General features: G+C 45.5%; 11 protein-coding genes across 15 annotated transcripts in view; all 11 read left to right on the top strand.

The window, feature by feature from the left end:
* Positions 1-1,323: 1,323 nt before the first annotated feature.
* Positions 1,324-9,038, top strand: LOC143956337 (uncharacterized). Its single transcript, XM_077466552.1, has 5 exons — positions 1,324-1,758; positions 2,228-2,541; positions 2,669-3,227; positions 4,098-4,239; positions 5,874-9,038. The coding sequence occupies exons 4-5, from the start codon at positions 4,191-4,193 to the stop codon at positions 7,022-7,024; spliced, it is 1,200 nt and encodes a 399-aa protein (XP_077322678.1). The 5' UTR covers positions 1,324-1,758; positions 2,228-2,541; positions 2,669-3,227; positions 4,098-4,190; the 3' UTR covers positions 7,025-9,038.
* A 5,069-nt stretch (positions 9,039-14,107) lies between these two features.
* Positions 14,108-21,284, top strand: LOC143956322 (uncharacterized). Its single transcript, XM_077466536.1, has 7 exons — positions 14,108-14,250; positions 15,399-15,518; positions 15,643-15,777; positions 15,864-15,975; positions 16,092-16,312; positions 16,453-16,594; positions 18,844-21,284. Exons 2-7 carry the CDS (start codon positions 15,414-15,416, stop codon positions 19,461-19,463), a joined length of 1,335 nt encoding a protein of 444 aa, XP_077322662.1. The 5' UTR covers positions 14,108-14,250; positions 15,399-15,413; the 3' UTR covers positions 19,464-21,284.
* Positions 21,285-25,396: 4,112 nt separating this feature from the next.
* LOC143956335 (uncharacterized) lies at positions 25,397-35,620 on the top strand. The gene is made up of 4 exons (XM_077466550.1): positions 25,397-25,471; positions 26,927-27,145; positions 27,881-28,016; positions 29,880-35,620. The coding sequence occupies exons 2-4, from the start codon at positions 26,939-26,941 to the stop codon at positions 30,737-30,739; spliced, it is 1,203 nt and encodes a 400-aa protein (XP_077322676.1). The 5' UTR covers positions 25,397-25,471; positions 26,927-26,938; the 3' UTR covers positions 30,740-35,620.
* Positions 35,621-37,983: 2,363 nt separating this feature from the next.
* Positions 37,984-48,118, top strand: LOC143956304 (uncharacterized). Its single transcript, XM_077466521.1, has 7 exons — positions 37,984-38,049; positions 38,400-38,572; positions 38,699-38,830; positions 38,917-39,040; positions 39,157-39,254; positions 39,362-39,503; positions 42,326-48,118. Exons 2-7 carry the CDS (start codon positions 38,489-38,491, stop codon positions 43,201-43,203), a joined length of 1,458 nt encoding a protein of 485 aa, XP_077322647.1. The 5' UTR covers positions 37,984-38,049; positions 38,400-38,488; the 3' UTR covers positions 43,204-48,118.
* Positions 48,119-53,811: 5,693 nt separating this feature from the next.
* Positions 53,812-115,968, top strand: LOC143955208 (uncharacterized). Its single transcript, XM_077465294.1, is given in 28 exon segments — positions 53,812-53,901; positions 55,123-55,294; positions 55,499-55,669; positions 55,758-55,881; positions 55,998-56,095; positions 56,208-56,349; positions 56,887-57,922; positions 58,904-59,036; positions 64,562-64,603; positions 71,275-71,394; positions 71,488-71,658; positions 71,745-71,868; positions 71,985-72,058; positions 72,152-72,290; positions 73,674-74,575; positions 81,344-81,384; positions 85,358-85,472; positions 85,568-85,690; positions 85,775-85,898; positions 86,015-86,112; positions 86,228-86,369; positions 86,724-86,821; positions 86,935-87,079; positions 87,559-88,636; positions 105,021-105,734; positions 111,084-111,225; positions 111,318-111,405; positions 113,114-115,968. Coding segments are annotated over 27 exon segments (8,976 nt in total). The 5' UTR covers positions 53,812-53,901; positions 55,123-55,198; the 3' UTR covers positions 115,810-115,968.
* Positions 108,378-111,029, top strand: LOC143956372 (oocyte zinc finger protein XlCOF8.4-like). 2 transcript variants are annotated; one of them, XM_077466592.1, is made up of 4 exons: positions 108,564-108,621; positions 110,112-110,223; positions 110,418-110,752; positions 110,869-111,029. In XM_077466592.1, the coding sequence occupies exons 3-4, from the start codon at positions 110,668-110,670 to the stop codon at positions 111,012-111,014; spliced, it is 231 nt and encodes a 76-aa protein (XP_077322718.1). In that variant the 5' UTR covers positions 108,564-108,621; positions 110,112-110,223; positions 110,418-110,667; the 3' UTR covers positions 111,015-111,029. The 2 variants fall into 2 exon arrangements, with proteins under 2 accessions (XP_077322717.1, XP_077322718.1); XM_077466591.1 differs by lacking the exon at positions 110,869-111,029 and having other exon boundaries at positions 108,378-108,621; positions 110,418-110,862.
* A 12,565-nt stretch (positions 115,969-128,533) lies between the features above and the next one.
* LOC143955207 (uncharacterized) lies at positions 128,534-154,211 on the top strand (the record flags this gene model as incomplete). Its single annotated transcript, XM_077465293.1, is given in 13 exon segments — positions 128,534-128,761; positions 128,848-128,971; positions 129,088-129,179; positions 129,291-129,407; positions 129,516-129,657; positions 132,049-133,663; positions 143,972-144,053; positions 144,192-144,362; positions 144,449-144,572; positions 144,689-144,786; positions 144,903-145,044; positions 145,749-146,851; positions 151,145-154,211. Coding segments are annotated over 13 exon segments (4,554 nt in total), but the record flags the coding sequence as incomplete, so codon positions are not given.
* Positions 154,212-159,066: 4,855 nt separating this feature from the next.
* LOC143956400 (uncharacterized) lies at positions 159,067-192,310 on the top strand. The gene is made up of 8 exons (XM_077466614.1): positions 159,067-159,117; positions 162,061-162,180; positions 162,319-162,489; positions 162,576-162,699; positions 162,816-162,913; positions 163,030-163,171; positions 164,674-165,535; positions 189,825-192,310. Exons 2-8 carry the CDS (start codon positions 162,103-162,105, stop codon positions 190,435-190,437), a joined length of 2,088 nt encoding a protein of 695 aa, XP_077322740.1. The 5' UTR covers positions 159,067-159,117; positions 162,061-162,102; the 3' UTR covers positions 190,438-192,310.
* On the top strand, positions 184,185-187,828 carry LOC143956378 (oocyte zinc finger protein XlCOF29-like). Its single transcript, XM_077466598.1, has 3 exons — positions 184,185-184,243; positions 187,026-187,145; positions 187,354-187,828. Exons 2-3 carry the CDS (start codon positions 187,068-187,070, stop codon positions 187,618-187,620), a joined length of 345 nt encoding a protein of 114 aa, XP_077322724.1. The 5' UTR covers positions 184,185-184,243; positions 187,026-187,067; the 3' UTR covers positions 187,621-187,828.
* A 16,825-nt stretch (positions 192,311-209,135) lies between the features above and the next one.
* Positions 209,136-238,375, top strand: LOC143956390 (uncharacterized). Its single transcript, XM_077466607.1, has 7 exons — positions 209,136-209,267; positions 212,159-212,533; positions 212,650-212,747; positions 212,853-212,993; positions 213,115-213,229; positions 215,278-217,067; positions 236,807-238,375. Exons 2-7 carry the CDS (start codon positions 212,455-212,457, stop codon positions 238,250-238,252), a joined length of 3,669 nt encoding a protein of 1,222 aa, XP_077322733.1. The 5' UTR covers positions 209,136-209,267; positions 212,159-212,454; the 3' UTR covers positions 238,253-238,375.
* Positions 225,365-256,382, top strand: part of LOC143956230 (uncharacterized) — a 33,870-nt gene continuing 2,852 nt past the window's right edge. The window contains exons 1-8 of one of the 4 annotated variants that reach the window (XM_077466407.1): positions 249,570-249,643; positions 249,726-249,848; positions 250,909-251,028; positions 251,160-251,542; positions 251,659-251,756; positions 251,867-252,049; positions 252,134-252,275; positions 253,408-256,382. The exon at positions 253,408-256,382 is cut by the window's right edge and continues 2,852 nt beyond it. In XM_077466407.1, the coding sequence (XP_077322533.1) occupies positions 251,458-251,542; positions 251,659-251,756; positions 251,867-252,049; positions 252,134-252,275; positions 253,408-254,894 (1,995 nt within the window). In that variant the 5' untranslated portion in view covers positions 249,570-249,643; positions 249,726-249,848; positions 250,909-251,028; positions 251,160-251,457 and the 3' untranslated portion in view covers positions 254,895-256,382. Of the gene's footprint in view, positions 228,794-249,547; positions 249,644-249,725; positions 249,849-250,908; positions 251,029-251,159; positions 251,543-251,658; positions 251,757-251,866; positions 252,050-252,133; positions 252,276-253,407 lie in introns of those variants that run through there. The other 3 variants (XM_077466406.1, XM_077466409.1, XM_077466408.1) reach the window with 3 other exon arrangements.

The raw sequence follows: 256,382 nt of genomic DNA, 5'->3' as shown, positions 1-256,382 counted from the left end.
AAAGGGGGCTTCCAGATTCTGATAAGCCCCCCGCCCGCAGACCCTCACAACCACCGGCCAGGGTTGTGAGGATGAGGCCCTTGTCCTCATCAACATGGGGACAAGGTGCTTTGAGGGGTCACAGACCCCCAAAGCATCCTCCCAATGTTGAGGGTATGTGGCCTGGTACGGTTCAGGAGGGAGGGGGGCCGCTCTCTCGTCCCCCCCTCTTTTCCTGCGGCCTGCTAGGTTGCATGCTCGGATAAAGGGTCTGATATGGATTTTTAGGGGGACCCCCAGGTCAATTTTTTTTTTTAATTTGATGCGGGGTTCCCCTTAATATCCATATCAGACCTGAAGGGTCTGCTATGGATATTTAGGGGGACCCCCACGTCAATTTTTTTTTAAATTTGACACGGGGTTCCCCTTAATATCCATGTCAGACCTGAAGGGCCTGGCAATTGAATTTAGGGGAACCCCCACGCTTTTTTTTTTTTTTTATCAATGAATGAATGAATTGTCGGCTAATACAGAGAACACTCATTGAGTGTTCTCTGTATTACGGGACCCGACAATATAGCCGCAAGTGATTTTAAAAGACTTTTTTTCCTGCACAAATGACACTTTGTGCAGGGACAGTTCTATGCATCAGAAACATGCGCCCCTTCACAGGCATACTATAGATACCCCCCAGCTACGAAATTTAAAGGAATATTACACTTTTATTGTTTCACTTTAATCATTATTAAAATCACTGCTCCTGAAAAAACGGCCGTTTTTAAAACTTTTTTTTGCATTGATCCATGTTCCCTGGGGCAGGACCCGGGTCCCCAAACACTTTTTAGGACAGTAACCTGCATATTACCCTTTAAAATTAGCACTTTAGATTTCTCCCATAGACTTGTATAGGGTGTTCCGGCTTTTCGAATTTGCTGCGAACAGCCCAAATTGTTCGCTGTTCGCTGAACAGGCGAACAGGCAATGTTCGAGTTGAACATGAGTTCGACTCGAACTCGAAGCTCATCCCTATTCCTTATACAGAAACTTTCGTATGACTTTCTTATCGTGCATACGGGCATTTAAAATAGCTATTCCTGGAATTGTTCTTTTACATATTTGGGCTTTCTGTGCACATTCTTGTGGTTATTTTCGGACACTGCAGTTATATCTTGGAGCAGTTACATACTGAAAACAGATGGTACCCTCCTCCCTTTAACGTCCTAACTGTAATGAGGGGGGGGGTGTTTGTCTTATTTTGTGGAACAAAAAAGACAGTAATGCCATGTACACACGGCCGGACTTTTCGACAGCAAAGGTCCGATGGAGCGAATCCGTCTGACAATTTGATTGTGTTTGGGCTTCCTCGGACCTTTGCTGTCGAAAAATCAGACGGACTTTAGATTTAGAACATGTTTCATATCTTCCCGACAGACTCGAGTCCGGTCGAAAAATCAGTTCGTCTGTATGCTAGTCCGACGGACGAAAACCGACGCTAGGGCAGCTATTGGCTACTGGCTATGAACTTCCTTATTCTAGTCCGGTCGTACGTCATCACGGTCGGACTTTGGTGTGATTGTGTGTGGCCAAGTCAGTTCGTTCGGAAAGTTCGTCGGGTGTACACGGCATAGGATTGCGAGCAAGCAGACGCAGTACATACAAACAGGAAGTGATGTAAGCTGCAGACAGGAAGTGATGTCAGGTACAGACAGGAATTTGCGGGTGAGAGGTGAGTTGGGAGGAAGTAGAGAGGAGACATTGCTGGAACTGGCAGCAGAGGAGGTAATAAGATATAATTTTATATTTACGGTCAGTAAACCCCCCCCCCCCCCCCCCCGTCATGTCCGTCCTCTTCCTCCATATCCTTTTATCTCCGGCATTTTGGTGCACACAGATATACTTAGAAGAAAGGATCAGATAGTTGCAGCTCTTTTTGTTCAATGGAAACGTTACACACAAGATAATAAGTAAAGCCTAGCGCACGCTATTCGGAAGTGGAAGAACGATCCTATGATTTTGTCCTTGTTTCCTCTTCCCATGTTTGAAAATGGAGAATGCCATTAATGGTATGAAAATTCTTGAATGACAGAGGACAACCTTCCACGTAGGTAGCCCCGGTCTATTTCCAGTCTGCGGTCGCGCACTTTGTTTTTCGATCATGCCCCAGGCTTACTCGTTCGATTCGTAAGCCCCCCTGTCATGTCCGTCCTCTTCCTCCATAGTCACTGTGATGTCTTTTATCTCCCAACAGATGCCACTAAACACACACAGATAAATAAACCTATTGAAAGACACCACCCCTCCTCCATGTATAAACTAATTTACCGGTGGTGAATTAATCACTGTCATTTAAAACACATCGACCGGGAAGATTTGTCTACAGAGAATGTGAATGAGTTATCATATGATCATCATCAGCGAGGACGCTATATTATCTGTCTACAGCGATCAGAGTCTTGTATGGATCACATGATGTCATCAATGAGGATGGAGGAGGACCCGAGTCACATGACTGAGAGGATTTTGAACCTCACCCTGGAGATCATCTACCTGCTGACCGGAGAGGTGAGGAGGATTCTGGAAGGTCACATGACATCACTCTTATCTCTATTAATAAAACAAGGACCTGACCGGAGAGGTGAGGAGGATTCTGGGAGTGTGACATGACATTATTGTTGTTCGTTCAATGCAGAATCTTCCTCCATTGAAGTCTGGTAACCATCTAACCATCATAGTGCCTTCACTTCATTCCCTGAAACCCAATAGAAACAATGAGAAGAAGATTCTAGAAGTCACCATGAAGATCATTGATCTGCTGACAGGAGAGGTGAGCGGTGCCGGGAATTTTGGGACATTATCCAGTAACAGACAAGGGATGTGTCTGGATGGTGACTGTATCATTGTGTGTGTCAGGTTCCTATAAGGTGTCAGGATGTCACTGTCTATTTCTCCATGGAGGAGTGGGAGTATTTAGAAGGACACAAGGATCTCTACAAGGACGTCATGATGGAGAATCAGCCGCCCCTCACATCACCGGGTAAGAGGAGACTTTATTGTAAAGGAGAGAGCAGTACGGAGGCTCCACCTAGATCCCCCATCATCTGATAAACACATAGAAACAATGTATTCAGTCAGTGTGTGTGTTTCCTACAGATGGATCCAGTAATGGGAACCCACCAGAGAGATGTCCCCGTCCTCTGTATTCCTGGGATTCCACACAGGAAGATCACACCATCCCCCACCATCATCAGGTAGGTGGGAATCAGCATGTAGATATAATAATGTATACTAAGCTATGGGAGGACATTCTTCTATGTATTTTATTGTTTTTTTGGGGGGATATTTGCAGTCTGAATTAATGTCTTTAGTCCACTTCTTTGTTTTCAGCCCCTTTTCGAGATCCTCCAACTTTTGATGTATTTTAAATATCCATATACAACTGTGCCTACCCTTCTTCTGTGGATCTTGGCTATAGTCACTTGATATCATGGGTATTCTTCAAGCTTATATTGCTCCAACCAGGGGCGGACTGACCATTGGGCTACTCGGGCACTGCCCGAGGGCCCCATGCCACTAGGGGGCCCCATCAGGGTTGCCAGCCTCAGTAAAACCAGGGACAGCATGTAAATCCCGAGATTATAGCTGCCCCACCTCTCCAGTACCTTCACAGCCAATAGAAACATGTCTGTGTTTACTGTGTGTGTGATTGTATACTGTGTGTGTGTTTGTGTATACTATGTGGCCCCATAATCTCTGATTGCCTGGGGGCCCCATAATCTCCTATTGCCCAGGGGCCCCCTGAGTTGTCAGTCCGCCCCTGGCTCCAACATTTTTCTGAATGACATGGTGCTGTTCTTTTCTCCCGTGGGTCCGGGTTGGTGTAATGTCATGCCCCCAGGGTATCAGTACCTGGCTACCTGGACTTAGAGGAAATGGCTGGGAGATCTGATTTTGCTCTGCTGCAGGCCTCCTCAGATGTGTATTTGTCTCATATCATATTCCGGTACATACGTACAAAAAAAAACACACGCACACAATTAATATTGTATTAATAATTACAGAGTTGAATTGATGTGTGTCTTTTACATCTGCCTGGAGTTCACTCCATATTTTGGGTTTAGGGTGAAAAGTTGATCAATAAAGATGCTGAGGTTAAGGAGCAAGAAGTGCGGACGGATGTGGGGGGTGATCAGCCGTCCACGGAGGAGGTTGGGATGATTACGAAAAGTGGACAGAAGGACATTTCTCCACTTATCAACACAGGTAAGTGACAGACACTGTGGAAGACCCAGGTCACAGTCCCATTTTACTTCTGAGTATAAGGATTGTAGTTTAGGCAAAAATGTTAGATACTTATCAGATCTTCACAACATCAGATGAGTCTGAATGAATTATATGAATTATAAATGGCAGACCATCTAGAAGAGCAAGCAGAAAAAAAAAGTCAGTAGACCCCAAAGGAGAAAACAAGAATATGTCCATTATATGTTATTCACAAGTATTACAAGGTCATTTTACAGCCTAGAGCTTCCTTCCTTCCATCTTTTCGCCACCCTAAATAGATTTGTATTTTATGAAAGGTCCATCTGCATCCCTCAATATAACGTCATGTTCCCAACAAATGAGGAGGAGATACTGTACACCATATGAAAGGTCCATCTCCATTCCTCAATATAACGTCATGTTCCCAACAAATGAGGAGGAGATACTGTATACCATATGAAAGGTCCATCTCCATTCCTCACTATAACGTCATGTTCCCAACAAATGAGGAGGAGATACTGTACACCATATGAAAGGTCCATCTCCATTCCTCAATATAACGTCATGTTCCCAACAAATGAGGAGGAGATACTGTACACCATATGAAAGGTCCATCTCCATTCCTCAATATAACGTCATGTTCCCAACAAATGAGGAGGAGATACTGTACACCATATGAAAGGTCCATCTCCATTCCTTAATATAACGTCATGTCCCCAACAAATGAGGTGGAGATACTGGACACCATATGAAAGGTCCATCTCCATTCCTCAATATAACGTCATGTTCCCAACAAATGAGGAGGAGATACTGTACACCATATGAAAGGTCCATCTCCATTCCCCAATATAATGTCATGTTCCCAACAAATGAGGAGGAGATACTGTACACCATATGAAAGGTCCATCTCCATTCCTCAATATAACGTCATGTTCCCAACAAATGAGGAGGAGATACTGTACACCATATGAAAGGTCCATCTCCATTCCCCAATATAACGTCATGTTCCCAACAAATGAGGAGGAGATACTGTACACCATATGAAAGGTCCATCTCCATTCCCCAATATAATGTCATGTTCCCAACAAATGAGGAGGAGATACTGTACACCATATGAAAGGTCCATCTCCATTCCCCAATATAATGTCATGTTCCCAACAAATGAGGTGGAGATACTGTACACCATATGAAAGGTCCATCTCCATTCCCCAATATAATGTCATGTTCCCAACAAATGAGGAGGAGATACTGTACACCATATGAAAGGTCCATCTCCATTCCGCAATATAACGTCATGTTCCCAACAAATGAGGAGGAGATACTGTACACCATATGAAAGGTCCATCTCCATTCCGCAATATAACGTCATGTTCCCAACAAATGAGGAGATACTGTACACCACATGAAAGGTCCATCTCCATTCCTGAAAATATAACGTCATGTTCCCACATAGCTGTCATCAATGTTATGTCCTTGCTTCATAGTTTTGGGTGATTTGTATCTTTTATCAGGTTTATTTTCATATTTTGGTGTTAGTTGTATCCAATCTCATGCCAGAGCTCTGTGAAACTGTTGACTGCTAGACCAACCTGTAATAATTATTTTATTACTGACTTGTTTTTATTGATTTCCAGCAGATGGATTTGATGTCAGGAATACTTTGGATAAACATCTTACATTACCTGATCATAACTCAGAAGATAATGTCATCACACAGGATCCTCCAGGAGGAAATCCAAATACACAAAATATACATCACAGACCTTCCTGTCCGGAGACATCAATGGATCCCTCTGATCAGGGGGAATCTTCTCATCAATCACATACTATGATTGGAAATATCCATGTAAGATCTCACACTGCAGATCCATCAACAGATCCTTCTAATCCCGAGGAAACTTCCTCACCCCATGAAGGAGATCACCGAAGTAAGAATCGATTCTCATGTTCAGAGTGCGGGAAATGTTTCACTGAAAAAAAAAACTTTTTTAAACACCAGAGAATTCACAAGGGTGAGCGTCTTTATTCATGTTCAGAGTGTGAGAAATGTTTCACTCGAAAAGCTGCACTTACAGAACACCAGAGGTTTCACACAGGTGAGCGTATTTTCCATTGTTCAGAGTGTGGGAAATGTTTCACTAAGAAAAGGGATTTTAATGAACACCAGAGAATGCACACGGGGGAACGCCCCTTTCTCTGTTCAGATTGTGGAAAATGTTTTAATTCCAAAGGATACCTTCAAAAACACCAGAAAACTCACACTGGTGAGCGTCCCCATTCCTGTATGAAGTGTGGAAAACGTTTCACTCGGAAAGGAGCGCTTGTTAAACACCAGAGTGTTCACACGGGTGTGCGTCCTTTCTCTTGTTCGGAGTGCGAGAAAAGTTTTATTCATAAAGGAAAACTTATTTTACACCAGAGAATTCACACCGGTGAGCAGTTTTTCTCTTGTTCAGAGTGCGGGAAGTCTTTCATCGAAAAAGAGAAACTTATTCTGCATCAGAGAACGCACACGGGTGAGCGCCCTTTTTCCTGTTTAGAGTGTGGGAAATGTTTTGCTCAGAAAACCCCTCTTGTTGTACACCAGAGAATTCACACAGGAGAGCGTCCCTATTCATGCACAGAGTGCGGGAAACGTTTCACTGAGAAAGGAAAACTTATTGAACACCATAGAAGTCACACGGGTGAGCGTCCCTATTTATGTACAGAGTGCGGGAAATCTTTCACTCGGAAAGGAAACCTTGCTGCACACCAGAGAAGACACACAGAGGAGCACCCACGCTGAGCTCAGAGTGCAGGAAACATTCTACAGAAGAAAGACGCACAATTGCACATTAGAGAGAACGAACCTGCTGATTTTTTTGACAAATGTACGATGGCTTTTACTAGTCCATAGAACAACTGTAGGATAAAAACATTTATAAAGGAGTACATGCTGGAAAAAGTGATCTTTTACTTAAAAGTTGAGTTTGATGGTCCAAGTCTTCTCTTGGCTTCAATTTTTTGGAGACCTCGGTGATGGAACGTGGCTGCTACAGGGCCACCCATTTTATGGAATGCCCATTCATCATACTATGAAAATATAAAACAGCATGGAGTGGTAGCCCCTCATAATAGGTATGCAGACTTGGGAACCTAAAGATATAAGCATATCCAATAAAAACTGTAACTCAGAAGCCACAGATTCGCCAAGGTAGGGAGTAGATAAGCCCGAGCTGTGTACCTCACCCCAGTACAAGGTCAAGCACTCAAGCCTGTTCTGACATTGTCACGAGGCCCACGTACCTGATGTGAGACCGAAGTAGTGGGGAGGCCTCCCTTGCACCCTGGGTCCTTAAAGAGGGATTCCACCAAAAAAAAATATTAAAAGCCAGCAGCTATAAATACTACAGCTGCTGACTTTTAATAAATGGACACTCACCTGTCCCGGGTTCCAGCGATGCCGGCAGCCGAGGCCGATCGATCGCTCGGCTCTCGGCTGCTGCCGCCACCATTTTAGGAGAGGGAATCAGGAAGTGAAGCGAATTGGCTTCACTTCCCGGTTCCCTACTGCGCATGCGCGAGTCGTGCAGCGCAATAGGAATTGTCCGCGCTGTCTCTGAGACCCGTGTGTGTCCCAGCAGACAGCGCGGCAGGACAGGAAATGGCGTAGACTCCCACGGGAGTCTATGCCCGGAAGTGGGTGTAAATACCTGTCTTTGACAGGTATCTCCACCCCCCTCCCCCCTGAAAGGTGCCAATTGTGACACCAGAGGGGGGGAGGGTTCCAATCAGCGGAGGTTCCACTTTAGGGTGGAACCCCGCTTTAAAGTCTCTGGAGATGGAGACAGAGACTTGGTGGGGACACCGAGTGGCAGGGGTGCCAAGGCTGTGGAGCACTGTGCAAGCCTTAGTCCGGGATCCGAGCCGAGGTCAAGTACAGTTGCGCAACGAAGCATAAAAGGGTTAATCAGAAGAAGAATGGTTGAGATCCAAGCCGGGGCGGTTCCAATCTGGCAGCTGAGTACAAAAGAGGCAAAGAAGTTGAATGGTTAAGGTACAAATCTGAGGTCAAAGGCAAGCAAGAGTAGTCAAACAGGTTTCCAGGTCACAACAGGTTCAGACAGATCACACACTATCACAGGAACAAGGGGGACTGAAAATAATCCAGCAATTTGGCAGTGTCTGGGCTAGGCTTATATAGGGAAGTTTGAGGTCACTTCCTTTACGCCTCCTAGGGATTTTCCCGCCTTTTTTTATCAGGTTGATGTCACGTCCTGGCCATTTTCCTGCCCTTTCTGCGCAGGTGCGGGTTGGCGCCCTGGGGCGTCTTTGGCGCATGCTAAGTTGGCACGGATTTCCTCTTGCGGCAACATGCCATTGGTGCATGCATAGTAAGCCCTGAACTAACGTTCTAACTTGCACTCTCCTGGGTCGCAGTCTTCAATAGTAAGTAGTAGGAGTAAGTAGTAGTACTACGGAGTAGTAAAAGAAATAACGTGTGTGTGTGTCATGCTGTTGGTGGTAAATGAGTGATCGGAATCTGGAGCAGCCGAATAACATTCAATTGTGCAAGAAAATTTGCCAAACTGCGAGTGAAACTTTAATTCTGCTACAGAAGGCTTATGGCGAACATTCCATGAATAAATGAAGTGTTTTTGAATGGCATAGGCAGTTTGAGTGTGGTGCGGTAGCCTTTAACTCTTGGATAATCAGCAATTTTGTTTTTGCATTAAACTTTTTTATCATTATAAAAAAAATGCACTACATAGGAAATGGAAACATAATAATAAATAAAGTAAGGTATACAAGTGAAATAAGATGATGATTCCTACTTATTGTGTTTGGGTTGGAATAAAACACTGGTACAAGAGGACCTAAATACCCTCCCAGCAGCCAGCATTAGATGGAAACTGATTAATGGGGTCTGCTGAGTGGAAAGAAGAGGGTGGAAGTCGTGTGATCTTACACATGAATGAAAAAGAATTCATAGCGATTTCTTTATACTCATCTACTTTGTTTATGAATAAACTATATAATTTTGATTCATGTGTAAGCTCACGCGCTTTCCACCCTCTTCTTTCCACTCAGCTCTCTTTGGACCACCCCTGGTTAGTCTAGGCAGCATATTATTGTTCTATACCACTTACCATTCGGAATTACTACTACTTTAAACTAATGCCACGTACACGCGATCAGAATTCTCGTCGGAAAAAGCTCTGATGGTTTTCCCGTCGGAATTCCGACGGAATTCCGCTCAAACTGTCTTGCCTACACATGGTCACACCAAATTCCGACCGCCAAGAACGTGGTGACGTACAACGAGTACGACGGGACTAGAAAAAGGACGTTTAATAGCCAGTGGCCAATAGCTTCCATCTTGTAGTTGAATCTGAGCATGCATGAGTTTTTGCGTGTCGGAATTGCATACACACGATCGGAATTTCTGATAGAAAGTTTTTCCATCAGGAAAATTGAGAACATGCTATCAACTTTTTGCTGGCGGGAATTCGGACAGCTAAATTCCGATGGAGCATACACACGGTCGCATTTTCCAATGAAAAGCTCTCATCGGTCTTTTGCTAAGCGGGTCTGCTGGCTGCTTGATAACACCCGTTGGTGGACACCAGAACTGCAACCTTCTGCTCTGGGAGGCACAGTGCCTCCAGCATGTGATCCAGGTGCTGACAAAAGAATAACAATGAAATTATACATGGGTAAGGCAGGTACCGTACTGAAAGTTTTATATAAAAGGGCCTTTCCAGTGCACAGTCAAGATACAACGGACATCAGTGGGCGTCTCTTCAAAAAAAATCAAAGGTGATCGCTTAATGAGGAGTGGTGGAAACACTAATCCCACATAGGTGTAGCCCTGCCCCCATCGGAGCTGCATGTAATAGCTGTCTCTCCCCAGATAGTACACAGGCTGCTCATCCCCACAAGCACCAGTCCATCCACACCAGCTCCAATAACAGTCTAGGGGATGTCTTTTTGATAATTATTGCTTGAAGAACTTTTATATAGGAGAGAGATTAGGGCATGTAATGCTCGAAAATGCTGCACAGTAACAAGAGGACACGCTTCTCTAGGCACATATTTCAGGACTCTACTGAGGACAGGGCCCACGGCCAGTACTCCCAGATCCTGTGAGAGCCATCTAAGTCCATGGCTACCTTTGGCACTTACACTATATTGCCAAAAGTATTGGGACACCCCTCCAATTCATTGGATTTAGGTGTATAAAAATCAAGCACCTAGGCATGCAGACTGCCTCTACAAACAGTTGTGAAAGAATGGGTTGCTCTCAGAAGCTCAGTGAATTCAAGAATGGTACTGTGACAGGTCATATCCATCTAAAAAATTTCCTTGCTTTTAAATATTCCACGGTCAACTGTTAGTGGTATTATAAAAAAGTGGAAGCAACTGGGAACAACAGCAACTCAGCCACAAAGTAGTAGGGCATGTAAAATGACAGAGCGGGGTCAGCGCATACTGAAGCTCACAGTGTGCAGAAGTCACCAACTGTCTGCACAGTCAATAGCTACAGACCTCCAAACTTCATGTTGCCTTCAGATTAGCACAACAACAGTGCATAGAAAGCTTCATGGAATGGGTTTCAATGGCCGAGCATCTACATCCAAGCCTGACATCACCAAGTGCAATGTAACGTGTCGGATACAGTGGTGTAAAGCACGCCACCACTGGACTCTAGAGCAGTGGAAACGTGTTCTCTGGATTGATGAATCACGCTTCTCTGTCTGGCAGTCTGATGGATGTGTCTGGGTTTGGCAGTTGCCAGGAGAATGGTACTTGCCTTACTGCATTGTGCCAAGTGGAAAATTGGTGGAGGGGGGATTATGGTGTGGGGTTGTTTTTCAGGGGTTGGGCTTGGCCCCTTAGTTCCAGTGAAGGAAACTCTTAAAGCATCAGCATACCAAGAGATTTTGGACAATTTCATGATCTCAACTTTGTGGGAAAAGTTTGGGGATGGCCCCTTCTTGTTCCAACATGACTGCGCACCAGTGCACAAAGCAGGTGTCACAATAGTTTTGACAATAAAGTGTATATCCCAAAAGCACACAGTCACCAGAAATCACAACTCAGGGTCAGTATGCAAAAGTCCAGGACAGTTGCACACCTTCCAGCTTCCTCTGGACATTAACCAGTGAGTGAGGCAATTCTTCTACAGCCCTTATGGCAAAGTCTTACAGCCGGCTCCTCAGAAGATCACTTCAGGTCCCCAGCTCTGCCACAGCTGAGACCTCAAATAACAGCAGATTAGCCCACAGGCTGTCTAAGGGGTGGCAACCTCAGAGGCTTTGGAACCCTCCATGCCAAGGAAAGAATCTCCCCAGGGCTTCGGACTATTTATCACCTTTCCAGGCCCCTCTGGACACCCTTCTCCAGGGATTGGTTAGAGCATGATAAATATTCAGACTGGTTATTTGAATCTCCCTCCCTATGTTCTAGAAGCTTCTTCCAGCAGCAGAGGAAAGCAATCAAACCCCGGGCCCTGTGAAACCCTGAACAGACCAAAGCAAACAAATGCTGCTCTCTTGACTATAGAAGGAGCCAAAAACTAAATTTGCACTAGGAGGGTGCTGCTTCGGAAACCCAAACACATTTCCAAAGTGCAGTGGCTAGGATATAAGAGACTGGAAGGAAAAGGGGAAGGGGAAGGAGTGAAAGGCAGAGGAAGAGAGAAAAAAAAATCCAAATAAATAAATATTAAAAGGGGGAGGAGTTTAAGGCTAGGCAGATGCAGTGCTGGAAGAAGCTCATTTAGTGCCCAGGATCCTCCGGGACTGTGACATCATAAGGGGTGGGGTCACCATGTGACATCATCCGGTGACCTCGCTACTTGTCCCTATATAAGTCGCCGCACAACGCGTCCCTGCCATTGCGGCCAGAGAGAGCATCGTGTCAACATCGCAAGGAAGAAGAGAAGAAGGTGGTGGCGGCGACAGCGACAGAAGACCGGGTCACCGCTAGTAAAAGAGCTATAAGCAGATAGCGGAGGCCCGGCAAGAAGAACCGAAGAGCGGGACAAGACCCCCGAAGAGTGGGACAAGACCCCGAAGTTGGAAGAAGACCCCCAGACGGCAGCAGAGACGACGAAGAAGAAAGCCGGGCTCCTCTGCTAGTAAAAGAGCTAGCAAAAGAGCAGAAGATAGCAGAGGAGTCCGGCGAGAAGACCCCCAAGACGAAAGAAGAGAAGACCACTGGAGCTGTCTAATAAATTATTTTAAAAACTTGTGTTGTGTTTTTTTATTTACACTTTTTTCACCAGGTGAATGGGTAGGGGTACATCATACCCCATAGGGTGGGGGGGCGGTACCCGGGGGCCCCCTTATTAAAGGGGGCTCCCGGATTCTGATAAGCCCCCCGCCCGCAGACCCCGACAACCAATGGCCAGGGTTATCGGAAAGAGGCCCTTGTCCTCATCAACATGGGGACAAGGTGCTTTGGGGTGGGGGGCCGCTGGGCCCCCCTTCCCCAAACCCCACATGTTGAGGGCACGCAGCTTGGTACAGCTCAGAAGGGGGGGGGGGGCGCTCGCTCGTCCCCACCCCCTTTCCTGACTGGCCGGGCTGCGTGCTCGGATAACGCCATTTTTTCAGCATAGGGCTTCCCCTTTAAATCCATACTACATGATGGGGCCAGTGAGGTGTCAATCTTGCCGATGGAGGCGGCGACATTGACTTCCTTCGCTAGTCCCGTTTACCTGGAGCCACATTCAAAATGAATGGACTTTTCTCCATGTGGGCAAGTGCGTTCATTCCAAAAATCCGGAGGACTAGCACAAAGACGGGCAGTCCAACGGACAATTTTGAGTCAAAACTTCTTTCTAAGTCCGCCTGACTTTTGGAAAGAAAAAGTCCGCCGGAGCCCACACACGGGCGAATTGTCCGGCAGACCAAGTCCGCCGTATATTATGATCGTGTGTACGCGGCATTAGTCTCCTTTCACACTTGTGCGACTTAGGATCTGACCTGTGAGACCCAAAGTTGCAGGCCATGTACAGTATGTGTATGATAGTGGCAGCTGGTACTCCATTTTTGGGGTGGGGGGGTGGTGGAAAACAAACCCCTGCCTGCCCGCCACACGCTCGCAATCCTGCCAGCCCTGCACTTACCCCATCCAGGTCGCGGGGTGGCTTCCCCGGCCTCTCCTCCGAGCCACTCTGGTTGCTTCTCCTTCTCCTCCCGGGTCAGTCCGGTCTCAGGACACGCTTCCTGTCCTGATTGTCCAGGAGGAGAAGCAGGAAGACATTAGCGAATTGTCACAAGTGGGTGGGCTCAGAGCGCTATAAAACAAGTAAAAGGATTGAGCCGGAAACTCTGTAGTCTATATAGTGATTTTAATGGTTGATTACATGAAGTGACAAGCAACAGCCTTAGTCCCAGCTCCCCGAGCCCAGCCTTTTTGAAGCGAATTAGAGCCTCAGGCTTTAATCATGTGCTTCACAAAAAATAAAAACATACATGTCAGTGGTCATAATGTTCATCATGGTCATAGAGTGTCATATTTGTTTTTAAGTTTGTTTTCCATTGTTCAGTTTCATTTATAACTATTAAAACACAATTGTATGATCTTCATATTCATTTTTTTTCAAAAAAATTTTTATTGTCTGGATTTTATCTGAGGTATAATCTGCGTATATACCCAAGGATGTAACGTAAGGAATGACAAATTAAATAAACACAATTAGACTTGGAGATTTGTTACCCAGTTTTGCTTACACTGTTTTTTGCACAGTAATATTTTGTGATGAGTTGACTTTATTTTTATTTTACTTGTATACACTTTTAGTGGATTCACTATTTTTACGTTGTTATATAACAGTCGAATGGACCATAAAGTCGCCGACAAAACAAAGAGACTGCAGGATTTATATCCAACACACTGTGGTGATCTCACTTGGACCGCAAAGACAGGAAGTGATGTAAGAGTAGAAACAGGAAGTTCCAGGTGAGAGGTCAGTTGGGAGGTAGTCCAGAGGAGACATTGCTGGAACTGGCAGCAGAGGAGGTAATAAGATATTATTTTATATTTACACCCAGTAATCCCCCCGTCATGTCCGTCCTCTTCCTCCATAGTCACTGTGATGTATTTTATATCAATAGATACATCCTAAATATACAGTAGAACCGTTTACACAACTGTCCATCCAGAGCCTCTGGTTTATAGACCAGATACATCCTAAATATAGAACCATTTATCCAACTGTCCATCCAGAGTCACTGGGTTTTAGTCCAGAACATACATATGCATGAATGTTTGTTGCACACTCCTGACCCCTGCACTTTGTGCAGTAAGCATTCCAGAACTTTGCACACTGTGCATTACCCATTCCTGACCACTGCACTATATGCACTCCTTACCTCTACACTCTGTGCATTATGTATTCTGGACCTATGAAGTCTGTGTGTTATGTTCTCCATTACCCTGCATCCTATACATTATATACTCCTGACCCCCTCTATATGCTCTATTTTACTCACTTTTCACAAAAGTGTGACCCCTGCACTCTGTGCCATTTACACCCCTTAGCTCTGCGCCCATTCCTTATTCCTGCACAATATGCATTACACCCCCCGATACTTTCGCTTTGAGCAATATGCATTCCTGAGCCCTGCACTGTGTATTATTTACTCCTGACTAGGGTTGCCACCTGTCCAGGATTCCTCCGGATAGTCCAGGTTTTGAATCGTGTGTCTGGGTTTCAGGCAGACTGAAACTCTGACACATTTTGTCAGACAGCACTGTGGCTCCCCAAGTAACTGAGATAGTCACACATAAATCTGTTGCCATCTGGGAGTTATGGGTGGCTGTCTGGGGACAGATTCGGCATTACTGGTGGGGGGGGCAGGGCGATGATGTCAGCAAGAGTAATTTGGACACACCCACCATTCCCAGCAACTTGCCCCATTGCTACTCTGCTTGGGGCACCCAAAGATGTCCCAGGTCTTTTATAATCCTATAGCGTATACTACGGAAAGAAATGTGCCTTGTGCCACTAAAGTGTTCGGTTTGGCTTGAAGATAGGGTGACAACCCTACTCCTGACCCCCTGGTACTCTGTATGTTATTCGCTCCTGAACCCAAAAGCATATGCATTATATACTTTTGACCCCTGCTCATTTTAGGGCCATTGTTGAGTATATTATCTTTCTACAGAGATCAGAGTCTTGTATGGATCACATGATCTCATCAACGAGGATGGAGGAGGACTCGAGTCACATGACTGAGAGGATATTAGACCTCACCCTGGAGATAATCTACCTGCTGACCGGAGAGGTGAGGAGGATTCTGGGAGGTCACATGACATCACTCTTATCTCTATCAATAAAACACAGACCTGACCGGGGAGGTGAGGAGGATTCTGGGAGGTCACATGACATTATTGTTTTTTTGAAAACAGAGCTTTCCTCCGGTGAAGTTTGGTGACCGTGTAACCATCACGGTGCCTTCACCTCATTCCCTGAAACCCAAGAGGAACAATGACAAGAAGATTGTAGAACTCGCCAACAAGCTCATCGATCTGCTGACAGGAGAGGTGAGCGGTGGCGGGAATTCTGGGACATTATCCAGTAACAGACAAGGGATGTGTCGGGATGGTGACTGTATCATTGTGTGTGTCAGGTTCCTATAAGGTGTCAGGATGTCACGGCCTCTGTGGAGGAGTGTTTAGAAGGACACAAGGATCTCTACAAGGACGTCATGATGGACAATCAGCCGCCCCTCACATCACCGGGTAAGAGGAGACTTTATTGTAAAGGAGAGAGCAGTACGGAGGGTCCACCTAGATCCCCCATCATCTGATAAACACATAGAAACAATGTATTCAGTCAGTGTGTGTGTTTCCTACAGATGGATCCAGTAATGGGAACCCACCAGAGAGATGTCCCTGTCCATTGGATTCCACCCAGGAAAGCCACATCATCTCACACAAGGTTAAAGAAGAGATAAAAGAAGAGGATGAGGTTGGTGTGATGGAGGACTCTTCAGGACACAAAGATCCCTTCAAGCACATCATGATGGAGCGATTTAGTGACACAAACTGCAGGATCCTGACACCAGGTCACATTCAGGTACCCACACTGCTTGTATTAAAAAACAACAAGAAAAGCACAATAATGTATTAATAAATGCAGAGCTGCTGTCATTTGGGTCTTTTATATCTGTCTGGAGTTCAACTTTAATAAATGTTTTCTATAATTTCGGGGTTTAGGGTGAAGAACAGATTAATATAAAAGCGGAGGTTAAAGAGGAAGAAGAAGAGACGTATGTGGGGGGTGATCAGCTGACCACGGAGGAGGTTGGGATGATTATGAAGAGTGAACAGGAAGAAATGACTCTACTTATTGACACCAGTAAGTATAGGCACTATGGAAGAATCAGGTCACAGTCTAATTTTACTGCTGCGTATAAGGATTGTAGTTTAAGGAAAATTGTTAGATACTTCTCAGATCATCTCATCAGATAAGACTGAATTTTTATGGTTGACCATCAAAGTTTAGAAGACAGATGCAACTGAAAAGGTTGATGAAGATTATCATTGAAGGTGATGAAGGGGTCAACATATCCTGAATAGTGTCGGGATGGTTGGAGTCATTTACAGCAAATATTATCTAATCTAATGATCTAAACCTAAATATTTCGTCCATTGCTATGCATAAATTATGATTTTGAGGTCTTGTCAATCATGTTTCCCCTCATGCACAAGACAAAAATAAACTCTCTGCTGTGCTCAAGTATGGTGCTCATAGTCAGTGGACGTCCTTTGTTTCTATAGCACTTCAAATTCTTGAGAGGCCACTAATCTTTACTGCCCCTTTAGGACTGGGGTGGTCCCAATAGATTCCTCACTGTAGAAGGAAAGAATTGGGCTCCCCAACCTAGAGCATTACCTTCATACATTATTTATTAATTTAATAAAACAAGTATTATACTCACAAACTAATATGTGTACACGCTTATCAGCATAAACCAGAAACAAGTTCATCAGGAACGCTGCTTTGACAACCTCATATGGGAAGAAGCCACGCAGGTCTGCTAGGGCTGATGAGTTTTGAGGAGGGTCACCTCTTCCTCAGAGCTTCATTTAATTCCAGTAATGTCATGTCCTCAACAAATGAGGAGGAGATACTGTACACCATATGAAAGGTCCATCTCCATTCCTCAATATAACGTCATGTTCCCAACAAATGAGGAGATACTGTACACCATATGAAAGGTCCATCTCCATTCCTCAATATAACGTCATGTTCCCAACAAATGAGGAGGAGATACTGTACACCATATGAAAGGTCCATCTCCATTCCTCAATATAACGTCATGTTCCCAACAAATGAGGAGGATATACTGTACACCATATGAAAGGTCCATCTCCATTCCTCAATATAACGTCATGTTCCCAACAAATGCGGAGGAGATACTGTACACCATATGAAAGGTCCATCTCCATTCCTCAATATAACGTCATGTTCCCAACAAATGAGGAGGAGATACTGTACACCATATGAAAGGTCCATCTCCATTCCTCAATATAACGTCATGTTCCCAACAAATGAGGAGGAGATACTGTACACCATATGAAAGGTCCATCTCCATTCCTCAATATAACGTCATGTTCCCAACAAATGAGGAGATACTGTACACCATATGAAAGGTCCATCTCCATTCCTCAATATAACGTCATGTTCCCAACAAATGAGGAGGAGATACTGTACACCATATGAAAGGTCCATCTCCATTCTTCACTATGATGTCATGTTCCCACCAAATGAGGAGGAGATACTGTACACCATATGAAAGGTCCATCTCCATTCCTCAATATAACGTCATGTTCCCAACAAATGAGGAGGATATACTGTACACCATATGAAAGGTCCATCTCCATTCCTCAATATAACGTCATGTTCCCAACAAATGAGGAGGATATACTGTACACCATATGAAAGGTCCATCTCCATTCCTCAATATAACGTCATGTTCCCAACAAATGAGGAGGAGATACTGTACACCATATGAAAGGTCCATCTCCATTCCTCAATATAACGTCATGTTCCCAACAAATGAGGAGGAGATACTGTACACCATATGAAAGGTCCATCTCCGTTCCTCAATATAACGTCATGTTCCCAACAAATGCGGAGGAGATACTGTACACCATATGAAAGGTCCATCTCCATTCCTCAATATAACGTTATGTACCCAATAAATGAGGAGGTGATAATGTACACATAAAAGAAAATGTTGGGCCTCACCCAAGAATTGTAAATGAAGGTGAATACTGGGCTACAAACGCCCTAAACCCTACAAATGTGGACTATAGTGGCCATAGAGTGGGAACATGTTTAAAAAATATAACGTTTATTGTACAATGATAAAATTACCAAAAAGACCGTTGTCCTCTCCCCACACACATGGGGGTCTATAACATACTTAATAAAAACAATGTTTGGTAAGTATACTGTACAAGGCTTGAACCAATTAATTTGGTGTTGTCTGTACGGTCAACGTTTTGCCAAAAGAAAATGGCTTCCTCAGAACCCAGACAATTTACATGACTCTTATTACTGACCTTTTTATATATATATTTTTTTTTTTTGCCCAACAGATGGATGTGATGTCAGGAATTCCTCGGAGAGACGTCTTCTATTATCTGCTGATTGTAAGTCAGAAGATAATGTCATCACACAGGATCCTCCAGGAGGAAATCCAAATACACAAAATATACATCACAGACCTTCCTGTCCGGAGACATCAATGGATCCCTCTGATCAGGGGGAATCTTCTCATCAATCACATACTATGATTGGAAATATCCATATAAGATCTCACACTGCAGATCCATCAACAGATCCTTCTAATCCCGAGGAACCCCATGAAGGAGATCACAGGGGTGGGGGTCTATACTCATGTTTAGGATGTGGGAAATCCTTCAGGACAAAATCTGAACTTCAAATACATCTCAGATCTCACACCAGTGTAACTTTTATTTGTTCGGAATGCGGGAAATCTTTTAAAAAGGAAAGCGAACTACTTACTCATCAGAGGATTCACACATATTCATGTTCAGAGTGCGGGAAACCTTTTTCTAAGAAAAGAAACCTTATTAGACATATGAAAAGTCACTCAAGCCAGCGTCTTTTTCCGTGTCCAGAATGCGAGAAATGTTTTACACGTAAAGATAATCTGCTTAGACATGAGACTACACATACTGGCCAATTCTGCTGATAACTGTACAGATCCATAGCTCTGCTCAGTACTGGCCTCTCGTATACATGGACAATCTGGGTGATGGCAACTATAGCCCGTCTTCACTCTCCTTTGAAAATATGAAAGAATATCATCCGCACTCTGCTTAGCTCCTCCTACCTTAATATTTAATAGTCAATAAGGTGACTGTATTCAGCAATGTCTCTACTCAAGAAGCAACCTTCCATGACGCGTTTCACCTGGATTGTCCCCAGCACCCAGTTATATCGTTGTTGAAGCAAAACAACATCAGCCACACTCTGCTTAGCTCCTCTTGCCATATTATTGAATAATCGATAAGTTGACTGCCTACAGTAATGTCTCCACCCAAGAACCAACATTCCTTGATGCGTTTCTAATGAAACACGTCAAGGAAGGATGGTTTCTTTGAGGACATCGCTGTAGGCAGTCAACTTATTGACTATTCAATAATACGGCAAGAAGAGCTAAGCAGAGTGTGGCTGATGTTGCTTCAACAACGCTATATCTACCCTGTTTCCCTGAAAATAAGACAGTGTCTTATAATAATTTTTGCTCCTAAAGATGTGCTAGGTCTTATTTTCAGGGGATGTCTAATCCACCTGTGCCATCTTGATCCCCCCTTCTAATCCACCTGTGCCATTTTGATTCCCCCCTTCTGATCCTCCTGTGCCATTTTGATTCCCCCCTTCTGATCCTCTTGTGCCATTTTGATCCCCCCCTTCTAATCCACCTGTGCCATCTTGATCCCCCCTTCTAACCCACCTGTGCCATCTTTAACTTCCCCCCTCTAATCCACCTATGCCATTTGACCCCCTCAAATCCACTGTGAGCCCCCCAACCCCTGTGTGGATTATTTACCCTCTCTCCTTCAATGTGCCCGAGTCCTGCCCCGCACGACTCACTGTCTTGTGAAGCAGACTCCGTCAGGTGGCAGAAGGCATCAGCATGTCATGGCTGCGGCACGTGCTCTCTGATGATGGTGACGTCACTCGCCACCGCTACGGTCCAGAGGAGTCAGACTCCTCAGGGTACAGTAGCTTCAGGTGGCTTTATTATCGGGGAGGCCTTATGTTTGGTGGAGGACTTATTAATGGGGGGGGGCTTATTATCGGGGGATGCCTTATATTTCTGCGAGATGGAAACCTGGTGGGAGGTCTTACTTTCGGAGGATGTCTTACTTTCGGGGAAACACGGTAGGTGCTGGGGACAATCTGGGTGAAACGCGTCACGAAAGTTTGAGACCCTGCTGAATTCAGTCACCTCATTGACTATTAAATATTAAGGTAGGAGGAGCTAAGCGGAGTGTGGCTGTTATTCTTCCATACTTTCAATGGAGAGTGGAGACGGGCCATTATGTGCTGCACGTGAAACGCAACACGGAAGGTTGGTACTTGGGTGCAAACATTGTTGTATACAGTCAACTTATTAAATAATACGCTAAGAGGAGTTAGGCGACTCATGTCGGTTTGCTTTAACTACTCTTAACTACTCTATAACAAATTCATCAGTTTGATATTGTACCCGAGGACTTCAATAGACATACTAGAGTCACGAAGTGGAAATAACAGTGGTCAATGATGACGCATTGGGACAACTAGAGAAGATGATGACACATTGTTCCTTTCAAGATGGAGACAAGCATTTCTAATATCTCATACAAGGAACACCTTTTGGTTGATTGCTACTTATCATCGCTCTTTGTTCTTTTTTTTTACTAAAGAAGATGGCCTGTCATTGGTCAGCACAATCAAAGATTATTAATAGATTTGAAATATTTTCATGTATTTGATTAAATGTATAAAACATGTTTTCGAATAACGCTTGGTTATATTGTGTTACTTATTCTACTCGTTATAATATTCTGTTCTGATGAGAATGAGGGTGCCCTCGTTATCTAGACCAGCCTTCCTCAACTAGGGTTTTGTGGAATCCTAAGGTTCCTCCAGAGATTTCTTGATCAATGAGTAACTTCTGCATTTTCAGTTAAGTAACTACTGATGCCAATGGTCTCCTTAGCTATCTAGGGGGATTCTTCCTACTGACCCAAAATCTAACGAGAATTCTTCCTCTTGACCATCAAACTATTGGTACCGTAAGCTGTAGATATAGTAATTATCATAGAGGTTCCCTGAGACCAGAAAGGTATTTCAAGGGTTCCTCCCAGGGCCGTCTTTAAGGCGAGGCAAAAGGGGCAGCTGCCCTGGGCCCTGTTATTGTTGTGGGGCCCAAAACAGCGGCCTCATACTTGCCAACTATCCAGGTTTAAATTCCCTCGTCCCTTGAAGTTTTAGTCCCTTGCTGTGTCCCAATAGCTCAGTGTGAAGTGCTGGTCCTAATGCTGCCCAGCTCTGCCCTGTTGATGTGTACAGGTGACTCACCTGCAGACCCTGTGTTTACATGTAAATAACTGGAATTCATGTGTAAATAGCAGCTGCAATACTAAGTAAATAGCTGCGGCCGATGGCATTGATATGTAAACAAAGGCGACATTCATATGTATATCATGCTCCCCTGCAGTGAGGAGATGATGTGCTGTAACCTCTAGCATGTGCTGTAATCAGTGAGCCATAACATGTGCTGTAACCTCTAGTAACCTCTAGCAACCAGTCAGTAAACAGTAATGATATGCTGTAACTGCTGGCAACCAATCACAATTGCTGCCTGATCTGATACAGTAAACTGATTTTAAGTCCAGCTGCTATTTATTGTATGTCTCAGTGCAGGTGGAGAGTGAAATTGCCTGGGGGGGGGGGCAAGAAAATGTTTGCCCAGGGCCCAATCAATATTAAAGACGGCCCTGGTTCCTCAATATTAAAAAGGTTGAGAAAGGCAGATCTAGACCTACTCTGGAGTGTGTGGCAGTCACTAACCACCTGCAATTATCGATAAGTATCTATAGATTGCCATTACTGAATATTTGTGTAGGTGCCTTTGTTATTTTTATAATAAAGGTGAGGTTTTACTTAAAGTTCCATTTGGAGTGGTAGTTTTTCCTGTTACGATTCCAAGGGCTGCGGACTGCAGACATCCAGCAGCAGAGATGGCCAGATCTGCGTAGCTGCACTCTGGAAATGGAAACCAGACTATATATAATTTAAGCAAGTTTATTAACAGTGAAACAAAACACATCCAAGCACCAGCGATACACAGCAAATGTGAAGATACAAGTGAACCATAAACAAATGACAAAATACCTAACAAGCAACCTAAGTAACATAAAGTCCAACTAGAAAATTACCTACCGTATATACAATATATACAACATGGGGAACACAGAAAAATAGGGTAATACCAGGGATGCAGGGAAGGAGGAAACCAGGACTAAGATAGGGAACAAGGGGGGCAGATACAAGGCAGCAGGGTACAGGATGCAGGGCAAGATCATGAGCAGGAGCCGGGTCAGAATAAATTAGCAAGCAGGAACTGGCTAGCAGGGCAAAACACTGAAGCACAAGGGAAATGTAGAGGAGGAACTAAATACCCTCCCAGCAGCCAACATCAGGTGGAGACCGATTACTGCTATCTGCTGGGAGACACCCATTCATGGACACCAGAACTACAACCTTCTGCTCCAGGAACCACAGTGCCACAAGCAGGTGATCCAGGTCCTGACACCATCACCATCTTTGTTAGCCTCATCATGGGCACAGGTGGAAACTGATTACTGAGATCTGCTGGATGCTGGCAGACACCCACTGGTGGACACCAGAACTAGAAACTTCTTCTCTGGGAACCACAGGGCCTCCAGGAGGTGATCCATGTCCTGGCAGCTGGTATCCTCTAGAGTGGATGTGACTAGATGCGTGGAACGGCACAAAGAACACAAACCCAAACTTAAGTATTAATAAATGTGATTTATTAGGGAAATGGAACAGAAGACAAGTAATATAAACACATCAATCAATACGAACATCTAAACACACCAATACAGAAACCCCAGTGTGCTTCTATAAAAGGGAACCTAACCAGTGGAAGTAAAACCAACTGAGCAAACCTACTTACATAGTTACATAGTAAGGTTGAATAAAGACACCAGTCCATCCAGTTCAACCTGAGTGAGTGTCTACAACTAACTCATTAAGATGCTCATCTATTATTATTTGTTTAAGGTACCCATATAGCGCTGTAAATTTTTAAGCAGCGCTCCCCACATACATCGCACACACTGCCATCAGTCGCTACCCTCATAGAGCCCACAATCCAATCCCCAACTCAACATTCATATACTAGGGCCAATTTTGGACAGAAGCCAATTAACCTACCAGCATGTCTTTGGAGGTGGGAGGAAACCGGAGTACCCAGAGGAAACCCACGCAGGCACAGGAAGGACATGTAAACTCCAGGCTGGTAGTGTCATGGTTTGGATTTGAACCAGCGACCCTTTTTACTGCTAGGCAAGAGTGCTACCCACTACACCACTGTGCACCCAAACTAATTTCAACTACTTCAACTAACTAAGCTGAGGAGCAAGGAATAGCAAGTAAAGTCAAGTCCAGCAGAATAGAGAGAAGGAACACGGGAGCAGGTACAATCAGGATCAAGGTTACAGGACCAGAGCAAATATGCTTACAGGCAAAACACAGAGGCACTGTGGAATGCTAGAGGAGGAGCTAAATACCCTCCCAGTAGTCAGCATCAGGTGGAGACTAATTGCTGAGTTCTTCTGGCTACAGGGGGGCACCTGCAGGTGGACTTTCTGACAGCACCCTTTAGATCTGGGAACCACAGTGCCAACAGCTGGTGATCCAGTTCCTGGCACATCTATTCGGGGGGCATGGTATCCTTGCCCCTACTCTAAAGCAGGCCATTGAAGATGAGGCTCAGTGACACGATCGCGGGACACCGGCAGACATCGAGTCTGCAGGTCCTGCTGGCATGGTCACGGAGCATGCAGCGGGCGCGTGCGCGCCCACAATGCCGCTTCTTACAGGGGACGTACCTGTACACCCATTTGCGCAGCCGTGCCATTGTGCCAACGTATATTGTCGTGCACTGGTCAGCAAGCGGTTAAGGAAAGAGAATATGGCTGATGTCTTAATTTTATTGTTCATGCCTCAAACATTCCAGGTGAGAAAAATTGTGAGGCTCCAGGGTTCTCGGCGTCAATACCATAGCTATTATCTATGCTTAAAAAGTGTAGCGGAAGAACACTCAGTAATATCCTATTTCATTTACTGTACCATTTGTCTCCGAAATCTGGAGGGTGGGGAGGGGATCCTCTACAGTGCTCAGCCGAGTTTCTGTGTCCTTAACTCTGTCCCTTAGCTTCTGGAAGTCCTGCCTCACCAAGGAAATGTCCACCTTCACTTCCTCAATCCTGGTCGGTCAAAGTGGTTTGGCAGGACGTTATGGCTTCTTGGCAGGCAGTAATAGCGTTGAGCACTCTCACTGTGTCAGCTTCTACAGCAGTCCCCTCTCCCAGTGTGGTGCCGCCATCTTGCTCCGGGGGGTCCTGGTCTGTCTGGCAATATTTGTCCCGCTTGGCTGCTGCTTCAGCATTTTTTTTTGGGGGGGCATGCTCTCTGGAAGCACTGGGTGTTCAGGTGGCCAAAAATAGGTGGGTTGTGGGTGATGGGGTACCTGGATTTGTCGGTAAGGATATCGGATACCAGTGTCCTACTGCATGCCGCTCCAGGTCATATCCCCCTGTATTTTAATATTTCGTTTTTTTTAAATGTATAAATACTAAAACTCTATCATATTGTTGTTTATTTTTTTTATTTTTTTTACTGTCTGAATTTTATCTGAAGTATAATCCATGGGTGAAACCATGGATGGAACATAATCGAGGAATGGAACGCGGGGCAGCAAGTAAAATTTTTCAAACATAACGTAGAATGCAGTATTTATATTCAACACAAGATGGTGATCTCACTTGGAAAGTACATACAGGAAGTGATGTTTGTACGAACAGGAAGTGATGTCGTTTAAACAGGAAATTCCGGGTGAAAAGTGAGGTGGACGGAAGTAGAGAGGAGACATTGCTGGAACTAGCAGTAGAGGAGGTAATAAGATATTATTTTTTACTTACACCCAGTAATCCCCCCGTCATGTCCGTCCTCTTCCTCCATAGTCACTGTGATGTCTGCTATGGTTTATAGACCGGATACATCCTAAATATAGAACCATTTATCCAACTGTCCATCCAGAGCCTCTGGTTTATAGACCAGATACATCCTAAATATAGAACCATTTATCCAACTGTCCATCCAGAGCCTCTGGTTTATAGACCGGATACATCCTAAATAGAGATGGGCTCAGGTGTGTACGAAATCCCACGTGCCCGTTTCCACCAGGAAGCCGACACTGCACACGGCTACTTGCAGGAAGTGAGTCATTTCTGATCTGTGCTGCTGCGGCCTGAGAAATTTCTCACTGCCTGTGATTATCTGTGTGCAGTGTCGGCTTCCTGGCAGGATGGGGCACATGGGATTTCGAACAAGCCCATGCTTTTAACAGAGATTTAAGCCTGAGCCCATCCTTAATCCTAAATATAGAACCATTTATCCAACTGTCCATTAGGCATGAGCTCAGGCATGTTCGCATGGAACACGTGCAGAGCCCACCAGGAAGTCGGCGCAGCGCTGTGCTAATCACAGGCAGTGAGACATTTCCCCGATGTGCGGCTGCAGAGATCGGGGCAATGTCTCACTGCCTGTGATTAGAGCAGTGCTGCGCCGACTTCCTAGCAGGCTCGGCATGTGTTCCATGCGAACATGCCTGAGCTCATCCCTACTGTCCACCCAGAGCCTCTGGTTTATAGACCAGATACATCCTAAATATAGAACCATTTATCCAACTGTCCACCCAGAGCCTCTGGTTTATAGACCAGATACATCCTAAATATAGAACCATTTATCCAACTGTCCATCCAGAGCCTCTGGTTTATAGACCAGATACATCCTAAATATAGAACCATTTATCCAACTGTCCATCCAGAGCCTCTGGTTTATAGACCGGATACATCCTAAATATAGAACCATTTATCCAACTGTACATCCAGAACCTCTGGTTTATAGACCAGATACATCCTAAATATAGAACGATTTATCCAACTGTCCATCCAGCGCCTTTGGTTTATAGACCAGATACATCCTAAATATAGAGCCATTTATCCAACTGTCCATCCAGAGCCTCTGGTTTATAGATCGGATACATCCTAAATATAGAACCATTTATCCAACTGTCCATCCAGAGCCTCTGGTTTATAGACCGGATGCATCCTCAATATAGAGCCATTTATCCAACTGTCCATCCAGAGCCTCTGGTTTATAATAGAGATACAGCCTAAACGTTTGGATGGTGACTGTATCATTGTGTATGTCTGGTTCCTACAAGGATGATCACACCATCTCATATAAGGTTAAGTGGAAAAATAATAAATAATAGCTGATACATTCATTTAGACTTGCTCGTTGCCTATATTGTTAGATCTAATCCCGTTTTTATTAAATATTCAGGGTATAAATCCCATGATTGTTAATGGGTTTTTAAAGACGAGAAAAAAAGAGGAGAATGGTGAGGTTGGCGTAATGGAGACGTTTTCAGGAAACAAAGACCCCTTGAAGGACATCGTGATGGAACCATTCAGTGACACAATCCCACCAGAGAGATGTCCCCGTCCTCTGTATTCCCGGGATTCCACACAGGAGGATCACACCATCCCCCACCATCATCAGGTAGGTGGACTCGGTGTACAGAACACAGAAGTGATTCTGAACTTTGTGAGATGACATTCTTCTATGTAATCTCTTGTTCTACTGTTGACTTCTACATGCAGTCTTAGCTGCCCTCGTTGTTTCTAGCTACCCATTAGGACACTTCCCATTTTTATTTTTATTTTTTTAAATCAATATAAGTAACCTTTTTTCTGTTGATCATGTGTCCTCTTCTTTCTTGTGTTTCTCGAACGTGCTGAATGACATGGTGCTATTTGTTCCTGTGAGTCCAGGCCAGTGTGCTGCAGCACACCAAGACTGTGGCTTCCTGGGCCCACCAAAAATGGGAAGAAGACTTGATCAGAAATGGGCAGCAGATCTGATCTTTCTCTGCTGCAGGTCAATAATACGTACCAGTCTTGTCCCTCCTCCAGGCTGAGACTGGACGGTGAATGGAGAGCAAGCAGATTGATGAGCCCACCTCTCTTTCACTCTGCTATTTCCTCCTATCAGCATGTCCCATGTTAGCACTGCAGTAGAGCTGATTGTGTCCTGGTTCTGGTTCTCCCTTTCCCAGTCTGAGCTGTGCTGTGCTGTGCAGGGACTACAAGAAACTGTTACCAGGTCACATTCAGGTACTTACTTATTGTATTAAAAACATTTAATGATGCATTATTGAATGGAGCTCTGCATCCATGTATTTCTTTTATATCTCCCTGGAGTTCAGCTTTAATATAAGGTTTCTATTATGTTTAGGGTGAAGAGCAAATTAATATAAAAACGGAGATAAAGCAGGAAGAAGTAGAGACGTATGTGGGGGGTGATCAGCCGTCCACAGCGGAGGTTGGGATGAAGAGTGAAAAAGATGGAAATTCTCTACATATTGACCCAAGTAAGTACACACACCATGGAAGAAATAGTTCACAACTTATTTTACTTCCAAGTCTAAGGATTGCATCAGCAAAACTGTTAGACAATTAGTAGATCTTCATATCATCAGAGACCGTCCATCTCCATTCCTCAATATAATGTCATGTTCCCAACAAATGAGGAGGAGATACTGTACATCATATGAAAGGTCCATCTCCATTCCTCAATATAACGTCATGTTCCCAACAAATGAGGAGGAGATACTGTACACCATATGAAAGGTCCATCTCCTTTCCTCAATATAATGTCATGTTCCCAACAAATGAGGAGGAGATACTGTACATCATATGAAAGGTCCATCTCCATTCCTCAATATAATGTCATGTTCCCAACAAATGAGGAGGAGATACTGTACACCATATGAAAGGTCCATCTCTATTCCTCAATATAACGTCATGTTCCCAACAAATGAGGAGGAGATACTGTACACCATATGAAAGGTCCATCTCCATTCCTCAATATAACGTCATGTTCCCAACAAATGAGGAGGAGATACTGTACACCATATGAAAGGTCCATCTCTATTCCTCAATATAACGTCATGTTCCCAACAAATGAGGAGGAGATACTGTACATCATATGAAAGGTCCATCTCCATTCCTCAATATAACGTCATGTTCCCAACAAATGAGGAGGAGATACTGTACACCATATGAAAGGTCCATCTCCATTCCTCAATATAACGTCATGTTCCCAACAAATGAGGAGGAGATACTGTACACCATATGAAAGGTCCATCTCCATTCCTCAATATAACGTCATGTTCCCAACAAATGAGGAGGAGATACTGTACACCATATGAAAGGTCCATCTACATTCCTCAATATAATGTCATGTTCCCAACAAATGAGGAGGAGATACTGTACACCATATGAAAGGTCCATCTCCATTCCTCAATAAAACTTCATGTTCCCAACAAATGAGGAGGAGATACTGTACACCATATGAAAGGTCCATCTCCATTCCTCAATATAATGTCATGTTCCCAACAAATGAGGAGGAGATACTGTACACCATAGGAAAGGTCCATCTCCATTCCTCAATATAACGTCATGTTCCCAACAAATGAGGAGGAGATACTGTACATCATATGAAAGGTCCATCTCCATTCCTCAATATAACGTCATGTTCCCAACAAATGAGGAGGAGATACTGTACACCATATGAAAGGTCCATCTCCATTCCTCAATATAACGTCATGTTCCCAACAAATGAGGAGGAGATACTGTACACCATATGAAAGGTCCATCTCCATTCCTCAATATAACGTCATGTTCCCAACAAATGAGGAGGAGATACTGTACACCATATGAAAGGTCCATCTCCATTCCTCAATATAACGTCATGTTCCCAACAAATGAGGAGGAGATACTGTACACCATATGAAAGGTCCATCTACATTCCTCAATATAATGTCATGTTCCCAACAAATGAGGAGGAGATACTGTACACCATATGAAAGGTCCATCTCCATTCCTCAATAAAACTTCATGTTCCCAACAAATGAGGAGGAGATACTGTACACCATATGAAAGGTCCATCTCCATTCCTCAATATAATGTCATGTTCCCAACAAATGAGGAGGAGATACTGTACACCATAGGAAAGGTCCATCTCCATTCCTCAATATTTCGTGTAACAAATGTTGCCTACTGTGGTTTTGGGTGTTTTGTATTATTGATCTGGTTTGTGTTTGTAATTTGCTGTTATTGTCGCACCCACAACGTCAGCTCTGAGAACGTTTTGAATTCTGTACCAATATATGATTTCTGAATGTAGGACATATACAAAAACATAACATATTTTTACAATTGTTTTCCAACAGGTGGGCAACATTTTTGGAGTGTAAATACATTGGAGGGACATCTTATTTTATCTCCACATTGTAACACGGAATACAATGACATTTCACGTTTCCCAAAAGTCAATTCTTTCTGGTTGGTAAGATCTGTGGTTCCTGCTAATCCTGAGGAATCTTCTGATAAATCTCATACTACGACCTCAGATGTCCATCTAAGTTCTCACAGCGCGGACACATCAACAGATCCATCTAATCCCCAGAAATCTTCTTTACCCCATAAGGGAATTAACAAAGGAGAGCGCTCGTTTTCCTGCTTGGCGTGTGGAAAATCTTTCACCGATAACAGAAACCTTCTTCAACACCTGAGAACTCACACGGGTGAGCGTCCGTTTTCCTGTTCAGAGTGCGGCAAATGTTTCACTCAGAAAGGAGCGCTTATGGTCCACCAGAGGATTCACACGGGTGAGCGTCCTTTTTCGTGTTCCGAGTGCGGAAAATGCTTCATTCGGAAAGGAGAGCTTGTTAAACACCAGAGGATCCACACGGGAGAGCGTCCTTATCCGTGTTCAGAGTGCGGGAAATGTTTCGCTCAGAAAGGAGCACTTATTGAACACAAGAGGATTCACACGGGCGAGCGTCCTTATACGTGTTCAGAGTGCGGAAAACGCTTCACTCAGAGAGGAGATCTTATTGTGCACCTAAGAATTCACACGGGCGAGCGTCCTTTTCCTTGTTTGGAGTGCGGCAAATGTTTCATCAAGAGGGAAAAACTGATTATACACCAGAGGAGTCACACGGGCGAGCAGCCTTTTTCCTGTTCGGAGTGCGGGAAATGTTTTACACAGAAGGTCACCCTTCTTACACACCAGAGAAGTCACATCTGAGCTTCCGTTTTATTATTTAGATTGTGAGGGATCTTTTCCCACCCAAAAAAAATTCTTGGACACAGGTGAATTCATACGGGTGAGTTTCTGGATTCGTGTCCAAACTGCGGGAAACCCTTTACTCAGAAGGTAAATCTTGTTAAACACATGATGGAACGTCCTTGTTGTGTTCAGATGACAGATAAAAGAATTCTGATTCAACATCGAAGAGAAAGCACCTGCTGATTCTTTTTGGATGGGTTTCAACATGTAGCTCTTTAGGGTTGGAGATCACGCTGGACTGACTGACTTGGTTGTAGGTCAATGGGTAGGTGATGGTGGGGGTGAGTTGGAAGAGATCTCCCCCCAATGATTCCTGCCCAACTTAATAGAGCTTGCATTTCCTTGGATATTGGGTGCTCCTTTTTTACCTACCTTTACAGGTTTCAACAGGTGCGAACTGTTTAGTCTATATAACAACTGGGGTGCACCCTGGCAAAATTGATATTTCTTTCCAAGGGGTGGTTATTGAGGAGCACCCAGTACAACGTTTCTTAATGTTGACTCGGTTGGTCTATTTGAAATGTTTCTTGGTTTAGAGCAGGGGTCTCCAAACTATGGCCCTCCAGTTGTTCAGGAACTACAGTTCCCATCATGCCTAGTCATGTCTGTGAATGTCAGAGTATTACAATCCCTCATGGGATGTGTAGTTCCGCAACAGCTGGAGGGCCAAATTTTAGAGATCCCTGGTTAAGAGCATCAATTAAAGACAACTCGTTTTGGGGCAAATGCCTCCCGCTTCCTCAGGGCCTTCAAATATGATCACATTACAAACTGCCTTTTTTTTTTTTTTTGCTAAAGATTGATGGGGCCAAGATTTCTCTTGGCTTCCTATATTTCTTGTAGACTCCCAATGGTGAGATGTGCCAGCTACAGTCTGCCCCCCACTATGTGGTATCCTCATTCCTTCCTATATCTGCATACGATAAAATAAAAATATGGCACGGATAGTAGAAGCCTTCTCATAATGGGCTATAAAGCCTTCTCATAATGGGCTATAAAGCTTTTTCATAATGGACCATGAAGCTTTCTCATAATGGGCCGTGGCGCTTTCTCATAATGGGCCGTGGCGCTTTCTCATAATGGGCCGTGGCGCTTTCTCATAATGGGCCGTGGCGCTTTCTCTTAATGGGCCGTGGCGCTTTCTCTTAATGGGCCATGACGCTTTCTCATAATGGGCCATGAAGCCTTCTCATAATGGGCCATGAAGCCTTCTCATAATGGGCCATGAAGCCTTCTCATATCGGGCTATGAAGTCTTCTCATATCGGGCTATGAAGCCTTCTCGTAATGGGCCATGAAGCCTTTTCGTAATGGGCCATGAAGCCTTTTCGTAATGGGCCATGAAGCCTTTTCGTAATGGGCCATGAAGCCTTTTCGTAATGGGCCATGAAGCCTTTTCGCAATGGGCCATGAAGCCTTTTCGTAATGGGCCATGAAGCCTTTTCGTAATGGGCCATGAAGCCTTTTCGCAATGGGCCATGAAGCCTTCTCGCAATGGGCCATGAAGTCTTCTCGTAATGGGCCATGAAGTCTTCTCGTAATGGGCCATGAAGTCTTCTCGTAATGGGCCATGAAGTCTTCTCGTAATGGGCCATGAAGTCTTCTCGTAATGGGCCATGAAGTCTTCTCGTAATGGGCCATGAAGTCTTCTCGTAATGGGCCATGAAGTCTTCTCGTAATGGGCCATGAAGCCTTTTCATAATGGGCCATGAAGCCTTTTCATAATGGGCCATGAAGCCTTTTCATAATGGGCCATGAAGCCTTTTCATAATGGGCCATGAAGCCTTCTCGTAATGGGCTATGTAGATATGTAGACCCGGGAACGCAAAGATATAGGCATGCCAAAAAACAATTTATAACCCCATAAGTCTAAGATTTTCAGAGGGTGCACAAAGCTCATTACAGTACATTGGGGACACAGTATAAACCCACTTAAAGACCGCAATACGTATATATATACATTGCAGCTTTGAAGTGGTTTATCGGAGTTATGGCTAAAGGTATCAGCCATAACTCTGTTTTTTTTTTTTTTTGGGGTTTTTTTTCAGTTGATGACTTTCTAATAAAACCAATCCAAGCAGCTGATTTGCTGCTAGATCGCTGAACTGTGTTTTTCTTGTACTTGGCAAGCCCGGGAAATGGGCTGGTCACAGAGGTGAGCTGAGACCAAATCGTATCTCCCCACCTTTATGATCTAGGAGGACCACCCCCTATGATCATGTCACTTCCCGTCTAAGGCGGAAGTGGACTTTTTTTTTCTTTAAAGCATATGATCAATGTTTTTGAGTTTTTGCTTTCAAAGGTAGAGAAGAAATTTGGGGTCTTATAAATCTCTCCATAAAGAGGACCTGTCATCCCTTATAGGGATGTTTACATTCCTTGTAATATATATAAAAATGGTAAAAGAAAAATTAAAGGGACTGTGTAAAAAAAAAAAAATTTAAAGCGCGCTGAAGCGAATGCATACGTAAGTCGCGCATGCATATGTAAACGGTGTTCGGACCACACATGTGAGGTAACACCATGAACGTTGGAGCGAGAGCAATAATTCTAGCACTAGACCTCCTCTGTAACTTTAAACAGGTAACCTGGAAAAAAAATGTTAAGTGTCGACTATGCAGATTATTTTTGTATCCTAGGTTGTTGCCATTCAGCAGGGACCGAATGGATCTTCTGATTCTCGGTGCTGGTGCTGACCAATTATAACCACTCTGATCCATCCCAGATTTTATTGTTTGGTGTGGCGCTCCTTCCTTTTCCTGACTAACAGGGTGTCCAACCTCAATGGGTTCCCAAAAACAAACCACCAGCTCTTGAATTTTTTATTTTTTGTGTTCTGTCAGCACTCAGCCTTTTCACCTAGCTCTCTAAGGAAAACCCTGAGCCACAGTCAGCTGTCAGTGCCCACCCAGCCAGTGTGGCATTCTGGAGATTTGAAATCCGCATTCTTTTTACTGCACAACTTCTGGGATGGATCAAAGTGATTCTGATTGGTCAGCACCGGCACAGAAAATGTCTGATCCATCCCAGATTTTATTATTTTGGTCTGGGGCTCCTTCCATTTCCCAACTAACAGGTTGCTCGCCCCCAATGGTTTCTCCGAAACAAATAGGCAGCTCTTATACCTTTTTAGTGTTATGAATGCTAGGTGAAAAGGCTGAGTGCTGACAGAACACTAAAAAAGCTATAAGAGCTGTCTGTTTGTTTCCGGGAAGCCATTGGGGGTGGGAAACCTGTTAGTCAGGAGATGGAAGGTGCACCAGACCAAAGAATAAAATCTGGGATGGATCAGAGCGGTTGTAATTGATCAGCACCAAGAATCAGAAGCTCCACTCGGTCCCTGGTGAATGACAACAAACTAGGATACAAAAAAAATCTGCAAGTCTACCATCACTCTGATCTATCCCAGGTTTCTTCTTCAGTCTGGTGCTCCTTCCATATCTAATGCCCCATACACACGGTCGGACTTTCCGACGGAAAATGTGCAATCTGATCATGTTGTCGGAAAATCCCTCCGTGTGTGGGCTCCATCTGACTTTTTCCATCGGATTTTCCGACGCACAAAGTTTGAGAGCAGGATCTAAGATTTCAAACAGAATTTACAACAAAATCCGATCGCATAAATTCCGATCGTGTGTAGACAATTCCGACGGACAAAGTGCCACGCATGCTCAGAATAAACTAAGACGAAAAGCTATTGGCTACCGGCCTGTTTATAGTCCCGACGTACGTGTTTGACGCCCCCCTCGTTCTGAACGATCGTAATTTCCGACGACTTTGTGCGACCGTGTGTATGCAACACAAGTTTCGGGCAAAATCTGACGGATTTTGTGGTGGGAATGTCCGACCGTGTGTATGGGGTATAACAGGATGCCCACCTCCAATGGGTTCCCCAAAGCAAACTGGCAGCTCCTGTACCTTTTTTTTTTTTGTGTTCTGTTCGCACTCAGCTTTTTCACCTAGTGCTCATAGGAAGGAGAAAGAAAGCCCTGAACCTCAGTCAGCTGTCAGTGCCCACTCAGCCAGTGTGCTGGTCCAGTGATTTGAAATCCCCTTTTCATCTCCCCTTCTTTCTGCAGAACATTTGGGCTAAATCAGGGCGATTCTGATTGGCCACCACGGGCACAGAGGATCACGCTGATCCATCCCAGATATTATTCTTTCGTCTGGTGCTCGTTCCATTTCCTAACAGGTTGCCTACACCCCCATGGGTTCCCCAAAACAGAGATGGATCTTATACCTTTTTTAGTGTTATGTCAGCACTCAGCCTTTTCACCTAAACCAGGGGTCTCAAACTAGCGGCCCTCCAGCTGTTGCAAAACTACAAGTCCCATCATGCCTCTGCCTGATGGAGTCATGCTTTTAACTGTCAGCCTTACAATGGCTCATGGGACTTGTAGTTTTGCAACAGCTGGAGGGCCACAAGTTTGAGACCCCTGACTAAACTCTCATAGGAAAGTGAGACTTGAGCCTCAGATAGCTCAAGTATATTAAGGCCTATGCACAGCTAATGCTGATGATAAGCACTGACTACTAGGTATGATGTGGACCTAGGAATGGAGTCCTATTCCTACTCAAAGCCCCTCAATGCACCCGGAGTACTCAGGACAGGAGTTACGTTTTTTTCCCCAGTTGGAAAACCCGGGAGCCCCTCACTATGTGTGAGAAACCGAGGTGATACCTACACACCGTCCACAATTAGAAGAATGCTCATGGCTAAGATAACGTTCCTTTGCCTGGTATTAAAGTTCTGTAAATTGAGCCTAACATCGTGTATTTCAATATTTTGTTTGATTTTCGTTTAGTTTCTCATTAATAAATATTAAAACCCTATAAAATGTTTGTTTTGTCGTTTCTTTTGTAATGTGGGGATTTTATCTGAGGCATAATCTTCATGTGTACTGCATGGATGTAATACAATAGAGGAAAGAGAAAGTGAAACTAATGTTGTTACCGGTGGAAAATCGCTACACAGTTGTGTTTATACTGAGTGATATTTCCTGATCAATTGATTCGTAAATTATTAGCGCACAGCTTCTCTGGGTTGTGCTCGATCGTTATTATATTCATTCGAGGGATGGACCACAAGCCAGCGAGCTGAATGTTGAATTATAAAAGAAAATATGGTGCTTGTTTTCCATACAAGGTGGTGACGTCAGTTGAAGCCCAAAAACTTCTAATGATGTAGAAGTAGAAACGGGAAGTCTGGGGTTAGAGGTGAGTTCGAAGGAAGTAGAGGAGAGATTTATTCAACTCCATCCAGAGCCTCTGGTTTATAGACCGAATCCATCCTAAATATAGAAACATTTATCCAACTGTCCATCCAGAGCCTCTGGTTTATAGACCGGATACATCCTAAATATAGAGCCATTTATCCAACTGTCCATCCAGAGCCTCTGGTTTATAGACCGGATACATCCTAAATATAGAACCATTTATCCAACTGTCCATCCAGAGCCTCTGGTTTATAGACCGGATACATCCTAAATATAGAACCATTTATCCAACTGTCCACCCAGAGCTTCTAGTTTATAGAGCAGATGCATCCTAAATATAGCACCATTTATCTAACTGTCCATCCAGAGCCTCTGGTTTATAGACCAGATACATCCTAAATATATTTATCTATTACAGGTACTTATATAGTGCTGTGAAATTACGCAGCACTTTTCTATGTATACTCATGGGCCACTTTACACCTTGTGCTAGTACCGGGTTGGACCCCCTTTTGCCTTAATTTTTCGTGGCATAGATACAAGGTGTTGAAAATGTTCCTCAGAGATTTTGGTCTATAGTGACATGATAGCATCACGCAGTTGCTGCAGATTTGTCGGCTGCACATCCGTGATGCCAATCATACCAAAGGTATTGGATGAGATTTGGTGAGTGTGGAGGCCATTGGAGGACAGGGACCTCATTGTCGAGTGGTGAGATGATCGGAGCTTTGTGACATGGTGCATTATCCTGCTGGAAGGAGCCATCAGAAGATGGGGACACTGTAGTCATAAAGGGATGGACATGGTCAGCAACAATACTCAGGTAGACCGTGGCATTTAAACAATGCTCAGTTGGTACTAAGGGGCCCAAAGTGTGCCAAGAAAATATCCCCCACACCATTACACCACCACCACCAGCCTGAACTGGTGATACAAGGCAGGATGGATCCATGCTTTCATGTTGTATACGACAAATTCTGACCCCCACCATCTGAATGTCGCAGCTGAAATCCAGACTCATCAGACCAGGCAACCTTTTTTCCAATTTTCTATTGTCCAATTTTTTTGAGCCTGTGTGAATTGTAGCCTCAGTTTCCTGTTCTTAGCTGACAGGAGTGGCACCCGGCGTGGTCTTCTGCTGCTGCAGCCCATCTGCTTCAAGGTTCGATGAGTTGTGGATTCAGAGATTGTATTCTGCATACCTTGGATGTAACGGGTTATTCGAGTTACTGTTGCCTTTCTCTCATCTGGAACCAGTCTGCCCATTCTCCTTTGACACTAACAAAACATTTTCCTCCACACAACTGCCGCTCACTGGATATTTTCTCTTTTTCAGACTTTTCTCTGTAAACTCCGAGAGATGGTTCTGTGTGAAAATCCCACTAGGGCAGCATTATTTGAAATTTTGAAATTCTCAGACCATCTGGTTTGGCCCCAACGACCATGCCACGTTCAAAGTCACCTAAATCCCCTTTCTTCCCCATTGTGAGGCTCGGTTTGAACTTCAGCAAGTTCATCTTCACCGCGTCTAGATGCCTACATGCATTGAGTTGATGCCACGTGATTGGCTGATTAACAATTTGTGATACCAAGCAATTGAACAGGTGTAACTAATAAAGTGGCCAAGTGTGTATGTAGATATACAGGTATATATATATATATATATATATATATATATCAATCATCATTTTTATTTAGTGTCCCCTTCATGAATATTTAAATACTATCAAATTGCTTTTACTCAATTTTTTTTTCCCTCCTTGAATTTTAATTGAGATATAGGAGATAGGATGGGAGTAGAGGTGATTCCATCTATAAGGATATATACGATACAAACACGCAGGCCAAGCACAAGGCCGTGTTCACACTACAAGACGTTTCTTGGGACTGCAGTTCCTCTGAGCTCCAAAAGGTGGTGATCTCACTTCTACCCAGACAGGAAGTCTCTATGGAAGACAGGAAGTGATGTTGGGTTATAAACAGGAAGTTCCGGGTCAGAGGTGAGTCGTGAGGAAGTAGAGAGGAGACATTGCTGAAACTGGCAGCAGAGGAGGTAATAAGATATTATTTTATATTTACACTCAGTAACCCCCCGTCATGTCCGTCCTCTTCCTCTGTAGTCACTGTGATGTCTTTTATCTCCAACAGAGGTCACATGCACTATATATACACCCCAATATCACTCCCCTAGTAGCCATTTTTAGTATAAAAACAAGTTAAAATATAGTCAAAAGTATAATAAATACATTGAAAATCCCCCCTCCCCAGAAACGTGTAGGGTGCATGAATATATGTAAATGACTTTAGTATGATACAGTATCTCACAAAAGTGAGTACACCCCTAAGTGTAAACGTCCAAATTGGGCCCAAAGTGTCAATATTTTGTGTGGCCACCATTACCAGGAATCTCCACTTGTCTATGAGTTATGATGACCAGCGAGGCCGCGATATGATCAGTCTATAGCGATCAGAGTCTTGTATGGATCACATCAATGAGGATGGATGAGGACTTGAGTCACATGACTGAGAGGATATTGAACCTCACCCTGGAGATCATCTACCTGCTGACCGGAGAGGTGAGGAGGATTCTGGGAGGTCACATGACATCACTCTTATCTCTATTAATAAAACACAGACCTGACCGGAGAGGTGAGGAGGATTCTGGGAGGTCACATGACATTATTGTTGCTCTTTCAAAACAGAGTTTTCCTCCTGTGAAGTCTGGTGACCATCTAACCATCACAGTGCCTCCACCTCATTCCCTAAAACCCAAGAGAAACGATGAGAAGATCCTAGAAGTCACCAACAAGATCATTGATCTGCTGACAGGAGAGGTGAGCGGTGTCGGGAATTCTGGGACATTATCCAGTAACAGACAAGGGATGTGTCTGGATGGTGACTGTATCATTGTGTGTGTCAGGTTCCTATAAGGTGTCAGGATGTCACTGTCTATTTCTCCATGGAGGAGTGGGAGTATTTAGAAGGCCACAAGGATCTCTACAAGGACGTCATGATGGACAATCAGCCGCCCCTCACATCACCGGGTAAGAGGAGACTTTATTGTAAAGAAGAGAGCAGTACGGAGGCTCCACCTAGATCCCCCATCATCTGATAAACACATAGAAACAATGTATTCAGTCAGTGTGTGTGTTTCCTACAGATGGATCCAGTAATGGGAACCCACCAGAGAGATGTCCCCGTCCTCTGTATTCCCGGGATTCCACACAGGAAGGTCACACCATCCCCCACCATCATCAGGTAGGTGGGACCAAATAGTCTAAAGTCTGTATAAGTTCTTCTACCGTGCCTCTTGTTTTAACGTTTACTTTTAAAAGATGTTATTTTCTTTCATTTTTGGGGTTTAGGGCGAAGACTTGATTAGTATGAAAGTTGAAGTTAAAGAGGAAGAACAGGAGATGTATGTGAGGGGAGCTGAGCAGTCTATGGAGGAGGTTGGGATGACAATGAAAAGTGAACAGGATGAACCTTCTCTAGGTATCAACACAGGTTAGTAACGGACACTATGAAACTATAAAAAAAACTGTTGCTCCGGGGTTCAACTTTATTTCTACTAGAATAAAGTATGGCGTTTAACCAAATGTTTTGGAGCATTAAAAGATTTTGATATTATCAGATATGATGAGACTGCGTTATACATGGTAGATCAGCAACATTGGGAAGTCATCTCCCCTGTCACGTACCTGATGGTTGAGCCCACGGATGCAGGGAGCGGCTTCTCGTGTTCCTCTGGATCAAGAACTCCTGGTAGAGCAGACAGATGTTCAGGAGCACAGAAGGGGCGCAAGTGCCTGGCAGGTCACAGATGCAGGGGCTGATCCAGATTCCGAGTAGCAGACGGAGAACCAGATGCAGGCTAGAACCAGGAACAGCGGAGAGCAGGAGCAGCAGGAACACCAGAACAGAGAGGAAGGTGTCTTGTAGATCAGGACACTAGCAGATCTTCAAACGGGTCAGGTTGAATGCTGGTAGGCAGGAACAGCGCCAATGTGGCAGGTAAGGCGTAGTCGGAGACAAGCCGGGTCATACACAGGCGGACTGGAAAGGTACCAAGGCAGCAGGCAGAAGAATCGTCAAGACAAGCCGGGGTCGGTGGCAGGCAGGAAAAAGAGGATAGTCAGAGGCAAGTCGGGTAACAGGTATCAGGTAACAAGTAAGGTATAGCAGAGGGGTCTCTCAGGAACGCTGTAGACCGGACAGCAGGGAGGCAAGGTGACAGGTCCCTTTAAAGTGGTTGTAAACCTTTACAAACCACTTTGACCTACATGTAAGCCTAGATTAAGGCTTACCTGTAGGTCCAAGCAATATCTCCTAAACCTACACGGTTTAGGAGATATTTACAAAAAGACAGGCACCGCTGTCTACGGTGCATGCGCCGTAGACAGCAGCACGGAGGCGCACTGGGCAGGCCGCAGATCGCGGCGATATGCCGCTCGTGTTGGCTCCCGTGCGCATGCGCGGGAGTGACGTCATCACGGCTCCGGCGAATCACAGCCCCGGAGCAGCGAGACACGGAAGTCACTCCGGGATACATGGCAGCGGCGAACATGAAGACGGAGGACCGCTTTGGGGGGCTTCGTTCTCAGGTAAGTTATTCATAATGAGCTAGTATGCTATGCATACTAGCTCACTATGCCTTTGCCTTGCAGGTTGCATTTTTTTTTTAAGTGCCTTTACTTCCTATTTAAATAGCCCCTTTGGCGCTAAGACCCGTCATACTGCGCGTCCGTGCTCGCGCGCATACCCGTGCGCGTTCGCAAGCTCACATCATTATCATTATTAGTGCCCTCGTGCACACGTGTGCGCCCATCAGCGTTAGCGCGCGTCCGAAAGTGCCAGCACGCACCCGCGTGCGTCCATATGCGCCCTCACGCACCCACCTGCGTTAACGTGCACTGATGTGCGCCAGTTGGCTCTTCTGCTGGGGATTCTGCAGGTAAGATTTCTGGGAACAGTCGGGTGATCAGAACGTCCTTCTTGACATCCCCTATTGTAAGATGAAGGGGTCTCCATTTCCCCAATTAGTGTTAGAATGGATGGAGCTCCCAACAAATGAAGTTGAGGTACTATACATACACCCTATTAAAGGTCCATCTTCACCTCTCAATATAATGTCATGTTCCCAACAAATGAGGAGGAGATACTGTACACCATATGAAAGGTCCATCTCCATTCCTCAATATAAAGTCATGTTCCCAACAAATGAGGAGGAGATACTGTACACCATATGAAAGGTCCATCTCCATTCCTCAATATAACGTCATGTTCCCAACAAATGAGGAGGAGATACTGTACACCATATGAAAGGTCCATCTTCATTCCTCAATATAACGTCATGTTCCCAACAAATGAGGAGGAGATACTGTACACCATATGAAAGGTCCTATCTCCGTTCCTCACTATGATGTCATATTCCCAACAAATGAGGAGGAGATACTGTACACCATATGAAAGGTCCATCTCCATTCCTCAATATAATGTCATGTTCCCAACAAATGAGGAGGAGATACTGTACACCATATGAAAGGTCCTATCTCCGTTCCTCACTATGATGTCATATTCCCAACAAATGAGGAGGAGATACTGTACACCATATGAAAGGTCCATCTCCATTCCTCAATATAACGTCATGTTCCCAACAAATGAAGAGGAGATACTGTACACCATATGAAAGGTCCATCTCCATTCCTCAATATAACGTCATGTTCCCAACAAATGAGGAGGAGATACTGTACATCATATGAAAGGTCCATCTCCATTCCTCAATATAACGTCATGTTCCCAACAAATGAGGAGGAGATACTGTACACCATATGAAAGGTCCATCTCCATTCCTCAATATACCGTCATGTTCCCAACAAATGAGGAGGAGATACTGTACACCATATGAAAGGTCCTATCTCCGTTCCTCACTATGATGTCATATTCCCAACAAATGAGGAGGAGATACTGTACATCATATGAAAGATCCATCTCCATTCCTCAATATAACGTCATGTTCCCAACAAATGAGGAGGAGATACTGTACATCATATGAAAGGTCCATCTCCATTCCTCTATATAACGTCATGTTCCCAACAAATGAGGAGGAGATACTGTACACCATATGAAAGGTCCTATCTCCGTTCCTCACTATGATGTCATATTCCCAACAAATGAGGAGGAGATACTGTACACCATATGGAAGGTCCATCTCCATGTTTTGCATCCTTTATCTGTTTTTTTTTTGTTATCTTTTGATGTCAGGACTCTCTGAATCTGTTGACTGCTTGACCAACTTACATGACACTTTTAACATTTATTTTAATCAGATTTTTTCGCAGATGGACTCCAAGTCAGGAAAACTCTGGAGAAACATCCAATATTCTCTGCTGGTTGTAAATCAGAAGATAATGGCTTAAGAAAGACTTCAATGTCTTTAAATTCAGTTACTCAAAATTTACACGGCAGACCTTATTATTTGGAGAAATCAATAGAGGCCTCTAATCCTGAAACATCTTCTGGTCAATCATCGAATATGACGTCAGATATCCATTGGGGATCTCGCAGTGCGGATACATCAACAGATCCTTCTAATCCCAAGGAATCAGCTTTGGCCCCCAAAGATGAGAGCTCGTTGTCTTGTTTGGGGTGCGGGAAATCTTTCACCAAGAGGTCTGAACTTTTCACCCATCTCAGATCTCACACCAGTGTGACCTTTACGTGTTCGGAGTGCGGGGAGACTTTCTCTAAAAAGTGCGAACTTGACGCGCACAGGAGAGCTCACAGGAAGGAGAATTCTTATCCATGTTCAGAGTGCGGGAAATGTTTCACTGAGAAGAGAGCCCTCGTTGCCCATCAGAGAAGTCACACGGGTGAACGTCCCTTTTCGTGCCCAGAGTGCGGGAAAGGTTTCACTCAGAAAGGAAGCCTTCTTACACACCAGAGAAGCCACACGGGCGAATGCCCTTATTCATGTTCGGACTGCGGGAAATCTTTCACCGTCAAGGGCAAACTACTTGCACACCGGAGAAGTCACACAGGCGAGCGCCCTTTTTCCTGTGTGGAGTGCGGGAAAAGTTTCACTCAGAAAGGAAGCCTTCTTTATCACCAGAGGATTCACATGGGCGAGCGTCCTTATTCGTGTTCAGAGTGTGGGAAATGTTTTACACATAAGGGAAATTTAATTAGACATCAGAGCACTCATTGATACTGTTCACTATTGTGTAGAAATGTGTAACGGGAGGTTTTGATCAGTCCAAAGAACTGTATGATAGAAATTTTTATTTAAAGGGGGTTATCCCTGGAAAAGTCCTTCCCTGGCAGCTTTTACCAGTCCTAAGATGTGACGGCTGCATTCGTTTTCTTTTTTCGTCTTTGTTTTCCTTTTATCATCCCCTGGTGATCCTGCCAGTAACATACCCTGTTTCCCCCAAAAAAAAGACCTAGCGTGATTGTCGGTGATGGCTGCAATATAAGCCCTACCCCCCAAATAAGCCCTATCCTGAAAATAAGACCTATAAGGACTTTAACTAGGGCTTAGTTGGGGGGTGGGGCTTATATTGTAGACCATATGAAAGGTCCATCTCCATTCCTCAATATAACGTCATGTTCCCAACAAATGAGGAGGAGATACTGTACACCATATGAAAGGTCCATCTCCATTCCTCAATATAATGTCATGTTCCCAACAAATGAGGAGGAGATACTGTACACCATATGAAAGGTCCATCTCCGTTCCTCAATATAACGTCATGTTCCCAACAAATGAGGAGGAGATACTGTACACCATATGAAAGGTCCATCTCCATTCCTCAATATAATGTCATGTTCCCAACAAATGAGGAGGAGATACTGTACACCATATGAAAGGTCCATCTCTGTTCCTCAATATAACGTCATGTTCCCAACAAATGAGGAGGAGATACTGTACACCATATGAAAGGTCCATCTCCATTCCTCAATATAATGTCATGTTCCCAACAAATGAGGAGGAGATACTGTACACCATATGAAAGGTCCATCTCCATTCCTCAATATAACGTCATGTTCCCAACAAATGAGGAGGAGATACTGTACACCATATGAAAGGTCCATCTCCATTCCTCAATATAACGTCATGTTCCCAACAAATGAGGAGGAGATACTGTACATCATATGAAAGGTCCATCTCCATTCCTCAATATAACGTCATGTTCCCAACAAATGAGGAGGAGATACTGTACACCATATGAAAGGTCCATCTCCATTCCTCAATATAACATCATGTTCCCAACAAATGAGGAGGAGATACTGTACACCATATGAAAGGTCCATCTTCATTCCTCAATATAACATCATGTTCCCAACATTATATTATATTAGCCATCACTGAAAATCACGCTAGGTCTTATTTTCGGGGAGAAACAGGGTAGTTCCTGCCTTAGGCTGAGAACGCTCACTTATAATATGTGAAAAAAGGGAAGAAAGCACTCACATTGCCACATCCGTAGTTTAGAGGAGTACACAGAAGGGGAAAGGATACTAAGACAGTAAACCTAGGTCGGACTTTAAAGGCATAGGGAACGACAACGAAGTATAGAAAAAATAGCAATGTGTATTGAAAAATACAGAGAATGAATAGAGCATTCAAAGAATTAAAAATAATGTATAATGATACATAATATATACAGTGAGCCCTTGTGCATCAACGCATTTCACCGTTTGGCTTCTTCAGGACACATTGAAGGTTTTACAGATAGCAATAGAGAAAACGGATCTCGCGGTCTTGCAGGGAAATAAATCTCAAATAGAGATATCCAGATGAACATCTTCAAAGACCGTCCCCACAAGGACTGGTCAAAAAGACCGTCCCCACAAGGACTGGTTCACCGTAGTCTGTACATGAGTAGGTAGAACCAGCCAGATTAGCAAAGTGGACAAATGGTTCCAAAAATGGGCACGATGATGGCATCAGTGGTAACCCAGTACCATAGACCACAGGTAGAGGGAGTTAAGGCATTAAAGCCCATCATCCATAGTAATAAGTGGACAAAGACTCATGTACCCTGTTTCCCTGAAAATAAGACCTAGCAGGATTGTCTGGGACAGCTGCAATATAAGCCCTACCCCCCAAATAAGCCCTACCCTGTTTCCCCAAAAATAAGCACTACCCTGAAAATAAGTCCTACAAGGACTTTAACTAGGGCTTATTTGGGGGGTAGGGCTTAAATTGCAGCCATCACCGACAATCACACTAGGTCTTATTTTCAGGGAAACGGGGGAACCTAGACCGAGTACTATAAAGTTGTCCAAAAATACATGGCAAGGTCTCCAAAAGGGAAAGATGAAGAATGGCCCCTGGGAGACAGCCTTCCGCTAGTCACTTATTGTACTGTATCTCTGGAGAGGCAACTTCATACCCTAGGTTTTGGTTTGGACTACAGAACCCCTCTAATCCTCTAGAGTGTGGGCAGAGGTTGCGTAGTTCACCAACATAGCTGGGCAGGGATGATAACACTGCTTGGGCTTTCATTGTTGGCAGTGGCAAAAAGCACAGGAAATTCTCTAGATCTCTGGCAGGATCGATCAATATTTCTTTGGCACTTATCAAAGAGATATAACAAAACCCTTTTAACCATTTGCAGACCGGAAGGATTTGCCCCCTTAAAGTGGTGTTGCCACCAAAAAATAAAAAATAGTTTAAAATTCTTAAAAAAAAAAAAACTCTCCTCTAAATGCCTGTTGCTAGGGGGTCCCTCCTAGTCTGCCTCCTTCATTACCCGGGCTGGTGACATCACTTCCCCTCGGCGCCGTCATCTGGGACCTGTCACGTGTCCCAGATGACTGTGCGGCGTATCACGGCACCCAGCGCCGTTCGCGCATGCGCACAGTGAGAATGACGGCGCCGCGGAGCGGGGAATGGGGGGGGGGCTTCATTCCCCCTGCATTGCTGGACCCTGGGGCATGTAAGTGCCTGATTATTAAAAGTCAGCAGCTGCAGTATTTGTAGCTGCTGACTTTTAATATTTTTTTTTTTTAGGGGCCCCCCACTTTAAGGCCATTTTTTGCTATACGGCACTGCGTCACTTTAACTGACAATTGCGTGGTCGTGCGACGCTGTACCCAAACAAAATTGACATCCTTTTTTTTTTTTTACCACAAATAGAGCTTTCTTTTGTTGGTATTTGATCACCTCTGCGGTTTTTATTTTTTGCACTATAAACAAAAAACTATTTTGAAAAAAAAATACATTTTTTTTTACTATAATTTAAAAAAAAAAAAAAAATACGTAAAGAAGCAAATTTCTTCATCGATTTTTTAGATATGTATTTTTCGACATATTTTTGGTAAAGAAAATCACACTAAGCGTATTGATTGGTTTGCACAAAAGTTATAGCGTCTACAAAACAGGGGACAGATTTGTGACATTTTTATTATTTTTTGTTTTTACTAGTAATGGCAGCGATCTGTGATTTAAAGCGAGACTGGGACATTGCGGTGGACAGATTGGAAACTTTTTTTTTTTTTGGGGACCGATGACATTTATACAGCGATCAGTGCTAAAATAATGCACGGATTACTGTATAAATGTCACTGTCAGGGAACACCCCCCAGTTAGAAACACCTCCCAGGGAATACATTTAGCCACTTGATCGCTACCTAGTGTTTACTGTAGAAATGTCACTGTCAGGGAAGGGGTTAACACTAGGTGGCGTTCAAGGAGCTAAATGTGTTCCCTGGGAGGTGTTTGTAACTGTGGGGGGGGGGTTTCTAACTGTGGAGGAGGAGAGAGGTTGTCTGTTTCTAGTGATTAGGAACAGCGATCTCTCTCTCCTCATCCAGTCCGTCCCATTCCCCCCAGTTAGAAACACCTCCCAGGGAACACATTTAGCCCATTGATCACCAACTAGTGTTAACCCCTTCCCTGACAGTGACATTTATACAGTAAACACTAGGGGGCGATCAAGGGGCTAAATGTGTTCTCTAGGGAGGTGTTTCTAACTTTGGGGGGAGGGGACAGACTGGAGGAGGAGAGAGATCGCTGTTTCTAATCACTAGGAACAGATGATCTCTCTCTATTCCCCCTGTCATAATGAGGATCTCTCTGTTTAACATTGACAGATCCCAGTTCCGGCTCTCGTTTCCGCTATTGCGGGTGGCCGGCAATACATCGTGGCCACCCGCCACGCGCATCGGGTCCCCCCGCAGTGCACCGGGCACACGTGCATCTGCTATGGGTTTTAAAGGGGCTGACGTACACCGACGGTGATTTGCAGGAACCAGCCAACCTGCCGCAGTATAATGATGGCGGCTGGTCGGCAAGTGGTTAATGGAATTTAACAGACCAGAAAGGTGCAAATAAGAGAATAAGAGAAGTTCATTGTTGGGGTTTATACCTGTAACTAGTCAATGGACATGCAGTTTGCTTTCCTACCACACGGTAAAAAAAAGACAAACCCTCAGTAACCTCTGTATCTGCATGTACTGTACACTAATCCATTCTCAAAAGTCACAACCTGCCATGTGTTTCAATGCCTACACAGAAAGATGGCTACATTTTGCTTCCCAGTATATAAAGGAAGCAGCAGAGGGTGCCAACTGAGTATTCTGCATTTAGTTGGCGCCCTCTGCTGTTTCCTTTTATATACTGGGAAGGAAAATGTAGCCATCTTTCACCACCGCCATTTTCATTTGGTGACTACAGCATGTTCACTTAGGTCCTTGGTTACAATGCCAACCAACAAATTAGTCATAAAGTTAAAAGGATATAGGAAAAAACGTTATTAAATTCCACGTGTCAACTTGCCAAGATGCCTAAAGATAAGAGCATGTCATCATCTGCCCAGTGCGTTTCATTGTTAAGCGTTACCAAGATGATGGCAAGCACATTGCTATTTGTTAGGAAAACCTATTGTTTGGCTGTTACTCAACAATGCTCTTTGTTTTGCTTTACCGAAGAAGATGGCTTGTCATTGGACCACCCAAGGGATTTCATAGATTTTATATAATTTTATATTTTAACTTGAACGTACAGCATTCGATTTAGATTAAAGCTTGGTTTTATTTTGTCTTAATTATTCTCTAAACAGAAAAACTCCACGCTTGACGGCATTCTGTCCCGAGTCCTTTATTTATTTCTTCTTCATAGTTCTCATACTATTTGTAATAATAAATAAATAAAATAATACATGAATTATTTTTAGTTTTTAGAGCGTTGGTGCTTTATTGGTGATAAAAAGAGTCCAGAAGGTCCAGTCGTGATGTTCTAGGGTGGCCATTCTCATCTTTTTTTACCAAGGAGGAACACATGAACTGTTTTTTAGGTCTTGGGGAACCCCTGCCCAAATTATAACTTCAACTCAGTACATGATCAATAATTTGTACATTGTTGGCCAACAAGGCAATGCCTCCTTAAGTTGGTGGTCAGTAAACAAACATCCCCTTATGTTGGTGGTCTATAAACAAACATCCCCTTATGTTGGTGGTCTATAAACAAACATCCCCTTACGTTGGTGTTCTATAAACAAACATCCCCTTACGTTGGTGTTCTATAAACAAACATCCCCTTACGTTGGTGTTCTATAAACAAACATCCCCTTACGTTGGTGTTCTATAAACAAACATCCCCTTACGTTGGTGTTCTATAAACAAACATCCCCTTACGTTGGTGGTCAGTAAACAAACATCCCCTTATGTTGGTGGTCTATAAACAAACATCCCCTTACGTTGGTGTTCTATAAACAAACATCCCCTTACGTTGGTGGTCAGTAAACAAACATCCCCTTACGTTGATGGCCAAAGAAGAAATGCCCAATTACTTTGGTGGTCACTGGGAGAATAGCACCTGCCTAAATTATATTTGACAACACCATTACTGCCCAATAAGTGTCTCCTTATATTGATAGTCAATAAGCAAATATCCTCTTACATTGGTGTTAACTAAAGAAAACATGCCTGTTTATTGGTGGTCAGTGAAGAAGTACCCAGTCACTTTGATGGTCACTGGGAGATGAACCCCTGCCTAAATTGTAACTGCAACCATTGTTGGTCAGGTCAATAAGGAGGTGTCTCCTTCTATTGGTGGTCAGTGAGGAATGTCCCCTTACATTGGGGGTGAGTAAAGAAAATGTCCCCTTCCATTGGTGGTCAATGAAGACGTGCCCAGTTAGTTTGTTGGTCACTGGGAGAACCCCTGCCTAAATTGTAACTGCAACCATTGTTGGTTAGGTCAATAAGGTCCACCAATAGAAGGTGTCCCCTTCTATTGGTGGTCAGTAAGGAAATGTCCCCTTACATTGGTGGTGAGTAAAGAAAATTTCCTCTTCCTTTGGTGGTCAATGAAGCAGTCCCCAGTTACTTTGTTGGTCACTGGGAGAAGAACCCCTGCTTTAATTATATCTACAACCATTGTTGGTCAATAAGGCAGTGTCCCTTTATATTGGTGATCAATAAAGAAATGTCCCCTAAGATTAGAGGTCAGTAAAGAAAATGTCCCCTTCAATTGGTGGCCAATAAAGAAGTGTCCAGTTACTTTGTTGGTCAATAAGGAAACATCACCTTACCTTTGCCTAACATCTGCATAAATTATACCTAAAACCATTGTTAGTCGGTAACGAAGTGTCCCCCTACATTTCTGGTCAATAAGGAAACATCACCTTACCTTTAGAGGTCAGTAAGGAAACGTCCCCTTACATTGGTGGTGAGTAAAGAAAATGTCCCGTTACATTGGTGGTGAGTAAAGAAGTGCTCAATTACTTTGGTGGTCATAAGTCAAAGAACACCTGCCTAAATGATATCTGCAACCATTGCTGGTCAATAAGGAAATGTCCCATTACATAAGTGGTCAGTAAGGAAATGTCCTTTTGCATGGGTGGTCAGTAAAGAAAACATCTTTGTTTATTAGTGGTCAATGAAGAAGTGCCCATATATTTTGGTTATCCCTTGGAGAAGAACGCCTGCCTAAATCATATCTGCAACCATTGCTGGTCAATAAGGAAGTGTCCTCTAATATTGACAGTCAATAAGAAAACATCCTCTTATATGGGAGGTCGGTAAAGAAGATTTCCCCTTTCATTGGTAGTCAATAAAGAAGTGCCCTACTATTTTGGTGGCCATTGGGAGAAGAAACTTTTTAGATTGGTGGTTATTAGTGGTACGTTGTAGAAAAGCCCCCTTACAGACAGCTAAACATATCAGTGGTACCAGCTACTTACCTAAAAGGATAAAAGGAAAATATCTACAGGTCCCACTACCAAGATGGAACCCTTAAAATAATAATAATTTAAGGTCTGAGGAACCTCTGCTTAAATTATATCTTCTACTCACGGAACATTAGTGTGATCTGCAATTTTTGTACATTAGTGGTTAGGAAGGAAAAGTCATCTTTTTATATTGGTGGTCAGTAAGGAAATGTCCCCTTACATCGATGGTCAATGAAGAAGTGACCTGTTACTTTGGTGGGGTCTTTGGGAGAAGAAACTAGTTGGAATCAGTTACTCACCTGAAAAGATGAGAGGAAAGGATCTACTGGTTCCACTGCCAAAAAGGAACCCTTAAAGGGGTTGTAAAGGTTCGTTTTTTATTTTCTACATAGGTTCCTTTAAGCTAGTGCATTGTTGGTTCACTTACCTTTTCCTTCGATTTCCCTTCTAAATGTTTTTTTTCTTTGTCTGAATCTCTCACTTCCTGTTTCTCCTCAGTAAACTTCACACCATCATCCAAGCGGTGGTTAGTCAGCCAGAACAGCTTACTGAACAGCTTACTGAGGAGGAACAGGAAGTGAGAAATTCAGACAAAGAAAAAAAACATTTAGAAGGGAAATCGAAGGAAAAGGTAAGTGAACCAACAATGCACTAGCTTAAAGGAACCTATTTAGAAAATAAAAAACAAACTTTTACAACCCCTTTAAAGTAATTTTCTGGTCTTAGGGAACACCTGTCTAAAGTATCTCTACAAGCAATGTTGGCCAGGAAGCAAGTGCCCCATTACCCCGGTGTTCGGTAAGAAGACATCTCTTTGCATTGGTGAAGGAAACATTCTCTTACATTGATGGTCAATGAAGAAGTGCCCTGTTACTTTGATAGTCATTGGGAGAAGAAACTCCTTATATTGGTGGTTAGTGGTAGAAGACCCCCCTTAGCCCTTGTACACACGGTCGGAGATTCCGACGGAATGTGTCCTATCGGACCGTTTTGTCGGATATGCCGACTGTGTGTGGTCTGCATCGGACTGTTTCCGTCTGAATATCCGACGGACCAAGTTTTCCAACTTGCCGGTAAAATTTTCCGAAAAAATGCTCCTATCGGACATACTTCGATCATGTGTAGCCTACTCCGACGGACAAAGTGCCACGCATGCTCAGATCAAATTCCTAGACCAAAGCTATTGGCTACTAGCCTGAACGTAGTCCCGTCTAATGAAATAACGTCGTCACGTTATGTACAATCGGATTTTCCGACAACTTAGTCCGACCGCGTGTATGCAACATCACTTCCGGACCTCTTCCGGAATTAATCAGTCGGAATTACTCCGACGGATTTGGTAGTCGGAATCTCCGACCATGTGTACAAGGGCTAAGAGGCAGCTAAAAACCTAATTGGTATCACTTACTCACCTGAAAGGATGAGAGGAAAGGATCTGCTGGCCCCACTCCCAAGAAGGAACCCTTAAAACAGTTTTCCGATCTCGGTCAACACCTGTATAAATTACTGTATATTTGCAACCATTGCTAGCCAGTAAGAAAATGACCCCTTCCCCTGGTGTTCGGTAAGGAAACATGTCCTTACATTGGTCAGTAAAGAAAATGTCCCCTTACATTGGTGGTCAGTAAAGAAAATGTCCCCTTACATTGGTGGTCAGTAAAGAAAATGTCCCCTTACACCAGTTGACAGTGAAGAAGTGACCTGTTATTTTGATGGTCATTGTGAGAAGAAACTACTTTGATTAGTGGTTATTGGTAGAAGGGTTCCCTTACAGACATCTATAAACATCATTTGTATATCTGAAAAGATAAGAAAAAAGGATCTACTGGTCCCGCTCCCAAGGAACCCTTGAAATAATTTTCATGAACTTCTGCCCAAATTATAGTATATCTGCAACCATTATTGGTCAGTAGGGAAATCCCTCCTTACGATGGTGGTCAGTAAAGAAATGTCCCTTTGCACTGGTGGTCAATGATGTAGTGTCCTGTTATTTTGGTAGTCATTGGTAGAAGAAACGCTTTAAATTGGTGGCTTCTAGTAGAAGGGCCTCCTTACAGACAGCTAAAAACATTATTATTATTGTGGTTAGTGGTAGAAGATCCTCCTTATAGACAGCTAAAAACATCAATGGTACCATTTACCTCATAACTCCCAACTGTCCCTGATTTCGAGGGATTGTCCCTCATTTGGAGCAATGTCCTTCTGTCCCTCATTCCTCCTCATTTGTCCCTCATTTTGGTCCCATCTATATATTTGTATATAAAATGCACTTTTTATCTATCAAAAAGTGTTTTCCAGTGCTAAACCTTTCGCCTGATTTCTAAATTACTGCTTTTGTAAATTCCAAAAGCCAATATAAAGGAATAGTAGTGGTAAAAAAAGGACTTGTAGGTTTAACCAATCTTGTTTTTTTTTCCTTTAAGGAGGCGTGGCAAGGGGTGTGTCTTATGCCTGCATACTTTTGCTGATAGGTGCCGCTCATTCCCATCTCAAAAAGTTAGGAGGTATGCTTACCTCAAAAGATGAGAGGAAAGGATCTACTGACCCCACTCCGGGAACGCTTAAAATAATTTTCTGGTCTTAGGGAACACCTGTCCAAATGATATCTGCAACCATTGCTGGTCAGTAAGAAAGTGCCCCCTTACTGGTCAGTATAGAAAACGTCCCCTTACAATGGCGGTCAGAAAAGAAAACATCCCTTTACTTTGGTGGTCAGTAAAGAAAATATCTTCTTACTTTGGTGGTCAGTAAAGAAAATGTCCTCTTACTTTGGTGGTCAGTAAAGAAAATATCCTCTTACTTTGGTGGTCAGTAAAGAAAATATCCTCTTACTTTGGTGATCAGTAAAGAAAATGTCCTCTTACTTTGGTGGTCAGTAAAGAAAATATCCTCTTACTTTGGTGATCAGTAAAGAAAATGTCCTCTTACTTTGGTGGTCAGTAAAGAAAATATCCTCTTACTTTGGTGGTCAGTAAAGAAAATGTCCTCTTACTTTGGTGGTCAGTAAAGAAAATATCCTCTTACTTTGGTGGTCAGTAAAGAAAATGTCCTCTTAAATTGGTGGTCAGTAAAGAAAACGTCTTCTTACAATACATTGGTGGTCAGTAAAGAAAACGTCTTCTTACATTGGTGGTTATTTTGGTGGTCACTGGGAGAAGAAACTGTTTAGATTGGTGGTTAGTGTTAGAAGGGTCTACTGGTCGATGGCTCAGCCAAGGGAATTCGGGGCTGTAACAGTGCAGGCACCATCAGGCAGGGGTCGGCCCACCACTGATCATTGCTTAAGGAACCCCTAGCCACCTCTGGAGAAACCCTGGCTGGGAAAATCTTTAAGTGTACATGGAGACACTACAATGTCCCAGTAAATAGTCCCGCCTTGACTGTTTCATTTTCACTTCCCATTCTCCATTTATGAGTTTTGCAAGTTTTTTTGAATTTTGATATCTAATCTAAGGTTTTTTTCCTGATATTTTTTTCTTTTTTGGCCTTCAATTCAGGCATGTACTGTATACAGCCAAACTGAAAAACAACACAGGCTGTAGTTTTTTATATTCTCCATCTCCACAAGGAGACGGTCAAAGGCATTGTTAGTGGAACACAAAGACACAGGAAGTGATATAAATCAGGAACAGGAAGTGGCGTAATAGTCAGACAGGAAGTTCCGGGTGAGAGGTGGGCCTGGAGGAAGTAGAGAGGAGACATTGCTGGAACTGGCAGCAGAGGAGGTAATGAGATATTATTTTAGATTTACACCCAGTAACTGCTACACATACAAATACATTTAGGAGAAATGATCGGGTGGTTGCAGAATTGGTAATCTATTGAAAACGTTTTATACGAGGAGTTTGGAAACGTTAGGAAACACATCTAGTTACAAAGTTACAAGGTAAGTCTCAAAAGGATCACAAATCACATTTTGTATTGATCATGTAAATGGTTAAAGTGGAGACACCCGTAATTTTTGGCCTCTGATATATACTTTGTTTCTTCGTAACTAGATGTGTCTGCCTCCTGAGGAAGCACTGATGTTAGCCGAAACTGTTGCTTTCCACGTTCGTAGAAATATTCTCACTAATCTAAGGATCCCTGGATAGGGATGAGCTCAGGCGTGTTCGTATGGAACACGTGCAGAGCCCACTAGGAAGTCGGCGCAGCGCTGCGCTAATCACAGGCAGTGAGACATTGTCCCGATGTGCGGCTGCTGAGATTGGACAATGTCTCACTGCCTGTGATTAGCGCAGTGCTGCGCCGACTTCCTGGCGGGCTCTGCACGTGTTCCATGCGAACACGCCTGAGCTCATCCCTAATCCCGGACAATTCCCCAATGTGATTCGATTAGTGAGAATATTTCTATAAACATGGAAAGCAACAGTTTCGGCTAACAGCAGTGCTTCCTCTGGTTAGAAGACACATCCCACAATGTCCGCACCCCACAGGATCCAGGAGACTTGACAGAGTGGCGGTGGGGTGCTGGGACTCTGCATTTCATCACCTGGCACCACAGTTGTAAATGTCAGGTGAAGCGGTCAGCAATCACCGTATAATCCTGACATTCGCAGAGCAGCAGTGCGGGAACGGGCGTCCATGTAGGTAGCCAGTCACAAAGTTGGGGCTTGTTTTATTCAACCACACCAATGATGGGGGTTTATTTTATCCAAGTGACACCAAAGATGGGGCGTATTTTATACCACTGACCAGTGGCAGCCCATCCATTGGGGCTGCTTTGGATGGACACAGTGGTTGCGTTTGATGAGCACAGTGGCTGCGTTTGATGGGCACAGTGGCTGCGTTTGATGGGCACATTGGCTACATTTGATGGGCACAGAGGCTGCGATTGATGTTTTTTTTTCTGAATTATTCAGTTTGCGCAATTATGCAATTGACACAAACGATGTGGCCTGTTTTATCCCACTGACACCAATCATGGGGCTTTTTTTTTTCTTCAGTGTGGCCCCAAAACCTATTTTTTTTAAATGATCTGAGAAGCAAAGTCTACAGAGAGGAGAGTCCTGTACAGATCGCATGACCACATCAATGAAGATGGAGGAGGACCAAAGTCACATGACGAGGAGGATATTGGACCTCACTCTTGAGATCATCTACCTGCTGACCGGAGAGGTGAGGAGGATTCTGGGAGGTCACATGACATCACTCTTATCTCTATTAATAAAACTCAGAACTGACCGGAGAGGTGAGGAGGATTCTGGGAGGTCACATGACATCACTCTTATCTCCTATTAATAAAACTCAGAACTGACCGGAGAGGTGAGGAGGATTCTGGGAGGTCTGTTGTGATAATTATTACTTTCTCTCTTTACACAGGATTATAAAGTAGTGAAGAAAATATCTGGTGATCCATTAACACCCAGCAGTCGTCTTCGGAGGACATCCCCCATCACAGTGCCTCCACCTCACTGCCTGACAACTGAGGTAACCAGTGCCAAGAAGATTCTAGAAGTCACCCAGAAGATGATGGAGCTGCTGACAGGAGAGGTGAGGAGGATTCTGGGAATTCTGGGACATTATCCGGTAACAGACAAGGGATATGTCTGGATGGTGACTGTATCATTGTGTGTGTCAGGTTCCTATAAGGTGTCAGGATGTCACTGTCTATTTCTCCATGGAGGAGTGGGAGTATTTAGAAGGACACAAGGATCTCTACAAGGACGTCATGATGGACGATCAGCCGCCCCTCACATCACCGGGTAAGAGGAGACTTTATTGTAAAGGAGAGAGCAGTACGGAGGCTCCACCTAGATCCCCCATCATCTGATAAACACATAGAAACAATGTATTCAGTCAGTGTGTGTGTTTCCTACAGATGGATCCAGTAATGGGAACCCACCAGAGAGATGTCCCCGTCCTCTGTATTCCCGGGATTCCACACAGGAAGGTCACATCATCCCCCACCATCATCAGGTAGGTGGGACTGAGCATGTAGACTTAAACAATTTAAGCTGTGAAATTAAATTTTTCCATGTAATCTCTTGTTCCTTTTTTAAAATGCATTGTATCAACTTTGGGGTTTCAGGGTGAAGAACTGAAATACATCAAAGTTGAGGTTAAAGAGGAAGAAGAAGAGATGTTGGTGAGTGGAGATCAGCAGTCTATGGAGGAGGGGAAGATGATTATGAAAAGTAGACAGGAGGAATCTTCTCTACATATAGACACAAGTAAGTAATCAACTTCTATGTATATAAAGTATACTGTACACCATATGAAAGGTCCATCTCCATTCCTCAATATAACGTCATGTTCCCAACAAATGAGGAGGAGATACTGTACACCATATGAAAGGTCCATCTCCATTCCTCAATATAACGTCATGTTCCCAACAAATGAGGAGGAGATACTGTACACCATATGAAAGGTCCATCTCCATTCCTCAATATAACGTCATGTTCCCAACAAATGAGGAGGAGATACTGTACACCATATGAAAGGTCCATCTCCATTCCTCAATATAACGTCATGTTCCCAACAAATGAGGAGGAGATACTGTACATCATATGAAAGGTCCATCTCCATTCCTCAATATAATGTCATGTTCCCACCAAATGAGGAGGAGATACTGTACATCATATGAAAGGTCCATCTCCATTCCTCAATATAACGTCATGTTCCCAACAAATGAGGTTTAGTGTGATTAATGTGATTCCTGAATGTAGGACTTGAATAATTCTTATTAATTTAGAATTTTTTCCCAACAGGTGGGCGCTATATCCGGAACACCCCAGAAGGACATCTCATGTTATCTCCAGGTTATAATGCAGAACATAATGGCATCACACAGGATTCTCCAGGAGTAAATCTGCTTACTCAAAATATTCGTCACAGACCTTATCATTTGGAGAGATCCATGGATCTATCAAACCCTGACAGGTCACATATTTTTACTTCAGATCTTCCCCTTGGACCTCATCGTCCGTATGAATCAACAAATCCATCTAATCCCACAGAATCTTCTTCAGATTTTGTAGGAGGTAACTCAGTGGAGAGAACATTGACATGTTCGCTGTGTTGGAAATCTCTCACTGAAAACGAAGCACTCTTCAAACAACAGAAAAATCACACGAGTGAGCGTCCTTTCTCATGCGCGGAGTGTGGGAAAAGTTTCGCTGTAAAAAGAAGCCTTCTTGTACACCAGAGAAGTCACACCGGTGAGCGTCCTTTCTCATGCCCAGAGTGCGGGAAATGCTTTGCTGAGAAAAGAACGCTTCTTACACACCAGAAAAGCCACACGTGCGAGGTTTCCTGTTTATGTTCCGAGTGCGGCAAATGTTTCATTCAGAAAGGAGACCTTCTTAAACACCAGAGGATTCACACCGGTGAGCGTCCTTTCGCCTGTTCAGAGTGCGGGAAAGGTTTCATTCAGAAATCGGATCTCCTTCGCCACAAGAGGACTCACACGGGCGAGCGCCCCTATTCGTGTTTGGAGTGCGGTAAATTTTTTGGTAACAAAGGAAACCTTCTTAAACATCAGAGAACTCACACGGGGGAGCGCCCGTTTTCTTGCTCGGAGTGCGGGAAATTGTTTACCGATAAGGGAAACCTCCTTAAACATAAGAGAATTCACACGGGGGAGCGTCCTTTCTCGTGCTCGGAGTGCGGGAAATGTTTTAACGACAAAGCGAAACTTATTAGACATCAGCGAAGTCACACAGGAGAGCGACCGTACTTGTGTTCGGACTGCGGGAAATCGTTCACGAAGAAAGAAAGCCTTCTCAAACATCAGAAAAGTCACATTTGAAAGTGCGGGAAATGTTTTACACCTGGAGGAGATCTAATTGGACATTGAATTACACATTGCTGATAATTATGTTAAGGGTCCTTTTAATAAGCTGAACTATCCAGTCCATAGAAGTGTATAATAAAACCAATTTGATTTTTTTTAAAGGGTACAACCTGGCAATAGTGTTATTGAGTTATAGGTTTAGTCCTGTCAATTTAAGAAGGGGCTCCTAGAAACAACTCGTTATGTGTATAAAAGACACCTGTCCACAGAATCTTTCTTCTATTCAAACCTCAGCTTAATGGGCAAGTCAAAGGACGTCATGGACAAGACCTGCACAAGGCTGGAATGGGCTACAAGTCCACCAGCAAGAAGCTTGGTGAAAAGGAGACAGCTGTTGGAGCTATTATTTGTGAATGGAAGAAATACAAAGTAACCATCCATCGTCTTCGGTCTGGAGCTCCATGCAAGATTTCACCTCACGGGGTAAGGATGATCCTGAGAAAAGTGAGGGAACAGCCCATAATTACATGGGAGGGGCTTGTGAATGATCTCAAGGCAGTTGGGGACTACACTCACCAGACAAACCATTGGCATACACAATGCTCCACCATGGATCGAAATCGGCAAGGTTCATGCACCGGCCCATCTGATTTTTGCCAATGAACGTCTAAATGATTCAGGGAAGGTTTGGGGAAAAGCGTTGTGGTCATACCAGACCAAAATTGAGCTTTTCGACTCGCCGTGTTTGGAGGAAGAAACAATGCTGACTACGACCCTAAGAACACCATCCCTACAGCCACGCACAAAGGTGGAAACATCATGCTTTGGGGCTGTTTCTTTCCTAAAGGTACAGACCAACTTGGCCGCATTGAGGGGCCAATGGAGACAGAACATCAACCAAAAATCCAGAAAAAACACGGATTAGTCCTGTCAATTTAAGAAGGAGCTCCTAGAGACAACTCGTTATGTGTATAAAAGACACCTGTCCACAGAATCTCTTTCTTCTATTCAAACCTCACCTTAACGGGCAAGTCAAAGGATGTCATGGACAAGACTTTAGACTTGCACAAGGCTGGAATGGGCTACAAGACCACCAGCAAGAAGCTTGGAGAAAAGGAGACAACCGTTTGAGAGATTATTCGCGAATGGAAGAAATACAAAATAACTATCCACCGGCCTCGGTCTGGAGCTCCATGCAAGATTTCACCTCATGGAGTAAGGATGATCCTGAGAAAAGTCTACAAGACCACCAGCAAGAAGCTTGGAGAAAAGGAGACAACCTTTGGAGCGACTATTCGCGAATGGAAGAAATACAAAATAACCATCCATCGGCCTCGGTCTGGAGCTCCAAGCAAAATTTCACCTCATGGGGTAAGGATGATCCTGAGAAAAGGCTACAAGACCACCAGCAAGAAGCTTGGTGAAAGGGAGACAACCGTTGGAGCGACTATTCGTGAATGGAAGAAATACAAAATAACCATCCATCGGCCTTGGTCTGGAGCTCCATGCAAGATTTCACCTCACGGGGTAAGGATGATCCTGAGAAAAGTGAGGGAACAGCCCAGAATTACACGGGAGGGGCTTGAGAATGATCTCAAGGCAGTTGGGGACTACAGTCACCAGACAAACCATTGGCATACACAATACTCCACCATGGATTGAAATCGGCAAGGTCCATGCACCGGCCCATCTGATTTTTGCTAATGAAGGTCTAAATGATTGAGGGAAGGTTTGAGGAAAAGTGCTGTGGTCATACGAGACCAAAATTGAGCTTTTCGACTCGCCGTGTTTGGAGGAAGAAAAATGCTGTCTACAACCCTAAGAACACCATCCCTACAGCCACACACAAAGGTGGAAACATGATGCTTTGGGGCTGTTTCTCTCCTAAAGGTACAGACCGACTTTGCCGCATTGAGGGGCCAATGGAGACAACATCAACCAAAAATCCAGAAAAAACACAGATTAGTCCTGTCAATTTAAGAAGGAGCTCCTAGAGACAACTCGTTATGTGTATAAAAGGCACCTGTCCACAGAATCTTTCTTCTATTCAAACCTCACCTTAATGGGCAAGTCAAAGGACGTCATGGACAAGACTGTAGACCTGCACAAGGCTGGAATGGGCTACAAGTCCACCAGCAAGAAGCTTGGTGAAAAGGAGACAACCGTTTGAGCTATTATTCGCGAATGGAAGAAATACAAAATAACCATCCATCGGCCTCGGTCTGGAGCTCCAAGCAAAATTTCACCTCATGGGGTAAGGATGATCCTGAGAAAAGGCTACAAGACCACCAGCAAGAAGCTTGGTGAAAAGGAGACAACCGTTGGAGCGACTATTCGTGAATGGAAGAAATACAAAATAACCATCCATCGGCCTCGGTCTGGAGCTCCAAGATTTCACCTCACGGGGTAAGGATGATCCTGAGAAAAGTGAGGGAACAGCCCAGAATTACACGGTAGGGGCTTGTGAATGATCTCAAGGAAGTTGGGGACTACAGTCACCAGACAAACCATTGGCATACAAAATATCCACCATGGATCGAAATCGGCAAGGTCCATGCACCGGCCCATCTGTTTTTTGCAGATGAACGTCTAAATGGTTCAGGGAAGGTTTGGGGAAAAGTGCTGTGGTCATACGAGACCAAAAGTGAGCTTTTCGACTCGCCGTGTTTGGAGGAAGAAAAATGCTGTCTACGACCCTAAGAACACCATCCCTACAGCCACGCACAAAGGTGGAAACATGATGCTTTGGGGCTGTTTCTCTCCTAAAGGTACAGACCGACTTTGCCGCATTGAGGGGCCAATGGACGTGGCCATGTGTTGTAAAATCTTGGATGAGAACCTTCTTCTCTCAGCCAGAACACGGAAGATGGGTCATGGGTGGGTCTTCCAACATGACAAAGGCCCAAAACAAGGCAAAAAAGGAGTGGCTCAAGAAGAAGAAGAAAATTAAGGTCATGGAATGGCTTAGGCAGTCTACAGACCTTAATCGTATAGAAAATGTATGGAGGGAGCTGAAACTTTGAGTTGCTAAGAAAGCTTAAGGATTTAGAGAAGATCTGTAAAGAAGAGTGGACCAAAATGCCTCCTGAGATGTGTGCAAACCTGGCCACCAACTACAAGAAACGTCTTACCTCTGTGCTTGCCAACAAGGGTTTCTCCACCAAGTACTAAGACATGTTTTGCTTGGGGATCAAATATTTATTTTACTCACTGAACTGCAACTCAATTGATAACATTTGTATAGCTGGGTTTCTAGATTTTTGGTTGATATTTTGTCTCTATCATTTTAATTACACCTTAAGGGGATTAAATACTTCTTTTCCCCACTGTACAGTAGAAACCCAACAAGGAAAGTGAGAGCCCCTCATATTGGGTATATCAGGAATTGAAGTATATCTGGGAAAAGGGTTTTTTTCTCACAGGAACTCCCCTCTTCTGAGTTCCCCCTTGTCTACATGCCATACGCTCCTCTAAGTACCGTCCCTTGGTTCCACCCCCTACCCACATCCCAGTACTGCCCCAAGTATCGTTTTGTGGTGCAACAATTGGCCACACCCCAGCAACAATAGGTATCCTCAGCAACAATAGATCTCACCCCAGCAACAATAGATCCTTCACACAACAATAGACCCCACCGAGCAAAAGTAGGTCCCCTCAGCAACAATAGATCCCTCACACAACAATAGTTCCCTCACACAACAATAGACTCTCCCCAGGAACAATAGACCCCACCCCAGCAACAATAATTCCCTGACACAAAAATATAGAGTCCCCCAGCAACAATGGACCCCACCCTAGCAAAAATAGCCCCCCAGCGAAAATAGACCTCACCTCAGCAACAATAGATCCCTCACACAACAATAGACTCCCCCCAGAAACAATAGACCCCACTCCAGCAATAATAGGTCCCCTCCCCAACAATAGACCCACCCTAGCAACAATAGATCCCTCACACAACAATAGACTCCCCCAGCAACAATGGACCATACCCAGGCAACAATAGGTCCCCCAACAACAGTAGCCCCCCCCCCACACAACAATAGACTCCCCCTAGCAACAATGGACCCCACTCCAACAATAGCTCCCCCCAGCAAAAATAAACCTCACCACAGCAACAATAGATCCCATACACAACAGTAGACTCCCCAGCAACAATAGACACCATTCCAGCAACAAAAGGTCCCCCCAACAACAATAGACACCCACCTCAGCAACAATAGCTCCCCCATACACAGCAACAATGGACCACCCGCAACAAAATACCACTCCCAGCAACAAAAGATCCACCCTAGCAACATTAGAACCCTTCTTCACCCCCCAGCAGAAACAACAGATCTCCCAGCAGCAGGCATCAATATACCCCCCAGTATACAGCAACAATCAACCTCTCCCTCAATAGTAGATTACTATCAGCAACCTAAGAGTCCCCAGCAACAATAGACCCCCCACCAGCAACAATAGACTTACACAAAAATATATCCTCACATGTGACAATAGATCCCCCAGCAGCCAGCATCAATTGATGAGTTGTGGATGAGGGTTGAAGACGTGAGGGGTGCAGAAGTGAGCTTTTGCTGCACTCCGTTTCCTTGGATGAATGTTACATTGGGGTCCCCAACTATGCTAGTTTTGTGCTACAGAGCTTGGAAAGAACATCTGGAAACCTGCTCAGCAGAGACCTGATGATGTAAAATGACCACCTTGTGTCTGGTGGCTAGAGGAAGGTTTTTTCCGATCTACTGAGACCTCATCTTCTTGGTATGGTGGATCCCATGCCAAGTTTTATCCACTCCACACAGCTGCTTCTGTTCCACGCAATCTACTATATCATTGGAACCTTTTCTTTATATTTGTTTAATAAAGGTTTGGGTGATATGCCAATAAAGAGCTCCCATCTTCTATTTGGAAAGTGGTTGATGTTAGGGGATGAGGGGGGATGTTGTTTTTATTTTTGGATAGGGTTAAGTGAAGTAAGTAGGATACTCCAAGACAAGAACCATGTGTGGCACTTGGTCCGATCAAAATTCTCTACACATGATCGGAGTATGTCCGATCGAACCAGTTGGTCAGGAAATATTTCCAACATGTTAGAAAATTGGGTCCGACAGAATCAGTCCGATGCATACCACACACAGTCGGATTATCCGACGACACGGTCCGATAGGACACATTCCGACGGATTCTCCGACCGTGTGTACAAGGGCTTAGAGCCACAAGAGCAGAGTTCCTTTAAGTAGAGATTAACTGGACAAAGCTCTTCAGGTCATCAGCCGGTATCCCCTTTAAGTAGACCCACAGCTGACTTTCTCAGGCAGCAGAGGGGTGGCAAAAGCACAAACCTCCCGAATATCTTTCATAATCTCAGTACTCAAACAAGGCCCAAGGAGGAGCTGGTTGGCTCCTTCCATCTTCCACATGGCACCTTACTCCGGTGATACCAGACTAGTTCTTCTGCGGACAGCCCCCCAAGTCAGCTCTCTTTAACGCAAGGGTCTCAGCATCCAGGCCCTCACTTCGTCCACCGGAGGCCTTATGACAGCAAGACATAGCAGCAGTTCCTGGTAGGAATTCTTTTCCTTATATGTTTCCATTTATATGTTTTGGTGTAATATATGCAAACTATTTTTCGAGAATACATCAAGAGTGGCATCAAGCAAGCAACTGTCAAAGCACTGAAGGAGAATGTAGATGTTGAGCAGCAGATTGTTGGCTTTTTCAGTTTTTATGGTTGAAAATGTTTTGAATGAGGACAGGACACTGTTAATGACGGATATTGAATTGTTTACTACACTCGGGAGCTATGTACTGAAACATCTGTCTAAGACAGTGGTCTCAAAACCAGGGGGCTGGGTGCGGCCCTTTGCTTGCTTTTAGGTGACCCTTAGGGGGTACCATTTTATTCACTAACAATGAAGGGAACACTTCCTACCAGTGACATCAACAATGGAGTACAGTTCCTCCCAAGGACACCAATAATGGGGCCCGATAACACCAATGATGGGGCACAATTCCTCCCAATGACACCAACAATGGGACCCAATGACACCAATGATGGGGCACAATTCCTCCCAATGACACCAACAATGGGACCCAAGGACACCAATGATGGGGCACAATTCCTCCCAATGACACCAACAATGGGACCCAATGACACCAATGATGGGGCACAATTCCTCCCAATGACACCAACAATGGGACCCAATGACACTAATGATGGGGCACAATTCCTCCCAATGACACCAATGATTAGGCACAATTCCTACCAATAACACCAACAATGGGGCATAATTCCTCCCACTGACACCAACGATGGGGGATTGTTTATTCCCACTGATGCTGGGACATTTTGTACTCCCAATGGCCACAGTCCGGCCCCCCTAAAGTCTGGAGGACAGTAAATTGGCCCTTTGTTTAGAAAGTTTGGAGACCCCTGATCTAAGGTACTGTCCTTAAACCTTGAAATATTCAATAAACACATTCAACTGAAGATCAATATAGGGTGCGGTTTTTATGTTCTCCACAAGGAGACAATCCTACATATTGTGAGTGGAACGCACAGACAGAGAATGATAGGAGGCGCAAACGGGAAGTAAGGCAGAAACAGGAAGTGATGTACTGTAGAGACAGGAAGTGACGTAGAGGTATAAACAGGAAGTCGAGAGGAGACATTGCTGGAACTGGCAGCAGAGGAGGTAATGAGATATTATTTTATAATTACATCCAATAACCCCCCCGTCATGTCCGTCCTCTTCCTCCATACTTTTTGTCATCTCCAGAAATTGGTGCACACATGAATACATTTAGGGTAAAGAATTGCGGGGTTTCAGTAGCTGTAATTTTTTTTAAGTTGCACGCAATGTAACGAGTTTGGAAACTTCAGAAAACACACTTGGGTACAAAAACAAGGTAAGTCGGAGAATGATTATGGATCACGTTGTTACACTCTGAACTCTTTTTTTGTTGTTACAATTAGAGTTGCCACCTCATCCCTTTAAACCCGAACACCTTTGAATTACACGGGTTCTGAGGATAATTAAATGCAGATAAGGCATCAATTGAATTTAATTACCACCTTAATCGGCCACAGAACCTGCATAATTCATATGTGTTTGGGTTTAAGGGGATGAGGTGGCAACCCTAGTTATAATATCAGAGTAGTTTGTAACTTTCTTACTTTTGTCTCATATTGGAGTGGATGGATACAGTATTGATTTTATAGCCAACACAAAGGGTTACTATAGAGGCATACATCATTTCCGATTTTCCTAATGGAAACTGGACATCTCCTGGTCGGAGAATTCTACTTCCTCCTCTCCTCTTGCTTTCTCCATCGGGGCCGCCCAAGGTTCTGTTCTTGGACCTCTCCTAGTCTCAATCTACACCTCCTCCCTGAGTCAGTTGATTGCCTCCCATCACATCCAATACCGTTTCTATGCTGATGACACCCAAATCTATCTATCTTTCTCTCTACTAGGGATGAGCTCAGGCGTGTTCGCATGGAACACGTGTAGAGCCCGCCAAGAAGTCGGTGCAGCGCTGCGCTAATTACAGGCAGTAAGACATTGCCCCGATGTGCGGCTGCAGAGATCGGGCAATGTCTCGCTGCCTGTGATTAGCGCAGCACTGTGCCCACTTCCTGGCGGGCTCTGCACGTGTTCCATGCGAACACACCTGAGCTCATCCCTACTCTCTACCCCTCAGCTCACTCCATCAGTCTCCTTACATATCACTAATTTACTAACAAACATATCAACCTGGATGTCACACCACTTCCTCAAACTCAGCCTATCCAAAACCGAACTCACATGCTATGTACCAGACCTCTCTGTCCCCTTCGCCTTTGGTTGCCCTGTTATCCATCATCCCAGGCTCAATTAAGTCGCACAAAAATTTTCTTCTTTAAATTCCTTCTTTCTGCTGCCCGTCACAATATTACTTTACTGGAAGAAGGACAGCACCCCTTCTGTATCAGGGTGGGTTGACATCCTTAATGATATGATGGTTATGGAGGAGCTACAGGCGAAGGTCGATGACAGATATGACAAATTTGTCGCATTGTGGTCCCTCTGGCGCCACCACTCCACCTCTGAACGTTTTCTGGGCGGTTTGCGGTCTTGAAGCAAGTGGCGGTGGTTTATATTATACAGTTCACGGTGTACAGCAGGCAGGATGGCTGGTTTTCTCTGCCTTCGCATGCTATAAACTCTTCCACATATTCCCCCCTACCCACCTGTTACCCCCCCACCCGAAGACAGAGCACTGTTGGGTGGTCGACATCTTGGGCAGAGTCCAAAAAGTGGTAGCGCGCCACAAGGCGTCTGATGCATGGCATGGTTGCTGATCAGGGATTAAGGGCCTAAGGGTTGTTGTTATTACCTGCGGATAAATTATGAAGTGGGGCGACTTCTATTAATCCCCCCCCCCCCGATCTCCCACTCAGTCTACCTCATCCCAATATATGGATATATTTTGTTATATGATGTTATGCATGTGGCTTAGACATACTTTTGTATTTTTGTATTTTATTTGTCTTTAAAAGAATAATATATATATTCAACCTTCAAAACCGAACTCACATTTCCTCCCCCCGCGTGCCTCTTCCCCTGACTTCTCTGTCAAAATCAATGGCTCAACTATCAACCCATCCTAGGGTTGCCACCTATCCTTTTAAACCCAAACACATATTGATTACACGGGTTTTGTGGCTAATTAACCAGTTGCCGACCGCCGCACGACGATGTACGTCGATAGCATGGCACGGGCAGGCATATTGGCGTACATGTACGTCCCTTGCCTCCCGCGGGTCGGGGGCCCGATCGGGCCCCCGCCCGGTGCCTGCGGCGGTCGGTATTCGTGCGGGAGCGATCCCGGACGAGGGGACGGCCATTCGTTCATGGCCACCCCCTCGCGATCGCTCCCGACGAATAGGAATCCCCCGTGACATCACTTCCTCTCCTGTAATGTAAACACAGGAGAGGAAGTGATGTATTCTCTCCTCCGTGTCGGTATTTTTCGTTCCGACACGGAGGAGAGCGGATCGGTGAGTTGCACCAACACTCTACACACACAGTAGAACATGCCAGGCACACTCACACCCCCCCTTTACCCCCCGATCACCCCCCCAATTACCCCTGCCCCCCAGTCACAGTGACACCAATGTCATTTTTTTTTTGCATTGGTGTCATTTGTGACTGTAATAACTGTTAGGGCAGTTAGAGTTAGCCCCCTTTAGTTCTAATGTACCCCCCTAACCCCCCCAATAAAGGTTTAACCCCGTGATCACCCCCGGTCGCCAGTGTCACTAAGGCTGGGTTCACATTTCAGCGGTTTATGAGAACGAATGTGATTCGCACCGCACTGCAGTGCAAATCACATCCGATCTCTGTGCGATTCGAGTTCAGCCATTCGCCGCACCCGCCACACCCGCCGCACCCGCCGCACCCACCGCAAATTCGCACGGGACCCTTTTTTTGGCCCGCAGCAGAATCGGATCGCATGGGTGTTCACACCATGCGATCCGAGTTTGCAGATCGCACTGCGATATGCGAACTGATCTGGGGGTGTCAGTAACATTTCACTGACACTCCCAGCAGTTCGCATAGGGCAGTGTGAACTGCCGCCGGGAGGCATGCGATGCGGGAACCCGCCGCGGATTTGCGGCGTTTCCGCATCGCTCCAGTGTGAACCCAGCCTAATAAGCGATCATTTTTCTGATCGCCGTATTAGTGTCACAGGTGACGCTAGTTAGGCAGGTAGGTATTTAGGTTCGCCGCAGCTTTTTATAGCGCCAGGGACCCCCATATACTACCGCATAAAGCCCCCTGATTGCCCCCTAGTTAACCCTTTCACCAGTGATCACCATATAACTGTTACAGGTGACGCTGGTTGGTTAGTTATTTTTTATAGTTTCAGGGCACCCGCCATTTATTACCTAATAAAGGTTTAACCCCCTGATCACCCGGCGGGTGTCATTTGTGACTAATAACTGTTAGGGCAGTTAGGGTTAGCCCCCTTTAGTTCTAAGGTACCCCCCTAACCCCCCCCAATAAAGGTTTAACCCCGTGATCACCCCCCGTCGCCAGTGTCACTAAGGCTGGGTTCACATTGCAGCGGTTTATGAGAACGGATGTGATTCGCACCGCACTGCAGTGCAAATCACATCCGATCTCTGTGCGATTCGAGTTCAGCCATTCGCCGCACCCGCCGCACCCGCCACACCCGCCGCACCCGCCGCAAATTCGCACGGGACCCTTTTTTTGGCCCGCAGCAGAATCGGATCGCATGGGTGTTCACACCATGCGATCCGAGTTTGCAGATCGCACTGCGATATGCGAACTGATCTGGGGGTGTCAGTAACATTTCACTGACACTCCCAGCAGTTCGCATAGGGCAGTGTGAACTGCCGCCGGGAGGCATGCGATGCGGGAACCCGCCGCGCATTCGTGGCGTTCCCGCATCGCTCCAGTGTGAACCCAGCCTAATAAGCGATCGTTTTTCTGATCGCTGTATTAGTGTCACAGGTGACGCTAGTTAGGCAGGTAGGTATTTAGGTTCACCGCAGCTTTTTATAGCGCCAGGGACCCCCATATACTACCGCATAAAGCCCCCTGATTGCCCCCTAGTTAACCCTTTCACCAGTGATCACCATATAACTGTTACAGGTGACGCTGGTTGGTTAGTTATTTTTTTATAGTTTCAGGGCACCCGCCATTTATTACCTAGTCTCACTAGTGTACCCCTAAATTTAGGGGTGTCTACTTTCCAAAATGGGGTCATTTGGGGGGGGTTTGTGCCATCTTGGCATTTTATGGCCTTCAAAACTGTAACGCCCTTAGAAAGCCTGAAGGCGGTGCTTGGTTTTCGGGGCCCCGTACGCGGCTAGGCTCCCAAAAAGTCCCACATATGTGGTATCCCCGTACTCAGGAGAAGCAGCAGAATTTATTTTGGGGTGTCATTTCACATATGCCCATGGCATGCGTGAGCAATATATCATTTAGTGACAACTTTGTGAAAAAAAAAAAAAGTTTGTAATTTTCCCGCAACTTGTGGCAAAATATAAAATATTCCATGGACTCAACATGCCTCTCAGCAAATAGCTTGGGGTGTCTACTTTCTAAAATGGGGTCATTTGTGGGGGTTTTGTGCCATCTTGGCATTTTATGGCCTTCAAAACTGTAATAGGTAGTGAGAAGTGAACTCAAAAATTTACGCCCTTAGAAAGCCTGAAGGCGGTGCTTGGTTTTCGGGGCCCCGTACGCGGCTAGGCTCCCAAAAAGTCCCACATATGTGGTATCCCCGTACTCAGGAGAAGCAGCAGAATTTATTTTGGGGTGTCATTTCACATATGCCCATGGCATGTGTGAGCAATATATCATTTAGTGACAACTTTGTGAAAAAAAAAAAAAAAAAAAAAAGTTTGTAATTTTCCCGCAACTTGTGGCAAAATATAAAATATTCCATGAACTCAACATGCCTCTCAGCAAATAGCTTGGGGTGTCTACTTTCTAAAATGGGGTCATTTGTGGGGGTTTTGTGCCATCTTGGCATTTTATGGCCTTCAAAACTGTAATAGGTAGTGAGAAGTGAACTCAAAAATGTACGCCCTTAGAAAGCCTGAAGGCGGTGCTTGGTTTTCGGGGCCCCGTACGCGGCTAGGCTCCCAAAAAGTCCCACATATGTGGTATCCCCGTACTCAGGAGAAGCAGCAGAATTTATTTTGGGGTGTTATTTCACATACGCCCATAGCATGTGTGAGCAATATATCATTTAGTGACAACTTTGTGTAAAAAAAAAAAAAATTTTTTTTTTTGTCATTATTCAATCGCTTGAGGCAAAAAAATAAAATATTCAATGGGCTCAACATGCCTCTTATCAATTTCCTTAGGGGGTCTACTTTCCAAAATGGGGTCATTTGGGGGGGTTTTGTACTGCCCTGCCATTTTAGCACCTCAAGAAATGAGATAGGCAGTCGTATACTAAAAGCTGCGTAAATTGCAGAAAACGTACCTTAGTTTGTAGATGTGACAACTTTTGCGCAAACCAATAAATATACAATTATTGACTTTTTTTTTACCAAAGACATGTGGCTGAATACATTTTGGCCTAAATGTATGACTAAAATTGAGTTTATTGGATTTTTCTAATAACAAAAAGTAGAAAATATCATTTTTTTTCAAAATTTGCGGTCTTTTTACGTTTATATCGCAAAAAATAAAAATCGCAGAGGCAATCAAATACCATCAAAAGAAAGCTCTATTTGTGGGAAGAAAAGGACGCAAATTTTGTTTGGGTACAACATTGCATGACCGCGCAATTACCAGTTAAAGCAGCGCAGTGCCAAAGTGTAAAAAGACCTCTGGTCATTTACCAGCAAAATGGTCCGGTCTGAAAGTGGTTAAGGTGGAAACTAAACTCACTTGGCGTCTTACCTGCAATCAGCCTCAGAACCTATGTAATTCATATGTGTTCGGCTTTAAAGGGATGAGGTGGCAACTCTAACCCATCCGCGCATGTCAGGGTGCTAGGTGTTATCCTAGACTCTGAACTATCCTTTCGGTCCCACGTCCAATCCCTGTTCAAACCTTGACACCTCATCCTCCACATCTCCAAAATGCATCCCTTTCTAACCAATGACACCACAAAGCTTTTAATTAACTCCCTGGTCATCTCTCACCTCGACAACTGCAACTCCTTCACCATTGGCTTACCTCTCCATAGGCTATCCCCTCTTCAATTCGTCATGAATGCTGCTGCCAGACTCATCTACCATACAAACTGCTCCATGTTTGCTACTCCTCTCTGACAATATCTTCACTGGCCTCCGTTCACTCAACAAATTAAATTCAAAATACTAACAATAACTTAGAAAGCCATCCACAACTCTGCCCCCCAGCTACATCACTGACCTAGTCTGACAATACCAACCACATCAATCTGTACGCTCCTCCCAAGACCTCCTGCTCTTGAGCTCCCTCCTCACCTCCTCTTACACCACCTCCAGGACTTCCCCGGAACCACTCCCATCCTCTGGAACTCTCTACCCCAATCTGTAAGACTATCTCCTACTCTGTCCATTTTCAGACGATCGCTGGAAACTCATCTCTTCAGAGAAGCCTATCCTGCCCCATCTAACAACTGTACATTTATTTTCTCCATCCAGTACACCCCTTTAATCAGATCGCAAGGGCGGTAAAAGAAACACAGACAGAATGCGGGTTTCCTGCACCATGTTCTGGTGTGAAAAGGCTTAGTGAGGTTAAATTTAAAGATCTGACATACAGTATAAGATACAGTCTGAGGTGTCAGAACTGTGCAGATATTATTAATCCCAGTACAATCCAGATAATTTATTATCCATCTACAGAGAGGAGAGTCCTGTATAGATCTGATGACCACATCAAAAGGAATGGATAAAGACCAAAGTCACATGGCCGAGAGGCTACTAAACCTCACCCTGGAGATCATCTACCTGCTGACCGGAGAGGTGAGGAGGATTCTGGGAGGTCTTTGTAATGACCTGACTAAAGAGGTGGTGGGAAGTCTGTAGTAAGAACTGCCACATGCTCTCTTTACACAGAATTATAAAGTAGTGAAGAAAACATCTGGAGATCCATTAACATCCAGCAGCCGTCTGCACAGGACATCACCCATCACAGTGCCTCCACCTCACTGCCTGACAGCAGAGGTAACCAGTGCCAAGAAGATTCTAGACGTCACCAAGAAGATGATGGAGCTGCTGACAGGAGAGGTGAGCGGTGCCGGGAATTCTGGGACATTATCCAGTAACAGACAAGGGATGTGTCTGGATGGTGACTGTATCATTGTGTGTGTCAGGTTCCTATAAGGTGTCAGGATGTCACTGTCTATTTCTCCATGGAGGAGTGGGAGTATTTAGAAGGACACAAGGATCTCTACAAGGACGTCATGATGGACAATCAGCCGCCCCTCACATCACCGGGTAAGAGGAGACTTTATTGTAAAGGAGAGAGCAGTACGGAGGGTCCACCTAGATCCCCCATCATCTGATAAACACATAGAAACAATGTATTCAGTCAGTGTGTGTGTTTCCTACAGATGGATCCAGTAATGGGAACCCACCAGAGAGATGTTCCTTTCCTGTATATTCCAGCTATGCACAACTTGATCAGGTAGACCTAAAATTCAAACATTATGAGATGACATTCTTCTATGTAATCTCCTGTTTCTTTTTACAAATGTATTCTATCATTGTTGGGGTTCAGGATGAAGAACTGGAAGAAATGAAAGTTGAGATTAAGGAGAAAAAACAAGAGATGTTGGCGAGTGGAGATCAGCATTCAATGGAGCAGGGGGAGATGATTATGGAAAGTAAACAGGCGAAATCTCTACTTATGGAAACAAGTAAGTAATGAACACTAAATACAGAAAAAAATCACATTTTACATACTGTACACCATATGAAAGGTCCATCTCCATTCCTCAATATAACGTCATGTTCCCAACAAATGAGGAGGAGATACTGTACACCATATGAAAGGTCCATCTCCATTCCTCAATATAACGTCATGTTCCCAACAAATGAGGAGGAGATACTGTACACCATATGAAAGGTCCATCTCCATTCCTCAATATAACGTCATGTTCCCAACAAATGAGGAGGAGATACTGTACACCATATGAAAGGTCCATCTCCATTCCTCAATATAGCATCATGTTCCCAACAAATGAGGAGGAGATACTGTACACCATATGAAAGGTCCATCTCCATTCCTCAATATAACGTCATGTTCCCAACAAATGAGGAGAAGATACTGTACACCATATGAAAGGTCCACCTCCATTCCTCAATATAACGTCATGTTCCCAACAAATGAAGAGGAGATACTGTACACCATATGAAAGGTCCATCTCCATTCCTCAATATAATGTCATGTTCCCAACAAATGAGGAGGAGATACTGTACACCATATGAAAGGTCCATCTTCATTCCTCAATATAACGTCATGTTCCCAACAAATGAGGAGAAGATACTGTACACCATATGAAAGGTCCATCTCCATTCCTCAATATAACGTCATGTTCCCAACAAATGAGGAGGAGATACTGTACACCATATGAAAGGTCCATCTCCATTCCTCAATATAACATCATGTTCCCAACAAATGAGGAGAAGATACTGTACACCATATGAAAGGTCCATCTCCATTCCTCAATATAACGTCATGTTCCCAACAAATGAGGAGGAGATACTGTACATCATATGAAAGGCTCCTCTGACTGTCTCCTGCAGCATGTCCTCACTCTTCAACTCCTCTTGCAACATGTTTTCACTTTCTGACCATCTCTTATAGAATATTCACAGTCTCTGAACTTCTACTGTAGTTTGTCCAAAGTGTTTTTATCCGAAGGTTTTTGTAAAATTGCAAACGCTCAATTTGAGGTCCATTTGTGATGTCAGGGATGGTTCTTGAGGCCACCATTATTGATAAATTGTCCACCGCTGCTTTACTTCTCCTCATTCTTCAATATGGCATCATGTTTCCAAGACATAAGAAGGATCCATCTCCATTCTTACAGTAATATAATTATTTCACGAAGACTGTTACCCAGTGTCGTTTGGGTGTACTGTATTCGATTTCAGGTTTGTATTCATAGTTTGGTGTCATAATTGCACCCAATTCCAAGCCAAATTTCTGGGGCATTGTTGATTTTTTTTACAATATGATAACTCAATGCAAAACACGAAGAATACTTATAACTTTTATTTAAAATTGCTTCCAACAGGTGAACACTATGTCTGGAATACCTCAGAGGGACATCTTATTTTATCTTCAGATTGTAATGCAGAAGATAATAATATTGCACAATATTCTTCCATAGTAAATCACATTAATCATAATGCTCATCATATAGCTTACTCCGTGGAGAGATCAGTGGATCCCTCTCCTATGAAATCATTGGGAACTACATTAGACATCCTGAGGAACACAGCAGAGAATTCATTGATGTGTTCGGTATGTAGGAAATTTCTCAATAAAAACGGAGCACTTTATAAAGAACAGATAAGTCACACGGGTGTGAGCTCTTTCTTATGTTTAGAGTGCGGGAAATGTTTCACAGAGAAAAAAACACTTCTCAAACATCAGAAAAGTCACACATGCAAGTATCTTTATTCATGTTCAGAGTGTGGAAAATATTTCAATGACAAAGGAAGTCTTCTTAAACATCAGAGAACTCACACGGGTGAGCGTCCATTTCCATGTTTAGAGTGTGGGAAATGTTTCATTCAGAAGATAGACCTTCTTAAACACCAGAGAATTCACACGGGTGAGCGTCCTTTCTTATGTTCAGAGTGCGGGAAATCTTTCATTCAAAAATCAGACCTTCAGAGACACAAGAGAACTCACACAGGTGAACGCCCCTATTCCTGTTCTGAATGCGGGAAACATTTCAATGACAAAGGAAACCTTGTTAAGCATAAGAGAATTCACACGGGTGAGCGTCCATTTTTATGTTCAGAGTGCGGGAAATCTTTTGCTGAGAAAGCAAAACTTCTGAGGCATCAGAGAATTCACACCGGTGAGCGTCCTTTTTCTTGTCCAGAGTGTGGGAGATGTTTCAGGAAGAAAGAAAGCCTGGTCAGACACCAGGAAAAACACACTTGAAATGCTTATTTTTATGATCAGGCTGCAGAAATGCTTTACACATAAAGGAAATCTAAATAGACATTGGAGAAAACTGCTGATAAATGTACAGTGGAAGTTACCAAATGGAACTGTTCAGTCCAGAGAACTGTATCATTAAAAAAAATTTTTTTTAGTACATCCTGGTGACATTTCTTGATAGGTGGAGTCTGTGGTAGTATGTGGAGAATGTAGTGTGGATGGTGGAGGAGAGCTGTCGGAGAATGTAGTGTGAATGGTAGGGGGGAGATCTGTCAGAAAATGTAGTGTGGATGGTGGGAAAAGAGCTGTCTGAGAATGTAGTGTGGATGGTGGAGGAGATCTGTTGGAGAATGTAGTGTGGATGGTGGAGGAGATCTGTCGGAGAATGTAGTGTGGATGGTGGAGGAGATCTGTTGGAGAATGTAGTGTGGATGGTGGAGGAGAGCTGTCGGAGAATGTAGTGTGGATGGTGGAGATCTGTTGGAGAATGTAGTGTGGATGGTGGAGGAGATCTGTTGGAGAATGTAGTGTGGATGGTGGAGGAGAGCTGTCGGAGAATGTAGTGTGGATGGTGGAGGAGAGCTGTCGGAGAATGTAGTGTGGATGGTGGAGGAGAGCTGTCGGAGAATGTAATGTGGATGGTGGGGGGAGATCTGTCGGAGAATGTAGTGTGGATGGTGGAGGAGAGCTGTCGGAGAATGTAGTGTGGATGGTGGAGGAGATCTGTCGGAGAATGTAGTGTGGATGGTGGAGGAGAGCTGTCGGAGAATGTAGTGTGGATGGTGGAGGAGAGCTGTCGGAGAATGTAGTGTGGACGGTGGAGGAGAGCTGTCGGAGAATGTAGTGTGGACGGTGGAGGAGAGCTGTCGGAGAATGTAGTGTGGATGTTGGAGTAGAAATGTCGGAGAATGTAGTGTGGATGGTGGGTGAGAGCTGTCGGAGAATGTAGTGTGGATGGTGGAGGAGAGCTGTCGGAGAATGTAGTGTGGATGGTGGGAGGAGAGCTGTCGGAGAATGTAGTGTGGATGGTGGGAGGAGAGCTGTCGGAGAATGTAGTGTGGATGGTGGAGGAGATCTGTCGGAGAATGTAGTGTGGATGGTGGAGGAGAGCTGTCGGAGAATGTAGTGTGGATGGTGGGAGGAGATCTGTCGGAGAATGTAATGTGGATGGTGGGGGGAGAGCTGTCGGAGAATGTAGTGTGGACGGTGGAGGAGAGCTGTCGGAGAATGTAGTGTGGATGTTGGAGTAGAAATGTCGGAGAATGTAGTGTGGATGGTGGAGGAGAGATGTCAGAGAATGTAGTGTGGATGGGGGAGGAGAGCTATCGGAGAATGCAGTGTGGATGGTGGAGGAGAGCTGTCGGAGAATGCAGTGTGGATGGTGGAGGAGAGCTGTCGGAGAATGTAGTGCGGAGGGTGGAGGAGAGCTGTCGGAGAATGTAGTGTGGATGGTGGGGGAGAGCTGTTGGAGAATGTAGTGTGGATGGTGGGGGAGAGCTGTCGGAGAATGTAGTGTGGATGGTGGAGGAGAGCTGTCGGAGAATGTAGTGTGGATGGTGGAGGAGAGCTGCCGGAGTATGTAGTGTGGATGGTGGAGGAGAGCTGTTAGAGAATGTAGTGTGGATGGTGGAGGAGAGCTGTCGGAGAATGTAGTGTGGATGGTGGAGGAGAGCTGTCGGAGAATGTAGTGTGGATGGTGGGAGGAGATCTGTCGGAGAATGTAGTGTGGATCGTGGGGGGAAAGCTGTCGGAGAATGTAGTGTGGTTGGTGGAGGAGAGCTGTCGGAGAATGTAGTGTGGATGGTGGAGGAGAGCTGTCGGAGAATGTAGTGTGGATGGTGGAGGAGAGCTGTCGGAGAATGTAGTGTGGATGGTGGGAGGAGATCTGTCGGAGAATGTAATGTCGATGGTGGGGGGAGAGCTGTCGGAGAATGTAGTGTGGATGGTGGAGGAGAGCTGTCGGAGAATGTAGTGTGGTTGGTGGAGGAGAGCTGTCGGAGAATGTAGTGTGGATGGTGGAGGAGAGCTGTCGGAGAATGTAGTGTGGATGGTGGAGGAGAGCGGTCGGAGAATGTAGTGTGGTTGGTGGAGGAGAGCTGTCGGAGAATGTAGTGCGGAGGGTGGAGGAGAGCTTTTGGAGAATGTAGTGCGGATGGTGGGGGAGAGCTGTTGGAGAATGTAGTGTGGATGGTGGAGGAGAGATGTCGGAGAATGTAGTGTGGATGGTGGAGGAGAGCTTTTGGAGAATGTAGTGCGGATGGTGGGGGAGAGCTGTCGGAGAATGTAGTGTGGATGGTGGAGGAGAGATGTCGGAGAATGTAGTGTGGATGGTGGAGGAGAGCTGTCGGAGAATGAAGTGTGGATGGTGGAGGAGAGCTGTCCGGGTATGTAGTGTGGATGGTGGAGGAGAGCTGTCGGAGAATGTAGTGTGGATGGTGGAGGAGAGCTGTCGGAGAATGTAGTGTGGATGGTGGAGGAGAGCTGTCGGAGAATGTAGTGTGGATGGTGGAGGAGAGCTGTCGGAGAATGTAGTGCGTAGGGTGGAGGAGAGCTGTCGGAGAATGTAGTGCGGAGGGTGGAGGAGAGCTTTTGGAGAATGTAGTGCGGATGGTGGGGGAGAGCTGTTGGAGAATGTAGTGTGGATGGTGGGGGAGAGCTGTCGGAGAATGTAGTGTGGATGGTGGAGGAGAGCTGTCGGAGAATGTAGTGTGGATGGTGGAGGAGAGCTGTCGGAGAATGTAGTGTGGATGGTGGAGGAGAGCTGTCCGGGTATGTAGTGTGAATGGTGGAGGAGAGCTGTCGGAGAATGTAGTGTGGATGGTGGAGGAGAGCTGTCGGAGAATGTAGTGTGGATGGTGGAGGAGAGCTGTCGGAGAATGTAGTGTGGATGGTGGGAGGAGATCTGTCGGAGAATGTAGTGTGGATCGTGGGGGGAAAGCTGTCGGAGAATGTAGTGTGGTTGGTGGAGGAGAGCTAACGGAGAATGTAGTGTGGATGGTGGAGGAGATCTGTCGGAGAATGTAGTGTGGATGGTGGGGGAGATCTGTCGGAGAATGTAGTGTGGATGGTGGGAGGAGAGCTGTCGGAGAATGTAGTGTGGATGGTGGAGGAGAGCTGTCGGAGAATGTAGTGTGGATGGTGGAGGAGAGCTGTCGGAGAATGTAGTGTGGATCGTGAGGGGAGAGCTGTCGGAGAATGTAGTGTGGATGGTGGAGGAGAGCTGTGGGAGAATGTAGTGTGGATGGTGGGAGGAGAGCTGTCGGAGAATGTAGTGTGATTGGTGGGAGGAGATCTGTCGGAGAATGTAGTGTGGATGGTGGGAGGAGATCTGTCAGAGAATGTAGTGTGGATGGTGGAGGAGAGCTGTCGGAGAATGTAGTGTGGATGGTGGAGGAGATCTGTCGGAGAATGTAGTGTGGATGGTGGAGGAGAGCTGTCGGAGAATGTAGTGTGGACGGTGGAGGAGAGCTGTCGGAGAATGTAGTGTGGATGTTGGAGTAGAAATGTCGGAGAATGTAGTGTGGATGGTGGAGGAGAGATGTCAGAGAATGTAGTGTGGATGGGGGAGGAGAGCTATCGGAGAATGCAGTGTGGATGGTGGAGGAGAGCTGTCGGAGAATGCAGTGTGGATGGTGGAGGAGAGCTGTCGGAGAATGTAGTGTGGATGGTGGAGGAGAGCTGTCGGCGAATGTAGTGCGGAGGGTGGAGGAGAGCTGTCGGAGAATGTAGTGTGGATGGTGGGGGAGAGCTGTTGGAGAATGTAGTGTGGATGGTGGGGGAGAGCTGTCGGAGAATGTAGTGTGGATGGTGGAGGAGAGCTGTCGGAGAATGTAGTGTGGATGGTGGAGGAGAGCTGCCGGAGTATGTAGTGTGGATGGTGGAGGAGAGCTGTTAGAGAATGTAGTGTGGATGGTGGAGGAGAGCTGTCGGAGAATGTAGTGTGGATGGTGGAGGAGAGCTGTCGGAGAATGTAGTGTGGATGGTGGGAGGAGATCTGTCGGAGAATGTAGTGTGGATCGTGGGGGGAAAGCTGTCGGAGAATGTAGTGTGGTTGGTGGAGGAGAGCTGTCGGAGAATGTAGTGTGGATGGTGGAGGAGAGCTGTCGGAGAATGTAGTGTGGATGGTGGAGGAGAGCTGTCGGAGAATGTAGTGTGGATGGTGGGAGGAGATCTGTCGGAGAATGTAATGTCGATGGTGGGGGGAGAGCTGTCGGAGAATGTAGTGTGGATGGTGGAGGAGAGCTGTCGGAGAATGTAGTGTGGTTGGTGGAGGAGAGCTGTCAGAGAATGTAGTGTGGATGGTGGAGGAGAGCGGTCGGAGAATGTAGTGTGGATGGTGGAGGAGAGCTTTTGGAGAATGTAGTGCGGAGGGTGGGGGAGAGCTGTTGGAGAATGTAGTGTGGATGGTGGGGGAGAGCTGTCGGAGAATGTAGTGTGGATGGTGGAGGAGAGATGTCGGAGAATGTAGTGTGGATGGTGGAGGAGAGCTGTCGGAGAATGTAGTGTGGATGGTGGAGGAGAGCTGTCGGAGAATGTAGTGTGGATGGTGGAGGAGAGCTGTCCGGGTATGTAGTGTGGATGGTGGAGGAGAGCTGTCGGAGAATGTAGTGTGGAAGGTGGAGGAGAGCTGTTGGAGAATGTAGTGCGTAGGGTGGAGGAGAGCTGTCGGAGAATGTAGTGCGGAGGGTGGAGGAGAGCTTTTGGAGAATGTAGTGCGGATGGTGGGGGAGAGCTGTTGGAGAATGTAGTGTGGATGGTGGGGGAGAGCTGTCGGAGAATGTAGTGTGGATGGTGGAGGAGAGCTGTCGGAGAATGTAGTGTGGATGGTGGAGGAGAGCTGTCGGAGAATGTAGTGTGGATGGTGGAGGAGAGCTGTCCGGGTATGTAGTGTGAATGGTGGAGGAGAGCTGTCGGAGAATGTAGTGTGGATGGTGGAGGAGAGCTGTCGGAGAATGTAGTGTGGATGGTGGAGGAGAGCTGTCGGAGAATGTAGTGTGGATGGTGGAGGAGAGCTGTCCGGGTATGTAGTGTGAATGGTGGAGGAGAGCTGTCGGAGAATGTAGTGTGGATGGTGGAGGAGAGCTGTCGGAGAATGTAGTGTGGATGGTGGAGGAGAGCTGTCGGAGAATGTAGTGTGGATGGTGGGAGGAGATCTGTCGGAGAATGTAGTGTGGATGGTGGAGGAGAGCTGTCGGAGAATGTAGTGTGGATGGTGGAGGAGAGCTGTCGGAGAATGTAGTGTGGATCGTGAGGGGAGAGCTGTCGGAGAATGTAGTGTGGATGGTGGAGGAGAGCTGTGGGAGAATGTAGTGTGGATGGTGGAGGAGAGCTGTGGGAGAATGTAGTGTGGATGGAGGAGGAGAGCTGTCGGAGAATGTAGTGTGATTGGTGGGAGGAGATCTGTCGGAGAATGTAGTGTGGATGGTGGGAGGAGATCTGTCAGAGAATGTAGTGTGGATGGTGGAGGAGAGCTGTCGGAGAATGTAGTGTGGATGGTGGAGGAGATCTGTCGGAGAATGTAGTGTGGATGGTGGAGGAGAGCTGTCGGAGAATGTAGTGTTCATGGTGGAGGAGATCTGTCGGAGAATGTAGTGTGGATGGTGGAGGAGATCTGTCGGAGAATGTAGTGTGGATGGTGGAGGATATCTGTCGGAGAATGTAGTGTGGATGGTGGAGGAGAGCTGTCGGAGAATGTAGTGTGGATCGTGGGGGGAGAGCTGTCGGAGAATGTAGTGTGGATGGTAAATGATATAATGTGAATGAAGGAGTTATTGGCCAGACAATGAGAACTTGACTTTTCCCTTTCTTTCTTCTTCAAATTTCTTCTAATCTCCTCAATTTGGAAAAAGTGTCTGTTAACGTACTACCATGCCAGACCTCTGCAGGTGCTTTTCTACCGTGAATCGTTTCCTCCATAGTTCACATAGAGTCTGTGTATGGCACCGGATGGGACTTTATTTTCTAGATTCCAAAGGAGAAGCCGGCCAAGTGAGCCCATAGTTGGCAGCTTTTCATACCGCTTTTTCGCACAATTGTCTCAGGTCCCGCATTTGTGTTATTTGTTATTCTTAATGTATTATTACTGTTTTCACTTACTGTAACATTGTCACTGCAGTACTATGCTAATTTTACATTTATTGTCTACATGCCACAATCTTCAATACAACTTTATTGTTTAATGAAGGATAAAAAACGTTCCGTGTGCATCCCCCTAATACTTACCCGACACACAGAACAGGGTTCTGGGGCAAGCATGACTGCCCGCGTAGGCAGCAGGAGACCTGAGAAGAGGAGGGTCAGAGCTGCTCTGTGCAAAACCATAACACAGAGCAGGTAAGTATAAAATGTTTGTCATTTTTCAAGAAAAAAAAATGTGAGCCTTTAGTAACCTTTTCATATACAATCAATCAAGTTTCCAGACATTGGCTTTTTTTGTTTTGTTTTTAACACTGATGTAATATATGCTAATAAAAATAAGAACACATCGGCCCGTCCCTTCTGTATTGTAATTGTACTGTCCCCTCTTTATATTGTAAAGCGCTACGCAAACTGTTGGCGCTATAGAAATCGTGTTGGTGCTTTAGAAATCCCTTATAATAATAAATAATATCAATAAATTGTCTGTCATAGAATTGAAAAATAACGTAGGCTGCAGTTTTTATAGTCTCCACAAGAAGGCGTTCCTACGACTTGTCAAATGGAACGCACACAGACAGGAAGTGATGCGTGGCACAGACAGGAAGCGATGTCAGGTATAAAAAGGAAGTTCCGGGTGAAAGGTGAGTTCAGGAGGAAATCGGGAGGACACATTGCTGGAACTGGCAGCAGAGGTAATGAGATATTATTATTTTAATTATTTTTCCCAACTTATCTCCACAGCAGCACACACATTAGTTAGTGTTAGGTTCCGTTCCTCGAACTCCCATAGGGACTCAATAATAAACTGAAGTTCCACCTGGGTGGCTCCATTCTCTTTTTGTCCTCGCTACTTAGGATCATAACCTTAGGTACCGTAGGTTAATCCATTGCAATTTCCACCAGGTTGCGTCGGTTGTGTGAAGTCCTTGGACCATCTAATGGACGCTGTGAGGATCGCTTTGTGCTCATCTGAGCCCTTCCACATCAGCTACGGCCATTTCTTTCTGGCAACCTACCCAGTTTTTCACAGAGTTCTTTTCCCCATGTATATACAGTCTTGGGATGGAAAACTGATATCAAATACTTACCGTAATTTTCCTTCTCTGACTTCCCTCTATGGTAGCAGGCTTCCCTCCCCAGAAAGTGTAATGACTTCTTACAAGAATAGGACCAGCGGGGTAGGACTTTCGTTTTTTAGTAGAGGGTCCTATGGGACATTGGAGACCAAGCCTAGCCCACATGTATGCTGCCATGAGATAGTCGGGAAAACGCAAAATTGGCATCAAATACTTACCTTAATTTCCTTTCATGAATTGCCTCCATGGCATCATTCTTCCCTCCCCAGAAAGTGTAACAACTTCTTATAGGAATGGGACCAGCTGGGTAGGACTTTCATTTTTCAGTAGGAGATCCTATTGGAGCTTGGAGGGCAAGCCTAGCCTACATGTATGCTTCCATGAGGTAGTCAGGAAAACCAGAAAAAAATGTATCAAATGCTTACCTTAATTTTTCTTTCATGAATTACCTCCATGGCATCATGCTTCTCTCCCCAGAAAGTGTAACGACTTCTTCCAAGAATGGGACCAGCTGGGTAGGACTTTCATTTTTCAGTAGGAGGACCTATTGGAGCTCGGAGAGCAAGCTTAGCCTACATGTATGCTTCCATGAGGCAGTCAGGAAAAGGGAAAATATCAAATACTTACCTTAACCACTTAAGCCCCAGACCATTTTGCAGGCCGAAGACCAAAGCACTTTTTGCGATTCGGTACTGCGTCACTTTAACTAACAATTGCACGGTCATGCGACGTGGCTCCCAAACAAAATTGACGTCCTTTTTTTATCCCCCACAAATAGAGCCTTCTCATGGTGGTATTTGATCACCCCTGTCGTTTTTATTTTTTGCGCTATAAACAAAAAAAGAGCGCCATTTTGCTATAATAAATATCCCCAAAAATATATAAAAAAACAATTTTTTTTTCCTCAGTTTAGTCCGATATGTATTCTTCTACATGTTTTTGGTAAAACAAATTGCAATAAGCGATTATTGATTGGTTTGCGCAAAAGTTATAGCGTTTACAAAATAGGGGAAAATTTTATGGCATTTTTATTCTTTTTTTTTTACTAGTAATGGCGGCGATCAGCGATTTTTCTATCGTGACTGCGACATTTTGACCCATTTTCGGGACCATTGCCATTTATTCAGCAATCAGTGCTATACAAAGGCGCTGATTCCTGTGTAAATGACACTGGCAGTGATGGGGTTAACCACTAGGTGGCAGTATAGGGGTTAAGTGAGCCCTGGGGAGTGTTTCTAACTGTGGGGGGGGGGGGGGCGTGGGTGTGTATGACACATCACTGATCTCTGCTCCGACTACAGGGAGCAGAGATCAGTGACACTGTCACTAGGCAGAACGGGGAGATGCTTGTTTACATTAGCATCTTCCGGCTCTTCCTCCAGGTGAGACGATCGCGGGTATCCCCACGACGATTGAGACCGTGGGACTCATGATTGGACTCACGGAGGTCCCGACCGGCGTGCGCACGCGATGGCGTGGCGGCAAATTTAAAGGGACGTACCTGTACGCCCATTTGCCTGTCCATGCCATTCTGCCGATGTATATCGGCGCGCAGGTGTTCAAGTGGATCTGTTGTCAGTCTCAGGTTACTGGGCCATCTACCACGGGACATCCCCTAGACGTGTCGCAAGGAGAACAGGTACACCCATTTGCGCAGCCTTGCCATTCTGCCGACGTACATCTGCGTGTGCTGGTCGGGGACCAGTTAAATCACACTTGTTTAATAATAAAATAACAAATGTAGTCAAAACGTAGCCAAGGTTCAGTCACTGAAACGGATCGCAGGAGAATTTCTGTGATGTTGACCAAGGCGAAGGAAGAGCTCCTCTGGACTGGACGGCTTAAGTAGGCAGGACTGACAAACAGGATCATCGACAACTGAGTAACTGTGGAGAGATAGGAGCTGGCAGTTAGATGACAGCTGAGCGGCCAGCTCTGAGAAGGAAGGGCTTGCGTATTTTATTTGTTACAGTCATTTCTTTATTTAGATATAGGAAGTTGAGCTGATCACTATTTATTTATACCCATCTTGAAAATATGTGTGGTTGTTCCAAGCCAGGTGGAAACATGGGGTTGTTCAAGAGAGGGAGTAGTGGAAGAAACGGAGAAATTAGCTTGCCGGAGTAACGTACAGTTCCAAATTTTCAGACTATGTGCCATTAGGGGGGCTAACAGAGGAGGGATGTAGTTTAGGAGGGAGTCACAGTAGGGCAGAGATGGGGACCGATGCGCAGTTAGGGACCTCTAAAAAGACCCAGAGAGGAATGTCGGGGACCCAGACAGGCAGGGTCTGGAAGAAATATAGAATCTTTGGGATAGTCACCTTGGCTGCGTGAATACGACCAATGCACGACAGTGAGAAATCCCCAAGATGCCATAAGAGCAGTGATGGTGCGTAGAAGAGGATAAAAGTTGGTGGAGAAGAGGGAAGAGTAAGAGGATGTCGGCTTAATTCCCAAATAGCCCAAAGAGGAGCTGGCCCAGGTAGAGTGATGTCCAGGGCAGTCGTTTTTGTGTTGATTCATTTGGAGTCCATAAATAGCAGCAAAGCCGGCCAAGAGAGCCTGACATTTGGGTAAGGTGACAGTTGGGTTGGTGAGGGTCAGAAGAGCAAGGATATTTAGTTTATAGCATTTGCCAGTAAGGGATGCCGTTGACAATGGGGTCTGCCCTAAGAGAAATGGTCAGAGGTTCAAGGGCAAGAATAAACAGGACGGGGACATGGGGCACCATTGCCTCGTTCCTCTGAAGATGGGAAATGAGGGTGAGAAGCATCCAGCAGGCGAACAGCAGCTGAAGGGGTCAAATAAAGGACTATCAACCATGACGGAATTGAGTCCCCAAAACCCAACACTGTAGCACGTATCGCAGATAGTCCCATAAGAAAGAATCAAAAAGCATTATACAGTTCTTAATTTCCTAAAACAGGGAAAACCATTAAAGGAAAAGTGTGACACTACAATGTCAGATGACATTTTTCTTCTTGAACCCTTTAAGATGTCCCCTTAAATTTTTTTCCAAATGCTAACAACCATGATCCAATATATACCAATCAACTCCTTTTTAAAAGCCCAACTCCATCTAAAATGTACTCGTCTTGAATCGTGAAAGGACGATTTAGGACCTCTGTAAGACTAGTTGTCTACATCCCAATTTAGCTGATTGTCACTCTCATCTTGTTCTGTTCGATCTCTATCACCTGGACAAGACATGAAGATAAATTTCCCCAACCAGGCCACAGACAGAAGAATAACTCCACAGAAGATCTAACATTTCTCCAGTCAATCTAAGCCTAGTTTCTGGTTAGAGTTATGCTTTAAAGGTCTGTGTATACCAGTGATGGCGAACCTTGGCACCCCAGATGTTTTGGAACTACATTTCCCATGATGGGCCTGCACTCTGCAGTGTAGTTGAGCATCATGGGAAATGTAGTTCCAAAACATCTGGGGTGCCAAGGTTCGCCACCACTGGTATATACTATAAAAAGCAGTCTGAATTGGTAGAACTATAGAGGAACTCTGTGCAGACATTATTCATCCTAATACAGTCCAGATAATTCTCAGTTTTTTTTTTTTTTATCCATCTACAGAGAGGACCCTCCTTGCATAGACATGACCATTGGAAAAATGGGTAAAGACCAAAGCCATGTGACTGAGACGATACTAAATCTCACCCTAAAGATCATCTACCTGCTGACCGGAGAGGTGAGGAGAATTCTGGGACGATCATATATCACTCTTATCTCTATAAAATCCTGAAGTGAAGTTCATAATTATTGTCACTTGATTTCTTCACACAGGATTATAAAGTAGTGAAGAAAAAATCTGGAGATCCTCCACCTCACTGCCTGACAACAGAGGTAACCAGTGCCAAGAAGATTCTAGAAGTCATCAAGAAGATCACTGAGCTGCTGACAGGAGAGGTGAGCGGTGCCGGGAATTCTGGGACATTATCCAGTAACAGACAAGGGATGTGTCTGGATGGTGACTGTATCATTGTGTGTCAGGTTCCTATAAGGTGTCAGGATATCACTGTCTATTTCTCCATGGAGGAGTGGGAGTATTTAGAAGGACACAAGGATCTCTACAAGGACGTCATGATGGACAATCAGCCACCCCTCACATCACCGGGTAAGAGGAGACTTTATTGTAAAGGAGAGAGCAGTACGGAGGCTCCACCTAGATCCCCCATCATCTGATAAACACATAGAAACAATGTATTCAGTCAGTGTGTGTGTTTCCTACAGATGGATCCAGTAATGGGAACCCACCAGAGAGATGTCCCCGTCCTCTGTATTCCTGGGATTCTACACAGGAAGATCACACCATCCCCCACCATCATCAGGTAGGTGGGACTGAGCAACTAGAACTCAATAATGGTTCCAAGCTATGGATTCATAGTCTTCTGTATAGTCTCTTGTTCCTTTTTAAGAATGTGTTCTGTCATCTTTGGGGTTTAGGGTGAAGAACTGAAAGAAATCAAAGTCACGGTTAAAGAGGAAGAAGAAGAGAGGTTGGTGAGTGGAGATCAGCAGTCTATGGAGGATGGGGAGATGATTATGGAAAGAAAACAGAAGAAATCTTCTCTACATATGGACACAAGTAAGTCATAAACACTAAATACAGAGACAGTTTTCAATTTACATACTATATACCATATGAATGGTCCATCTCCATTCCTCAATATAACGTCATGTTCCCAACAAATGAGGAGGAGATACTGTACACCATATGAAAGGTCCATCTCCATTCCTCAATATAACGCCATGTTCCCAACAAATGAGGAGGAGATACTGTACATCATATGAAAGGTCCATCTACATTCCTCAATATAACGTCATGTTCCCAACAAATGAAATGTGTTTACATTATTACATGAGTTAAAAGCAAATGTCAATCCAGTTCATTGAAAAAAATTGAAACAATGTATTCAGTCAGTGTGTGTGTTTCCTACAGATGGATCCAGTAATGGGAACCCACCAGAGAGAAGTCCCCGTCCTCTGTATTCCCGGGATTCCACACAGGAAGATCACACCATCCCCCACCATTATCAGGTAGATGGGACTGAGCATGTAGATCCAATAAACCTTATGAGAGGCTATTCTTAGATGTAATCTCTTGTTTCTTTAAACAAATGTATTCTGTTTATTCTGTCTTTGGGGTTCAGGGTGAAGAATTGAAAATCATAAAAGTTGAGTTTAAAGAGGAAGATGAAGAAATGTTGGTGAGTGGAGAGCAGCAGTCTATGGAGGAGGAGGAGGAGATGATTATGAAAAGTAAACCGGAGAAATCTGCTCTGCCTATAAACATTGGTAAGTAACATACACTAAATGCAGTAAGAGAAGTATCAAGATAACCACTGGTAGTAACCGATGTACCTACTACTCACAAAAATGATACAGCGGTATTGTACACCATATAATATACAAATTCCAGTCCTTGCCAGAAGAATATAATCTTTGTATTTACCTCACTACACAATGTTCCCAACAAATGAGGAGGAGATACTGTACACCATATGAAAGGTCCATCTCCATTCCTCAATATAACGTCATGTTCCCAACCAATGAGGAGGAGATACTGTACACCATATGAAAGGTCCATCTTCATTCCTCAATATAACGTCATGTTCCCAACAAATGAGGAGGAGATACTGTACACCATATGAAAGGTCCATATCTATTCCTCAATATAACGTCATGTTCCCAACCAATGAGGAGGAGATACTGTACACCATATGAAAGGTCCATCTCTGCTTCATAACATTTATATCAAAATTGTTTTCCAACAGATGGGCACTATGGCTGCAATACCCCTGAGAGACATCATATTTTATCTTCAGATTGTAATGCAGAAGATAATGACGTTGCACAATATTCCCCAGAAGAAAATCTCGTTAATCAAATTACTCATCACACGGCTTACTATGTGAAGAGATTAATGGATCCCTCTAATCCTGAGGACTCCTCTGATAAATCACATATATCATGTACTGAAGGTTCTGTAGGCCATGAAGTAGTTCGCACAATGGAGAGTTCATTGATAGGTTTTGTAGTTAAGAATACTCTAACTGAAAACGGAACACTTTTTGAACATCAGAGAAGTCGATCGAGTGGGCCTCCGTATTCATGTTCAGAGTGCGGAAAAAGCTTTACTGCAAAGAGAAACCTTCTTAGACACCAGAAAAATCACAAGGGTGAGCGTCCGTTCCCATGTTCAGAGTGTGGGAAATGTTTTACTGTAAAAAGCAATCTCCTTACACACCAGAGAAGTCACACAGGTGAGCGTCCTTTCCCATGTTCGGAGTGCGGAAAACGTTTCATTGAGAAAAAAACACTTCTTACGCACCTGAGAAGTCACAGGAGCGAGTATCCTTTTAAATGTTCAGAGTGTGAGAAATGTTTCCTTCAGAAAGAAGACCTATATAAACACCAGAAAATCCACACCGGCGAGCGTCCTTTTTTATGTGCGGAGTGCGGGAAATGTTTCTTTCACAGATCAGACCTTCATCGACACCAGAGAACCCACACTGGTGAATGTCCTTATTCCTGTTCAGAGTGTGGGAAAAATTTCAATGACAAAGGAAACCTTCATAAACATCAGAAAATTCATACTGGCGAGCGTCCATTTCCATGTTCAGAGTGTGGGAAGTGTTTCATAAGTAAAGGAAACCTTCTTAGACACCAGAGAAGTCACACGGGTGAACGTCCATTTCCATGCTTGCTGTGTGGGAAATCTTTCATTGAAAACAAGGACCTTCATAGACACCAGAGAATTCACACGGGTGAACGTCCTTATACATGTTCAGAGTGCGGGAAATGTTTTACTAAGAAAGAAAACCTTCTCAGCCACCAAAAAAGTCACACCTGAAAGGAACCAGAAAAGAGACCTATATATAAACCATAGATACCACACAATTCATATGAGAAAGTGGGACTATTCTTGTTCAGTGTTTTGGAAATGGTTCCTTCGGAAAAATGGACTTGTTAGACACCGGAGGATTTCTACAATTGAGCATTTCTATTCATATTCAGAATACAAGAAATGTTGTTGGAGTACACTCAGCTGATGATTTTGCTGAAAAAATATACAGTGGCATTTAACAACTGGAACTTTCATTCCAAAAAATAAAAAACAATATCATTAAAAAAAATTGATTGTGGTAAATCCTATCAATAGTAACATTTCATTTATAGGTGCAATCTGTAGTAGTTAGTGGAGAATGCCAAGTGGATGGTGGAGGAGAGCTGTCGGAGAATGTAGTGTGGATCGAGGGGGGGGGGGGGGGGGAGCTGTCGGAGAATGTAGTGTGGATGGTGGAGGAGAGCTGTCGGAGAATGTAGTGTGGATGGTGGAGGAGATCTGTCGGAGAATGTAGTGTGGATGGTGGGAGGAGAGCTGTCGGAGAATGTAGTGTGGATGGTGGGAAGAGAGCTGTGGGAGAATGTAGTGTGGATGGTGGAGGAGATCTGTCGGAGAATGTAGTGTGGATGGTGGAGGAGATCTGTCGGAGAATGTAGTGTGGATGGTGGAGGAGAGCTGTCGGAGAATGTAGTGTGGATGGTGGAGGAGATCTGTCGGAGAATGTAATGTGGATGGTGGAGGAGATCTGTCGGAGAATGTATTGTGAATGGTGGAGGAGATCTGTCGGAGAATGTAATGTGGATGGTGGAGGAGATCTGTCGGAGAATGTATTGTGAATGGTGGAGGAGATCTGTCGGAGAATGTAATGTGGATGGTGGAGGAGAGCTGTCGGAGAATGTAGTGTGGATGGTGGAGATCTGTTGGAGAATGGAGTGTGGATGGTGGGAGGAGATCTGTCGGAGAATGGAGCGTGGATGGTGGGGGGAGATCTGTCGGAGAATGTAGTGTGGATGGTGGAGGAGATCTGTCGGAGAATGTAGTGTGGATGGTGGAGGAGATCTGTCGGAGAATGTAATGTGGATGGTGGGAGGAGATCTGTCTGAGAATGTAGTGTGGATGGTGGAAGAGAGCTGTCTGAGAATGTAGTGTGGATGGTGGAGGAGAGCTGTCTGAGAATGTAGTGTGGATGGTGGAGGAGAGCTGTCTGAGAATGTAGTGTGGATGGTGGAGGAGAGCTGTCTGAGAATGTAGTGTGGATGGTGGAGGAGAGCTGTCGGAGAATGTAGTGTGGATGGTGGAGGAGAGCTGTCGGAGAATGTAGTGTGGATGGTGGAGGAGAGCTGTCGGAGAATGTAGTGTGGATGGTGGAGGAGAGCTGTCGGAGAATGTAGTGTGGATGGTGGAGGAGAGCTGTCGGAGAATGTAGTGTGGATGGTGGAGGAGAGCTGTCGGAGAATGTAGTGTGGATGGTGGAGGAGAGCTGTCGGAGAATGTAGTGTGGATGGTGGAGGAGAGCTGTCGGAGAATGTAGTGTGGATGGTGGAGGAGAGCTGTCGGAGAATGTAGTGTGGATGGTGGAGGAGATATGTCGGAGAATGTAGTGTGGATGGTGGAGGAGAGCTGTGGGAGAATGTAGTGTGGATGGTGGAGATCTGTTGGAGAATGTAATGTGGATGGTGGAGGAGAGCTGTCGGAGAATGGAGTGTGGATGGTGGGAGGAGATCTGTCGGAGAATGGAGTGTGGATGGTGGGAGGAGATCTGTCGGAGAATGGAGTGTGGATGGTGGGAGGAGATCTGTCGGAGAATGGAGTGTGGATGGTGGGAGGAGATCTGTCGGAGAATGGAGTGTGGATGGTGGGAGGAGATCTGTCGGAGAATGGAGTGTGGATGGTGGGAGGAGATCTGTCGGAGAATGGAGTGTGGATGGTGGGAGGAGATCTGTCGGAGAATGGAGTGTGGATGGTGGGAGGAGATCTGTCGGAGAATGGAGTGTGGATGGTGGGAGGAGATCTGTCGGAGAATGGAGTGTGGATGGTGGGAGGAGATCTGTCGGAGAATGGAGTGTGGATGGTGGGAGGAGATCTGTCAGAGAATGTAGTGTGGATGGTGGAGGAGAGCTGTCAGGGAATGTAGTGTGGATGGTGGGAGGAGATCTGTCGGAGAATGTAGTGTGGATGGTGGGAGGAGATCTGTCAGAGAATGTAGTGTGGATGGTGGAGATCTGTCGGAGAATGTAGTGTGGATGGTGGGAGGAGATCTGTCGGAGAATGTAGTGTGGATGGTGGAGGAGAGCTGTCGGAGAATGTAGTGTGGATGGTGGAGGAGATCTGTCGGAGAATGTAGTGTGGATGGTGGGAGGAGAGCTGTCGGAGAATGTAGTGTGGATGGTGGGAAGAGAGCTGAGGGAGAATGTAGTGTGGATGGTGGAGGAGATCTGTCGGAGAATGTAGTGTGGATGGTGGAGGAGATCTGTCGGAGAATGTAGTGTGGATGGTGGAGGAGAGCTGTCGGAGAATGTAGTGTGGATGGTGGAGGAGATCTGTCGGAGAATGTAATGTGGATGGTGGAGGAGATCTGTCGGAGAATGTAATGTGGATGGTGGAGGAGATCTGTCGGAGAATGTATTGTGAATGGTGGAGGAGATCTGTCGGAGAATGTAATGTGGATGGTGGAGGAGAGCTGTCGGAGAATGTAGTGTGGATGGTGGAGATCTGTTGGAGAATGGAGTGTGGATGGTGGGAGGAGATCTGTCGGAGAATGGAGCGTGGATGGTGGGGGGAGATCTGTCGGAGAATGTAGTGTGGATGGTGGAGGAGATCTGTCGGAGAATGTAGTGTGGATGGTGGAGGAGATCTGTCGGAGAATGTAATGTGGATGGTGGGAGGAGATCTGTCTGAGAATGTAGTGTGGATGGTGGAAGAGAGCTGTCTGAGAATGTAGTGTGGATGGTGGAGGAGAGCTGTCTGAGAATGTAGTGTGGATGGTGGAGGAGAGCTGTCTGAGAATGTAGTGTGGATGGTGGAGGAGAGCTGTCTGAGAATGTAGTGTGGATGGTGGAGGAGAGCTGTCGGAGAATGTAGTGTGGATGGTGGAGGAGAGCTGTCGGAGAATGTAGTGTGGATGGTGGAGGAGAGCTGTCGGAGAATGTAGTGTGGATGGTGGAGGAGAGCTGTCGGAGAATGTAGTGTGGATGGTGGAGGAGAGCTGTCGGAGAATGTAGTGTGGATGGTGGAGGAGAGCTGTCGGAGAATGTAGTGTGGATGGTGGAGGAGAGCTGTCGGAGAATGTAGTGTGGATGGTGGAGGAGAGCTGTCGGAGAATGTAGTGTGGATGGTGGAGGAGATATGTCGGAGAATGTAGTGTGGATGGTGGAGGAGAGCTGTGGGAGAATGTAGTGTGGATGGTGGAGATCTGTTGGAGAATGTAATGTGGATGGTGGAGGAGAGCTGTCGGAGAATGGAGTGTGGATGGTGGGAGGAGATCTGTCGGAGAATGGAGTGTGGATGGTGGGAGGAGATCTGTCGGAGAATGGAGTGTGGATGGTGGGAGGAGATCTGTCGGAGAATGGAGTGTGGATGGTGGGAGGAGATCTGTCGGAGAATGGAGTGTGGATGGTGGGAGGAGATCTGTCGGAGAATGGAGTGTGGATGGTGGGAGGAGATCTGTCGGAGAATGGAGTGTGGATGGTGGGAGGAGATCTGTCGGAGAATGGAGTGTGGATGGTGGGAGGAGATCTGTCGGAGAATGGAGTGTGGATGGTGGGAGGAGATCTGTCGGAGAATGGAGTGTGGATGGTGGGAGGAGATCTGTCAGAGAATGTAGTGTGGATGGTGGAGGAGAGCTGTCAGGGAATGTAGTGTGGATGGTGGGAGGAGATCTGTCGGAGAATGTAGTGTGGATGGTGGGAGGAGATCTGTCAGAGAATGTAGTGTGGATGGTGGAGATCTGTCGGAGAATGTAGTGTGGATGGTGGGAGGAGATCTGTCGGAGAATGTAGTGTGGATGGTGGGAGGAGATCTGTCAGAGAATGTAGTGTGGATGGTGGAGGAGAGCTGTCAGAGAATGTAGTGTTGATGGTGGAGGAGATCTGTCGGAGAATGTAGTGTGGATGGTGGGAGGAGATCTGTCGGAGAATGTAGTGTGGATGGTGGGAGGAGATCTGTCTGAGAATGTAGTGTTAGGTGTGACCTCAACAAGTCACCTATTTGTCAGGTTATGTTACCGTTTCCCAATTGTTAGTTAGAGTTCTTATCCAAGCAAAGAGACACGGAGATATTATTCAGTATTTCTGCTCAGAAGTCCGTCGTTAACTCTGACTGTCTCTGACTGACTGTGGCTCTGAGGCTTCTTTATTACATCTTTTATAGACAGAAAAGAGCAAACATCAGCAAATGTAAAAAAAAAAAAACATTTTCAAAGTAAAGACAATTCTCCGGGTGTTATCAGCTGATAAGACAATCTTCTGGGCGTAGACTGCTTTTTAGGGCTGATGCGGCCTCTTCTTGATGAGTACGTGACAATAGATGACGAATCCTTATTTTACAAAGAAGGATAGAAGAATACATGCATTTAGTAAGACATAAGGTCAACCATTTTGTTTAGACACCCCTTAATCCTTACATTTCCCCCTTTGACATCACCCCTCCCTCTTGCCCTGGGTCCACCTGAACAAGTTCTAGTCAGCCTATATCCAGAGTACTCTCCCTGACCGCGAGTTGTCAGAGGGGTATACACCCATCCCCCTGGACAGTACCAACATCTAAAATTCAGGAAGAGTGGCTTTTCTGACAGATGGGTGATGTCAAGGATCTAAATCTACCTATCTTCACAAAAGTTCCATCTTTTCCACATCATTTACCTTGGCTTTCTTGCAAAAGCACATAAACAGTTTAAAGCACGCATAAAAGAAAAATACGAATAAGAGCACCACTATAATCGTCATTGCTGCCTTCTTAACCCAAGAGAATAACCCTGAGAAACTAAAAGTTCCACCAAACGGATCCCAGTCGCGACCAATATTTCGGGCCTTCTCTTGTAAATTCTTTACTTCCGTACGGTGTTGTGCAATGATGTCATAATAATCAGGTACCTCAATGCTGGTGTTATGTATCCAAGTACAGCACTCATAGTCCTCAGTAGTTTCACAGAGTCCTGTCAATGCTGCACTCATACTTTCAATTGCTAATTCATGTAATTCTAATTGTTAATGCTACTGTTAGCAAGATCAGTATAGTTTATAGGAACTGCCATCAGTGGTATACTTGCTGTGCTGGGGTGTAATTTGCTACAAATCCAACATTTCTCATATCCTGACTTCTGGGCATAAGCATATTTAAACTTCAGTAATAACATTTTTTTAGAAAATCCTTCATCCTTGTGTATTTTATTCTGTGAGGTAACCAAACTATTAGCCAGAATTACTGAAACAATAAAAAGATACATGTTGTCATTTGCCAACTGGCTCCTTTTTACAATGAGAAGCGTGGATCCAGGTAGGTTTCCCTTCCAATTTCACTGAGGTTGCTGTAATCAATAGCACCTGGAAAGGACCTTCAAACCTTGGTTCCAGTGTCTTTCTGGTATGTTTCTTTACATACACATAGTCTCCTGGTTGTAGATCGTGTGTACCTGTGACAGAATTAGGGTCTGGAAGAGAAGAATACACACTCTTGTGGATTTTAGTCAGACGCTGTTGCAACTGTATTACATACGTAGTTAAACTATCACATTGTAATTGCATACTTTGAGGAAAATGTAAACCTAATCTAGGTGCACTTCCAAACAGTATTTTATATGGGGATAACCCTGTTTTTCCTGTTGGGGTGTACCTAATAGAGAACAAAGCTAAGGGTAGGCACTCAGGCCATGGTTTGTTCAACTCCTGCATAGCTTTTTGTATTTTCAGCTTGATTGTACCATTTACTCTTTCTACTGATCCTGAACTCTGTGGGTGGTAAGGAGTATGAAAACTTTGTTGAACCCCTAACATTGCCATCACATTTTGCATTATTTCTCCCGTGAAATGTGTCCCCCTATCTGATTCTATTGTTTCTGGGAGACCAAACCTAGGTATCAGCTCAGTAATCAGTTTCTTGGCGGTGGCTTTTGCCGTAGCTGATTTCACAAGATAACTTTCGGACCAGCCTGAAAATAGGCAGATGCACACGAGAACAAATTCAAAGGGGCCGCTCTTAGGCATTTGTATGTAGTCAATCTGCAGTCTCTGAAAGGGATATTGGGCCCGGACCTGATGTTTACGTGGGGTTTTCACTCTCTGTCCTGGGTTATTAATCAGACAGATTTGGCATGCAGCACAGTAGTTCCTTGCAGTACTACTGAATCCAGGGGCTAGCCATCCTTGGCTTACAATCCTATACATAGAATTGGAGCTGACATGAGTGGGTAAGTGAACAGCCGCTGCCATTGCTGGGTATAGAGAAGCGGGTAGACATATTTTGTCTCCTTCTCTCCATACATTGTCAAGGCCTGGTGCAGCTCCCTCCTTAACCCAACGGTCCTTCTCAATAGCCCCTGCTTGTTCCTGTAGTTCGATTAGCTGCTGCCATGTGGTTTCGGGCATACTCACCTGTACCGTGGCTAAGGTCTCAGGGCTTACTTCCCCTAGAGCTGCCTTCTTTGCAGTTAAATCTGCAAATGCGTTTCCTTTTGCCTCAGTTGTTTTTGCGCTCGTGTGTGCCGCTATCTTCATGATGGCTACTCTTATAACCTTTTGAAGATTGTTCAGGACTCTTTTGATTCCTTCACCATGTTTAACAGGTGTGCCTGCTGCTGTAAGGTAACCTCTAGCTTTCCATATGTGGCCATAATCATGTGCCACACCGTAGGCGTATGCGGAATCAGTGTAAATGTTCCCTTCTTGTCCCTCCAAGTGTTCTAGGGCTTTCTCTAGAGCGGTTAGTTCCGCTTCTTGTGCCGACATGTGTGCTGGTAGTGACTTTGCCTCAATTACCTGTGTGTCCGTTACCACAGCATAACCTGTGTGATATTTACCTTTGTCATCGGCAAATCTACTACCATCTATGTACAGTGTGTGTTCTGCATTTGCAATGGGTATGTCTGTGACATGTGGGAACCCCGTGGTTTCTTGTTCCATAAGTTGGAAACAATCGTGTTCATCAGATGTTATGTCATGAAATGAAAGTGTGTCAGAATCCTGAGTATCTTGTGCTGTATCTACACCATTATCATCATTACTCCCCCCTGTCAAATCTGTCTGTAATGGTAAAAGCTGTGCTAAGTTAAAAGAAGTGCATCGCTGAAAGGTAACATTGGGGGGTAGGAGCAAAGTGCATTGTAGACGCAGCTGCCTTGCCATTGATATGTGTTTTGGTTGGACCTGTGACAAGATGGCGTGTATGTCATGTGTGGTATGTACCACTACAGGATTGTCTAAGACAATTTCTGAGGATTTGTCAATGATAATTGACACTGCTGCAACTGCTCGTACACAGGACGGTGATCCTCTAGAGACAGGATCGAGAGCCGCCGAGAAGTATGCTACCGGCCTTTGTTTGATGTGTTGTTGTGTCAACACCCCTGTTGCGTGTCCCGTGATTTCAGCAATGTACAAATGAAATGTTTTGGTATAATCAGGGATCCCGATCGCAGGTGCCGAAATTAGTAACCTTTTTAAGGTGCTAAAAGATTCATGACCTGCTTCTGTGAGTACATAGGGTACTATTTTCAAGCAATCATATAATGGCTGCATCAGAGAACTGGCATGTGGTATCCATTGTCTACAATATGATACCATTCCCAGAAACATACGAAGTTGCTTAAAGTTGCGTGGGATATTCATTTGTCTTATGGCCTGGACTCGGTCTTCAGTGAGGTGTCGAGTACCCTGGGATATACAGTGGCCCAAAAAGACAACCTTTTTCTGACATACCTGTAACTTAGTTCTATTCACCTTGCACCCTTTTTCAGCCAGGAATTGTAACAATGATAGAGTGGCTTTTAAACAAGTATCGTTATCCGGACAACATAACAATAGGTCATCTACATATTGCAACAATACACAAGTGTCAGGCGGTTGCCATTCTCCCTATTTTTACCTTTTAAGGTTTAGTCAGTGGGGCATCAGTCAGGAGTCCGTCATAACCACTTATGGGTATGGTGTCACGGGATGTCATGTGTGGAGGGACTACTGAATCAGATAATAAGCTGCGTGATGCTCCTGTGTCAACCAAACAAGGAATATGTTTACCTTCCACCTTCATCAACATGTGGAGCATTTTGTTCTCTGATTCAGCTAGGACTGGGGCAAGTCATGCGGTCGGATCGTCCCTATCATTGGTACGCCTCTGTCTGTAGTCCCTCGTGTCTCTGTCCGTGTTTCCTTCCTGTTCGTCTTTTATCCTTTTCCTACAGTCTCTTTTTATATGTCCCACCTTGTTGCAGTAATAACAGGTAAGAGGTTTACGGGAGGAATTCCCTCCTTCATTGACCCGGGCAACAGTGTTAACTCCCGGTGTCCTTCTGGGTTTAGTTTCTGCTAAATCAGCCTCTATGCCTTGTGCTTTCTGCAACAATGTTCCTCTGTCCCGTATGGCTCTCCATTCGGGAGTACATGCTTTCAGTTTGTCACCTATTTGGGGTACTAGTCCTTCCATAAACTGTCGATTGAAAGCCCTAATGGTGACGGGTAAGGCTAAATCTAGACCTTCGTCAGCCATCATGCTTTCCATGTTGAGGTAAAATTCTGTAACAGTCTGACCTGGGGCCTGTTTTATGGGCGCTGTCGAACCCCTTTCCTGCTGTTTCCCTTGGCAAAATTCTCGTAACTGAGCAATAAACAGGGGTCTAGAGTCTATATGACGAGGGTGTACTCCTGGTGGATCTGTGGTAGGATCCCCATTCGGTCTAAGTGGGGTAAGTTTAGTCATGAATTGATTAAACATCGTTAGTGTCATTTTATGTCTACACAAATCTTCCCCATCTTGCCAAGTTGCTTCATGTGTGTCTAGTAATTGTGTCACGAATCTACAGAATGCGGCAGGTTTTGCTACGGGATCAGGAGCATTCTGTATTAATGCCATAAGAGTGTCAGCCGACCAAGGTGTCCATGTCCTCAGAACGACTTGTCGGGTCACTGTAGGTGGCTGTCCTGCTTGACCCGCATTTTGATTATTTACTTGTATTACCCTAGTCCGACTATGGACTGGAGCTACGGGCTCTGGTCTTTGAGCGCCGCAATGCACACATTCCTGTGCCCAGTCTGGGTTCTGGATACCGCATACTCGGCATACCCATCCTCTTCCTCTTAAGGAAGGATAAAGTTTTGGTCTTTCATTACCTGGTGTGGTGATGTTATAAGGAGGTGGAGTATCTCCCGTATTTACCCTATCGCCGGGAGCAGAAGGAAGACTTTTGTGTCGGACCTTCATATCCCATCCACCCTTTTCCTGACAATACTCCCATCCCTCCTCTTTAGCCCTGTTGGAAACCTTAATTAAACATTGTATTTGTGATACCCATCTGTTCTGCAATATCTCTCCCTGTCTGTCTTTCTTTATTTCTTCCCAACCTTCTACACTTAATCCATTTTCTCCATCCATCCCCAATTTCTTGAGAATCCTATTCGTGCCCTGTGCCTTATCCTTCCCATACAACATTGTAATTATGTCTTTAACAGCATAACATTTCTGAGATTCCTCCTGGGGTTTACCATGTGTCTGGCCCATTTTGACAGTCCTGCCTAGGTGGCGTTTGGATCACTTACTAAGTGTCTCGTTGCCTTCTCCTCCTAGGGTGCCAAAATACTAAAAACCTCTCCTAGATGAGATTTCTGAAATCGAATTACCTTATATGCTAGCCAACTGACAAATATTATGACCAGACTGACAGCTACAACATATACAAGCATTCCCTTTTGGTGGCCAAACACATATGACTAGGTCTCCGGGACTTTGTGGAGACCTTATTCCCTTCCCATTACCATGGAATCTCTCAGCATTCGTTTCTTATTCCTGCTTTATTGAGGCAGTCAGGACTTATACTTTCAACCCGTTTTTAGGCTCATGAATCAAAAAGCGTATATCAAACTTAAGTGTCGGACCCCCAAAGTACTCTTACGAGTTAAGGGCGCATTCCGTTACCCATTGGGATGATATATGTTTCAATTCACACCATACAAACAGGGCTTATCTCATTCACAACAGACAGATGACAAGTAGACAGACAAGAAACAACGGTAACATAAGCCAAAATATTAAGTTCAAGACCCACTTACTACAGAGGTTGGTTTTTACCTGAAGAACAATTCAGACAGATCAGGTGGGCACAAATCTAAGAAGCACAGAGTTTATAAGAAAATAAAGCTTTTCTTACCTGCGCAGGATTTGTCTGTGGTTCTTGATGTGCCCGACCATTTCGTTCCGTCCTTATGTTCGTTCGCCTCTTGTAGTTTCTTCAGCGAGTCCGTGTTCGCGGCGCCAGAAATGTTAGGTGTGACCTCAACAAGTCACCTATTTGTCAGGTTATGTTACCGTTTCCCAATTGTTAGTTAGAGTTCTTATCCAAGCAAAGAGACACGGAGATATTATTCAGTATTTCTGCTCAGAAGTCCGTCGTTAACTCTGACTGTCTCTGACTGACTGTGGCTCTGAGGCTTCTTTATTACATCTTTTATAGACAGAAAAGAGCAAACATCAGCAAATGTAAAAAAAAAACAACATTTTCAAAGTAAAGACAATTCTCCGGGTGTTATCAGCTGATAAGACAATCTTCTGGGCGTAGACTGCTTTTTAGGGCTGATGCGGCCTCTTCTTGATGAGTACGTGACAATAGATGACGAATCCTTATTTTACAAAGAAGGATAGAAGAATACATGCATTTAGTAAGACATAAGGTCAACCATTTTGTTTAGACACCCCTTAATCCTTACAGTAGTGTGGATGGTGGAGGAGAGCTGTCTGAGAATGTAGTGTGGATGGTGGAGGAGAGCTGTCTGAGAATGTAGTGTGGATGGTGGAGGAGAGCTGTCTGAGAATGTAGTGTGGATGGTGGAGGAGAGCTGTCGGAGAATGTAGTGTGGATGGTGGAGGAGAGCTGTCAGGGAATGTAGTGTGGATGGTGGGAGGAGATCTGTCGGAGAATGTAGTGTGGATGGTGGGAGGAGATCTGTCAGAGAATGTAGTGTGGATGGTGGGAGGAGATCTGTCAGAGAATGTAGTGTGGATGGTGGAGATCTGTCGGAGAATGTAGTGTGGATGGTGGAGGAGAGCTGTCGGAGAATGTAGTGTGGATGGTGGGGGAGAGTTGTCGGAGAATGTAGTGTGGATGGTGGGAGGAGATCTGTCGGAGAATGTAGTGTGGATGGTGGGAGGAGATCTGTCGGAGAATGGCGAAAAATACCGCTTTTGGAGCGATAATACGATAATCTGATCGTTAGTACACAGCTTTCTGGAGCCAATCGGGATAGTTCATGTTATTATGAATGCTGCTGCTAGACTAATACACCTTATAACTGATGACTGCAGCTCCTCTCTGCCAATCCCTTCACTGGCTTCCCCTACCCCACCGTTTAAAATTCAAAATGCTGCCCACAACTTACAAAGCCATCCACAGCATCGCCCCAGCTACATCACCAACCTCATCTGCAGATATCGGCCAAATCGTCCCCTCCGCTCCTCCCAAGACCTCTTAGCTCCCTTGTTACCTCCTACAATGCCACTTCCAGGACTTCTCCAGAGCCTCTCCCATCCTCTGGAACTCCCTGCCCCAATATGTTCACAAAGCCCCTACCCTGTCCACCTTTAGACGATCCTTGAAAACAAACTTATTCAGTGAAGCCTATCCCATCTCCACCTAAGAATTGTATCCGAACCACCTCCATCAGATCATTCCCACAGCTATTACCTTTTGTACCACCTCCCCCTCCCTTTATAGTGTAAGCTCCAAGAGCAGGGCCCTTCTTCTCCTTCTGCATACCTCGCAACTTCCTATGATGGGAATGACAGACACCTGTTAGCAAAAGTATGTAGACAAGGGACACGCCCCCTGCCATGCCCCCTTAAAGGAGAATTATACCATAAAAAAAAAAAATTGTTAAACCCACGACTGATTATTATTATTTATTTTTTTACCAATACTATTCCTTTATATTGGCTTTTGAAATTTATAAATGCAGCAATTTAGAAGTTGGATGAAAGGTTTAGCACTGGGAAACACTTTTTTAAAGGTAAATAGTGCATTTTATATGCAACTATATAGATCAGACCAACATGAGGAGGAAAGAGGGACATTGTTCCGAATGAGGGACAGAGGGACTGTTGCAACTCTGGGACAGTCCCTCAAAATCTGGGACAGTTGGGAGCTATGCTTCTGTATTGAATTGTATTGTAATTATACTGTCCCCGTTTATATTGTAAAGCACTGCCTAAACTGTTGGCACTATATAAATCCTGTATAATAATAATAATAATAATAATAACATGCTATTCGTAAAAAAAATAAAAAAAATAATCGGAAGACGAAGGCCACACATGCTCGGAAATGAAAGATTACATTATATCGTATATTATGTATTCTGTAGTGCGAGAATTTTCATAACTTTAGTAACCTCTTCATTTTCGATATGAGACTAGCGTGCAAAAAAAAAAAAAGACAGACTATCATTTGTCCGATATTCTCATTGTGTGCACGAGGCTTTATACTAAAAATTTGAAGAACGCCCTCAGGAAGAATCTGTTGGCGTACTAAAATACACCCTAAACTGCAGTTTCTCCAGTCATCTTCCAGGACGGCACACCTGAGAGATTCCCCAGGCTCTGAGCAGGCAGGGGGTCTGCGGTAGTCTCAGGAGAGGTCTGACTCCAACGGAGGCCTCCAGGGGGTGATCCTTTCCTATTACCAGGAAACTCCTATCTGCAGGTGTAGTGTCACAGTTTGCTGCCTATCACAGGATGCTGCGGAAGTGACGTTGTTGCGTACTGCGCATGCGCGATGCGTTCCAAACACTCGCGCCGTGCGTTCCAACATAGTTTCGGCAATACAGTTCAGCGAAACCATCACATAATGTTACGGAAGTGATGTTACACACAACACAAACACTGGGCCACGTTGTTGCGTACTGCGCATGCGCGATGCGTTTCAAACACTCGCGCCGTGCGTTCCAACATAGTTTCGGCAATACAGTTCAGCGAAACCATCACATAATGTTACGGAAGTGATGTTACACACAACACAAACACTGGGCCGTTCGTTACAACACTAATACTTCCCTTGTTACCTAGTAGGTTTTGCATTGCTGGGACTTGTAGTGCCTATCCTGAGCTACATGCTTCAATGTTCAGTGTCCTCATCCTTATCCCCGAGCTTCAATGTTCAGTGTCCTCATCCTTATCCCTGTGCTTCAATGTTCAGTGTCCTCATCCTTATCCCCGATCTTCAATGTTCAGTGTCCTCATCCTTATCCCCATGCTTCGATGTTCAGTGTCCTCATCGAAGCAGGGGGATAAGGATGAGGACACTGAACATTGAAGCTCGCGGATAGGGATGAGGACACTGAACATTGAAGCAGGGGGATAGGGATGAGGACACTGAACATTGAAGCTCGGGGATAGGGATGAGGACACTGAACATTGAAGCTTGCGGATAGGGATGAGGACACTGAACATTGAAGCATGGGGATAGGGATGAGGACACTGAACATTGAAGCACAGGGATAAGGATGAGGACACTGAACATTGAAGCTTGCGGATAGGGATGAGGACACTGAACATTGAAGCACAGGGATAAGGATGAGGACACTGAACATTGAAGCTTGCGGATAGGGATGAGGACACTGAACATTGAAGCATGGGGATAGGGATGAGGACACTGAACATTGAAGTTCGGGGATAAGGATGAGGACACTGAACATTGAAGCAGGGGGATAGGGATGAGGACACTGAACATTGAAGCTCGCGGATAGGGATGAGGACACTGAACATTGAAGCACGGGGATAAGGATGGACACTGAACATTGAAGCTGGGGGGATAAGGATGGACACTGAACATTGAAGCTCGGGGATAAGGATGAGGACACTGAACATTGAAGCATGTAGCTCAGGATAGGCACTACAAGTCCCAGCAATGCAAAACCTACTAGGTAACAAGGGAAGTATTAGTGTTGTAACGCACGGCCCAGTGTTTGTGTTGTGTGTAACATCACTTCCGTAACATTATGTGATGGTTTCGCTGAACTGTATTGCCGAAACTATGTTGGAACGCACGGCGCGAGTGTTTGGAACGCATCGCGCATGCGCAGTACGCAACAACGTCACTTCCGCAGCATCCTGTGATAGGCAGCAAACTGTGACACTACACAGGCTTTTAAGACAGGGGAGTTGTCTTAAATAGCACTGCTCCCCGTTCGTACTGTTGCTCCCAATTGCCTCAGAGTGGGGGACCGCTGGAGCCTTCTTTACTAACCCGTGGTGGAGGGTGGTGAGCATCCTCTTTCCTCCACCGAGGGCCGCGGTGGCTGGACGCTCGGCCGAACGGCGTGCGTTCCAGCGTTACTGCGCATGACCGGAAGTCCATCGCGGCCGTCCGACGTCATTTCCGGGCGACGGACTTCTTGAAAATGGTGCCGATTACCAGGATAGACGCTGTGGAGAGGTGCAGTGGAAAGCACCCAGACAGCAATATCAGATTCAGAGGCGCAATAAGCGGGCTGAATCCAGCAGCTAAACAGGAGGGGACGCTCAGAACAACACCTACGTCCAGATACAGCGATCCTGCGGGGCAGTGAAGACGTCATGGTCAAGGAAGGTGCGTCTGAGCAGACAGCCAGTGAGGTCGCCACAGGGGGTGAGTGAACCGGCTGTATAATGAAGGGGCAGGGTACTCTGAGGCAGATCCCCTTCCCCTTAGGACATGAGTAGTTAACTGTACCCTTTTACTGTTTCCAGGGACCGAGGGCTCTGCCCAGGGGTCGGCCAGTAGGTCCAAGGGAAAGGCTACTTCTAAGTCCCAGCGCTGTGGGTATTGTAACGGCAAGCTGCCACAAGCCCACATCAAGCCTTTTTGCGATAAGTGCATTTTTAAGCTTGCAGGCAAGGAGACCGCTCAGGTAGTAAAGGAGTGTCCGGACCACATTTGAGAAAAATCAGGAAGAGGGTCCCTCTGGTAGAGATACCCCCCTTTCACAGGAAGACCTGTCCACGTCATATACAGGAGGGTCCCAAGACCAGGTCTCCTATCTATCTGAGGTGGAGGAAGGTCAGGTTCCAGACTTGAGTTCTGGGGAAGAGGATTCGGACCAGGATAGCCAGGGGGAGGCTAAGCCTGGGGGTCTCCTGTTCTTAGCAGACGACATGGAGGGTTTATTAAAGGCCATTTATGCCTCAGAGGATATACAGGTACCCTCTGCCCAGGTATCAGCCCAAGATAGGGTGTATAGGGGCCTAGGAAAGCTGCAGGCCAGAACATTTCCTGTTCACCAGACCCTGAAGGATATCATCCTCAGGGAATGGAGGGAACCTGAGCGTAAACTTCTTAGGCTAAAGGCCTGGAAGAGAAGATGTCCTTTTAAGGATGAGGAGGAAGACATTTTTTTTAAAACTCCTCGCCTAGACGCAGCCCTAGCACAGGTGTCCAAAAGGTCTGATCTGTCCTTTGAGGATTCAAGAAGTATTCAAGACCAGATGGACAAGAAGTCTGAGACTTTGCTCAGGAGGGCCTGGGAGGCAAACACGACGGCAATGGCCCCCGCCCTAGCCTCGGCTTGTGTAGCCAGAAATGCGGACGCTTGGCTTAGTAGATTAATGGACCGCGTCTCACGTAAGAGAGAGACTAAGGAAATAGTAGACTCTCTAGAGGTAATTAGCAGAGCAGTAGCATATGTGGCGGATGCAGCAGTGGAGACTGTCAGAACCACAGCCAAATCAGCGGCACTTCTAAACTCTGCTAGGAGGGCCCTATGGGTAAAAACCTGGGTCGGGAACTTCACCTCTAAGTCTCGTCTGTGTGGGATCCCCTTTGAGGGCTCCCTGCTCTTTGGTTCGGGTCTGGATCAGGTCCTCTCCCGGTCCACAGAGAAGGGAAAGAAATTCCCTTTGAAGCCTAAGAAAGAAAAGGGCAAGAGATTTTTTCGTGGTCCCCCGTCAAAAGGTCAACACAAGGGGAGAAGTGACCAGAGGAAGAAGTGGGGTCTTGAGAAGGGAAAGGAAAAGAGTGCAATCCTTTTTTCCGGTTCCGGTTCTTCCCATAAAGAAACCAAATGACGCCACCGTAAAGGTAGGCGCAAGGCTCTGCAGGTTCCTTTCGGAGTGGGAGAAAGTTACGCAGAGTCCTTATATTTTAAGTCTCTTAAGAGAGGGGTACAGACTAGAATTTCAGCTGTACTCTCCTCAGAATTTTCTTGTCACCTTTCTTCCCAGGGACCCTGCCAAGGCGGAGGGTCTGCTGGGAAGTATACGAGAGCTGGCACAGCAAGACGTTATTGCTCCGGTGCCAGCCAGTCAATTAACCCAGGGGTTTTATTCCCACGTTTTCGTGGTCCTGAAACCCTCGGGCAAGTTTCGATTGATAATAAATTTAAAAGGACTCAATTGTTACTTGTTACACAAGAAATTCAGGATGGAAAGTATCTATTCTGTAAGGAAGCATCTTCAGGCAGGAGTTTTCATGGTCACTCTAGACCTGAAAGATGCATGTTTACATATACCCATTGCTCCCGAACACCAGAAATACCTACGCTTTGCAATACGCACAAAGCAGAGGATAGAACACTGGCAATTCAGGGCACTTCCCTTTGGACTAGCTGCCAGTCCAAGGATTTTCACCAAAGTAGTGGCCGAAGTGGTGACATACCTGCATCTCCAGGGAATAGGCTTGATACCCTACCTGGACGATTTACTAATCTACAGTGTGGATCAGGCGCAGGCTTTGATAGACAGGGACCTACTCACCCTGGAGACCTTGGGTTGGATGGTCAGCCGGGAAAAGTCCTCACTGACTCCATCACAGTCCAAGCTTTACCTGGGTTACCTGATAGACTCACGGGCACAGAAGATTTTCCTACCAGCAGAGAAGGTGGAGAAAGTCCAGGGTGCAGTATCAACTCTCCTCAAAGGGGGAGAAGCCTCTCTCAGGTATATTATGAGACTTCTGGGACTCATGACCGCCTGTATACCAGCGATGACTTGTTCACAACTCCAAGCCTTCCTTCTTGCCTCTTGGGGGGAAGAAGAGAAGCTCTGGAGGAAAGGTTGTCTCTCACAGAAGAGGTCACCCTTTCTCTACGATGGTGGCTCAACTCAGACAATCTATCGAGGGTTCGCCCCTGGTCCCAGATAGACCCGCTGGTCTTAACCACGGACGCCAGTGCTTGGGGTGCTCACTTGGGAGACCAGTATACCCAAGGGTCCTGGAACCGCAGCCAAACCAGAGAGTCCTCCAATTTCAGGGAACTTCTGGCAGTAGGCAAAGCGCTAGACTTTTTCCAACAGCAGCTTCAGGGCAGAGAGGTACAGGTCCTCTCGGACAACCTGGTTACGGTATCCTACCTGAACCGCCAGGGAGGAACAAGGTCAGGCAGACTGAGGAAGTTAGCACAAGAGATCCTAGAAGAGGCGGAAGGGAAGGTCCTTTCACTCTCGGCGGTACATATAAGAGGGTCGCTCAACCTTCAGGCAGATTTTCTAAGCAGACAACTCATCCTTCAGGGAGAATGGGGGTTGAACAAAGATATTTTTGCCCTGGTGTGCAGGCATTTCGGCAGGCCAGAAGCAGATTTATTTGCTTCCCGGAAAAATGCAAGTCAGCAGATTTTTCTCCCTCTACAAGGAACAGGGGGGAGAGGGGGTAGACGCCTTTGTGCAGATGTGGAGTTTCAGGCTAGCATATGCCTTTCCCCCACTAGCACTCGTACCCAGAGTACTACAGAAGTTGGCTCAGTCAAGGACAGACCTGGTGTTGATAGCACCTTGATGGCCGAAGAGGGTTTGGTTCCCCACCATTCAAAACTGCTCAGTGGCTCTCCCGCTGCGTCTGCCGGTACAACGAGACCTGCTCAGTCAAGGTCCAGTCTTTCACCTCGACCTGGACCGTCTCTCTCTGACAGCATGGCTCTTGAGAGGGAAATCCTCCAGGACAGGGGTGAGTGATAGATACTCTCCTCCTCAGTAGAAAGGGAGTTACCAGAAAGATTTATGCAAAAGTCTGGAAAGTTTTCTCCCATTGGTTACAGGCTAAGGAGGGGGCTCTCCAGATGATACCTACCATCCTAGAGTTTCTTCAAGAAGGGGTGGATCAGGGGTTGGCAGTTAGCACCCTTAAGGTCCAGGTGGCAGCCCTGTCGGTGTTTTCTGACAGGAGGCTAGGACAGGAACCCCTGATAAAAAGATTTCTGTTGGCCAGGGAAAGGGTAGTCCCAGTCAGGTGCCCTCCTTGGGACCTATCTCTGGTGTTAGATGCCCTGACAAAATGGCCCTTTAAGCAGGTAGCTCAGACTTCTGTTAGGTTATTATCATTTAAGTTAGCCTTCCTTCTGGCCATTACCATGGCCAGAAGGGTTAGTGATATACAAGCTCTTTCGATTAAAGAGCCGTTTCTGCATATCCTAGAGGATAGGGTAATCCTCAGTCAGGATCCCCTTTATTTGCCAAAAGTAGCCTCTGTATTTCACAGAACACAAGAGATTATTCTCCCGTCCTCTGCCAGAATCCTAAGAACGAGAAGGAGGAAAGGTTCCATGTCAGGCGCTGTCTCCTCGTGTATTTCGAAAGAGTGAGAGACTATAGGAGATCCAGTCACTTACTGATCACCTTCTCAGGGAAGAGAAAGGGTCTGCAAGCTTCTAAGCCAACAATAGCTAGGTGGATCAGACAGACCATAACTATAGCTCATAGGCTGGCAGGTAAACAGGTGCCAACCCACCTTAAGGCACACTCAACCAGATCCCTGGCGACCTCCTGGGCAGAAAGGGCTGGCGCCTCAATCGACCAGATCTGCAGGGCAGCAACGTGGATGAGCCATAAGACATTTCTGAAGCACTACAGAGTGGAGCTGTTGTCCTCTCAGGATTTGGCATTTGGCAGGAAGGTCCTACAGGCGGTGGTCCCACCCGAAGGTAGGCCTGAACTTCTTGGTCATCGTCTCAGGTGTGCCGTCCTGGAAGATGACTGGAGAAAATTACCAGTTAGGGTCCTTTCACACGGGGCGGATCAGTTCTGATCCGCCCCGTGGATGTCCGTTTGCTCAGCGGGGATCACTCCGCCGATCCCCGCTGAGCAGGGAGATGACAGGTCTGTCTCCGCACACTGTGCAGGGACGGACCTGTCACAGCGCCGCTCTCCCCTATGGGAGATCGGATGACGACGGACCGCAGTGCCCGTCGTCATCCGATCCGATCCGCAGACGGATGGAAAAATAGCTTTTTCCTCCGTCACACTTTTTCGGATCGGAGCGGGTCGGATGTCAGCGGACATGTCACCGCTGACATCCGACGCTCCATAGAGCTCTATGGAGCACCCGTTCAGGTCCGCCTGAAAAACTGACAGGCGGGCCTGAACGGGACGTTAGTGTGAAAGGGGCCTTACACTTACCGGTAACGGGTTTTCTAGGAAATCTTCCAGGACGGCAGGCCTACTTCCCTACCCTTTATGTTGGTGTGGTGTCTTCACTCCTCACAGAATTTTCCCTCTGACACTGGTGTGGGTCTATCCTTTGCCATAACTGAGGGAGGGGTGGGGACTTTTAACTTTGTTGTTGATTGTGTTTCCTGTCAGGTGGACCAGTCATCTCTCAGGTATGCCGTCCTGGAAGATTTCCTAGAAAACCCGTTACCGGTAATTGTAACTGGTCATTTTTTAGATTCTCCACAGAAGGTGATCCTACGTTTTGTGGTTGGAACGCAGAAACAGGAAGTGATAGTACGGCTCACAGGAAGTGGTGTATGATAAAAATAGGAAGTTCCAGGTGAGAGGTGAGTCGGGAGGAAGTAGAGAGGAGACATTACTGGAACTGGCAGTAGAGGAGGTAATAAGATATTACTTTATATTTATACCCAGTAACCCCCCCACCACTGACACAAATGATGGGGCTTACTTTATCTTACTGACAAAGCAAATGGGCTTATTTTATTCCATTAACCAAGGAATAAGGGAAAGGAGCAAGACTGCAATGCCAGCTGACAATTTTTATCGCAACATTATGGCGGACACGTCGGACATTTCTGACACATTTTTTGGGACCATTGTCATTCATACAGCGATCAGCGCTATATAAATGCACTAATTCCTGTGTAAATGACCCTGGCAGTGAAGAGATTAACCACTAGGGGGGCAGTGTGGGGGTTAAGTGTGTCCTAGGGGCGTGTTTCTAACTGTGGGGGGCGTGGCTACGTGTGACACGTCACTGATCACCGCTCCCGATCACACGGAGCCGAGATCAGTGACACTGTCACTAGGCAGAACGGGGAGATGCTTGTTTACTTTAGCATCTCCCCGTTCTTCCTCTCCGTGAGACGATTGCGGGTATCCCCCACAGGACCCGCGACCCGACTCACGGAGGTGGCGGCACGCATGCGATGGCACGACGGCAAATTTAAAGGGACATACCTGTACGCCCATTTGCCTGCCCTCGCCATTCTGCCGACGTACATCGGCGTGCGCCGGTCGGGAAGTAGTTAAAGCCTAACTCCAACTAAAATATAAATAATTTATTTTATATAGAGAAATAAAGGATTAGAACCTCTGTAAGATTGTCTCTGCCTGTATCCCCATTTGGGACGCTGTCAGCGGAATATATTTATTTAGATATCACAGGTATATATGTTATTATAAAAAAATAAGCAAAAATAAATAAAAATCTAGAAATGTCATTAGCTGAGACCCGACAGACATAACAAACCAAACAGTATATAAACAAAATAATAAACAAGACAAGTAGGAATACACAAAAATTCAAAAAGAGAGCAAAAAGTTTTATATATATATATATATATATATATATATATACAAAAAAAAAATCTATCAAATTAAAATTTTTTTTTTTATAAAATAACATTTATAAAAATGTGTGTGTGTGTATGTATATATATATATATATATATATATATATGTATGTATATATATATGTATATATATATATATATATATATATATATACATTTTTATCAATTGTATTTTATTAATTTTATATAATTTTATCACTGCTGATGAAAACAAAAATAAATAATAAAAATATATATGTAAATCAAAAACCAAAAGAAACAGGAAAACACAGAAAAAAGGAAAAGAGACACCCCGACAAAGAAGAAGAGAAGAACAGACAGAAGAAGACCTCAACGGAGGATCTAACATTTCTCCAATCAATCTAAGATTACAATAAAAGGGTTTTTCACTTTCAGTGAGGTTAACGAGTCCTGTAATATAATATAAGAAGCAATCTGAGATGTCAGAACTCTGTGCAGATATTATTCATCCCAGTACAGTCCAGATAATTCTCAGTTTATTATCCGTCTACAGAGAGGAGAGTCCTGTATAGATCACATCAGTGAGGATGGAGGAGATCCAAAGTCACATGACTGAGAGGATATTGGACCTCACCCTGGAGATCATCTACCTGCTGACCGGAGAGGTGAGGAGGATTTTGGGAGGTCACATGACATCACTCGTATCTCTATTAATAAAATACAGACCTGACCGGATAGGTGAGGGGGATTCTGGGAGGTCACATGACATCAGTCTTATCCGTGTAATGAGCGGACTAGAAATATGAGGCGGATTCTGGGAACTTTGTAGTGATAAATGTAATTTTCTCTTGCTTCACAGGATTATAAAGTAGTGAAGAAAATATCTGGAGATCCTCCACCTCACTGCCTGACAACAGAGGTAACCAGTGCCAAGAAGATTCTAGAAGTCATCAACAAGATCATTGATCTGCTGACAGGAGAGGTGAGGAGGATTCTGGGAATTCTGGGACATTATCCAGTAACAGACAAGGGATGTGTCTGGATGGTGACTGTATCATTGTGTGTGTCAGGTTCCTATAAGGTGTCAGGATGTCACTGTCTATTTCTCCATGGAGGAGTGGGAGTATTTAGAAGGACACAAGGATCTCTACAAGGACGTCATGATGGAGAATCAGCCGCCCCTCACATCACCGGGTAAGAGGAGACTTTATTGTAAAGGAGAGAGCAGTACGGAGGCTCCACCTAGATCCCCCATCATCTGATAAACACATAGAAACAATGTATTCAGTCAGTGTGTGTGTTTCCTACAGATGGATCCAGTAATGGGAACCCACCAGAGAGATGTTCCCGTCCTCTGTATTCCCGGGATTCCACACAGGAAGATCACACCATCCACCACCATCATCAGGTAGGTGGGGCTGATGTTGTAGACCTACAAATGCCTTCTAAGCTATGAGAGAACATTCTTCTATGTAACTTCTCGTTCCTTTTTATAAATGTATTTTGTCATCTTTGGGGTTTAGAGTGAAGAACTGAAAGACATCAAAGTAGAGTTTATGGAGGAACAAGGAAAGTTGGATGGACAATGTGTGAGGGAGGGTGATCATTATTCCTGGGATTCCACACAGAATCCCGGGATACTCGGGAGCTATACCCACCATGATCAGGTAGAAAAAAGAACTCAAAATATTTCTAAGCGATGATATTCTTCTATGAAATCTTTTATTGGCAGTTACTTTTTTTCAATTCTGGGGTTCAGGGTGAAGATCTGAAAGACATAAAAGTTGAAGCTAAAGAGGAAAATGAAGAGATGTTGGTGAGAGGAGCTCAGCAGTCTATGGCGGAAGGTGAGACATTTTATTACTTTTATGTGTGTTTTATATATATATATATATATATATATATATATATATATATATATATAATGTAAGTTGGGCAGCAATAGTCACCTTCAACCCAGAGCTGTTACCCACAGTACTTTTCCACCACTAAAAAGCCTCAGTCAGACATCCAGCATCATTCAACTCATTTTTGTCCTAGAGCAGGGGTCTCCAAACTTTTTAAACAAAGAGCCAGTTTTCAGACTTTAGAAGGGTGGGTGACTGTGGCCACTGAGAGTAGACTCCATGTAAATAATGTCTCAGGTTTGTTGGTCAGTAGGAGAAATAGTGCCCCATAATTAGTATTAGTGGGAGGAATAGTGCCCCATTGTTGATGTCAGGGGGAGGAACAGTGCCTCATCATTGGTATCAGTGAAATTAATAGTGCCCCATGGTTGGTGTCAGTGGAAGGAATAGTGCCCCATCATTAGTATCAATGGGCGGAATAGTGCCCCATCATTGGTATCAGTGGGAGGAATAGTGCCCCATCATTGGTATCAGTGGGAGGAATAGTGCCCCATCATTGGTATCAGTGGGAGGAATAGTGCCCCATCATTTGTATCAGTGGGAGGAATAGTGCCTCATCATTTGTATCAGTGGGAAGAATAGTGTCCCATCATTGGTATCAGTGGGAGGAATCGTGCCCCATCATTGGTGTCAGTGGGAGGAATAGTGCCCCATCATTTGTATCAGTGGGAGGAATAGTGGCCCATCGTTGGTATCAGTGGAAAGAATAGTGCCCCATCATTTGTATCAGTGGGAGGAATAGTGGCCCATCATTGGTATCAGTGGAAAGAATAGTGCCCCATCATTTGTATCAGTGGGAGGAATAGTGGCCCATCATTGGTGTCAGTGGAAAGAATAGTGCCCCATCATTGATATCAGTGGGGGGAATAGTGCCCCATTATTGGTATCAGTGAAAAGAATAGTGCCCCATTATTGGTATCAGTGGAAAGAATAGTGCCCCATTATTGGTATCAGTGGAAAGAATAGTGCCCCATCAGTGGAAGTAATAGAATAGAATAAAATAGAAAATAGAGTAAAACAGAATAGAATACAATAGAATATAACTGTTTTCCGAAAATCGGTCCGATATTTTCTAATTTAATTCGATTTGAATGCAGTGGAAATATTTAAATCAGGTGAAAAGCGAATAAATTTTCCTTCTGCACACGTCTAGCTGTATCAATACATTTGTCTGATGACTCTAATGTCCGGTACACACGAGCGGATTTTCATCCATGATTTTTCCGACGGAATTCCGCTCAAGCTTGGCTTGCATACACAACGGTCACACAAAAATTCTCGGAACTTTCCACCGCCAAGAACGCGGTGACAACACTACGACCAGCCAAGAAGATGAAGTTCATTGCTTCCGATCTTACGTTGAATTGTTTCCGAGCATGCGTAGGAATTTTGCGCGTCGGAATTGCTACAGACGATCGGAATTTCCGATTGAAACTTTTTCCAACCAAAAAATCGAGAACCTGCTCTCAATCTTTTGCTGGAGGGAATTCGGCCAGCAAAAGTCAGATGGAGCATACACACGGTCGCATTTTCCGACCAAAAGCTCTCATCGGTCTTTTGCTGGCCGAATTTTCGATCGTGTGTATGGGGCATAAGGCTTGAAGAAAACTTATAACCAGTAATATTGTATTTCATTGTTTTGAATCAGATGGAGGCGAGGGTCGGAGAACCTCGGAGGGAGATCGGCATTTATCTCCAGATGATACAGAAGATGATGGAATCACACAGAAGGTCCCCATTACTGACATTATACTTCACACACCTCAACACCTCCAACCATCCATGGATCCTTCCAATCCTGAGGAACCATCTCACCAATCACATACCATGACGTCAGATGTCCATCTAAGTCCTCACAGTGTAGACACATCTACAGAACCTTCCAATCCCGAGGAACCATCTCACCAAATACATACCATGACTTCAGATGTCCATCTAAGTCCTCACAGTGTAGACACATCTACAGACCCCTCCAATCCTGAGGAACCATCCCACCAATCACGTACCATGACGTCAGATGTCCATCTAAGTCCTCACAGTGTAGACACATCTACAGACCCTTCCAATCCCGAGGAACCATCCCACCAATCACATACTAGGACTTCAGATGTCCATCTAAGTCCTCACAGTGTAGACACATCTACAGACCCTTCCAATCCTGAGGAACCATCTCACCAATCACATATTATGACTTCAGATGTCCTTCTAAGTCCTCACAGTGTAGACACATCTACAGACCCTTCCGATCCTGAGGAACCATCTCACCAATCACATATTATGACTTCAGATGTCCATCTAAGTCCTCACAGTGTAGACACATCTACAGACCCTTCCAATCCTGAGGAACCATCCCACCAATCACGTACCATGACTTCAGATGTCCATCTAAGTCCTCACAGTGTAGACACATCTACAGAACCTTCCAATCCTGAGGAACCATCCCACCAATCACGTACCATGACTTCAGATGTCCATCTAAGTCCACACAGTGTAGACACATCTACAGAACCTTCCAATCCCGAGGAACCATCCCACCAATCACGTACCATGACTTCAGATGTCCATCTAAGTCCTCACAGTGTAGACACATCTACAGACCCTTCCAATCCTGAGGAACCATCTCACCAATCACGTACCATGACTTCAGATGTCCATCTAAGTCCTCACAGTGTAGACACATCTACAGACCCTTCCAATCCCGAGGAACCATCCCACCAATCACGTACCATGACTTCAGATGTCCATCTAAGTCCTCACAGTGTAGACACATCTACAGACCCTTCCAATCCTGAGGAACCATCTCACCAATCACATACTAGGACTTCAGGTGTCCATCTAAGTCCTCACAGTGTAGACACATCTACAGACCCTTCCAATCCTGAAGAATCTTCCATAAACCATGAAGGTGCTCGCACAGGAGAGGGTTCATCGTCCTGTCCAGTGTGCGCAAAATCTTTCACTGAAAAGAGAAACCTTCTCGCACACCAGAGAATTCACACGGGTCAGCGTCTTTTCCAATGCTCAGTGTGCGGGAAAAGTTACGTTCGGAAGGAAAAACTTGTCATCCACCAGAGGATCCACACTGGTGAGCGTCCTTTTTCGTGTTCAGAGTGCGGGAAGTGTTTCGCTGAGAGAGGAACTCTTCATAGACACCAGAAATCTCACACGGGGGAGCGCCCCTATTCATGCTCCGAGTGTGGGAAAGGTTTCATTAGCAAAGAAGACCTTCTAAAACACCAGAGAATTCACACTGGTGAGCGCCCTTTTCCATGCTCAGAGTGCGGAAAATGTTTTAAAGAAAAAAGAACGCTAGTTATACACCAGAGAATTCATACCGGTGAACGTCCTTTCTCATGTTCAGTGTGCGGGAGGTGTTTCAGTCATAAAGTAAGCCTTTTTAGACACCAGAAAATCCACACAGGTGAGCGCCCACATTCTTGTCCTAAGTGCGGAAAATGTTTTGTTCGGAAAGAAGACCTTCTAAAACACCAGAGAGTTCACACTGGTGAACGCCCTTATACATGCTCAGAGTGCGGGAAATCTTTTACTAAAAAAAGGACGCTCGTTATACACCACAGAATTCACACGGGGGAGCGTCCCTATTCGTGTTCAGAGTGCGGGAAATGTTTTGCTGAGAAAAGAATACTTCTTATACACCAGCGAAGCCACACGGGCGAACGCCCCTATTCATGCTCAGAGTGCGGGAAATGTTTTACCGAGAAAAGAAACCTTCTCACGCATCAGATCATTCACACGCGCGAGCGTCCCTATTCATGCTCCGAGTGCGGAAAAGGTTTCAACCAGAAACAAAGCCTTCTTACGCATCAGAAAATTCACACGAGCGACCGCCCTTTCTCATGCTCGGAGTGCGGGAAGTGTTTCATTCAGAAAGGAAACCTTCTTTCACACCAGAGAATTCACACGGGCGAGCGTCCCTTCCCATGCTCGGCGTGCGGGAAATGTTTTGGCCGTAAAGCAAGCCTTCTTAGACACCAGAGAGTTCACACGGGCGAGCGTCCGTTTTCATGTTCGGAGTGCGGAAGATATTTCAGTGATAAGGGAAGCCTTCTTGAGCACCAGAGAATTCACACGGGGGAGCGTCCTTATTCATGTTCAGAGTGCGGGAAAGGTTTTATTTACAGGAAAAAACTTTTAAGACACCAGAGAATTCACACGGGCTGATGGCCTTTCTCGTGGAAACATTTTGCAGAGAAAAAAAAGAAAAAAAAAGGAAAAGTCGGACTCGGGAGGGTTCTGTTTCATGGTCAGAGGTTCTACAAGAAAACAAGATGGCGTCACTTTGGTTTTGTAGAGATTGTAGTTGGAAGGTCTGCCGGCCCATAATAAATAACGAATCCATATCTAGACCTGTCCAATGGCTGAGCACCCTCATCGTTCCTCTCCATACAATCATTATTACACCCTACATTACCAAAGGTTTCGTAAAAACCTGCCTTTACACGCACATGAACTTTAATGGCATCCCAGTCTTAGTCCGGAGGGTTCAACATTGAGTTGGCCCACCCTTTGCAGCTATAACAGCTTTACCTCTGCTGGGAAGGCCGTCCACAAGGTTTAGGAGTGTCTATGGGAATGTTTGACCATTCTTCCAGAAGCTCATATGGGTCAGGCACTGATGTTGGAACGAGAAGGCCTGGCTCGCAGTCTACCCCAAAGGTGTTCTATCGGGTTGAGGTCAGGACTCTGTGCAGGTCAGTCAAGTTCCTCCACCCCAAACTCGCTCATCCATGTCTTTATGGACCTTACTTTGTGCACTGGTGGGCAGTCATGTTGGAACAGGAAGGGACCATCCCCAAACTGTTCCCACTAAGTTTGGAGCATGAAATTGTCCAAAATATCTTGGTATGCTGACGCCTTAAGAGTTTCCTTCACTGGAACTAAGGGGCCAAGCCCAACCCCTGAAAAACAACCCCACACCATAATCCCCCCTCCACCAAATGATTTGGACCAGTGCACAAAGCAAGGTCCATAAAGATATGGATGAACTTGACTGGCCTACACAAAGTATTGGGCCACCCCTCCAAATCATTTGATGAAGATGATTCTGGAAGAATGGTCAAACATTACCATAGACCATTGATGGCGAACCTTGGCACCCCAGATGTTTTGGAACTACATTTCCCAGGATGCTCTGGCACTCTGCTGTGTAGTGGAGCATCATGGGAAATGTAGTATCAAAACATCAGGGGTGCCAAGGTTCGCCATTACTGCCATAGACACACTCCTAAACCTTGTGGACGGCCTTCCCAGAAGAGTTGAAGCTGTTATAGCTGCAAAAGGTGGGCCAACTCAATATTGAACCCTACGGACTAATGTCGCATACAGACGAGAGGATTTTCCGACAACAAAACCGTGTTTTTTTTTTCGACGGATGTTGGCTCAAACTTGTCTTGCATACACACAGTCGCACAAATTTTGTCGGAAATTCCGAACGCCAAGAACGCAGTGACGTCCAACACGTACAACAAGCCGAGAAAAATGAAGTTCAATAGCCGGGGCGGCTCTTCTGCTTGATTTCAGGCATGCATGAACTTTTGCGCGTCGGAATCGTGTACACACACTCGGAATTTCCGACAAGTTTCGTTGTCGGAAAATTGGAGAACCAGCTCTCAAACATTTGTTGTCAGAAATTCTGACAGCTTATGTCCAATGGAGCATACACACGGTTGGAATTTCCGACAACAAGCTCACATTGAACATTGGTTGTCAGAAAATGGGATGCCATTAAAATTCATGTGTGTGTAACAGCAGGTGTCCCAATACTTTTGGTAATATAGTGTATCATGATCATATTTGTATTTGTACATGCTGATAAAGAAAGAGTAGCTGTGCTTTGTGTATATGGAAGTGTCTTTAAGAAACAACCTTGTTCTCGGGTGTTAACAATCAATAAATGGTGTATTACATACTGTTCATACTCACTATGAGATTTGTTTTCTGTATTCTGCAAAAAAAAAAACTGCTTGATCCTTTTACTCTCTGTTTCCCCTTTCTGACCATGTCCCCGATTCAGCTGGGGATTTTGCAGAGCAGTGTTGGCAGCATGGGCGTCCACATGGGGGGGGGGGCAAGTTTTTTTTTTACCACAACACCATTATCCCGTAGTTTATAAGATCAAAGATACAACTATGTTGGTGTCCCTTGTCAATGTAACTGCCTACTCCCAAACTGTCACTTGAAGTGAAACACATCGCCAAGTATTATTCTCCACAATTGTTTTTATTGTGCATTAAAAAAAGAAAACAAATACAATTAGACATGCTATCTGACAATAGAACTTAACCAAAAAGTGCATTCTATGCATCCAAAAATATCGAAAATATAACATATAAAAACATTATTTTTCAACCAAAAAATAAAATAAAAGCCTCATGCATGTGTCCTGCTTCTTAATATAGGGGGTCAACAATGCCAAGAGTTGGTGAAAGCAGGGGTCCTTCATCTGGAGATAATTTCGAAAATCATCTGGATTATTCTTCTGGAGTTCCCGCAGCAAAGGCATATGACATAATTGGTCACGATTAATAAAACAACCAATTTTTGGTCCAAGAAATCCTCCTCCTCCTGTTCCTGGACTGGACTCGGGTCAAAGCAATAACTCCAAGGCCAATAATAAATATCACATTATCTCCTCCAATTCCGTAACATGTCTGGTTGACGAACGTCCGTTCAGAAACAAAATGAAAAGCGCTAAATGAAAAGCGTGAAATGAAAAGCGCGAATCAACACTCCCCAAACTTCTACTAACATAAAATTAGCAGAAGGAGCCCAAAGGGTGGTGCTAAAGAGCTGAAAAACAATGTAGTACGTCACTATGTTTGTATTTGTTGGCTGGCAATTCCTTGCCGTTTGTATGCAAGACAAAATCCAGGCACACACCTTCGGACAAAAGTCAGAGGTTTTGTCTGCAGGAAAATCCGATCGTGTGTACGAGGCTTTACAGTGTCGGGGGTGGACTTACTGGAGCAAGAGGGAGATCTGTGTTCCTAACAGGAACACAAGATCTCTCTCTCCCTCTGTGACAGAACAGTGGTCTGCCTTGTTTACATAAGCAGACCGCCGTTCTGTCTCTCCTATGAACGATCGGCAGGTTCTGGCAGCCAGCAAGGCCACGGGACCCACTGATTAGTTGGCCAAAGCGTGAGTGCAGCTCGTGCCCCAGAGCCGACAACAGGAATTACGTACAGGTACGTGAGTTTGTGCTTAAGGACCGCCCTGCTGCAGTAAATGTATGTGGGACGGTCCTTAAATGGTTAATAAAAACCCCAGATGTGATAAAATACCACCAAAAGAAATCTCTATTTGTGTGGAAAAAAAGGATATCGATTTCATTTGGGTAAAGTGTGGCATGACCGCACCATTGTCAGTTGAAGTAGCGCAGTGCCGAATGGCAAAACATGCTTTGATCATGAAGGAGGTAAATCCTTCTGGAGGTCAAGTGGTTGAAAGCCGGTTCAGTTGGGGAAACATCCAACGTTACGTGTGGAAGATGCCGACTCTGATACAGCATGGCTAATCTTTTGGAGATACATTGGTCAACTTTTTTTTTTCATACTTGGGTCTTGTTTCCCTGAGCAATGCTGAAATACGGAACTAGCTTCTTAAGTGAGCGGTTAGCTGAAATCACTCTGCTTGACTGACAGAAGGCCAGAGCAGACCTCCTTGAAGAATTAGGGATACCAATTAGAAGGAAATATATACTTACGCAACGAAATTATTATGAATTCGGCAACAAAGCAGGAAAATTTTTAGCCAGGGCAATTCAAAAAAAGAAAGCAATGACAACGATACATCACATTGTCGATCCCAAGGGTAACAAAATAGAAACTCCATCTGGCATAGTGGAACAGTTTAAAAATTTCTATTCTAACCTCTATAATCTTCCACACCACCCCTCATCAGGGACACACCAAGATAGACTTAAAAAGATCACAGATTTTTTGGAAGACAATTGTCCAAGGAGTATCTCCGAAGAAGCGGCCATAGACTTAGAGAAATCGATAACAGGGGAGGAGGTCCTAGCTGCCCTTAACCACTTGCTTACTGGGCACTTAAACCCCCCTCAGTCCCAGACCAATTTTCAGCTTTCAGCGCTGATGCACTTTGAATGACAATTGCGCGGGCATACAACACTGTACCCAAATGACATTTTTATCATTTTTTTCCCACAAATAGAGCTTTCTTTTGGTGGTATTTAGTTACAGCTCGGAGTTTTATTTTTTGCTAAACAAACAAAAAAAGATGCAAAAAAATAAAAAAAAATAAATCATGTTTTAATAGTTTGTTATAAAATTTTGCAAACGGGTCATTTTTCTCCTTCATTGAAGTGCGCTGATTAGGCGGCACTGATGGCTGCATTGGTGGGCACTGATGGGCTGCATTGGTGGGCACTGATGGGCTGCATTGGTGGGCACTGATGGGCTGCACTGGTGGGCACTGATAGGCATAGTTAAGGCGGCACTAATAGGCACAGATAAGGCGGCACCGATGGGCACAGATAAGGCGGCACTGATGGACAAAGATGGGCACAGATAAGATGGCATGGATGGGTGGCACGGATAAGTGGCACGGATGGGTGGCACGGATGGGCACTGATAGGTACCACTGATAGATGGGACTGATGGGCACTGATAGGTGGCACTGATAGGTGGCTCTGATAGGTGGCACTGCTGGGCACTGATGGGCGGCACTGATGGGCGGCACTGCTGGGCACTGATGGGCGGCACTGGGTCGCAGCACCTTTGAGGCAGATTGTGGGCACTGTGGGTGGCACTGTTGGTGGCACTGCTGGATGGCACTGTGGGTGGCATTGTGGGTGGCACTGTAGGTGGCACTGTGGGCACTATGGGCACTGATGGGGGGCACTTACTTTTATTCAGGATGGCACGGCGGTGGGCAGGTGGGCACTGGCAGGGGGCAGATGGTCAGCTGTATTGCTGGCCGTGATCGGGACTGATGTCCCGAACACGGCCGCCGGTGATCGGCTTTTTTTTTCTCTCCTCGCGCTGTCAGCGCGAGGAGGAATAATAGCCGATTACCGGCTCCATTCTATCACATGATCAGCTGTCATTGGCTGACAGCTGATCACGTGATAAGGGGTCGGGATCGACCCCTTGCACGGATCGGTGATCAGGCGAGTCTCACGGACTCGCCGATCACAGAGCGCGCCGCGCGCGCCCCTCAGGGGGCGCGCAGGCCGCTCGTATCCGGGACGACGTCAATAGACGTCGTCCCGGAAATGTAGGTCCGCGCTGATGCCGTCATTTGGCAATAGCGCAGATCTGTAGTGGTTAAACAGCTAAAACCGGGCAAAAGCCGAGGCCCAGATGGCCTATCGACACTTTATTATAAAACATTTTCTGACACTTTGATCCCACATATCATTGACACATTCAACAGCCTTCCCAATTCTCCCACGACTCACACAGAAATTCACGTAGCCAACATCACAATGATACCGAAACCAGGGAAGGACGAATCTCTAGTCCCCAATTATAGGCCCATTTCACTTATAAACGTAGATATGAAGCACTATGAAAAAATTCTAGCAAATCGCATTCTCCCTTTACTCCCCTCTTTGCTGTCCCTAGACCAGGTAGACTTTCTTCTGGGCCGAGAGGCTCGTGATAACACGCTGAAGGCGATTAGTATCCATCAATGGCTGTTCACATCTAACACCCCGGGCTTCTTTCTTTCGTTGGACGTGGAGAAGGCATTCGACAGGGTGGCGTGGGACTACATGCTGGCAACACTTAGTAAACTGGGCTTTAGAGAACGCGCCTTACAATACATTATGGCACTTTATTCGTCCCCCACAGCCAGAATTAAGGTAAATGGTCACCTGTCGGATGCCTTCTCCCTGTCGAACGGAACTAGACAGGGATGCCCCTTATCCCCAATTATTTTTATTCTAACGCTAGAACCCATGCTTCAAAAACTCAGAACAAATGCGGCTGTTAAAGGGATCCAAATAAAAGACACAATATACAAAGTGGCGGCATATGCCGACGATATCCTTTTGTTTCTCTCGGATCCGATAACCACTATACCCAATTTACTCCAAGATTTCGCCTTGTTTAATACGATAGCTAACTTCCAAATTAATTTCAATAAGTCTAAGGCCCTCAATGTTACCCTACCTGATACTGTTATAAATCAATGTCAAACAAACTTTCCATTTAGTTAGGAAAAGCAGGCCATCACATATTTAGGAATCCAATTACCAACCAAATTGTCAGATCTCTATCCCCGAAATTACTTACCATTATTAAACTCCATTAGGCAAGATCTACAAAAATGGAACAAACCAACCTTCTCCTGGTTCGGGAGAGCCGCAATTTTGAAAATAAATGTTCTCCCAAAATTCCTATATCTCTTACAGACAATACCAATTGCCCTTCCTTCCACTTTTTTCGCTACTTTTAAAGCTATTTGCTCCCAATTCGTGTGGGCTAACAAACACGCGCGTATAAGATGGGAGAAATTAACTCTTCCAAAATTGCAAGGAGGAATGGGAATACCAGATTTACAAAAATATCAATGGGCATGCCAGTTGACCAGAATAGTGGACTGACATGTCCATCGACAGGAAAAAGCATGGGTTGACATCGAGGAGGCATTCGCTCACACCCCCATACACCTCCTCCCTTGGATAAACACCAACTCTGCCCCAACTACACTCACATCCCATCCACTGATAGGCCCTACACTCCACTCATGGAAAATAGTATGCCACAAAATAAAAATCTCTTCTACACCCAGCCCACTCACCGCGTTAGAACATAACCCAGATTTCCCTCCAGGCATTCAAGCCAGACATCCCATTGCAGATTCAAACAGGGAATTCATGAGAACGGGGTCCTTTTTTGATAAAGGACAATTGCTCACCTTTCAATCCCTTCAGACTAAATTCCCTGATAGGAAGATACTTCTTTAATTTTCTCCAAATCAGACACTTTTTACTCAATACATATCCCATAAGTACCTGGTGTAGAGAACTGACTACTTTTCATAGTTTCATAGTTTCATAGTTAGTAAGGTTGAATAAAGATACCTGTCCATCCAGTTCAACCTGAGTGTCTACAATTGCCCCTATCCCTGTACATTGCACACTCACATCACACATCCCTACCCTCAAGGAGCCCACAATCCAAGGTCCCCATTCCTATACCAGGGTCAATTTTAGACAGAAGCCAATTAACCTACCTGCATGTCTTTGGAGTGTGGGAGGAAACCGGAGTACCCGGAGGAAACCCATGCAGGCACAGGGAGAACATGCAAACTCCAGGCAGGTAGTGTCGTGGTTGGGATTTGAACCAGCGACCCTTCTTACTGCTAGGTGAGAGTGCTAACCACTACACCACTGTGCCGCCCTTTTGAAACACTCTGCACTAGGAAAACACCACAGAGACATTTAATTTCAGAACTTTATGCTCTCCTCTTCCCTAAAACAAACTGCCTAGATGACTCAGCAATCAAAAGGTGGATAGCAGAACTAAAGATGGAACTATCACAGGAAAATTGGGACAACATCCTGACAAATATACACAAAGGCTCTAAGAATGTGTCAGTCCAAGAAAATGGTTTTAAACTCTATTCCCAGTGGTATAGAACCCCTGACATTTTACACAAATGCTACCCCAGGACCCCCTCTCTTTGTTGGAGATGTGGGGAAGCAGAAGGAACACTACTGCACATTTGGTGGGAATGTCCCATTCTTAGACCGTACTGGATAGCCATACACCAATTAATTTCTAAAATAACAACCTTTACACCGGATTTTACACCAGCACAATACTTACTCCATCATACCTTAATGCCTCAGAGCCACTATAAGAAATCCATTGTAATACACCTGATCAATGCAGCCAAAATGTGTATCCCTACTCTGTGGAAATCAACCACAACGCCCAATATAAGTGATTGGATACGAAGAGTGAGACGGATAATGGAAATGGAAGAAATTACCCACCAACTTCATGACACGTCACCCAAATTTACCAACACATGGGCCTGTTGGTTACATTTCCAAGAGTCTGTAGAATACAAAAGATTGCTCAATAACTCATAGCTTGACCTAAGGGACACATCTATCGACTTTTTAAGGTCTTATTAGTGTACAGAGACACCGTCGTATTGTTCCTTTGGGCCAATTCCTCATTCATCCCCTTACTTCACCCCCATACTTCACCTTTTAGTCCCCCCCACCCTAAAAGTTTTGAAAAATGCTATTTCTTCTTCATGATCATACCTGTTAAGGAGATGACAAGAACTGACAAGACGTTAGCTAGGTCTCAATACATGGTTAATCGGGCCGCGCAATAATGCACATTCCGGAAAAACGCTCCTCTTACCCGCATATGGGAATTGTAAATCCCACTGCTAGTATTGCTTTTACCCCTTGAGGGTGGGAGTAAGGAAAGGTCAAGCAACCGCCATCCAGAAAATAGTCCGATACATCCCGGATCCGGTATCGAATTTATCACTATGACTGCAGGTAATATTGCAGACCTACATTCCCTAAAAAAAGCATTGCAGTGGTTACTGAGAATAACATTATTGTTAAGATATATATGTTTTCAATTGAATTGTTCCGCATTACTTGTTCTTACAACTGAATGTACTAAGTTACATATAATTATATTGTAGCAGGTGAAGGAATGTACTCTGTAAGAAAGTAAATATTAATAAGGAATTTTGTCATTTCCTTTCGCTTTTTCTTTTGCTTGTAATGCTGTTCTGTACATACCTTTATATAATAAAAATTTCAGTATTAAAAAAAAAAGAAAAAAAAAAAAGAAATGTTTACTGTCTCGTCTCCGGTATTTAACAATTGAAAACTTTTTAAAGTCCTTTAATGTCTTCCTCTTATGTTAGAGCTGAGTCTACATAATGGCGACTATGTTCTCTGGGTTTTAAATTAGCCTGTCCATACTAGATGTACAGTAACTGGCCATTGCTTCAGCCACTATAATATAACTGTTGTATCAATCCCGGGTACTCCCTTGAAGGTGTAGGGTAATTTTTCTATTCGAGGTTTGTGGTGAACTGAGTTATGGGTTGTTGGGGGGGAGGGGGGTGGGGAGGTGGGGTAAGGGTTCCACACATAGTTAGATGCCTATGTTAGGTAGATTGAACTGTTGTGTCAGTGATGACCATGTTGGTCGCGGAGAGACCTGGCGGAATGTCAGTGTCACTCCTTTGTCAATTTTTATGTTTATTTCTAAATACCTTTAATAAAAATAATAAAAAAAAAAAAAAAACATCTTAATACATAAAAAAACATTTAAAATATTGCCAAGTAAATCTAATAATATCGGATGAACTATCATGATCGGCTCTCGAAAGCTCTGTACTAAAGATACGATTATCGTAGGATTGTGTCGTAGGATTGTGTCGTAGGATTGTGTCGTAGGATTGTGTCGAAATCCTGTATTTTTCGTCCGATTTTCGGATCGTGTGTATGGGCCATTAGTCCGTAGGGTTCAATATTGAGTTGGCCCTCCCTTTGCAGCTATAACAGCTTCAACTCTTCTGGGAAGTCTGTCCACAAGGTTTAGGAGTGTGTCTATGGGAATGTTGGACCATTCTTCCAGAAGCTCTTCCAGAACTCGCTCATCCATGTCTTTATGGACCTTTCTTTGTGCGCTAGTCCAAATCATTTGGTGGAGGGGGGGATAATGTTGAGTGGGGGTTGTTCTTCATGGATTGGGCTTGGCCCCTTAGTTTCAGCGAAGGGAACTTTTAAGGCATCAGCATACCAAGACATTTTGGACAATTTCATTCTCCCAACTTTGTGGGAAAAGTTTGGGGATGGCTCGTACATGACTGCTCACCACTGACAGGTCAGTCAAGTTCCCCTACCCCAAACCCACTCATCAATGACTTTTTGGACCTTGCTTTGTGCACTGGTGCTCAGTCATGTTGGAACAGAAAGGGGCCATCCCCAAACTGTTCCCACAAAGTTGGGAGCATGAAACTGTCCAAAATGTCTTCGTATGTTGATAACTTAAGAGTTCCCTTCACTGGAATTAAGGGGCCAAGCCCAACCCACCATCATCCCCGCTCCACCAAACTTTACACTTGGCACAATGCATCCAGGCAAGTACCGTTCTTTTGGCAGCTGAAAAACCCAGACAGGTCCATCAGATTGCCAGACAGAGGAGCGTGACTGGTCACTCCAGAGAACACATCTCCACTGCTCTAGAGTCCAGTGGCGGTGTGCTTTACACCACTGCATCCGGTGCTTTGCATTACACTTGGTGATATAATGTTTGGATGCAGCTGCTCCGCCACGGAAACCCATTCCATGAAGATCTCTATGTACTGTTGTGCTAAGCTGAAGGCCTAACAACGTTTGGAGGTCTGTAGCTATTGAATCTGCAGCCAGTTGGTGGCTTCTGTGCACTGTGAACTTCAGCTAGCACTGACCCCGCTCCATCATTTTACATGAACTACCACTTCGTGGCTGAGTTGCTGTTGCTCCCAGTTGCTTCCACTTTATTATAATACCACTACCAGTTGCCTGTGGAATATTTAGTAGAGGGGAAATTTCACAGATGGACTTATTACACAGGTGGCAACCTATCAAGTTACTACGTTTGGATTCACTGAGCTTCTGAGCACGACCCATTATTTCACAAATGTTTGTAGAAGCAGTCTGCAGACTAGGTGCTTGATTTTGCCTGTGGCCACGGAGGCGACTGAAACGCCTAAATGCAATGATTTGGAAGGGTGTCCCAATACTTTTGGCAATATAGCGTGTATGTGTATATATAATAAATGCAGGAAAAGGGAAGAAATCGTCAGGAAGCATTGGTCAAAGTATGGAATAAAAATGTAGGGTGCATTTTTTAGACTCTCCACAAGGTTGCTTATTGTCAGTGGAACCTACAAACAGGAAGCGATGTCATATCCAGACAGGAAGTGATGTAGGAGTATAAAGAAGAATTTCCGGGTTAGAGGTGAGTCGAGAGGAAGTAGAGAGGAGACATTGCTGGAACTGGCAGTAGAGGAGGTAATAAGATCTTGTTTTATATTTACACCCATTAACCCCCCTCCGCTGCTACAAGCACAAATATATTTAGGAAAAAGGATTGAGGGGTTGCGGAACTTGAAGCTGAAAAACTTGCACACAAAGTAACATAACTGGAAACACATCTAGGTACAAAGATACAAGGTAAGTCGGAGAATGACTGCAGATCACATTGTTACACTCCAATGGAGTTCTTCCTTGTTGCAATGTAAGACTTCTGTGTTTCTTTATCCCTATTTGATGGAAACGGGAAGTCTATTGACCTGAGGAAGGACTGATGTTAGTCTAAACTGTTGCTTTCTCCAAACACGTTTATTTTATCCCACCAACACCAACGATGAGGCTTACTTTATCCCTCCGGCACCAACGATCGGGCTTATGTTATACTACCGACACCAATGACCAGGCTTACTTTATTCCACCGACACCAACGATGGCACATATGTTATCCCACTGACACCAACGATGAGGCTTACTTTATCCCTCCGACACCAACGATGAGGCTTATTTTATCACTCCGACACCAACGATGAGGCTTATTTTATCCCTCCGACACCAACGATGGGACTTATTTTATCTCAATGGCACCAAGGATGGGGCTTATTTTATCGTACTAACACCAACGATGGGCCTTAGTTTATCCCACCGACACCAACGATGGGCCTTAGTTTATCCCACCGACATCAACGATGGGCCTTATTTTATCTCAATGGCACCAACAACGGGCCTTAGTTTATCCCACCGACACCAACGATGGGCCTTAGTTTATCCCAGGACACCAATGATGGGCCTTAGTTTATCCCACCGACACCAACGATGGGCCTTAGTTTATCCCACCGACACCAACGATGGGCCTTAGTTTATCCCACCAACACCAACGATGGGCCTTATTTTATCTCAATGGCACCAACGATGGGCCTTAGTTTATCCCACCGACACCAACGATGGGCCTTAGTTTATCCCACCGACACCAAGGATGGGCCTTAGTTTATCCCACCGACACCAACGATGGGCCTTAGTTTATCCCACCGATACCAACGATGGGCCTTAGTTTATCCCACCGATACCAACGATGGGCCTTAGTTTATCCCACCGACACCAACAATGGGCCTTAGTTTATCCCACCGACACCAATGATGGGCCTTAGTTTATCCCACCGACACCAACAATGGGCCTTAGTTTATCCCACCGACACCAACGATGGGCCTTAGTTTATCCCACCGACACCAACGATGGGCCTTAGTTTATCCCACCGACACCAACGATGGGCCTTAGTTTATCCCACCAACATCGATGGGCCTTAGTTTATCCCACCAACATCAACGATGGGCCTTAGTTTATCCCACCGACACCAACAATGGGCCTTATTTTATCTCAATGGCACCAACGATGGGGCTTATTTTATTGTACTAACACCAATGATGGGCCTTAGTTTATCCCACCGACACCAACGATGGGCCTTAGTTTATCCCACCGACACCAACAATGGGCCTTATTTTATCTCAATGGCACCAACGATGGGGCTTATTTTATCGTACTAACACCAATGATGGGCCTTAGTTTATCCCACCGACACCAACGATGTGCCTTCGTTTATCCCACCGACACCAACGATGGGCCTTCGTTTATCCCACCGACACCAACGATGGGCCTTCGTTTATCCCACCGACACCAACGATGTGCCTTCGTTTATCCCACCGACACCGACGATGGGCCTTAGTTTATCCCACTGACACCAACGATATTTTATCCCACTAAGACCAACAATGGGTCTTTTTTAATCTCACTAACACCAACGATGAGACTTATTTTATCCCACGGAGACCTGAAATAGGGCTTATTTAATCTCATCGACACTAATGATGTCATGCTTTTTTTAATCCTAGTGACGATGGGACTTCTATTACATCTAATTCTGTGCACACTCAACAGCATGTCTACTGCTTCTCGAGGGATTTCAAGCCTAATAATAAAAGGTTTTAGTTGGAGTTGTGCTTAAAAAAATGACCTGGCGGGAGGAGGATTTTGGGAAGTCTGTATCGGCAATTGTTACTTTTTCTCTATACACAGGATTATAAAGTAGTGAAGAAAATATCTAGAGATCCAATAACACCCAGCAGCCATTTTCAGAGGACATCACCCATCACAGTCCCTCCACCTCACTGCCTGACAACAGAGGTAACCAGTGCCAAGAAGATTCTAGAAGTCAACAAGAAGATCATTGATCTGCTGACAGGAGAGGTGAGCGGTGGTGGGAATTCTGGGACATTATCCAGTAACAGACAAGGGATGTGTCTGGATGGTGACTGTATCATTGTGTGTGTCAGGTTCCTATAAGGTGTCAGGATGTCACTCTCTATTTATCCATGGAGGAGTGGGAGTATATAGAAGGACACAAGGATCTCTACAAGGACGTCATGGTGGAGGATCAGCTGCCCCTCACATCACCGGGTAAGAGGAGACTTTGTTGTAAAGGAGAGAGCAGTACGGAGGCTCCACCTAGATCCCCCATCATCTGATAAACACATAGAAACAATGTATTCAGTCAGTGTGTGTGTTTCTTACAGATGGATCCAGTAATGGGAACCCACCAGAGAGATGTCCTCCTCTGTATTCCCGGAATTCCACACAGGAAGATTATACAATCCTTCACCATCAGGTAGAAGGGACTGATCAACTAGAACTCAAAATTACTTTTAAGCTATGAGAGGTCTTCTATGTAATCTCTTGTTCCATTTTATAAATGTTTTCTGTCATCTTTGGGGTTTAGCTTGAAGAACTGAAAGACATCAAAGTTGAGGTTAAAGAAGAAGAAGATGAGAAAATGGTGGGGGGAGCTCAGCAGTCTATAGAGGAGAGCGGTTCTTTATATTCACACCATGATCAGGTAGATGGGAATGAAAATATTTCAAAATCAGGAGACAAAGTTCTTCTGCGTTATCACTTTTCTGCAGTTTTTTTCCAGATCTTATATTTTGTCATTTGTGGGGTTTAGGGTGAAGAGCTGAAAGACATCAAAATTGAGATTAAAGAGGAAGAAGAAGAGACGTTGGTGAATGGAGGTCAGCATCAGTCTATAGAGGAGGAGGAGATGATTAAACATGAACAAGAGAAATATTCTCTCTATATCAACACAAGTAAGTAATAATCACCAAATGCAGGAAAAGTTCACCATATAAAAGGTCCATCTTCATTCCTCAATATAACGTCATGTTCCCAACAAATGAGGAGGAGATACTGTACACCATATGAAAGGTCCATCTCCATTCCTCAATATAACATCATGTTCCCAACAAATGAGGAGGAGATACTGTACACCATATGAAAGATCCATCTCCATTCCTCACTATGATGTCATGTTCCCAACAAATGAGGAGGAGATAATGTACACCATATGAAAGGTCCATCTCCATTCTTCAATATAACGTCATGTTCCCAACAAATGAGGAGGAGATACTGTACATCATTAGACATGTGCATTCGTTTTCGTCCGAATGCATTTTCGTCCGAATTTCAGGTATTTTCGTTTTGACAAACGATAACGAAAGTGCAGATTCCGAAAAACGAAAGATCCGACATAAATAAATGTTTTTTTTCGTTTTCGTTGTTACAACAGTTCGATATAGAATAGGAGATTCGAAGTGACCGTTCGATATAGAATAGGAGATTCGACGTGACTCCATATGTCTATTGAACCTGTGGTCGAATGTGCCTAAGTTTCGTTTACCTCTATTAGTCCTATTATATAGAAAAGCTTCGACAGAGAGTAAATATTCGACATAGAGAGAACAGAATCGACAGAGAGAAACGATACTGGAATTGGGTGGGGGAAGTAAATTAAAAAAAAATGATAATATTCGACGGGATCGTTGCACGTTTATAATAATATTCGACGGGATCGTTGCACGTTTAATAATATTCGACGGGATCGTTGCACGTTTATAATAATATTCGACGGGATCGTCGCAACTATACGACACTGCAATCGTATATTTCGGCAATCGAATGCTCCGCCTATAGGCTATATAGTTTAGCAGCTCCATCGAATCTTCTTTATCCATTCGACAGACACCATAAGCCTTCCAAGACAGATTCGACCGTAATTCATGTGGATTTTCGGACGAATGCAATTTTTGCACGAAAAACGAAATAAATAAAAACGAATTTCGGGAGTAACTAAATAAATAAAATTTACGGACGAAAACGAAAAAACTAAACGAAATATTCTAGTCTGCACATGTCTATACATCATATGAAAGGTCCATCTCCATTCCTCAATATAACGTCATGTTCCCAACAAATGAGGAGATACTGTACACCATATGAAAGGTCCATCTCCATTCCCCAATATAACGTCATGTTCCCAACAAATGAGGAGGAGATACTGTACACCATATGAAAGGTCCATCTCCATTCCCCAATATAACGTCATGTTCCCAACAAATGAGGAGGAGATACTGTACACCATATGAAAGATCCATCTCCATTCCTCAATATAACGTCATGTTCCCAACAAATGAGGAGGAGATACTGTACACCATATGAAAGGTCCATCTCCATTCCTCAATATAACGTCATGTTCCCAACAAATGAGGAGAAGATACTGTACACCATATGAAAGGTCCATCTCCATTCCTCAATATAACGTCAGGTTCCCAACAAATGAGGAGGAGATACTGTACACCATATGAAAGATCCATCTCCATTCCTCACTATGATGTCATGTTCCCAACAAATGAGGAGGAGATACTGTACACCATATGAAAGATCCATCTCCATTCCTCACTATGATGTCATGTTCCCAACAAATGAGGAGGAGATAATGTACATCATATGAAAGGTCCATCTCCATTCCTCAATATAATGTCATGTTCCCAACAAATGAGGAGGAGATACTGTACACCATATGAAAGGTCCATCTCCATTCCTCAATATAACGTCATGTTCCCAACAAATGAGGAGGAGATACTGTACACCATATGAAAGATCCATCTCCATTCCTCACTATGATGTCATGTTCCCAACAAATGAGGAGGAGATACTGTACTCCATATGAAAAGTCCATCTCCATTCCTCAATATAACGTCATGTTCCCAACAAATGAGGAGGAGATACTGTACACCATATGAAAGGTCCATCTCCATTCCTCAATATAATGTCATGTTCCCAACAAATGAGGAGGAGATACTGTACATCATATGAAAGGTCCATCTCCATTCCTCACTATTACGTCATGTTCCCAACAAATGAGGAGGAGATACTGTACACCATATGAAAGGTCCATCTCCATTCCTCAATATAACGTCATGTTCCCAACAAATGAGGAGGAGATACTGTACACCATATGAAAGGTCCATCTCCATTCCTCACTATGATGTCATGTTCCCAACAATCTTCATCGATGTAACCAATATTATGCCAGAGATTTATGAATCTGTTGAGTTATGTACCAACATATATTATATATATTATGAATGTGAGGGATGAAGAGAAGGTGTAACGTTGGTTTTACAATGTCTTTCCAACAGGTGGACATTATGTCCAGAATACCTCTGAGGTTCCTCAGTTTTTCTCCTCAGATTTTAATGCCGAAGAAACTGGAATCACACAACCCTTTCCGGGAGAAAATCCCATTACTCAGAATATACATCATAGACCTTACCATTCACAGATGTCAATGGACCCCTCTCACCCTGAGGAATCATTTGATCGATCACATGCTGGGACTTCCAATACCCATCTAATATCTCACAGTGTCAATCGATCAATAGATCCATCTAATCCCAAGGAATCTTCTTCTAACCATGAAGGAGCTCACACAAGAGAGACTTTATGGTCATGTTCAGTGTGTAATAAATCGTTCACTAAAAAGAGAAACCTCCTTGCGCACCAGAGAATTCACACCGGGGAGGGCCTTTTCCAATGTTCAGAGTGCGGGAAAAGTTTTGTCCGGAAAGAAAAGCTTGTCATACACCAGAGAATTCACACCGGCGAGCGTCCCTTTTTATGTTCAGAGTGTGGAAAAGGCTTTGCCGAAAAGAGAACGCTTCAAAGGCACCAGAGATCTCACACGGGGGAGCGCCCCTATCCATGTGGTGAGTGCGGGAAACGTTTCATTCAGAAAGAAGACCTTATCAAACACCACAGAATTCATACTGGTGAGCGACCCTATTCATGTTCAGAGTGTGGGAAATGTTTTACTGAAAAAAGAACGCTTGTCATACATCAGAGAATTCACACGGGTGAGCGGCCCTATGCGTGTTTAGAGTGCGGGAGGTGTTTCGCTGAGAGAAGAATACTTCTTATACATCAGCGAAGCCACACGGGTGAGCGTCCCTTTCCATGCTTGGAGTGCGGGAAATGTTTCACTGAAAAAAGAAATCTTATCATGCATCAGAAAATTCACACTGGCGAGCGTCCTTTTTCGTGTCTAGAGTGTGGGAAAGGTTTCACTGAGAAAAGATCACTTCTTAAACACCAGAAAAGTCATACCTGTGGTTGCCCTTCGTATCCACAATGTGGGGAAGGTTTCCTACAAACCGGAGATCTTCAGCATCAGGGAAGTCACTCATGCGAGCGCCCCTTTTTATGTCCCGAGTGCGGGAAAGGTTTCATTCATAAAGAAAACCTCCTTAAACACCAACGGATTCACTCAACCAATCGTCCTTACTCATGCTCAGAATGCGGGAAAGGTTTCGTTCAAAAAGGAAACCTTCTCTCCCACCAGAGAATTCACACAGGCGAGCGTCCTTTCTCATGTTCGGTGTGCGGGAAATCTTTCAGTCATAAAGTAAGCCTTCTTCGGCATCAAAGAATCCACACAGGCGAGCGCCCGTATCCATGTTCGGAGTGTGGGAAATCTTTCACCGACAAAGGAAACCTTCTTAAACACCAGAGAATCCACACGGGGGAGCGTCCTTACGCATGTTCTGAGTGCGGGAAAGGTTTCATTTACAGGAAAAAACTCATAAGGCACCAGAAAATTCACACGCGGTAACATCTTTTTCTCATGTTCAGAGTGCGGGAAACCTTTTCCATGAGGAAGAAAGCCTTGTCAGATGGCAGAAAAAAACACACATTACAAAAGGGTTATTTTCCATGTTTAGAGTTTCCTCAAGACGGCAATGGTTTTTGTTTTAATACTTTATAGATTGTAGTTTTAAACTTGGATGCCCCATAGTAAGCCTATGGGTGACGTCATCACGCAGGCTCTGCAGGTGTTATTGTTGCCTCTCCTTTACCCCAGCTTCAGTGTAGAGGAGGGACAGCCAACAACAGCTTCCCCATAGTAAGCCTATGGGTGACGTCATCACGCAGGCTCTGCAGCTGTTGTCGCTGCCTCTCCTTTACCCCAGATTCAGTGTAGAGGAGGGACAGTAAAGGGCGTAAAAATCCACCACAAAGAGAAAACAAATGCATTTCAACCTTGCGGCGAATGACTGACTAAAGCCTGTCAGGGTTGAAACTTGTCTGAATTTTCTCTTTGTGGTGGATATTTACTCCCAATGGATATATAATAAAGACGATTTTAGGGCGGCAAGTGGGTGTTCAAAGCTCTAAAATCTTCTTTATTATATATCCATTGGTAGTAAAGATCCACCACAAAGAGAAACTGACGCGTTTCGGCCCTTGCGGTGAATGGCTGATCAAAGCCTGTAAAAGATATATAATAAAGAAGATTTTAGAGCTTTGAACACCCACTTGCCGACCTAAAATGCGAAAAGTGAATGCTGATGCGTTTAAGCCCTTACAGTGAGTGACCGCCTAAAGCCTGGAAGGGCTGAGACACGTCGGCGTTCTCTTCGTAGTGGATCTTTACTCCCAACGGATATTTAATAAAGAAGATTTTAGAGCTTTGAACGCCAACTTGCCGACCTTTCCCAAATGGAATGTCTGAGTGAACAGCTTGTGGTGCGGCTGTGCTCTTGGCACAGGTGGGAATTCCCTACCGAGGTTAAAGGACCGGAATGGCCACTGTCTAGGCCAGTGATGGCGAACCTTGGCACCCCAGATGTTTTGGAACTACATTTCCCATGATGCTCCACTACACTGCAGAGTGCATGAGCATCATGGGAAATGTAGTTCCAAAACATCTGGGGTGCCAAGGTTCGCAATCACTGGTCTAGGCCATGGGTCTCCCCCCTTGTTGACTTGAGACTCAAGACCGGGGCGGAGGTTCACCTTCCAGCAGGACTACGACCCTAAACATACAGCCAGAGCTACAATGGGATGGTTTAGATCAGGGGTCTCCAAACTTTCTAAGCAAAGGGCCAGTTTACTATCTTTCAGGCTTGAGGGGGTGGACTGTGGCCAATGGCAGTAGAAAATGCCTCAGCATGGAGGTATAGTACCGTATTGTCAATATCAATGAGAAGGATAGTGCCCCATTGATGTCATTAGGGGGAATGGTGCTCCATCATGGGCGTCACTTGGTGGAATAGTGTCCCAAAGGCCAGATACAGCCAAGTAAAAGGGCGCACCTGAGCACCAGTTTGGAGACCACTGTCCTACACCCTTATTTTGAGTGTAAGGGTGGCAGCACCATACTTTTTGGATTGTAGAAATGTTGAGCTTTACATTTGGAAGATACGGACTCCGATACGGCACGACTCATCTCTGGAGTTACTTTGGTATACTTGCCGTTCTTCTATTTTGTTTTTCGGAGCAAAGAGTGAATATGGAACCAACTCCTCGATGGCTTGACTTCTGGAGGAAATGAAGGCCACACCGTAGGCAGACACGTCTCGGGAGCTGATGATGGACTACATGCATTAGCTGGGAGGAGAACGTGGATCTGTGCAACACACCTCCAAATGACATACATCAGGGGCCTACGGTGCCGGATGACCAAGTTGGTGTAGGCACCAGCCTTATGGGCCCCACGTCATGTAATCAAAATAATATTCATTGGACCTTGAAAGAAAACGACGATGAAGATTTCTTAAATTGCTTACAAAAGGTAGAAAAAAATTAATCAACTCGAAGAAACAAAAACTTTACACTGAAGACTCAATAGAGAAAATACCGTATTAATGTAATGTACCCAATAAAAACGTAAAGTCCATAAACCATAGCTCTCGAGTTCACATTACATTTTGGAAATTTTTAATTCATCGTCTTTCAGCTGTCAGTTTGTAAAAAAAATTGGCACAACCTACATTTGTGTAATGTACAGTAGTGATGGTCACCCCCATATCTAGCGCCCAACGTGCTCACTACTTGGTTCAATGGTATCCCACTAGAGCTCAAGAGACCTTCAGAAACCTGTGAGGATGGCCCAAGTTTTCCACTGCCTAGGGGCCTCCACCGAGTTTGTTGTAATGAAGGCTTAACTGTTGAATTTAATGAGAATTCCTTGGTAAACAAAGTGAAAGTACATACTGTAAGGGGATAGTGCTGTTACATATTGTATACTCTTATATAAAGTCGGAAGACTCACAATACTTAATACAATACAATACAATACTTAATAAAAAAAAATGTAAAAGTTAATCTAAAGAAGGGTTGTGTATGTTCTTAATGTTGTTTTTTTTAAATGTGATACAATAAATGTTTTTTTTGTTGTTTTGTTTTTATCCCCAAGTGATATTTTTATTATCTATCTTTTAAAAAAAGGAAATACAGTTGTGCTTATAAGTTTACATACCCTGGCGGAATTTAATGATTTCTTGGCCATTTTATAGAGAATATGAATGATAACACAAAAATGTTTCTTTCACTCATGGTTAGTGTTTTTGCTGAAGCCTTTTATTATCAACCAACTGTGTTTAATTTTTTTAAAATCATAATGGCAACAGAAATGACTCAAATGACCCTGATCAAAAGTTTACACACCCCGGTGATTTTGGCCTGATAATATGCACGCAAGTTGACACAAAGGGGTTTGAGTGGCTAATAATGATAACCATCCTCACCTGTGATCTGTTTGCTTGTAATTAGTGTGTGTGTATAAAAAGGTCAATGAGTTTCTGGACTCCTGACAGACCCTTGCATCTCTCATCCAGTGCTGCATTAATGTTTCTGGATTCTGCGTCATAGTTTCATAGTTAGTAAGGTTGAATAAAGACACCAGTCCATCCAGTTCAACCTGAGTGAGTGTCTACCCCTATCCCTGTACATTGCACACTCACATTGGTCCCTACCCTCAAGGAGCTCACAATCTAAGGTCCCCATTCATATACTAGGGCCAATTTTGGACAGAAACCAATTAACCTACCTGCGTGTCTTTGGAGTGTGGGAGGAAACTTGAGTGCCTGGAGGAAACCCACGCAGGCACAGGGAGAACATGCAAACTCCAGGCAGGTAGTGTTGTGGTTGGGATTCAAGCCAGCGACCCTTTCTACTGCTAGGTGAGAGTGCTAACCACTACACCATTGTGCCACCCATGGGGTCATGGGGAAAGCAAAAGAATTGTCAAAAGATCTGCGGGAAAAGGTAGTTGAACTGTATAAAACAGAAACGGGATATAAAAAGATATCCAAGGAATTGAGAATGCCAATCAGCAGTTTTCAAACTCTAATCAAGAAGTGGAAAATGAGGGGTTCTGTTGAAACCAAACCACGGTCAGGTAGACCAACTAAAATTTCATCCACAACTGCCAGGAAGATTCTTTGGGATGCAAAAAAAAAACACAAGTAACTTCAGGTGCAATACAGGACTCTCTGAAAACATGTGGTGTGGCTGTTTCAAGAGGCACAATAAGCAGGGGCGGACTGACCATTCAGGCACTCGGGCACTGCCCAATGGCCCCATGCCACTAAGGGGCCCCATCAGGGTTGCCAGCCTCAATAAAACCAGGGACAGTATGTAAAAATCTGTGTTTTGTTTAAAAATCCCAAGATTCTAGCTGCCCCGTCTCTCCTGTACCTTTTCAGTGTATGTATGTGTATTCTGTGTGTGTATATTGTGTGTCTGTGTGTATACTGTATGTGTGTGTGTGTGTATACTGTGTGGCCTCCATAATCTATTGCCTTTGGGCCCCATAATCTCTTATTGCCTGGAGGCCCCATAATCTCCTATTGCCCTGGGGCCCCATAATCTTCTCCTATTGCCCGGGGGCCCCATGAGTTGTCAGTCCGCCCCTGACAATAAGGAGGCACTTGAAGAAAGATGGGCTGCATGGTCGAGTCGTTAGAAGAAAGTCATTACTACGCAATTGCCACAAAGTATCCCGCTTACAATACGCCAAGCAGCACAGAGACAAGCCTCAAACCTTCTGGCACAAAGTCATTTAGAGCGATGGGACCAAAATTTAGCTTTTTGGCCACAACCATAAACACTTCATTTGGAGAGGCGTCAACAAGGCCTACGATGAAAGGTACACCATTCCTACTGTGAAACACGGAGGTGGAACACTGATGTTTTGGGGATGTGTGAGCTACAAAGGCACAGGAAATTCGGTCAAAATTGATGGCAAGATGAATGCAGTATGTTATCAAAAAATACTGGAGGAACATTTGCATTCATCAGTCAGGAAGCTGTGCATGGGAAGTACTTGGACATGCCAACATGACAATGATCCAAAACACAAGGCCAAGTCCACCTGTCTTTGGCTACAGCAGAATAAAGTGAAGGCTCTGGAGTGGCCATCTCAGTCTCCTGACCTCAATATCATTGAGTCACTCTGGGGAGATCTCAAATGTGCCGTTCATGCAAGACGGCCCAAGAATTTACAGGAACTGGAGGCTTTTTGCCCAGAGGAATGGGCAGCTTTACCATCTGAAAAGATAAAGAGCCTCGTCCACAAATACCACAAGAGACTTCAAGCTGTCATTGGTGTTAAAGGAGGCAATACACGGCATTAAGAACTGGGGTATGTAAACTTTTGATCAGGGTCATTTGGGTAGTTTCTGTTGCCAATATGATTTAAAAAGAGTAAACACCGTTGATTGATGATAAATGGCTTCAGCCAAACACTAACCATGAGTGAGAGAAAAGTTTTTGTGTTATTCATATTCTCTGAAAAATGGCCAAGAAATCATAAATTCTGCTGGGGTGTGTAAACTTATGAGCACAACTGTAAATAGTATGAAAATAGAGGGATTCTAAGAAGTCCTGAGAAAGAGGATACCTTTGCCCAAAACTGTAGCAATAGGTGGGCAGATTTGACAATATGTGGACAACTGGTTTACTTTTCAATATGTTTTATTTTGTCATAAAAAGAATAAAAAAAAAAAAAGTAAAAAAATATCCACTGGGAGTAAAGATCCACCACAAAGAATAATCTGACGTGTTTCAGCCTTTAGTCAGTCATTTCAAGGCTGAAACGCGTCAGTTTCTCTATCTGGTGGATCTTTATTCCAAATGGATATACACTAAAGTCAAAAAGTATTGGGACACCTGCCTTTACACACATGAACTTTAATGATATCCCAATCTTAGTCCGTAGGGTTCAATATTGAGTTGGCCCACCCTTTGCAGCTATAACAGCTTCAACTCTTCTGGGAAGGCCGTCCACAAGGTTTAGGAGTGAGTCTATGGGAATGTTTGACAATTCTTCCAGAAGCGCATTTGTGAGGTCAGGCACTGATGTTGGAACGAGAAGGCCTGGCTCGTAGCCTCCCCTCTAATTCATCCCGAAGGTGTTCTATCGGGTTGAGTTCAGGACTCGCGTTCCTCCACCCCAAACTCGCTCATCCATGTCTGGAACAGGAAGGGGCCGTCCCCAAACGTTTCCCACGAAGACATATACATTTCAATTGGGTACAGCGTCGCACAACCGAGTAAAGTAACACAGTGCCGTATCGCCAAAAAAAAAAAAAGGCCTGGTTATAGGGTGGGGGGGGGGGGCGTTAAGTCGAGTGGTTAATAATAACAAAGTTTGTGCAAATGAATAAAGTGTGATGGACAGTACACAATCGTTGTTCATTTTTTTCCCCCCCAAAGATGGACTCAGCTTTTTTTATCATCTTGCTCACTGAAGTTGCACTTTAACCCCTTCCCGCCGAACGTATGCAGATATATGGCCTCGGCTTTCGGGGTTTTTTTCCCAGGATGATGCCCGCAGCTGCAGGCATCATCCTGGTACCCTTTTTTAGAGCAGGCGATCGACATTCCAGGGATAACAACCAATGCGGCTCAAAGTCACTCGGTTGTTATCCCGGAGGAGCGGGAGGGGACATCTCACCGTCTCACCCACCGTCCCACCGGGAGACCCGATCTTTGATCCGCCACTTCTGGCGGCTAGAGACAGACTGGCACGAGGCCGGAAACGGCTTTGTTCCAGCCTTCTCTCTGTAAACACGGAAGCGACGACGTGACGTCACAACGTCACTTCCTGTTTACTCGGCTGCCAATGGCGCCGGTTTTAAAAAAATATACAGTACTCAAAATCACCGTTTTCAGCGATCTGAATATGTTGAAGTGCAAAGGAGGGATTTTTTTTTTTTAGATCCCTCCATAAAGAGGACCTGTCACCACCTATTACTGTCACAAGGGATGTTTACATTCCTTGTGACACCAATAAAAGTGATCAAAAATGTATTTTTTTTAAAAATAAAAATAAATTAAATTAAAAATTAAAAAATCTTCAAGCGCCCCCCGTCCCCGCGAGCTCGCGCAGCAAAGAAAACGCCTACGGAAGTCGCACCCGCATATGTAAACGGTGTTAAAATCACACATGCGAGGTATCACCGCGATCGTCAGAGCGAAAGCAATAATTCTAGCACTAGACCTCCTCTGTAACTCTAAACTGGTAACTGTTATTTTTTTTTTTAAATGTCGCCTATGGAGATTTTTATGTACCGTAGTTTGTCGCCATTCCACGAGTGTGCGCAATTTTAAAGCGTGACGTGTTTTTATCTATTTACTCAGAGTAACATCATCTTTGACATTATGCAAAAAAATTGGGCTAACTTTACTGTTTCGTTTTTGTTTTTTTAAATTCATGTAAGTGTCTTTTTCCCAAAAAGTTGTGTTTAAAAGACCGCTGCACAAATACATAAAATATTTGAGGTGATTGTAGCCGTATTGTAGAGTACTGCTTGGACCTTGAAGAAGAGGACACACACCCCGAAAGTTTCGTCCATGAAAAATGATATGTTAGTGCAAATAAAATCAAAAAAGTATCACAGACAGTACGCAATCGTTGTTAATTTTTTTTCCCCCAAAGATGGATTCAGCTTTTTTATCATCTTGCTCACTGAAGTTGCACTTTAACCCCTTCCCGCCGAATGTAAAATATTGAAACAATCGCAATTTTATTCTCTAGATTCTCTGCTAAAAAAATATACGTAATGTTTGGGGGATTCTAAGTAATTTTCTAGCAAAAAATATGCATTTTAACTTGTAAACACCAAATGTCAAAAATAGGCTTAGTCGAAGTAGGCTGCAAATTTTATATACACAAGAAAGAGATCCTAGTTGGGACACGCGCACAGGAAGGGATGTATTATACAAACAGGAAGTTCCGGGTGAGAGGTGAGTTGGGAGGAAGTAGAGAGGAGACATTGCTGGAAGTGGCAGCAGAGGAGGTAATAAGATATTATTTTATATTTACACCCAATAACCCCCCCCCCCCCCGTCATGTCCGTCCTCTTCCTCCATATCCTTTTATCTCCAGCATTTCGGTGCACACAGATATACTTAGAAGAAAGGATCAGATAGTTGCAGCTCTTTTTATTCATCGGCAATGTTACACACAAGATAATAAGTAAAGCCTAGCGCACGCTATTCCAAAGTCGAAGAACAATCCTATGATTTGTCCCCGTTTCCTCTTCCCATGTTTGAAAATGGAGAATGCCATTAATGGTAGGAAAATTCTTGAATGACAGAGGACAACCTCCCACGTAGGTAGCCCCGGTCTATGTCCAGTCTGCGGTCACGCACTTTGTTTTTCGATCATGCCCCGGGCTTACTCGTTCGATTCTTATGGGACGATAACTAAGGATGAGCTCAGGCGTGTTTGCATGGTCCACATGCAGAGCCCGCCAGGAAGTTGGCGTAGCACTGCACTAATCACAGGCAGTGAGACATTGCCCCGATGTGCGGCTGCAGAGATCGGACAATGTCTCACTGCCTGTGATTAGCGCAGCGCTGCGCCAGCTTCCTGGCGGGCTCTGCACGTGGACCATGCAAACACGCCTGAGCTCATCCCTAACGATTACTGTACTAACTAAATGAAATTTGGACATTATAATAACTAACGAGAAAATTTTTCCAACATGTCCCTTCGGAAACTTTCACCTGAACAGTCCATATTGGCTCTCCAAAGCAGTGATGGAACATCAAAGGATGGTTCTGAATTAGGGATGAGCTCGGGCGTGTTCGCATGGTCCATAAGCAGAGCCCACCAGGAAGTCGGCGCAGCGCTGCGCTAATCACAGGCAGTGAGACATTGCCCCGACGTGCGGCTGCGGAGATCGGGAAATGTCTCACTGCCTGTGATTAGCACAGCGCTGTGCCTGCTTCCGGCTCTGCACGTGGAGTCTGCGAACACGCCCGAGCTCATCCCTATTCTGAATACAGGTGTTTTCATATAATGTGTACTGGGCTTAAGGATGAGCTGAACATACTTGGGGTCAGCTTGAGGCAGGTTCACAAAACATGAGATATATTTGGGTGACGATTGTGAACTCCACTGAAGTCAATGGAGGCCTGATGTAAAAGGACCAGAATGGCCACTGTCTAGGCCAGGGGTCTCCCCCATCATTGACTTGAGACTTAAGACTGGGGGGAGGTTTACCTTCCATCAGAACAACGACCCTAAACGTATAGCCAGAGCTGCAATGGAATGGTTAGGGGAAGGAGTACTGCCTGCCCCATTGTTGACTTGAGACTTAAGACTGGGGCGGAGGTTCACCTTCCAGCAGAACAACGACCCTAAACATACAGCCAGAGCTTCAAAGGAATGGTTTAGATCAGGGGTCTCCAAACTTTATAAACAAAGGGCCAGTTTACTGTCCTTCAGACTTTAGAGGGGCCAGACTGTGGCCAGTGGGAGTACAAATTGTCCTGCCATCAGTGGAAGTAAACAATGCATCTTCATTATTAGGGGATGGAACAGTGCCTGCCCCATTGTTGACTTGAGACTTAAGACTGGGGCGGAGGTTCACCTTCCAGCAGGACAACGACCTTAAACCTACAGCCAGAGATACAATTATTACTGTTGTTATTATTATTCACGATTTATATAGCGCCAACAGTTTACGCAGAGCTTTACAATGTATAGGGGGGACAACACAATTACAGTACAATACAGAAGGTACAGGAGGGCCCTGCTCATAGAGCTTACATTCTAAAGGGAGGGGGTGGTGGTACAAAAGGTAATAGCTGCAGAGAATGATTTGATGGGGGTGGCTCGGGGACAGTTAGGTGGGTGTGGGATAGGCTTCCCTGAATAAATGAGTTTTCAGGGAACTCCTAAAGGTGGACAGGGTAGGGGCTGAGTGGACAGACTGAGTTCCAGAGGATGGGAGAGGCTCTGGAGAAGTCTTGAAGGCGAGCATGAGAGGAGGTAACAAGGGAGCTAGAGAACAGGAGGTCCTGGGAGGAGCGGAGGGGACGATTTGGGCGATATCTGCAGATGAGGTTGGTGATGTAGATGGGGGCGATGTAGTGGATGGCTTTGTATGTTATGGTTAGCATTTTGAATTTTACACTGTGGGGTAGGGGAAGCCAGTGAAGGGATTGGCAATGGAATGGTTTAGATCAGGGGTCTCCAGACTTTCTAAACAAAGGGCCAGTTTACTGTCCTTCAAGCTTTAGGAAGGCCAGTCTTTGGCCATTGGGAGTGGACATTGTTCTGGTGTCAGTGGGAGGAATAGTGCCTCATTGTTGGTGTCAGTAGGAGGAATAAAGCCACATCATTGGTGTCAGTAGCAGAAATTATGCCCCCATTGTTGGTGTCAGTGGGAGGAATAGCGCCCCATCCGTGGTGTCAGTAGGAGGAATAAAGCCCCATCATTGGTGTCAGTAGCAGAAATTATACCCCCATTGTTGGTGTCAGTGGAAGGAATAGATCCCCATTATTGGTGTTAGTATCAAGAATTATGCCCCATTGTTGGTGTCAGTGGGAGGAATAGTGTCTTGTATTAGTGGAAGGAAAAGTACCCCAAGGGCCAGATAAAGACAAGCAAAGGGCCGCAGTTTGAAGACCACTGGTCTATGCTAATGGGCAAGGGATTGCCAAAGAAATGATCACTTCTACAGGACACAGAAGAAGCCCCCCCCCTTCCACGCACCGCTTTTACCGAGCTCTCCTGTACAATTGGGGAGCCCTGTACCGCCGCCGATTTGGAACCCCAGTGCACTCAAAGGGGAAGAAGGTACATCTTTACCCACCTCCCCTCTGTGATGCAAGAAACCGCAAACAACGAGGATGTAGTCACTTCCGGTTTGATATTTACAAGCCGTCATATATATATGTGCCGACATTATTCATCCAGATAATTCTCAGTTTATTATCCGTCTACAGAGAGGAGAGTCCTGTATAGATCACATGACCACATGAAGAGGAATGGACAAAGATCAAAGTCACATGACTCAGAGGATATTGGACCTCACCCTGGAGATCATCTACCTGTTGACCGGAGAGGTGAGGAGGATTCTGGGAGGTCACATGACATCACTCTTATCTCTATTAATAAAACACAAACCTGACCGGAGAGGTGAGGAGGATTCTGGGAACCTGTAATAATAATAATAATAATTGTTACTTTTTCTCTGTAAACAGGATTATAAAGTAGTTCAGAAAACATCTGGTGATCCATTAACACCCAACAGCCGTCTTCCCAGGACATCACCCATCACAGTGCCTCCACCTCACTGCCTGACAACAGAGGTAACCAGTGCCAAGAAGATTCTAGAAATCACCAAGAAGATCACTGATCTGCTGACAGGAGAGGTGAGCGGTGCCGGGAATTCTGGGACATTATCCAGTAACAGACAAGGGATGTGTCTGGATGGTGACTGTATCATTGTGTGTGTCAGGTTCCTATAAGGTGTCAGGATGTCACTGTCTATTTCTCCATGGAGGAGTGGGAGTATTTAGAAGGACACAAGGATCTCTACAAGGACGTCATGATGGAGAATCAGCCGCCCCTCACATCACCGGGTAAGAGGAGACTTTATTGTAAAGGAGAGAGCAGTACGGAGGGTCCACCTAGATCCCCCATCATCTGATAAACACATAGAAACAATGTATTCAGTCAGTGTGTGTGTTTCCTACAGATGGATCCAGTAATGGGAACCCACCAGAGAGATGTCCCCGTCCTCTGTATTCCCGGGATTCCACACAGGAAGATCACTCCATCCCTCACCAGGATGGAGTAGGTGGTACTGACCATGTAGACCTAATAAGTTATTCTAAACTTTAAGATAACAGTTTTATATGTAATCTTTTTTTTCTTTCTCCAAATCTATATTATCTTATTTTGGGGTTCAGGCTGAAGAACTAAAGGACATCAAAGTTGAGGTTAAAGAGGAAGAAGAAGAGATGTTGGTGAGTGGAGATCAGCAGTCTATGGAGGAAGAGGAGATGATTAAGAAAAGTAAACGAGAGGAATCGTCTCTTTATATTAACACACGTAAGTAATAAGCACTAAACGCATGAACAGTTAACATTAAGTATAAAGTATGTTAAACTGTTGTCAGGGTATTTATACCGAAATATTAAACAGTATTATATTTGCGGAAATAAGTAAGAATCTATGATTTAGGAGATTTCCGCGTATTTCCACAAATCAACCAAATAACTCAAATTCTGACTGTTAAATGGGTTTTTAAAAAAATCATGTCCATCAAATTCACCCAACCAAAATATTGGCATTTGATCCATGGGAAGGGATCTCAAAAGGTTATCGGAGATCTCCCCAGGTTAACCGTCTACAATAATCTTTCCTACAAATATTATTAGCCATTTATAAATGTTGTATTTAGAAACACTGATACTGTACACCATATGAAACGTCCATCTCCATTCCTCACTATTACGTCATGTTCCCAACAAATGAGGAGGAGATACTGTACACCATATGAAAGGTCCATCTCCATTCCTCAATATAATGTCATGTTCCCAACAAATGAGGAGGAGATACTGTACACCATATGAAAGGTCCATCTCCATTCCTCACTATGATGTCATGTTCCCAACAATCTTCATCGATGTAACCAATATTATGCCAGAGATTTATGAATCTGTTGAGTTATGTACCAACATATATTATATATATTATGAATGTGAGGGATGAAGAGAAGGTGTAACGTTGGTTTTACAATGTCTTTCCAACAGGTGGACATTATGTCCAGAATACCTCTGAGGTTCCTCAGTTTTTCTCCTCAGATTTTAATGCCGAAGAAACTGGAATCACACAACCCTTTCCGGGAGAAAATCCCATTACTCAGAATATACATCATAGACCTTACCATTCACAGATGTCAATGGACCCCTCTCACCCTGAGGAATCATTTGATCGATCACATGCTATGACTTCCAATACCCATCTAATATCTCACAGTGTCAATCGATCAATAGATCCATCTAATCCCAAGGAATCTTCTTCTAACCATGAAGGAGCTCACACAAGAGAGACTTTATGGTCATGTTCAGTGTGTAATAAATCGTTCACTAAAAAGAGAAACCTCCTTGCGCACCAGAGAATTCACACTGGGGAGGGTCTTTTCCAATGTTCAGAGTGCGGGAAAAGTTTTGTCCGGAAAGAAAAGCTTGTCATACACCAGAGAATTCACACCGGCGAGCGTCCCTTTTTATGTTCAGAGTGTGGAAAAGGCTTCGCCGAAAAGAGAACGCTTCAAAGGCACCAGAGATCTCACACGGGGGAGCGTCCCTATCCATGTGGCGAGTGTGGGAAACGTTTCATTCAGAAAGAAGACCTTATCAAACACCACAGAATTCATACTGGTGAGCGACCCTATTCATGTTCAGAGTGCGGGAAATGTTTCACTGAAAAAAGAACGCTTGTCATACATCAGAGAATTCACACGGGTGAGCGGCCCTATGCGTGTTTAGAGTGCGGGAGGTGTTTCGCTGAGAGAAGAATACTTCTTATACATCAGCGAAGCCACACGGGTGAGCGTCCCTTTCCATGCTTGGAGTGCGGGAAATGTTTCACTGAAAAAAGAAATCTTATCATGCATCAGAAAATTCACACTGGCGAGCGTCCTTTTTCGTGTCTAGAGTGTGGGAAAGGTTTCACTGAGAAAAGATCACTTCTTAAACACCAGAAAAGTCATACTTGTGGTTGCCCTTCGTATCAACAGTGTGGGGAAGGTTTAGTACAAACCGGAGATCTTCAGCATCAGGGAAGTCACCTCCTTAACCAGTTGCCGACCGCCGCACGCCGATGTACGTCGGCAGAATGGCACGGGCAGGCATAAGGGCTTACATGTACGTCCCTTGCCTCCCGCGGGTCTGGGGCCCGATCGGGCCCCCGCCCGGTGCCTGCGGCGTTTGGTTTTCGTCCGGGAGCGATCCGGGACGAGGGGGCGGCCATTCATTCATGGCCACCCCCTCGCGATCGCTCCCGACGAATAGAAATCCCCCGTGACATCACTTCCTCTCCTGTAATGTAAACACAGGAGAGGAAGTGATGTATTCTCTCCTCCGTGTCGGTATTTTCCGTTCCGACACGGAGGAGAGCGGATCGGTGAGTTGCACCAACACTCTACACACACAGTAGAACATGCCAGGCACACTCACACCCCCCCTTTACCCCCCGATCACCCCCCCCAATTACCCCTGCCCCCCAGTCACAGTGACACCAATGTCATTTTTTTTTTTTTTTTTTTGCATTGGTGTCATTTGTGACTGTAGTAACTGTTAGGGCAGTTAGGGTTAGCCCCCTTTAGTTCTAATGTACCCCCCTAACCCCCCCAATAAAGGTTTAACCCCGTGATCACCCCCGTCACCAGTGTCACTAAGGCTGGGTTCACATTGCAGCGGTTTATGAGAACGAATGTGATTCGCACCGCACTGCAGTGCAAATCACATCCGATCTCTGTGCGATTCGAGTTCAGCCATTCGCTGCACCCGCCGCACCCGCCACACCCGCCGCAAATTCGCACGGGACCCTTTTTTTGGCCCGCAGCAGAATCGGATCGCATGGGTGTTCACACCATGCGATCCGAGTTTGCAGATCGCACTGCGATATGCGAACTGATCTGGGGGTGTCAGTAACATTTCACTGACACTCCCAGCAGTTCGCATAGGGCAGTGTGAACTGCCGCCGGGAGGCATGCGATGCGGGAACCCGCCGCGGATTCATGGCGTTCCCGCATCGCTCCAGTGTGAACCCAGCCTAATAAGCGATCATTTTTCTGATCGCCGTATTAGTGTCACAGGTGACGCTAGTTAGGCAGGTAGGTATTTAGGTTCGCCGCAGCTTTTTATAGCGCCAGGGACCCCCATATACTACCGCATAAAGCCCCCTGATTGCCCCCTAGTTAACCCTTTCACCAGTGATCACCATATAACTGTTACAGGTGACGCTGGTTGGTTAGTTATTTTTTTATAGTTTCAGGGCACCCGCCATTTATTACCTAATAAAGGTTTAACCCCCTGATCACCCGGCGGGTGTCATTTGTGACTAATAACTGTTAGGGCAGTTAGGGTTAGCCCCCTTTAGTTCTAAGGTACCCCCCTAACCCCCCCAATAAAGGTTTAACCCTGTGATCACCCCCCGTCGCCAGTGTCACTAAGGCTGGGTTCACATTGCAGCGGTTTATGAGAACGGATGTGATTCGCACCGCACTGCAGTGCAAATCACATCCGATCTCTGTGCGATTCGAGTTCAGCCATTCGCCGCACCCGCCACACCCGCCGCAAATTCGCACGGGACCCTTTTTTTGGCCCACAGCAGAATCGGATCGCATGGGTGTTCACACCATGCGATCCGAGTTTGCAGATCGCACTGCGATATGCGAACTGATCTGGGGGTGTCAGTAACATTTCACTGACACTCCCAGCAGTTCGCATAGGGCAGTGTGAACTGCTGCCGGGAGGCATGCGATGCGGGAACCCGCCGCGGATTCGCGGCGTTTCCGCATCGCTCCAGTGTGAACCCAGCCTAATAAGCGATCATTTTTCTGATCGCCGTATTAGTGTCACAGGTGACGCTAGTTAGGCAGGTAGGTATTTAGGTTCGCTGCAGCTTTTTATAGCGCCAGGGACCCCCATATACTACCGCATAAAGCCCCCTGATTGCCCCCTAGTTAACCCTTTCACCAGTGATCACCATATAACTGTTACAGGTGACGCTGGTTGGTTAGTTATTTTTTTATAGTTTCAGGGCACCCGCCATTTATTACCTAGTCTCACTAGTGTACCCCTAAATTTAGGGGTGTCTACTTCCCAAAATGGGGTCATTTGGGGGGGTTTGTGCCATCTTGGCATTTTATGGCCTTCAAAACTGTAACGCCCTTAGAAAGCCTGAAGGCGGTGCTTGGTTTTCGGGGCCCCGTACGCGGCTAGGCTCCCAAAAAGTCCCACATATGTGGTATCCCCGTACTCAGGAGAAGCAGCAGAATTTATTTTGGGGTGTCATTTCACATATGCCTATGGCATGCGTGAGCAATATATCATTTAGTGACAACTTTGTGAAAAAAAAAAAAAAAAAAAGTTTGTAATTTTCCCGCAACTTGTGGCAAAATATAAAATATTCCATGGACTCAACATGCCTCTCAGCAAATAGCTTGGGGTGTCTACTTTCTAAAATGGGGTCATTTGTGGGGGTTTTGTGCCATCTTGGCATTTTATGGCCTTCAAAACTGTAATAGGTAGTGAGAAGTGAACTCAAAAATTTACGCCCTTAGAAAGCCTGAAGGCGGTGATTGGTTTTCGGGGCCCCGTACGCGGCTAGGCTCCCAAAAAGTCCCACATATGTGGTATCCCCGTACTCAGGAGAAGCAGCAGAATTTATTTTGGGGTGTCATTTCACATACGCCCATAGCATGTGTGAGCAATATATCATTTAGTGACAACTTTGTGTAAAAAAAAAAAAAATTTTTTTTTTTGTCATTATTCAATCGCTTGAGGCAAAAAAATAAAATATTCAATGGGCTCAACATGCCTCTTATCAATTTCCTTAGGGGGTCTACTTTCCAAAATGGGGTCATTTGGGGGGGTTTTGTACTGCCCTGCCATTTTAGCACCTCAAGAAATGAGATAGGCAGTCGTAAACTAAAAGCTGCGTAAATTCCAGAAAACGTACCTTAGTTTGTAGATGTGACAACTTTTGCGCAAACCAATAAATATACAATTATTGACTTTTTTTTTACCAAAGACATGTGGCTGAATACATTTTGGCCTAAATGTATGACTAAAATTGAGTTTATTGGATTTTTCTAATAACAAAAAGTAGAAAATATCATTTTTTTTCAAAATTTGCGGTCTTTTTACGTTTATATCGCAAAAAATAAAAATCGCAGAGGCAATCAAATACCATCAAAAGAAAGTAATATCAGAGGGGGACGAGCTGGAGGAACCGACATTTTTTAAAAAGTGGGAAAAAGAATTGGGGGTTCAATGTAATATTCAAATTAGAAAGAAAATATTAACTTTAATTCACTTTGCGGGGGGAGGGAGTAAAATGATAGAAACAAATTACAAATGTATAGCAAGATGGTATGCTACCCCTGACAAACTAAGTAGGTTTAGAAACGATCAATCACCGGAGTGCTGGCGAGGTTGCAAATCTATCGGGAGTATGAGCCATATATGGTGGGATTGCCCCAAAATTAAAGAATTCTGGAAGAAGATAATTGAATTAGTAAAGGTGGTAACGGGAAAAGTGGTCAGAGAAGACCCATGGATGGTCTTATTCCATGGGACAGAGCAGACAATTAACCAATATAAAGCATCATTAGTCCCTATATTATTAGACATCGCAAAAAATCTTATCCCGAGAAAATGGCGAGAGAAAGAAAGCCCTAAAATCCAGGATTGGATTCGTCAGGTTACCGAAATACAACATATGGAAAGTGGGGAGGGTGGAGAGGAGGAACCAGCCATAAAGGAGAAGAGGGATCGGAAATGGGATCCCTGGGAGAAATTTAAAAAATCATGGCGATATGTGGAGGAAATAACGCAGGAATAACTACGGGAAAGGCAAACTGGAAGTGAGGTTTTAAGTAGAACTCTGAGGAAAAGTAACCAGGAACAGGGAGGTGGGAGGGAGGGGGTAGAAAAGAGTATAAAGGGACAAAGAGAAGAGGAGGCACAAACGAGAATAGATATTCGACGTATCGTTTTAGGATACGGGATGCTTACCTCTCTCTTCCTACCCATAATGAGCGTGAAAAAGAGAGGGAGGGGGGGGGTGGGGAGTAATTAAAGTGAAGAATTTGGGCGAAGGAGGATAAGGGATAAATTTAAAGGGAAAGTTAAAGATGACTCGACGGCGTTCCCTTTCTTGGTTTTTGTTTATGTGTTCTTTTTAATGAATAAATGAATAAAGTCTTTGAATGATAAGGAGAGCTACAATGATGTGAAGTTAAGACGAGGCAAACTAAAATGAACGCCAAGGTGATTGGCACCTCGCTGATAAATTCGCTGAAGTAGCAACAAAAAAAAAAAAAAAAAAAAAAAAAAAAGCTCTATTTGTGGGAAGAAAAGGACGCAAATTTTGTTTGGGTACAACATTGCATGACCGCGCAATTACCAGTTAAAGCAGCGCAGTGCCAAAGTGTAAAAAGACCTCTGGTCATTTACCAGCAAAATGGTCCGGTCTGAAAGTGGTTAAACACCAACAGATTCACTCAACTGATCGTCCTTACTCATGCTCAGAATGCGGGAAAGGTTTCCTTCAAAAAGGAAACCTTCTCTCCCACCAGAGAATTCACACAGGCGAGCGTCCTTTGTCATGTTTGGTGTGCGGGAAATCTTTCAGCCATAAAGTAAGCCTTCTTCGGCACCAAAGAATCCACACATGCGAGCGCCCGTATCCATGTTCGGAGTGTGGGAAATCTTTCAGCCATAAAGTAAGCCTTCTTCGGCACCAAAGAATCCACACAGGCGAGCGCCCGTATCCATGTTCGGAGTGTGGGAAATCTTTCACCGACAAAGGAAACCTTCTTAAACACCAGAGAATCCACACGGGGGAGCGTCCTTACGCATGTTCAGAGTGCGGGAAAGGTTTCATTTACAGGAAACAACTCGTAAGGCACCAGAAAATTCACACGCGGTAACATCTTTTTCTCATGTTCAGAGTGCGGGAAACCTTTTCAATGAGGAAGAAAGCCTTGTCAGATGGCAGAAAAAAAACACACATTACAAAAGGGTTATTTTCCATGTTTAGAGTTTTCTCAAGACGGCAATGGTTTTTGTTTTAATACTTTATAGATTGTAGTTTTAAACTTGGATGCCCCATAGTAAGCCTATGGGTGACGTCATCACGCAGGCTCTGCAGCTGTTGTCTCTGCTTCTCCTTTACCCCAGTTTCAGTATAGAGCAGGGACAGCCAACAACAACTGCCCCATAGTAAGCCTATGGGTAACATCATCACGCAGGCTCTGCAGCTGTTGTCGCTGCCTCTCCTTTACCCCAGATTCAGTGTAGAGGAGGGACAGTAGAGGGCGTAAAAATCCACCACAAAGAGAAAACAAATGCATTTCAGCCTTGCGGCGAATGACTGACTAAAGCCTGTCAGGGTTGAAACTTGTCCGAATTTTCTCTTTGTGGTGGATATTTACTCCCAATGGATATATAATAAAGACGATTTTAGGGCGGCAAGTGGGTGTTCAAAGCTCTAAAATCTTCTTTATTATATATCCATTGGTAGTAAAGACCCGGCGCGTTTCGGCCCTTGCGGTGAATGGCTGATTAAAGCCTGTAAAGGATATATAATAAAGAAGATTTTAGAGCTTTGAACACCCACTTGCCGACCTAAAATGCGAAAAGTGAATGCTGACGCGTTTAAGCCCTTACAGTGAGTGACCGCCTAAAGCCTGGAAGGGCTGAGACACGTCGGCGTTCTCTTCGTAGTGGATCTTTACTCCCAACGGATATTTAATAAAGAAGATTTTAGAGCTTTGAACGCCAACTTGCCGACCTTTCCCAAATGGAATGTCTGATTGAACAGCTTGTGGTGCGGCTGTGCTCTTGGCACAGGTGGGAATTCCCTACCGAGGTTAAAGGACCGGAATGGCCACTGTCTAGGCCAGTGATGGCGAACCTTGGCACCCCAGATGTTTTGGAACTACATTTCCCATGATGCTCCATTACACTTCAGAGTGCATGAGCATCATGGGAAATGTAGTTCCAAAACATCTGGGGTGCCAAGGTTCGCCATCACTGGTCTAGGCCATGGGTCTCCCCCCTTGTTGACTTGAGACTCAAGACCGGGGCGGAGGTTCACCTTCCAGCAGGACTACGACCCTAAACATACAGCCAGAGCTACAATGGGATGGTTTAGATCAGGGGTCTCCAAACTTTCTAAGCAAAGGGCCAGTTTACTATCTTTCAGGCTTGAGGGGGTGGACTGTGGCCAATGGCAGTAGAAAATACCTCAGCATGGAGGTATAGTACCGTATTGTCAATATCAATGAGAAGGATAGTGCCCCATTGATGTCATTAGGGGGAATGGTGCTCCATCATGGGCGTCACTTGGTGGAATAGTGTCCCAAAGGCCAGATACAGCCAAGTAAAAGGGCGCACCTGAACACCAGTTTGGAGACCACTGTCCTACACCCTTATTTTGAGTTTAAGGGTAGCGGCACCATACTTTTTGCATTGTAGAAATGTTGAGCGTTACATTTGGAAGATACGGACTCCGATACGGCACGACTCATCTCTGGAGTTACTTTGGTATACTTGCCGTTCTTGTATTTTGTTTTTCGGAGGAAAGAGTGAATATGGAACCAACTCCTCGATGGCTTGACTTCTGGAGGAAATGAAGGCCACACCGTAGGCAGACATGTCTCGGGAGCTGATGATGGACTCCATGCATTAGCTGGGAGGAGAACGTGGATCTGTGCAACACACCTCCATATGACATACATCAGGGGCCTACGGTGCCGGATGACCAAGTTGGTGTAGGCACCAGCCCTATGGGCCCCACGTCAACTAATCAAAATAATATTGATTGGACCTTGAAAGAAAACGACGATGAAGATTTCTTAAATTGCTTACAAAAGATCAATTCGAAGAAACAAAAACTTTACACTGAAGACTCTATAGAGAAAATACCGTATTAATGTAATGTACCCAATAAAAACGTAAAGTCCATAAACCAAATAGCTATCGAGTTCACATTACAGTTTGGGAATTTTAAATTCATCTTCTTTCAGGTGTCAGTAAAAAAAAAATTGGCACAACCTACATTTGTGTAATGTACAGTAGTGATGGTCACCCCCATATCTAGCGCCCAACGTGCTCACTACTTGGTTCAATGGTATCCCACTAGAGCTCAAGAGACCTTCAGAAACCTGTGAGGGTGGCCCAAGTTTTCGACTGCCTAGGGGCCTCCACCGAGTTTGTTGTAATGGAGGCTTAACTGTTGAATTTAATGAGAATTCCTTGGTAAACAAAGTGAAAGTACATACTGTAAGGGGATAGTGCTGTTACATATTGTATACTCTTATATAAAGTCGGAAGACTCACAATACTTAATACAATACAATACAATACAATACAATACTTAATAAAAAAAATGTAAAAGTTAATCTAAAGAAGGGTTGTGTATGTTCTTAATGTTGTTTTTTTTAAATGTGATACAATAAATGTTTTTTTTTGTTGTTTTGTTTTTATCCCCAAGTGATATTTTTATTATCTATCTTTAAAAAAAAGGAAATACAGTTGTGCTCATAAGTTTACATACCCTGGCGGAATTTAATGATTTCTTGGCCATTTTATAGAGAATATGAATGATAACACAAAAATGTTTCTTTCACTCATGGTTAGTGTTTTTGCTGAAGCCTTTTATTATCAACCAACTGTGTTTAATTTTTTTAAAATCATAATGGCAACAGAAATGACTCAAATGACCCTGATCAAAAGTTTACACACCCCGGTGATTTTGGCCTGATAATATGCACGCAAGTTGACACAAAGGGGTTTGAGTGGCTAATAATGATAACCATCCTCACCTGTGATCTGTTTGCTTGTAATTAGTTTGTGTGTATAAAAAGGTCAATGAGTTTCTGGACTCCTGACAGACCCTTGCATCTCTTATCCAGTGCTGCATTAATGTTTCTGGATTCTGCGTCATAGTTTCATAGTTAGTAAGGTTGAATAAAGACACCAGTCCATCCAGTTCAACCTGAGTGAGTGTCTACCCCTATCCCTGTACATTGCACACTCACATTGGTCCCTACCCTCAAGGAGCTCACAATCTAAGGTCCCCATTCATATACTAGGGCCAATTTTGGACAGAAACCAATTAACCTACCTGCATGTCTTTGGAGTGTGGGAGGAAACTGGAGTGCCTGGAGGAAACCCACGCAGGCACAGGGAGAACATGCAAACTCCAGGCAGGTAGTGTTGTGGTTGGGATTCAAGCCAGCGACCCTTTCTACTGCTAGGTGAGAGTGCTAACCACTACACCATTGTGCCACCCATGGGGTCATGGGGAAAGCAAAAGAATTGTCAAAAGATCTGCGGGAAAAGGTAGTTGAACTGTATAAAACAGAAACGGGATATAAAAAGATATCCAAGGAATTGAGAATGCCAATCAGCAGTTTTCAAACTCTAATCAAGAAGTGGAAAATGAGGGGTTCTGTTGAAACCAAACCACGGTCAGGTAGACCAACTAAAATTTCATCCACAACTGCCAGGAAGATTCTTTGGGATGCAAAAAAAAAACACAAGTAACTTCAGGTGCAATACAGGACTCTCTGAAAACATGTGGTGTGGCTGTTTCAAGAGGCACAATAAGCAGGGGCGGACTGACCATTCAGGCACTCGGGCACTGCCCAATGGCCCCATGCCACTAAGGGGCCCCATCAGGGTTGCCAGCCTCAATAAAACCAGGGACAGTATGTAAAAATCTGTGTTTTGTTTAAAAATCCCAAGATTCTAGCTGCCCCGTCTCTCCTGTACCTTTTCAGTGTATGTATGTGTATTCTGTGTGTGTATATTGTGTGTCTGTGTGTATACTGTATGTGTGTGTGTGTGTATACTGTGTGGCCTCCATAATCTATTGCCTTTGGGCCCCATAATCTCTTATTGCCTGGAGGCCCCATAATCTCCTATTGCCCTGGGGCCCCATAATCTTCTCCTATTGCCCGGGGGCCCCATGAGTTGTCAGTCCGCCCCTGACAATAAGGAGGCACTTGAAGAAAGATGGGCTGCATGGTCGAGTCGTTAGAAGAAAGTCATTACTACGCAATTGCCACAAAGTATCCCGCTTACAATACGCCAAACAGCACAGAGACAAGCCTCAAACCTTCTGGCACAAAGTCATTTAGAGCGATGGGACCAAAATTTAGCTTTTTGGCCACAACCATAAACACTTCATTTGGAGAGGCGTCAACAAGGCCTACGATGAAAGGTACACCATTCCTACTGTGAAACACGGAGGTGGAACGCTGATGTTTTGGGGATGTGTGAGCTACAAAGGCACAGGAAATTCGGTCAAAATTGATGGCAAGATGAATGCAGTATGTTATCAAAAAATACTGGAGGAACATTTGCATTCATCAGTCAGGAAGCTGTGCATGGGATGTACTTGGACATGCCAACATGACAATGATCCAAAACACAAGGCCAAGTCCACCTGTCTTTGGCTACAGCAGAATAAAGTGAAGGCTCTGGAGTGGCCATCTCAGTCTCCTGACCTCAATATCATTGAGTCACTCTGGGGAGATCTCAAATGTGCCGTTCATGCAAGACGGCCCAAGAATTTACAGGAACTGGAGGCTTTTTGCCCAGAGGAATGGGCAGCTTTACCATCTGAAAAGATAAAGAGCCTCGTCCACAAATACCACAAGAGACTTCAAGCTGTCATTGGTGTTAAAGGAGGCAATACACGGCATTAAGAACTGGGGTATGTAAACTTTTGATCAGGGTCATTTGGGTAGTTTCTGTTGCCAATATGATTTAAAAAGAGTAAACACCGTTGATTGATGATAAATGGCTTCAGCCAAACACTAACCATGAGTGAGAGAAAAGTTTTTGTGTTATTCATATTCTCTGAAAAATGGCCAAGAAATCATAAATTCTGCTGGGGTGTGTAAACTTATGAGCACAACTGTAAATAGTATGAAAATAGAGGGATTCTAAGAAGTCCTGAGAAAGAGGATACCTTTGCCCAAAACTGTAGCAATAGGTGGGCAGATTTGACAATATGTGGACAACTGGTTTACTTTTCAATATGTTTTATTTTGTCATAAAAAGAATAAAAAAAAAAAAAGTAAAAAAATATCCACTGGGAGTAAAGATCCACCACAAAGAATAATCTGACGTGTTTCAGCCTTTAGTCAGTCATTTCAAGGCTGAAACGCGTCAGTTTCTCTATCTGGTGGATCTTTATTCCAAATGGATATACACTAAAGTCAAAAAGTTTTGGGACACCTGCCTTTACACACATGAACTTTAATGATATCCCAATCTTAGTCCGTAGGGTTCAATATTGAGTTGGCCCACCCTTTGCAGCTATAACAGCTTCAACTCTTCTGGGAAGGCCGTCCACAAGGTTTAGGAGTGAGTCTATGGGAATGTTTGACAATTCTTCCAGAAGCGCATTTGTGAGGTCAGGCACTGATGTTGGAACGAGAAGGCCTGGCTCGTAGCCTCCCCTCTAATTCATCCCGAAGGTGTTCTATCGGGTTGAGTTCAGGACTCGCGTTCCTCCACCCCAAACTCGCTCATCCATGTCTGGAACAGGAAGGGGCCGTCCCCAAACGTTTCCCACGAAGACATATACATTTCAATTGGGTACAGCGTCGCACAACCGAGTAAAGTAACACAGTGCCGTATCGCCAAAAAAAAAAAAAGGCCTGGTTATAGGGTGGGGGGGGGGGGGCGTTAAGTCGAGTGGTTAATAATAACAAAGTTTGTGCAAATGAATAAAGTGTGATGGACAGTACACAATCGTTGTTCATTTTTTTCCCCCCCAAAGATGGACTCAGCTTTTTTATCATCTTGCTCACTGAAGTTGCACTTTAACCCCTTCCCGCCGAACGTATGCAGATATATGGCCTCGGCTTTCGGGGTTTTTTTCCCAGGATGATGCCCGCAGCTGCAGGCATCATCCTGGTACCCTTTTTTAGAGCAGGCGATCGACATTCCAGGGATAACAACCAATGCGTCTCAAAGTCACTCGGTTGTTATCCCGGAGGAGCGGGAGGGGACATCTCACCGTCTCACCCACCGTCCCACCGGGAGACCCGATCTTTGATCCGCCACTTCTGGCGGCTAGAGACAGACTGGCACGAGGCCGGAAACGGCTTTGTTCCAGCCTTCTCTCTGTAAACACGGAAGCGACGACGTGACGTCACAACGTCACTTCCTGTTTACTCGGCTGCCAATGGCGCCGGTTTTAAAAAAATATACAGTACTCAAAATCACCGTTTTCAGCGATCTGAATATGTTGAAGTGCAAAGGAGGGATTTTTTTTTTTTTTAGATCCCTCCATAAAGAGGACCTGTCACCACCTATTACTGTCACAAGGGATGTTTACATTCCTTGTGACACCAATAAAAGTGATCAAAAATGTATTTTTTTTAAAAATAAAAATAAATTAAATTAAAAATTAAAAAATCTTCAAGCGCCCCCCGTCCCCGCGAGCTCGCGCAGCAAAGAAAACGCCTACGGAAGTCGCACCCGCATATGTAAACGGTGTTAAAATCACACATGCGAGGTATCACCGCGACCGTCAGAGCGAAAGCAATAATTCTAGCACTAGACCTCCTCTGTAACTCTAAACTGGTAACTGTTATTTTTTTTTTTAAATGTCGCCTATGGAGATTTTTATGTACCGTAGTTTGTCGCCATTCCACGAGTGTGCGCAATTTTAAAGCGTGACGTGTTTTTATCTATTTACTCAGAGTAACATCATCTTTGACATTATGCAAAAAAATTGGGCTAACTTTACTGTTTCGTTTTTGTTTTTTTAAATTCATGTAAGTGTCTTTTTCCCAAAAAGTTGTGTTTAAAAGACCGCTGCACAAATACATAAAATATTTGAGGTGATTGTAGCCGTATTGTAGAGTACTGCTTGGACCTTGAAGAAGAGGACACACACCCCGAAAGTTTCGTCCATGAAAAATGATATGTTAGTGCAAATAAAATCAAAAAAGTATCACAGACAGTACGCAATCGTTGTTAATTTTTTTTCCCCCAAAGATGGATTCAGCTTTTTTATCATCTTGCTCACTGAAGTTGCACTTTAACCCCTTCCCGCCGAACGTAAAATATTGAAACAATCGCAATTTTATTCTCTAGATTCTCTGCTAAAAAAATATACGTAATGTTTGGGGGATTCTAAGTAATTTTCTAGCAAAAAATATGGATTTTAACTTGTAAACACCAAATGTCAAAAATAGGCTTAGTCGAAGTAGGCTGCAAATTTTATATACACAAGAAAGAGATCCTAATTGGGACACACGCACAGGAAGGGATGTATTATACAAACAGGAAGTTCCGGGTGAGAGGTGAGTTGGGAGGAAGTAGAGAGGAGACATTGCTGGAAGTGGCAGCAGAGGAGGTAATAAGATATTATTTTATATTTACACCCAATAACCCCCCCCCCCCCCGTCATGTCCGTCCTCTTCCTCCATATCCTTTTATCTCCAGCATTTCGGTGCACACAGATATACTTAGAAGAAAGGATCAGATAGTTGCAGCTCTTTTTATTCATCGGCAATGTTACACACAAGATAATAAGTAAAGCCTAGCGCACGCTATTCCAAAGTCGAAGAACAATCCTATGATTTGTCCCCGTTTCCTCTTCCCATGTTTGAAAATGGAGAATGCCATTAATGGTATGAAAATTCTTGAATGACAGAGGACAACCTCCCACGTAGGTAGCCCCGGTCTATGTCCAGTCTGCGGTCACGCACTTTGTTTTTCGATCATGCCCCGGGCTTACTCGTTCGATTCTTATGGGACGATAACTAAGGATGAGCTCAGGCGTGTTTGCATGGTCCACATGCAGAGCCCGCCAGGAAGTTGGCGTAGCACTGCACTAATCACAGGCAGTGAGACATTGCCCCGATGTGCGGCTGCAGAGATCGGACAATGTCTCACTGCCTGTGATTAGCGCAGCGCTGCGCCAGCTTCCTGGCGGGCTCTGCACGTGGACCATGCAAACACGCCTGAGCTCATCCCTAACGATTACTGTACTAACTAAATGAAATTTGGACATTATAATAACTAACGAGAAAATTTTTCCAACATGTCCCTTCGGAAACTTTCACCTGAACAGTCCATATTGGCTCTCCAAAGCAGTGATGGAACATCAAAGGATGGTTCTGAATTAGGGATGAGCTCGGGCGTGTTCGCATGGTCCATAAGCAGAGCCCACCAGGAAGTCGGCGCAGCGCTGCGCTAATCACAGGCAGTGAGACATTGCCCCGACGTGCGGCTGCGGAGATCGGGAAATGTCTCACTGCCTGTGATTAGCACAGCGCTGTGCCTGCTTCCGGCTCTGCACGTGGAGTCTGCGAACACGCCCGAGCTCATCCCTATTCTGAATACAGGTGTTTTCATATAATGTGTACTGGGCTTAAGGATGAGCTGAACATACTTGGGGTCAGCTTGAGGCAGGTTCACAAAACATGAGATATATTTGGGTGACGATTGTGAACTCCACTGAAGTCAATGGAGGCCTGATGTAAAAGGACCAGAATGGCCACTGTCTAGGCCAGGGGTCTCCCCCATCATTGACTTGAGACTTAAGACTGGGGGGAGGTTTACCTTCCATCAGAACAACGACCCTAAACGTATAGCCAGAGCTGCAATGGAATGGTTAGGGGAAGGAGTACTGCCTGCCCCATTGTTGACTTGAGACTTAAGACTGGGGCGGAGGTTCACCTTCCAGCAGAACAACGACCCTAAACATACAGCCAGAGCTTCAAAGGAATGGTTTAGATCAGGGGTCTCCAAACTTTATAAACAAAGGGCCAGTTTACTGTCCTTCAGACTTTAGAGGGGCCAGACTGTGGCCAGTGGGAGTACAAATTGTCCTGCCATCAGTGGAAGTAAACAATGCATCTTCATTATTAGGGGATGGAACAGTGCCTGCCCCATTGTTGACTTGAGACTTAAGACTGGGGCGGAGGTTCACCTTCCAGCAGGACAACGACCTTAAACCTACAGCCAGAGATACAATTATTACTGTTGTTATTATTATTCACGATTTATATAGCGCCAACAGTTTACGCAGAGCTTTACAATGTATAGGGGGGACAACACAATTACAGTACAATACAGAAGGTACAGGAGGGCCCTGCTCATAGAGCTTACATTCTAAAGGGAGGGGGTGGTGGTACAAAAGGTAATAGCTGCAGAGAATGATTTGATGGGGGTGGCTCGGGGACAGTTAGGTGGGTGTGGGATAGGCTTCCCTGAATAAATGAGTTTTCAGGGAACTCCTAAAGGTGGACAGGGTAGGGGCTGAGTGGACAGACTGAGTTCCAGAGGATGGGAGAGGCTCTGGAGAAGTCTTGAAGGCGAGCATGAGAGGAGGTAACAAGGGAGCTAGAGAACAGGAGGTCCTGGGAGGAGCGGAGGGGACGATTTGGGCGATATCTGCAGATGAGGTTGGTGATGTAGATGGGGGCGATGTAGTGGATGGCTTTGTATGTTATGGTTAGCATTTTGAATTTTACACTGTGGGGTAGGGGAAGCCAGTGAAGGGATTGGCAATGGAATGGTTTAGATCAGGGGTCTCCAGACTTTCTAAACAAAGGGCCAGTTTACTGTCCTTCAAGCTTTAGGAAGGCCAGTCTTTGGCCATTGGGAGTGGACATTGTTCTGGTGTCAGTGGGAGGAATAGTGCCTCATTGTTGGTGTCAGTAGGAGGAATAAAGCCACATCATTGGTGTCAGTAGCAGAAATTATGCCCCCATTGTTGGTGTCAGTGGGAGGAATAGCGCCCCATCTGTGGTGTCAGTAGGAGGAATAAAGCCCCATCATTGGTGTCAGTAGCAGGAATTATACCCCCATTGTTGGTGTCAGTGGAAGGAATAGATCCCCATTATTGGTGTTAGTATCAAGAATTATGCCCCATTGTTGGTGTCAGTGGGAGGAATAGTGTCTTGTATTAGTGGAAGGAAAAGTACCCCAAGGGCCAGATAAAGACAAGCAAAGGGCCGCAGTTTGAAGACCACTGGTCTAGGCTAATGGGCAAGGGATTGCCAAAGAAATGATCACTTCTACAGGACACAGAAGAAGCCCCCCCCCCTTCCACGCACCGCTTTTACCGAGCTCTCCTGTACAATTGGGGAGCCCTGTACCGCCGCCGATTTGGAACCCCAGTGCACTCGAAGGGGAAGAAGGTACATCTTTACCCACCTCCCCTCTGTGATGCAAGAAACCGCAAACAACGAGGATGTAGTCACTTCCGGTTTGATATTTACAAGCCGTCATATATATATGTGCCGACATTATTCATCCAGATAATTCTCAGTTTATTATCCGTCTACAGAGAGGAGAGTCCTGTATAGATCACATGACCACATGAAGAGGAATGGACAAAGATCAAAGTCACATGACTCAGAGGATATTGGACCTCACCCTGGAGATCATCTACCTGTTGACCGGAGAGGTGAGGAGGATTCTGGGAGGTCACATGACATCACTCTTATCTCTATTAATAAAACACAAACCTGACCGGAGAGGTGAGGAGGATTCTGGGAACCTGTAATAATAATAATAATAATTGTTACTTTTTCTCTGTAAACAGGATTATAAAGTAGTTCAGAAAACATCTGGTGATCCATTAACACCCAACAGCCGTCTTCCCAGGACATCACCCATCACAGTGCCTCCACCTCACTGCCTGACAACAGAGGTAACCAGTGCCAAGAAGATTCTAGAAATCACCAAGAAGATCACTGATCTGCTGACAGGAGAGGTGAGCGGTGCCGGGAATTCTGGGACATTATCCAGTAACAGACAAGGGATGTGTCTGGATGGTGACTGTATCATTGTGTGTGTCAGGTTCCTATAAGGTGTCAAGATGTCACTGTCTATTTCTCCATGGAGGAGTGGGAGTATTTAGAAGGACACAAGGATCTCTACAAGGACGTCATGATGGAGAATCAGCCGCCCCTCACATCACCGGGTAAGAGGAGACTTTATTGTAAAGGAGAGAGCAGTACGGAGGCTCCACCTAGATCCCCCATCATCTGATAAACACATAGAAACAATGTATTCAGTCAGTGTGTGTGTTTCCTACAGATGGATCCAGTAATGGGAACCCACCAGAGAGATGTCCCCGTCCTCTGTATTCCCGGGATTCCACACAGGAAGATCACACCATCCCTCACCAGGATGGAGTAGGTGGTACTGACCATGTAGACCTAATAAGTTATTCTAAACTTTAAGATAACAGTTTTATATGTAATCTTTTTTTTCTTTCTCCAAATCTATATTATCTTATTTTGGGGTTCAGGCTGAAGAACTAAAGGACATCAAAGTTGAGGTTAAAGAGGAAGAAGAAGAGACGTTGGTGAGTGGAGATCAGCAGTCTATGGAGGAAGAGGAGATGATTAAGAAAAGTAAACGAGAGGAATCTTCTCTTTATATTAACACACGTAAGTAATAAGCACTAAACGCATGAACAGTTAACATTAAGTATAAAGTATGTTAAACTGTTGTCAGGGTATTTATACCGAAATATTAAACAGTATTATTTTTGCGGAAATAAGTAAGAATCTATGATTTAGGAGATTTCCACGTATTTCCACAAATCAACCAAATAACTCAAATTCTGACTGTTAAATGGGTTTTTAAAAAAATCATGTCCATCAAATTCACCCAACCAAAATATTGGCATTTGATCCATGGGAAGGGATCTCAAAAGGTTATCAGAGATCTCCCCAGGTTAACCGTCTACAATAATCTTTCCTACAAATATTATTAGCCATTTATAAATGTTGTATTTAGAAACACTGATACTGTACACCATATGAAACGTCCATCTCCATTCCTCAATATAATGTCATGTCCCCAACAAATGAGGAGGAGATACTGTACACCATATGAAACGTCCATCTCCATTCCTCAATATAATGTCATGTCCCCAACAAATGAGGAGGAGATACTGGACACCATATGAAAGGTCCATCTCCATTCCTCAATATAACGTCATGTTCCCAACAAATGAGGAGGAGATACTGTACACCATATGAAAGGTCCATCTCCATTCCTCAATATAACGTCATGTTCCCAACAAATGAGGAGGAGATAATGTACACCATATGAAAGGTCCATCTCCATTCCTCAATATAACGTCATGTTCCCAACAAATGAGGAGGAGATAATGTACACCATATGAAAGGTCCATTTCCATTCCTCAATATAACGTCATGATCCCAACAAATGAGGAGGAGATACTGTACACCATATGAAAGGTCCATCTCCATTCCTCAATATAACGTCATGTTCCCAACAAATGAGGAGGAGATACTGTACACCATATGAAAGGTCCATCTCCATTCCTCAATATAACGTCATGTTCCCAACAAATGAGGAGGAGATAATGTACACCATATGAAAGGTCCATCTCCATTCTTCAATATAACGTCATGTTCCCAACAAATGAGGAGATGATACTGTACACCATATGAAAGGTCCATCTCCATTCCTCAATATAACGTCATGTTCCCAACAAATGAGGAGGAGATAATGTACACCATATGAAAGGTCCATCGCCATTCTTCAATATAACGTCATGTTCCCAACAAATGAGGAGGAGATACTGTACACCATATGAAAGGTCCATCTCCATTCCTCAATATAATGTCATGTTCCCAACAAATGAGGAGGAGATACTGTACACCATATGAAAGGTCCATCTCCGTTCCTCAATATAACGTCATGTTCCCAACAAATGAGGAGGAGATACTGTACACCATATGAAAGGTCCATCTCCATTCCTCACTATGATGTCATGTTCCCAACAATCTTCATCGATGTAACCAATATTATGCCAGAGCTTTATGAATCTGTTGAGTTATGTACCAACATATATGACTTATGAGTGTGAGGGATGAAGAGAAGGTGTAACGTTGGTTTTACAATGTCTTTCCAACAGGTGGACATTATGTCCAGAATACCTCTGAGGTTCCTCAGTTTTTCTCCTCGGATTTTAATGCCGAAGAAACTGGAATCACACAACCCTTTCCGGGAGAAAATCCCATTACTCAGAATATACATCATAGACCTTACCATTCACAGATGTCAATGGACCCCTCTCACCCTGAGGAATCATTTGATCGATCACATGCTATGACTTCCAATACCCATCTAATATCTCACAGTGTCAATCGATCAATAGATCCATCTAATCCCAAGGAATCTTCTTCTAACCATGAAGGAGCTCACACAAGAGAGACTTTATGGTCATGTTCAGTGTGTAATAAATCGTTCACTAAAAAGAGAAACCTCCTTGCGCACCAGAGAATTCACACTGGGGAGGGTCTTTTCCAATGTTCAGAGTGCGGGAAAAGTTTTGTCCGGAAAGAAAAGCTTGTCATACACCAGAGAATTCACACCGGCGAGCGTCCCTTTTTATGTTCAGAGTGTGGAAAAGGCTTCGCCGAAAAGAGAACGCTTCAAAGGCACCAGAGATCTCACACGGGGGAGCGTCCCTATCCATGTGGCGAGTGTGGGAAACGTTTCATTCAGAAAGAAGACCTTATCAAACACCACAGAATTCATACTGGTGAGCGACCCTATTCATGTTCAGAGTGCGGGAAATGTTTCACTGAAAAAAGAACGCTTGTCATACATCAGAGAATTCACACGGGTGAGCGGCCCTATGCGTGTTTAGAGTGCGGGAGGTGTTTCGCTGAGAGAAGAATACTTCTTATACATCAGCGAAGCCACACGGGTGAGCGTCCCTTTCCATGCTTGGAGTGCGGGAAATGTTTCACTGAAAAAAGAAATCTTATCATGCATCAGAAAATTCACACTGGCGAGCGTCCTTTTTCATGTCTAGAGTGTGGGAAAGGTTTCACTGAGAAAAGATCACTTCTTAAACACCAGAAAAGTCATACTTGTGGTTGCCCTTCGTATCCACAGTGTGGGGAAGGTTTCCTACAAACCGGAGATCTTCAGCATCAGGGAAGTCACCTCCTTAACCAGTTGCCGACCGCCGCACGCCGATGTACGTCGGCAGAATGGCACGGGCAGGCATAAGGGCTTACATGTACGTCCCTTGCCTCCCGCGGGTCTGGGGCCCGATCGGGCCCCCGCCCGGTGCCTGCGGCGTTTGGTTTTCGTCCGGGAGCGATCCGGGACGAGGGGGCGGCCATTCATTCATGGCCACCCCCTCGCGATCGCTCCCGACGAATAGAAATCCCCCGTGACATCACTTCCTCTCCTGTAATGTAAACACAGGAGAGGAAGTGATGTATTCTCTCCTCCGTGTCGGTATTTTCCGTTCCGACACGGAGGAGAGCGGATCGGTGAGTTGCACCAACACTCTACACACACAGTAGAACATGCCAGGCACACTCACACCCCCCCTTTACCCCCCGATCACCCCCCCAATTACCCCTGCCCCCCAGTCACAGTGACACCAATGTCATTTTTTTTTTTTTTTTTTTTGCATTGGTGTCATTTGTGACTGTAGTAACTCTTAGGGCAGTTAGGGTTAGCCCCCTTTAGTTCTAATGTACCCCCCTAACCCCCCCAATAAAGGTTTAACCCCGTGATCACCCCCCGTCACCAGTGTCACTAAGGCTGGGTTCACATTGCAGCGGTTTATGAGAACGAATGTGATTCGCACCGCACTGCAGTGCAAATCACATCCGATCTCTGTGCGATTCGAGTTCAGCCATTCGCTGCACCCGCCGCACCCGCCACACCCGCCGCAAATTCGCACGGGACCCTTTTTTTGGCCCGCAGCAGAATCGGATCGCATGGGTGTTCACACCATGCGATCCGAGTTTGCAGATCGCACTGCGATATGCGAACTGATCTGGGGGTGTCAGTAACATTTCACTGACACTCCCAGCAGTTCGCATAGGGCAGTGTGAACTGCCGCCGGGAGGCATGCGATGCGGGAACCCGCCGCGGATTCGCGGCGTTTCCGCATCGCTCCAGTGTGAACCCAGCCTAATAAGCGATCATTTTTCTGATCGCCGTATTAGTGTCACAGGTGACGCTAGTTAGGCAGGTAGGTATTTAGGTTCGCCGCAGCTTTTTATAGCGCCAGGGACCCCCATATACTACCGCATAAAGCCCCCTGATTGCCCCCTAGTTAACCCTTTCACCAGTGATCACCATATAACTGTTACAGGTGACGCTGGTTGGTTAGTTATTTTTTTATAGTTTCAGGGCACCCGCCATTTATTACCTAATAAAGGTTTAACCCCCTGATCACCCGGCGGGTGTCATTTGTGACTAATAACTGTTAGGGCAGTTAGGGTTAGCCCCCTTTAGTTCTAAGGTACCCCCCTAACCCCCCCAATAAAGGTTTAACCCCGTGATCACCCCCCGTCGCCAGTGTCACTAAGGCTGGGTTCACATTGCAGCGGTTTATGAGAACGGATGTGATTCGCACCGCACTGCAGTGCAAATCACATCCGATCTCTGTGCGATTCGAGTTCAGCCATTCGCCGCACCCGCCACACCCGCCGCAAATTCGCACGGGACCCTTTTTTTGGCCCACAGCAGAATCGGATCGCATGGGTGTTCACACCATGCGATCCGAGTTTGCAGATCGCACTGCGATATGCGAACTGATCTGGGGGTGTCAGTAACATTTCACTGACACTCCCAGCAGTTCGCATAGGGCAGTGTGAACTGCCGCCGGGAGGCATGCGATGCGGGAACCCGCCGCGGATTCGCGGCGTTTCCGCATCGCTCCAGTGTGAACCCAGCCTAATAAGCGATCATTTTTCTGATCGCCGCATTAGTGTCACAGGTGACGCTAGTTAGGCAGGTAGGTATTTAGGTTCGCCGCAGCTTTTTATAGCGCCAGGGACCCCCATATACTACCGCATAAAGCCCCCTGATTGCCCCCTAGTTAACCCTTTCACCAGTGATCACCATATAACTGTTACAGGTGACGCTGGTTGGTTAGTTATTTTTTTATAGTTTCAGGGCACCCGCCATTTATTACCTAATAAAGGTTTAACCCCCTGATCACCCGGCGGGTGTCATTTGTGACTAATAACTGTTAGGGCAGTTAGGGTTAGCCCCCTTTAGTTCTAAGGTACCCCCCTAACCCCCCCAATAAAGGTTTAACCCCGTGATCACCCCCGTCGCCAGTGTCACTAAGGCTGGGTTCACATTGCAGCGGTTTATGAGAACGGATGTGATTCGCACCGCACTGCAGTGCAAATCACATCCGATCTCTGTGCGATTCGAGTTCAGCCATTCGCCGCACCCGCCGCACCCGCCACACCCGCCGCAAATTCGCACGGGGCCCTTTTTTTGGCCCGCAGCAGAATCGGATCGCATGGGTGTTCACATCATGCGATCCGAGTTTGCAGATCGCACTGCGATATGCGAACTGATCTGGGGGTGTCATTAACATTTCACTGACACTCCCAGCAGTTCGCATAGGGCAGTGTGAACTGCCGCCGGGAGGCATGTGATGCGGGAACCCGCCGCACATTCGTGGCGTTCCCGCATCGCTCCAGTGTGAACCCAGCCTAATAAGCGATCGTTTTTCTGATCGCTGTATTAGTGTCACAGGTGACGCTAGTTAGGCAGGTAGGTATTTAGGTTCGCTGCAGCTTTTTATAGCGCCAGGGACCCCCATATACTACCGCATAAAGCCCCCTGATTGCCCCCTAGTTAACCCTTTCACCAGTGATCACCATATAACTGTTACAGGTGACGCTGGTTGGTTAGTTATTTTTTTATAGTTTCAGGGCACCCGCCATTTATTACCTAGTCTCACTAGTGTACCCCTAAATTTAGGGGTGTCTACTTTCCAAAATGGGGTCATTTGGGGGGGTTTGTGCCATCTTGGCATTTTATGGCCTTCAAAACTGTAACGCCCTTAGAAAGCCTGAAGGCGGTGCTTGGTTTTCGGGGCCCCGTACGCGGCTAGGCTCCCAAAAAGTCCCACATATGTGGTATCCCCGTACTCAGGAGAAGCAGCAGAATTTATTTTGGGGTGTCATTTCACATATGCCCATAGCATGTGTGAGCAATATATCATTTAGTGACAACTTTGTGAAAAAAAAAAAAAAAAAAAAAGTTTGTAATTTTCCCGCAACTTGTGGCAAAATATAAAATATTCCATGGACTCAACATGCCTCTCAGCAAATAGCTTGGGGTGTCTACTTTCTAAAATGGGGTCATTTGTGGGGGTTTTGTGCCATCTTGGCATTTTATGGCCTTCAAAACTGTAATAGGTAGTGAGAAGTGAACTCAAAAATTTACGCCCTTAGAAAGCCTGAAGGCGGTGATTGGTTTTCGGGGCCCCGTACGCGGCTAGGCTCCCAAAAAGTCCCACATATGTGGTATCCCCGTACTCAGGAGAAGCAGCAGAATTTATTTTGGGGTGTCATTTCACATACGCCCATAGCATGTGTGAGCAATATATCATTTAGTGACAACTTTGTGTAAAAAAAAAAAAAATTTTTTTTTTTGTCATTATTCAATCGCTTGAGGCAAAAAAATAAAATATTCAATGGGCTCAACATGCCTCTTATCAATTTCCTTAGGGATGGGGTCAATTTTCCTTTCCAAAATGGGGTCATTTGGGGGGGTTTTGTACTGCCCTGCCATTTTAGCACCTCAAGAAATGAGATAGGCAGTCGTAAACTAAAAGCTGCGTAAATTCCAGAAAACGTACCTTAGTTTGTAGATGTGACAACTTTTGCGCAAACCAATAAATATACAATTATTGACTTTTTTTTTACCAAAGACATGTGGCTGAATACATTTTGGCCTAAATGTATGACTAAAATTGAGTTTATTGGATTTTTCTAATAACAAAAAGTAGAAAATATCATTTTTTTTCAAAATTTGCGGTCTTTTTACGTTTATATCGCAAAAAATAAAAATCGCAGAGGCAATCAAATACCATCAAAAGAAAGTAATATCAGAGGGGGACGAGCTGGAGGAACCGACATTTTTTAAAAAGTGGGAAAAAGAATTGGGGGTTCAATGTAATATTCAAATTAGAAAGAAAATATTAACTTTAATTCACTTTGCGGGGGGAGGGAGTAAAATGATAGAAACAAATTACAAATGTATAGCAAGATGGTATGCTACCCCTGACAAACTAAGTAGGTTTAGAAACGATCAATCACCGGAGTGCTGGCGAGGTTGCAAATCTATCGGGAGTATGAGCCATATATGGTGGGATTGCCCCAAAATTAAAGAATTCTGGAAGAAGATAATTGAATTAGTAAAGGTGGTAACGGGAAAAGTGGTCAGAGAAGACCCATGGATGGTCTTATTCCATGGGACAGAGCAGACAATTAACCAATATAAAGCATCATTAGTCCCTATATTATTAGACATCGCAAAAAATCTTATCCCGAGAAAATGGCGAGAGAAAGAAAGCCCTAAAATCCAGGATTGGATTCGTCAGGTTACCGAAATACAACATATGGAAAGTGGGGAGGGTGGAGAGGAGGAACCAGCCATAAAGGAGGAGAGGGATCGGAAATGGGATCCCTGGGAGAAATTTAAAAAATCATGGCGATATGTGGAGGAAATAACGCAGGAATAACTACGGGAAAGGCAAACTGGAAGTGAGGTTTTAAGTAGAACTCTGAGGAAAAGTAACCAGGAACAGGGAGGTGGGAGGGAGGGGGTAGAAAAGAGTATAAAGGGACAAAGAGAAGAGGAGGCACAAACGAGAATAGATATTCGACGTATCGTTTTAGGATACGGGATGCTTACCTCTCTCTTCCTACCCATAATGAGCGTGAAAAAGAGAGGGAGGGGGGGGGGGTGGGGAGTAATTAAAGTGAAGAATTTGGGCGAAGGAGGATAAGGGATAAATTTAAAGGGAAAGTTAAAGATGACTCGACGGCGTTCCCTTTCTTGGTTTTTGTTTATGTGTTCTTTTTAATGAATAAATGAATAAAGTCTTTGAATGATAAGGAGAGCTACAATGATGTGAAGTTAAGACGAGGCAAACTAAAATGAACGCCAAGGTGATTGGCACCTCGCTGATAAATTCGCTGAAGTAGCAACAAAAAAAAAAAAGCTCTATTTGTGGGAAGAAAAGGACGCAAATTTTGTTTGGGTACAACATTGCATGACCGCGCAATTACCAGTTAAAGCAGCGCAGTGCCAAAGTGTAAAAAGACCTCTGGTCATTTACCAGCAAAATGGTCCGGTCTGAAAGTGGTTAAACACCAACAGATTCACTCAACTGATCGTCCTTACTCATGCTCAGAATGCGGGAAAGGTTTCCTTCAAAAAGGAAACCTTCTCTCCCACCAGAGAATTCACACAGGCGAGCGTCCTTTGTCATGTTTGGTGTGCGGGAAATCTTTCAGCCATAAAGTAAGCCTTCTTCGGCACCAAAGAATCCACACAGGCGAGCGCCCGTATCCATGTTCGGAGTGTGGGAAATCTTTCACCGACAAAGGAAACCTTCTTAAACACCAGAGAATCCACACGGGGGAGCGTCCTTACGCATGTTCAGAGTGCGGGAAAGGTTTCATTTACAGGAAACAACTCGTAAGGCACCAGAAAATTCACACGCGGTAACATCTTTTTCTCATGTTCAGAGTGCGGGAAACCTTTTCAATGAGGAAGAAAGCCTTGTCAGATGGCAGAAAAAAAACACACATTACAAAAGGGTTATTTTCCATGTTTAGAGTTTTCTCAAGACGGCAATGGTTTTTGTTTTAATACTTTATAGATTGTAGTTTTAAACTTGGATGCCCCATAGTAAGCCTATGGGTGACGTCATCACGCAGGCTCTGCAGCTGTTGTCTCTGCTTCTCCTTTACCCCAGTTTCAGTATAGAGCAGGGACAGCCAACAACAACTGCCCCATAGTAAGCCTATGGGTAACATCATCACGCAGGCTCTGCAGCTGTTGTCGCTGCCTCTCCTTTACCCCAGATTCAGTGTAGAGGAGGGACAGCCAACAACAGCTTCCCCATAGTAAGCCTATGGGTGACGTCATTACGCAGGGTCTGCAGCTTTTGTCTCTGCTTCTCCTTTACCCCAGTTTCAGTATAGAGCAGGGACAGCCAACAACAACTGCCCCATAGTAAGCCTATGGGTGACGTCATCACGCAGGCTCTGCAGCTGTTGTCGCTGCCTCTCCTTTACCCCAGATTCAGTATAGAGGAGGGACAGTAGAGGGCGTAAAAATCCACCACAAAGAGAAAACAAATGCATTTCAGCCTTGCGGCGAATGACTGACTAAAGCCTGTCAGGGTTGAAACTTGTCCGAATTTTCTCTTTGTGGTGGATATTTACTCCCAATATATAATAAAGACGATTTTAGGTCGGCAAGTGGGTGTTCAAAGCTCTAAAATCTTCTTTATTATATATCCATTGGTAGTAAAGATCCGACGCGTTTCGGCCCTTGCGGTGAATGGCTGATTAAAGCCTGTAAAGGATATATAATAAAGAAGATTTTAGAGCTTTGAACACCCACTTGCCGACCTAAAATGCGAAAAGTGAATGCTGACGCGTTTAAGCCCTTACAGTGAGTGACCGCCTAAAGCCTGGAAGGGCTGAGACACGTCGGCATTCTCTTCGTAGTGGATCTTTACTCCCAACGGATATTTAATAAAGAAGATTTTAGAGCTTTGAACGCCAACTTGCCGACCTTTCCCAAATGGAATGTCTGATTGAACAGCTTGTGGTGCAGCTGTGCTCTTGGCACAGGTGGGAATTCCCTACCGAGGTTAAAGGACCGGAATGGCCACTGTCTAGGCCAGTGATGGCGAACCTTGGCACCCCAGATGTTTTGGAACTACATTTCCCATGATGCTCCACTACACTTCAGAGTGCATGAGCATCATGGGAAATGTAGTTCCAAAACATCTGGGGTGCCAAGGTTCGCCATCACTGGTCTAGGCCATGGGTCTCCCCCCTTGTTGACTTGAGACTCAAGACCGGGGAGGAGGTTCACCTTCCAGCAGGACTACGACCCTAAACATACAGCCAGAGCTACAATGGGATGGTTTAGATCAGGGGTCTCCAAACTTTCTAAGCAAAGGGCCAGTTTACTATCTTTCAGGCTTGAGGGGGTGGACTGTGGCCAATGGCAGTAGAAAATGCCTCAGCATGGAGGTATAGTACCGTATTGTCAATATCAATGAGAAGAATAGTGCCCCATTGATGTCATTAGGGGGAATGGTGCTCCATCATGGGCGTCACTTGGTGGAATAGTGTCCCAAAGGCCAGATACAGCCAAGTAAAAGGGCACACCTGAGCACCAGTTTGGAGACCACTGTCCTACACCCTTATTTTGAGTTTAAGGGTAGCGGCACCATACTTTTTGCATTGTAGAAACGTTGAGCGTTACATTTGGAAGATACGGACTCCGATACGGCACGACTCATCTCTGGAGTTACTTTGGTATACTTGCCGTTCTTGTATTTTGTTTTTCGGAGCAAAGAGTGAATATGGAACCAACTCCTCGATGGCTTGACTTCTGGAGGAGCCTACCAAATGAAGGCCACGCCGTAGGCAGACACGTCTCGGGAGCTGATGATGGACTACATGCATTAGCTGGGAGGAGAACGTGGATCTGTGCAACACACCTCCAAATGACATACATCAGGGGCCTACGGTGCCGGATGACCAAGTTGGTGTAGGCACCAGCCCTATGGGCCCCACGTCAACTAATCAAAATAATATCTATTGGACCTTGAAAGAAAACGACGATGAAGATTTCTTAAATTGCTTACAAAATATAGAAAAAAAATGAATCAACTCGAAGAAACAAAAACTTTACACTGAAGACTCAATAGAGAAAATACCGTATTAATGTAATGTACCCAATAAAAACGTAAAGTCCATAAACCATAGCTCTCGAGTTCACATTACAGTTTGGAAATTTTAAATTCATCTTCTTTCAGCTGTCAGTTTGTAACAAAAATTGGCACAACCTACATTTGTGTAATGTACAGTAGTGATGGTCACCCCCATATCTAGCGCCCAACGTGCTCACTACTTGGTTCAATGGTATCCCACTAGAGCTCAAGAGAGACCTTCAGAAACCTGTGAGGGTGGCCCAAGTTTTCGACTGCCTAGGGGCCTCCACCGAGTTTGTTGTAATGAAGGCTTAACTGTTGAATTTAATGAGAATTCCTTGGTAAACAATGTGAAAGTACATACTGTAAGGGGATAGTGCTGTTACATATTGTATACTCTTATATAAAGTCGGAAGACTCACAATACTTAATACAATACAATACAATACTTAATAAAAATTTTTTTAAAAGTTAACGATCTAAAGAAGGGTTGTGTATGTTCTTAATGTTGTTTTTTTTAAATGTGATACAATAAATGTTTTTTTGTTGTTGTTTTGTTTTTAACCCCAAGTGATATTTTTATTATCTATCTTTTAAAAAAAGGAAATACAGTTGTGCTCATAAGTTTACATACCCTGGCGGAATTTAATGATTTCTTGGCCATTTTATAGAGAATATGAATGATAACACAAAAATGTTTCTTTCACTCATGATTAGTGTTTGGCTGAATTATTATTATTATCAACCAACTGTGTTTACTCTTTTTAAATCATAATGGCAACAGAAATTACTCAAATTACCCTGATCAAAAGTTTACACACCCAGTGATTTTGGCCTGATAACGTGCACGCAAGTTGACACAAAGGGGTTTGAATGGCTACAAAAGGTAACCATCCTCACATGCGATCTGTTTGCTTGTAATTAGTGTGTGTGTATATAAAAGGTCAATGAGTTTCTGGACCCCTGACAGACCGCTGCATCTTTCATCCAGTGCTGCACTGACGTTTCTGGATTCTGAGTCATGGGGAAAGCAAAAGAATTGTCAAAAGTTCTGCGGGAAAAGGTAGTTGAACTGTATTAAACAGAAAAGGGATATAAAAAGATATCCAAGGAATTGAGCATGCCAATCAGCAGTGTTCAAACTAATCAAGAAGTGGAAAATGAGCGGTTCTGTTGAAACCAAACCACGGTCAGGTAGACCAACTAAAATTTAATCCACAATTGCCAGGAAGATTCTTCGGGATGCAACAAAAAAAAAGCACAAATAACTTCAGGTGCAATACAGGACTCTCTGAAAACATGTGGTGTGGCTGTTTTAAGATGCACAATAAGAAGCGGTGGACTGACCATTAGGGCACTGCCCGAGGTCCCCATGCCACTAAGGGGCCCCATCAGGGTTGCCAGCCTCAATAAAACCAGGGACAGTATGTAAAAATCTGTGTTTTGTTTAAAAATCCCAAGATTCTAGCTGCCCCGTCTCTCCAGTACCTTTTCAGTGTATGTATGTGTATTCTGTGTGTGTATATTGTGTGTCTGTGTGTGTATACTGTATGTGTGTGTATACTGTGTGGCCCCCATAATCTATTGCCTTTGGGCCCCATAATCTCCTATTGCCTGAAGGCCCCATAATCTCCTATTGCCCAGGGGCCCCATAATCTTCTCCTATTGCCCGGGGGCCCCATGAGTTGTCAGTCCGCCCCTGACAATAAAGAGGCACTTGGAGAAAGATGGGCTGCATGGTCAAGTCGCCAGAAGAAAGCCATTACTACGCAAATTCCACAAAGTATCCCGCTTACAATACGCCAAACAGCACAGAGACAAGCCTCATACCTTCTGGCACAAAGTCATTTGGAGCGATGAGACCAAAATTGAGCTTTTTGGCCACAACTAGGGATGAGCCGAACACCCCCCGGTTCGGTTCGCACCAGAACTTTCGAACGGACCCCAAATTTGCACGAACGTTAGAACCCCATTGAAGTCTATGGAACTCGAACGTTCGAAATTAAAAGTGCTAATTTTAACGGCTAATATGCAAGATACTGTCCTAAAAAGGGTTTGGGGACCTGGCTCCTGCCCCAGGGGACATGGGTCAATGCAGAAAAAAGTTTTAAAAATGGCAGTTTTGGCGGGAGCACTGATTTTAATGATGATTAAAGTGAAAAAAAAAGTGAAATATTCCTTTAAATATCGTGCCTGGGGGTGTCTATAGTATGCCTGTGAAGTGCGATGTGATTCCCGTGTTTAGAACAGTCCCTGCACAAAATGACATTTAACGGAAATAAAGTCATTTAAAACTGCTTGCGGTTTTAATGTTATATCTGGTTCCTGCAATATGGTTTAAAATCATTGAGAAAAATGGCATGGGTAGCCCTCCCTGCCCATTACCAGCCCCTTTGGGTCTTGTACGCATATTAAGGGGAACCCCGTACCCATTTAAAAAAAAGGAAATACGTGTGGCCCCCAGGCCCTATATACTCAGAACAGCAGTATACAGGCGGTGCAAACAAGGCAGGGAATGTGTAGGTTTGTTGTGTTAAGTTGAATCTGTTTGTAATTTTCAACTGGTACATTTTTAAAGTGTAGCTCCAGTCAAAAAAACTATTTTTAAGCTTTTTGGAAAACATAGGGAAGGGTTATCACCCCTGTATAATTTGTTTTGCCGTCCGTCTTTTTTCATCTCACTTGCTGTTGTCTCCTTCCGTTTGCAAGTAGGAGACATTTGTAAATTGGATGTTTGAAAGTAGGGGCCTGCCCTATATGCTCTGCAGAAATGGCGGAACAAGGTGTTGGTTTTGCCACAACATTGTAAGCCCTCAAAGTGACTCTTGGTGGGCGCTGGAGCGCCCTGCTGTGAACGATTATATCAAGAATTGTAATTACATGCCATTGTTGAACAGTGGTAGAAAAATTTACCTTTGGTGGTTGTGGTGCTGGTGCCACAACACTATAAGTCCTCACAGTTACTCTGGGTGAGCACAGGAACGGGCCCTCCTGTGAAATATTATATCAAGAATTGTAATTACATGTCCCTGTTAAACAGGGGCAGAAAAATGTGGCCTTAGGCACTGGTGCTGGCGCCACGACACTGCAACCTCTCCCATATACTCTAGTTTTAGTGCAGGAATTAGCCCTGCTGCAAAGCATTGCATCAAAAATTGTAATTAAACGCCCCTGTTAAACAGGGGCAGAAAAATTGGGCCTTAGGCACTGGTGCTGGTGCCACGACACTGCAACCTCTCCCATATACTCTAGTTTTAGTGCAGGAATTAGCCCTGCTGCAAAGCATTGCATCAAAAATTGTAATTAAACGCCCCTTGTCATGGTTATGCAATAGAGTTCGTCTGCTTACCTGTCTCCATGTGTTCATTTCTAGAGACCAGCTGACCCTCACCTGACTGCTTTTATAATCCATCCTCTGGCATGGCTCCATCCTAGTTCCTATCAGAGAGCTCTATATTAACCTGTGCACTGCAGGCCAGCCCTGCTGATCAACCTTTGTGTGTTAGCTTCCTGTTTCCTCCGTGTGCTCTGCTACTGTTTTCCGTTACTGACTTTGGCGTGTCTTGACTATCCCTGTTTGCCTGTGATCCTGACCTTTTGGCGTGTCCCCGACTATTCTTGTCTGCTTGTGGCCCTGACCTTGGCTTTGTCCCTCACCATCCGTATCCTCCTGTTGCCTACTGTGGGTGTGAGCTGGGGGACCCTGGGGGTCGCGACCTGGAGTCAGTTGCAGCCAAGTCCATCCTCACCACTAGAGGCGCTGGTGAACACCTGCTGGCTCTTAGACTCCACGCCCCAGGGAATCTTACGCTCTAACCTCTGTCCCCCGTCTGCAGCAGTCAGCCGTAGGGTCCACAACCTTGTGGTGCACTCCTGATCCCTACGGTGTGCACCTGTCACCTCGCCTCAAGGTGACCTGACACCCCTGTTAAACAGGGGCAGAAAAATTGGGCCTTAGGCACTGGTACTGGTGCCACGACACTGCAACCTCTCCCATATACTCTAGTTTTAGTGCAGGAATTAGCCCTGCTGCAAAGCATTGCATCAAAAATTGTAATTAAACGCCCCTGTTAAACAGGGGCAGAAAAATTGGGCCTTAGGCACTGGTGCTGGTGCCACCACACTGTACTCTAGTTTTAGTGCAGGAATTAGCCCTGCTGCAAAGCATTGCATCAAAAATTGTAATTAAATGCCCCTGTTAAACAGGGGCAGAAAAATTGGGCTGATGGCATCACCCAGAACCAAAAATGTTCTTCCAACATATCAGCGGAGGAGGAAGAGGATAGACAATCAACATAACAGGACAGTCACTCAGCATCAGCATAGGCAGTCTTGAAGGGATGTGATGTGTCTTGAAGGGATGATAGGCAGTCTTGAAGGGATGATAATAAAAAAATTATTCAGTTACATCAGCTTCAGGTGCTTGGTAGCTGTGGGTGATCCAAGACTGATTCATCTTGATGAAGGTCAGTCGATCAACTGATTCAGTTGACAGGCGCATCCTGTGATCGGTAACAAAGCCACCAGCAGCATTGAAGGTGCGTTCCGAAAGAACGCTGGATGCAGGACAGGCCAGTAGCTCAATTGCATACTGTGCAAGCTCTGGCCAGTGATCCATCCTCAAGACCCAGTAAGCCAGAGGATTTTCGGTGGGAAAGGTGTCCAAGTCTGACCTTGCCCCTAGGTATTCCTGCACCATGTAAATCAGACGCTGGCGATGGTTGCTGGAACCGATCATACCTTGGGGCTGCGGACTAAAAAATTGCCTGAAAGCATCGGTCAGACGGCCACCTTCTCCACCGCTCCTTCTGACCGATGCCTCAGCAACACGTTGTCCAGGACCAGGAGTTTGTAACCTCCCGGTCTCTGGAAACGCATTGCACAGACCTTTCTGCAAGGCCTCCTGGAGATGTCTCATCCTCTGCTCCCTCTGCGATGGCAAGATAAGGTCGGCAACCTTACCCTTGTACCGTGGATCAAGGAGAGTGGCCAGCCAGTAATGGTCCCTCTCCTTGATCCGAAGAATACGAGGATCCTTCCGCAGGCTTTGCAGGATCAGGGAGGCCAGCGTAGGTTAGCTGAGGCATTCGGTTCGGAGTCCTCTGGGTCACTAAGGACAACATGATCCGCAGCTACCTCCTCCCAGCCACGTACAAGTCCACGGGTTTCTTGGGACTATAAATCATCCCTACAAGACTGCTGCTGATGCTGAGTGCCAGCCTCCACCTCCATGCTTACACAATCATCCTCCTATCCTCCTCATCCTCATCCTCTTCCTGTGTGATGGGTGGCACAGCAGGAACACTGTCTGGATAAAGGGGGCCTTGAGAGGCAAGGAAGTCCTCCTCTTCCTGCCTCTGTTCTGCCTCAAGTGCCCTGTCCATTATTCCACGTAGCGTATGCTCCAAGACGTGGACAAGAGGTACAGTGTCACTGATGCATGCACTGTCACTGCTCACCATCCTTGTGGCCTCCTCAAACGGTGACAGGACAGTGCATGCATCCCTGATCATGCCCCACTGGCGTGGTGAGAAAAAACAAGCTCCCCTGACCCTGTCCTGGTGCCGTAGTCGCACAGGTACTCATTGATGGCCCTCTGCTGCGTGTGCAGCCGCTGCAGCATGGCCAACGTTGAGTTCCACCTGGTGGGCATGTCACATATAAGGCGGTTCTTGGGCAGGTTCAACTCCTTTTGGAGCTCCGCCAGCCGAGCACAGGCATTAAATGATCGGCGGAAATGCACACAGACTTACCTGGCCTGCTTCAGGACATCCTGTAAGCCTGGGTACCTGCCCAAGAACCGCTGCACCACCAGGTTAAGGACGTGAGCCACACAGGGCACATGGGTCAGTTGTCCCTGTCGGAGGGCGGAGAGGAGGTTGGTGCCATTGTCGCAAACCACCATTCCTGGCTTAAGCTGGCGTGGCGTCAACCACCTCTCGGCCTGCCCCTGCAGAGCTGACAAAACATCCGCCCCAGTGTGGCTCCTGTACCCCAAACAAATCAGCGCAAGCACGGCATGGCATCGTTTTGCCTGCGTACTTGCGTAGCCCCTGGAACGCCTACGGAGCACCGCTGGTGAGGACAGAGCACTGGAAGAGGCCATGGAGGAAGAAGAAGAGGAGGGGGTGGAGGAGAGAGGTGTGTCACAACCAATAGTAGCATTTTGGAGGCGTGGTGGCGGAACAACCTCCAACACTACTGCACCTTGTCCTGCATCCTTCCCAGCTGCCAGAAGAGTGACCCAATGGGCCGTGAAAGACAGGTAACGTCCCTGTCCATGCCTGTTGGACCATGAGTCAGCGGTAATATGCACCTTACCGCTGACCGCCCTGTCCAGCGAGGCAAGGACATTGCCTTCCACATGCCGGTAGAGAGCCGGAATCGCCTTCCGTGAGAAAAAGTGGCGTTTGGGGACCTGCCACTGAGGAACCGCACATTGTACAAACTCACGGAAGGGGGCCGAGTCTACCAACTGAAAAGGCAGCAGTTGAAGTGCTAGCAATTTAGCCAAGCTAGCATTCAACCGCTGGGCATGTGGATGGCTGGGAGTGAACTTCTTTCGCCAGTCCAGCAGCTGGGGCAGGGACATTTGCCTGCTATAATCGGACGTGGGTGTACTGCTAGCAGAGTGCCCGGAAGCACTTGGCTGTGACACACCTAATTCTACACCTTCATTCCTCTCAGAGCAGGTTTCAGAGAGGACTGAAGGTCTAGTGGGGTTGGAGATCCCAGCTGATGAGGAGCAAGGAGAGGTCCGCTTTGTTCTTTGGTGTGGGTCTTTGAGGTACACTTGCCAACGAGCTGCATGGCAGGTCAACATATGTCTGGTCAAGCATGTGGTGCCCAAGCGGCTGATGTTTTGGCCACGCGAGATGCGCTTGAGACATATGTTGCAAATAGCAGCGGTGCGATCTGATGCACTCATCTCAAAAAAGGCCCACACCAAAGAACTTTTAGAATAACGCGCAGAGGCAGCGCCCTGCACAGGCGGAGCTCTGCGGTCTGATTCAGTCGGTGTGCTGCCCCTAAGCTGGCCCCCGGAGGGCATCCTGCCTCGTTGGACATGTGCCTCCTCCTCCTCCTCCTCTCTCCTACCAGGCACCCACGTGGAGTCAGTGCCCTCATCATCCCCTCCCTCTTCATCGCTGGAGCAAACCTGGCAGTATGCTGCAGCTTGTGGAACATGACTGCCAGATTGCTGTCCTTCTTGAGCATCCCCTCTTTCTGCATTCACGCTACTGCCTTCCTCTAGCTGAGTATCATCATCAGAGCCTACAAAACACTGGGCATCCTCCTGGAGCATGTACCCAACACTGTGCTCAAAGAGTTCAGGAGACTCCTCAGGAGGACATGGTGGGTCTAGGGAAGGAGTCACTGATGATGACATTGAGAGGAGGGAAGACGATGCGTTGGCAGCTGCTTTGCTATTACCCTGAGCCTGGGTGAGAGAGGATGAGGAGGATGAAGAGGGCTTGGTCATCCACTCTACCAAGTCGTTGGCATGTTGCGGCTCAACATGTCTAGCTGCCGAAAAGAAGGACAAGCGTGTCCCATGGCCACGTGCTGATGATGACGATGCACCGCGTCCACGACCAGCACTGTTGTCTCTAGACACAGAGCCTGCTTGCCCTCTTTTATGGGCTTCCGCCTGTCTGCCTCTCCTTGCTGGCCTTCCAGACATGGTAATGGCCTGAAGGGAGTTGAGAAAACCAGCAATTGGGTAGTGTATATTGTGCTGGAGGCACACACAACTTCCACTAACTCCTGCAGATGGCTCAAATAGAGAAAAGCTATGTAGGTGGATATAGCGGTGTATACTGGGTTCAGAGCACGCAGACAGCACGCACAATCTCCTAACGCTGACTGCAAGCTCTATTTAAAACGAGCAAGATAGTTAGCTATATAGGTGGATATAGCGGTGTATACTGGGTTCAGAGCACGCAGACAGCACGCACAATCTCCTACCGCTGACTGCAAGCTCTATTTAAAACGAGTAAGATAGTTAGCTATATAGGTGGATATAGCGGTGTATACTGGGTTCAGAGCACGCAGACAGCACGCACAATCTCCTAACGCTGACTGCAAGCTCTATTTAAAATGTGCAAGATAGTTAGCTATATAGGTGGATATAGCGGTGTATACTGGGTTCAGAGCACGCAGACAGCACGCACAATCTCCTAACGCTGACTGCAAGCTCTATTTAAAACGAGCAAGATAGTTAGCTATATAGGTGGATATAGCAGTGTATACTGGGTTCAGAGCACGCAGACAGCACGCACAATCTCCTACCGCTGACTGCAAGCTCTATTTAAAACGAGCAAGATAGTTAGCTATATAGGTGGATATAGCGGTGTATACTGGGTTCAGAGCACGCAGACAGCACGCACAATCTCCTACCGCTGACTGCAAGCTCTATTTAAAACGAGCAAGATAGTTAGCTATATAGGTGAATATAGCGGTGTATACTGCGGTCAGGGCACGCAGACAACAACCACTACAGAAGAGCAAGAACGAAAAATCGGCCGATAACGATCGGTGTATACTGTGTTGAAGGTACACAGAACACCCACTAACTGCTACAGACGCCAACACACTACACAAGGCCGCCATGCTGGCGGCCTTATATAGTGTGGGGCGTGTACTACACAGCCTAAACTATGATTGGCCACAGGCATCCTGCCTGTGGCCAATCATGGCTCTCCTCGCTCCCGGCGCTGTGATTGGCCAAGCATGCGGGGTCACAGTGCATGCTTGGCCAATCATGAGCCATCAATGCACTGCAATGGCGCAGTGCATTGTGGGCCGTGAGCGCCACACGAATTTGGCGCGAACGGCCCATAACGTTCGGAATTCGCCGTACGGGCGAACAGCCGATGTTCGACTCGAACGCGAAGCTCATCCCTAGCCACAACCATAAACATTTCATTTGGAGAGGAGTCAACAAGGCCTACGATGAAAGGTACACCATTCCTACTGTGAAACACGGAGGTGGATCGCTGATGTTTTGGGGATGTGTGAGCTACAAAGGCAAAGGGAATTTGGTCAAAATTAATGGCAAGATGAATGCAGTATGTTATCAAAAAATACTGGAGGAACATTTGCATTCATCAGCCAGGGAGCTGCGCATGGGACGTCCTTGGACATGCTAACATGACAATGATCCAAAACGCAAGGCCAAGTGGACCTGTCATTGGCTACAGCAGAATAAAGTGAAGGTTCTGGAGTGGCCATTTCAGTCTCCTGACCTCAATATCATTGAGCCACTCTGGGGAGATCTCAAACGTTCCGTTCATGCAAGACAGACCAAGAATTTACAGGAACTGGAGGCTTTATGCCAAGAGGAATGGGCAGCTTCACCATCTGAGAAGATAAAGAGCCTCATCCACAAATACCACAAAAGACTTCAACCTGTCATTGGAGTTAAAGGAGGCAATACACGGCATTAAGAACTGGGGTATGTAAACTTTTGATCAGGGTCATTTGGGTAGTTTCTGTTGCCAATATGATTTAAAAAGAGTAAACACCGTTGATTGATGATAAATGGCTTCAGCCAAACACTAACCATGAGTGAGAGAAAAGTTTTTGTGTTATTCATATTCTCTGAAAATGGCCAAGAAATCATAAATTCTGCTGGGGTGTGTAAACTTATGAGCACAACTGTAAATTGTATGAAAATAGAGGAATTCTAAGAAGTCCTCACAAAGAGGATACCTTTGCACCAAACTGTAGCAATAGGTGGGCAGATCTGCCAATATGTGGACAACTGGTTTCCTTTATATTATGTTTTATTTTGTCATAAAAAGAAGTAAAAAAAATATCCATTGGGAGTAAAGATCCACCACAAAGAGAAATCTGACGTGTTTCAGCCTTTAGTCAGTAATTTCAAGGCTGAAACGCAACGGTTTCTCTATCTGGTGGATCTTTACTCCAAATGGATATACACTAAAGTCAAAAAGTATTGGGACGCCTGCCTTTACACGCACATGAACTTTAATGATATCCCAGTCTTAGTCTGTAGGGTTCAATACTGAGTTGGCCCACCCTTTGCAGCTATAACAGCTTCAACTCTTCTGGGAAGGCCGTCCACAAGGTTTAGGAGTGTGTCTATGGGAATGTTTGACAATTCTTCCAGAAGCGCATTTGTGAGGTCAGGCACTGATGTTGGAACGAGAAGGCCTGGCTCGTAGCCTCCCCTCTAATTCATCCCAAAGGTTGAGGTCAGGACCAGTCAAGTTCCTCCACCCCAAACTCGCTCATCCATGTCTGGAACAGGAAGGGGCCTCAAAGTTTGTGCAAATGAAGAAAGTGTGATGGACAGTACGCAATCGTTAATATTTTTCCCCCAAAGATGGACTCAGCTTTTTTATCATCTTGCTCACTGAAGTTGCACTTTAACCCCTTCCCGCCGAACGTAAAATATTGAAACAATCGCAATTTTATTCTCTAGATTCTCTGCTAAAAAAAATATACGTAATGTTTGGGGGATTCTAAGTAATTTTCTAGCAAAAAATACGGATTTTAACTTGTAAACACCAAATGTCAAAAATAGGCTTAGTCGTGAAAGAGTTAAACGAGGTAGGCTGCAAATTTTATATCAACAAGAAGGAGATCCTAGTTGTCGGCGGGTGGGACACGCGCACAGGAAGTGATGTATTATAAAAACAGGAAGTTCCGGGTGAGAGGTGAGTCGGGAGGAAGTAGAGAGGAGACATTGCTGGAACTGGCAGCAGAGGAGGTAATAAGATCTTATTTTATATTTACACCCAATAATCCCCCCGTCATGTCCGTCCTCTTCCTCCATATCCTTTTATCTCCAGCATTTCGGTGCACACAGATGTAGTTAGAAGAAAGGATCAGATAGTTGCAGCTCTTTTTATTCATCGGCAATGTTACACACAAGATAATAAGTAAAGCCTAGCGCACGCTATTCGGAAGTCGAAGAACGATCCTAAGTTTTTGTCCTTGTTTCCTCTTCCCATGTTTGAAAATGGAGAATGCCATTAATGGTATGAATATTCTTGAATGACAGAGGACAACCTTCCATGTAGGTAGCCTCGGTCTATATCCAGTCTGCGGTCGTGCACTTTGTTTTTTGATCATGCCCGTTACTCGTTTGATTCTTATGGGATGATAACTAAGGATGAGCTCGGGCGTGTTCACATGGTCCACGTGCAGAGCCCGCCAGGAAGTCGGCGCAGCGCTGCGCTAATCACAGGCAGTGAGACATTGCCCAGACGTGCGACTGCAGAGATCGGGAAATGTCTCACTGCCTATAATTAGCACAGCGCTGCGCCGGCTTCCTGGTGGCTCTGCACGTGGAGTCTGCGAACACACCCAAGCTCATCCCTATTCTGAATACAGGTGTTTTCATATAATGTGTACTGGGCTTAAGGATGAGCTGAACATACTTGGGGTCAGCTTGAGGCAGGTTCACAAAACATGATATGTTTGGGTGATGATTGTGAGCTCCACTGAAGTCAATGGAAGCCTGATGTTAAAGGACCAGAATGGCCACTGTCTAGGCCAGGGGTCTCCCCCATCGCTGACTTGAGACTTAAGACTGGGGCGGAGATTTACCTTCCATCAGGACAACGACCCTAAACATATAGCCAGAGCTACAATGGAATGGTTAGGGAAAGGGGTAGTGCATGCCCCATTGTTGACTTGAGACTTAAGACTGTGGTGGAGGTTCACCTTCCAGCAGAACAACGACCCTAAACATACAACCAGAGCTTCTAAGGAATGGTTTAGATCAGGGGTCTCCAAACTTTCTAAACAAAGGGCCAGTTTACTGTCCTTCAGACTTTAGAGGGGCCTGGCTGTGGCCAGTGGGAGTACAAATTGTCCTGCCATCAGTGGAAGTAAACAATGCATCTTCATTATTAGGGGATGGAACAGTGCCTGCCCCATTGTTGACTTGAGACTTAAGACTGGGGCGGAGGTTCACCTTCCAGCAGGACAACGACCCTAAACCTACAGCCAGAGATACAATGGAATGGTTTAGATCAGGGGTCTCCAAACTTTCTAAACAAAGGGCCAGTTTACTGTCCTTCAAGCTTTAGGAAGGCCAGTCTTTGGCCATTGGGAGTGGACATTGTTCTGGTGTCAGTGGGAGAAATAGTGCCTCATTGTTGGTGTCAGTGGGAGAAATAGCGCCCCGTTGTCGGTGTCAGTGGGAGGAATAGTGCCCTATCGGTGGTGTCAGTGGGAGGAATAGTGCCTCATTGTTGGTGTCAGGAGGAGGAATAAAGCCCCATCATTGGTGTCAGTAGCATAAATTATACCCCCATTGTTGGTGTCAGTGGAAGGAATAGAGCCCCATTATTGGTGTTAGTATCAAGAATTATGCCCCATTGTTGGTGTCAGTGGGAGGAATAGTGTCTTGTATTAGTGGAAGAAAAAGTGCTTCAAGGGCCACAGTTTGAAGACCACTGGTCTAGGCTAATGGGCAAGGGATTGCCAAACAAATTATCACTTCTACAGGATGCAGAAGAAGCCCCCCCCTTCCACGCACCGCCTTTACCAAGATCTCCTGTACAATTGGGGAGCCCTGTACCGCCACCGATTTGGATTCCCAGTGCACTCGAAGGGGAAGAAGGTACATCGTTACCCACCTGCCCTCTGTGATGCAAGAAACCGCAGACAACGAGGATGTAGTCACTTCCGGTTTCTGTTTTGATATTTACAAGCCGTTACGAATTTGTAAAGCATCTCGGATCTCAGTTTAATTAGATGCTTTGGTGGGCAGAGGAAAGATCTAACCCCAGAGACCTCCAGCTAAAGCTTTGTTAAGTTTTCAATGGAGAAGGAAAGGTTTAAAACCCCTATATCCCAAATAGGCCTTTTTTTTAAGTCACATCCTATTTAGTTTGAGGTTGAAGCTAATCAAAGTGAAATCTCTCCAACCAGAACTCAAAAAAAATCTCGAAACTTGAAAATCTCAATAAATGATCTAATGCTTCTCCAGTTGATCCAAACCTAAAAGAAAAGGTTTTGGTTAGAGTTGGGCCCCTTTCACACATGCTGATGGTATGTCCGTATTTCATCCATCCGTTTGCGGATGAAATACGGACATCCATTCATCCCTATGGGATAGCGGGTGTCTGCGGATGAGCATCCGCAGACACCCGATTTCGTCCGCCTCCGCAACAGTCCGATTCTGCAGACGGAGGAAAATCCTATTTTTCTATCCGTCTGCAGAGCGGATCGGACGAACACGGACACACGGTCCGTGCTCGTCCGATCCTCATAGAGGAGAACGGAGAGCTGACAGGGCGGTCCCCGCACAGTGTGCGGAGACCGCCCTGTCCGCAGCCAGCTCAGCGGGGACAACGGAGCGATCCCCGCTGAGCGAGCGGATCTTCACGGGGCGGATCATTACTGATCCGCCCTGTGTGAAAGAGGCCTTGTACTTTCAGTCAAATTCCTAAATGAGGCCTATAATATAGAATAAGGTGTCAGAACTCTGTGCCGACATTATTCATCCAGATAATTCTCAGTTTATTATCCGTCTACAGAGAGGAGAGTCCTGTATAGATCACATGACCACATAAAGAGGAATGGACAAAGATCAAAGTCACATGACTGAGAAGATATTGGACCTCACCCTGGAGATCATCTACCTGCTGACCGAAGAGGTGAGGAGAATTCTGGGAGGTCACATGACATCACTCATATCTCTATTAATAAAACACAGACCTGACTGGAGAGGTGAGGAGGATTCTGGGAGGTCACATGACATCACTCTTATCTCTATTAATAAAACACAGACCTGACCGTAGAGGTGAAGAGGATTCTGGGAATCTGTAATAATATTAATAATTGTTACTTTTTCTCTGTAAACAGGATTATAAATTAGTTCAGAAAACATCTGGTGATCCATTAACACCCAGCAGCCGTCTTCCCAGGACATCACCCATCACAGTGCCTCCACCTCACTGCCTGACAACAGAGGTAACCAGTGCCAAGAAGATTCTAGAAGTCACCAAGAAGATCATTGAGCTGCTGACAGGAGAGGTGAGCTGTGCCGGGAATTCTGGGACATTATCCAGTAACAGACAAGGGATGTGTCTGGATGGTGACTGTATCATTGTGTGTGTCAGGTTCCTATAAGGTGTCAGGATGTCACTGTCTATTTCTCCATGGAGGAGTGGGAGTATTTAGAAGGACACAAGGATCTCTACAAGGACGTCATGATGGAGAATCAGCCGCCCCTCACATCACCGGGTAAGAGGAGACTTTATTGTAAAGGAGAGAGCAGTACGGAGGCTCCACCTAGATCCCCCATCATCTGATAAACACATAGAAACAATGTATTCAGTCAGTGTGTGTGTTCCCTACAGATGGATCCAGTAATGGGAACCCACCAGAGAGATGTCCCCATCCTCTGTATTCCCGGGATTCCACACAGGAAGGTCACACCATCCCTCACCAGGATCGAGTAGGTGGTACTGACCATGTAGACCTAATAACTTATTCTAAACTTTAAGATAACAGTTTTATATGTAATCTTTTTTTCTTTCTCCAAATCTATATTATCTTATTTTGGGTTTTAGGATGAAGAACTGAAGGACATCAAAGTTGAGGTTAAAGAGGAGGAAGAAGAGACGTTGGTGAGTGGAGATCAGCAGTCTATGGAGGAAGAGGAGATGATTAAGAAGAGTAAACAGGAGGAATCTTCTCTTTATATTAACACACGTAAGTAATAAGCTCTAAACGCATGAACAGTTAACATTAAGTATAAAGTATGTTAAACTGTTGTCAGGGTATTTATACCGAAATATTAAACAGTATTATATTTGCGGAAATAAGTAAGAATCTATGATTTAGGAGATTTCCACGTATTTCCACAAATCAACCAAATAACTCAAATTCTGACACTGTTAAATGTTTTTTTTTTTTTTTTAAATCATGTCCATCGAATTCACCCAACCAAAATATTGGCATTTGATCCATGGGAAGGGATCCCAAAAGGTTATCAGAGATCTCCCCAGGTTAACCGTCTACAATAATCTTTCCTAAAAATATTATTAGCCATTTATAAATATTTTATTTAGAAACAATGATACTGAACACCATATGAAAGGTCCATCTCCATTCCTCAATATAATGTCATGTTCCCAACAAATGAGGAGGAGATACTGAACACCATATGAAAGGTCCATCTCCATTCCTCAATATAACGTCATGTTCCCAACAAATGAGGAGGAGATACTGTACACCATATGAAAGGTCCATCTCCATTCCTCAATATAATGTCCTGTTCCCAACAAATGAGGAGGAGATACTGTACTCCATATGAAAGGTCCATCTCCATTCCTCAATATAACATCATGTTCCCAACAAATGAGGAGGAGATACTGTACACCATATGAAAGGTCCATCTCCATTCCACAATATAACGTCATGTTCCCAACAAATGAGGAGGAGATACTGTACACCATATGAAAGGTCCATCTCCATTCCTCAATATAACGTCATGTTCCCAACAAATGAGGAGGAGATACTGTACACCATATGAAAGGTCCATCTCCATTCCCCAATATAATGTCATGTTCCCAACAAATGAGGAGGAGATACTGTACATCATATGAAAGGTCCATCTCCATTCCTCAATATAACGTCATGTTCCCAACAAATGAGGAGGAGATACTGTACACCATATGAAAGGTCCATCTCCATTCCTCAATATAACGTCATGTTCCCACCAAATGAGGAGGAGATACTGTACACCATATGAAAGGTCCATCTCCGTTCCTCAATATAACGTCATGTTCTTTGGTGTATTGTCAGTTTTTTTAAAGAATTGAGGTGAGGGAAGATCCATCTGTATTCTCACACTGTGCAAACACTGTTATCAAATTTCATTAAACCTGTTGTGTTGTAGACCAACATCTATGGCTCATCAAAGCAAGGCACGAGGAATACTTGTAACATATATTCAAAAATGTATTTCCAACAGGTGGACACTATGTCTGGAATACCTCAGAAGGACATATGATGTCATCTCCAGGTCATAATGCAGAAGACATTGGTATTGCACAATATTCTCCAGGAGTAAATCCCATTACCCAAAGCACACCTCACAGGCCTCACTATCTGGAGAGAATTGATCCTGCCCATGTTGATGAATCTGCTATTCAATCACCTGCTGTTAATCCAGACGTCCTCCTGAGAGCTCACATTGTGGATAGACCAACATGTCCGTCTAATCCCAAAAAAGCTTCTTTAAGCCAAGAAGGTACTCACACAGGAGTGAGTTCCTTGTCATGTCCCGTGTGCGGAAAATCGTTCAATGAAAACAGAGCACTTCTTAGACACCAGAAAACTCACACATCTGAGCGTCCTTTCTTATGTTCAGAGTGCGGAAAGTGTTTTATTGAGAAAGGACACCTCCTTATACACCAGAGAATTCACACAGGTGAGCGCCGCTATTCGTGCTCAGAGTGCGGGAAAAGTTTCATTCAGAGAGGAGACCTCCATAAGCACCAGCGAAGTCACACAGGTGAGCGCCCCTATTCGTGTACAGAGTGCGAGAAATGTTTCATTCAGAAAGAAGACCTTCTAAAACACCAGAGGATTCACACGGGCGAGCGTCCTTATTCGTGTTCAGAGTGCGGAAAGTGCTTCAACCTGAAAGGAAACCTTCGCAAACACCAGAAAATTCACAATGGCGAACGCCCCTTTTCATGTTCAGTGTGTGGGAAATGTTTCATTCGGAACACTTCCCTGGTTAGACACCAGAAGATTCATACGGGTGAGCGTCCTTATTCATGTTCAGAGTGCGGGAAATGTTTCATCCAGAAGGGAGAACTTATTATACATCAGAGAATTCACACGGGGGAGCGCCCTTTCTTATGTTTCGAGTGCGGGAAATGTTTTGGCTATAGAAAAGCGCTTAGTAGACACCAGAGGATTCACACAGGCTAACAAGCCTGGCATATTGAGAGCATTACAAACATATATTGACGTTTTTCGGGATTCAATTATAGCAATATGGTTCTCTAAACAAAGAGCGCTGACTCGATCCCGCGCCCACAATGACAACATCATAGAACAAGCAAACATGGAAATTGAATTGCCAGGCCAATGCTACTTGGACCTCTTATTCCACTAAAAGTCAGAGTGACAATCCAATGAGTAACCAACGCGTTTCAGCATCCAAAAGCACTATACATGTGCACTGCCGAAAAATGTATTAGTTTTCAATTGCTGGCAACAAAAGTGAGTACACCCCTAAGTGAAAATGTCCAAATTGGGCCCAAAGTGTCAATATTTTGTGTGGTCACCATTATTTTCCAGCACTGCCCTAACCCTCTTGGACATGGAGTTCACCAGAGCTTCACAGGTTGCCACTGGAGTCCTCTTCCCCTCCTCCATGATGACATCACAGAGCTGGTGGATGTTAGAGACCTTGTGCTCCTCCACCTTCCATTTGAGGATGCCCCACAGAAGATCAATAGGGTTTAGGTCTGGAGACATGCTTGGCCAGTCCATCACCTTTACCCTCAGCTTCTTTAGCAAGGCAGTGGTAGTCTTGGAGGTGTGTTTGGGGTCGTTATCGCGTTGGAATACTGCCCTGCGGCCCAGTCTCTGAAGGGAGGGGATCATGCTCTGCTTCAGTATGTCACAGTACATGTTGGCATTCATGGTTCCCTCAATGAACTGTAGCTCCCCAGTGCCAGCAGCACTCATGCAGCCCCAGACCATGACATTCCCACCACCATGCTTGACTGTAGGCAAGACACACTTGTCTTTGTCCTCCTCACCTGGTTGCCACCACACACGCTTGTCACCATCTGAACCAAATAAGTTTATCTTGGTCTCATCAGACCACAGGACATGGTTCCAGTAATCCATGTCCTTAAGCCCCATACACACTATCAGATTTTCTGCTGATTTTTGTCTTCAGATTTACCAAAACCATGTAGTGCAAGGGCCTGACTGATTGTATACACATTGAAACTCCTAAGGTTTGATCTCATATTATATGGTTTTGGCAAATGTGAAGAAAAAAAAATCAGCAGAAAGTGTGTATGGGGCTTTAGTCTGCTTGTCTTCAGCAAACTGTTTGCGGACTTTCTTGTGCATCATCTTTAGAAGAGGCTTCCTTCTGGGATGACACCAATTTGATGCAGCGTGCGGCGTATGGTCTGAGCACTGAAAGGCTGACCCTCCACCCCTTCAACCTCTGCTGCAATGCTGGCAGCACTCATATGTCTATTTCCCAAAAACAACCTCTGGATATGACGCTGAGCAAGTGACCTCAACTGCTTTGGCTGACCATGGCGAGGCCTGTTCTGAGTGGAACCTGTTCTGTTAAACCGCTGTATGGTCTTGGCCACCGTGCTGCAGCTCTTAGCAATTCAGGGTCTTGGCAATCTCCTTATAGCCTAGGCCATCTTTATGTAGAGCAACAATTCATTTTTTCACATCCTCAGAGAGTTCTTTGCCATGAGGTGCCATGTTGAACTTCCAGTGACCAGTATGAGAGAGTGAGAGCGATAACACCAAATTCAACACACCTGCTCCCCATTCATACCGGAGACCTTGTAACACTAACGAGTCACATGACACTGGGGAGGGGAAAATGGCTAATTGGGCCCAATTTGGACATTTTCACTTAGGGGTGTACTCACTTTTGTTGCCAGCGGTTTAGACATTAATGGCTGTGTGTTGAGTTATTTTGAGGGGACGGCAAATTTACACTGTTATGCAAGCTGTACACTCACTACTTTACAAAGTGTAATTTCTTCAGTGTTGTCACATGAAAAGGTATAGTAAAATATTTACAAAAATTTGAGGGGTGTACTTACTTTTGTGAGATTGAACTATTAACTTTTATTTAACTAATTTGTCGAAATTCATTAAAAAACTAATTCGGAATGAAACGAATTGCACATGTCTAAAAAGCACCCTCTTTATCAGGGCTGGATTTAAAACAGCGTGAATGGGCTGGAGGTGAACTGGACCTTTTCTATTTATTTTTTTTGATTTTTTATTTTTTTTTCCCAGACAAATAAAATTACACACATTGGCACAACAGTGCATAAAAGGATCCATACGAGTAAACTGATACCCAAAACTCAGTATGCATTTATCAAAATATAATTTGTGCCTAATACATGACTACCAAATGCACTCCCCCAATCCCTACTGCAGAGCACCACAACACAACAAAGCCTGATAAGCATGATTTTTTTTGTCCCACCCCCTCCAAAACCCCCCCAAAAAATAAAGCTACAACCAGCCTTAACCTTGAAACAAAACAAAAAAAACAAAAAAAAAAAACTGATCAAAGAAACATCATCCTCCACCCAAGGTCTGTCAAGTGTGCGAAAACCCACAATAAACAAATCACAAAATGAAGTGTCCCAATTTGTCCCCTCTCGTAGACCTTCAACTATCCACCTCACCTTCTAAAGTGTTGGTGGAATCCACCCATCAGAAACAAAGCTTCCTGAATTTTTTTTAAAGGGGATCGCCCTCCGGCTTCGTAATATCCACATTAAAGGGGTTGTAAAGCTTTGTTTTTTATTTTCTAAATAGGTTCCTTTAAGCTAGTGCATTTTTGGTTCCTCCTCAGTGTCACGGCGAGGCGTGGTCGCGCCCCAAGTGGCTCTGGGTGGTATTGAACTAATGACTGTTTGTTCTTGCTCCTGTTACTTTACCTCTGAGCCACACCTCAGTTCTCTTCGGCCTGCTTTCCAGCCTGTGGCCAAGTACTGTGGCCAATTCTGTTTGTACCTGTCACTCTTGGATCAGCTGTGGCAGGTTACCTAATTAGCTGGGTATAAAGCACTGCTTCACTCTAAGGGCTTCGTCAGTTCATTGTCTCTTGTCACCAAAGGTACCAGTGGCGGCCCGCCCATAGGGGGCGCCCGGGCGCCGCCCCCCCTCCCCCAGGTGTAAAAAAAAAAAAGTTAAAAAAAAAAAAAAAAAAAAAAAAAAATGGGCCCTTTAAGACATAAAAAAAAAAAAAATGTCATTTAACAATTTGACATAGTGTACTGTGGCGCCGGTCACAGTGCACTATGAGAAGCGCCACGTCAATGCAATCACAAGATTGCATCCATGGCGCTTCATTTGCGGATTAAAAACCCGCCTTGCGGCGCACTGCAGAACGCCGACTGGCTTCCGCCCGTAAAATCACTGTGATTCTACGGGCGGAGCATTGTCATTCTTAGACAGGCACGTCACTTCCGGCTTTCGGCTGCTTTACGAAACCCGGAAGTGACGTCGGCAGCTCCGTTCCTCAGCCCGAGCGGAGCTGCAAGACAGGCAGGAGGTGAGTCAAGTCACCGCATAAAGACCTTAGTTTCTACTTTGTTAAATGTTCATGCATTTAACTGAATGAATGGAAAAAAAGCTTTCACATTTCAGCCAGAAAGGTTTCCCCAGGCCAGGCGACTTTTGCCGTGGCCAATCAGAGAATGAGCTCTGAAAGGGAAACTCCTCGCCAAATTTCTGAAAAAAAATTGGCGTGGGTTCCCCCTCCGAGAGCATACCAGGCCCTTAGGTCTGGTATGGATTCCAAGGGGAACCCCCTATGCCGAAAAAACGGCGTGGGGGTCCCCCCCAGATCCACACCAGACCCTTATCCGAGCAAGCTACCCGGCCGGCCAGGAAGGGGGGTGGGGACGAGCGGGCGGTCCCCCCTCCTGAGCCGTACCAGGCCGCGTGCCCTCAACATGGGGGGGTGCCTTGGGGGAGGGGGGGCGTGCGGCCCCCCCACCCCAAAGCACCTTGTCCCCATGTCGATGAGGACAAGGGCCTCTTCCCGACAACCCTGGCCATTGGTTGTCGGGGTCTGTGGGCGGGGGGCTTATCGGAATCCGGGAGCCCCCTTTAATAAGGGGGCCCCCGGATACCGGCCCCCCACCCTATGTGAATGAGTATGGGGTACAATGTACCCATTCACCTGTGAAAAAAAGTACAAAAAAAAAAAAACACAACACAGGGTTAAAATATTTTATTGCACAGCTCCGGGGGTCTCCCGTCTTCGGGGGTCTTCTCGCCGGACTCCTCCGCTATCTTCTTGTAGCTCTTTTGCTAGCGGAGGAGTCCGGCTTTCTTCCTCCCCGCCGGGCTCTTCTTCCGACTTCGGGGGTCTTGTCCCCCTCTTCGGTTCTTCTGCCGGGCCACCGCGCCTTCTTATAGCTCTTTTAGAGGCGGTGGCCCGGTCTTCTGCTGCCGCTGCCGCCGCCGCCGCCCGTTCTTCTTCTTCTTCTTCTTCTTCTTCTTCTTCTTCTTCTCCTTCTTCTCCAGGAGATGTTGCCTCGACGATCTCCCTGGCCGGAATGCCAGGGACGCGCTGCGCTGCCACTTTTATAGAAGAACAATGGGGCGGTGTCACATGGGTTGATGTCACATGGGTTGGTCACATGGGTTGATGTCACATGGCGACTGTGACATCAACCCATGTGACCAACCCATGTGACATCAACCCATGTGACACCGCCCCATTGTCCCTATATAAGTAACAGCACAGCGCGTCCCTGGCATTCCGGCCAGGGAGATCGTCAAGGCAACATCTCCTGGAGAAGAAGGAGAAGAAGAAGAAGAAGAAGAAGAAGAAGAAGAACGGGCGGCGGCGGCAGCGGCAGCAGAAGACCGGGCCACCGCCTCTAAAAGAGCTATAAGAAGGCGCGGTGGCCCGGCAGAAGAACCGAAGAGGGGGACAAGACCCCTGAAGTCGGGAGAAGAGGCCGGCGGCGAGGAAGAAAGCCGGACTCCTCCGCTAGCAAAAGAGCTACAAGAAGATAGCGGAGGAGTCCGGCGAGAAGACCCCCGAAGACGGAAGACCCCCGGAGCTGTGCAATAAAATATTTTAACCCTGTGTTGTGTTTTTTTTTGTACTTTTTTTCACAGGTGAATGGGTAGGGGTACATTGTACCCCATACTCATTCACATAGGGTGGGGGGCCGGTATCCGGGGCCCCCTTATTAAAGGGGGCTCCCGGATTCCGATAAGCCCCCCGCCCGCAGACCCCGACAACCAACGGCCAGGGTTGTCGGGAAGAGGCCCTTGTCCTCATCAACATGGGGACAAGGTGCTTTGGGGTGGGGGGGCCGCACGCCCCCCCTCCCCCAAGGCACCCTCCCATGTTGAGGGCACGCGGCCTGGTACGGCTCAGGAGGGGGGGGGCGCCCGCTCGTCCCCACCCCCTTTCCTGGCCGGCCGGGTAGCGTGCTCGGATAAGGGTCTGGTGTGGATCTGGGGGGGACCCCCACGCCGTTTTTTTGGCGTAGGGGGTTCCCCTTGGAATCCATACCAGACCTAAGGGCCTGGTATGCTCTCGGAGGGGGAACCCACGTCAATTTTTTTTTCCGATTACATAAGGGGTGTGTTTTATGAGAAGTGGGAGGGGCCAAAATGGTGGGCGTGGTCATGATGGGCGGGGTCTGGCGCCCCCCCATCCAAAAACTTCACCAGCCGCCACTGAAAGGTACCTGTGGTCAAAGTTACAGTGTTCCAAGACTGACCCCGGCTTCTGACCCTGGCTTGTATTTCGTTTATGCTGACTTCTGGAATCCCGGACAACGGCTTTCTTCGACCATCCCTTGGCTTTTCCTGTCAAGCCCCCGTGCACAGATTCACAGGGTGAGCCTACATCTCTGCACCATGGACTCTAACCTAGGTAAGCCCTCACATAATGAACTGACCACCATGGAGTCCACAGAGATGTACAGGATGCTCACCTCCCTTGCTCTACAAGTCTCCAGCCTGGGCCAAACCGTTGCTGAGTTGCAGCAGGAAGTCTGCATGTTTAGAGGCACAGTACGCCCAACCCTGGAACCTGTATGTCCGGAACCATTTGTTGTGATGCCTGAGAAGTTTGATGGGAATCGTGCATCATTCTTGACCTTAAGGCTCGGTTCACACAGGGGGCGACGCGAGGCGACACGACTTGCCGTGCCGCGACCTGACAAGTCGCCCCCGTTCTGTACTACGGAACCGTTCTAAGAGGAGCGACTCGAGTCGCTCCGACTTAGAAAAAAGGTTCCTGTACTAATTTTGGGCGACCCCGGGCGACTTGCATTGACTTCTATACAGAAGTAATTTGCAAGTTGCAGCTGAGGTCGCGGCAGGTCGCGGCGCGGCAAGTCGTGTCGCCTCGCATCGCCCCCTGTGTGAACCGAGCCGAGCCTTAGGATGGATTGCGAGCTGCTGTTTGCTCTTAAGCCTAGGACCTATGCCTCTGACTTTATAAAGGTTCGCACATCCATCAACCCGCTCACCGGGCTAATCAACATCTGGGCTTTTCAGCTATTACAGAAGAGGAGCCCAGTCTTGGACAGCTGGGAAGCTTTCATGTTTGCTCTGGACTCTTATATTTCTATTTATAAGAAAACCAGTGTTCCCAAGTCTGCTTCAAGTTCATGTGGCCTACCTGTACCCAGGGACAGGAATACCCTGTACAGATACGACTCCAAGCCATCCCAGTCCATGCCAATTTATATAGCCGTAACCCCTCAAAGCCTGGACAGTCCTGAGGTTTTACCTGCTCCTACCCTGGATGATGTGGAACCTATGGAGATCGGGTCCATCCGGCCCAAGCTGTCTAAGGGAGAGAGAGAGCGGAGGAGAGGCTGTGGACTCTTATCTCTCTCTGCCCAACTCGTCCACCCCGGCCAAAGTTTCAGCAAGTGGGTACTATTAGGATCCTTCATATTACCCCTGAATCTCTGCCTGCTATCCAGCTTGAAGTTCCTGTGCCTGTGTCCCCACTACCTCCTGACTGTACGTATGCCTCAAATGGCACCATAGTCCGTAAGCAGGACCTGAAGACGAAACAGCCTTGAGAGCGATGAAAGTCTCCCCAGCTTGAACATCTAAAACAAAGAAAGCCCAAAGGAAATAGGATGTTCCATGCTCTGAGGGCATTCCTAAGGTGAGGGAACTGTCACGGTCCCTACCGTGTCTTTTAGACGGCCAGGCGTGGTCGTGCCCCAAGTGGCTCTGGGTGGTATTAAACTAATGACTGTTCTTGCTCCTGTTTCTTTACCTCTGAGCCACACCTCAGTTCTCTTCTGCCTGCTTTCCAGCCATGCCTAGTTTTGCATAAGTACTGTGGCCAATTCTGTTTGTACCTGTCACTCTTGGATCAGCTGTGGCAGGTTACCTAATTAGCTGGGTATAAAGCACTGCTTCACTCTAAGGGCTTTGTCAGTTCATTGTCACCAAAGGTACCGGTGTTCAAAGTTACAGTGTTCCAAGACTGACCCCGGCTTCTGACCCTGGCTTGTTTTTCGTTTATGCTGACTTCTGGAATCCCGGACAACGGCTTTCTTCGACGATCCCTTGGCTTTTCCTGTCAAGCCCCCGTGCACAGATTCACAGCCCAGGTAGCCTATCTGTTTGTTACTGTGGGCTGTGTCTATTTGCAAGGGTGAGCCTACATCTCTGCGCCATGGACTCCAACCTAGGTAAGCCCTCACACTCAGTAAACTTCACACCATCATCCGAGCGGTGTTTAGTCAGCCAGAACGGCTTACTGAACAGCTTACTGAGGATCAACAGGAAGTGAGAAATTCAGACAAAGAAAAAAAAAAACATTTAGGAGGGAAATCAAAGGAAAAGGTAAGTGAACCAACAATGCACTAGCTTAAAGGAACCTATTTAGAAAATAAAAAACGAACCTTTACAACCCCTTTAACTATTTTCAAACACATCCCCCAAAGACAGGTTTTTCCATATATACTGTGTATATATATATATATATATATATATATATATATATATATATATATATATAAATACGTATTTCACTCATTAAAATGCAAATCAATTTATAGCTTTTTTGAAATGCGTTTTTCTGAATATTTTTATTTTTTTGTTATTCTGTCTCTTAAAATAAACCGACCATTACAATTGTAAACTGATCATTTCTTTGTCAGTGGGCAAACATCCAAAATCGTAAGGGGACCAAATACTTTTTTTCCCCTCAACGTATCAACCTCCTCGCTATGAGCTTGCAAACTGAAAAGAAAAGAAGTCTAATGCAGTGTATCACACGGCCGGACTTTTCGACAGCAAAGGAATCTGTCTGACAATTTGATCGTGTGTGGGCTTCATCGGACCTTTGCTGTCGAAAAATCAGACCAACTTTAGATTTAGAACGTGTTTCAAATCTTTCCGATGGACTTGAGTCCGGTCGTAAAATCCGTTAGTCTGTATGCTAGTCCGACGGATGAAAACCGACGCTGGGGCAGCTATTGGCTACTGGCTATGAACTTCCTTATTCTAGTCCGGTCTTACGTCATCATGGTGGAATCCGTTGGACTTTGGTGTGATTGTGTGTAGACAAGTCCGTTCGTTCGGAAGACCCTTCGGGAAGACCGTCGGACCTAGTCTGCCGGAAAGTCCGGTCATGTGTACACGGCATAAGGAATAGTTTTGTAGCCTCATCCATCTCCTCGGTGAACCCAGACCTTTAATGTTATTTCTTCCAGAGTGATTACAAGCCTGGGCCTAGTCAGTCAACCACAGAACTAAATGGCGGTAGTACAACAACATGGCCAGATATGGCAACATGTGAACAACTATTTTTATGAGTTGACATTGGTTATTGCTGAACACCAGGGGTCCCCAAACTATGGCCTTCTGGTTGTTCAGGAACTACAATTCCCATCATGCCTAGCCATGTCTATGAATGTCAGAGTTTTACAACGCCCCATGGAATGTGTAGTTCTACAACAGCTTGAAGGTCATAGTTTAGCGATCCCTGCTGTACACCATTGTTCTCTTTACTAACAAAACTGGCTTTCCATTGCTTTAGCCAATTTTTACATATCCAAAGGGTGTGAGCAATATTGTGCCGGTGTAACAATAAATATGTAAATATCAGAAAAGCCGCAACATTAATTGTGAGACATTGTACTCAACAAAACTGAAAGATAATAAATACGTTGCGCTAAAAAAAAATATATATTCAATTCAATAGTGAATAGGACAAAAGGCGATGGTATATATAGCTCATATACACAGCTCCTTTTAATCTCTGGTTTACCAAAACGCCCACAGACGAAGTTGCAGTGTGAGATCGAAGAGCGCTGCCATTGCAAAGATATTAGAAGGTTGAGTTGAGTATTTGTATTTATGAAACCAACTTCGTCTGTGGGCATTCTGGTAAACCAGAGATTAACATGAGCTGTGTATATGACCTATATATACCATCGCCTTTTGTCCTCATGGGCAAACTAACAGTGGTGGATTACTAAGTCTCATGTGACCTTCCATAACCAGAGGATCCATACTCTGTGGTAAGAGTACATCTTGACCTTTTGTGTCGGTGGCTTCTGACATGATGGAGGATTCCTGAACCTACACTCACAAGCACTCCTGTGTTGTTTTTTTTCTCCTTTTTGGCTACACATTCACTATGTGTTTTTTTTTTTTTTTTGGACTTTAATGATTTATGTTCAACTATTGATTTGAATAAAACATTTTTTAGCCCAATTTATACATGATATATATATATATATATATATATATATATATATATTTTTTTTTTTTTTTTTTACTTAAATTATATGAGATTTTATCTAGATTTGAGCTTTATTTTATTATTTGCTAATTAGATATTCTGATGTGTTCAGTCTTGTCACCATCTCAGAGATTTTACTGCAATGAATAAAGCTGCAAATTTGACTATCCTGATATGTGTCACTGTGATTTTTTCCAATCAATTCACAGCCAATATTAGTGGTGTTCCTAGCGTATCAGACATCCAGGGTCGATAATTTTTAACAGCACACTCCATTTTTTTTTTACTGCTTATGAACTGAAATTATTAATAATGATAATAATGATAATTCCACTTACATTGGTGATCATTTGGAAGAATTTCCCTTACATTGGTGATTAGTGTGAATAATGTTTCCCTACATGGGTGGCCATTGGGAAGAATGTCCTCTTATATTGGTGATTGAGGGGAATAATGCTTCTTGGTGGTCAGCAAAAAATAAATCCCTTGGTGGTGATTGCACATATTCCTTGTCTCTGGCACACTAAAATCCCCTCTTACTGCACACCTCCCTTGTAAGGGAGATCTTGGGTGACATTCACTTTTGCTATTTTGTGTACTCTCCGGGATTGTGCCCGAAAAAATGTTTTTCTTATTCTCTTACATGGGTGACCAGTGAGAAGAATGTCCCTTACATTGGTCACCATTGAGAAGAATGTTCCCTTACATGAGTGGTCAGTGGAAAGAATGCCCCCTACATTGATGGCCAGTGGGAAAAATGTCCCCTTACATGGGTGGCCAATGGGAAAAATGTCCCCTTACATGGGTGGCCAATGGGAAAAATGTCCCCTTACATGGATGGCCAGTGGGAAAAATGTCCCCTTACATGGATGGCCAGTGGGAAAAATGTCCCCTTACATGGGTGGCCAATGGGAAAAATGTCCCCTTACATGGGTGGCCAATGGGAAAAATGTCCCCTTACATGGGTGGCCAATGGGAAAAATTGTCCCCTTACGTTGGTGGCCAATTAGAAGAACGTTTCCTTAGGTGGGTGACCAGTGGGTGGAATGGCCCTTACATCAATGACCAATATAAAGAATGTCCCTTACATTGGTGATTAGAGGAAAGAATTCTCCTTACATTAGGGGATGGTGGGAAGAATGTTCCCTTAAATGGGTGACCAGTGAGAAGAACGTTCCCTTCCATTGGTGATTAGAGAGAAGAATGTTCCTTACAATGGTGGGCAGGGAGTAGACTATCCCCCTTACATTTGTGGTCAGTTGGAAGAATGCCCCTTACATTGGTGGTCAATAGGAAGGATGGTGATAAGCTGTAAGAATGCCTCTTACATTGGTGGTCAGTGGGAAGAATGTCTCCATATATTGGTGATAAGCTGGAAGAATGCCCCTTACATTGGTGATAAATGGGAAGAATGTCCTTTTACATTGGTGGTCAATGTGATTAATGTCCCTTAGATTGGGTAATATGTAGAAGAATGTCCCCTTGAATCAGTGGCCAGTGGGAAGAAAGTTTCCTTACATGGGTGACCCAACCAGTGAGAAGAATTTCCTCTTACATTGGTGGCCAGTGAGAAGAATGTTTCCTTACGTGGGTGGCCAGTGGGCAGAATGCCCCTTGCATTGATAAATATTGGTAAAAATGTCCTCTTACATGGATGGCCAGTGGAAGTATGTCCCATGCATGGGTGGCCAGTGTGAGGAATGTCCCCTTACATTGATGGCCAGTGGGAAGAATGTTTCCTTACGTGGGTGGCCATTTGGGGAAAATGTTCCCCTGCACTGGTAGCCAGTAGGAAGAATGTGCCCATACATTGGTGGCCAGAGGATAGGATATTTCTTATATTGGTGCTCGGTGGAAAGAATGCCCACTTTTAGACATCTGTAAAGAATAATGGTGCTAGTTGTTACTTTCCTGAGAAATGAGAGACATATCACAAGTGCCACACCACAACAATGGGCAGGATTTCAGACTACCACAATGACCTGCACTGCTTATTGTCTGTACCCTATGTGTTCTGCACCCACTGCACCTGGAGGACCATTTGTGATTGCAAACCCCACCAAGTTATGGTTATAATATTTGTATTATTATCAAATCAGCTGCAGGTAGCTTTCACCAACATCCAACCAGTGTATTGTACCTGTGCAGAGCTAAATGGCCTTTGGCCGCGTACACACGCGGGGACTGTTCGCTCAACTTTGTTCGTCAAACAGTTTCAGCGGACAGTCCGCTCAAAATTAGCATGGACGGACTTGGCCACACACGACGAACGAACAGTCCGCTGAAACCGTGCGCGATGACGTGAACGGCACGTACGACGGGACTAGAAAACGACGTCCTATACACTGCAATGCAACCTTCGGCGTATAAATTCTTTCTGAGCATGCGCGGAACTTAGTTTGACGAACAAGCCTACACACGCGGGGACTGTCCGCTCAAACCAAGTTTCAGCGGACAGTTTTTCCGGATTTCCGAAAAACTTTGTTCGTCAAACTGTCCGCTGAAACTGTCCGCTGAAGCCCACACACGAGCGGACTGTCCGCTGAAACACTGTTCAGCGGACAAAGTTGAGCGAACAGTCCCCGCGTGTGTACGCGGCCTTTGTGTACTCCTTACTCATCCTTGTGTGTGTGTGGTATCTGGGGCCCCCCTATTTTTAAAGAAGGCTTCCATTCTCCGATAATGTCCCCATGCTTGCAGACCCCCACAACCACTGGGCCAGGGTTACCTTCTCAGTGTTGAGCGTATGTGGCCTTGTGTGGTTTAGCATGAAAAAAATCAATAGGTCGACTTCAGTACAACCAGCCTGCCCATAGAAGAATCAAAATGCATCCGGTTCTGAACCGGACATAATTCGATTCATGACTGGCTTCAATGTCAGTGTTGCTATAGTAGGTTGTCTACATTGTACAGATGTGCCACTTGCGGCAGGGTCTGAATATAGATCTACTGTATGTCCCAATTAAATTCACCAAGGCCTCATGCACACGGTCATACAATGTGCACAGCCTAGGGGCCGCTACTGCTCCATTGAGATGCTTTAGAATAGGCGGCTGTATGAGGTCATTCTTCAGGGGTTATATAAAAAGTACCCACAATGCCACTGATGTATGTTCCGAGCATAGGTATTGCGCATTCAGAGCATACATCAGTGTCCATGGGGGTGCTTCATGCAACCCCAGCGCATGATCTCCTCTTATAATTCATCTCAATAGGCCACTGAATGTGAGGGTAGCGGGTCCCGGGAATGTCAGTACACAGGCTCTGCACACTGTATGACCATGAGCATGAAGCCTTATGCCGCGTACACACGATCGGAATTTCGGCCAGCAAAAGACCAATGAGAGCTTTTCATCGGAAAATGCGACCGCATGTATGCTGAATCTGAATTTAGCTGGCCGAATTCCCGCCAGCAAAACTTTGATAGCATGTTCTCAATTTTCCAGACGGAAAAACTTTCTATCGGAAATTCCGACTGTGTGTATGCAATTCCGACACGCCAAAATTCACGCATGCTCAGATTCAACTACAAGATGGAAGCTATTGGCTACTGGGTATTGAACTTCCTTTTTCTAGTCCCGTCATACATGTTGTACGTCACCGCGTTCTTGGTGGTCGGAATTTGGTGTGATCGTGTGTAGGCAAGACAGTTCGAGCGGGATTCCAACAGGAAAACCATCAGAGCTTTTTCCGTCGAGAATTTCTGATCGTGTGTACGCGGCATTACTGTTGACTGTCTGCTGGAAGTCTATTCTAAGCATCAACTGCTCCTTCAGTAAAATAATACATAGTTACATAGTAGGCAAGGTTGATAAAAGACACCAGGTCCAACCTATGTGTGTGATTATATGTCAGTATTACATTGTATATCCCTGTATGTTGCGGTCATTCAGGTGGTTATCTAATAGTTTTTTGAAACTATCAATGCTCCCTGCTGAGACCACCACCTGTGGAAGGGAATTCCACATCCTTGACGTTCTTACAGTAAAGAACCCTCTACGTAGTTGAAGGTTAAACCTCTTTTCTTCCAATTTTAGTGAATGGCCATGTGTCTTATTAAATTCCCTTTCGCAGAAAAGTTTTATTCCTATTGTGGGGTCACCAGTACGGTATTTGTATATTGAAATCATATCCCCTCTCAAGCGTCTCTTCTCCAGAGAGAATAAGTTCAGTGCTCGCAACCTTTCCTCATAACTAATATCCTCCAGACCCTTTATTAGCTTTGTTGCCCTTCTTTGTAGTCGCTCCATTTCCAGTACATCCTTCCTGAGGACTGGTGCCCAGAACTGGACAGCTTACTCCAGGTGCGGCCGGACCAGAGTCTTGTAGAGCGGGAGAATTATCATTTTATCTCTGGAGTTGATCCCCTTTTTAATGCCAATATTCTGTTTGCTTTGTTAGCAGCAGCTTGGCATTGCTGAGCCTATCATCTACTAGGACCCCCAGGTCCTTTCCCATCCTAGATTCCCCCAGAGGTTCTCCCCCCAGTGTATAGATTACATTTATATTTTTGCCAACCAAATGCATTATTTTACATTGAACCTCATTTGTCATGTAGTTGCCCACCCCATTAATTTGCTCAGATCTTCTTGCAAGGTTTCCACATCCTGGGGAGAAGTTATTGCCGTGCTTAGCTTAGTGTCATCCGCAAATACAGAGATTGAGCTGTTTATCCCATCCTCCAGGTCGTTTGTGAATAAATTAAATAGGATTGTACCCAGCACAGAACCCTGGAGGACCCCACTTTCCAACCGGACCATTCCGAGTACTCCCCATTTATCACCACCCTCTGAACTCACCCCTGTAGCCAGTTTTCAATCCTATGGTCCATGAAAATTGACCTTACTTTGTACAGTAAATGTTTATGGGGAACTGTATCAAATGCCTTTGTAAAATCCAGATACACCACGTCTACGGGCCTTCCTTATTCTAGATGGTAACTCACCTCCTCATAGAAGGTTAATAGATTGGTTTGGCAAGAACGATTCTTCATGAATCCATGCTGATTACTGCTAATGATATCATTGTCATTACTAAGGTCTTGTATATAGTCCTTTATCATCCCCTCCAAGAGCTTGCATACTACTGATGTTAGGCTAACTGGTCTGTAATTCCCAGGGCTGTATCTTGGCCCTTTTTTAAATATTGGTGCTACACTGGCTTTTCTCCAATCAGCTGGTACCATTCCAGTCAGTAGACTGTTCGTAAAAATTAGGAACAATGGTCTGGCAATTACTTGACTGAGTCACTTAAGGACCCTTGGGTGCAAACCATCTGGCCCCGGTGATTTATTAGTCTTAAGTTTTCAAGTCTTTTTCTAATTCTGTCTTCTGTTAGCCATGAGGGTGCTTCCTGTGATGTGTCATGAGGATAAACACTGCAGTTTTGGTTACTGAAGCCCCCCGATTCCCTCGTGAAGACTGAGGAGAAGAATAAATTCAATACCTTCGCCATCTCACCATTCTTTGTAACCAGATTCCCTTCATCATTCTTTATGGGACCAATATGATCCAACCTCCCTTTCTTATTATTTATGTACTTAAAGAATTTCTTGGGATTTTTTTTACTCTGCACCGCTATGTGCCTTTTCGTGTTCTATTTTAGCCATCCTGATTGCACCCTTACATTTCTTGTTGCATTCTTTGTAAAGTTGGAATGCTGATGATGATCCCTCAGCCTTGTATTTTTTGAAGGCCTTCACCTTTGCTTTTATATGCATTTTTACGTTGGAGTTAAACCACCCAGGACATTTATTAGCTCTTTTAAATTTATTTCACATTGAGATGCACTGGCTAATGCCCTTATTTAATATGCTCTTAAAGCATACCCATTTTTCCTCATTGTTCCTAAGATTTTATCCCAATTAGTATCTTCTAGCAAGGATCGTAGTTTAGGGAAGTTGGTTCTTTTGAAATTCAGTGTCTTTGTATTCCCTTTGTTTCCTATTTGTGTGATTTATACTGAAACAAATTGACCAGTGATCGCTGTTTCCTAAATTGTCCCCCATATTTCCACATCCGTGATCAGGTCTGTATTGTTGGATATCAGTAGGTCTAGTAACACTTTGTTTCTAGTTGGTGCATTTACCATCTGACCCATGAAATTTAGGAACTGGCGAGCCTTAGATGAATGCTCTGTTCCTTCCACCCAGTCTATGTCTGGATAATTAAAATCACCCATTATGATGAAACTTCCCATCCTTGCTACTAATCCAAATTATGATAGGAGGTCTGCCTCCCCCTCCTCCCTCTGGCTAGGAGGCCTATAACATACTCCCCGTATTAATTTCCCTTTAGTTTCCTCCCTTTGTGGCTCTACCCTTTCCACCTCCTCCCTTGCTGCCTTAGTGATGTTGTCTCTCACATTCACTTGTACATAATTTTTGATATATAGGCATCCCCCTCCCCTTTTTTACCCTCTCTATCCCTGCGATATAGGGTATACCCTTGAATGGTTGCCAGCCAATAATGAAAGCTGTTGAACCAAGTCTCTGAAATTCCTACAAAATCAAAATCCTCGTACAACAGCATCTCTAGTTCTCCCTTCTTGTCTGCCAGACTCCTGGCATTGGTGAACATACCACATAGTTTAGACCAGTCGCATACTATCTCCTTATTGGGTGTTCTGGGGATGCAAACAGGACTTGTTACTATACTTACCTCAGGTTTAGGTGCTTTAATCAACCTACCACTAATGTCCCCAATACTACCCTCTGGAATATGTTCCGTGCTGACTAGCTCTACCTCTGGACCCTCTCCCCATTGCCTATTTTAAAAGCCCCTCTAACTTTTCGACCATCTTCACTCCCAGCAAATCTGCACCCTCCTCATTTAAGTGCTGTCCGTCCCTTCTATAGAGCTGGTAACTGACTGAGAAGTCACTCCAGTTCTCCAGGAACCCAAACCCCTCCTTACTACACCAGCTCCCCAACCACTGATTTACTTCCCTAATCTCCCTCTGCCTTTCTGGTGTGGCTTGAGGTACCGGCAGTATTTATGAGAATACAACCTTGGAGGTCCTTTTCTTCAATTTAGCTCCTAAGTTTTCCTAAAATCGTTTTTTAGGACACTCCATCTTCCTCTGACTTTGTCATTGGTGCCAATGTGCACCGGGTCTTCCCCAGCTCCTCCCAGTAATCTGTCTACCAGATCCCTGATGAGCCAAACCCGAGCGCCCTGTAGACAACATACAGTTTGGCGCTTCAGGTCTGCCCTCTCTGTCCTAAGAATTGAGTCCACTACCACCAGAATCTGTCTTTCACTCATAGTCCTTGTACACTCACAGCACTCGTGCACTCACAGTCACTTTTTACTCACAGTCCACGTGCGCTCACAACACACATTCACTCACAGCACTCATGCACTCACAGTCCACGTGCACTCACAGCGATCGTGTACTCACCGCACATGTGCACTCACAGTTCACATGCACTCACAGCACACACGCAATCACAGAACATGTGCAATTACAGCACTCGTGTACTCACAGTCAACATGCACTCCCAGCACTCGTGGCTCTATATAGTCTATAAACTAGAGACTCTGGATGGACAGTTGGATAAATGGCTCTATATTTAGGATGAATCTGGTCTATAAACCAGAGGCTCTGGATGGACAGTTGGATAAATGGCTCTATATAGTCTATAAACCAGAGGCTCTGGGTGGACTGTTGGATAAACTGCTCTATATTTAGGATGTATCCGGTCTATAAACCAGAGGCTTTGGATGGGCAGTTGGATAAATGGCTCTATATATAGGCTGTATCTGGTCTATAAACCAGAGGCTCTGGATGGACAGTTGGATAAATGGTTCTATATTTAGGATGTATCCGGTCTATAAACCAGAGGCCCTGGGTGGACAGTTGGATAAATGGTTCTATATTTAGGATGTATCCGGTCTATAAACCAGAGGCTCTGGATGGACAGTTGGATACATGGTTCTATATTTAGGAGGTATCCGGTCTATAAACCAGAGGCTCTGGATGGACAGTTGGATAAATGGTTCTATATTTAGGATGTATCCGGTCTATAAACCAGAGGCTCTGGATGGACAGTTGGATAAATGGTTCTATATTTAGGATGTATCCGGTCTATAAACCAGAGGCTCTGGATGGACAGTTGGATACATGGTTCTATATTTAGGATGTATCCGGTCTATAAACCAGAGGCTCTGGATGAACAGTTGGCTAAATGGTTCTATATTTAGGATGTATCCAGTCTATAAACCAGAGGCTCTGGATGGACAGTTGGATAAATGGCTCTATATTTAGGATGTATCCGGTCTATAAACCAGAGGCTCTGGGTGAACAGTTCTTATTACAGGAATTTTACGCAGTGCTTTGTATATATAATATACGTTTCACGTCAGTCCCTGCCCTCAAGGAGTCTACAATCTAAGGTCCTCTAACTCACATGCATACATACACATACTAGGTACAATTAGACAGGATCCAGTTAATTTCCCAGCATGTCTGTGGAGTGTGGGAGGAAACCCAGGCAGGTACGGGGAGAATAGGCAATATCTTTGCAGCTAGTGTTGTGGTCGGGATACAAACCATTGACCCCAGAGCTACTAGGCAGAAGTGCTAACCAACCTAGGGTTGCCACCTCATCCCCTTAAACACCTGTGGCTGATTAAGATGGGAATTAAACTCACTTGGTTCTTTATCTGCATTAAATTAGCCTCAGAACGTGTAATTCTTATGTGTTCGGGTTTAAAGTGGTGAGGTGGCAACCCTAGGTTATTATTATTATTATTATTATTATTATTATTATTCAGGATTTATATAGCGCCAGCAATTTACGCAGCGCTTTACAATATAAAAAGGAGACAATACAGTTACAATACAATAAAATACAAGAGGATTAAGAGGGCCCTGCTCAGAAGAGCTTACAATCTAATAACCCTAGGGCTACTAGGCAGAAGTGCTAACCAACCTAGACACTGTGCTGTTTTGGGTTTTCTATACGCAACAAAAATGTTTTTGAAAAACAACATCAGCTGCAGTCTAGATATAATCTCCAGAAGGTTGTAATCTGCGTTCTTCCCAACAAAACCCACAACAATCGACGCTCCGAGGTACTGACAGGAAGTCATCATAAAGACAGGAAGTGATGTCAGGCACAGACAGGAAGTTCCGGGTGAGAGGTGAAGTGGAGAGGATGAGGAGGAGGGAGAGACATTGCTGGATCTGGCAGCTGAGGAGGTGAATCTAGGAGAACGGATCGGGGAGGTTGGGGAAGTCGTACTTTCTAGAACAATTTACATCCAAGGTAACGCGTTTGGAGAGACCGAGGACAGCAGCTATAGGTAGAACGGCACAAGGCGAGTCGGAGAACGATGGATGATAACGATCACATTGTTACACTCACGTTTTTCTTTTGTTGTGATATCGGAGTCATTTTTATTTAACTTTTCTACTGTTGAAGTAGATGGATTTTGGTTTTTAGTAGTGCAGGTTCGTGATTCCGGAGCCATCCATCATTTCCAGTCTCCTTGTATATATTGCTTATATCTTTGTACCTAGATATTTATTAGCCTGATGATGATAGCCCGAAACCGCTCGTTCTTTTTTACTTCTCCATATTTCTACTTATCCAGTATTGTCCATGTAAAAGGCTCCATTCGTACCTAAGTGCGGCACCACAGATTTTTTATTTTTTTTTTAGCTCTTTTTTTTATGGCTCGTTTTTGGAGCGGCACAATTCATTTGCTTGGGCCCAACCTCCGCTCCAAAAAAATGCTCCAAAGAAACTCATCTACCAGATTTTGGCACAGAGTCAGGGGCGTTTGGCGAAGCAATTTTTGTTTTGCGTTTTTTTTTTTCGTGTTTTTGCGTGTTTTCGCTTGACAATTGCTGCAAAATTTGCACCACGTTTGGGGCACCTTTTAAGAAAAGATAGCATCGCAAATGCGCCCCGTGTTTTGCCACATTTTGGCAACGTAATTCCAGTATGCTCAGGTGTGAACAGAGCCCAATGCCGCGTATACATGACCGGACTTTGAGGGACTAGGTCCGACGGTCTTTCCGACGGACTTTCGGCGGAGTTCCGACAGACCTTTTCAAATGAACGGACTTGGCCACACACAATCACACCAAAGTTCGACGGATTTGAATGTGATGACGTACGACCAGACTAGAATAAGGAAGTTCATAGCCAGTAGCCAATAGCTGCCCTAGCATTTTTGTCCGTCGGACTAGCATACACACGAACGGATTTCTCAGTCCGGCGGAGTTCCGATGGAAAAATTTAAAACATGTTCTATTTCTAAAGTCTGCCGGATTTTTGGCAAGCAAAGGTCTGATGGAGCCCTCACAAGATCGAATCGTCCGACGGACTCGTTCCGTCCGACCTTTGCTGTCAAAAAGTCTGGTCGTGTGTACGCGGCATTAGGGTTCTTGCATCGAGAGTGTCCTGAGCCTGGGCAACCTTAGTTCTGGTGTGTTTCCACCACCCACGAAGCACAGATGCTGCATACAGCCGCCCCGTAGACCTGAATGGTTGCACTCAGGCATACCCCGATACATGCGTAAACACTCGTATGTCGTTTCTTTCTACATAACTAATGTCCTCCTGTCTCTTTATTGGTTGTGTTGCCCTTCTCTGGAACCTCTCCAGTTTCAGCAAATCCTTCCTGAGGACTGGTGCCCAGAACTGGATGGCATACTCCAGGTGCTACTCTTGTCCAGACCAAAGTCTTGTAGAGTCTTGTCTAAGGTGACCATATATTTAAAATGAAATCCGGGGGCATTTTTTTTCTTTACTGGTAATGGCGCCATTCAGCGACTCTCTGCCCATCGCCGCCCGCCTCACAGCGTGTCAAGTCTTACTCTCCAGGCCCCGGCTACTACTGGGTGGGTAGCAGAGGAAGATCACTCCGCCAGGGAAGGCAAGGAGATAAGCAGGCAGGCGGTTGGCCGGGACTTGAGCCAAGGCAGAAGAAAATGCCCCGAAACTGAAGAAATATTCCCTCTGCTCCGACCAGCACTAGACATGGGCGCCGTCAATAAATTTGTTTCGTTCCGTTACGGTTCGTATTAAAATTTATTCGTACTTCGTATTTCGTGTCCGAAATTCAATTTCAATTCGTACGAAATACGAATTGTCGTTAGGTTCGTTAACTTGTACGAACGTTCGTTACGATGAATTTAAAGGCAAAAATATACCTCAATATGACAGTCGATGCTGATGGAAGTTTGGTTTTTATCCGAAATACGAAATTCCATTGAAGAATTTCCTATCCGAAATACGAATTTTCATTGGATGAGGGGCTCCCACCATCCCTGTGCTGTGCTGACTTCCTCCTGGGGCTGCTTATTATGAGGGTCTCCCACCATCCCTGTGCTGTGCTGACTTCCTCCTGGGGATTCGTAAACAAAAGTTTGTATTTCGTACAAAATTCAGATGCATGGCAATTCGTATTTTGGATCCTCCCGAACGTACAAATTTAGGGAAATTCGTAAGAATTTGAGATTCGTACGAAACGAATCGCACATGTCTAACCAGCACATGATCATCAGAAAGGGGCACAGATAATGGGGGAAAAAATACACCCCCCCTAAGCTAGTAGGAATGGCGGAGCGGAGGTGTGTAATTCTGATTTTTTTTATTTTTTATTCTGCACTGACTGTCTTTGAAATTGCCCCAGTCCCTGTTCAAATCCAATCCGGGGACAAAACCAGAGACAGACTTGGTCCGGGGACAGTGTCTTCAATCCGGGGACTGTCCCTGGAAACCGGGCGGTTTCTGGTCACCCTAGTATTGTAGAGTGATATCTCACTGGTTTACTTCCAGTGAGATTCATAAGCAAGGCCTGTAATACGATATGAGAAGCATTCTGAGGTGTCGGAACTATGGAGGGACTCTGTGCAGAAATTATTCATCCCAGTACAGTCCAGAAAATTCTCATTTGTCTACAGAGAAGAAAGTCCTGTTTAGATCACATGACCTTCTGAATGAGAATAGACAAGGACCAGAGACATGTGACTTTGTGTCATTATTATACTTTACTCTTGAGACCATCTTGAGGGGTTAGGAGGATTTTAGGAGGTCACATCACATCATTCTTATCTCTCTCTAATGAAGAAACAAACCTAACTGGAGAGGTGAGGAGGATTCTGCGACGTCTGTAGTGATAATTGTTGTTTTCTCTCTTTGCACAGGATTATAAAGTAGTGAAGAAAACATCTGGAGATCCATTAACACCCATCAGCCGTCTTCACAGGACATCACCCATCACAGTGCCTCCACCTCACTGCCTGACTACAGAGGTTACCAGTGCCAAGAAGATTTTAGAAGTCACCTAAAAGATCATTAGGCTGCTGCCCGGAGAGGTGAGCGGTGCCGGGACTTCTGGGGCATTATCCAGTAACAGACAAGGGATGTGTCTGGATGGTGACTGTATCATTGTGTGTGTCAGGTTCCTATAAGGTGTTAGGAGGTCACTGTCTATTTCTCCATGGAGGAGTATTCAGAAGGACACAAGGATCTCCACAAGGACATTGTAATGGACAATCAGCCGCCCCTCACATCACCGGGTAAGAGGAGACTTTATTGTAAAGGAGAGAGCAGTACGGAGGGTCCACCTAGATCCCCCATCATCTGATAAACACATAGAAACAATGTATTCAGTCAGTGTGTGTGTTTCCTACAGATGGACCCAGTAAGAGAAAACCACCAAAGAGATGTCCCCGTCCGCAGTATTCCCGGGATTCCACTCCAGAAGATCACACCATTTCTCAAGAGGATCAGGTAGGTGAGACTGAGCATGTAGACCTAAGAAATGTATTTTGTTGTTGTTCTATGTAATTAAAAAAAAAAAAATTCAAAATGTAATCTATCATATTTTGGTTTTAGGATGAAGAACTGAAAGCCATCAAAGTTGAAGAGGAAGAAGAAGAGATGTTTGTGAGTGGAGCTCTGAAGTCTATGGAGGAGGATGATCCCCTGTTTTTTCAGGATTCCGCACAGGAAGATAACTGTACGGAGTATGATCAGGTAGATGGGAATAAGCAATAAAAACTCAAAAATGATTGAAAACTATAAGATGACAATCTTCCATGTGTTGTCAGAAGTTACTATTTTCCAACTGTTCTAATTGATCATTCATGGGGTTTAGAGTGAAGAACTGAAGGACATCAAAATTAAAATTAAAGAGGAAGACGAAGAAGAGACAATTACCAGTGAAGCTCAGCAGTCTGTGGTGCATGACCCTTCTCTTTATATTGACACATGTAAGTAATGAACACAATGCAGAAAGTGTTGGCATTTTAAGTTTCTGCCTATGATTTTGTTACATTGTTAGCATTTTTTTGTGAACTTATTTTTTCCAAAGTGGCAGTTGGTCCAGAAGAGACAGAAACCTGTATGGTCAAATTTCCTTCAAAAGAGTCTCTTCCAAATCTCAAAAGCCAATCCCATATCGCTCCAAATCCAATGAGGTGGAGATACTGTACATCATATGAAAGGTCCATCTCCATTCCTCAATATAACGTCATGTTCCCTACAAATGAGGAGATCCTGTACATCTTATGGAAGGTCCATCTCCATTCTTCAGTATCTTCTGGTAATGTTTAACCAGTAGAGACTTGCGCTATAGCCGAATGACGGCTACAGCGCGGACCTCCTTTGCCGGGACCACGTCTATTGATGTCGCCCCGTGCACGAGCGGCCTGCGCGCCCTGTGATCGGCGAGTCTATGAGACTCGCCTGATCACAGATCCGAGCAAGGGGTCGATCCCGACCCCTTACCACGTGATCAGCTGTCAGCCAATGACAGCTGATCATGTGATACAACGGAGCCGGTAATCGGCTATTATTCCTCCTCGCGCTGACAGAGCGAGGAGAAAAAAAAAGAGCCGATCACCAGCGGCTGTGATCGGGACATCAGTCCCGATCACGGCCAGCCCTGCCAGTGCCCATCTGCCCCCTGCCAGTGCCCACCTGCCCCCTGCCAGTGCCACCTCATTAAAAAATAAGTGCCCCCATCAGTGCCACCCAGCAGTGCCCACAGTGCCACCCAGCAGTGCCCACAGTGCCACCCAGCAGTGCCACCCAGCAGTGCCCACAATCTGCCTCAACAACGGTGCTGCACCCCAGTGCCACATCCGTGCCCATCAGTGTCATCTACCAGTGCCCATCAGTGCTCATCAGAGCCACCTATCAGAGCCACCTATCAGTGCCCATCAGTCCCATCTATCAGTGGTACCTATCAGTGCCCCTTAGTGCCACCCATCCGTGCCATCTTATCTGTGCCCATCTTTGCCCATCAGTGCCACCTTATCTGTGCCCATCAGTACTGCCTTATCTGTGCCTATCGGTGCCACCTTAACTATGCCTATCAGTGCCCACCAGTGCAGCCCATCCCTGTGCTATGCTGACTTCCTCCTGGGGCTGCTTATTATGAGGGGCTCCCACCATCCCTGTGCTATGCTGACTTCCTCCTGGGGCTGCTTATTATTATGAGGGGCTCCCACCATCCCTGTGCTATGCTGACTTCCTCCTGGGGCTGCTTATTATGAGGGGCACAGTACAGGGATGGTGGGAGCCCCTCATAATAATAAGCAGCCCCAGGAGGAAGTCAGCATAGCACAGGGATGGTGGGAGCCCCTCATAATAAGCAGCCCCAGGAACAAGTCAGCATAGCACAGGGATGGTGGGAGCCCCTCATAATAAGCAGCCCCAGGAGGAAGTCAGCATAGCACAGGGATGGTGGGAGCCCCTCATAATGAGCATAGCACAGGGATGGTGGGAGCCCCTCATAATAAGCAGCCCCAGGAGGAAGTCAGCATAGCACAGGGATGGTGGGAGCTCCTCATAATGAGCACAGCAGAGGTACAGCCCCAGGAGGAAGTCAGCATAGCACAGGGATGGTGGGAGCCCCTCATAATAAGCATAATGACTGAGTCCGTCGTCGATGCGAAGACAACTGATCCGAAATTCGAAAATCGTAAACAAAAGTTCGTATTGCGTACAGAATTCGGACGCATGGCAATTGGTATTTCGGATCCTCCCGAACGTACGAATTTTGTGAAATTCGTACGAATTTCAGATTCGTACAAAACAAATCGCACATGTCAAGTCATCATTGCACGATGTGACCCAGTTGGGTGTATTATATCCTTTTATGGGGTTTGCGGTCGTATTTGTATTATGGTTGCATCCAATTGAATGCCGGAGCTCTGGAAATAACGTGTATGTTGTAGTTACCGATTTTGACTCCTTTATGCCAAAACATGAAAATGTAAATCTAACATTTTATGTACAACTTGCTTTTCAACAGATGGAAACTATTTCGGGAACTCCGATGAGGGACGTCCTACATTGTCTCCAGATAATAATTCGGAAGATAACGACGCCGCACATTCTTCTCCAGGACTGAATCCCACAACTCAAACTGTAAATCCAACCCCCGACCCTTTGGAGAGATCCGTGGATCCCTCTAATCCTGAGGAATCTTCTACTATTTTACACGCGGTCACTCCAGATCCTGGCGTGGAGAGGTCAACAGCTCCATCTCATTCCAAAGCACCTTCAACCACCCGTGAAGGATTTCACGCAGGGGAGCGTTTATTCACGTGCATGTTGTGCGGGAAATCTTTCAATCATAACAGAAAACTGGTCAGGCACCAGAGAATTCACACGGGTGTGCGCCCCTATGCATGTTCCGAGTGCGGGAAATGTTTTTCCGTGAGGGGAAAACTCCACATCCACCAGAGAATTCACACGGGCGAGCGTCCCTTTTCGTGTTCAGAGTGCGGGAAATGTTTCTCCGAGAAAGGGAAACTTCACTTGCACCAGAGAAGCCACACGGGGGAGCGTCCTTATTCGTGTTCAGAGTGTGGGAAAAGTTTCAATCAGAAAGGGAACCTTCTTAAACACCAGAGATGTCACACGGGCGAGCGTCCCTATTCGTGTTCAATCTGCGGGAAATGCTTCATTGAGAAAAACGCACTTCTTATACACCAGAGGATACACACCGGCGAGCGTCCCTATTCATGTTCAGAGTGCGGGAAGTGTTTCATTCAGAAAGGTAACCTCCTTAAACATCAAAAACGTCACACAGGCGAGCGTCCCTTTTCGTGTAAAGAGTGCGGGAAATGTTTCACTAAGAAAACCGCTTTTGTTACACACCAGAGCACACACACCGGCGAGCGTCCCTATTCATGTTCGGTGTGCGGGAAATGTTTCCTTATGAAAAATGCACTTGATAGACACAGCAAGATTCACACGGGCGAGGGTCCTTATTCATGTTCACAGTGTGGAAAATGTTTTATTCAGAAAGCAAACCTTCTTAAACACGAGAGATGTCACACAGGTGAGAGTCCCTTTTCATGTTCAGAGTGCGGTAAATTTTTTACCGACAAAAATATACTTCTTATTCACCAGAGAATTCACACAGGTGAGAATTCTTATTCATGTTTAGAGTGTGGGAAAAGTTTTGCTCATAAAGGAGAGTTTCGGAAGCACCAGAAAAGTCACATGAATGAGCCTCCGTATTCATGTTCTGAGTGCGGGAAAATCTTCACCGACAAAACCTTATTCCTTACACACAAAAAAGATCACCAGGGCGAGCGTTCCTTTTCCTGCCCAGAGTGTGGGCGATCTTTCACTCAGAAGGGAAACCTTCTTAGACACCAGAGAATCCACACAGGCGAGCGCCCCTTTTCATGCTCAGAGTGCGGGAAGTGTTTCATCCAGAAAAGAGACCTCTTTAGACACCAGAGATGTCACACGGGTGAGCACCCCTTTTCATGCCCGGAGTGCGGGAAGTGTTTTACCGACAAAAATGTCCTCCTCCTACACCAGAAAATTCACACGGGCGAGCGGGACCATACGTGCTCAGTGTGCGGGAAGTGTTTCATTCAGAAAAACTCGCTGATTAGACACCAGAGGGTTCACTCGGGCGACCGTCCCTATTCGTGTTCGGAGTGCGGAAAGTGTTTCATTCAGAAAGTGGACCTTCTTGACCACCAGAGGATTCACACTGGGGATCGCCCTTTTGCATGTTCAGAGTGCGGGAAAAGTTTCAGCTACAAAAAATCGCTTAGTACGCACATGAGAACTCACATGGTCCAGGTAATAATTAAAGAGGAGGAAATAGAAATGACGATCCTCTAATTCTTTTAATTTTTTTAGCTACACTTACCTGCCATGCAGCATTGTTCTGCATTCAGATACTCACCTGCCTAGTGGATCCATAGTTGTCCCGCTGCGATCCCCCCCCCGATCAGACGAATCGGCTCGTGTCCCGTGCTGCCATTTTGGTCCTCCCATAGTCATCAGAGGCCGGCTGCCTCTTCTGGGTTCAAGCAGCCACCCTTCGATCGATCAGTGGCTGTCATTTCCTACTCCATGCAGCCTCCTGGTCTATGTGATGTTGAATACTGGGAGGCTGGAGGGACACGTCATTTCCAAGAGAATGGCGGCAGGCGGGCCTGGACTAACGTAAAAAATAAATAAAAAACATCTACTGATTCCTAAATCGGAGGGTAGCAGTTGAGTCGGGAGCTTCACATGAGGGATGACGGATTGCTTTAACTATGAAGTCATTTAATCCTTTTATTTTTTTTCTTCACTTATAAAAAGTTTAATTTAGTTATACGCTTTTGTTGTAATGTGTTCATCACTTATTCCGAAATAAACCAGAAAACTCTGCACTTTGCATTATTTTGAGTCCCTTTTGTCCCAGCTGTCGGAGAATGTAGTGTGGATGGTGGGAGGAGATCTGTCGGAGAATGTAGTGTGGATGGTGGAGGAGATCTGTCAGAGAATGTAGTGTGGATGGTGGAGGAGATCTGTCGGAGAATGTAGTGTGGATGGTGGAGGAGAGCTGTCGGAGAATGTAGTGTGGATGGTGGGGGAGATCTGTCGGAGAATGTAGTGTGGATGGTGGAGGAGATCTGTCGGAGAATGTAGTGCGGATGGTGGAGGAGATCTGTCGGAGAATGTAGTGTGGATGGTGGAGGAGAGCTGTCGGAGAATGTAGTGTGGATGGTGGAGGAGAGCTGTCGGAGAATGTAGTGTGGATGGTGGAGGAGAGCTGTCAGAGAATGTAGTGTGGATGGTGGAGGAGAGCTGTCAGAGAATGTAGTGCGGATGGTGGAGGAGAGCTGTCAGAGAATGTAGTGCGGATGGTGGAGGAGAGCTGTCGGAGAATGTAGTGTGGATGGTGGGAGGAGAGCTGTCTGAGAATGTAGTGTGGATGGTGGAGGAGATCTGTCGGAGAATGTAGTGTGGATGGTGGAGGAGAGCTGTCGGAGAATGTAGTGTGGATGGTGGAGGAGAGCTGTCGGAGAATGTAGTGTGGATGGTGGAGGAGATCTGTCAGAGAATGTAGTGTGGATGGTGGAGGAGATCTGTCGGAGAATGTAGTGCGGATGGTGGAGGAGATCTGTCGGAGAATGTAGTGCGGATGGTGGAGGAGATCTGTCGGAGAATGTAGTGTGGATGGTGGAGGAGAGCTGTCGGAGAATGTAGTGTGGATGGTGGAGGAGAGCTGTCGGAGAATGTAGTGTGGATGGTGGAGGAGAGCTGTCAGAGAATGTAGTGTGGATGGTGGAGGAGAGCTGTCAGAGAATGTAGTGCGGATGGTGGAGGAGAGCTGTCAGAGAATGTAGTGCGGATGGTGGAGGAGAGCTGTCGGAGAATGTAGTGTGGATGGTGGGAGGAGAGCTGTCTGAGAATGTAGTGTGGATGGTGGAGGAGATCTGTCGGAGAATGTAGTGTGGATGGTGGAGGAGAGCTGTCGGAGAATGTAGTGTGGATGGTGGGAGGAGATCTGTCGGAGAATGTAGTGTGGATGGTGGGAGGAGATCTGTCGGAGAATGTAGTGTGGATGGTGGAGGAGAGCTGTCGGAGAATGTAGTGTGGATGGTGGAGGAGAGCTGTCGGAGAATGTAGTGTGGATGGTGGGAGGAGAGCTGTCGGAGAATGTAGTGTGGATGGTGGGAGAAGATCTGTCGGAGAATGTAGTGTGGTTGGTGGGAGAAGATCTGTCGGAGAATGTAGTGTGGATGGTGGGAGAAGATCTGTCGGAGAATGTAGTGTGGATGGTGGAGGAGATCTGTTGGAGAATGTAGTGTGGTTGGTGGAGGAGATCTGTTGGAGAATGTAGTGTGGATGGTGGAGGAGAGCTGTCGGAGAATGTAGTGTGGATGGTGGAGGAGATCTGTCGGAGAATGTAGTGTAGAAGGTAGAGGAGAGCTGTCAGAGAATGTAGTGTGGATGGTGGAGGAGATCTGTCGGAGAATGTAGTGTGGATGGTGGAGGAGAACTGTCGGAGAATGTAGTGTGGATGGTGGAGGAGAGCTGTCGGAGAATGTAGTGTGGATGGTGGAGGAGAACTGTCGGAGAATGTAGTGTGGATGGTGGAGGAGATCTGTCGGAGAATGTAGTGTGGATGGTGGGAGGAGATCTGTCGGAGAATGTAGTGTGGATGGTGGGAGGAGATCTGTCGGAGAATGTAGTGTAGATGGTGGAGGGAGAGCTGTTGGAGAATGTAGTGTGGATGGTGGAGGAGATCTGTCGGAGAATGTAGTGTGGATGGTGGAGGAGAACTGTCGGAGAATGTAGTGTGGATGGTGGAGGAGATCTGTCGGAGAATGTAGTGTGGATGGTGGGAGGAGAGCTGTCGGAGAATGTAGTGTGGATGGTGGGAGGAGAGCTGTCGGAGAATGTAGTGTGGATGGTGGGAGGAGATCTGTCGGAGAATGTAGTGTGGTTGGTGGAGGAGAGCTGTCGGAGAATGTAGTGTGGATGGTGGGAGGAGATCTGTCGGAGAATGTAGTGTGGATGGTGGAGGAGAGCTGTCGGAGAATGTAGTGTGGATGGTGGAGGAGATCTGTCGGAGAATGTAGTGTGGATGGTGGAGGAGATCTGTCGGAGAATGTAGTGTGGATGGTGGAGGAGAGCTGTCGGAGAATGTAGTGTGGTTGGTGAGCTCATTACACCTGTATGTTTGGATGGGCAGCGTTTGGATTTCCCTCTTACTATCTGTGTCCTATGTGTTTGTGTTGATCCAGTTTCGGCTGAGATTCTTCTCTTCTCCTCGGGCCTTTCAACACTACTCATGAGTCCATTGCCCAGAGAAGAAGGTCAGCATGAGGATGATCAATGTCACAAGTGGATGAACGCCTTCACTACAGAAGAGCTGTGCTTGCTCTTGTTCTGCCTGCTGAGCCACATCCCACGCTGTGTCCTCCGACATCAAAGTTGACAGCATGAAGACTAATTAGACCCTTTCTAATAAGACTTCTCTCTACTCTGCTGAACTATCTGACATTGCTGTATCATTTTTGGTAAATATCTTCTGCTGCCATATCTTTAAACTTCTATATTTAATGCTAGCTCTATAACAAACACACTGCAATAGCAACCTTCATGGTAATTGATTCTCAACACCATTTGGTTTGAGTGATCAAGAGAGGTAATTAGCTTTAGGACCCCAGCCTGTGTCTGGTCTGGTATTGGCCATCTCCTCTCCCATATTCAGGTGTCTCAAATCGGACCCTATAATGACCAATTGAGAAATGCATGTCTGCTTACTCGCCCTATAAATTTAAAGCAGCCTATGGGGGTGGCGCAGACACCACGGCTCTTTCCTGAGTGGCTCTGTCACGAGTGATGCGCAGTTTCACCGCCACGGTTTAACGAAAGCAGGATAACTAAAGCTGGGTGAAGATACAAGAACTCTGCTCCACTCTGAAAGACGACACGCAAACCAGCGTTTGACATTTATTACCGTATATACTCGAGTATAGGCCGACCCGAATATAAGCCGAGGTCCCCAATTTACCCCCAAAAAACTGGAAAAAATTATTGACTCGTGTATAAGCCGAGGGTGAGACATGCCTGTCCATCCCTGTGTGTCCGTCCATCCCTGTGTGTCCATCCATCCCTGTGTGTGTCCATGCATCCGTGTGTGTGTGTGTGTGTCCATGCATCCGTGTGTGTGTGTGTGTGTCCATGCATCCGTGTGTGTGTGTGTCCATGCATCCGTGTGTGTGTGTGTGTGTGTGTGTGTCCATGCATCCGTGTGTGTGTGTGTGTGTGTGTGTCCATGCATCCGTGTGTGTGTGTGTGTCCATCCATCCCTGTGTGTGTGTGTGTGTGTGTGTGTGCATGCATCCGTGTGTGTGTGTGTGCTTTTTCCCACCTTAGTTTGATTGGTTCATTAATATATCAAAATTGCCCTAAGGAATTAGAAACAACTGTCAAATAGGCTACTAAGGAATAAACCAGTAACACCAGTAATAGAAAGGTTTTACATTGCTGTTGTTACAAAAGCACTATAATAAGCATATGTGTATGTATATTATTTGCTAAACATTGTTTGATCATCATAAACACCAGTCAGAGGAAGTAGCCATTGAAGTAATGGGTTCCATATGGTACAAACTGAAAGAAAAATGGAATAGGGCACATGCATTGATTTCTTCATTTCCAGGAGAGGCACAGTAAAGACACAGTAGAGCCTACCTGTGTCCGTCCAGCCTGTGTCCGTCCCGGCCTGCGTCCCGTCCCGGCCTGCGTCCCGTCCCGGCCTGCGTCCCGTCCCGGCCTGCGTCCCGGCCCGTCCCGGCCCGTCCCGAGCCGAGCCTCCGTCCTTCAGCTCTTCGTCGGTGGCCATTCTAGGATTCAAAAGCCGCGCCTCCGTCGGTGATAGGCGGAACACTCAATTTCCCACTGACTGCTGGGAAATTGAGTGTTCCGCCTATCGGATGTCCGTGATAGGCGGAACACTCAATTTCCCAGCAGTCAGTGGTCCGCCTATCATGGACGTCCGCTCATCTTCATACTACGGACGAGGATGAGAGGATGTCCGTGATAGGCGGAACACAGACTGCTGGGAAATTCAGTGTTCCGCCTATCACAGGCGAAGGCGGAGAGGGAGGCGCGGCCTTTGAATCCTAGAATGGCCGCTGTCTGTCTGCTCGACACGCTGATCGGGCAGACAGACAGCGATGACTCGAGTATAAGCCGAGGGGGGCACTTTCAGCCTCAAAAAAGAGGCTGAAAATCTCGGCTTATACTCGAGTATATACGGTATATATGAAGTCAGATTCCCACTCTCTATCCACTAACATGCTCCTTCTTCTCTTCCTTCTCACATCGGTGTCTTCTATCCTCAAATTGTGTTCCCCCGCAACTACTATGGTCACCCTCTTCTTCTATCCTATGATCCCTCACTCACATCTTCAATCTCTCCCTCTCTAGTGGCACCTTCTCCATGCGCAGATCACTCCCGTACTTAAAAAGCCCTCACTGGACCCCACCAACTTGAACAACTTAAGGCCCGTCTCATTGCTCCCATTCACCTCTGAACTTCTAGAACGCTTAGTCTACAACCGTCTTAGCTCCTACCTCAGTGAAAATAACCTTCTTGACCCCTTACAGTCTGGCTTTCGCTCGCAGCACTGCGCGGAAACTGCCTTACTAAAACTCACTAACGATTTACTAACTGCTAAAACCAAGAGCCAATACTCCCACTACTTGACCTCTCTGCAGCCTTTGATACTGTTGACCACTCGCTCCTTCTCAATAAACTACATTCCCTTGGCCTCCGAGATTCTGCTCTATCCTAGTTCTCTGCCTACCTATCACAGCGCTCCTTCGGTGTTACCTACAAATCTGTCTCCTCCTCTCCATTGCCCCTTTCTGTGGGGGTCCCCCAAGGCTCTGTTCTAGGACCCTTTCTCTTCTCTATCTACACCTCCTCCCTTGGTCACTTGATAACCGCCCACAGCTTCCAATACCACTTATACGCCGACGACACCCAAATATATCTGTCTACTCCTCACCTCACTCTTTCAGTCTCCTCTCGCATTTATTAACTTACTAACTGACATATCAGCATGGATGTTGCACCACTTCCTTAAACTAAATCTCTCCAAGACCGAGCTATTAATATTCCCTCCCGCCCGTGCCCCCCTCTATGACTTTTCCATCAAAATCAACAATGCAACTATCAGTTCCTGCCCTCACGCCAGGGTACTCGGTGTAATCCTAGACTCTGACTTGTCATTTCAGCCTCAAGTCCAATTGTCAAAATTTTGTAGAATTCACCTCTGTAACATCTTTAAAATTTGCCCCTTTTTAACAAATGAAACCACCAAGCTCCTCATCCACTCCCTCGTTATCTCTCGCCTTGACTATTGCAACTCCCGTCTCATGGGCTTGCCTCTCCATAGGCTCCTCCCCTCTTCAGCCTATCATGAATGCTGCCGCCAGGCTTATCCACCTTACCAACCACTAATTCCACGCACACACGACCGGACTTTTCGAGGGACTAGGTCCGACAGACTTTCAGCGGAGTTCTGACGGACTTTCCGAATGAACAGACTTGGCCACACACAATCACACCAAAGTCCGACAGATTCGAACGTGATGACTTACGACCGGACTAGAATAAGGAAGTTCATAGCCAATAGCTGCCCTCGCGTCGTTTTTTGTCCGTCCATTTTTCCGGTGGAAAAATTTAAAACATGTTCTATTTCTAAAGTCCGCCAGATTTTTGGCAAGCAAAGGTCCGATGGAGCCCACACAAGATCGAATTGTCCGACGGACTCGTTCCGTCGGACCTTTGCTGTCAAAAAGTCCGGTCGTGTGTACGTGGCATAAGTGTCTGCCAACCCTCTCCCCCAATCCCTACACTGGCTCCCAATCGCCCAGCAAATTAAATTCAAAATACCACAACATACAAAGCCATTCACAACTCTGCCCCAAGCTACACCACCAACCTTGTCTCCAAATATCACCCAAATCATCCTCTCCGCTCTTCTCAAGACCTCCAACTATCAAGCTCTCTCGTCTCCTCCTCTCATGCTCATCCCCAGGATTTCTCCAGAGCCTCCCACATCCTCTTGAATCTACCTCCACCTGTCCGGCTATCCCCTACTCTTGCTACCTTCAGGCGATCCATCCCTGAAAACTCATCTCTTCAGTAAAGCCTATCACGTCTCCAACTAATCTTTTACCACTTCAATCAGCTCATTACCTAGAGCTACAACCTTTTGGACCACCTGCCCCACCCTATTAGATTGTAAGCTCTTCTGAGCAGGGCCCTCTTAATCCTCTTGTATTTTATTGTATTAGAACTGTATTGTCACCCTTTTATATTGTAAAGCGCTGTTGGCGCCATATAAATCCTGTATAATAATAATACTGTACATGAGTGTATCAGGGTCCTAGTTGGCTTTGCCAATTCTTGGCCAAAAGCAGAACTGGAGGGTCTTCCAGTTTCAAAATGAAGAAAGGTTTTATAAAAAAAAATTTTGAAGCTCAAAAACAAACATTTCTATAGACACACCAATGCACATCTGCATCCCATGTATCTTTCTTGCCTGTGCCAGTCCTCCCAGATTCGGTCATGCGTTTCCAGCCTTCCATCGGCTCTATGTCTTTTATTCTTGTATACAAGTCCGTCTGAGAGGGTGGGGTACTACGTTTCCAATACAGGGCAATCAAACATCTCGCAGCCATCAGGCCATGTCTAAGCAACTTTTTGGAATGTTTGGGAATCGGTAGAGGTGAGACTCCCAGGAGGAATGATTTTGGGGTTCGGGGTACCTGAACTCCTAGGAGACGGGACAGTAATGACTGTACCTCCATCCAGAAGGGCACTATCTTGTGGCACGTCCAGAAGATATGAAATAGGGTTCCCCTGGCTCCGCCAGCATCTGTCTGAGCTGGAGGGATAAATAGCGCGGAGGGCATCTGGCACCAAGGAACCAAAAATACAGGATTTTATAGGCGTTCTCCTTGTAGAGTGTGCAAAACGAGCTCTTTGCTGCCGGAGACCAGATCGTCTGCCATGTCGCCTCTGGGATCTCCTCTCCCAATGCATTTTCCCAGCGAAGCATATATGCATGTTTACCCTGGGTAGGGAAGGAGTAGGAATTTAGCAGTCTATATATATCCGAGATTAAGCCTCGGTGTGCAGATCCCTCCAGCACTAGACTCTCAAATGGCATTGGTGTTGAAAATTGGAGGTTCGGGGCAAAGGATTGGGCTTAATGTCTTATTTGCAGGTAGCCATAAAACTCCTGGCGGGGTAGGTCACATTTTTGGGGAAATTTATTATTTTTTTATTCACAATCCAATTGTTTTTATTAAACTTTTTTTATTGATTAGCTTTTAACTGTGGTGTAATATAATAGTAATTGAAGAACGCACCAACAAGAAGATTGGCGGCTACTGAGAAACAACGCAGGCTGAAGTTTTAGTATTCTCCTCCAAGTGGTCATCCTAGGTATTGTCAGTGGAACGCAGAGACAGGAAGTGATGTCACTTATAAATAAGAAGTTCCCGAGGATTTTGGAGGAAGTAGAGAGGAGACATTGGTGGAACTGGCAGCAGAGGAGGTAATAAGATATTATTTTATATTTACACCCAGTAATCCCCCCGTCATGTCCGTCCTCTTCCTCCATAATCACTGAGTCTCTTTTATGTCCACAAGAGACTGATATATACATATATAGAGTATTTCTAATATTTACATAGATACATCCTAAATATAGAACCATTTATCCAACTGTCCATCCATGACCTCTGGTTTATAGACCGGATACATCCTAAATATAGAACCATTTATCCAACTGTCCATCCAGAGCCTCTGGTTTATAGACCGGATACATCCTAAATATAGAACCATTTATCCAACTGTCCATCCAGAGCCTCTGGTTTATAGACCGGATACATCCTAAATATAGAACCATTTATCCAACTGTCCATCCAGAGCCTCTGGTTTATAGACCGGATACATCCTAAATATAGAACCATTTATCCAACTGTCCATCCAGAGCCTCTGGTTTATAGACCGGATACATCCTAATTATAGAACCATTTATCCAACTGTCCATCCAGAGCCTCTGGTTTATAGACCGGATACATCCTAAATATAGAACCATTTATCCAACTGTCCATCCAGAGCCTCTGGTTTATAGACCGGATACATCCTAAATATAGAACCATTTATCCAACTGTCCATCCAGAGCCTCTGGTTTATAGACTGGATACGTCCTAAATATAGAATCATCATCAAAAAGTTCCATTTTGGTCTCATCTGACCAGAGCACTTTCTTCCACATGTTTGCTGTGTTGCCCACATGGCTTCTCACAAACTGAAAACAGGACTTCTTATGGTTTTCTTTGAAGAATGTCTTTCTTCTTGTCACGCGAGATTTGTGGAGAGCACCACTAATAGTTGTCCTGTGGACAGATTCTCCCACCTGAGCTGTGGATCTCTGCAGCTCCTCCAGAGTTACCATGGACCTCTTGGCTCTTCTCTGATGAATGCTCTCCTTGCCCGGCCGGTCAGTTTAGGTGGACAGCCATGTCTTGGTAGGTTTGCAGTTGTGCCCATACTCTTTCCATTTTCGGATGATGGATTGAGCAGAGCTCCGTGACATGTTCAAAGCTTGGTATATTTTTTTTATAACCTAACCCTGCTTTATACTTCTCCACAACTTCATCCCTGACCTGTCTGGTGTGTTCCTTGGCCTTCATGATGCTGTTTGTTCACTAAGGTATAACAAATCTCTGAGGGCTTCACAGAACAGCTGTATGTATACTGAGAATAAATTACACACAGGTGGAGTCTATTTTTTAATTAGGTGATTTTGGAAGGCAATTGGTTCCACTATATAAACAGAAAAGTCAGTGCTACTACCCATACACCACATAGATAGCAGAGCTCCCAGGTGCTCAATCCACAGTCACTGGCTGAGTAGAGTAATGTAGAAAAAAAAGATCCACCCTCCGGTTATTGCTCTTAAAATTTCATCAATTCACTTCAATTTTATTGAATAGCCACAATGATTAAGTCAGTTGATGCATTTCAGCCTATAAGGCCTTAGTCATGGGCATGGGCAGGCTGTATCTTTTGGGCACAGGTAGGCTGCACCTGACTGGTAGGTTGCATCTGACGGGCACTGGTGAGGCTGTATTTGATGTACTCTGGTAAAGCTGGATTGATATTTTGTATCATGTCTGCTAAAGTGCACCAAATGGAAATTTTGATAATACTATTAGCAGTGTGCTTACGTTTAAAGGGGTTGTAAACCCTTGAGGTTTTTCACCTTAATGCATTCTATGCATTAAGGTGAAAAGCCTTCTGTAGTGCTGCAGCCCCCCAGTGTCCCCATATTTTCTTCTCCACAGGGATGAGCACACCAGCTCTAGCTGGTGTCCCGTGCCCCTATTAGATAGATTGATAGCAGCGCAGCCATTGGCTCCCACTGCTATCAATCTAATCCAATGATGCAGGCACCGGGGGCGAGACCGAGTCCTGCTTTTGGTGTCAATAGAAGTAGACTCAGGAGCGCGCCCGCACGGGTGTCCCATAGGAGAGCTCTTCACCGATGGGTCACTCAATGCGGGGAGGAGCTACTAGCGTCACTGAGGGACCCCAGAAGAGGAGAATCGGGGCCACTCTGTGCAAAACGAACTGTACAGTGGAGGTAAGTATGAAATGTTTGTTATTTAAAAGAAAAACAGGAGGGTTAAGTAACCCTTTAAGTAAGAGATTGCAGACATAATACAAGAGATAGTTAGAGACTGAGGACATGATACAAGAGATGGTTAGAGACTGAGGACATGATACAAGAGATGGTCAGAGACTGTGGACATGATACAAGGGATGGTTAGAGACTGTGGACGTGATATAAGAGATGGTCAGAACCTGTGGACGTGATACAAGAGATGGTTAGAGACTGTGGACGTGATATAAGAGATGGTCAGAACCTGTGGACCTGATACAAGAGATGGTTAGAGACTGAGGACATGATACAAGAGATGGTCAGAGACTGAGGATATGATACAAGAGATGGTCAGAGACTGAGGACATGATACAAGAGATGGTCAGAGACTGAGGACATGATACAAGAGATGGTCAGAGACTGTGGACATGATACAAGAGATGGTCAGAGACTGAGGACATGATACAAGAGATGGTCAGAGACTGTGGACATGATACAAGAGATGTTCAGAGACTGTGGACGTGATACAAGAGATGGTTAGAGACTGAACATGATACAAGAGATGGTCAGAGACTGTGGACATGATACAAGAGATGGTCAGACTGGGGACATGATACAAGAGATGGTCAGACTGGGGACATGATACAAGAGATGGTCAGACTGGGGACATGATACAAGGGATGGTTAGAGACTGTGGACATGATACAAGAGATGGTTAGAGAATGCAGACATGATACAAGAGATGGTCAGAAACTGCAGACTGCATTTTTCTTGACCTTTCTTGCACTAAAGGTGCCAATAATGGCCAAAAATTAATTCATATAAATTTTACTTGATGATATTAATTAAAAAGTCTTCCTCTAATTTTTGTAACTGAACACAGACTTAACTGGAGAGGTGAGGAGGATTCTGGAAGTCTGTAGTGATAATTTTTACTTTCTCTCATTACATGGGATGATAAAGTTGTAAATAAAATATCTGATGAGCCATTAACATCTGTTGTCACCTGACCATTAACACCCAGCGTCTTCCCAGGACATCACCCATCACAGTGCCTCCACCTCACTGCCTGACAACAGAGGTAACCAGTGCCAAGAAGATTCTAGAAGTCACCAAGAAGATCACTGATCTGCTGACCGGAGAGGTGAGGAGGATTCTGGGAATATCATTTGATTTTACTATTTGTGTTCAGATCTAGAGTTTTCCTCCTGTGAAGTCTGGAGATCATATGACCATCACATTGCCTCCACCTCCCTCCCTGATAGAATAGAGAAATACAAAGAAGATTCTAGAAGTCACCAGAGAGATGATGGAGGAGAGGTGAGGAGGATTCTGGGAATTCTGGGACATTATCCAGTAACAGACAAGGGATGTGTCTGGATGGTGACTGTATCATTGTGTGTGTCAGGTTCCTATAAGGTGTCAGGATGTCACTGTCTATTTCTCCATGGAGGAGTGGGAGTATTTAGAAGGACACAAGGATCTCTACAAGGACGTCATGATGGAGAATCAGCCGCCCCTCACATCACCGGGTAAGAGGAGACTTTATTGTAAAGGAGAGAGCAGTACGGAGGCTCCACCTAGATCCCCCATCATCTGATAAACACATAGAAACAATGTATTCAGTCAGTGTGTGTGTTCCCTACAGATGGATCCAGTAATGGGAACCCACCAGAGAGATGTCCCCGTCCTCTGTCTTCTCAAGAATACACCATCCCTCCCCATGATCAGGTAGATAACTAGAACCAAAAGTAATTCTGAACTGTATGAGATTATACTCTTCTATGTAGTCTCAGCCTTTTATATTTTAAAGATTTTAATTTCTATCAATCGGTTGCTTTAGCACAATGAACAGATGTATATGAAAGTTGAAGTCAAAGAGGAAGTAGAGGAGACGACTGTGATGGGTTGCCCACCAACTGCAGAAAAAGTTGGAATGACAATGACCAATAAACAGGAGGAACCTTCTTTAGATCTCAGCACAGGTGAGTAATGAATGCTATTTACTGAAACTATGCAGATATATGGATTGATGGTTTAGAGTATGTAGACCATCACATCTCTGGGTAAGATGATCTCTACAAGGACGTCATGATGGACAATCAGCCGCCCCTCACATCACCGGGTAAGAGGAGACTTTATTGTAAAGGAGAGAGCAGTACGGAGGGTCCACCTAGATCCCCCATCATCTGATAAACACTAAAGCCGCGTGCACACGTAGCCGTCTGTCCGACGTACTTAGTCTGGCGTACTTTCCGCCAGACTGTCCGTCGGACTTTCCGAACGGGCTACTTGCCCACACACGGCACTTTTTGAGCGGACTAATAGGGCGTACTAAGTCCACCATACTATCCGCCCTACTTTTGAAATGAACGGACTCGCCCACACACGCAGAGGAAAGGCCGCTCATTTCGAGCGCGTCTCCAGGTAGGCGGGGCCCGCGAAGGAGACGTCGCTGGCCCCGCCGCCTGGTATGGACTTAAAGGGGAACCCCAACGCCGAAAAAAACGGCGTGGGGGTCCCCCCCAAGTCCACAACAGACCCTTGTCCGAGCACGCTACCCGGCCGGCCAGGAAAGGGGGGTGAGCGAGCGCCCCCCCCCCCTCCTGAGCCATACCAGGCCGCGTGCCCTCAACATGGGGGGTTGCCTTGGGGAAGGGGGGCCGCGCGGCCCCCCCACCCCAAAGCACCTTGTCCCCATGTTGATGAGGACAAGGGCCTCTTCCCGACAACCCTGGCCGTTGGTTGTCGAGGTCTGCGGGCGGGGGGCTTATCGGAATCCGGGAGCCCCCTTTAATAAGGGGGCCCCCAGATACCGGCCCCCCACCCTATGTGAATGAGTATGGGGTACAATGTACCCCTACCCATTCACCTGTAAAATAAAAGTACAAAAAAAACACAACACACGAGATAAAATACTTTATTGCACAGCTCCGGGGGTCTTCCGTCTTCGGGGGTCTTCTCGCCGGACTCCTCCGCTATCTTCTTGTAGCTCTTTTGCTAGCGGAGGAGTCCGGCTTTCTTCCGCGCCGCCGGCCTCTTCTTCCGACTTCGGGGGTCTTGTCCCCCTCTTCGGTTCTTCTGCCGGGCCACCGCGCCTTCTTATAGCTCTTTTACAGGCGGTGGCCCGGTCTTCTGTCGCCGCCGCCACCTTCCGTTCTTCTTCTTCTTCTTCTTCTTCTTCTCCAGGAGATGTTGACTCGACGCTCTCTCCGGCCGCAATGCCAGGGACGCCCTGCGCTGCCACTTATATAGGGACAAGGGGCGGGGTCACATGGCTTTATGTCACATGGGTTGATGTCACATGGGACTGTGACATCGTAAGGGGGCGGGGTCACCATGTGACACCAACCCATGTGACATAAAGCCATGTGACACCGCCCCTTGTCCCTATATAAGTGGCCGCGCAGCGCGTCCCTGGCATTGTGGCCGGAGAGATCGTCGAGTCAACATCTCCTGGAGAAGAAGGAGAAGAAGAAGAAGAAGAAGAACGGAAGGTGGCGGCGACAGAAGACCGGGCCACCGCCTGTAAAAGAGCTATAAGAAGGCGCGGTGGCCCGGCAGAAGAACCGAAGAGGGGGACAAGACCCCCGAAGTCGGGAGAAGAGGCCGGCGGCAAGGAATAAAGCCGGGCTGCTCCGCTAGCAAAAGAGCTACAAGAAGATAGCGGAGGAGTCCGGCGAGAAGACCCCCTAAGACGGAAGACCCCCGGAGCTGTGCAATAAAGTATTTTATCTCGTGTGTTGTGTTTTTTTTGTACTTTTATTTTACAGGTGAATGGGTAGGGGTACATTGTACCCCATACTCATTCATATAGGGTGGGGGGCCGGTATCCGGGGGCCAGCTTATTAAAGGGGGCTCCCGGATTTCGATAAGCCCCCCGTCCGCAGACCCCGACAACCAACAGCCAGGGTTGTCGAGAAGAGGCCCTTGTCCTCATCATGGGGACAAGTTGCTTTGGGGTGGGGGGTCGCGCGGCCCCCCTTCCCCAAGGCACCCCCATGTTGAGGGCACACGGCCTGGTACGGCTCAGGAGGGGGGGGGCGCTCGCTCGCCCCCCTTTCCTGGCCGGCTGGGTAGCGTGCTCGGACAAGGGTCTGTTGTGGACTTTGGGGGACCCCCACGCCAATTTTCTTCGGCATTGGGGTTCCCCTTTAAGTCCATACCAGGCGGCGGGGCCAGCGACGTCTCCTTTGCGGGCCCCGCCTACCTGGAGACCCGTTCGAAATGAGCGGACTTTTCTCCGGGCGGGAAAAGTCCGCTCATTTCAAAAGTACTGCGGACTGGCATACACACGGCCGGATTGTCCGCCGAAATGCGAGTCCGGCGGGCAGATTGGTGTGCAACACGGCATTCTAAGTGCGCCGTACTTTCGGGTCAAAAAAGTATGCCGGAGGCTACACACGGGGGGATTGTTTGGCGGACTTGAGTTTGCCGGACTTTTTCACCGGATTGTTTGATCGTGTGTATTCAGTCAGTGTGTGTGTTTCCTACAGATGGATCCAGTAATGGGAACCCACCAGAGAGATGTCCCCGTCCTCTGTATTCCCGGGATTCCACACAGGAAGATCACACCATCCCCCACCATCATCAGGTAGGTGTACTTGGTGTATAGAACACAGAAGTGATTCTGAACTTTGTGAGATGGCCTTCTTCCATGTAATCTCTTGTTTCCTTTAATACATTTATTTGATCATCTTTGGGGTTCAGGGTGAAGAACTGAAAGACATCAAGACTGAGGTTAAAAAGGAAGAAGAGGAGACGCTGGTCAGGGGAGCTCAGCAGTCTATAGAGGAGGGTGGTCTCCCATATTCCAAGAAATTCACAGAGGAAGGTCTAACCTACACACATCATGATCAGGTAAATGAGACTGGGCCAAAAGAACTTAGACATTCCTGAATTATGAGAGAATGTCATCTCCTGTTATTGGAAGTTATTATTTTTCAAATTTTTTTTTTTTATTATTTTTTTTTTTGGCGTTTCAGGGTGAAGAACTGAAAGAGATCAACACCGAGAATAAATACGAAGAAGAAACGACATCAGTGAGTGAAGATCAGCAGTCTATGGAGGAGGGGGAGATGATTATGAAGAGTAAACAGGAGGAATCTTCTCTACATATGGACACAAGTAAGTAATAAATACTAAATGCCTAAACATTTCACATTTTCATTTTACATCTGTGTATAGAGTATGTAGTTGTATTCCATGTGGATCCATCTCCATTCCTCAATATAACGTCATGTTCCCAACAAATGAGGAGAAGATACTGTACACCATATGAAAGGTCCATCTCCATTCCTCAATATAACGTCAGGTTCCCAACAAATGAGGAGGAGATACTGTACACCATATGAAAGGTCCATCTCCATTCCTCAATATAATGTCATGTTCCCCTACAAATGAGGAGGAGATACTGTACACCATATGAAAGGTCCATCTCCATTCCTCAATATAATGTCATGTTCCCCTACAAATGAGGAGGAGATACTGTACACCATATGAAAGGTCCATCTCCATTCCTCAATATAACGTCATGTTCCCAACAAATGAGGAGGAGATACTGTACACCATATGAAAGGTCCATCTCCATTCCTCAATATAACGTCATGTTCCCAACAAATGAGGAGGAGATACTGTACACCATATGAAAGGTCCATCTCCATTCCTCAATATAATGTCATGTTCCCAACAAATGAGGAGGAGATACTGTACACCATATGAAAGGTCCATCTCCATTCCTCAATATAACGTCATGTTCCCAACACATGAGGAGGAGATACTGTACACCATATGAAAGGTCCACCTCCATTCCTCTATATAACATCATGTTCCCAACAAATGAGGAGGAGATACTGTACACCATATGAAAGGTCCATCTCCATTCTTCACTATGATGTCATGTTCCCAACAAATGAGGAGGAGATACTGTACACCATATGAAAGGTCCATCTCCATTCCTCCAATATAACGTCATGTTCTCAACAAATGAGGAGGAGATACTGTACACCATATGAAAGGTCCATCTCCATTCCTCCAATATAACGTCATGTTCCCAACAAATGAGGAGGAGATACTGTACACCATATGAAAGGTCCATCTCCATTCCTCAATATAACGTCATGTTCCAAACAAATGAGGAGGAGATACTGTACACCATATGAAAGGTCCATCTCCATTCCTCAATATAACATCATGTTCCCAACAAATGAGGAGGAGATACTGTACTCCATATGAAAGGTCCATCTCCATTCCTCAATATAACATCATGTTCCCAACAAATGAGGTGGAGATACTGTACACCATATGAAAGGTCCATCTCCATTCCTCAATATAACGTCATGTTCCCAACAAATGAGGAGGAGATACTGTACATCATATGAAAGGTCCATCTCCATTCCTCAATATAACATCATGTTCCCAACAAATGAGGAGGAGATACTGTACACCATATGAAAGGTCCATCTCCATTCCTCAATATAACATCATGTTCCCAACAAATGAGGAGGAGATACTGTACATCATATGAAAGGTCCATCTCCATTCCTCAATATAACGTCATGTTCCCAACAAATGAGGAGGAGATACTGTACACCATATGAAAGGTCCATCTCCATTCCTCAATATAACGTCATGTTCCCAACAAATGAGGAGGAGATACTGTACATCATATGAAAGGTCCATCTCCATTCCTCAATATAACGTCATGTTCCCAACACATGAGGAGGAGATACTGTACACCATATGAAAGGTCCACCTCCATTCCTCTATATAACATCATGTTCCCAACAAATGAGGAGGAGATACTGTACACCATATGAAAGGTCCATCTCCATTCTTCACTATGATGTCATGTTCCCAACAAATGAGGAGGAGATACTGTACACCATATGAAAGGTCCATCTCCATTCCTCAATATAACGTCATGTTCCCAACAAATGAGGAGGAGATACTGTACACCATATGAAAGGTCCATCTCCATTCCTCCAATATAACGTCATGTTCTCAACAAATGAGGAGATACTGTACACCATATGAAAGGTCCATCTCCATTCCTCAATATAACGTCATGTTCCAAACAAATGAGGAGGAGATACTGTACACCATATGAAAAGTCCATCTCCATTCCTCAATATAACGTCATGTTCCAAACAAATGAGGAGGAGATACTGTACTCCATATGAAAGGTCCATCTCCATTCCTCAATATAACGTCATGTTCCAAACAAATGAGGAGGAGATACTGTACTCCATATGAAAGGTCCATCTCCATTCCTCAATATAACGTCATGTTCCCAACAAATGAGGAGGAGATACTGTACACCATATGAAAGGTCCATCTCCATTCCTCAATATAACGTCATGTTCCCAACAAATGAGGAGGAGATACTGTACACCATATGAAAGGTCCATCTCCATTCCTCAATATAACGTCATGTTCCAAACAAATGAGGAGGAGATACTGTACACCATATGAAAGGTCCATCTCCATTCCTCAATATAACGTCATGTTCCCAACAAATGAGGAGGAGATACTGTACACCATATGAAAGGTCCATCTCCATTCCTCAATATAACGTCATGTTCCCAACACATGAGGAGGAGATACTGTACACCATATGAAAGGTCCATCTCCATTCCTCTATATAACATCATGTTCCCCACAAATGAGGAGGAGATACTGTAAACCATATGAAAGGTCCATCTCCATTCTTCACTATGATGTCATGTTCCCAACAAATGAGGAGGAGATACTGTACACCATATGAAAGGTCCATCTCCATTCCTCAATATAACGTCATGTTCCCAACAAATGAGGAGGAGATACTGTACACCATATGAAAGGTCCATCTCCATTCCTCAATATAACGTCATGTTCCCAACAAATGAGGAGGAGATACTGTACACCATATGAAAGGTCCATCTCCATTCCTCCAATATAACGTCATGTTCCAAACAAATGAGGAGGAGATACTGTACACCATATGAAAGGTCCATCTCCATTCCTCAATATAACGTCATGTTCCCAACAAATGAGGAGGAGATACTGTACACCATATGAAAGGTCCATCTCCATTCCTCCAATATAACGTCATGTTCCCAACAAATGAGGAGGAGATACTGTACATCATATGAAAGGTCCATCTCCATTCCTCAATATAACGTCATGTTCCCAACAAATGAGGAGGAGATACTGTACATCATATGAAAGGTCCATCTCCATTCCTCAATATAACGTCATGTTCCCAACAAATGAGGTGGAGATACTGTACACCATATGAAAGGTCCATCTCCATTCCTCCAATATAACGTCATGTTCCCAACAAATGAGGTGGAGATACTGTACACCATATGAAAGGTCCATCTCCATTCCTCCAATATAACGTCATGTTCCCAACAAATGAGGAGGAGATACTGTACATCATATGAAAGGTCCATCTCCATTCCTCAATATAACGTCATGTTCCCAACAAATGAGGAGGAGATACTGTACATCATATGAAAGGTCCATCTCCATTCCTCAATATAACGTCATGTTCCCAACAAATGAGGAGGAGATACTGTACACCATATGAAAGGTCCATCTCCATTCCTCAATATAACGTCATGTTCCCAACAAATGAGGAGGAGATACTGTACACCATATGAAAGGTCCATCTCCATTCCTCAATATAACGTCATGTTCCCAACAAATGAGGAGGAGATACTGTACACCATATGAAAGGTCCATCTCCATTCCTCAATATAACGTCATGTCCCCAACAAATGAGGAGGAGATACTGTACTCCATATGAAAGGTCCATCTCCATTCCTCAATATAACGTCATGTTCCCAACAAATGAAGAGGAGATACTGTACATCATATGAAAGGTCCATCTCCATTCCATGAATGAATGAATTCCATGCCAGAATTTGGAGAAACTTTGAATTCTGTAGCAACCTACATGACTCCCGAATGGAAGAAATTAATACTTATTTGTTTAAAACGTTCTTTCCAACAGGTGGACACAACGTCCGGAACACCTCTGAGGAACATCTCATTGTATCTCCAGATTATAAAGCAGAGGACAACGACATAGTGAAATATTCTCCATCTCCAGGAGTAATTCCCATTACTCTAAACATAAATGAGGGATCTTCCCATTCGGAGGGATCTTCTGATAATAGAAATACTGTAACTCCCGATCCACATCCACAATCTCCCATCGAGGAGAAGTCAACAGATCCCAAGGAGTCCTCTTTAAGCCATGAAGGAGTTCACACAGGAGAGCGTTCCCTGTTATGTTCTGTGTGTGGGAAATCCTTCGCTGAAAACAGAAAACTTCTTAGACACCAGAGAATACACACGGGTGAGCGTCCCTATTCGTGTTCAGAGTGCGGGAAATGTTTAACTGTAAAAGAAAAACGTATACACCAAAGAACACACGCAGGTGAGAATCCTTTTTTTTCGTGCGCCGAGTGCGGAAAAAGTTTCATTGAGAAAGGAAAGCTTCTTTTGCACCAAAAAAGTCACACGGGCGAGCGTCCTTACTCGTGTTCAGAGTGCGGGAAATGTTTCATTCAAAAAGGAAACCTTCTTAAGCACCAGAGATGTCACACAGGTGAGCGTCCTTATTCGTGTTCCGCCTGTGGGAAATGCTTTATTGAGAAAAACGCACTCGTTATTCACCAGAGAATCCACACGGGCGAGCGGCCCTATTCGTGCTCAGAGTGCGGGAAATGTTTCATTCAGAAAGGAAACCTTCTTAAGCACAAGAGATCTCACACAGGTGAGCGTCCTTATTCGTGTTCTGAGTGCGGGAAATGTTTCACTGAGAAAAATGCTCTTCTTGTACATCAGAGAATACACACCGGTGAGCGTCCCTATACATGCACAGAGTGTGGGAAAAGTTTCACTAAGAAAACAGCATTTCTTGTACACCAGAGCAGACACGCCAGTGAGCGTCCCTGTTCGTGTTCAGAGTGCGGAAAATGTTTCTTTCATAAAGGAGACCTTCGCAAGCACCAGAGAAATCACACGGCTGACCGATCCCATGCGTGTTCAGAGTGTGGGAAATGTTTCAATCAGAAAGGAAATCTTCTTAGACACCAGAGAATTCACACGGGCGAGCGTCCCTTTTCATGTTTGGAGTGCGGGAAATGTTTCATCCAGAAAAGAGACCTCTATAGGCATCAGCGATGTCACACGCGCGAGCACTCTTTTTCGTGCACAGAGTGCGGGAAGTGTTTCACTGACAAAAATATACTACTTCTACACCAGAAAATTCACACAGGGGAGCGTCCCTTTTCCTGCTCAGAGTGCGGGAAGCGTTTCAATCAAAAGGGAAACCTTCTCAGACATCAGAGAACTCACACGGGCGAGCGCCCTTATTCGTGTTCAGAGTGCGGCAAGTGTTTCATTCAGAAAAGAGACCTCTTCCGACACCAGAGATGCCACACGGGTGCGCATCCTTTTTCGTGTGCGGAGTGCGGGAAATCTTTCACTGACAAAAACGTACTTCTCCTCCACCAGAAAGTTCACACGGGGGAGCGGGACTATTCTTGCGCAGAGTGCGGGAAATGTTTCATTCAGAAGAATTCGCTGCTTAGGCACCAGAGGATTCACACGGGTGAGCGTCTCTATTCGTGTTCAGAGTGCGGGAGATGTTTCGTTCAGAAAGGCGACCTCGATGACCACCGGAGGATTCACACGGGGGATCGCCCTTTCGCATGTTCAGAGTGCGGGAAATGTTTCAGTTACAAGAAATCACTTATTTCCCACCAGCGGATTCACAATGTTTAATTGGGAATACGTGGGAATTGTTCTGAACGTCGGTTTTCTGGATTTATGTTACATTGCAGCTTCATTTTTATTGTGATATTCACGTTTTAAATTTGTAAAATAAATCCTAAAAACTCTACACAATGGTCTTCAGAGTCCCTTTTTATACAGCCACACCCCACTTAGTGTGTCGGGACTCTACAGGTTAAAGGACCGCATAAATAGCTGCAGATGGACACCGGTGGCAAGAAAAGCGCCCTGAGGCGATTCAGTTCGTATAGGTAGCGCTATACAAGTCATTCATTCATTCATTCATTATGTACACAATGGGATCGGAGCATGTGTGTAAATCCAATATGTACTTAAAGAGGAGCTGCACCTAAAAAAAAAAATATTAAAAGCCAGCAGCTACTAATATTGCAGCTGCTGACTTTTAATAATATCACACTTACCGGTCCCAGGTTCCAGCGATGTCGGCGGCAGATGACGAGCGATCGCTCGTCTCGCTGCAGCCACCGCCGCCATCCTCTGTCAGGGAATCGGGAAGTGAAGCATGACGGCTTCACTGCCCGGTTCCCTACTGCGCATGCGCGAGTCGCGCTGCGCTGGTTCCCCGCTGTGTCTCTGGGAACTGTGTGTTTCCCAGAACACAACGGGGGCGGAGCCATGTGGGGGTGGGCGGAGCCATGCGGCGGTCTGGCCGGAAGTGGGTGCAGTTACCTGGATTATCCAGGTAACTGCACCCCCCTCCCCCCCGAAAGGTGCCGATTGTGGCACCGGAGGGGGGGAGGGATAATACTAGCGGAACTTCCCCTTTAGGGTGAAGAACCGCTTTAAAGTGAAGCAACACATTTTTTCACTTCTGGGGTGTAGAGGGGGGTCAGGGGCTGTAGAGGGGGGTACTGTAGAGGGGAGTCAGGGGCTTTAGAAGGGGGGCAGGGACTGTAGAGGGGGGTCTGGGACTGTAGTGGGGGGTGTGAGCAGCTGTAGAGAGGGTGTCAGGGGCTGTAGAAGGGGGTCAGGGGACTGTAGAGGGGGGGTCAGGGGATATAGAAGGGGGCAGGGACTGTAGTGGGGGGTCTGAGACTGTAGTGGGGGTGTCAGGGGCTGTAGAGGGGAGTCTGGGACTGTAGTGGGGGGTGTCAGGGGCTGTAGAGGGGAGTCAGGGTCTGTAGTGGGGGAGTCAGGGGCTGTAGTGGGGGTCAGGGGCTGTAGAGAGGGGGGGTCAGGAACTGTAGTGAGGGGTCAGGGGCTGTAGAGTGGGGGTCAGGGACTGTAGAAGGGTGTCAGGGGCTGTAGAGGGGATCAGAGACTGTAGAGGGGAGTCAGGGGCTGTAGTGGGGGTGACAGGGGCTGTAGTGGGGGCTGTTAGGGCCTGTAGTGGGGAGTGTCAGAGGTTGCAGTGGGGGGTGTCAGGGGCTGCAGTGGGGGGTGTCGGGGCTGTAGAGAGGAGTCGGGCTGTAGAGGGGGTTCAGGGGCTGTAGAGGGGAGTCGGGCTGTGGAGGGGTGTCAGGGGCTCTAGAGGGGAGTTGGGCTGTAGAGGAGGTTCAGGTGCTGTAGAGGGGGTTCAGGTGCTGTAGAGGAGGTTCAGGTGCTGTAGAGGGGGTTCAGGTGCTGTAGAGGGGAGTCGGGCTGTAGAGGGGGGTCAGGGGCTGTAGAGGGGAGTCGGGTTGTAGAGGGGGGTCAGGGGCTTTAGAGGGGGGTCAAGGGCTGTAGAAGGGAGTCCAAGTAGCGGGGAATCTGAACTATCCATGCACAGATTACTCAGCTGCAACTTTAGCTTGACAGTAGGGAAGAGGCGAACACCCTCCGATTCGGTTCGGTTCGGTTCGCAGCAGAACATGCGAACAGGCAAAACATTTGTTCAAACAGGTGAACACCGTAAAAGTCTATGGGACACAAATATGAAAAATGAAAAGTGCTAATTTTAAAGGCTAATGTGCAAGTTATTGTCATGAAAAGTGTTTGGGGACCCGGGTCCTTCCCCAGGGGACATGCATCAATGCAAAAAAAAGTTTTAAAAACAACTGATTTTAATAGTTCTTAAAGTGAAACAATAAAAGTGTAATATTCCTTTACATTTCCTACCTGAGGGGTGTCTATAGTATGCCTGTAAAGTGGCGCATGTTTCCCGTTTTTAGAACAGTCCCCACACAAAATGACATTTCTAAAGGAAAAAAGTAATTTAAAAGTACTCGCGGCTGTCATGAATTGTCGGGTCTTGGCAAAACACATAAAAGTCATTGAAAAAAACGGCATGGGATTCCCCCAGTCCATTACCAGGCCCGCTGGGGCTTGTATGAATATTAGTTGGAACCTCGAACCAAAATTGAAAAGAAAAATGGCGTGGGATCCCCCAAAAATCCATACCAGACCCTTATCCAACCACGCAACCTGCCAGGCCGTAGGAAAAGAGGGCGGGGACAAGAGAGCGCCCCCCCCCCTCCTGAACCGTACCGGGCAGGGGGCTTATCGGAATCTGGAAGGCCCCCTTAACAATGGGATCCTGGCCTCCCCGCCTGTGTGAAATGGTAACGGGGTACAAATGTACCCTTACCATTTCATCAAAAAAGTGTGGAAATGGTAAAAAGGACATGACACGGTTTGGGGACAAGTCCTTTATTAAAAAATAAAACTGTCCCACGACTGTATGACGCGTCTTCGCTTTGACGGCTCTTTTATAACTGAGGGTGGGGCGACGCAGTGACCTCGCCCCCCCCCCCACTGACGCATGAGGACATCCCTATGGCTTTTCCCGTAGCGTCACAGGGGGGCAGGGCCGCCCGGTTACGTAACTGGGTGGCACCGCCCCCTCAGTTATAAAAGAGCTGTCACCTGAGAGGACGGTCATTACTTCGGGTGCCTCCCACGGAGGCAGGTCGGCCGCGTTTTGTCCGAAGCCGTGTCATGTCTTTTACAATTTTCACACTTTTTTGGTGAAATGGTAAGGGTACATTTGTACCTTGTTACCATTTCACACAGACGGGGAGGCCAGGATCCCCTTGTTAAGGGGGGCTTCCAGATTCCGATAAGCCCCCCGCCCGCAGACCCCCACAACCATCGGGCAAGGGTTGTGGGGATGAGGCCCTTCTCCCCATCAACATGGAGACAAGGTGCTTTGGGGGGGCCGCTACCCCAAAGCACCCTCCCCATGTTGAGGGCATGTGGCCTGGTACGGTTCAGGAGGGGGGGGGCTCTCTCGCCCCCCCCCCTCTTTTCCTACGGCCTGCCAGGTTGCATGCTCGGATAAGGGTTTGGTGGGGGTACATTCTCCACACTTGAGATGTGGAGAATTTGAAGTCAACGCCTCAAACTCGTCGTGTTCCTCAAACCATTCTTGAACCGTTTTTTCAGTGTGGCGGGGTGTATTATGCTGCCGAAAGAGGCCACTGACATCAGGAAATACCGTTTCCATGAAAAGGTGTACTTGGCCACCAACAACGTTTAAGTTGGTGGTACTTGTCTAATGACAGAAGTTTACTTCAAGGGTGTTATTTCGGGGGGGGGGGGAGAACTGATCCATATATCCCAAGACAAACTTGGTAGGTTGGGTGCAGCACGGCACAGCGGCAATAAGACACACAATGCAAAGACAATTTACAAACAGGGCAGCCGCCCAGCAGGGTGCCAACAGGGTGAGCCCTTTTCAGCTGAACTCCACCTGTTAGGAGTGGTAGAATGCGGCCTGGTTGTCTTGTGCCCAATACATCTTCTATCCAGAGAAGTAGCAAACCCCACGCTTTCCCTCCCCATCAGGATCCTTTTCCTGACGCTAGTTCCGTCCCTACCAGATGGGGGAACCTGTTCCTGCTCTACCAACATCGCAAATGTGCACCAAACCTGAGAGCCTAGCGTTTTTTAACCACTTGCTTACTGGGCACTTAAACCCCCCTCCTGCCCAGACCAATTTTCAGCTTTCAGCGCTGATGCACTTTGAATGACAATTGCGCGGGCATACAACCCTGTACCCAAATGGAATTTTTATCATTTTTTTCCCACAAATAGAGCTTTCTTTTGGTGGTATTTAATTACAGCTCGGAGTTTTATTTTTTGCTAAACAAACAAAAAAAGATGCAAAATAAAAATAAAATAAAATTTTGCAAACCGGTCATTTTTCTCCTTCATTGAAGTTCGCTGATGAGGCGGCACTGGTGGGCACTGATAGGCTGCATTGGTGGGCACTGATAGGATGCACTGGTGGGCACTGATAGGCATAGTTAAGGCGGCACTAATAGGCACAGATAAGGTGGCACCGATAGGCAAAGATAAGGCGGTACTGATGGGCACAGATAAGGCGGCACTGATGGGCAAAGATGGGCACAGATAAGATGGCACGGATGGGTGGCACTGATGGGTACCACTGATAGATGGGACTGATGGGCACTGATAGGTGGCACTGATAGGTGGCTCTGATAGGTGGCACTGCTGGGCACTGATGGGCACTGGTAGATGACACTGATGGGCACGGATATGTGGCACTGGGGTGCAGCACCGTTGTTGAGGCAGATTGTGGGCACTGATGGGTGGTACTGTGGGCACTGATGGGTGGCACTGTGGGCACTGCTGGGTGGCACTGTGGGCACTGCTGGGTGGCACTATTGGCACTGCTGGGTGGCACTGACAGGGGGCACTTATTTATTAATGAGGTGGCACTGGCAGGGGGCAGGTGGGCACTGGCAGGGCTGGCCGTGATCGGGACTGATGTCCCGATCACGGCCGCCGGTGATCGGCTCTTTTTTTTTCTCCTCGCGCTGTCAGCGCGAGGAGGAATAATAGCCGATTACCGGCTCCGTTGTATCACATGATCAGCTGGCATTGGCTGACAGCTGATCACGTGGTAAGGGGTCGGGATCGACCCCTTGCTCGGATCCGTGATCAGGCGAGTCTCATAGACTCGCCGATCACAGAGCGTGCCCCTCGGGGGGCGCACAGGCCGCTCGTGCACGGGACGACGTCAATAGACGTCGTCCCGGCAAAGGAGGTCCGCGCTGTAACCGTTATTTGGCTATAGCGCGGATCTCTACTGGTTAAAAGGCTCTGCTTGAACCAAGATGCCTGCAGGAGTCACCTGGGGTAGCAGCATACCATGGGATAGCTTCCCCAGTGATCCAGAAAGTCCACGGAGCTGCAGCCGCAGGCTGTGGGCGGAGGGACGGCGTGACAGTTGCTATGACTGCACTGTCTCCGTCTTAACTAAAATAATTGGGCCGCTTTAAGAGAGGACCGGAAGGCGGGGCTGTGGGCGGAGCCGGTAGTTTCGCCAGGAAGCTGAGCAGAAGTTAGGGCAGTCGGAGAGCGGAGGAGGACGAGATTCCCACCCACTCTCCCTTTTATTGGGGGTTGTTTCGGGGGCTCGTTTACTGGGGTGAGCATTTTTTTGGGGTCAGTTGAAAAGGTCAAGTGGTGCAGGTGGAGAATATGTTTGTACCCATCCATGGTGATGGGGGTGGTTGGATCTGTACTTCCCGGTTACATGGGGTTAACCGGGAAGGGTAAAAAGGGTAGGTCACTACACTGGTTTGGGTATAGCCTCCGAGACAGGGGATTCCGTCTGATGTAGTGTGCAGTGACCAGTAGGGTCTTGGGTATGCTAATGACCCATGATACAGTACTAATGGAAAGTTGTTTACATTTTAATAAAAGTTATTTATTGGAAAGTTTATATTTGATATATATATATATATATATATATATATATATATATATATATATTGGTTAATAAATCAAGACCTGTTGGCCATTTACTCCAAGTGTCAGTCAATACAGATGTCAAGGAGACCACAGGGAAGCCATGTTCCTCTTGACTATCTCTCCAACCGAGGACAAGGGCCCCCTACAGTAGAGAAAGCAGACTGCATCTGCCTAAAAACTCTCTAAACTTACAGCTACATGGCCATGCTAGACTCATTTTCAGATGACCGCCGCCTACCAAAACCTTATAACATACACATAAATATTGTGGGCCTGTCTGAGCAGCAGTGGGAGTCAAATATTATCCATGCCGGGAGGTATTCAAGAGTGGCCTTCTGGTGTTGACATGTCTATATAAGGTACATGCAAACGTCATACAAAATGTTATTATACAAAGTTAAAAACCGCATGATGCCTGAAATAATGGCTTAGGGAGGGGAGTATATGGACTGCGGTGCTGCCCCTCCTTGACCTGAAACTTCCCATTCTCTCCTCACCCCCATTCCTCTCATCCCCTCCTCACTCCCTTTCCTCCCATCCTCTCCTCACCCCCATTCCTCTCATCCCCTCCTCACCCCCATTCCTCTCATCCCCTCCTCACTCCCTTTCCTCCCATCCTCTCCTCACCCCCATTCCTCTCATCCCCTCCTCACCCCCATTTCTCTCATCCCCTCCTCACCCCCATTTCTCTCATCCCCTCCTCACCCCCATTTCTCTCATCCCCTCCTCACCCCCATTCCTCTCATCCTCTCCTCACTCCCTTTCCTCCCATCCCCTCCTCACCCCATTCCTCTCATCCCCTCCTCACCGCCATTCCTCTCATCCCCTCCTCACTCCCTTTCCTCCCATCCCCTCCTCACCCCCATTCCTCTCATCCCCTCCTCACCCCCATTCCTCTCATCCCCTCCTCACTCCCTTTCCTCCCATCCCCTCCTCACTCCCTTTCCTCCCATCCCCTCCTCACCCCCATTCCTCTCATCCTCTCCTCACCCCCATTCCTCTCATCCTCTCCTCACCCCCATTCCTCTCATCCCCTCCTCACTCCCTTTCCTCCCATCCTCTCCTCACCCCATTCCTCTCATCCCCTCCTCAGTCCCTTTCCTCTCATCCTCTTCTCACCCCCATTCCTCTCATCCCCTCCTCACTCCCTTTCCTCCCATCCTCTCCTCACCCCCATTCCTCTCATCCCCTCCTCACCCCCATTCCTCTCATCCCCTCCTCACTCCCTTTCCTCCCATCCTCTCCTCACCCCCATTCCTCTCATCCCCTCCTCACCCCCATTTCTCTCATCCCCTCCTCACCCCCATTTCTCTCATCCCCTCCTCACCCCCATTTCTCTCATCCCCTCCTCACCCCCATTCCTCTCATCCTCTCCTCACTCCCTTTCCTCCCATCCCCTCCTCACCCCATTCCTCTCATCCCCTCCTCACCGCCATTCCTCTCATCCCCTCCTCACTCCCTTTCCTCCCATCCCCTCCTCACCCCCATTCCTCTCATCCCCTCCTCACCCCCATTCCTCTCATCCCCTCCTCACTCCCTTTCCTCCCATCCCCTCCTCACTCCCTTTCCTCCCATCCCCTCCTCACCCCCATTCCTCTCATCCTCTCCTCACCCCCATTCCTCTCATCCTCTCCTCACCCCCATTCCTCTCATCCCCTCCTCACTCCCTTTCCTCCCATCCTCTCCTCACCCCATTCCTCTCATCCCCTCCTCAGTCCCTTTCCTCTCATCCTCTCCTCACCCCCATTCCTCTCATCCCCTCCTCACCCCCATTCCTCTCATCCCCTCCTCACTCCCTTTCCTCCCATCCCCTCCTCACTCCCTTTCCTCCCATCCCCTCCTCACTCCCTTTCCTCTCATCCCCTCCTCACCCCCATTCCTCTCATCCCCTCCTCACTCCCTTTCCTCCCATCCCCTCCTCACTCCCTTTCCTCTCATCCCCTCCTCACCCCCATTCCTCTCATCCCCTCCTCACCCCCTTTCCTCCCATCCCCTCCTCACTCCCTTTCCTCTCATCCCCTCCTCACCCCCATTCCTCTCATCCCCTCCTCACTCCCTTTCCTCCCATCCTCTCCTCACCCCCATTCCTCTCACCCCCTCCTCACCCCCATTCCTCTCATCCCCTCCTCACTCCCTTTCCTCCCATCCCCTCCTCACTCCCTTTCCTCCCATCCCCTCCTCACCCCCATTCCTCTCATCCTCTCCTCACCCCCATTCCTCTCATCCTCTCCTCACCCCCATTCCTCTCATCCTCTCCTCACCCCCATTCCTCTCATCCCCTCCTCACTCCCTTTCCTCCCATCCTCTCCTCACCCCATTCCTCTCATCCCCTCCTCAGTCCCTTTCCTCTCATCCTCTCCTCACCCCCATTCCTCTCATCCCCTCCTCACCCCCATTCCTCTCATCCCCTCCTCACTCCCTTTCCTCCCATCCCCTCCTCACTCCCTTTCCTCCCATCCCCTCCTCACTCCCTTTCCTCTCATCCCCTCCTCACCCCCATTCCTCTCATCCCCTCCTCACCCCCTTTCCTCCCATCCCCTCCTCACTCCCTTTCCTCTCATCCCCTCCTCACCCCCATTCCTCTCATCCCCTCCTCACTCCCTTTCCTCCCATCCTCTCCTCACCCCCATTCCTCTCATCCCCTCCTCACCCCCATTCCTCTCATCCCCTCATCACTCCCTTTCCTCCCATCCCCTCCTCACCCCCATTCCTCTCATCCCCTCCTCACCCCCATTCCTCTCATCCCCTCCTCACTCCCTTTCCTCCCATCCTCTCCTCACCCCCATTCCTCTCATCCCCTCCTCACCCCCATTCCTCTCATCCCCTCCTCACCCTCATTCCTCTCATCCCCTCCTCACCCCCATTCCTCTCATCCCCTCCTCACCCTCATTCCTCTCATCCCCTCCTCACCCCCATTCCTCTCATCCCCTCCTCACCCCCATTCCTCTCATCCCCTCCTCACTCCCATTCCTCTCATCCACTCCTCACTCCCTTTCCTCCCATCCCCTCCTCACTCCCTTTCCTCCCATCCCCTCCTCACCCCTATCCCTCTTATCCCCTCCTCACCCTCATTCCTCCCATTGAGCCATGGGGTCGAATCAGCAAAACACCTGGAGCTGGCAATCTAACTCCTCAAGCTCCTCCCGACTAGGTATACTCTTTATCCCCTCCTCACCCCCATTCCTCTCATCCCCTCCTCACTCCCTTTCCTCCCATCCCCTCCTCACCCCCATTCCTCTCATCCCCTCCTCACCCCCATTCCTCTCATCCCCTCCTCACCCCCATTCCTCTCATCCCCTCCTCACCCCCATTCCTCTCATCCTCTCCTCACCCCCATTCCTCTCATCCCCTCCTCACTCCCTTTCCTCCCACCCTCTCCTCAGTCCCTTTCCTCTCATCCTCTCCTCACCCCCATTCCTCTCATCCCCTCCTCACTCCCTTTCCTCCCATCCCCTCCTCACTCCCTTTCCTCCCATCCCCTTCTCACTCCCTTTCCTCAAATCCCCTCCTCACTCCCTTTCCTCTCATCCCCTCCTCACCCCCATTCCTCTCATCCCCTCCTCACTCCCTTTCCTCCCATCCCCTCCTCACCCCCATTCCTCTCATCCCCTCCTCACTCCCTTTCCTCCCATCCCCTCCTCACCCCCATTCCTCTCCTCACCCCCATTCCTCTCATCCCCTCCTCACTCCCTTTCCTCCCATCCTCTCCTCACCCCCATTCCTCTCATCCCCTCCTCACCCCCATTCCTCTCATCCCCTCATCACTCCCTTTCCTCCCATCCCCTCCTCACCCCCATTCCTCTCATCCCCTCCTCACCCCCATTCCTCTCATCCCCTCCTCACTCCCTTTCCTCCCATCCTCTCATCACCCCCATTCCTCTCATCCCCTCCTCACCCCCATTCCTCTCATCCCCTCCTCACTCCTCTCATCCCCTCCTCACCCCCATTCCTCTCATACCCTCCTCAGTCCCTTTCCTCCCATCCCCTCCTCACCCCCATTCCTCTCATCCCCTCCTCACTCCCATTCCTCTCCTCACTCCCTTTCCTCCCATCCCCTCCTCACTCCCTTTCCTCCCATCCCCTCCTCACCCCTATCCCTATCATCCCCTCCTCACCCTCATTCCTCCCATTGAGCCATGGGGTCGAATCAGCAAAACACCTGGAGCTGGCAATCTAACTCCTCAAGCTCCTCCCGACTAGGTATACTCTTTACTGTGGTCGTTCCATCCGTTGGTTTTTGTTATAACTACGCTCTCCATACTTCACCTGTATCACATTTTGTTGTATCTTTTTATCTATACCAACTGTCGTTGAGGTTCAGGGCACTGAAGCTATGCCACCTTGATGTTGTTACATAGTTACATAGTCAGGTTGAAAAAAGACACAAGTCCATCCAGTTCAATCACAAAAAAAAAATACAAAAATAATAATAATATCATACAATCCCATATACCCAATTCTATACCCACAGTTGATCCAGAGGAAGGCAAAAAACCCCAGCAGAGCATGATCCAATTTGCTAAAGCAGGGGAAAAAATTCCTTCCTGATCCCCCTGAGAGGCAATCGGATTTTCCCCGGATCAATTTTACCTATAAATGTTAGTACCCAGTTATATTATGTACACTTAGGAAATAATCCAGGCCTTTCTTAAAGCAATCTACTGAGCTCGCCAGAACCACCTCTGCAGGGAGTCTATTCCACATTTTCACAGCTCTTACTGTGAAGAAACCTTTCCGTATTTGGAGATGAAATCTCTTTACCTCTAGATGTAAAATGTGCCCCCTTGTCCTCTTTGTTGACTGTAAAGTGAATAACTCAACACCAAGTTCACTATATGGACCCCTTATATATTTTACATGTTGATCATATCTCCTCTTAATCTCCTCTTATCAAGAGTGAATAAATTCAGTTCCTCTAATCTTTCCTCATAGCTGAGCTCCTCCATGCCTCTTATCAGTCTGGTGGCCCTTCTCTGCACTTTCTCCAGTTCCCCGATATTCTTTTTGAGAACTGGCGCCCAAAACTGAACTGCATATTCCAGATGAGGTCTTACTAATGTTACTAATGGTTACTTACCATTTTACTAATGTTACAACAAAGCTTTTACGGAATAATGAAGCATTTTGAAGGACACCTAAGGCCCCCTACATACTATAAGAAAATCTGGAGAAAGTGTTCGTCCAAGGAAGGAACATATCCGATTTTCTCATCGCGTGTACACAACGTTCAACAGCCGATTCCGACCTTCCGAATGGAATTTTTCAAAGGGCCAAATGTCCAAATTTTTGATAACAGAACAAACGATTTTCGTTTGAAATTTCGTACAAGAAATATCAGATACGAAAGACTGCGCATGACCCGAAACAGAAAAGAAGCCGCTGTCGTACGAGAATTTTCCTAAGTTATTTCTATCCTCAGTTCCGTCTTGCTGTGAAAAATTTAGAAAAAGCCAGCTGATCGTTTGGCCAATTTTCTCATTGTGTATACGAGCTGTCAAAGTACTGAAATACAACACTGCAGGCTGCAGTTTTTATATTCTCCACAGAGGGTGATTTCTACACATTGTTAGGTGGAACGCACACACAGGAAGTGACAGGAGGCGCAGACAGGAAGTGATGGCATCTACAGACAGGAAGTGATGTAGCAGTATAACCAGGAAGTTCTAAGTGATAGATGAGTCTGGAGGAAGTAGAGAGGAGACGTTGCTGGAACTGGAGGAGGTAATAAGATATTATTTTATATTTACACCTAGCAACCTGCCCGTCATGTCCGTCCTATTTCTCCATTTTTTTTTGTCACCAGCACGTACAAATATATTTAGGAAAAAGGATCGGGTGGTTGTGGAACACGTAATGTAACATTGAAAAAGTTGCACAATTTTGTAAACAAAAAAACAACAAAAACATCGAGCTACGAAGGTAGGAGGTAAGTCGGAGGATGATTATGGCCTTTGGATCACATTTCAATTGACAAATATCAACATCTGGCTTGTATGTACCAACGTCCAACTGCAGTTCATCCACCCAACTCCGGGGGTTACCAGAGAATAATAAAAATACTACACCAACGGACATGCTTTCAGTTGCACCCTAATACCCATCAGATTCGGCGCTCACCGGAAACGCCAGACCCGCATTTCTTGTGTTACAGCCTGCTCTTACCCCAAATTGCAAGAAAACAAAAGGAATATAACATACGATCCTACAGACTCAAGTCAGATCAGTGCTGAAAGGTCAGGCCATATTACTCACCTAGACTGGTCCCACAGATGACAGTACAACAACTTACATAAGGATAGAGCTGTACCACCCATAAATATTCTTAGGTTCGTTGTTGGGAACCCCACCAGGTTTCCCTGATTTTGTTGCAGATTTTGTTGTAAAGCCGCGTACACACGGGCGGACTGTCTGTCCAACTTAGTCCGTCTAAAACACATTTCAGCGGACAGTCCGCTCGTGTGTGGGCTTCAGCTGACTTTTTCAGCGTGCAGTCTGGCGGACTAAGTATTTCGGAAATTTCCGTAATATTGTCCGTCCAACTTTGGTTTCAGCGGATAGTCCGCTCGTCAGTAGGCTAGTTCGACGGACTAAGTATGTCGCATGCTCAGAAAGGATTTACACGGCGAAAGGTTGCATTGCAGTGTATTGGACGTCCTATTTCTAGTCCCATCGTACGTGCTGTACACGTCAACGCGCAAGCTTTCGACGGACTGTTTGTTCATCGTGTGTGGTCAAGTCCATTCATTCGAAAGTAGGACGGACTGTCCGTCGGATTGTCTGACGGACTAAGTTGGCCATACAGTCCGCCCGTGTGTACGCGGCTTTAGAGTTGTACATTAAAGAGAGTCTCTAATTTTTACTCAGTGAGATTGATAAGTAAGGCTAATAATATAATATAAGAAGCAGTCTGAGATGTCAGGACTCTGTGCAGACATTATTCATCTCAGTACAGTCCAAATAATTCTCAGTTTATTATCCGTCTATAGAGAGGAGAGTCCTGTACAGATCGCATGACCACATCAATGAGGATGGATGGAGACCAAACCCATGTGATTGAGGGGATATTGGACCTCACCCTGGAGATCATCTACCTCCTAACTGGAGAGGTGAGGAGGATTCTGGGAGGTCACATGACATCACTCTTATCTCTAATAATAAACCACAAAACCCGACCGCAGAGGTGAGGAGGATTCTGGGAAGTCTGTAGTGATAATTATTACTTTCTCTCTTTACATAGGATTATAAAGTAGTGAAGAAAATATCTGGTGAACCATTATCACCCAGCAGCCGTCTTCAGAGGACATCACCCATCACAGTGCCTCCACCTCACTGCCTGACAACAGAGGTAACCTGTGCCAAGAAGATTCTAGAAGTCACCAACAAGATCATTGATCTGCTGACAGGAGAGGTGAGGAGGATTCTGGGAATTCTGGGACATTATCCAGTAACAGACAAGGGATGTGTCTGGATGGTGACTGTATCATTGTGTGTGTCAGGTTCCTATAAGGTGTCAGGATGTCACTGTCTATTTCTCCATGGAGGAGTGGGAGTATTTAGAAGGACACAAGGATCTCTACAAGGACGTCATGATGGACAATCAGCCGCCCCTCACATCACCGGGTAAGAGGAGACTTTATTGTAAAGGAGAGAGCAGTACGGAGGCTCCACCTAGATCCCACATCATCTGATAAACACATAGAAACAATGTATTCAGTCAGTGTGTGTGTTTCCTACAGATGGATCCAGTAATGAGAACCCACCAGAGAGATGTCCCCGTCCTCTGTATTCCCGGGATTCCACACAGGAAGATCCCACCATCCCCCACCATCATCAGGTAGATGGTACTGAGCATGCAGGCCTAAAAAATTCTAAGCTATGAGAGGACATTTTTCTATGTAATCTCCTGTTTTTTTAGAAATCTATTCTAACATCTTTGGGGTTTAGGGTAAAGAACTAAAAGACATCAAAATTGAGAATAAAGAGGAATCAGAAGAGACGTCAGTGAGTGGAGATCAGCGATCTATGGAGGAGGGAAGTCCTTTGTACTCCTGGGATTTCATACAGGAAGATCACAGATATTCACACCATGATCAGGTAGATGGAGGACCGAGACAAAGAAACTATGAAGTAATTCTAAACTGTGAAATTATTCTACAATATGTAATCTCTTGTATCTTTTTACCAATGTATTCTGTCATCTTTGGGGTTCAGGGTGAACAACTGAAAGAAATCAAAGTTGAGGTTAAAGAGGAAGAAGAAGAAACGTTGGTGAGTGGAGATAAGCAGTCTATGGAGGAGGGGGAGAGAATTGTGGAAAGCAACCAGGAGGAATCTTCTCTACTAATGGACAAAAGTAAGTAACATTAAGGGGCGTATTTATAAAAAAAAAAAAGGGGGGGGGGTACAAGGGTCAGAAATTTGTTGGGCAGTGTATAGGGATCGTGTTTCCAAAAAAATTAGGTGGAGATATTGTACACCATATGAAAGGTCCATCTCCATTCCTCAATATAACGTCACGTTCCCAACAAATGAGGAGGAGATACTGTACACCATATGAAAGGTCCATCTCCATTCCTCAATATAATGTCATGTTCCCAACAAATGAGGAGGAGATACTGTACACCATATGAAAGGTCCATCTCCATTCCTCAATATAACGTCATGTTCCCAACAAATGAGGAGGAGATACTGTACACCATATGAAAGGTCCATCTCCATTCCTCAATATAACGTCATGTCCCCAACAAATGAGGAGGAGATACTGTACACCATATGAAAGGTCCATCTCCATTCCTCAATATAATGTCATGTTCCCAACAAATGAGGAGGAGATACTGTACATTATATGAAAGGTCTATCTCCATTCCTCAATATAACGTCATGTTCCCAACAAATGAGGAGGAGATACTGTACACCATATGAAAGGTCCATCTCCATTCCTCAATATAACGTCATGTTCCCAACAAATGGAGGAGATACTGTACACCATATGAAAGGTCCATCTCCATTCCTCAATATAACGTCATGTTCCCTACAAATGAGGAGGAGATACTGTACATTATATGAAAGGTCCATCTCCATTCCTCAATATAACGTCATGTTCCCAACAAATGAGGAGGAGATACTGTACACCATATGAAAGGTCCATCTCCATTCCTCAATATAACATCATGTTCCCAACAAATGAGGAGGAGATACTGTACACCATATGAAAGATCCATCTCCATTCCTCAATATAACGTCATGTTCCCAACAAATGAGGAGGAGATACTGTACACCATATGAAAGGTTCATCTCCATTCCTCAATATAATGTCATGTTCCCAACAAATGAGGAGGAGATACTGTACACCATATGAAAGGTCCATCTCCATTCATTGAACTTACCATGCCAGTCCTTTTAAACTGTTCAGTGCTAGAGCAAATTATACTGAATTAAAGAGTCAAAATACTTAAAATTTTTCCAAAAAACTTGCTTCCCAACAGATGGACAATATGTTCCGAACAGGAAAAGCTCTGAGGGACATTTTATTTTATCTCCATATTATAATGCTGAAAACGGTGGTATTGCACAATATTCTCCAGAAGTAAATCTCAATAATCAAAGTACACATCACAGACATTACCCCTTAGACAGGTCAATGGATCCGCCTAATCCTGAGGAATCTTCTGTTCAGTCACATACTGTTACTCCGGATATCCTTCTGGGATCTCACAGAACCGATCCATCAACAGATCCATCAAATCTCAATGAATCTTCTTTAGGTCACGAAGGATCTCACGCAGGAGAGAGCTCATTGTCACAAAAGGGCAAAAAATCTCCTAATGAATGCAGAATATTTGTAAAAAAGAAGAGAAATCAGAAGACTGAACATCCTTTCTCGTGTTCAGTGTGCGGAAAGTCTTTCCCCGTGAAAGCGGACTTCGTCATACACCAGAGAATTCACACGGGCGAGCGTCCTTTTTCTTGCTCAGAGTGCGGGAAATGTTTCATTTCGAAAGAACTCCTTCGTAAACACAAGAGAATTCACACCTCCGAGGGTCCTTTCCCGTGTTCGGAGTGTGGGAAATCTTTCAATATGAAAGGATACCTCCTCAAACACAAGAGAGTTCACATGACTGTGCGTCCTTTCTCATGTGTGGAGTGCGGGAGATCTTTCACTATGAAAGGAGACCTTCAGAAACACCGTATCGTTCACACCGGTGTACGTCCTTTCTCTTGTTCGGAGTGCAAAAAATGTTTCTATCGCAAAGCGGACCTCTTTATACACCAGAGAACTCACACCGATGAGCGTCCTTTTTCTTGTACAGAGTGCGGGAAATGTTTCCTGGCCAAAGGACACCTTTATAATCATCAGAAGGTTCACATGGGTGAGCGCCCGTTTTCATGTTTAGATTGCGGGGAAAGATTTTTTACCAAAGGCAAACTTCTTGAACACCAGAGAAGTGACGCGGCACAGCACTCTCTTTCGTGCTCAGAGTGCGGGAAATGTTTCTTTCGCAAAATGGATCTTCATGTTCACCAGAGAAGTCACACGGGTGAGCGCCCTTTCTCCTGTGCAGAGTGCGGGAAATGTTACAATCGGAAAGGAGACCTTAATACTCATCGGAGAATTCACACCTGTGAACCTTTCTCATGCGCAGTGTGCGGGAAATGTTTCACCGTAAAAGACAGCCTTCACGCGCACCAGAAAATTCACACGGGTGAGCGCCCTTTCTCCTGTTCGGAGTGCAGGAAATGTTTCATTAGAAAAGGAGACCTTCGTAGACACCAGAGAAGTCACACGGGTGAGCGCCCTTATTCATGTTCAGAGTGCGAGAAATCATTCACTCAACAAGGGTCCCTCGTTATCCACCAAAGAATCCACACGGGCGAGCGCCCTTATTCTTGTTCGAAGTGTGGGAGATGTTTTACGCATAAAGGAAATTTAACGAAACACGAGCGAACACACGTACATGCTGATTGTACATAGGCATTTTAACGGGTAGAAAGGTTCAGTAGACATGTGCAATTCGTTTTGTTCAGAATTCGTTTTTTAACGAATTTCGACAAATTCGTTAATTGGCAAATATCCGAATTAACGAAAACCTGTTTAACAAATTTTTCAGAATATTCGTAAATTAGAAAATTTTGAATATTCGAAAATTCGTCAATTAGAAAATTTTGAATATTCGAAAATTCGTAAATTCAAAAATATGAGTATTTGAAAAATTAGGGAAAATTTGAAAACTTGGAAATTAGAATAAACATTTAAAAGAATGAAAATCCGAAAATAGGACCCAAAACCCGAAAATGTGAAATTCTGAAATAATAACTAATTAATAATAACGTAACTATTACCAACTATTCCATTATAGGTATTGGAATTTCCTTCCAAATTTGGCTGTTACTGAATGTAACAAATACGAATTTATCCAACATTACGAAATATCAGAATTAACAAAAACCCATTTAAGTAATTTTTCAGAATATTCGAAAACTCGTAAATTAGAAAATTCGGAAATTCGAAATGCGAAAAGTCCGATAGTGGGGATTTCAGGAGAGAGAAAGTAGGGTAGCCAGGCAGAGACGTCACCTAGAAAGGTTGCTACTGGTCAAGGGGGGCGGTAGATCACAGCTATCCTGATGCCCCGTACAGGACTGGTGCAAGGATTTTTGACACCCTAGGCCAGTGATGGCGAACCTTGGCATCCCAGATGTTTTGGAACTACATTTCCCATGATGCTTAACTACACTGCAGAGTGCATGAGCATCATGGGAAATGTAGTTCCAAAACATCTGGGGTGCCAAGGTTCGCCACCACTGCCCTAGGCGAAACCTCGTTTAGCCACCTCCCTTTAGCTCCACCCCTGTCTCCACCCCCTTTTCCCTGCCCATGTAAACCCCACCTTGTTTGAATGAAGCGCCCATCAAATGCGGCCTCACCAGCGCCTATCAAATGCAGCCTTACCAACGCCCATCAAATGCAGCCTCTCCAGCGCCCATCAAATGCGGCCTCACCAACGCCCATCAAATGCAGCCTCTCCAGTGCCCATCAAATGCGGCCTCACCAACGCCCATCAAATGCAGCCTCTCCAGCGCCCATCAAATGCAGCCTCTCCAGCGCTCATCAAATGCGGCCTCACCAACGCCCATCAATGCAGCCTACCAGCACCCATCAAATGCAGCCTCACCAGAGCCCCTCAATGCAGTCTCACCAGCACCCATTAATGCAGCCTATCAGTGCCCATCAATTAATGTTTGCTTGCTTCCATTCATTCAGGAGTTGGGACACAGATACAGTCCTCCGCTGCTGCTGTGTCTCTGACAATATGTGTGAACAGAGCAGCAGTAGTCTGCTGACACTGAGAATTAGTTGCTTGCTGCAGAGAGAAGAGAGTATGAGCACCAGTGACCGGGTGCACTAGGCAACAGGGCACCCTAGGCAGTAGGGCACCCTAGGCAGCAGGGCGGCCTAGGC

The sequence above is a fragment of the Lithobates pipiens genome, unplaced genomic scaffold (genome assembly GCF_037356315.1).
Source record: "Lithobates pipiens isolate NorthernLeopardFrog02 unplaced genomic scaffold, aLitPip1_a1.2 Scaffold_35, whole genome shotgun sequence".
Lineage (NCBI taxonomy): Eukaryota > Metazoa > Chordata > Amphibia > Anura > Ranidae > Lithobates > Lithobates pipiens.
The sequence above is the reverse complement of the archived record's forward strand: the minus strand, read 5'-3'. Positions and strand labels throughout refer to the sequence as shown.

What these genes read in the sequence shown, in the direction of transcription:
- LOC143956337 (XM_077466552.1), top strand. Translation starts at nt 4,191, where the DNA reads ATGATTACGAAAAGTGGACAGAAGGACATTTCTCCACTTATCAACACA. An exon ending in TTCTCCACTTATCAACACAG is followed by an intron (nt 4,240 to 5,873) that starts GTAAGTGACAGA and finishes ATTGATTTCCAG; the next exon opens with CAGATGGATTTGATGTCAGG.
- LOC143956322 (XM_077466536.1), top strand. Translation starts at nt 15,414, where the DNA reads ATGGATCACATGATCTCATCAACGAGGATGGAGGAGGACTCGAGTCAC. An exon ending in TCGATCTGCTGACAGGAGAG is followed by an intron (nt 15,778 to 15,863) that starts GTGAGCGGTGGC and finishes TGTGTGTGTCAG; the next exon opens with GTTCCTATAAGGTGTCAGGA. An exon ending in GCCGCCCCTCACATCACCGG is followed by an intron (nt 15,976 to 16,091) that starts GTAAGAGGAGAC and finishes TGTTTCCTACAG; the next exon opens with ATGGATCCAGTAATGGGAAC.
- LOC143956335 (XM_077466550.1), top strand. Translation starts at nt 26,939, where the DNA reads ATGATTGTTAATGGGTTTTTAAAGACGAGAAAAAAAGAGGAGAATGGT. An exon ending in CCATCCCCCACCATCATCAG is followed by an intron (nt 27,146 to 27,880) that starts GTAGGTGGACTC and finishes TATTATGTTTAG; the next exon opens with GGTGAAGAGCAAATTAATAT. An exon ending in TTCTCTACATATTGACCCAA is followed by an intron (nt 28,017 to 29,879) that starts GTAAGTACACAC and finishes GTTTTCCAACAG; the next exon opens with GTGGGCAACATTTTTGGAGT.
- LOC143956304 (XM_077466521.1), top strand. Translation starts at nt 38,489, where the DNA reads ATGAGGATGGATGAGGACTTGAGTCACATGACTGAGAGGATATTGAAC. An exon ending in TCTACCTGCTGACCGGAGAG is followed by an intron (nt 38,573 to 38,698) that starts GTGAGGAGGATT and finishes CTTTCAAAACAG; the next exon opens with AGTTTTCCTCCTGTGAAGTC. An exon ending in TTCTCTAGGTATCAACACAG is followed by an intron (nt 39,504 to 42,325) that starts GTTAGTAACGGA and finishes TATTTTAATCAG; the next exon opens with ATTTTTTCGCAGATGGACTC.
- LOC143956372 (XM_077466591.1), top strand. Translation starts at nt 110,146, where the DNA reads ATGGAGGAGATCCAAAGTCACATGACTGAGAGGATATTGGACCTCACC. An exon ending in TCTACCTGCTGACCGGAGAG is followed by an intron (nt 110,224 to 110,417) that starts GTGAGGAGGATT and finishes CTTGCTTCACAG; the next exon opens with GATTATAAAGTAGTGAAGAA.
- LOC143956400 (XM_077466614.1), top strand. Translation starts at nt 162,103, where the DNA reads ATGGACAAAGATCAAAGTCACATGACTCAGAGGATATTGGACCTCACC. An exon ending in GCCGCCCCTCACATCACCGG is followed by an intron (nt 162,700 to 162,815) that starts GTAAGAGGAGAC and finishes TGTTTCCTACAG; the next exon opens with ATGGATCCAGTAATGGGAAC. An exon ending in CCATCCCTCACCAGGATGGA is followed by an intron (nt 162,914 to 163,029) that starts GTAGGTGGTACT and finishes TTTGGGGTTCAG; the next exon opens with GCTGAAGAACTAAAGGACAT.
- LOC143956378 (XM_077466598.1), top strand. Translation starts at nt 187,068, where the DNA reads ATGGACAAAGATCAAAGTCACATGACTGAGAAGATATTGGACCTCACC. An exon ending in TCTACCTGCTGACCGAAGAG is followed by an intron (nt 187,146 to 187,353) that starts GTGAGGAGAATT and finishes CTCTGTAAACAG; the next exon opens with GATTATAAATTAGTTCAGAA.
- LOC143956390 (XM_077466607.1), top strand. Translation starts at nt 212,455, where the DNA reads ATGGAGGAGTATTCAGAAGGACACAAGGATCTCCACAAGGACATTGTA. An exon ending in GCCGCCCCTCACATCACCGG is followed by an intron (nt 212,534 to 212,649) that starts GTAAGAGGAGAC and finishes TGTTTCCTACAG; the next exon opens with ATGGACCCAGTAAGAGAAAA. An exon ending in CCATTTCTCAAGAGGATCAG is followed by an intron (nt 212,748 to 212,852) that starts GTAGGTGAGACT and finishes TTTTGGTTTTAG; the next exon opens with GATGAAGAACTGAAAGCCAT.